This window comes from Dermacentor andersoni, chromosome 3, assembly GCF_023375885.2.
Source record: "Dermacentor andersoni chromosome 3, qqDerAnde1_hic_scaffold, whole genome shotgun sequence".
Taxonomy (NCBI): Eukaryota; Metazoa; Arthropoda; class Arachnida; order Ixodida; family Ixodidae; genus Dermacentor; species Dermacentor andersoni.
Window position 1 is genome coordinate 80,757,133 of NC_092816.1, and position 266,365 is coordinate 81,023,497.

The following is a 266,365-nucleotide window of genomic DNA, read 5'->3' on the forward strand; positions in this document are numbered from 1 at the left end:
TAGAAAATAGCAAAATGAAACACAGTAAACTATACAAATGAATGTGCTACATATCATACGCTATTCGGTAAACAGACCACTGTGCTTTACGGATGTCCGTTCGCCCACGTTATAGGGTGAGGTTTTACGTAATGGACGAAAGTAAGGGTCATCGATGGGAGCGATGATATAGTGCAGCTCTTGCGCGCCTCATCCTGGGTTGCCCGTCGGCGTCGGCGTAACCGCGTGAACGGCGCCCGTCACTGCTCGCGCTTTCGTCGTCGTCTTATTACACAGCCGGCTCCGATGCCGGTCATACTGCCCCTACCTTTGTGAAGGCGCTGGCTCTACTGGCCTACTGCCAGTCCATGCGGTGTTTTCGGCTTCAACTTATTTGCCCCAATGTATGGCAAGAAAAATAACCGTTACAGCTGCGCTCAAATTTCGCATTACATCCCTCGTAATCGGCGGAATTTTCTTTCTTTCTTTGCTTTCACAACCATATAAATTGAACCAATAATGAATCCTAAAGAAAGCATATGGGGAATTATTTGTAGTTTTTAATTGAAGTGTAGAAATGATAAGATAAAGGAAAATGAAATAGGGGGAAAAAAACGAGGCGCCGGTGAGGGCCCAAGCGGCATACTCATCAATACACGTGCCTTGCACTATCATTCGTGCTTACATCTTGTTTAACCTTGCACACGTACTTACCTTCGGCATATGTGTGTAAGATAAAACAGCCATGATGATGTTTCTTGGCAAGGCCTTCGCATAGTCACCTAGCTTGCTTAATTCATTCAGGTTTTACCCCATATCATCATCATCATCATCATCATCATCATCATCATCATCATCATCATCATCAGCCTGGTTATGCCCACTGCAAGGCACAGGCCTCTCGCATACTTCTCCAACTACCCGGGTCATATACTAATTGTGGCCATGTTGTCCCTGCAAACTTCTTAATCTCATCCGCCCACCTAACTTTCTGCCGCCCTCTGCTACGCTTTCCTTCCCTTGGAATCCATTCCGTAACTCTTCATGACCATCGCTTATCTTCCCTCCTCATTACGTGTCCTGCCCATGCCCATTTCTTTTTCTTGATTTCAACTAAGATATCATTAACTCGCGTTTGTTCCCTCACCCAATCTGCTTTTTTCTTATCCCTTAACATTATACCAATCATTCTTCTTTCCATAGCTCGTTGCGTCGTCCTTAATTTAAGTAGAACCCTTTTCGTAAGCCCCCAGGTTTCTGCCCCGTACGTGAGTACTGGTAAGACACAGCTGTTATAAACTTTTCTCTTTAGGGATAATGGCAACCTGCTGTTCATGATCTGACAATGCCTGCCAAACGCACCCCAGCCCATTCTTATTCTTCTGATTATTTCAGTCTCATCATCCGGATCCGCAGTCACTACCTGTCGTAAGTAGATGTATTGCCTTACCACTTCCAGTGCCTCACTACCTATTGTAAACTGCTGTTCCCTTCCGAGACTGTTAAACTTTACTTTAGTTTTCTGCAGATTAATTTTTAGACCCACCCTTCGGCTTTGCCTCTCCAGGTCAGTGAGCATGCATTGCAGTTGGTCCCCTGAGTTACTAAGCAAGGCAATATCATCAGCGAATCGCAAGTTACTAAGGTATTCTCCATTAACTGTTATCCCCAATTCTTCCCAATCCAGGTCTCAGAATACCTCCTGTAAACACGCTGTGAATAGCATCGGAGAGATCATATCTGCCTGCCTGACGCCTTTCTTTATTGGGATTTTGTTGCTTTCTTTATGGAGGACTATGGTGGCTGTGGAGGCGCTATAGATATCTTTCAGTATTTTTACATATGGCTCGTCTACACCCTGATTACGCAATCTCGTAATCAATGAAAACGATATATAAAGGTTGGTTATATTCCGCACATTTTCATATCACCTGATTGATATTGTGAATATGGTCTATTGTTGAGTAGCCTTTACGGAATCCTGCCTGGTCCATTGGTTGACGGAAGTCTAAGGTCTATAATTTTTCAAGTCTTTGGCGTCCCCTTCCTTATGGATTAGGATTATGTTAGCGTTTTTCGAAGATTCCGGTACTCTCGAAGTCATGAGGCATTGTGCATACAGGGTGGCCAGTTTCTATATATATCGCCATATATCGCCCATATATCGCCATCTAGATTTTTGTGTATCTGATCTCAATCTTAACATCCGTATTTAAAACCTGTATCACTTCATTGCACCATTACCTACGCTTGCAATGACTCTGGATATATTATTCTCTTCACTGCATTTTTTCCACCAATACACTTATCGTCTATTAACTGGACTACGCATCAGTTAATCCTTGCATCTTCTTTGAATCCCAGCGCTTCTGGAAGACGGTCACTCCGTCTGGGCCTGGCTGGGTGAATATCTTGATATTCCATCGCGATGTGTCAAGTCGTCTGTCAGCTTTTTTCTTTTCTTTTTTTTTTGCCCAACACACAGGCCTCAACATGTGACGCATGTTTGCTCCGGTTTGCTTTTTCTCCTGAGGCAGCAAACCGGTGCCTCAAATTTCAAGTCACTCCACAAATATGACTCCACAAGTCACAAATATTCCGCTTCGGATTTCTTTCTTTGCGCTTTTTAAATTTTCTTGGTGTTTTTTTTATCTTTACGTCCAATTTATCCTCCTTGTTTTTCTTACTTTATTTCTTACGACTCTTGGTTACATGTTAACACTTTCAATTACCCTGTTCTTGGTCGCCAACTTTCTTCACCTCTTTTTCCATTTCGCGTACACTCCTCTGAGGTAGCCATATTTGTGTACGTGAGCCGGCTGTTCCCTTTCATCCATATCCCTTAGTATTTCTTTAAAAATATCATTGCTCTTCGCTCATCTTACTTCAAAAGAAGCCGAACCAAGGCCATCTTGCACTGCGTCATTTGTGGTTTTACGATGGGCCCCCAAAGCCAATAGGCCAGCCGCTCTCTTGTCCATAAGTGTAGTAGCCTGGAGGCGGCGCGACATCGAAACTTCCCACTCTACCTCGACAGCTACCCTCCTTAACAACCAATCCAGTTGCATAAAGACCGCCCTAGTGGAAGCGCGTGCATTGTTCAGCAAGTTTCTTTAGTATTCAAAGCTGTCATCTCTCATCAAGAGGCAATAAATACGCAGTTTCACATTTGTTGGCGTCTTACCTAGCTGTGCTGCCTGAGAATGCCTACAAAAATGTTTTAGTATTTTTGTCATTTATTTTATATTTTACTATCAGAGAAATTGCGAAGTATCCTGGCAACTGTTGGACGGTAAATGAAAAGTCGCCGTTTCTGGTGAAAAGCAAAGCATCGATTGCGATAGAAAATTAGTGGACAGCTGTACGAATATGAATACCAGTTTTCTCAGCCGTATTAACATGTAAACAAAGGCAAACTAACTAAATTAACAAGCTTGTTCTCAAGCATCCACAAGCAAACATGAGCACTTCTCGCTCGATGGGGGTGAAAACTCGCTGTCAAAACGCTACAGTGAGGAAGTGCGGCAGCAGTAGCGAGCGAACACACCCCTTCGTGCTGCGTCTCGTATACCCACGAACTTGGCCGGGATAATCAGCGCGCGGAAGACTCTGTCCCCGCCGTAGATGACACTCGGGACGCAGCGGTGGGCCGGCGTGCGCGCGCGGCCTCCCGGACCGCCCGGAGTAGAACGTGCCGCCCCCCCCCCCCCTCCTCCCAACCCTTTGCCCGGAGAATTGAGCCTGAAGGAAGAAGGCGCGCTTCCTCCCTGCTTTTCTCTCTGGTGTGCAAGATCTTTAGGAGTGATCACCGGATCACCCTCACACGCTTACACTCGCACACAAAGTATACGCCGCGGGAACAATCTTATCGCCCTTGGACTTCATACGGAACCTCAAGACGAAGCCGACGGTAGAAATCCGAATGTATTGCCCATGAACCTGCTATCACACTAAAAGGGTAAAAGCATATCCACGTAATGGCATTTACCTAGAAAAGAGAATTGGTACGTTTTAGAGCGCATATCTTAGGCGTTGTTCATACGGTGAGCGTCGGCGGTCCTTATAACCGAGTGAACGAGCACAGTGAAGGATAAAAGAGCGAACTCGGACCGTAGCGCGGTCTGAAAGAAAACGATAGCGAGGCTAGAGCAAGGAGGAAAGCGAAGGAGTACGGTATGGCAAACGCGTCAAAAGAAAAGCGTAGGGACGCGCAAGAATAGCTCTGAGGCGACGATGGCTGGGACATGGCGCCAAAGTAGCGCGCGTCGTCTGTTCACCGATGACGCCACCGATACGAATATAGGAACCAAGTGCTGCACAGTCTGTCTGCAGCGTCTGCCGTGAATCGCGCTCACGCGTCACCGACGCGCTGCCGCTCGCGATCCCCGGAGTCGCGCCCATTTCGCTCCGTTTTCACAATACCGCACGAGACAGATTGTCCACATGAGCCAATATATCGCGAAATGAAAATAGGCACACAGATGCGCGAAAATTTCTCATTAGGGAGTATCATATTCGCCAATTAATATTTTTTCGTCTTGTCATGATTTACAGATTTTTGAGCTGCATTTGCTTCCATTTAAAACGCGCCCGACATGCCACAAAAACAATACAGGGAGAGAAAAATGAATTTTTTTACGATCTTCCTTCTCGCGTTTTCTACGCTGCCTTGGTCATGATAGTTTAGTGCTGAAAGGGATCCGCGCATAGCGAAAATACCTGGGTTTTCGATGTACAAACTTATTTTAGAACGTATCAGAAAATTTTGTAGGAAAAAAATAATATCCACTGGATTGTAGCACGATGCTAGAAGGGAGACCTATTTGCGAATTTCTCATAAATATAGGTTCACATCTGCACGGAGGTTACTCCTTGTTCATAGATCGAGTCGAGGAGCAACGCGTTATAGGTTTTCTGCTCTGCCAACTTAACAAACCCGGAGGATAAAGGATGATAGAGTGAGGTAGAATTATTAAGAAACAATGGGTAATTGAATGTGAAAGATAAGGTATGAAGAAATCCGTGACCCGCACGTTGTATTCTGCAAGTCTTACTGCCGACAGTACCACGAAGCTAGAAAAAAAAAACATAGAGGTTGCAATGTGCCGTGCAACTGTCTTACAATGATGCCTTATTTATTTTTTTTTACTAAAAGAAGTGTTCACCTTTATATACCTTAGATTACGTGTATGTATTTCTGTGCTTGACCTCGCGAGACTGCACGGCAGAATATACCCAAATGATTATATCAATGGGCGTGAGTTTATGCTCAATAAATGTTCTGGTAGGATAAGATAAAACAAACGCGCCTCCATTCCACCCTGCGAAAGCGAAATCGAAAGGATTAAAGTCCAATTGAATGCCGCTGAAACCTCCTTGGAGTTATCAACTCCTCGTGAGCAAACAGGCGTGTGGAGAGGCATAGCGCGACTTGATTTGGCCTTGCCGAGACACAGTTAGATCGCAGGCGAGAGCTTGCGCAGACAACACAGGCTTCTAAGAGTGATGATGACGTGCCCTCGCGGAGGTGCTTTCTTTCCTCATGCAATACCGCGGCCACATTTGTTACATTTAGCCCGCTGTGCTCTGTTAAGGCCTGAGCCAGTAAGGCAGAGCCAGCGTCACCAGCGCGTGTCACGCGCTTGTGATATGGCGTCGCATCCAAAGGAAAGTTTGGGTGCTAGAAACGCCGCTGGCTATTTCGCTCTATGGGTCATGTGGCACTTTTGGATAAAAGAAAATCGTCAGGTTCGTCCAGCAAGCAAAGAATGAATGCTTTGTCCATCGTGGTTCACGCATGCCAAAAATGCTATTGTGGAATACATTCTGCGAAATTTGCTTCACAAAGCTTTATTAGAAGTTTTGCTATTATGGTGACTGTAATCCTCGTTCAAGTTGACGACTCCATCATACTTCTGGAAAGAGAAATAGAAGTATAGATAGGAAGTGAAATGGCGAGCGTAAGCTTATAAATATATTACATCACTTTTTTTCTGTTGTAAATGATTTATGTGCTTTTGTACAGTGTATACATGAATGACAAAATTGATACGTAACTTTCAAATTCTCATAGGATTTTAGACCAATACTGAAGTAAAGAAACTTGCATGAAAATATTTCTATACAAGGTATCCTCAAAAATATCGACGTGGGATAGCTGTCTATACGTTCAAAAGTGTTCATTGGTTTCCAAATGCTGACGAGTATTCACAGTGCCTAGGTGGCGTTACCATTGACAACGCTAGGTGTGCCGTAACGCTTTTTCCACATTATGTGGTGGCAGAACCAAATACCAATTGTTTCATAAGAGCTATGTAGTACGAGGTATTTTCGGAAAAAGAAAAGAGAATGAATTTAAAGCCACATGAAAACCCGGTGTAGACATCTGCACTAACGCGGCTCAAAAGGACCGCTGTGCCTTCGCAGTGCCTACCCATGAGTGGACCCTCGATGTCTCCTAAGACAGCTGCTTCGTAAATGGAAGCGGTATCCCAACATGTTTCAGCAGCCGAGGAGAACAAATTCAGAATAAGCTCGGCTTAGTTCGACACGGACGCGCATTCCACGATTTTATAATGGACGGCCACGCGTACTATCTTTAGCTCGTACGCATTGCGAACATTATTCGCACCTCTGCCGTGGCACAAAGATGGTACGTTATTGCGTTAAGTTGCAGGATAGCAAGGTTGCTTACACAAAAAGAAAATGGGTTCTTGATTAGTGTTCCCGCTCCCCTTGAAAGTGTTGTCCGAACAAGCATCAGGAAGGTAGATACTTGGCTGTATGACAGCTTGAATAATTTCTACTCCCTCCAGTGCCGCAGCAACAAATATGATTCCCCCACGCGCAATTTCACCATGTGATAGCAGCGTTCAAAGCAACAATTTTCGTTTTCATGGTGGTTGCCGTTACGTTCATTTAAGTAGCCGCATCATTTTATATGGCTGTTAATTAAATTAGAACCAACTAAAAGGCATCCGCTACACATTTAGCACTTTGAGATGACAAATTAATTTTGCTATAATCGCGCTCGCGTGATTGCGGAAGCACGTGACGCTTCAAGGAGCAAAATATATTTTTGAATAGTAAAAAAAAAACGTAAGAAATTGATAAAATGATCAGTTTAACAACCGGTTATGTTGAAGATACGGGAAAACCAGATGCTTACGCTTTATTATTACGTTTTAAAAGCTCATGTAGAATGCGTTAATGGTGTTACTTACCTCCTAGCCTACGCAAAGCTCCTAGCATAGGTAGAATATAATTTTCATGCAATCAACTGAAATGCTTCTGTGGAAGCGAAGTGCCAAACTCGAATAAAATCATTTGAGGCGGCAATATATACACATAACAAATTTAAAGTTTAGCGTAGGAGTTTTGGGTACTCGTGTTGTGCCCCCCTGCGTTAGCTTATGTGCGGGCACTAGCCTATTCGTTTTGTTATTGTGAAGACATATTTACCCTCCTGCCGCATCCAACTTTCACCGCTGTGGCTGGGTATCTCTCTGACCTCGAAACAATGACCACGTAAAGAGTAACTCAAGCAATTGTAGTGCATTCTAAAGAATCAAGCCCGGTTCTGCAGCGTGGTAACCCAGAAGCCATTCTCGACGCAGCGCTTTCAGTATTATATGGAACAGTTCATAAAAGACACGCAATTACGCGATAGTAGGACTGTAACACGCTCGCATATCATTTTCGTTCACGTCACTCGGCGCAATGCGTATCAATGGTTCGTTCTGCAGTAAACTCAGTCGCAAGAGGTTTATAGAAGCCATGCCCCAAGCACTGCAGCAGCTTAAGAAGGGTTCTCGGCAGATAAATCTGACAAACGAACCATAAAAGGATGTCTATCTGGTCGTGAGCATGCGGTGAGCAACCTAATTCGGTAATACAGCATCGTACTGCTGTATGAACGTACTGCTTCAAGACACTGCGACAGTATTTGGTACCAAAACATCATATCAGTGGCAGGCATTAGAAATAAAATAATCAATAATTTCTCCTTCGTAAGAACTCATAGACTAGCAGCAGTTCTGAGATGCCCATCCCCAAAAGCAGTGATAGATACGATTTTTGTCCCACACAGAATTGTCCCCAGGGCTTACAAAAGACTTCGTGGCGCAGTACGTAATCCCTGAAACAGCAAAGCATGTCCCACTAAGTATTGAAAAAGATATTCTAGGGCTGCCAGTCTTAGGACTCCTACAAACTACCATATATTCAGCACTGATTAGCTACAATAACGCAATGTCAGCATCTCCTGAAATTATTGAAACTTCAATTATTGTGATCTTGTTTAAGAAGACATTGACAATTATCACACAGTTATATCATATTATGTGAAGCCAACAAACAAAGACACCAAGGACAACATAGGGGAATAACTTGCACTTACTAATCTAATTTAGGAAATGATAAATTAATGGCAATGAAAATGGATAAAAAATCTACTTACCGCAGGTGGGCAACGATCCCACAACTTCGCATTAAGCATGCGATGCTCTTTTTGTGTTTCATTGCCATTAATTTATCATTTCTTTAATTCTATTAGTAAGTACGAGCAATCTCTCCTATGTTGTTCTTGGGGTATTTGCTGGCTTCTCAGGGTATCATTAATAAAACTCGTGCCCCTCAGTTAACCCCTTTCTAGTTCGTACATAACGAGGGTCTCGAATCCGTCAAGATTGATGCTTTCAGGTAACATGTGCGGGTTTATTGACCAGTTGCCTTCATCCAGAAAGATGACGCAATCATGACGCCTGCGGCAGAAATGATGCTCCACATCCACCGCGAAGGTTCGTGAGTGGTGGCGCTGGTTAACACTCCCAAGGTTAGTTCTAGTAGTAACACATAAATACCCCCAAAACAAGCGGATAGCGAAACGGCGCCGCGGTTCCTAAATTGGCTGCAGCATCGCCAGTTTAGGCACAGACAGAGGATTTGCTGCAGCAGTCGGCCATGCAGCCAACCTCCGAGGGCTGCATTTCATAGTTTTCCGAAAGAGTGCGGCCAAAAGCCACATGGGATGAAAGGCGACGTGGTTGCGGCGAACCGGAAGATGGGCGACGTGTTTGCAGTGAACCAGACTGGGGCCCGCACGGCGATGGTAAGCGGCTGCACCACGCGTTCCTAGCAGAGTTGTCGACGCTGTTAGACTTGGCGGTGGGCGAAATATTGCGGGCATTTCAATCAAAACGGCTTAGTTTGGTCAGCGTACGAGGTGTTGAGAGCCACGAGTTGCGGCAGTATCGGGCGACATGACCAATGTGGCGACAGATGAAACATATCGGCTGGTCGTCCGCAGTTCTCCGCTCAGTCGGGTTGCGATAACGTGGAGAGAAACGTAGAAGGGCGTTCGTTGGCTCTGGGATTGGCGACAACACACCCAGAATGTAAACCAATGTTTTCAAGTTCCTGGTGAACAATAGTTTCTGTGAGGGGAACTGAAAATGTGGTAGCATCAGGGCTACGCGAATAGAAAGCTGCGGGCGCCATCGCATCCAGTTCACGTCTAACAATTCAGACCACGTCCTCTGAGGGTGATGCATGCTGCTGTGCCGTTTGATCTTCACACGTCGACGTTGCGGCAGTATTGGGAAGCGGGGCGACTGGTTGCCAGACGCGTCGGCTTTTGGCCTGCTCAAATTCTCGGCAGTCTTTAATGATTGTATGAACTCTAGAGCAGCTTTTGCATATGAGCAGATTAAACGCGTCGTCAGCAATGCCCTAAACACGTACCCAATTTCTCAACTTATGTCATGTCGTGATCGGCTTTACGACAAAGCGCCAGCATGTCCTCCATGTACTAGACATAGGACTTCGTGGGGGATTGGGCACGGTAGGCCAGTTTCTGCTTTGCGGCAATTTTACGGCCGCCTGGTTCGCCAAACAAATCTGTCAATTTCACTTTGCATTAGTCACATCTGGTTAGCTCCGCTTCGTGATTTTTGAACTACACCTTTGCCGTGCCTCTTAGGTACAACAACAGGTTAGCTAGCATAAGCTTAGGGTCGCATCTGTTGATTCCACTCACGCGTTCGTACACGTCGGTGCCATCGGTGCCGCAGAAAGTTCCAGGATCCCTGGGTTGTACAACGACAACCGAAGGTGACAGCGACGTAGCATGCGACGGTGACGTAGGAGGTGGCAACAACGTTGATCCCGAGTGCTCACCGTCGGTCATGTTGCGGACGGTGATGCGATGTCCACTGCGGAGAGCTCCGTTTCCAGCAGTGGTACCCCGCACCTCTCACCAATATGTTACGGGAATGTTGGCAGTATAGAAGATAGTATATACAATATATATATATATATATATATATATATATATATATATATATATATATATATATATATATATATATATATATATATATATATATATATATATATATATATGTGCATACACAAAATGAGTCAGATTAGATAATACGGTTGACCACCGAGAACGCGCAGCAGCCGGCGTCCCGCGATCTTCTTCTTTCTCTCTTCTTTCATCCTTCCTTAACAATATTGTGGATATGGCGCGTATAACATCATAAAATTCTTTATTCGTTCCTAACGCATTACCATCGAATGTCATCGTGTTATGAGTTATTTTTCGCAACTTGGTGTGTGCGCTGTTAAATGAACTTCTTTAATGCCAGCTTGGCGCACTGGGTATGTGCCAGTTCGTCTGTACCACCCTTCACAGAATCTGGTACAAAATTGGACCACTAAGAAAGTACCACTAAAATGTACCGTTGTTCAATGTATCTATTAAAAACTAATTCGGGTGACTAGGTATAAGCCAGTATGTATCATCCGCTTTTATGTTAACCTACTTGGCGTGAACTTGGGTAACTATATGTCATTTAATATGTACCGCTTTTCTTTGACAGCAAGGTAAATTTAAATATATCTATATACCTACCAGGACAAACTTGTTTGAATTTTATGCCTACTGAAGCTTTGCGTGTAGACTTCTCAGCAGGGCCGCTGAATAACGCACTGTGTCCAGTGGGAAGCGACAGACAGGATCCCGGCTCCATAGAGATCCTAACCATGCAGCGTCCATGTGGCGGTTGTATGGTGTGTCGTTACATTGCTTCACTACCGGTCGAATTAACCTCGACATTCATCGACAGATTGGTTATGCCGAATTTTCGAAGTGAATCTTGTACACGCTAGGCTTCGCCGGCGATGTAACGCTAAAGAACCAGCTGCTCTCAGAGCTGCGCAAATGAAGGGATTTCTATAAAAATGAAAACAAGCAATAGACCTGTTGAACGGAGAATCCTGTTGCGCCGCCGCGCTACTGACCTCATTCTCTCCACCAATAGGAGCCCTGTGTCTAGGTAACGCGAGAGGAACGAGTTTTTCTCGCGTCAGAAGACTATCGGAACTGCGATGGGTCAGCCGCGCACCGTGCTTTCGGCCGAAGAACAGGTGGCGTTCAGGAACTTGCTCGAGAAAGGGCTCGTCGTCGACGCGCTGACCTCGCCTTCAGGGAGCGCGAAGCCGAGGCGTTACGACAGCGCAGAGACGCGGATCCCGAGCTGAGGGAAAGCCAAGCCGACGGCAAACATCAACTAAGAAGTGCGGATCCCAAGTTGAGGGAACATGAAGCAGAAAGTCGTCGACAACCTCGTCTTGGAGTCTACCCTGAAAACAACAACACTGAAAGCTTCAGCAATGCACGCGCCAACTTTCCCAGGTGCGACGACCAGTATTAATTGCGAGTTTCTCGACCGGCACTTCGTTGTCAGCTGCCATGTGTTTAATCGGTTGTGCTTTGATCACGCCGTGGTTCTCGTTTGTGGAATTCGTTCTAATGAACCATGACGAAACGCATTCGACGTTTCAAAGGAGTATTACCCCAACCGTGACTAGAGCCACTTGAAAGCTTTGCTTGCGCTCTTCTTCATAGTATAGCAAGGGCTGTCAATTTTTTTCTTGATGTCCTGACCATCAACGTTGAGATAGAGGGCGAGAACGTCCTGGATATACCACTCCAACATCAAGAATGGGGCTGACAGATGGAATATTACACTTTGATATAGACATTATAAACAGGGATAAGGTGCCTCAGCAAGGCTGGCCAATGTTTCGATAGGAGTAACTATCTTCGACAAAGGCGGCCTCGTCATCGTGGGCTTGTTAGATTTAACGGCTTATTAGAGTGGCGTCACGTGCTGTTGTCATCGTTGGCGGCTGTTTGTAAAGATAGAGACTGCAAAGAAAACGACGGCTGTCGCCTGACGTTTGTAAGCGTGGTTCCTAAGACGAGGGGACAAAAGCGGGAGAGTGGGAAGGCGGATAGAAAACAAAAAATAAAGAAATAAAAATAAAGGTCCAAGAGTGAAAAACAACAAGAAGAGAAAAAGAAGGGCCTAGGAGGGTGTTGGGGAGCGAGAGGTGAAGGAACAATCGGGGGTGTCATTGGCGGCATGATTTTGCAGCTTCAGAAGAGCCGGTCAGCTGGTGAGTGCGTCGAGTATCAAAACAGACCAAGAAAGTGTTTGTTCAATTGAAAGAATGACTTGAGTAGCATAGCAACAATGCATCGGGTAATATTGAAGGAGTTAAGAAGGTGACAAGGAGTCTGGGATGCAATGCGTGGGGTTACGGGAAGGCAGCGGCTTGGTCTTTCAATGAACGATAGCCCGAGTAGCTCAACGTAGGCGTCATCACGGCGGTATGCAGAAGTGGCAACACCCTGCGTAGCTGGGGCGCCGAAAAAGGTATCCTGGCGTCTGGGACTTCCAAATGTGTTGGCGAGGGTGTTTCGAAAAAATTATGAAGATTGACAAAATGAAAGGAGGGAAGCCGAAACCGGAAAAACAAATATTAGGGTGACGCGAGTAAAAGCGGGCGGGGGAAGGTGTAGATGGGAAAAGGGGTCGCACAGCTGATATATGCGTGAAAACTTGAAAGAGTATAATAAATTGAATCTATGAAATTACAACCAGCCGCCACCGAAAACAACCGCAAGTGACGTCACTCTACTAGCCCGTTAAAACTATCAAGTCAAGGATGACGAGGCCGCCTTTGACGAAGATAGGTACTCCTATCGAAACGATGGCCAGCATTTCTGAGGCACTTTATCCTTGTTTGTAAGTGGATATACAAACTTAACTTAGGTGACGTTGGTACATGAGTCCCAACTTCTTTTTCGGCGGCACCCTGGTATCCAACAGGCTTGACAACCAGCAGGCTTGAGCATCCGAGTGTACTGCTCCAGTTCGTAGGTTCTTTCTACTGGGTCTCAAAAAAGAGCCATACTGGTGGTCCGAGGCGGAAACTTTTGTTTGTCGATCTAAAGGTCTGGGCTCCCACTTCTTATACATGCCTAATCATGTTTCGTGACTCAGGTTCTTCACTGGGTCCTTTGCCCCTCGAAGTCGATTTAGTGCGACTGTCCGAGACGCGAGGATTCTGCAAGAGTGGTTGCACAAGCATTGATCATATAATTACTCTACAACACTAAAGGGTCGCTTTCTACTGAATCATAGTAATAATAAGAGTGCGTTACAATAATGCGCCACTGTGCACTATATAAAAAAATGTAACATCTATGCAAACTTCCAAGAATCCTATATCTTTTGAAACTTTGTAGCGAAGCCTTGTGTACCAAGTAACATACATTTCTTTCCCTTCGATCATGGAAACAAACAGTGTGCTTGCCTCTTGAAGATATTTAAATGAAACCCTAATACACCTCATTTTCCAAATCTTATAGACATCGTGCCATATTGTACTATGTTCAAAATTTTCTACACACCTAATTCTTATTGTAAGAATAAACTGAGCGCATCGTCAAATTACCGTTTCTATTGCTTTATTTTGATTGTCACTATCGCGTTTTTCGCCAGGAATACCATTGCTTTAATTATAGTAATCAGCAAAAAAGTTGTCCAATAAGGTGTTCCCCTGTGGTCCGGGGAAGGTGTGCCGCGCTGTGACTGTGACACTTTCCTAAATATATATCGAACACGAGAGAATTTCAAAGAAAGGTGGAGGCTTCAAGTGGTTACAAGTATATGAGTAAGAATTTTCGTTGAAAGGAATGTTTAAATAAGGCAACTTGTTTTTCTTAGTGCAGCGGTAACTCCTCTATTACCAAGATTCGTGGTCAATTGTACCAGTATTTCATAACCTAGTGCAGGATAGAAAAGCGCACGCGCATTTGGGCAATATGCATGCATGACCTTTCTTCTAATTCTCTTTCTTAATCAGTCTCCTTTCTCTCTCCCTCAACTTTTGAGAAGGTGGGAATCGGCCCTCTCTTAATTTATTTCCCATCTTACTCCTAACCGACCACGCCTGGATACGACTGTCTTTATGTTTTTTGTATGCGTTCGCTTTCTTGCGACGGTCCAATACAGCGATCCAATCAAATGATGTGGTGAGAGTGTTCAGAAGTATAGATGAGTGTAATATGGTGAGGTAGTATGGTAGTACGAGGTGAGTAGGTGTTCAGAAGAGTATAGAATGGAGAGGTTAAGAGAGTTGAGTAGCAATTGTACAATTCCAGCTGCTGGCGACACTACATCTGTAACGAGGGCTTCGATATAGCCATCTGTGCTACGCCTAGAGATGTGCCATGGCATGGCATGACAAGAACGTTATTTTGGCCCAGAGACATAGGGCCCGTAGGCAACAGCCCCCAAGCTAAGTCGGTGGCTCCGCCCACGTAGCACCGGTAGGTGAAAGGCTTTCCCGATGCCGTGAGCTCTCCGGACGGCGAGGAGTTGATCTTGGAGGACTTCGCTGGATATGCGCCGACTCCAGTCCTCACTGTTCAGATCCGAAGCCCTTTGGTTGGGACACAGCCAGAACATATGATGAAATAGACACACAGTGTGCGCACAACTTTTACATTCCGCGGGAAAATCCTGGTCAATTTTGTTAAGCACAAAAGATGTGGGATAAGATTTAGTTTGAATCGTTCTTAATGTGACTGCCTGAGCTCGGTTCAGGTTCTGATCGGGGGAGGAAAAAGCCTCCTGCCGTCCCTATAGTGTGAGGTGATCTCGTGAAAAGTACTAAGTGGGTCTTTGTAGGAGCCGCAGTCATCCCGGAGCAGTTCCTCATCTGATGCGCGGCATGTGAGATCTCGCACAGCAGAGTGAGCTTGCTCCTTAGCATTGGAGCCATTGGGGCTGACCGAGTGGCCCTGATGAGCCGGAAACCAGAATTGGTGTGAGCCATCCAGTTCTTCGTAATTATGAGTATTAAGACTGTGTATAAGTAACTTGTGTGCTTTCACTGACACAAAGCTGGCTGAGTAGTTCCTAATAGCTGTACGGAAATGCGAGAAATTTGTGCAGCTTCCCCTCATTGTAATTCGCCTGCATAATTCGCCTGCATAGAGATGTGTCAGTTACCGAATTTTTCAATCGAAGCTTATATTGGCTCACAAGTGGCGTTGTCGTGTTCACGCAAAAAAAAAAAAGTTACTCCGCGAGCAGAGCAGCTGCGGGAAAGGGCGTCTCTTTTTTTTTTTCAGTTGACAGCTGGGCCGACGCCGGTGCGTGAGTCATAAGCAAGGATTCCAGCTGTTCCAAGGGCGTGCGCTCACGCTGCGCGCACAACAAGTCAGAGACGTTTCGCTTCTACCGGGAAGGGAAAGGGCAGGAAAGCGTTTGACGCAAGCTGCTCCGGCTTCGTTTCCATTAAGTCTCGGAAAATGGATGGGATGGCATTGCCTAGTGCGGTCCCCCGATGAACTGGCTGCCTTCGACAAATGGCGGCGAGAACTTGCACGTGAAAGGGTTCGCCGTTGGCACGCCAATCCAGCCGTTAAGTGCTAATTATAGTCCGACGTAGCGTGAGTGCACGCAGACGTTACGTCACCTTGGTGAGAACAACAGCGTCTATACTTCGACCGATGGTTCGACGCACTGGTGCAGCTATCGTAACCGGACGGGGCCAACACACTCAGACGCGCCCGGCGTCGAGCGACGGTAGTCCGCGCGCCCATAACGATGGACTATAAACCAACATTTAGAGCCACCTGAGCAACGAGGAGAAGATCACGAGCCGAGGGAGTGGGAAGCCGAAGCAATCCGGCACCGTTACCTGTGGGTTACTTAACCATGACGAAGGTCAGCTGCACAAAAGAGAAGCTCTTTTTATCCCCCTTAACCCTTCCCCCTGCGCAGGGTAGCCAACCGGAACTACCTCTGGTTAACCTCCATGCCTTTCACTGTATTATTTTCTCTCTCTCTCTCTTCGCCTACCCCCCTTTTTCTGTTGAAAAGGGTTGGTCATTTTTTTCTCTAAGCAATTCCATAATGAAACAACCTATTGTACTTAAACATCCTTACAAAGCCAATATATGCTTTCCAACAAATCATTCATGCATGAAAGCTAAGTTTTCCTTGCATTCCTCCCCTCGGCTTGCCGCTTCAGCGCAGTCTGTTTCTTGCCGTCAAAAGTGGGCGGCGGACCTTAGAGACTGTGTTCTAGTATTGAAATAGGCCGATCGCAGAGATAGGATGTAACAGAAATTGGACCGTCGCCACGTAAAGAATGTATGGATGATATAGTGAAGATATTAGAATGATCGAGGGGAAATATGATAAGCAGCGAGAGGTTGGATGTGAAAAAGATGCTTGCTCTAGTCGCAACTCAGGGTAACATCAACAAATTTCACTGAAGTAAAGCATAATTTCATGTCAGAAACGAATGATTCTACGTAAACTTTAATGCGAAGCAATCTTAGGTAACTGAGTCTTTTTTTTTTTTTGTAAAGACTATGTCGCCGTTTTTATTGCCCAAATTTAAAGATCGCGCAGTCTCACAATATACGCCGATCCTGAAGGCAGGACAGTTTAAAGTGTGGGCCGTTCTCGTGGGGATGTGCTACTTAATATTCGCCGCCCTGCAATGAACTTCTTTGACACTGCAGCATGGGTACGTGCCACTAGGGTCACTGGGTATGTACGCAAGGAGACACTTGGTATTCGCTGCTCTTGAAATCTCTCTACTGCAATCTTGGAAGACTGCAACAAGATTTGTGTCATTGGTACCACAAGGTTTTGAGCCTGCGGCCACTGGATATGTTCCACCTGATATGTGCCACTGGGCATGAACCGTCCTTTAGTGAACTTCTTTGACGCTAGATTTGCCCAATGCATCTCATAACAACACACATTATGGGGTAAATTCCCCTTCAGTTCGCAACACGTCGCACGAGAATTAGTCGGTCGCTGCAAAACAGTTACGTCGCTCACAAAAACATTTGATTCGAAATAGAGAATGGCTTGCAATACACCGATGTCAACTGGAGTTCAGTGTGCTTCAATTCAGGACAATTTCATTCTAATAAAATATACATTAATACATTTGTTGGTGTATACAAAGTTACTTTAAATATTTATCTTTGCTTCAACCATACATGGGTATTTACGATGTTTCAAATATTTAATTTCGACATCAACAAGCTACGTTGACTTGTTATGCCGACCATATTTTCTTGTGATGAGCCCTTTATTTCAGCATTCGCAGCAAATATTAGGCATGTGTGTGTAAATTCTCGTTGCATTTACCCCCATCATTTGTAATTGATAATTTTTCAAAATGCTGGACTTGTATATTTTCTTAGTTCCTCTTTCCGAAGAAACCTAGGCCTACCGGATAGACAACGCTTGTTTTGCCATATAGATTCTCTTCAGATTTTGTAAAGTCTATTTCAGCGAAGATGCAGCAGTGCCGTTAACTGTCCCCTCACTATCACAAACACACCCTAGGCTCTTTTGTAACTGCAACATTTTTCACCGTACAATAAACATGCTCCTCCTGCACCGCATTCACTGTGGGCGAAAACGAGCGAAGTGTGCATATACACTACTCCAATAGGCACTTGCTGCAATGACGTAGACAACTCTCCTTGCCGGGAGCTGGCTCCAGTGCCACTTATTGCTCTGCAACAGTAACATATATTTCCACAATAACATCACTTGTTTCCTCCAGTTATTTGTTGAGCTTTCTGATTTCTTGGTAAGAGTGACTAGTTGCTGCATTTGTCTCATAGTTATGAACTCCCTGGAAATAAGGTTACCGAGAATCGGTGACCATTTGAACCAAACCGAAGCTTTTCCGATTCCATGGCGCGCGTTGACTTAGTGGCCTCTCCTCTGACAGATCACAGAGGGTGACATGACTATACATACTTTCAATTTAATGCATGCCAACAATCACGCAAAGGCGGTGCGGCCATAATTAATGCAACACTGGTGGGGAGAAAACGCGAGGGGAGTGAAGAGAACGCGGAACTATAGGCGTACAAGGTTGCTTGGCTACAAAGAGAGAAACCGAAACCTGTAAGAGAAACCGAAGTTGCGGTGGTTTCAATATATGGTTCCAACACACTCCCAGCCTCTTATCACAATGCAACACTATGCAGTCTAAGGAACAGTACATCAGTCCTGTGCGCTATCAAGACAGTCTTGGACACCGTCCGGGGACATGTCACGTCAACCTTTCACACATTCCCATCCAATCTGGGAATCGTTTTCACTACACGTATCACAGGCCACTCGCTTCGGTTAACGTTCTTCTCCTTGAGGAGCAGTAGGTCACCACACTTTCTATTCCATCTTGGGAAGTGCCACATGCGGCGACTCTGCAGCGTTGGCGCCACTAATGACGCCAGAAAGACACTTTGAGCTATTGGACTAAACGCCACTGAAATCACAGCTATGCAAATCCTTACAGTAAAATACACAAGGTTCCAGAGTGTTTGCACCCGTCATTTGGGTCAGGAGAATTGCTGTAGTCAGTGTATATCAGTGGTTTACGTCTATGGAGACTAGGATAAGAGGCCTGGCGTTCCTGATGACTGTAACTTCAACCCGAAACATCACGAGTACTTCGTGAGTGAGGCAGCCACTAAAGTGTTCTAACGACATGGAATCTAAGATGCGCGGGCGACGTCGATCATTCTTTCCCACACTCACACCATGTGAGGGTCGTGGGGAGCGTTAAATACCCAACTGCATCTTAAGTTCCAGAGAAATGTGTGGACTCCTTTGGTGTCCGGGTCACCCGCACTGAGCTGCAGCTCTGAGCTCGCCCCAATAAAATTTGTGCCACAGTCAGAGCGTAGCTGTTTTGCCGGAGCTCTAATGGCAAATAATCTTCTCAAGGCATTTATAATACTTTAACCATCCATGGATTGCATGACTTCGACATAGACTGCTCGCACACTCGTGCACGTGAACAACACAGCCCAGCGCTTGCTATGGGCTTCACCATCTCTAGTGCAACGTGTACTCGCCTCCCATGGTCCGAATAAATCAATACCCAAGTAGGTGAAAGGGGTTTTATGCTAAGCCGCTCCTTTGGCAGGCCAGCCATTTTCTGCTCTTGTTTGTTGCCTCTCAGCTTGCAGCATCTAACGCATTTATCTATGTACAGGGATAACCAACGTTTAGCTCCAACGTTCGAGAAGCCGGCTTATCGGATCGCCTCCTCGGTTAGGTGCCGACCTTGGTGCTTGTCCTTTTCATGATGCGCCGTACGAGGAAGATGGCAACATCGTGGTGTACAGGCATGACAATGGCCATAGAGTCGTCCTGGCTCCACAGGGCCTCCTTTAGACGACCGCTGCTTTCAACCAGTCCCTTGCCATCGTCCCATGAATCGACTTTCCCCAATGGGCTAGAGAATGGGATGATGTTCTCCTGGTCTAGACCCTTCTGAGTACACCTTACGCTGTACTAAACGAATTATGATTGTCTTTACTCGAGCCAGGTGTTCTGCAAACGTTCAAGTCGGATTCAATAAACCAAGGTAGTGAACAGACTTCCTGTTGCGAAAGTTGCTTGCCGCACGTACGAGACCTGCCATCGCATGCGTGTAACTGGTCTAACCCGAGAAGCGCCCGAACCTACAACTGTCCATTACTCTCATGCTAACTATGGTGGTAAGGCTACTAGTTTGAGGCTTCATGTCGGCGTCCAGATCAGAACCAATGTGTTCAAACCTGCGCTGCAGGAATTATAAACACTCTTCATGCCATCGCAGAAATTTTGGACCAGTCAGCCAGCCCGACGCCCGAAGCTGCGTTGCGGGTACGAACCTCCTTCCCAGATCTGCAGGATTAATACTGGTAGGAAAATAGTGCCAACGATCCGCCCCACTCGATCTCCTAATGCGTTCCACTCGGTTGCTGGCGTACACAAAGAAACCTCGTTACCTCTATAGCTGAGGCCGGCCTTGCTGTCACATTATAAGTTTACGGAGTCCAACACAACATCTATTTCTCTTTCGGTGAGTTCTGCCAGCTTCACGTCCAACACTGCGCCACAGAGCTCGAGCCTAGGAATAGTGTGCTCAGGATGTGGTGCTAGCTTAGATTTGCCTATTTAAACTCCACGCGGCACGCATGATTTGGTCCGTCATCTTCAGATACGCCACAATGGCGACTGCCTTGTTTGATGCCTTTGATAAGAGGTGCGATTTCCTACTGACGGGCCGTATATAGCTAGGCGGGTACGTATGTGCCAGGCGCACGTGAATCTTCAAGGCCCTTCAAAGAATCCTTCCAGTCTTCGCACTCTTATTTCTTGTTATCATAAGTGGGTCTTTCCATCACATGTCTCTGTGATAAGCTCACGGAGAAAAGACCTGCCTTTGATGGTGACGGGAGCCGCGAATCCTGGAGGTTTACCCAAGCTGTTCACGGTCGACAAGCCGCCACGTCATATGAATGGTCTCCTTTGTTTCAAAACCCTGAATGTGGATACGTCTCCCTTCAACTCCAAGCCGAATCCTAGACTGCGGTGCTTGAGGGGGGCGCCGACGCCCATGTAAAGAGTGAACAAATCCTGGAAGGTTACACGATCTGTTCATGGTCGACAAGATGCCACGCTACGTGAATACTCTGTTTTGTTTCGAAACCCTGAGGGTGAGTACATCTCCCTTCAACTCCCCGCAGAATTCCAGACTGCGTTGCAAGGGGGGTGGGACATTGACGCCCATGTCAAGATCCTTCAAGTCCTTCGCGTGGTCGTCCCTTTGGTCAGCCTCCATCGCTGCAGTGATGTTAGGAGTGATCTTGTGCAGCCTAAGTTCGAAACTCCCAACATGCGTTGCCTGCGCTTCAATGCCCTAACAGTTTCTTATCCTTGGGAATGCAGTTCAGTCCTTCGTCAACATAAAAATATCTTTCCACAAACTGTCTAACATTCGTGCCGAATCTTTCTTCCTCTTCCCGTGATATCACCTGAAGGGCATAGTTTGCAGCAGCTAGCGTCGAACTGTTACCAAAAACGTGCGCCGTCATCCAGTACTCTATAACTTTATTGTGAATGTCAGCGTTCAGGAAGCACAGCAACCGTAGGTAGTAGCTATAATCTTCCCGCACGCTGAAGCAGTAGAACATGTTCCGAATATTCGCTGTCACTGCAACGACCTCCCTGAATGAGATGAGCACACCCAACAGACTATTCGCCAAATCTTTTCCAGCGAACAGAGCGCTATTCAAACAGGTGTTCTTGTACTGTGCAGTAGAATGAAACACAACTCTAGCTTCACTTGGCTGCTGTGGATGGCGCAGGTGAAAGCTGGAAATGTACTAGCATTCTTTGACGTCTTTAATGGGTGGAGGTTCTTCAGCGTGGCGACTTTGAAACATTTCTTCCATGAATTCTACAATATGCACTAATGCTTGTGGTTGCTTCTCGAGCATCCGTTTCAAGCAGGCGAGGCGAACCTGAGTGAGCCTCTTGTTAGGAAGCCGCTGCCTCGGAGAACGAAAAGGGGAGGGATGCCACCGCGTTGCCTGGTCTATTGTTGTAGGACTCAGTGTTCATGATTCTCAAGAGCGTCCTGTCTTCCACGGAAAGAGAAGACTGGTTGTCTTCCGACATCGTGACAGGGATCTTGTATAGCTGAGAGGAGAACTAGCTGGGAAGGCCGCGTGCACTGTGATCTAGCATAGGTGTTTTATTAGGTAGGTATTGGCTTGGGCAATGTTTTATGAGAGAAGGGCGTTCATTTTCAAGTACATTGCTTTCCAAGTTCCCGACAAGTTGACGTGCGCTGGCAGTAAACGCAGACATCGCCTACTATTACCCACGCAAGTAGAGTTTTTATGTGAAGGGTGCATCAACCTCTGTATTTCTTTGCTGGCAGACTTTAGGAACTCTCAAAATGTCTCTGCCAAGCACATGAAGAATTTCAGAATTACAGTCAATGCTGGGTATCAGTAAGGTTATAGCCTTGAGGTGAGCGCGATGTCTTGTAACGTCGAGCTTAAGAATCTCGTTCATGTTCTCCAGCAGCTTATAACACTCTGTGAGAGTTGGGAGTGGTGACTTCTCCACGCCATCGATGTCTTCAACAATTTAGCCCCAAAACATCAAATAATTCTGTCCTCACTGGTAAAAAAGAAGGATGGCATAGATTCTCACTTTTGTTTTGAAGTCGACTTGCGTGGCTCACGTCTACAAAGCAGCAGCTGCAATCGTAGCCACTTCCACACACTACTGAGCAAATTCAGGAGACCTCTGGCAGCTGCGTCTCGCAGTTCAGCTTGTCGCTTTTGTTTTTATGTTTGGATTCGTGATACACATTGTAGGGACTCTACTGGAGAAGTGCTGTTGCACGTTTGTGACTCCCACAGTCAGCGCACGTGACAATAACCTTACTGTCCTTCGCGAAATGATCGGTAGTCATGCAACATTTCAAATATCATCATCATCATCATCATTATCATCAGCCTAGTTACGCCCCCTGCAGGGCAAAGGCCTCTCCCATACTTCTCCAACTACCCCGGTCGTGTACTAATTGTGGCCATGTTGTCCCAGCAAACGTCTTAATGTCATCCGCCCACCTAACTTTCTGCCGCCCCCTACTACGCTTCCCTTCCCTTGGAATCCAGTCCGTAACCCTTAATGACCATCGCTTATCTTCCCTCCTCATTACATGTCCGGCCCATGCCCATTTCTTTTTCTTGATTTCAACTAAGATGTCATTTACCCGCGTTTGTTCCCTCACCCAATCTGCTATTTTCTTATCCCTTAACGTTACACCTATCATTCTTCTTTCCATAGCTCGATGCGTCGTCCTCAATTTCAGCAGAACCCTTTTCGTAAGCCTCCAGGTTTCTGCCGCGTAGGTGAGTACTGGTAAGACACAGCTGTTATACACTTTCCTCTTGAGGGATAGTGGCAACCTGCTGTTCATGATTTGAGAATGCCTGCCAAACGCACCCCAGCCCATTCTTATTCTTCTGGTTATTTCAGTCTCATGATCCGGATCCGTGGTCACTACCTGCCCTAAGTACATGTATTCCCTTACCACTTCCAGTGTCTCGCTACCTATCGTAAACTGCTGTTCTCTCCCGATACTGTTAAACATTACTTTAGCTTTCTGTATATTAATTTCCAGACCCACCCTTCTGCTTTGCCTCTCCAGGTCAGTGAGCATGCATTGCAATTGGTCTCCTGAGTTACTAAGCAAGGCAATATCATGAGCGAATCGCAAGTTGCTAAGGTATTCTCCATCAACTTTTATCCCCAATTCTTCCCACTTCAGGTCTCTGAATACCTCCTGTAAACATGCTGTGAATAGCATTGGAGATATCGTATCTCCCTGTCTGACGCCTTTCTTTATTGGGAGTTTGTTGCTTTCTTTGTGGAGGATTACGGTGGCTGTGGAACCGCTATAGATATCTTCCAGTATCTTTACATATGGCTCATCTACACCCTGATTCCGTAGTGCCTTCATGACTGCTGAGGTTTCGACTGGATCAAATGCTTTTTCGTAATCAATGAAGGCTATATATAAGGGTTGGTTATATTCCGCACATTTCTCTATCACCTGATTGATAGTGTGAATTTGGTCTTTCAGGCTTTCATACATTCATACAAGAGGCTTTCATACATTGGCGTTTCTTGATCAGATCTTTCGTCTCCTGCGATAGCTTACTGGTTTCCTGTTTAATGGCGTTACCAGCGACTTCTATTGCGCACTCCTTAATGATCCCCATAAGATTGTCGTTCATTGCTTCAACACTATGGTCCTCTTCCTGGGTTAAAGCCGAATACCTGTTCTGTAGCTTGATCCGGAATTCCTCTAGTTTCCCTCTTACCGCTAACTCATTGATTGGCTTCTTATGCACCAGTTTCTTCCGCTCCCTCCTCAAGTCAAGGCTAATTCGAGTTCTTACCATCCTATGGTCACTGCAGCGCACCTTGCCGAGCACGTCTACATCTTGTATGATGCCAGGGTTCGCGCAGAGCATGAAGTCGATTTCATTTCTAGTCTCACCATTCGGGCTCCTCCACGTCCACTTTCGGCCAACCCGCTTGCGGAAAAAGGTATTCATTATCCGCATATTATTCTGTTCTGCAAACTCTACTAATAACTCTCCTCTGCTATTCTTAGAGCCTATGCCATATTCCCCCACCTACTTGTCTCCGGCCTGCTTCTTGCCTACCCTGGCATTGAAATCGCCCATCAGTATACTGTATTTTGTTTTTACTTTACCCATCGCCGATTCCACGTCTTCATAGAAGCTTTCGACTTCCTGGTCATCATGACTAGATGTAGGGGCGTAGACCTGCATAACCTTCATTTTGTACCTCTTATTAAGTTTCACAACAAGACATGCCACCCTCTCGTTAATGCTATAGAATTCCTGTATGTTGCCAGCTAGGTTCTTATTAATCAGGAATCCGACTCCTAGTTCTCGTCTCTCTGCTAAGCCCCGGCAGCACAGGACGTGCCCGCTTTTTAGCACTGTATATGCTTCTTTTGGCCTCCTAACTTCACTGAGCCCTATTATATCCCATTTACTGCCCTCTAGCTCCTCCAATAGCACTACTAGACTCGCCTCACTAGATAACGTTCTAGCGTTAAACGTTGCCAGGTTCATATTCCAATGGCGGCCTGTCCGGAGCCAGGGATTCTTAGCACCCTCTGCAGCGTCGCAGGTCTGACTGCTGCCGTGGTCAGTTGCTTCGCAGCTGCTGGGGACTGAGGGCCGGGGTTTGATTGTTGTGTTTATATAGGAGGTTGTGGCCAAGTACTTTACCAGGGTGGCCAATCCTGCTCTGGTGAGAGAGTGCGTTAACGGTTCTGGTCACCGGGATCAGGCCGCACTCCAGGCCTGGTTGTGCAATTTTCTCAACGCACGGTTTTTTTTTGTATTTTGCGGTGGAGAATTGTGCGGCACCGGGATTTGAATCACGGTCCTCTTGCACGGGAGGCGGATACTCTACCGACCCCGCAGGAGTTAAACTAAAAATTAAATTTTGGGGTTTTACGTGACAAAACCATTTTCTGATTATGAGGCACGCCGTAGGGGAGGACTCCGGAAATTTCGACCACCTGCAGTTCTTTAACGTGCACCTAAATCTACGTACACGGGTGTTTTCGCATTTCGCCCTCATCGAAATGCGGCCGCCGTGGCCGGGATCCGATCCCGCGACCTCGTGCTCAGCAGTCTAACATCATAGCCAAAGAGTAACCACGGCGGGTCCCGCAGGAGTTGTACGCCTCATTTAACCTACAGTGGTGCCCTATTTGATCAGTCAAGGTGGACCAATCTGAGCTCGGTTATACCGCACGGATGGCACTCGGCTAGAGAACCTGGTAATTATGACCTGCACATGTGTGGCCATGCATAATTGAAGATATATATCTTTCTTTTTTTATTTTAGAAGGGTTCTCTCACAGTGATAAAATAAAGGAAAAGACATTAAAAAGAAAGAAAAAAAAGAAAGAAAAAGGGGGAAAGAAAGGAACATAACAGGTGATTTGAACTCGTGAGCGTTGGATGTTGCCTGGAAAGATAGCTCAGTCCAGTGGAAATTCTTTCTTTAGTGTCCTCTGCAATACATCCCAGAAGAACACACCTTCCCTACAGTTTAAAAAAACATGATCTATTGTCTCTGGCTGCTTCCAAATGGTATCCGTTAATTAAGCATAGATAATGAGGATGGGGTGCCTTTTGATTTAATTATGCTCTTGGGCCTCCATTGTATTTGGCGCGCGAGAATGGCAGGATACCATGTCAATAAAGATGCGCAGCCTGCACGTATATATTTCAGGGAAAACATGCACTGGTTTTTCGCTATCCATAAAGCGGCAGGGGAACCACCCGACTGGCTCCCAAGAGTAGAACCGTTGGTTGCATTGCGCGAATTTTGATTAGACTGCGCCAGCACAATGCTGGTTGAATATGTGCACATACAGAAAATGTATATTCTACTTTTGTATTCGTTTTGGTGAGCGTTGCCTCTTGTGAAACTATGTACCACAGCCAGGCAATAAAGAAAAAAAAAAGAAAGATAGCTCAGTCGGTTGGTTCGTCAGGCTCCAGGTTACTTTCAAGCGCCATACCTCCTGCTCCGAGCCTCATACTTACACGGAAAGGGACTAATGTTGTCCGCGATGTCTTCCAACCGAGTGGTTGGAAGGCATACTTTCTTGGAAAAATGGCCGCCCGAGGAGAAGAGCGAACTCGAGCGACTTTAGAGACTAGGAAAACTGCCTTAAGATATTCAGACTTGAGGGAAAGCTTCGTTATCAAACGATAGCACGGCAATCAGCACTCGAATACGACGAGAGAAATTATTGAGACGTGGAAAATTCCCTTGAAATAAATATGGTTTGCGAGACCAGTGCTTGTAAGTATTGAACCTCTTACAAGATGAGGGGGGAATATGCGCTCACCGAGAGGGCATCGTACGCACGAGACTACCACCAGGCACCTTACTGAGACGTGGAGGGCTCTGCGGCCGGAAACAAAGCCTCCCTTCTCCGCCGGCCAAGAGGGGTAAACGCGCTTTCCGATCGCTCAATGTTGCGCGGACATAGTATAACTCTAGCGTCTAGGAACAACTTAACCAGGTGCGGGGGCGGCACGCATAGCGTGGGAAGCTAGCCGCCAGAATAACTATCTCATGGACTGCTGCTGATGAGGGCGAAATACCTTCGTGTATTTATAATAACCCTAATAGGACTACTTTCGAAAGAAAAAAAAAGGAAACGGCCCAGAGGGCTATACTATGAGAGCTATGACTGATAATTTTCTATATATAAATTCATCTCATCTATGGGATCGCATGCGCGCGCTGTTGCTTTGTCTCTGCGTGTAGTAGTTAAGAGAGCCAGTTTAAGGGCGGACAAGAAGGAAGGAAAGGAAAGCAAAATTGCAGCGCCGTGGTTTTAAAGCGCACCCGTGGCAGAGAAACGGAAGGCGATATAAGCGTGCGTGGCCATGATACGCACACGACAAACTGCCTTAAAACATTTAGACTTGAGGGAAAGCTACGTTAACAAACGATAGCACAGCAATCAGCACTCGAATATAATTATAACCCTAATAATAATTGTAAATATTCATCTCATCTATGGGATCTAATGCGCGCGCTGTTGCTTTGTCTCTGCGTGTAGTAGTTAAGAGAGCCAGTTTAAGGGCGGAGAAGAAGGAAGGAAAGGAAAGACTCTGAAGCAAAATTTCAGCGCCGTGGTTTTAAAGCGCAACCGTGGTAGAGAAACGGAAGGCGATATAGGCGTGCGTGGCCATGATACGCACACATAAGTTAAGCTAATTCAAAATAGGTTTGCGCTCATCGATTGGTTCTCCCCAAATGCTCGACATTTCTGCAAAGGGTGCGGCTTCTTGCGCAATTGACCGTATTTTGTCAAGTTCTACACCTTTTAGCGTACTGTGGAAGGTGGTGTGTCTGAGCAGAGCTCCACATCGGGGAGAGAAACAGAAGTCGGTGCCTTCCTGTTGTGTTCATTTATTGGCCATTTGTCGTTTTTCGGATACTTTTGGACAGTACTACCTGCAGAGCTGAGCATGAAGCTTGGATATTTTCTCCCTTTTGCCTGGTCGCGTGCAAACTCGGAAAAGAAGACAAATGGATCAAAAGCTACGCCATGGTCTTGCTATACCATGAACCCTTCAAAATCCACGCTTCTTGCAGACGTGGCGGCAGTTTTTTCACAATGGGGGACACCCATCTGGCGATATCCATGTGGTGTAGCTCGAGGAGGTGAATGTACACTCCCATTCCAGCATCAGGACACCCAGTTCTCGCAACTTGTGTGTGTCCTAGTCTGACAAACTGGGACAGTTCTAGACCCTTTTAGAAAGGCCACCCTCTATAATATAACAGTCCTCAAGCCTTTTCCAAAGAAGCTTTAGACCAACTACGGATTTGGCGACATGGACTGACGTCAGCCTTTTCGTGTAGCTTGACGATTTGACTCCCATGCGTTTTATTAAAGGATAAGTTCTTTATTGGGGTATAAGTGCAGACTTCGTGCCATTCCCTGAAACCTTGCTTTCCATGATCTCGGAATTCTATGAGCACCGAGCTAACAAGGTCTAGCCGCACTTACTATATTGCCATACTCTCCAGGAACTGGCAGAAAGGCCTGGAAGGAGAGGGACAGAATATTCAGATTCTGTGACGTCACCTGCCTCTGCCAAAAATTGAGGCGCGGAGTCCCACCCCATTGCTTGAAACTAAAGCTCAGGCGCTCGAATGGAGGCGAATTCAAACCAGAACTTTCCGCAATGCGGTTCACCTACATCGCATCAACCTCGAACTGTACCCAGATGACTTGTGTAAACTGTGTGGGACAGAACAGGCCACCCTATCCTACATTATATGGGAATGCGCACATGTAAAGGATAAAGGTGCAGTCTCCTCAGAACAGCTTGAGGCGCGGTGGAAAGACGCGCTGATCAGCTCACAAATGAAGGCCAGCTATGGGTCATCCTGAGAAGTCGAGAGGCGACTGGGAGACAGGGTCTCTCTATCGTTTCGGGCGCGGCCTCGGCCCAGCCCTGAATCCGCTGGTTTCTTCAATAAAGTTGTTTCACTCACTCACTCACTCACTCACTCACTCACTCACTCACTCACTCACTCACTCACTCACTCACTCACTCACTCACTCACTCACTCACTCACTCACTCACTCACTCACTCACTCACTCACTCACTCACTCACTCACTCACTCACTCACTCACTCACTCACTCACTCACTCACTCACTCACTCACTCACTCACTCACTCACTCACTCACTCACTCACTCACTCACTCACTCACTCACTCAATTGTTTTGTACTGGAGCTTTATTAAGCACTCTGTAACAACGAGCCTCTGGATCAGCCTCGTTTTCATGGCTCAAAGCAGCTTTTTTATCTCCGCAACATCATTATAACAGCTCTGTTCAAAACCTTCGCCCTTGGTGGTAGCCAATCGCACAAAGGTCCTAAGCCACCAGGTCGACAGACAATCAAGAAACACAAACAGTGCTGTCCCAGATGGAATTTCCGACCCGCACACCCCAAGTTCCTGCAGGTGCAAAAGTGGTGGGATGGTCTGGCCTTGGAAATAGGAAAGGAGATCTTTTACTGCCAACTGATTTACTCCACTACTTCTCAGTATAGGGCAGGGTACAAGTATAGGAAAGCAGCAAGTCCGTGGCGCCTTTCTTCCGAAAGCGTTCGTGAGTCCTTCGCGTCATCGCTGCCTCCCCAAGAGTGGGAACGGTTTCTTCCCTGACGAGGGGAGCTCATTAAGCAGAAATTAGCAGCGCCCAGCATCGTGTGTGAACTGCCGTGCGACTATCTTCCTAGCGTGGTTCGCGTATCTCTTGCGCCTGACAAACATCATGTTGTCTACTGCAGTCAGAACACTGGTTATATTACACCATGGATCAGTTGTAAAAGCCGTTCCTCTGCAGGCCATGATGACTTCTGGAGCCCAATGTCACAGGAAGATGTTCTCCAGGAAAAATTTTTCTATTTGTGGGGCGCTACCTATGGGTAGAGCTTTTGTTTTCACATATGGGGCAAGCTAGTCGGTGGCCACGACGATGCACTAGTTTTTGGATGTTGTCGTCGGAAAGCGTCACAAGTTCATGCCAACCTGTTGAAACGGTCGGCAAGGAGGTTAGATCGGCTGTAGCAATCCCGCTGACCTTGTCAGTGGTGTCGTTGATCGCTGGCCGTCTCGACAGATCTTGAAGTAGTGGGTGACGTTGGCATTCACGTATGGCCACTAATGCTTCTCCTGAATCCTCGAGAGTGCACGGGAAAACCAAATATGCCCAGTCATTGGGTTACCATACAGGGCGTGGAGAACTTCTGGCCGCATTGCTGAAGGCAAAATCAGAAGTTGCATGACGCGTACTGACGAATGTTTTTTCTTCACGGAGGTGTCATTTCAAAATGAAAACGAAGGTATTCCTAGCTTAAATACCCTTGGAAAAAATTGTACTTCCCTTACATTAACTCTAGAAGGTTTCGTAGCTCCGGGTCTAGTCATTGCTCCTCGGGGTAGCCGGCACTCATTGTCTCTATGAACGAGTCGTAGTCCTGGTCGTCTTGTGGTGGCGTGTCAATAGAAGCGCGGAGTTCTATATCACAATGATGTGAAATTCTTGTTGTCGGAAAGGCTCCACCGTGCTAGGCGTCCTGAAGGTTCAGTTAAAGGGGCTAAGCAACGCAATGCATCATGGTCGCTCATGACTTTACACAGCCTCGTGGGCGAGCGATGACGGCGCTGCGAACAGCACTCCCGTTACGTCAGACAGGGGACTCGCCTTTGTCCTCGGGTGTGCTCCGGCTGGAATAGCTTCAGTTTCATGCGTTGCTCCCGCTCTGACTGCGCTCTTGCGTAGCACTGCGTTCCTCAATTACTATCCATATTTGTTTCCCACTGTTAGTTTTACGATTACCATTATTAGGAGGGCAACAAACCTTATAGATGAAGTGAATCCAACCGTCTTTCTCTTTTATAAACTTTCGTGGCCGGTGTCCGTTTTCAACCGTTCTCATGTATGTTCCATATAAAAAGTTAAATTATGGGGTTTTACGTGCCAAAACCACTTTCTGATTATGAGACATGCCGTAGTGGAGGACTCCGGAAATTTCGACCACCGGGGGTTCTTTAACGTTCACCTAAATCTAAGTACACGGGTGTTTTCGCATTCCGCCACCATCGAAATGCGGCCTCCGTGGCCGGGATACGATCCCGCGACTTCGTGCTCAGCAGCCCAACACCATAGTAACTGAGCAACCGCGGCGGGTGCATATCTTCCATATAAAGAACGAATGTGGTGGACCAATGAATATGGCGTTGGGCTGCTAAGGTCGAGGTCGCCGATTTGGCCCCTACCGCGACGGCTCCATTATGATGAGGGCAAAATGCAAACAAGCTCCTGCATACTTAGAATTAGGAGCGCGTTAACTAGACCCAGGTGTTCGAGATTGATCCACATTCTCCTACCACGGCGTGCCTCGTAATCGGATGGTGCTTTTAGCATGTAAAATCACAGAATATTTATATCTTTGTTATTTCTTTTTCCTATAAGTACACCTTTCGCGGGATGGTGCGCTCACTTGGATTCGCAGGTGCTTCAGCGAAACGCAGTTCCCGTTTCTGGAAACATACAAACCCTCCACGCTCCGAACGTGCAATGCGAATCAGCTCCTTGAAGGTGACTGTGCCCATGGTTCAGACGTCATTCTAGTGCCCATATATTTCACGATCAAATTATATTCTAGAGTGCATATTTTATTTAGCTAAACAGAAGCATTTACGCCAAGCAAAGCATGTGGTCAATGATACGTGCTGCGCAAACGCAGTGATTGCTGGGCAGCAGCAACTGCCACCGCAGCATTTATATACGGATCTCCTACAGAAGTTTGAATTTCAGTTTTGTTCAAACAAGCAGAGTGACAGGTAACCTGAACTGTTCAGCACAATATCGTCAAACGTAAACATCAATGTTCTTGCTTTGAATTGTACCACTGGTGGGGCCAGCAGTGTCGCGCTCTCGAGGTTGCAGGTAGGATCACATGATGTATGAGCCTATTCCTAGCAGTAGGATAATGCAGCACGCAAACAGCTGTTGCCCTACCATATCAATGTTGTGTTTTGCCAAAGGAAAACCATGCAATTCTTTTGATCTCCGAAAGCCTGCTTATATATTCTGCTGTTGGAAAAGAGACTTGTTATTCTAGTCGCCTTCTTGCAAACACGTGCTAGAATGGAAGACCTTCCAACCATGAAAATGATATACAGTCCTCTCAAGTGTATAAAAGCAAACAACGTAACAATGAAAATTATTCAGAAGAAATGCATCGCCATTCCGCTATTCTTATCACTGGAAATACGATGATGTATACATATCCAAGGTTGCCAAAAAGGTTTCCTATAAAAGGCAAAATGTTATCGGGCATTAGGCGTTTAGCCGCCAGGAATACATTTCCGGTCTTAATATGCAAACGTCCAAGACTTTCCCACTGTTTCTGTTTACTGCTCTCGTGATTATGTGAGTATATACGTATATAATCACTAGATTTTCCTTACAAGTTATTCAAGAGACATCATCAAAAACTTGGAGAAATATTGATGCAAAATGGTACGACATAACGTCTCAAAACTAAGGCCCTACATTCGGCATAAGCCTTAATTACGCACTGGAATATCGGATATCATATTAGACTTAAAAAATATAACTCATTTTTGGCCACTGCAGGCTTTACTGCAGGCGTTGCGTAACCTCAGATTCAGAAAATGATTTGAACTATGCTATTTCACTTGTGTTATGGCTTTCACTTCTTTTACGATGCTGAGGCAAAGGCGATATCATTTGAACAAGACTCTCACCGCGTTCAGAATGCAGCAAATTGCCTTGAGAATTATACTGTGTTTTACCCCAGTACAACTACTACACCCGTAAATCCTATTTTCATTGCTCTGTGTACTGCGCCGGCATCTTTCTTCGCGCATGGGACCAAACTGAGGCAAGGAACTTGCTAAATTTACAGTATAATTTTCTTCAATGTCCCTAAAACTCGCTAAAGCGTCGAGTGGCTTGTATATAATGCAAGCGTTCTTGGAAAAGTATAGCATATACTAATTTGGCGCAACCCATCCAAAAAAAGAATGTTTCGGTTTCGTTTACTGCCTGTGCAGCTCAATAAATAGCGAACTATATAGCAAAGTGAGTGTCCCGCCTCGCTCCAGTATCATTATTTCCTTCAGCAGCAAAACACGCGCATATACAGAAGGCGTCGTCTAGGGTGGCCAACAACTACTGTTTGACCGGGAAATTTGCATCGCAAGAGGAATCGCTCGACTGCGAGGAGGAAAAGCGAAAGTAATGCTGACAAACTTTAGCCCAGAATTAAAGCACCTAAACAAAGGCACCGAGATTGCTTGCGTCTAAGAAGCTACATTAGCCAGAGAAATGCGCGTCCTGGCATATTGAACTGAACCTGCACTGGTGCTCCATGTTATTGAATCAGCCTTCGATATTAATACGAGTCTTCCCATGCATAAGCAACCACGGTTAAAAGGCCCCCGCAAGGAGCAGGACTGCTTCTCGTCGTCAACAACGATTCCACCAACACCAGCTTCTTAGCATGCCATAATAACAAACGAATGCGCTCGACCACTCCACAGAGCCCTTACCGAGCTTCGATGTGAAAACGTGAAGTGAAAAGGCAAGAATTCGACAAAATGCTGCGCACCGACATAATTGACCTTCGAAAAGCCCGTGATCATCTGCTGTAATCTTGGTGAAGGAAAAAGATGGAGCTCTGCATTCCTACGTCAATTACCGTCGCCTGAGCGAAATCTCGAAGGACTTATACACACTGTCACGCGTAGCCGACGCGTTGGACCGGCTCCACAATCCCAAGTAATTTTTATCGGTGGACCTCAACACGGGCTAAAGTCGACAAGATGGCTAAAGAGAAGACCGCCATTATCACGCCAGATGGCTTCTACGAATTTAAAGTCATGTCATTTTGTCTTTTACGGCACTTGAAATATTCCAGCATGTAATGGAGATTTTATTGACTGGCTTGCAATCGCAGACCTGTTTACCTTGATGACGCCGTCGTCGTTGCCTCAAACTTTGACAATGACCTGGAGCGAGTTGCAACAGTACTAAAGGTCATCCACTCATTCTGACTCACCGTGAAGCCGGACAAGCTTTGCTCACGAAGAACGTTCGTTCCTAGGCCACATTGTCAGCAACACAGGAGTCCTTCCTGATTCGCAGAAAACAGCAGTCATTGGAAACATTCGGCAGCCAGTCGACAAGAAGGCAGCGTGTAGGTTTCTTTAATGAATGAAGGAATTGTGACGTTTTGCGTGGCAAAACCCCGATTTGATTATAACGCAAGCTTTAATGGAGGACTCCGGATTGGTTGTGACCACAAGGGTATCCTTAACGTGCCTACAATGCACGCGACACGGGCGTTCTTGCATTTCACTCCCATAGAAATGGGGCCGCCGCGGCAGGGATTTGATCGCGCGGTCATGTGCTTAACAGGACAACGCCACAGCCGCTAAGCCACCACGCTGAGTGCAGATTTCTTGGTCAGTGTACCTACTGTAGGCATATTTTAAAGAAATTTTGTCGCACCGCCGCGCCTCTGACTTTTCTAACTAAATCATATGTCGAGTTTAAGTGCGAAACACCGAAAGTCGAGGCATTTGAGGAAACAAATGATGCTTGCATTGAGCACCAGTACTAGCTCACTTCGACGAAGACGACGATACGGTAATCCACACAGACGCAAGCAGCGTAGGCCTTCGCGCTGAGCTAGTCTAGTGGAAAGAAGGACCTTAAAGGGCCATATCTTACGTTAGCGGTTCGCTCTCGAAGGCGCAATCCAATTATGCGACGGAAAAAAACGCCTTGCCAGAATTTCGCTACCGCAAAATTTCGCCCTTAGGCCACTCAGACTAGTAAGTGATAATCACGCAGGGTGTCGGCTGGCCAATATAAAGGACTCTTTAGCGCCTTTAGCAGGGTGGAGCCTCCGATGGCAAGAATACAAAGTCATCCTAATTTATTAGTGTGGACGAAAACACTGTGATGTCGACTGCTTCTCACGCTCTCTTGTTGACCCGCCGCCGCAAGACGATCAGCACGACGACTCTTTCCTAGGGACAATGAGTGCCGACGACTTCATTGGACAGCAATGAGCAGACCAGAAGCTAAAAAGTATTGTCGTGTGCTTGCAAGGGGAGACATATTATCCCAAGAGTGTTTAAGTGCGAATTGTCTTTGTTTTCATTGCGGAACGACGTTCTCGTAAAGAAAAACTTCTCAGCACTCCGCGGCAATTGCCTGCTTGCAGTGCCTTCTGGTTTTGGCTTCAGCAATGAGGCCAGTTCTGTATACCCTTCTTGATGACCGAAGTGTTTATTGTTGTCTTTTTACTTTGGCATTTACATTACCAAGGAGTCATTTTATGTACCAGAGAGGGTGCAAATTAGTGATTGAAGTATGTCATAATGATTGTGATCGAGTTATTGTCTAAATTTCATCGTCATTTGTTGTAAATAAGGTAGGGGCCTGGTGATGAGGGTGGCTAGACATGCCGAGCCTCTGCCTCCGTAATAGAGGCGCTTAAGAACTTGTTGAGTTTGTCAATATACCTTGGTATATCATATTTCTGTGTGGTATGTGTTTATGGCAGAGTCCGTTGAGTTCTTTTTAGCGCATGTAGCAGATTGTTTGTACTGTGGTTGGACTTTGTGCGCGACGTGGTAGGGTCTAACTTGTCGCAAGAGTGGCCATGGGCACATGTTGTCTAGGTAGCCATGGATGCTTTCACATACCTTGCCCCACTGCTGTTAGCCCAGCTCCGTGGCGTACAGTTCGATATGGAGTTCTAGTTTCGCAATTCTAAGTATTAGCCTTCCGTTGTGCCACAGTCTCTTCCATTGCTTAAGAGGAGATTGCTTGGCCCCCCACATATATAGGAGTGTGGCATCAAGCGTTGTGAGAGGCGTGTTGGAGGACAGAGTGATAGTGTGTGTTTGGATGTGTGATTGAAGGTACCGAATCAAATCTGAGATGCTCTGAATGTCTCTCTGAGCCTAAATCAGGTGGGGTGCTCTAAGTTGATCCCGACTGGTAATGCTCAGAGGCTTGAGTTTGAATGTTTCTTGTTTGAAACGGGTTGTGGTGGTCGGTACCGAACTTAAAATCTGAGGTGTTGAATTCTGCGTGTAATGGTAAGATTGAGGAACTGTTCATGGCTACGCAGCCACGTAACCTGGTTGGTGTATTCATGTGGTTAAATAGTATGAGTTTGCAGCCTTGTATATGTGTTAATGGGGCTCCACCCTTAGCAGTAGAAATAGAGTGGTCCCATAACTGGTTCGGTGGGTAGAAATCAACTATTATTTGGAGACGAGAGAAGCCAGCGTTATTCTAGGCTCCCGTTCTTCTCAACTTGGCCTTTGGCGAATCACTCCAAGTCCCAAGTAATGTTTAACAGTTGTTCGTGAGTGCTATTTCCAACGTTTCCCATCATTTATGCCAGCTCCAACGAAGCTTTTGAAGGATACAGCCCATTTACTGGCTGGTTCCCAGCGCCCTGCGCGCTAAGCCTAGCTTCAATTCCTGCACGGAGGAGCTGAGCGAGACGCAGCCGGCGTCGGCGGCGCACAATTAGTGGTAGCTGCGCACCAACATCGCCCGACGTCATCAGCAGCGCTCGCCGCCTACCACATCTGCAGCATCACCGCCATAGCCATCCAAGAAAGCACTGAAGCCTCCGACTTTGCCTGCCCACGACTACGAAATTGTTCTCGTGATCTAGGGTGGTCTCGAATGTACCAAAGTCCACTCCTGAGCCCTTCGCCTGATCATCCTGAAGGCGGCCGGCCCACACACCAGCGAGCACACCGCCCTAAACCAATTTGCGCCAACAACATCAGCACTACAATTCAGGCGAGCACCTCAAATATGCACTGTACTGACCTCAAGAACACAATTCGCACCCTCTATTTCAACAAAAGCATCTACAAGAGGCGACTGCCTACGTTACTGACCCTACGGATACATGTAGTGGCGTCAACCTTCTACCTCTCCCCACTTCCGAGCAAACTATATTCCCCAACTACAGCAGCTACCATCCACACGACCTTTCATTGCAATCGCGCCCCCTAGTATATCAACTACGACGGTTGCGCCCTCCACTGTAACTCCTTCCGCACACTTGGTGTCACAAACTCGGCCATCGCCAGGACATGCGGCTCTTCTTCACGGGCACACGCTGCCCAAATCGCTGAACTCTTGACCTCTCCACGAATCACAAACGGTGGGTCGGGCACGGACTGCAACTCGGTGTGCATCGCCTGTAACGATGAGCACGCTACAGGCTCGCAGCTGTGCAAGTAGTTGCACAAGCCGCAAAAGACCCACTCTAAGATCAGCAGCGCACCGCCACCCTTATTTCCTGCCCCAGGCCCTGTCCAAGCCCGCACTAACAGCAAGTAGACGCGAGGACCACACTCCATCTCCCACAACGAAGCCCACCTCACCCTACCACCAGCAGCACCGCACCCTCCCTCAAAAGCCCACACATCCCCACATCAGGTTACTGGGCAAGAGTAGCATCTACCTGCTCCTTTCCATCTTAGCCCCCCTTCCCTCAAACCTAGAAACATCCCTCTTTCAAGAAAATGCCACTCTCGGGGAAGTGATTCGCCAGCTTAAACTGGCGTTTCAATACATTCCGCTACCCTCCCACCCTCCTGCCCCACCAACCTCACAACCTCTCACACCATCACTCGCACCATGTACCCCAACCTCCACCAAGCCACCCTCTTCCATTGATGCTGCTCTTGAATATCTCTCACCTACGCTACTCTCTCCATCCACCAAACTGAAAACCCCCGATACACCACGCACGGAAGATTGCCTATGATACCCTCCTTAGATTTAACGGTAGGATTGCCATTCTCGAAACTAAAGGCTACAAACTAAAACAAAACGTCATCACGTTCCAACCAAACTGCAGCGCACAAATTTTTCCCACTAAAGAAAAAGTCGAGTGCTTTTTTGAGTCCGTCACGGCCCACCTAGCCGCTCTGTCCCACCCAAGCCATCACTCCTCCGAACTAACTCCCCACCCACCCTGCCGAGCGATGGTCAATAATCCTGACCGCTCTGAACGCGCGGTCGTGCAATAGAATTGCAGGGGGTTCGGTCGTTAGAAAGTCAATCTTCAGCAATGCATTGCCATCATCGCCTTTCATGAAACCCACGTAAGCGTGCCATTCTCTAGATACGGTATCATGCAAGCCAAACGTAATACTAAACCCAATAACGCCGGACTCATACTTCAAGACCTAACCACCACCAACTCTGAATTCAAGGTCATCGACATAGAGCAAGACTTTATCAAAATTCTTCCTCGCAAAATTCGCACTCCGGCATTACATATTCTAAACGTTAACAGCCGCCCTAAAGAGAAACATCACGAATTCTACACTGTATTCGCTCATGCCCTCTATGCGACTGGTCAACACCCCTTCCTAATCCTAGGAGATATTAATGCCCCTATGGAAATATGGCGCCACTCCAGCAGTACACCTAAGAGAAGAGCCCTCTGGGCACTTATACGAAACCATCGCCTCACACAGTATGGCGACACTGACATACCCACACGACTTTGTACCAGCATTGCCAGAGACAGAAAGTTAGGTGGGCAGATGAGATAAGGAAGTTTGGAGGGTCAACATGGCCACAATTAGTACATGACTGGGGCAGTTGGAGGGGTATGGGAGAGGCCTTTGCCCTGCAGTGGGCGTAACCAGGCTGCTGCTGCTGCTGCTGCTGCTGCTGCTGATGATGATGATGATGCCAGAGACACCTTCCCCAACCTAACACTCCCACACAGTCAAACAGGTGAACTGGCCTAACTGATAAACCTACCTCGGCAGCGATCATTACATTATCGAAACCACCTTAGGCTTCCGCCATAAAGTCCTCATACTCAGGCCCCTCAGCCTGAATAGATGGGACCAGTTCCGCGCTGTAAGGCAACGATTGGCCCCTGCCGACATTGCCGACACCGCAGAATATATAAAACTTCAAGCCAATACGCAGGAAAATATCAGCGCCGTCCCTCCCGACGCACCGCTCCTCACAGTCGATACACGCCTCCTAAACATGTGGGAAGACGGGGCATTTTCCTTGAAATGCTGGAAAAGTGGCAACCAAATACGAAGCATGAGGCTTATCCATGTTCAGCTTCACCTCCAAATTGCGACATATGCCACCGGGCTTACTAGCTTTTAGCAGAGCCAAGTATGTAACATCGTTGACGATCCAATCGGCATTAGGCGAACATGGCAACTGTTGTGACACGCTATAGATATCACCCCCTCACGTGGACATTACAACAACCACACAAGCAAACACTTAGTCTCACAAAGGCAAAGGAAGGAACTGTTTCTAAGCTTCGACAAAAATACCCTCCTCCTGCACGTGGTTTCCTCACTCCCCACTACATCGGCAAACCTAATCCGGATCTTACTACACCAATCACACAAGCCGAAGTGCACCATTCACTGACTAATGTCAGCACCTGACACGGACCAGATTAATAACAAAATTTTTGATAACCTGGGCGACAATCTTGTCAAAGCCCCCATCACCTACTTCAGCCACTGCTTCGAGACACTGGCATCCTTCCGTTCTCGTGGAATGATGCGATTTACATTTATTCCCAAACCCCAAAATCACGTCAGCACATCCAACCACAGACCAAGCTCTCTCTCCTCATGCATTAAAAGCTTTTGTATATGCAAACCTCAACCATACCAAAATATATATTGAAGAGAATATATTGACTTCCCACCTTTCTGTCCTATTAGGATGTCTTGCTTCACCTGAAGCACGACATCCTGAAACTGAACTCTGCTCACGACAAACAGACCTTTTGGGTCTTTGAGCTTCGTAGCGCTTTCAAAACGTGGATAATGGAATCATATTTCGGGAGATAAACCTCCTGGAAGTTGCCGAAAAGATCCACAATTACATTGCCGCACATTCCTCTGGAACCACACCACCACCATATTTATTGGTACCGAGAAATCCACTACCTCTATACTCTAGGGAGCTTTCGCACCCCCCAAGGGTACGCACTTTCTCCACTACTTCTCAATCTCGCCAAGCTCCACCTTTCACGCGCCTTTTAAACCATTCTTGGGCTGCATTTCTCTGTTTACGCACACATTAACGTCTGGGTCACATGTGGCTGAGGCAGTGAGAGTCAAGACGTCCTGCAGGCCGCTGCCGATAAAGTAGAAAAAATTGCGCAGTACCTAAATTTCGCCTGTTCCTCCAAGAATTTGAAAATATTTCTCCTACCCTTCCAAACTGGCAAACCGTAGACACACTCCAGACGGCCACATTTTCTTCGGCAACAAACATGTCACCCCGCTAGACAGCCTCAGGGTTCTCGGTCTGCATGTTCAGGCAATCGACTTAACATGCACACCCTCCAGACGCTCTAATCCACCGCCGACTCACAGACTCTATGGCCACATGCCCAACCCACATGGTGGGCTTTGGGAAAATAAGCCTCTCAAACTAATGCAAGCCTCCCATACTTACACCTTCTCAAAAAGCAGGTTTACTAGGTGACCACTCTCCTCTCTAAAATAAAAAAAATATCACCCTAGGCCTGCCACTACACAAATCCATAGAACGGCTCATGCAAACGCGTACCTTCAACACTTTCTATGAGCTCATGAAAGCCACCTCGCCTCTCAGTACCTCTGCATTTCTGGAGCAGAAACTGCATGACGCATTCCTAACTCCTTAGGCCCTTCTTTGTCATCTCTCGAGCACCTAAAACACACCATTCCCCACCACACATACGCGGATCTGTGCATACCAGCCCTCTCTAAAGACATGCACTCTATACATCAAATCCCACGCCGGAGGAAAAGAACCAAAACCCTACACCTAAAATTTTCAAATGCGAACGACGTGCTCCATGTTGGTGCCACCAAATGTAGCACTGGCTTGAAATATACCCTCTTAGTAATCAATTCTCAAGGCCTGCTCGCTACGCCAGCCTTTGTCCACGATTCCTCTCCGGAGGAGGCGCAGGAAGCCCTTGCTTTTGCTATACAAAATTCCTGCGTGATTAGGAGCGACTCGAAAGTGGCCATCCTTAATTTCAAAGCACGCAGGGTTTCGCGGTCGTACTTTTCTCTAATCATCTCTCACCAACCCACACAAGACATAGGCCTCGCTTGGACCCCTGCATAAGTGGATTTTCCCGGTAACGAGGTGGCTACGCCGACGCCCGAGAATTAACGGTCTCGGAGCAGGTATTCGGTAAGTAGGAAATCGTTGCCGTCGAGATGACGTTCTCAACGTGAGATCGCCTTCTGACATTCCACAACGGCGCCAACTATACATTCGATCGACTGACCTTTCCTATTTGGCGCGTAATTATCCACATAAGCGTGAGATCCTGCGGCGGTAGTTACAAGCTGGCACAATGCCATACCGTCACTTTCTTCACGTCACTCAGTCCTCTTCCTACCCATCCCCGACATGCCGTTTCTGCTCATCAGCCAAGGCCAGCCTGAAACACATTATGTGGTCATGCCCTCAACACCCATTAAAGGGTCCCAAAGGCTAATACTAAGTCAATGTGGACTGTAAATACCATTCCAAAAACTTGCAACGCTACTTTCGTGCCAAGAAGAAGCTTAGTTTGCGAGAAGATTGCATCTGAAGGGCGAGAAAACGTTTTTCAAAATTCTAAACTCCTGCAACCCAGCCGGGGGACCGGTGACGGTGCAAACATAATCACGATCCTTTGCTGCCGTCAGTGACTAAACCAGCGCCCACAGACGAGGGTACTTAGCGAAGGCACGTAAACATATAGCGGCGGATTTGCCGCTGCAGATGCTTTTCGGCCAAGTGGTGTAGACCATTCGGGCATCCCGCGACAGCTCATGGAAGTTGAATTTTCTGCAACTTGCAGTATGTGCGAGCTTCCCGATAGTGCAAACTAGCGCAGCACTATGCGATAACTACTGAAACGCGAAAGCGTTGGCGGTGCGTAGTCGAGAGAAGCCGAAACCGTTCGACCGTCCGCGTCGTTCTCAATGGTACTTCAATAATTTCTTTCGTCTAAAAATGAAATCTAAATCGACAAGTATAATATTATTCTGTATTTTATAATGCAATATAAGGATGTTTTGTGCAACGAGTGGTCGAGTACTAGCGGCAGAATTTGACTGAGAAGTGCTTTCGTCTTAGAGTAGTACGTGAATTTCCCGGGGCAATCTGTAATTACGTGCTGCATTTACCTCAATCTCTCAATTATTAGGGCTCTGTTCGTGATAATATTGCTACATGCATATTACGTGTTTCTTGTGGACGATGCACACGGGCGCCCCGACGAAGACGACTTACCCCCTCTGGCTCTCGAGCTGTCGGCTGAACTGGCCAGCGCTGTAGTTATCCTGCGTAAATACACTTCGTAAATAGACTCCAGCTCTTAATCCTTCGTTTGCGCAACATTTTGGCTGAGGGTGCGGTTCCCCGGCTTCGCAACGGAGCTCCGCAGCGGCCGCACCATCCTGCTTTCCGCCATGGATTCCGGGGATGACACCCCGTCTGCTTCTACTCCTGCGACACCGACACCAACGTACGTTCCGATTACCAATTCCCGCTATCCTGGCATATTCCCCAGCCAAGATAATGTCGACGTTGAGGACTGGCTTAACCTGTATGAGCGTGTTAGACGAAACAACCGCTGGGACCCTACAAATATGCTAGCGAATGTCCTATTCTACTTGAGCGGAACTCATCGTGTCTGGTTCCCAACATAGGAGGACGAGATCTCTAGCTGGGATCCTTTCAAGGAGAAGCTCAGCCACCCCTTTGGAAATCCCACCGGTCGGCAGCTGGCTGCTACAGAAAAGCTTGCTACCCGAGTTAAGTCTTCTAGTGAATCATATGTCTCGTACATTCAAGACGTGCTCACGCTTTGCCGGAAAGTTGACGAGAAAATGGCCGAGGTTGACAAAGTCGGCCACGTACTCAAAGGGATCGCGGATGGCGCGTTCAACTTGTTCTTTAGCAATGTGTCCACCATCGACGTCATTGTCCAGGAATGCCGCCGCTTTGAGCTCGCCAAAGCCGCCGCGTTATTCCACAGTTCTCCGGACTCCCTAACACGGCTGCGACGTCGTCTTCCATCGACTATACCGCTTCAGCACCCTCAAATAAGCACATCGCATGAATTGTTCTCCGCGAGCTCGAGGCCACAAGTCCTCTGCCGTTCCACCCACGCCCACTTGAGCCCACCATCCACGCCCGCTTGACCAGCCTCAGCAATCTCTCTCATTCAGGCAGTTGTGCAGCAAGAATTTGCAAACCTAGGTTTTCCTGCCGCCTGATCTGTCTCCCGACTTGACGCCCGACCGGTGCCGACAGCTGCGCCTCACCGCGACCTGTATTCCCCTCCCAGATACTGCAACACTTCTCAGTGGAGAACTCCAGACCACAAGCCCATTATTTCCGTTGCCTCCGTATTGGCCACGTCGCTTGCCACTGTCGCACTTCCTTGACGACCTCATATTCGAGTTCCTTTTCCCCATCTCCTCGTCAATATGCCGACCCGCGCTGTTACTCGCCCTGCCATGTGCCTCTTACCTCTGGCGTATCCGTCGATGACAGTCGTTCTGCTGACTCGCCGTCACCTCAGCGCCATCGTACCCCGTTACCCTAGCCCCACCGCTATTGGTCGTTGACCAAATATGGACCCTCGGGGACGACAAACTAGACCATGCAGCTCCTGGGGGTAGTGCTACATTATCTTCATCGTGTCACAGTCCTCCATTGACGCTCCCAACGAACCAGAACTTACTTGATGTTCACGTCTACGGCGTACCTTTGACGGCGTTAATAGATACTGGAGTCCAGGTGTCACCCATAATGGTTGTAACCTTTGTCGTCGACTGTGGAAGGTTCTAACGCGTGCTACTGCAAGAGCCGTACGCCTGTTCCGATGGGAGCACTGTTGACTTCACTGTGTACTTCCTGTATAAGTATCGCCCACCTCTTTGTTCATGTACTTTTTACAGTGCTGACCGATTTTCCCCTTGACCTAATCCTATGACTCCACTTTCTTACGGTGCATTCAGCATTGATAGACCGATCTGCAGGTAACCTTTGCCTCGAACTACCTCTACTCGCGCATATTCATTCCGAACTGCCGAACAACTTTAGTACGACCGCTTTCGTCCGCTTCCCTCCTAAAGCCTCTACTTCCGTTGATTTGCTATCACATTTTCCTGAGCCTGATGGTTATTACTTCGCCACACCTGTTCATGATGTTCTTCTGATGCGCAATATCACTGTGCCCCAATCCGTCGTCACCATCGCCGATAACCAGACATGCCTCCCTGTCGTTAATTTTGGCCTCACAAGGGAAGTTCTACCCCAAGGCATATCGGTTGCAACGCTGCGTGCTGTAGGAGATGACCACGTCACGACGTTTGCAGTCGACGTCTGCTCAGATTCTTCACCATCTCCACGGGATTATATTTGCCCTGACACAACATTCCATCCAATTATTGCGACGGACCTATTGCCTAAACAAGCAGCAGCTCTTTATCACCTTTTGAGTTCCAACTACGAACATCTTCAAACTGAATAATCCCTAATTGGGCCATACATCAATTGTTAAGCATCACATAAACAATGGTGATGACATTTCTATTCATTGCTGGCCATACCGAGTTTCTGCTCCAGAGGGTAAGCTTATTCAAGATGAAATGAACAAGATGCTTGCCAAAGGCATTGTTGAGCCTTAGTCGAGCCCTTGGGCGTCGCCTGCGGTGCTTGTCAAGTAGAAAGATTGCACATGGTGCATGTGCGTAGCTTATCGTCATCTAAACCGCATTACAAAGAAAGACATCTACTCCTTGCCTCACATAGACGACGCCCTCGATTTTCTCCATGGTGCCAACTAATAAAACAAAGGTTCTTCCGTCTGGTTATTGACAAATTTCTGTGCGTCAAAAGGACCAAGAGAAGGTCGCGTTCGTCACTCCTGATAGTCTATATCAATTCAAAGTTATGTCCTTTTGTCTATGCAACGCCCCAGCAACGTTCGAGCGTATGGTGGACTCTTTGCTTCAGGGGTTCAAATGGTCAACATGCCTCTGCTACTTAGACGACGTTCTCGTATGTTCGCCTACATATATAACACACCTTGAGCTTTTGAGCTTGATCAGCTGTTCTTCATGTCTTCCGTGAGGCTGGGCTCCAACTAAATTCATAGAAGCGTCGCTTCGGTCGTCGGCAGATTACCGTACTGGGCCACCTCGTCGATGCTTCCGGTATTCAATGAGACCAGGGGAAATTTCGTGCTGTGACGTCTGTTCTTGTACCTGAGCCTGTAAAAGATGTGCGAAGTTTTGTAGGACTCTGCTCCTACTTCCGACGCTTCGTTAAAGAATTCGTAACAATTGCCCGACCGCTTACCACTCTTCTGAAGAAGGACGTGCCGTTTACGTGGGGCCTCGCTAAAACTGCCGCGTTTGCCTACCTCACCAACCTTCTCACCACACCACCTATACTGGCCCACTTTGAGCCGTCCTCTCCTACAGAGGTCCGTACCGATGCCAGTGGTCATGGTATCGGAGCCGTCTTAGCGCAGCGCCAACAGGGTCAAGATCGTGTTATCGCTTACGCTAACCACCTCCTCACAGCAGTGGAGCGCAACTATTCTATTACAGATAGTGAATGCCTGGCTCTCGGCTGGGCGGTTTCCAAATTCCGTCCGTACTTCTATGGCACGCACTTCTCTGTAATCACGGACAACCACGCGCTCTGCTCACTTTGCTTACTCAAGTATCCTACCGGCAGGCTTGGTCGCTGGGCTCTGCGGCTGCAAGAATATTCCTATGCATTCGTATACAAGTCGGGCCCATTGCTTCAAGACGCAAACTGTTTATCAAGCTCTGCAGTGGACGAACCATCCGCCAACCCTGACCCCTATGCCGACGCTTCCGTTTTCTCCATTTCTTAGTTGCCACAAGTTGCCGACAATCAAAGCCGTGATGCCACCTTGCGCGCCATCATTGTTGGCTTGCAATCTTTGCCTTCTGATTCGTACCTTCCCATCTTTGGTCTTCGGCATGGTGTATTATACCGCCACAATGTACGCCCCGATGGTCCTGCTCTATTCCTCATCATTCCTAAGCACCTAGGCCTAGCTGTTCTCCATGAACTTCACGTTTTACCAACGGCAGGTCACCTTGGTGTCTCCCTCACGTACGACCGGATTCGCCGATGCTTCTTTTGGCCAGGCCTTGCCCGCTCTGTCCGGAAATACGTGGTGGCGTGTAAGAAATGCCAGCGCCGAAACACGCTATAGACGCTCACTGTCGGGTGCGTTCAACCGCTCGACATTCCTTCGGAGCCGTTCTTTTGCGTTGGCTTCGACTTACTTGTCCCTTACCCCTATCCACGTCTGGCAAGAAGTTGGTCGCTGTGGCGACAGATTACGCCGCACGCTACACCATCACAAGAGCAGTTCCGAAAAGGTGCGCCCCAGATGTCGCCGATTTTCTTTTACGCGACGTGTTTCCGCAGCATAGTGCTGCACGCCAACTGCTCGCCTCACCGACCTGATGCAGTCCTGCTCATCAAGCACAAGCTGACTACGTCTTACGCTCCCCAGACTAATGGCCTCACGCAGCGTCTGAATAGCACCCTAACAGACAAGCTTGCAAAGTATGTCTCGTCCGAACATACTGATTGGGACCTTGCCCTACCCTAAGTCACTTTTGCAAATAATTATTCGCGTCACGACACTGCCGGTTATTGCCCGTTCTTTCCCTTGTTCGGGCGAGAACCTACATATCGACTGGACGCATCCCTTTCATCCGCGGCAGCAGAGACCAATCAGTATGCACTTGATGCCATCACCAGGGCAGCCCAAGCATGGGAAATTGCCCGCGCTCGCCTCCTGAGCTCTCACGACAAGCAACGGCGCTTAGACGATCGCCAAAGCAGAGACGTCCACTTTTCGCCTGGATCTCTGATACTCCTGTGGTCCGCGTCTCGTCACGTTGGCCTGTCCGAAAAACTCCTTTCTCGGTACACAGGCCCATATAGGGTGCTGTGTGCCGTGACTCCAGTTACGTACGAAATAACTCCAGTCAGTAAAGGTGCCTCATCTGCCCCGAATTACACGGACGTTGTGCATGTCGCATGCCTCAAACCATATTACTCTCCTGTTATCATCGATATTTAGCCGCACCGGGACTGTGCTTCTGCCGCCGGGGATAATGCTACATGCATATTGCGTGTTTCTTGTGAACGATGTGCGCGGGCACCCCGACGAAGATGACCAACGCTCTCTGGCACTCGAGCTGTCAGCTGAACTGGCCAGTGCTGCAGTTATGCTTTGTAAATATATTTTGTAAATAGTCTCGAATTCTTATTCCTTCGCTCGCGTAACGATATTGACGCCTTAGTGATTGTGGAGCACTAATAAATCACTTTAACTTGACATAACATTCGCCTTTAGTGTGCCTTTAAGCCTCCCCTTCATACTTTAATAACAAACGAGGAGCAGGATGACCAGCCGCTCCTGCGCAGCTCTGGACTCGACATTCAGTAGGCCGATCTACATTTGGGTGGGTTGATACTGGTTGAAGATCTTGAAGGGGCAGCGCAAGACGACGAAGACAGAAACAGAAGGCAGCAACACACATGACAGCGCTGAACTCACAACTAACTTTATTCGAAGGCATACACCAACTTACGTACCACAACTTATAGCCATGTGCTCTCCCAGCGGTAATGTTTATATCAGCCAAACAGGTCGATGCTTGAACATTAAATGGTTTGAGCAGAGGCGCTTGCTAACGGGTAATGCCTAATCGCATGCCGCGTGGCATTGTTTTGAGCATGGGTGCACTCCAATTTATGAAGACACCACAATATTTTCCGCGCATAAAAATCAGACTACGATGCAGATTATTGAGGCCTACTATACCAGGAAAAAGGATCGCCTTGTGTAAGCATGCCATCGTTAAATTTGTATGACAGTGAATTTGAATTCTTAAACCGCGTCAGAGCGTAGCATTAGATTACATGACTCTGCGCTTTTGTCTGGGCACTGATAATGACGCCATTGATGGGAGAGCACGTGGCTATGGGTTGTAGTGCATAAGTTTGTGTACGCCTTCGAATAAAGTTAGTTGTGAGTTCAGCGCTGTCCAGTGTGTTCCTGCCTTCTGTCTTTGTCCTCTTGCGCTGCCCCTTCAAAACGTTCATTCAGTAGGCAATTCTGGTTGGGCTCAAATGATTGTGGTTGACTACCTCGAGTAGACCCCTCCCCTCTCTCTCCCGGTGCCCCAACCTGTGTAAGAAGGGTAAATAAAAATGTTAATGCTACTGCTACCAAGACCAGATGCCGATTGGCAGCATCAGTAGCCTGTGAAAAGAGGGAGTCAAATCAGAGGTGTCCATCTTGTAGACCAAATATGAAGAGCAGGGGCGTTAGTTTCGCGAAGAACAATTTTTCGGAACTCATGCTCCACACCGATTCTGTCCAATTGTGACTTAATGGCTCTGAGGCATTTTTACGTGAGAATTGCCGCGTCTGGCTGGGAGTCATTTTTGGCTTGACAAGCATTGTATCCTCGCGAATGGATTGGTCCTTGAGTTCCTGAATACAATGACTTCTAAAAGATTAAAACAAGATGCAAGGCACTATTTTGATGCGTGTTTTTTGGAACGCCGTACAGTTCCATTGCCACGTTTTGAAGCCAGAGTCCGTCGGCTTATCGGCCGTTGTTAAAGGTAGCTGGTGGGGATGCGAGTGGAGCAAGGTCAGCTATGTTAGGATGAGTCGTGGTGATTGCATACACCCAACTTGTAGTTTGCTCGATACATGCTTGCATGAACTCCACAAATTAGTCGAGCTTTTCATTCACGGCTGTGTAATTTCTTGAATTTCTGAACTTCGGCGAGTACGTTTTGGACTAGGAACCACTTTTTTTTCATTCTTTAAAACATTTTCATCGGAGTTTTGAGAACGGCCGCTCACATACAAATGTAATAAAAAACATCAACCGCGCTTGTCTTTTATGTTAGCTCTTCTCAGTCTGAAATATTAAAAGCGCGAAACAATATCAGGAGCTATACCCATGCAAGAGAACGTTTCTACCAGAAAGCTTGCTTTCGTGCGCAGCGTTTGCCGCCGGAGTTTCCCAGTAAACGTTACGGTTACATAAGCTGCAGTTGCCGGCAAGCCTGGAAAACAGTCAGTGGTCTTTGAGTGCTATCGATTTCCACTCTTACAGGCGAAGCTCAAGCGTCCTCTAAACTATCCGTGTGCAAGGCGGCGCGTTGACAGACTTGGCACATTTTATTGCTACATCAGTGATGTGAACACCCCATGGGATCTTTCGCCGTAGTTGTTAATTACACATAAAAGAATAATTTATTTATTGCATTTTGCTTTCTGAAAAAAAAATGACTCGCATTATCCGTACACTTTCAATTTGCTTCAAAACTTGGACGCCAGGTGGCGAAATATATCTAAGCGTGTCCGTGTTTCCGTCGCACTGAGTGGTGAATAATTGTTAGAACGCTAGCCGTGAAGCTTCTGTAAAACGGTAATCGCACTGAAGCAAGGACGGCCCGCATACGCGCCAAGGCTAGTCCGTTGTCTAGACGCAGGAACTACGTGCTGCCGCGTCTGCTGCGCACGCCGCACTTCACCGCTGGTGCACCCAAACGCAGCGATGCAGAAACAGAGGCCGAAGCTAAGCAGCATGGCATTCAAAACTCTGCACTTCCAAGGCGTGAAGCCGACGCAGATTTCGTGCCAGTCGTGAGCGTGCGGCGGAACAGGAACGCGAGGCCTATGCAAGGCGACGTGGCCGACAAGACACTGAAGTTCTAGCCAATGTTTCCCGTAGTGATCGAGTTCTTTCTGTCGATTGTGTACAAGCGCACAGCATGACGGGCGTGTTTACTTAGCCAGCTTGACTTCGGTTTCAGCTGGAGGGCGAATCACGTAACAAATTGTCTTCCATTTTCTGTGAATAAAAAAATTAACGTACAACTGTTCTATTTTTGCAGACCTTTTATTGGGTGTGGCAAGCAGCACGGTCCTCAAAGCCATCCGAAAGTGTAAGTTTTGCATGAAAGTGCAGCGCTTCGCAAAAGAAGTGGTGTCCCGATGAAACGTTGCACAAAAAACGCTCAGTGCCCTTCCACTCGGTGAAGACGGACGACCAGCGAAGCTGTGTATGTGGGCCCCTTGATGGCGAACTGCACCTGTATCGTGGGTCGGCCCGGCATAGCACTATTTTTGGGATCGGCCCACGGAGGGGAGTGCTTAACGCCTGTTTCATCTTCGCCGCGGGTCGGCCCGGCATTGCACTAGCTTCGGGATCGGCCCACTTAGGGGGAGTGCTTCACGCCAGCTTCACCTCCGCTGCGGGTCGGGCCGGTATTGCACTATCTGCGGGATCGGCCCAATTATGGGGGGTTTTTTGCTTACAACGCGAAAATTTCCTTCGGGGCTTAACGTGCGGAGCTTCGCTGTAAGAATTGTGGGAAAAAATACGGCGACGATACAAAGACCTACACTGTATACTGAAGCTTTCTTGCATTGCTGAGCAATCAAAAGGGGATACTGAGATTGAATAGTGGCTGGAGTTTTTTGGAGCCGTTGTGAGAGCTGGGTGATTGCTGGGGTTGCAAAATGCAGTGAGAATACATCGCAGCGGCTCTCTTTCGTTTATTACAAAAACGCATCGCTGGATGTCCTCTGTGGCCACCCGTGGCACAAGAAAGTGCCGGAACACGTGCACCGAGTGTCGCGTTTAAATTGTTCAGCGTTTATGGAGTGTCAACTTTAAGTTCTCCAGAAATCTTAAATACCAGTGTTCGCAGATAGCAAAATTGTAGTCATTAAACTAGATTATCCAGAAATGTGAACATAACTTGCACGTAACATCGAAACAATTTTCAGATATTAAATATATAAATTCCTTAATAAATATTTTACAGCACATATTGCAATTTATGAATACTAACCGGTGAGTTTGCAAGGCGTATCCATTGGGAATGAGTTTCAAGAATGACACCAATTTGGAGATATTTGCCGTCAATATCGCTGCAAACATGTGCTCCTGTTCCACTTATCGTTTTAGCAAAACGGTCTTTTCTGTATTGACGCACAGTGTAACTGGGCGCCCTTGTCCCACAGTAAGGGTAATAATATCTTCAAACAGGTGTAACCCTGCAGATTTGTTTCAAGTGGATACGTCTTGCGAACTCACCAGCTACAAGTAGTAAATTGTAATATGTGCCGTACAGTATTTATTTCGCAAAATAATTTGTGAATTTTTGTTAATTACTTGAGTATGTTTCTATTTATCGTGCTAGTAATGTCCGCTTCTTCAAGCAATCTAGTTCAAGGGCAACAATTATGGGATTTCCCACAAGCGATTTTTAATTATTCCGGAAAAAATAAAAACCTCATAACCCCGTATGTACAGACGTTCACCAAGGCAAATAGTGTCACAAAATGCAGTTTGATTCTCAGCAAAAGTAATCCAGGGGTGCTATACGGTAAAGCCCATTCCAAACTTTTCCATTCCATTTCTTTAATAAGCCCTCCACGATTGGTCAAAAACTTTTCGGGCCAGCTCCACTGCCCCATTTTGTCAAGCGACGCCATGAAAGCCGCAAGAACGCCCCATGTGATATGTTCGCACTGATTATGCGCGGTTAGGCGGAACAAAAAAAAAATATTTATTTATGATTCGACGCCTTCTTCGCCATTAGGAAACAAAGGCGTCGATTGACCAATTGCTATTGGTGAAACGTTTTCGGGCTTCGCCCACTTCGCCTTGGTGTCACGCAATGTCACAAAACTGCGACAACTGATCGCATCTAGGTGACGTGTACGCGCTAAGGACGCTATAATATGCCAAACAAAGCAGAATTATTTTTTGAATGGGCGGAGGCTGTCCCGTTCTGAAAGGTATAGAAGATGGCTGTCCGCCGATCGCTGTGGTGCTGGCTACTCGGAGCAATCGGGGAGCATGAAATAATTTGAGTGTAAAAGAAATTGTGTGGCAGTATTGTGTCATTGAGACATTTCGGCACGTATACGACGTCACTTCCCCAAATCTTCTTGGCTGAGGATGCATTTTCGCGGCATTATTAAGCTTTCGTTGTACGCCACCATGATTTTTGACCAGCCATTGCAAGCAAAGTAACTTCAAGCGGGCCAATCGCAGATGCTGGCCTCACGCTCCTCATCCTGTTATTTACTTTCAATGTGCTGGCTCGGCCCCATTTAAGTTCTCTCCACTTTAGTGTACTCGACTGCTTTTGTCAGCCTATTAGATGTGAAAGAGTGCTCAATGGGTGCGATGTTATTCACACTGGAAGCAAAAAAAAGTGACATCCAATAAACGAGAGACACGTTTGATGGGGCTTTTCAAACAACGCTGCGGGTTAACACCCCGATGCTTGCTAAGGCGGTTTCGTAAATTTGATGTTAGTGGATTGCAATAGAAACATATTGGAATAGTTTTACGTTATAGCCTCCCAGAAAACCGAATTGAATTTGATGCGAAGATATCGACAGGGTCCTGATGCACTCAGCTCCGCGCTGTTTTCATAAAAAATCTCTCGGCTAAGTCGCTTGCCGTCGTATTGCGAGTCTTCACCAAGATCTTTGCCTAATTGGGACGAGGCTTCCACATTCATGGCTTACAATAACACGGTAAATAAGAGCCAGCCTTGCTTAATATAGACATTTCATGCTCTCTTGCAAATCCTATATCTTTAATATCCCATGCGAAATTATCGACGTTTCGTGTGACTTTCTGACAGTAAGGAACAACTTCATGTATTTTCTTTGGTGGAACATTTTCTTTCTTAATCCACTTGCCGTTCACTTCTGTAGCAGCGTTTTGGACACAAGTCAGAACAGATTCAAGAAACGTGCGGATATAAATTTGGCCAAATGTAATTTAAAACTGCTAGGAGCTGTATGCGTGCACTATATTTTAAGCCCTGTTTCCAAACACATGAAGGTAATAACGACCTGTAAACTGCAATCTTTACCTTCAGAATTGATTTACTGTGCGTTTTTTTTTTTCCTCCGTAAATGTCGCTTTGAAATTTATTGGCTTTAAATTCGACATCTTGTTAAAGAAATGATCGTGAATATATGATTATATATAATATATATATATATATATATATATATATATATATATATATATATATATATATATATATTATGGACATTGCATATATACATATATATGCAATATCCGTAAGTCACCCATAAAACATAACGAAGATGCAGCGTGGTCGTCAAGTGCGCCGCTTAGAGCGCCTCGAAGAACAGCAAAAGTTAAGACAGAATTAATCACACGACGACTGTCGACGGTAACGCGAATAGCAGTCCATCAATGGATTGACAAACCGCTTTCCCGAAGTTACGTTTATTTAAGACATGCAGTGACATTTCTGAGACTTTCATTGTAGCAGCTATGTGTCCACAATATAGCGGCCGTCGCTTGTCAATGCCGTTCGTGAGCATGCCGGAAAGAAATTGCTTGTATGACGCCATCGCAGTGAGAATATACTGATTAATAACGAAGGGTACCGAATAAATGACAAAGGCGGTATAACTACGCCGGCATGACGACAACTTGACGTAAATTTTTAATTGATGATGACAGCGTAATCACGACAACGTGACGACGAAGACACGATGACCATGAGATGAGGAGGACTATACAACGACAATGGCGTGAGGTTGATGTATCACAACAACCGGATAAAGAAGGCTGGAATGATGGCGCTAGTATGACTACGAATGCATGACGCTACTGAAGTAATGACGATGGTGAAACGACAACCTGGTGACGACTGCACGACTACAATCGCATGACAACGAACGCGCGACGACGACTGCGTAATAAAGGCGAACGAGAACGGTTCTATGACAAGAGGTGCATAATCGCGGTTGAATGATGATTTCGTGATTGCAATAAAATGACGTCTAAACAATGACGTCGGTGGATCGACGAAAGTGGTATGATGACGATGGCGTTACGACAATAGGGTGACGGTATTGAAAACATTACGATGGTTTCATATCAACGTGGCGACAATGATATGACGGCAATGGTATGGCGATAACTGACGAGGATGGTAGGAGGAGATTCGAATGCCGAAGTTACATTCATGACGGTGGAATTTGATGGTGGTACGACAACAAACACACCACGAGTTTATGTAGAGGACGGAATAAGTACAGTGTAGTAGTATCGGAACGCAATGTGCAAAATGGAAGGAAGACGTGTATATGATTACAGGGGGGTGATGATGAATATTATGAAACCTGTATCATGATGACGGCATGAGGAATATCGAATTAGGAAGCTCAAATGACGGCGATGCACGACCACGACGGCATGAACATGTTGGCGTGATAGCTAATCAATGACAGGGACTGTCTGACAAATGCTGTGTAATCAATATTGTATGACGACAGCCTGGCCACAATAGAATGACGATGAAAACGGGCGTCGATGGAACGACGAAGCCGATATGACGATGTTGGTAGGACTCATTGGGCTCATGCTACTGAAGTGAAAGCAATGATGAAACGACAGCGTCACGAAGACGGCATAGTGACTAGTGTGTGACAAGCATGGCTTGATCATGGCATAATGACTTGGGTCAAATCACGAAGATAGAATGACGACGATCGAGCGACCACAACGGAATATGACGGCTGTCCGACAACGAATGTGTGACTACTGCATGGCGAAGATGGCGTGACAACGACGGCATGCCGAGAGTCGGATGACATATCTGGAATGCGGCGTTGCAGCGACAACGCAGCATCGCTACCATGAGACCATACCTCGTAGACTTAGCTATTAGACAACTTCAGATGCTGGGTTGCAGCAGAAGACGTGACGACAAAGCTTGGCGAGCGTGCCACACCGCATCAGCAAGACATTTGTAAAATCCAGCGAAAGCAACAATTTCTCTGGTGTTTTTTTTTCTAGTTTCTCCTGTCATACAAATTTTACAAACACAAATTTTCTTAGCGAAATACCACCCCTGTTCTGTATCGGCTACGTTTCTATCACTATTCGTGGGCCGATCCTGGAGTTGGCGCAAACTAATAAGCTTGGCCGATATGTACTACTAGTTATGTTCGCGAGGGACCAGATTGGTCGCGTGATGTCACGTGATGTCAAGAAAGGGGGGGAGACCGAGGAGTCGGATTTTTAATAATCCTATCATAACAACCCAACAGACAGTGACACCAAGGAAAACGTAGGGCAAATGGCTGGCACTTACTAATTCAAATAAGGAATCGATGAATTAATGGAAATGAAAGATGGTGAAAAACAACTTGCCGCAGGTGGAGAATTTTCCCGCGTCTTCGCATTACTCGTGCGATCCTCTACCAATTAAGGTACTGCGGCACCGTTTTCCCATCCACTTTCTTGGGTATTTATTTTTGATTACTAGAACTAACCCTGGGAGTGTTGGCCAGCGCTACCACTCACAAACCTTGGCGGAGGATGTGTAACATTCTTTCTGCCGCAGGTATACCGAGTACGTGATTTTTTGGGTGAGGGCAACTGTTCAATAAACCCACATATGCTACCTCAAGGCATCATCGTTGCCCGAATCGGCACCTTCGTTATGTAAAAAACAAGAAGAAAGGGAGTTAACCGAGGGGCCTATTGGCCATAGGGCTCATTCAGCAGTTGCCTTCAACTAGTCAGTTGCCTTCAACTTTTTATGTGTGGCTCAAAACAGGGTTTGCGCCATGGTTTGGATGATCAGGGACTCAAGATAAAGACGCGGAGAATGATTTCGTACCTTGACAATCGCGCGAGATTTTTCCCAGGTAATCGTATGCGACCTGGTTGCGTAGTGTTCGGCCAGGGAATTCGACACAACGTGTCGTTTCTGGATGTCATTCCTGTGCTTTTTAAGTCTTGTTTTGAAGTTGCCGGTTTCTCCGACAGTCGACACACCATACCTGTGAACTTGTCGTTTTCTGCAGAGTGCGTGCAAGGGCATCGCTTATGCCGGGGACATACGGCACTGAAGCCCGTTTTTTGGGGATTGTAGGGTGGTTGGGTAGTGCGCGAGTAAGCTGACGCCCTACTGAGTCAACGAAGTACTCAGGGTATCAACAAGTCATCAATTCCCGCCGCACAAGTGCATTGTCCACCATGTGGCCTTCTGCTGTTGTGCACACGTTTTTCGCCCGATGAAGAAAAAAGCCGACAACAGACTTTTTTTGCGAAGCAGGTGCACCTATGTGTAGTTGAGGTAGCAAACAGTGTGAGTTCACTTCCTAAGCACCTCGAATAACAGGTTTGGCCCTTAGCGTTGCTCAAGGGTGTTCAAGAATGGCAGTTGGCCTTCATATTCTACTTCCAGGTTGAATTTAATTGCTGCTTGCATACTGTTCAGGTGAGGCGTGAAGAGGTCAAGGTTTTATTGTTGCAAAACACTGAAACATTCATGGACAGATCTGAAAAAATACCTCAGGTATGGTTGTAAACAACGACAACGCTTGAGCTTCGATAGCCTCTATTGTTCGGTTAGCTACTGTGACCGAAATCGACGCCCCCATTGCCGCGCCTTGGACATGCTGATTAATTTTTTTCTGGAACGTGAAATACGTATGTTATAGACAAACTAGTAGCGTACTTAGATGATGCACCTCGATGGGGATCTGTCAGGCAGCGTGGGGTCTTTGTCGAAGCAGCGACGCAAACTCCATGGCCATGTCTACTGGTACGCTCGTAAACAGCGATAACACGTCAAAAGAAACTAAGACTTCGTCGAAGTCGACGCTTCTACCTTTAACCTTTTCACTGAAGTCGTACGTGCTGCATTTATGCGTATCACTTTTGCCAACCAGTGGCGGCTTGTCGAGCGAGGAATGTGCGAAGTCTACTATGGCGCGCAGGAGAACATCCGGCTTGTTTACTTTCGGCAGGTGATATATACAAAGAGCAGATCCATTGTGGCAAAGCAGTCTGTAGTACAGTTGCTTGTGTTGTGGCGGCACCATGCGGAAGACGTCGTCCAGCAGTTTCTGCAGATCCCTCCAAAGCTTGGGTGTCGGGTCTCTCGTGACGTCGGCGTAAGTGTGAACATAACGCAATAGCAAGTGCATATTTTCGATGTACATGCTCCTGTTTAGAAGGACGGTTGCGTTCCCCTTGTCGGCGGGAAGTACTAAAATATCCTAGTTTTCGTGCAACCTCTTGACGGCACCACGTTCCTGCTTGGACAAGGTGTCGACTTTGGGTTGGGCGCGCAACTTGGACAACACGTTTACAACACGTGTGGGAGCCTCGTCACGGCCTAGCCTCCCAACACACTCTCCTTGAGTCGCTATCTTCGTTAGATTTGCAGATAGCAAGGTAATTGAGAAATAACTAGCTAAACCTCTAGGTTTCCTAATCATGTTGGATACCAGCAGTTCCTATCGGAAATTCGTCAAACAATACATATGTGTTTAAAATGGTGGAGAGACGAACACGACCTTTAGTGGCATGCTTAACACTTGGTGGAATCCTTCCGGTGCATAAGGAATGAAAATCGCTGCCACTTTTGTTGTCACAGTGCTACCGATAAGCAACCATAATGGCAAAAAAGAACTGATTTGCAGTGAAGTTTGCAGAAGTTTGCAGAACTCCCGATACAGCTTTTTGTTGCTCAATGCATGCTACATACGGATAAATACATGCCTACGGATAAAGAACCAGCAGCGTACCGACAGCCGACACTACAACCTCCGACAACGCTTCGTCGAGTACCCGCCCGGCGCCCGTGTTTGGGTTTGGAGCCCGATACGCCGACGAGGACTGAGTGAGAAACTATTGCGACGCTATTTCGGACCCTACAAGGTCATCTGACGTATTGGCGCACTGGACTATGAGGTCGTGCAAGACGACATTTCGCATTCACAGAGGCGCTGCGCCCGATCTGAAGTGGCCCACGTGGTGCGTCTTATACCATTTCACGGATGCTGACGAACTTCCTTATTTTGTTGTTCTCTTGGATACGAGTGTTTTTCTTTATTACTTTCGTTTGCAGCATCGGGTCGATGCTTTTTAAGAGGGGGGTATTGACACGTGTACTTGTTTGTCTTTATCGGCCGACACGTTTCACCACCTCACAAATGTTATCGCACAGCGCAGCACGCGTCTGCATGTATCGGAAGTTTCTGGATTGTTTTCAATGCTTCCATCCGCTGTCTGTGACCGAACCTTGTGTAATCTGATCGCATGTGTGCGCAACGCGAATAACGTAGAACTTTGTGGAAGGCACGCGGGTCCCAGCGATTACTCTGGAACATTCGACGACTGATGCGTAATAGCCGATGCGCTTGACCCGCTGATCAGATTGCGACGATCGCCGACGGTGTTTGCTGCTGTCGCCGTTCTTTGAGTGTAGCCTGTTTTTGAGGGCCCAAGTGCACCCAATAAAACGCTAGTTTCGTCTTTCCCCGTTTGGCTGCTTTCTTCACCGTCACTACCACGTGACAATATTATAAGCATTTACCCTGCGTCGTAACCACCCGAATGGTAGAGGTCCCTACCTTCCTCCTAAAAAACATCTGGCGCGGAAATGGCCACTGGGCTCTTTTCTCAACGTACTGGTTTCTTGCGGCAGGCATATTGCCTATTTGTGCGCCACAGTATTGGGGACATCGCATTTGTGTTATTTTCTATTGTAAAGCTATCGAATTCATGATACCAGTGTTTCTCCTTGCTGCTAATGCTAACTTTCAGTGCTTGTAATTCCCTCTGGCGAATAGATATGCTAGAGCTTGCAATACATAATGATATGCGTTCACTAAAAGCTTACGCTATGTCACCGTTGCTTTTAAGTTTCGTAGGCATAAAGCTTTATACCTCTTTTGTTTCCAGATCCAATCACATATGTTTTGGGTTTGTAAGTTCGTCTTTTAACCACTTTACTAGTGTTTATGTTGTTTCGGAGTCAAGTTTTTTAATAATAAAAAAAAACACAAATAAAGTTACATTTGCATGCTATGCCATCAAAATTAGATTTTGCTCACTACAGTCTAGAGCCCACATTTAGAAAAAAATTGTATTATATTGTCTTCCCATGAACACAATATTTATATATATATATATATATCAAAACGTTTATTTAAAAGGAAAAAAAAAATGCAGAAAGCGAGTGGGTAGAGCCCCTAGTCCAGGGTCCCACTGGCTTGATTATATGATTTATAACATTAGTACCGAAGTATACACACAGTTGCATTTCGAATGAAAAGTAGTAGGCGTTCGATTGAACAGGGAAGTAGCACTCATGGGGAAATTCACTCAGCTAAGAATACTAGAAAATGTTTTCTTGAGACCACGAAAATATAATTTACACATGAAGCTTACTGCTGGTGATGGCGCGTCTCCTTGTACACATCTTCTACGCACATTCTTAGATGTGTTGTAGCATTATAGCCAATGCTGGATATTCTGACTGCATGATTAACAAACTCTTAAAGATAATTTAAAATTGAAGAAAATTACCACGTTTTTATGTACTTTTCTGACTATTTTCACATTGGCTAGGTTTCGCCTTGGCTGTTATTGGCGCAATCTTAGCCATTAATATTATTATTGCAAAAGCACGCAAGTGCACATAGGGAAACTACATCGGGAAACTCGATATCACTCATGAAACCACAGAGATGCGTTCAATAGTGTACAGAGGGACATCTGACGGGGAAGCTGTGCTCACAAACTTGCTCTATGACATAACCTGGAGAAGCGTATGCAAACGGCCCTCCAAAGAGTAACACCGAAACAAAAGCATTGGTATGTGAAGTATCGTTTGAAGTGTGTAACGAGGGGGCACTGGGCTATACGGTTGCCAACACTCAGAGGATAGAACACCGTCGCTAAGGATCTCCTATTTCTGGCCACTGGCGTGAAATGCTAACTATTGCCAGATCACGGCCTCTCTGGCGTGCTGACAGGATAACAATTGCTGTTAAGAAATAGATTTCTTGCCGCACTGTAAACTAGTGTTCGTCATGGGGTCTACGTCTTGCCCAGCAATAATGGGACGCTAAATGGAAAAACCGAGTCAGTTTAGACAGATGATATATTCTTTAGATTACGCCGACACGGTTGCTTTTATACTTGGTTAGTTGATCGCACTTCACCGGTTGACAAATGTTAAAAGTTATCGCTCAGCGGAAGAGGCGCCTTTCTATATCGGAAAATTCTGGAATTTTTTCGATGGTTCTATCTGTTTTGTCTATGTTGCCGCCGAGCTTTGTGCAATCAAATTCAGTGCGCGGAACAAATACTGGTGTTTACGTTTTATACCTTATGCAAAGCAGCAGTGATTACACTTGAAGGTGCATATGGAACGATACCTCATATTTGTTGTCGGCTGTCTTCGTCCTTGCGAGGCGTTATCGCTGTGCTTTCAGCGTCACTCGCTTTCATATGCACAGGTTGGCCCAATAAAAGTCGGTTTTCGGATAAGCAAATTATTAGCTACGTTGTTCTTCACCATCATCACAGCGTGACATCGGGTGGAAGTGCTTTGCATTCATGTACTGAACGTCCCAGCAAAACCGTAAAGCGAGCCGTAACCAGAAGGACTGCACCAACGTCGTCCTGGACCAAAAAGCTAGCCTCAGGCTACGAAACATGCTTCAGGATTATGGTTTTCTTCACGAGAAGACCAGGATCTGTACGGATACGACAGCAGCAGCAATGACAGCCCCAATGTCATTTGCACCGATCCTTCTGCCGTACACTAGGCTGCCATCGACATTTGGTGGATCAATATTTGAGGATACGGAAAGTTGGCTGAAGTCTATGAAAGGATCTAGGAACATAAAAATTTGAACAGCAACGACAAACTGCTCCATGTCTCTTTCGCATTGGAAAACGCCGCCAGGACGTGATTTTAGAATCGAGAACCCGCCCTAACAATATAGAGCAGAACCCTGGTCCGATACAAAAAAGTCACTGTTTCGCCCGAAAGGTGAGGCATTCATTAATATAGCAAGTTAGTAGGCAGTCATAAGAAGTAACTATAATATTTTATTGACCATGTGAACTTGTAAACACTCGCTTAGTAGCGAAATTAATAAGCATGGTGTCAGCTCGCACAGGTGAACATGCACACTTCACACTCGATGGCCGCGCACACTCGCTGACAAAACGCTGGCGTGAGGAAGCGTGGCAGTAGTAGCGACAGTAATTATCTTCATGCTGTATATTGCTTCAACGCAGCCTGCGCGGCGAGAACACAACGCACGGAAAGCTGTGAGCTGTATAGCTTTGATTCTGCTGGATTGGAGAACAAGCAGAGAGATACGCTCATGACGTACAATAAGATTACAAAATACTATATGGGAAATAGGGAGTTCGCACCCCCTCACGGTAGGCTAAACAGAACACAAGCAGTTACACTTAGGCAAACAGAGTCCTGTTAGTCACCTGCACAAATGAAGGAATGGTATGACATTGCTGACATGAATATTGTATGCAAAGCATGCAAAAAAGAAAGATGCTCGCTTGAACATATGCTCTGGGAGTGCGGGTAGCCAGGCTCTGGAATTTCCCGGAATCGGTTTTCCGGAATGATTAAATCCCACGATCATATCTCTCAACTCCTGGCTGTCGAGTACGCCCGTGATAGGGCTAGGATGCTTCACCTCCTGGTCCCAACATGGGAGTAGCCAGGCAGGTGGCAACACCTTGTACAGGACCTGAACAAAGTTCTTCCTCCTCCTCCTCCTCCTCCTCCTCTGACATTTTCTTTCTCTTTAAGCCGTCAAAGTGATACGTAAAGAATGCGTTGAGCATCTGCATTTCTACATTTTGGGCAGTGAACTCGACTATTGTAATTTGCGGTCTTGTTATTCACTCTGATGTATCGTTTGCCACAATGTGCTATGAGGTGAGGGCGAAGCGTGAAGCACAGTATTCTAATAATGTGGCTAGCTGCTTGAATATTTAGTATGCGAAAAACTCTGCCTCAAAGCAAGTGATTTGCGTAAAGATCTTGTCTCACCCCGATTCGCGCCGGTGTTGAAGAAAAAGTATATTTCTCATAACAGGCCTTGAGCCCGCGTTAAGGAGCGCCAAAGTCTGGTACTAAATACCTTTTTAGACATATGACACGTGACATGGAAATAATGAGTTCACTTCACCGGTCTCCAACAAAGCAAGAAACCAGATTCATTTAATTTGCCTTCCTTTTTTCTTTTGCTATTTGCAAAAGCAAAAAAAAAAATGTTGCAAGAGTGTCAAGGAAGTAGCTGCAAAAGTTGCTTTGGAGGCAATGAGTCAAAAAGTGTAGAACAGTCATTCTATCAGTAAACTTCGTGTTTTGCAATTTTTACAGTGCGGCAAATTGTATGGGCCGTGTCCCGGTGGTTGCACTTGCCGCGGGGCATCTCACAAAAGAGAAGGAACTTGTCAGCCATCTCTGAAAGGTTAAGCATCCTCTGGCGTTCTCATTCAATAAAGCTATGAGGATTCCTAGAATGAAAATGTCTACTGTTTTATTTTTTGTACTTGCACACGTGTGCGTTTTCTTGCGACTGCAAGCACAGAGAATGGCACTACCCATGATGTCGGTGTGATGTCTGTATACATTGAGATTTGCATATCGTTTATGTTTTTCTGCTGACCAATTTTCACAGGCTAACTCCTGCTCCAAAGTTATTCTTCGATGCAAGACGTCGCTACTCTTACTGGGTCTTTCTCAAAGGATGTCACGAATTCTAAACGAAAGTTTTTTTTGTCCAATGAGTCTGTGTGCGCTACGTGAATGTTTCTGTAATGAACTTACGCGAGCCATCTTCATCTCACTGGCATTTGTGCATGGTATTTGCGCTTAAATGTACGATCAGTAATAATAATAATAATAATAATAATAATGTATTTTCGTAATGTATTTGTATAAAATAGATATTTTAATTTTTCAAGCCAGAACATGCAGGGGCATGGCAAAACAGGTGTGACTCGGCTCCATAGGTTTGGCTGCACTGCCACAAGAAGTTTTCGCCAGCTATGCGTAGGACTATAAATTGGCCTCCATAATTGTTCACACGCGCCCCATCCTCATGCTCGGCGTCTATATCACGTTTCCTTGCCACCGTCATAATGCAGCGTGCTAATGTAGATCACTCAACTAAACATGTATGCACTGAACAATTACGTCTTTAGAGCGTTCGGCATAGTCAACGCATCACCATTGCTGATGCTGCGGCACCATCTGCGTACTAGAAATGAGACCACTCTTGTGACTCCGCGCCACCTCTGTTGCCTTCGCAGCATCAAAATAAATGGTCCACCTCTATCAGAATGAGAAAACATACACAATGCTTTGCCCTCAGCGTGAGATGAGACTAATCGATGACGGAATTTCCCAATAATTTCTTGCTGTCAGGGCGGAGAGCCAGCAACAAGCGTCAATTGTGATGGAAGTACGTAATCAAGGATGTATACATGGTGCGATGTTCCTACGCCATCACAGTTAAGGTGGTTATTGCCCTATGTGTCGTATATTCTTCGTAATTGTTCGCGGGCGTGCTCAGTTGCGATTGGTTTGTTCTTGCTGTGCACAAGAATTGGAAGAAAAAGTTCTGTATTTTGTAATCGCTTGTAGGAATGGCGTAGTTCGCTATTTGCTCGCTTACTTTCTGAACCGTGACGAAATGTTTAGCTTCGAACACAGGCGTGCTGTCGGTCTTCAAGTCTTCAAGTGTGATCCCATTAACTCAGTTGTGACACGTGGGTGACAGAGCGGGCGTAACGTTCCGTGCGAATCGGGGTGGATGTGGGCTCAACGTTATTTGCAATGCCATTTTAAAACCAAAAACATTCTGTTCCTGAGAGTCTAACTACAGCTTTCTGTTTTTAGAAGTTTCACGTATCCGTAGTAAATAATGTCCGTCGCAGATGACGATAGCTAGAGATTCGTGCGCATCAGCACCCGCTGAATATATTAAGCATGTTGCACACTCTGGTATCTACGTGACGTATTCCAGAAAAAGTGCTTATGACATATACCTGCGCATATGGTGTCACATTCTGTTTCCGACTTATCCCGTCACACGTTTTTGCGATCACGTCGTTTGTGCGCAGGTTCTTGTGCGTGTAAATCCGCCAGTGCAGCAGTGAGAGTGACGGTGTCATTTTCTCCCGGTACACTCTGCAGAAAGAAATTTAAAGAGGAACGTTGGGGCTGCGACTGCGCAGAATTGTCGGGATTGAGGGGCCTCTCCTAAACTTCTTTGTCGTCGATGAAGCTTGCAGGCTCAAGGACGGAACAGGCTCACTGCAGATCACTGAATATATTTGTTTCTATCCCTGATGTTATTAGCCTACATCACAGTTATTCTGTTTGACAAGGAAACTTACCCGTGTGGTATGCTAAGAAGGGGACATCAAATAGTCCGGAAAAAAAAGTAAAACGCACCACACATTCTTTAATTTTACATCTTGTTGAAGACGAAAAAGCAGAGCAACATTATGAAACGTTACACACAGGTTGATCATTCTGAAGTCTTATGGAATTTTTAAAAATCACCTATGGCTGATAGCAAAGTTCTTCTTCTTGAGCTGGAATATTCGAAGAGGCAGACATGATTAGCACGACAAATCGAAGCTTATAGTCAAGTAATAATTACCTTACGGCACTGCACATATTGCAGTTTATGAAATGAAGCCGATGAGCTTAAAAGACATGTCCACTTGAAATGAGTTTTCAGGATGACACGTTTTGGTTAATATTTCTCAAAGGTTGGAACGAAATACATTGGCGTACCAGTTACTTGTGTGCTCCAATCTGTAAAATAGCGCTTTGGTAGTAACGTAAATTCAACAAAAGTGCATCTTAGGCCAAGTTTGATGACGCATACCTCCAAACTGACGTCATTGTGGAAATTCATTTCAAGTGTTTAGCCTTGCAAACAGATCAGCTGAACTTGTAGATTGCAATATGTGTCGTAGAGTAATAAATTCAAAAGTAGTTGATTTTTGGTGAATAGCTGAATATTTCTTTTGATTGCTTGTGGAAGTTATGTCCGCATTTCTGAATAATGCAGCTCAAGGACTAGACTTAAGTTATCTGCAAGTGGCTATTTTTAAAAATTTCGGAGAACTTAAAGATTGATCACCCGGTATGTTAATTAGGCAGTTCCTATGCTCATTTGTGCCGAGAAAAAGGTTTCCAAAAAGTGAGAAAACCCTTTATTGGAAGGCTGAGCTTTAGAAAAAGAAAGATACAGCTGCGCATTGCACTGGGAATATTTTGCGTGACAAGGCATTTTTACGATGGTGCATGCCATACTGCATTTCAGCAGCTGCAGTGTACTGCGGTTATGCATTTCTCTGAAAGACTCATGAAGCATTTTCATTATTGCACTGATAAATGTTTTTTGAACTATTACATGAACACGCAAGCAAGACCCACAAGCCGCTAAATTTTAGCTTCCGTTTGATAAGGGTCCGCCGAATAATCGAAAACGCCTTCGGTACACTGGCAGAACGATATGAAATCCTGGGAGGACCATATAAAGCCGATAACAACATCAACAGATATGTGGGAACCTGTACAGTGCTGCACATTTTTTTTTGATAAAAGAGGCTTCAGCATGCTCTGTGGCGTTGAGCCCACCAGGCTATGCCTAAAGCGAGGAGTGGGAAAGACGACTTTTCCCTGGTACCTGGAGTTAACAAGAACTAGCCGGCGGTGCCCTGTTGCCATCAGAGCCTACTGAGTGCCCGGCTGCTCGGTAGGTGGGTTACCTGTGGTTCAAAATAATTTTCTTGTTAAGGATTTGAATGATAGCTGCATAAACTTGGCATAATAAGTTTATAAGTATGCCGAGAACGTTCAGGGCACGTTGGCGTACCACTTCATCACAGCGGGCCAAGTTCTTTGGCAAGATAAAGTGGTCACAAGTATCTATACACTGGACATGGTCTGTGGTTAAGTTTATTCATAATAAACACTTTGTTTACATAGACGTTTCTCGTATTAAAAATATCACAAACGGACAGCGAAACACGTAACAGTAGTCGCAGTTGCATGCGAAATGATTTCTTGAAGTTGATATATCTGATATCTTGCCTGAACACATAAAAATATTATATTTTACCTCTAGAATGTTCAAAGGCACACAGGGGAATGATTAGCAACAAGCTGCTACAGTTCGGGCAGAAGCGTAAAATACGACTGCAAAGGTTAGTGTAGATAAATAAAAACGGTCACTCTTTTGTTCCTGTCCAGCTCTAAGCCACTGTTTAAAGAAAGGGATGGTTTCATTATACTAAAGTAAATTATGACAAAAATGATAAAATTTACCTTTACCTGGACACCAACTTCTCTTTACCTAATCAAATAGATGTAAACATCTTGCGTTATCACTGCAGGACTGTTGAACGGATTTAAACGCAATTAGTAACCTTAGAGATATCAAAATGTTCGGGCTTTCCATACAATCAGAGGTTTCATTTACTGTAAGAAAATGAGTTCAGATGTTTGAAAACACGAAAAATATAATAACAAATTTCACAAGCGCGAAGCACTGAAGAAAGAAATAAAGAAGAAAGGAAGGCTGTCACTATTACGTAAACTGCATTTGTTGTATCATCTTAAGTGGGAAATTTCGCATAGTAACATACAGATTGCGCAAAATTCTTCCACGCATTTGCTGTTGTTTTAAATACAGCGCGTATTTGTGGTTTAACACACAAAATTGTGTGATGTATCAGTTTCGTCGGCTGTAAGGGCCACAACAGATGCACTTTACAGAATTGTGAAATTGTATTGCTGAGTGCCAAAGTAGTAAACGGGATTTCTACGGTTTTATTAATTTTGCTCTTTGTGTAAAACATTTACCTGATGAAGCAACACTTTGCTGCCAGCAGTTCGTTGGTTTAACATTTTCTTTTATGTGAAATAAAAGCTTTGTCGGGATAATGCTGACCTCGCATGTATTACAATATCCAGCAGCACTCTAGGTAAGCCTTCATATTAATTGCTTGCGTACCAATTTTCCACCTCTGCCTCATTAACGTTGACTCCATCAAGTGCCTGAAGTCTTGAGCGACACGAGGTGGCAGTTCCCTCAGACTGGCGTAAATTGGCAGTGCAATATATGCAATATCGTCCTTTTAATTGTAGCCTTCTGTCTCTGAGTTGCGCAGAGTGTTCCAGACTTGATTGGGCAACAACTTGGTGGCTTGTGTTCTTCCCCGCTGGGCTGTAGAGTACAGTGCCTAGAATATATGTAGCGGAAGTACATCATCTTCGCCCATTAATACCCATGCTTCAGTCCCGCTCTTACTTGCTGTACCTTCGCACTTGCTAGCATGCGTAGCTTTGTTGCCTTCATGGTAACTAGAAAGTTTCTTACGTTAAAGTTCAGCAAATATTAGGTGTGTCTCACTTCGAACTTTCAGTTGTGTTGTCATGTCTTGATGTCCACGGACTGCAAGCAGTAAAGCGTAGCGTGTTACGTTGTACAAACAAGAAACTTCGCTTAAAAGAACTTTTAAGAGCTTCTTACTGGTAGAAAATGAAACCCTTCCTCACATCGCGTTTCGCCGATGGCGCCTAAGCTGTTCACACTTGCGTTTCTTCTCTTGCATCTCTTCGAAAGCAACGAATATTATAGTACAGCAGACAGCAAAGCTTAGAGTGTTATGTTGTACAAAAAGAAAGATACATTACAGACATTTTTAAGGGCTTCTTATGGCTAGGAAGTCGTCTCTTCACTAAGCATCATAATTCTCGATTTCCATTTGTCATTATGGGCGACATAAATATTGACCTGAAATCCTCAGACCCGTACTCTAGAGAATTTACGACCTTGTTGTCAACGTATGCCTGTCAAAATTATATAGATATACCCACTAGAATCACAACACACAGTGCTACGTTATTGGATGTCTGTATAACAAACTTCAGTGCAGATTATATAAAACCGGGTGTTTTTTCTTCCGACATTAGCGACCATCTGCCACTCTTTCTTCTAACTACTCGATATAAATATGAGGCTGATGAGCAGGTATCATTTCTACGAAACTTCAGTGATAGCTCACGCGAGGCATTCGTTAACCTAGTTCAAGAGCAGGACTGGAGCGTTATATTAGAGCAGAGCGATGTCGACATTGCATATGATATGTTTTTTCACATGGCCTATAGCTGTTTTGATAAAGCATTTCCATTCAAGAGAATCGTGGTGCGTAAAAATAAAAAATACAGAAAACCTTGGATAAACAAAAATCTATATCAACGTATAAAGGATAAGAATAAATTATACCACGAATTCCTTGGCTGCCGGGATCCTGAAGCGTTTCGTAGATACAAAAAAATCCGAAATTCTCTGAACAATGATTTAAGAAAAGCTAAAAATAATTACTACACAGCAAAATTTGAGAACATTTATGACAACCCTAAGAAGGTGTGGGAAATGGTAAATGCATTAACAAATAGAAAAATACAGTTTGGTGATATAAAGGAAATGACTATAAATGGTAGAACTACTTGTGGTCAGGATCTGGCTAACTCAATGAATGCCCACTTCATAAATGCAGGATGTTATGAGGAGCCTAATGCCACTGATTGTGAGACTAATATGTTAAAACATGTTAGAACAAACAATATTCATGCAACCAACATCTCCTAGAGAAGTGGAAGCGTCCATAAGGCTGCTGAAAAGTAACGTCGCCCCTGGAATTGACGAAATTGGCTCCAAAGAATTAAAACAAATATCTCGCTTTGTTTCGGGGACAATTGCTCACATTATTAATCTCATGCTAACAACCGGTGTTTTCCCACATAAACTTAAGATAGCACGAGTAAGAGCTATATTTAAAGGAGGTGATAGAAATAATTTATCAAATTACCGACCGATATCGGTGCTCCCCATTTTGTCCAAAATCTTTGAAAGTGTGATTAACCAACGGCTAATTTCTTTTTTTGACAAACACAAAATCTTGTCTAGTAGCCAATATGGATTTCAAAAAAATAGATCAACCGAAGAAGCGTTGTGCTATATTAACGATAGCATACTTACTAACATTGACAGTAAAAAGTTAACACTTGGTCTATTTCTCGACACAAAGAAAGCATTTGATTCAATAAAATACGATATCCTACTGCACAAATTGTCTAGATATGGTGTGCGGGGAGTTGTATTAGAGCTCGTTAAAAACTACTTAAGTGACCGCTATCAGATCGTGCAAATAAAAGACGCCACATCATCACAGCTAAAGTTAACGCAAGGCGTTCCACAGGGGTCAATATTAGGACCGTTTTTATTTCTTGTTTACATTAATGACATTGTAACTATACCCAACTCTCCTGAACTTATTATGTATGCCGATGATACTAATATCTTTTTTAATTCCACAGATTTAACAGATTTAGAAAGACGGGCCAACACTTACCTTGCATCCCTCGCGGCTTGGCTCCGGGAAAATAGGCTGCAGCTTAACACAACAAAAACAAAGTACATAATATTTCGTGCACTTAACAAACCACTAAGTAGAGAAATAGTTTTAACTTTTGAAGGGCAACAGATAACCAGGGTTAAAGAGCAAAAATTTCTTGGTGTTTGGTTCCAAGAGCACTTTTCATGGAATGTACACATTAATAATTTAGCTACCTAACTCTCCCGATCTGTTGGATGCTTGTATAAAATTGCACACTTAATACCTATTTGGCTGAAACAAAATCTATATACTTCACTGTTCTACTCCAGATTATCGTACGGCATATTGGTATGGGGTACCACAACAAAAGCTAACTACAACAGGATCATTATTCTACAAAAGAAAATATTGCGCATTTACGAAAAATATCAGGGACCATGTCATGAACTAAGCACATTACCATTATTTTTTAAATACCGAATGCTTAAAGCTAACGACGTTTACGATTTTAAACTACTGCACTATATATATAAAAATGCACTCTATATACACGAAAACATTAATGAAGCTCCTTACGATATGAGACTAAAAAGAAAACGGACCCTAAACACAAGGACCAAGTATGGTAAACAAACAACCAGGTACCAAGTACTAACAATCCTAAATAAGCTAGAAGATAGCATTGATTTCAGTATGGCAAGAAACGCCTTCAAAAACCATGTGAAGGAATTTTTACTAACTCAGTGTTTGAGAGAGTGATTATTGCTACATAGTATATTATAACCCGCTTTTTTCCTGTTTTCCTGTTTTACGTGGATACGTACATGTTCATGGTTTATATGCTGCACTTTCGTGTACTATGGTAATTTACCTGTATACCCTTTACGTTATTGACTGTGAACTATATATTATTATCTGTATTAGTAAACAAACTGTAACCCAAAAATTTATTTTATTTCTGTTCTCAGTTTGTGTAAACTCGTGCATAATGTGTTAAAATATGTAACGCTGTGTGTGTCCGCTCACTGCCAATCAACTACCACTAAATAATGTATAATAACAACTTATATTGGGGGTACAGGGGCCCCTGTCAGGCGCTGTGCACCTTTTGCCCCTGCACCTTTCTTGAAAGTGTATTCAAGATGAAATAAACACTCATTCAAACTCGAGGCCTATATTTGTCGAAAATGCCTCTCAACATAACATTGCGCTGCTGGAGCCTGTGCTGGCTGAACTTGTATTTCTTATCTGGCATCTCTGCGAAAGAAACTATTATTACAGCCATGCTTATGCAACATTTTATGCGAAGCATATTACTAGAGCTCAACCCAGCTCCTCAGGCACGGCGGTGTCGCCTTCAATCCCACGTTACACCGTGACGTCACGACTTAGGAGAAACGGGGCTCCAACTCGCGCCGTCGCTCGCGGCGTCGCGGCGGTATATAAGCAGCTGCGCTTTTTCTAGGTGGCTTTGGCTCAACTCTTGCAAGATGGGCTGGGTGGGAATCGAACCAGGGTCTCCGGAGTGTGAGACGGAGACGCTACCACTGAGCCACGAGTACGATGCTTCGAAGCGGTACAAAAGTGCCTCTAGTGAATGCAGTGTTGCCTTAGAAACGAGCTTTTTCTAAGGCTCAGGCGTGCGTCGCTTGCTCAGGCGCACATTTTGTTGCCGCGCCGAACGCTGCGTTGCTCGACGCTCACCGCGTCCAATGCGGGGCGCGTAGTCGCTGCGCCGTAGCCCATTGCCTTACACCCCTTGGCGGGTCGATGGGAACGCTGTCGCGTTCCACTCTTGAAGGCGAAGCAGAGTAACGCATGAGTTGTTTCTTCTACTAGCCGAACCAAATATAGCCAAGCAACAGCAGTTCACCAGGCTAAACAGTGGTTCAACAACTAAAATAAAGGCTAGTATGCTTCGCACCCTCGGCTTAACCTTAGCTAAGCCACAGCCATTTTTTTGCATCGTTAAGCACAACCTCTCATTTGCCTGGTGCATTTCTCAATACTTTTTTCAATTCAGACAACTTATATACATGAAAATTACAGCGATCCTTGCAAACACGACTGTGTTAACTGTAAGGTAAATTTCAACTTTTCTGTACGGATAACTACGGGTATCGACGTTTGGTTTCGTAGCATCTGAGGAAATCCCTGGTTGTTCTCTATCAATTACTAGTTCTGCTGCTGGGCTACAATCACAATGGGAAAACAGATTTTCATGTATAGCATTTGACAGGGATATTGCTTCGTGCAGATGTAGTCACTAGTGGTCACGTCAGCTATCGCCACTCATTGATGCCCGCTAACCTCTCATTCGCTCATCCATTTTGCTTCAAGTGCTGTTACAAATTAAGCAATGCCTACTCCCACTCACCACTTATGTGCCAGCATGCAAGTCATGATGTGAATTAGCACGGTCCACTTACAGAGAGTTTGAGGTTTTTGTTTGATCAACCATTGTATGGCAGAAACTATAATGTTTTCTTCTATCCTAAATATGGGCTGAAATTTATGCGTTACGTTCATTGAGTGTCATCCATGCTGCGCAGCACCCTGCAAAACGTACCTCTAGTTAGAAGTTTATTGTTGCAAGCCTACTTATTGTCAAATGATCCAGCCTATTAAATTTATGGGTCCTGTACAGCTTCATAATGCCATGACATTCAGGTGTTTAACGATTACAGTATTTTTGGACAATAATTAGCGCCCTTTCTTTCCAGTTTCGTCTGTTCGTGTTATACAATGATAATACCTTTATATAGAAAAAACAATGCTATATATAAGCATGCTATATCGCCCAACACAGGCGCTTTTTTCTCTGAGCGCAGTGCGCCGCATAAGCACTGCCATTCTGGACTGGTTTATATCGCCTTGTAAGGCGTTCTAATCGACGATGGTATTCGAAGATGGCGACCCGCAAATTCCACCGGCTGGAGTAGCTCAACTTTATTACTAGCTGCGACAAAGTGTTGGCTTTGCGCGCTACGAGGAGTGTTGGTTGAACTTTATTTTCCGCTAGCATTTGCGAATTCTAAAATTTTTTTAGACAAACTTCGTTAACTTAAGTATTGCATTATAAGATCAGTGTACACGCATGCATAATCGCGTTTGATCATGTAGACCGAATTAAAACAGATGAGTCTTTCATTGGCGCAACCTGTAGATTGAGGTTTTCTTTGAAAAACACTAAAAGTGGAACTTCCGACAATACAGAAGTGCAACCTCTCGCTAGGAATACATGGAAATATTGTTTTATGGATGTGGTGAAAGAAGATCAAACTTTTAAGCTACAGAAATATTATGATTGTCCGTTGTCTGCCAGTGCAAACACCAGTTTTGCGTGCGCTGCCAGCTTTACTACAGGCTGCGCATGTACGCCTCCTGAGAAGCTGGCTTTCATGTACCTGTGTGTTTCCAGGCATAAAAATAAACTATTTCATTGCGACAGCTAAATCAAGTACACCAGTGGGTCTGCTGCGACGTCAGTCAACTCCAGCATTGCTTGGAAGTTGGGCCATTTGATAATGGTCACATCAACCACCCGCCTGCACCAATGCGCTACTTCTCGTGCACCTCTGGCTGCTAGCGCTTACAGATGTCACTTAGATTACTAAGTTTTTATCAGCAATGGTTCCTGCAAAATAAAGAATTGTACATGGAAAGAAACGAAATATCACGAGAAATAAATTAGGCTATCAAGAAGCCCCTTCTCTCCTTCTCCGTGACTCTAGTTTGTTAGCTGCGATATCCCTTTGTGTTTTCCAGAAAAGTTATGTGAATTCGGGAAAACGTATAAAATATATGTGAAGGAGCACAGCTGTGCATATTTTCTAAGAATGTATGATACAGCAGTGCAAATCGCAGTTCTTTCCGTTTTGCCTTCACTAATGAACACACATTGTTCTGTAATCCGCGAGGCTTCATGGTTCCGGCTATGTTCCAGACAAATCATGCACGGTGATGAATTTTTCTTTGTAATTATCCCGCAGCTATGTTCCATTAATAGGGGAGGGAAATAGGGGGAGGACGCTGCGTCGCAGATGATGCATTTGTTGCAGAAGTAACACTAAATATTCGTAAATATGTTCTAAATAGATATATGAACGTGAAGCTGCCAGGCAGGGCGTGTGTACTCCCAACATAAACAGTAACGGATCGTAGTCAAGCGTTAAGTCGCGATTTTGCAGCGATGCTTTTTCGAATCCGATTCCTTGCCTGGAAAACGGCGTCGCTCTAACCACACATGGACTCATCGAAAGCGGGAACGTATTAGCACTGAGAAGCGCATTACTACAACATCGCGGCCTACGTGCAGCGCGTTTCTCTTCCTTCATTCACAACGCACCAACTAAACAACTCTTCCATCTTTGACGTATACTAACAAACATCAAAGTATAGGGATATTTGTTGAGATAGTTATGGGAGATGCCGAGCATGTTCCCAATCTTGCAATCTCTTTCCATGCGAGGTCCTTGTTGTTATAGTCTTTGAACAAAGGGTGCAACTTGCTGTAGAGGTAAGAATATTGTTTAACGGCACCCATGCGTATCTCCTTCAAATAGTCAACAGCTGACATGACGAGAGCGCTTTCTATTTGGCGCGACGCAGAGGGACGCAAGATAAAAAGGCATGAATAACATAACTTACGGCGAGCCACTGATGGTTTAATAGTTTTGCGACCATGGTCGTGCGACTGAAAAATGGATCAGTGAGCTACTGGCCCAAAGTAGTCACTTTTCGAGAACAGTGACCATTCGGGACCAGTTGCGATTGGTAACATTGCGAATAACTTCGTCTGCGACCGCTCTCAGTCGCCTGTGTGAATTAGCCTTAAATATATTAAAAGAATGCTCTTCTTTCTTGTGCACCAAAATTAGGGGGTTTTACGTGCCCAAACCGGGATCTGATTCCGAGGCACGCCGTGGTATTGGAATCCAGAATTTCAACCCCCTGGGGTTCTTTCGCATCTCGCCCCAATTTAAATGCGGCCACCATGGCCGGCCTTCGATCCAGCGACTTTGTGCATAGCAACACATCTTTTGCATGAAGCAGTCGTGTAATAAGTATGTCTATTGATGTTTATTATTGCGAATAGAATTACTTGCCTCGTTCAGCCGTTTTGAGCCCATCTATCTAGCCTCTTACGCCGACCCAGTCGCCGAAGTTGACTCCTTGGGCCGCTTGGTAAGTGCTCCTGTTCGTGACGCCGTCGTGGTCATACATTGCCGCCACTCCAGATTCCTAATATTTTACTCTCGTCATGCCGTCATCGTCACACCTTCTAAGCCAACCTAGTGGCCCAAGTTGTCAAATATCTTGGACCACTAGGTATATTTTTGTGGTTGTGATGCAGTCGTGGATCGCCATTATTGCAGCTTTGTCATTCGACATTCGTTTTGCTGTCGTCGCCACGCTATCGTCGTCATAGAGTGCTAGCGCATTCGTTTTCGGACCGCCATAGCTGTGCGGTCGTGGTCGTTCAATCGACATCATTGCAGCTTCGGGATCAGACTGTCCTCGTGCCGTCGCTGTCGCGCCTTGTACCCCGTTATTGGGAGCCGGTGGCGGAAATGCTCGGTGTCGTCCTCAGCCTCTGTCCTACAACAAATATTTAAAGCACACAAAATTGTGACCCTAGCTGCAAAATCTAAGCATTGGCTATTATGTAAGGAGACAATCGCTAAAAATTAATTTTGACAACTTATAACTTTTCAGGTTGCAAAGGAAACTCTAAACCCTTCGCGGTGGATTGAAATTCAACAGTCACGTGAATCTGCGCACACATTGGCAGCCTTGTGTTTTAGTACGCAGGAAATTGTTGCTGCAGTCTTTGGGAATCCGTGTGTCTTCCCGCGCCTCATGGCCCAGCTCGCGCGTTGAACCGCCACCTAAACGTCAACCTGGCGGGCACGGCTAGCGCGCCGGAGCTAATTTCCTACGCGATCCGCGCTTGTCACTACCGAGTCACTGCAAGAGCATGCGTCACTGAGATGCGCCCTGATTGGCCTTCTGAGTCGCGGCCACCGCGTGCCCTCTCCACCCGAGCTCACTTCCACACAGTACTTCATGGACGCGGCAGATGATCACAGGCCTGCGACAAGTTAGTTACGTGGCACCTTTACTCCCACAACTTCTCGTTCTAGCGCATGGTGGACTGCTACCGGGTTATTCCTAACGCTGCAGGCGCGCGTACTCGATAAGAGTACGGTGAGCCTTTGGCCGTAAACTCCGTGACTGTACTAGGTTAAAAAACCCTGTTTGTAGGAGATCTAACTAGGCAACCTTTTCTGACCCATGTCGGAGAGGGCACGAACCCTGCCGTAGCGCTTTTGTGCGTTGCAGAGTAGAGGGGCACCATGCCCTTTCCTGTCCGTCGCTCGTGCAGTGAGCCTTAGCGCATTGTTTAAGGCTATGGGAAAAGAACAATGCATTCTGCAGTAACAAAAAAAAAAAAAAACGACTACGCACTTGTTCTCAAATATTTACATACCTACGTTTCCGCGAAGTTTTGTACAATGCTTACTTACACAAGAGCTTCCCTCAGATTCTCCTCGGGTAGAAATGCACTAAAACCGATTTTATGGTAGGTTCGAAAATTATCTGCATGCTTGTAGCTTAAAACACGAATGTAGCTAACTTGATTTAGAATGGTTTTCTCCAAGACTCTAATTCTCCCCTTCCTTGCGACGGCCTTCGTGTTAAAGTAAGTATTTGTTCAAATATTATGATGTGGTTAAACGCCTGTGCGACCACACGACTTCCTTCCGTAGCATAATTACTAAAGCCGAACAGATATTTTCTTCTCTCATTATGAGGCTGATTTCGTTCGTGCACTTGAAGATGTCTAACTTCTTCATCTACACAAATTCAGAGTTTCTTTCTTCAAGGCCACTTCAAGTTCATACTGCTTCCTATAGTTATTTAGCTAAACGCTGGATCCGCTTGACATATAGGCGTGAGCTGATATGGCTTCACAAATGAGTAAATATGATGTTCAGTCCCACAGTAGCCTTCTAAACATCTAGCATTCTTGAATATTCTTGTATACCTCTTAACCAAATAGCCGTTTGAACGAATGAGGCGATATTCATGAATTATCAGAAATTTCTCTGATGTTTATTGTTTATGCTGGACAGCTATGATGGTATCAATGTTCGGTAACACGGCAATGCTGCGTCTTGGTTTGCAATTGCCATTACTTCACACTTCTTGGCCCGAAAACGTGATGTGCAAACCGCCGATAGAGTATAAGCTGTCCACTTAGAAGTAGATTACAAAGGGAGTTAATTAGTAAATTTAGAAACTCGCGATGCACACAAGAAAAAGGGTCGAGCACGCGAACACTAATAGGAGTGGCCCTAGGATAGAAACAAAATTGTAGCGAAGACGCAGTGACGTACTGTGAAAAGTGTGCTAATCCTTTGTGAATGATTATTAATGATTTCCAATGTGATATAGAAAATCTTCTGTGGCTGCTTAATGTTGGTACTAGGCTATGGAATTCCAGCAAATAAGCAGGGTGTTTTTTTGGACCGAGATGTTTTACGGCTTAGTAGTGGCGTGCCAGTCCTGCATTGACATGCTGGACTGGCGCGCCGTCTTGTGGGTTACGCGTGCCAGCTGCCCTTCGTGAATCATGTTTTCGTTGTATACCGTGGCGACATGGAAATTTACCTAAAGGAACAGCAGAAAGCTTCAGAGCGTTCAACTTTGATACGTCGAGCTAGTGTACCTAACGTTGTTTGCTCTCGAGATGCCAAGCCACATTCCTGAATATCAATGTAGCGCGAATTTTATCTTTATTTGATCATTATCCCCATCTTGCATATCATTCTCGCTGCTATTGGTTGCGGTATTTTCGCCAACCATGGTTTCTACAGCAGCTTTTTCTTCCAGGAACAAATCGTAATTTCGAGGAGTGGCAAATGCGTCTATACATTCCATGGAGCTGCTTGCCAGTGTGGCAAGCAAAGCAGAAGATGCTCCGGCAAAGGATACAAGAGGCGCTCCCTAAGTGGCTGCCATTTCAAAGTACGCTACTTCTGGACTGGATTCCTCCCCGAGAGCCGTGAATAGAGAAGGAGAGAGGGCTCCGGAGGATATGGCCTCACGTTGCGCATGCATTGCGCCCTCTGCAAATTGCATGCACGGTCGGATCGGCACCTAAGGCGAGGGAGGGTACCCCAAACGAATGCTGCAGAACGCCAACGTGCCTCTTTCAATCGCTATAATGCTGGTTGAGCTCAAAGGTGCATTGAATTCTTCCGCAGCATGAGCAGAGCGTCGCTTGCACTTTGCCTTCACATTGGATAAACACAAATACGTGTTTAAGCACTCGTTATGCATTTACGGAAAGCTTCGCTGTACATAGATACCAGCAAGGCACGATGGATCTGCTACATTTCTTAAAAGTCAACTGTGCCTGAGGGAAAAGTTTAGACGCATTTCGATCATCCGCGTAAGCCTGCATCATGGTTTATCATTCTTCCTAAGAAGTGCGCTTTATGTCGGCTGAGGCAATTGCCAAAAATAAAAAAGGAAACAAACTAGCTGCGAGCAGCTCACGCCATAGTTTTGCATCTTGTGTCCGCGTTAGTGGATAGGCCTTCTTGGCTTGTAAATTTTTGTATATCACCAATATCTTTGTGTAAGATGCTGAAACAGTGGTAAATAATCTGTTCAAAACAGTTAGCTGTCTATTTGCTAAAATTTTTTTCGTGAGTGAAGATGTTATTAGTATTGTTTTTGTTGCCTACATCTCTTTAATATGCCAAAGCTTGACCTAGATGAGAAATCCACCTAGCCGAGTGGCATTCAAAAGCATTCTGAAGAACCCATTTAGAAAGGCATCGAAGGCTCCAAAGACGCAAAACTTATTATAGTGGCGAATACATAAATAATACACATCTATCATATATAGTACTCTTTAGTTCTCCTTAACTAATGGGTACATCATCATCATCATCATCAGCCTGGTTACGCCCACTGCAGGGCAAAGGCTTCTCCCATACTTCTCCAACAACCCCGGTCATGAGAGCTTTCAACTCTGATCGGTACAGTCATCTACAAAATTTTACGGACGGAGGAGTCTTAGAAAAAGCTTAATATCTCAGCAGCCTCGCAACGGAGCCTGGTGTTCGCATTTCTGGCCGTTGGTAGTATATGCGAACAACATGGTTTTACTGGCTTCAGTTATACTGGCTACCTTTGTAGGCTGCTCCAAATTCAACGTTTTACGAGATCCCGTGGTCTGTAAACTTTTGTGGTTCACTGTACATGCAGTGTGCAAATAGGGCCTACCACGATCCAGTTTAGCCCTTTGATTCACTCTAGGTGTAAGACGACGCATGGCGCAGCTAAATGCATGGGAGACACCAGCGGGAATCCGTCACTGCTATTCACGAATTATCGCTGTCATGCACCTAATTTATAGTAAACTGAACGAAACTGAAGCATTAGTAAGAAATTCGAAATATTTTGTTTAGAATGACCGACTCTACAAGGAAGTTTTTTGTTGGTCCCACTCGTTTATAGCATATTTGTTGGACAAATGTTATCTGGCCTGTTTGCTTAGTGTGTTCTTTTCCATTCTTTTTGCAGTTTTCATTTAGCCAATGGGAAGTATTGTGGGGGTGAGGTGAGTGATATTGAACTTTTTCGCATACACAAATTACAAGTTGCACAGGCGGGGTCAACAACTGGAAAGTGCGGCTTGGTGCACTTACGAACAGGGAACTTAAGCAAATTGAGTTAAGATGCCTCATGCGCCGTGACTGGGAGATTGATACTACAATTGTTTTGAAAATCCATGATGTACCAGTCTACATAAACCTCTTCCTATGCTGCGGGATTTAGCGCTCCTAATATAATATCATATAATTTCCAGAAAACTATCACTTTACAAGAAAGCGAAACGAATATGAAACATAAAGCGTTGATAACCTATATAAAATTCTAAAGTATGATACCCAAAAGCAACACACCGTCGTTAAAACAAAGGCCATGGTTGGGAGGGGGGCGCGGGGAGGAATGGTAGATTGCTGATTAGTTTTCATCACTTGCAATTATTTACCTTGCGCACAAAACTTTTATCAAGCGTTCTTGTACACAGCCATAACTTTGACTGCAGGTGCAGGGAACCGAACCAACAGCTTCATATTCGGCAGGAAAACGTCACAACCAAAGAGGGATGGCGACGTATTATCTCAGAACGCGCATAAACGTTTGTCTATAAAGCGAATTAATGACGCAAACTTTGTTGACGGACGCTGTTAGGTTGCAACTGTTCTCGGAAACTATACGGCGTATATTGTCACAGTCGGTAATGTGGAAAGAAGACGACGCTGATGGTGGTCTTGGAGACGACGAAGAAGTGTTTTAGCAAGATCGATGCTCTACGCTTGTTGGCTCAGCCATTAAAAACTACCTGTAAATAGACGAACGCTTCTTCCTTCCCGTAACATCATTGGTGGACGTGCGGGGTAATCGAGCAAGACGGAGCTCCGCAGCGGACGTAACCTGGCCGCCATGTCTTCCGAAAGAGACAGTTCAACCGCGGCCCCGTCGTCGCCCCCGACGGTCATCCTGGCCCAGCCTCGCGACCCTGGCATGTTTTCCGGGATTGACAACGTTGACGTCGATGACTAGTTACAGAATTATGAACGGGTCAGCGCATACAACAGGTGAGATAACACGCTTATGCTGGCTAATGTAATATTTTACCTCAAGAAAACAGCACGGGTCTGGTTCGAAACACATGAAGAAGAGATTACGAGTTGGGACCAGTGCAAACAGAAGCTTAGGGATTTGTTCGGCAAACCCGTCGGCCGCCAACGTGCTGCAAGGAAGGACCTTGGGACCCGTGTACAGACGTCCACTGAATCGTACGTGGCCTATATCCAGGACGTCCTTGCTCTTTGCCGCAAAGTAGATAACAATATGGCAGAGGCAGACAAGGTCAGTCACGTCTTAAAGGGCATCGCGGACGACGCGTTTAACCTGCTTGTTTATAAGAACATCACAACGGTCAATGAGATCATTAACGAATGTCGCCGCTTTGAAGACGCGAAGAGTCGCCGCATAGTTCAACAGTTTACGCGTCTACCTAATACCGCAGCTTCGTCGACGTGCGAAGACATTTGTCCACCGCGTGAGCCCACCTCCTCCGAGAACGTCGTCCGTATCGTTGGGCGAGAAATCGAAGCAGCGTCTCCTGCCACGCCTGTGACGCAGTGCTTTGACGATTCCCGGCCGCTTGTGTCACTCATTCAGTCGGTCATTCGCCAAGAACTTGCGAATGTAGGTCTTCCATCCATCTGCTCCGCCAGCCGTCCTGACTTTGTTTCGTCTGCTGCCTCTGCCCCTGTTCACCGGAGCCAATACGGTCCGTATCCGAGCTATCGCAACCCGGCCGAATGGCGCACCCATGACGATAGACCCATCTGTTTTTACTGTGGACGTGTGGGCCACATCTCTCGCCACTGTCGAAGTTCCTGGCCAGCCCACTCACGACCAAGCTTTCCCGCCTACCGCCGCTCCCCACTGAATCCTCGCCCGCCATCACTCTCCACCGAGGTTGAAGACGCACCTGACAACGCTCGAGCCACCGCGACCAGCCGATCGCCATCACCACATAGTCGCCGCTCCCGTTCGCCCCACCTGCGTCGCTCTCCATCCCCAGCTTACCGTCGCCGCTCTCCGACGGGAAACTAACTGGGGCAGCTCCTGGAGGTGACGCTGCTCTAGAACACCGGCCTGAAATTCCTCTGCTGACCCTGCCTACTAATCGGAACCTTCTGGACGTGGACGTGGATGGTTTGCCCGTTACAGCACTCATCGCCACTGGAGCCCAAATTTCCATCATGAGTGCGGAGCTTCGAACGCGCTTGAAAAAGGTACTTACCCCTGCTCCGACTCGACTGCTCCAGGTCGCCGATGGTGGAACTCCGGCTGTGCTTGGAATGTGTACTGCTCGTGTCAGTGTCGCCGGTCGCCACACGTCCGTTTTGTTTAGTGTGCTTGAACGTTGCCCTCACGATGTGATCCTCGGACTCGACTTTTTGTCCGCCCATTCTGCTCTGATTGACTGTTCCGCCGTTGTCGTACAACTTGACTTACCCCTACCTGTTCCCATTGACCTTCCTGCTCAAGCTCCAGCTCTGCTTTGTTCCGCGGATTTTATACGCCTGCCATCTCTTGCAGCAACCTTCATCCCTGTCTTAGCCAGCCCACCTGTACCTGATGGAGACTATGTCCTCACTCCCGCGACGTCAGTCCTGCTTTCTCACAATGTCTCCTTCCCACACACCATCGTTTCTGTTGCGGACAATCAGACATGTCTTCCGATCCTAAATTTCGGACAGTGCCCGCAAGTAGTTCCTCGAGGCATGTCTCTTGCCACGTTGTCACCAACGCACGAGTGCCACATTTCTGCTCTATCTGTTGCGCGGTCTTCAACCACTGCTCATTCTGCGCCTTCTGCATCAGCCCCGACCGATGACTTTACAAAGATGATTGCACCGGACCTCTCCACCCAACAAGCCGCACAGCTCCGTGGCCTCCTCGAGTCCTACTCCGACATTGTCGATCTGAACGATCGCCCTTTGCGTCAAACTACGGTCGTGACGCATCGGATAAATACCGGCGATGCAGCACCTGTTCGCAGACGCCCATACCGGGTGTCGCCCTCTGAACGACAAGTTATCCAGAGCGAGGTTGACAAGATGCTTGCCAAAGGGATTATTGAACACTCTTCCAGTCCGTGGGCGTCCCCTGTTGTTCTCGTCAAAAAGAAGGATAACAGCTGGCGATTCTGCGTTGACTATCGTCATCTAAACACGATCACCAAGAAAGATGTGTATCCACTTCCCCGCATTGACGATGCTCTGGATTGTCTCCACGTGCCACTTATTTTTCATCTATAGACCTTCGCTCTGGATATTGGCAAATTGCCGTGGATGACATGGACCGTGAAAAGACCGCATTCGTCACACCAGACGGCCTATATCCGTTCCGAGTAATGCCATTTGGCTTGTGCAATGCCCCGGCGACCTTTGAACGGATGATGGACATGCTCTTGCGTGGTTTGAAATGGTCCATCTGTTTGTGCTACTTGGATGACGTCATCGTCTTCTCTTCAACTTTTGCGACACATCTTGAAAGACTTTCATCTGTTCTTTCTGTTTGTCGCACCGCTGGCTTACAGCTCAACTCGTCCAAGTGCCACTTCGGTCACCGCCAAATAACTATGCTCGGACACCTTGTCGATTCGTCAGGCATTCGCCCCGCTAAAGTTCATGCTGTGCAGAATTTCCCTGTACCAACTTGTGCCAAAGATGTTCGCAGCTTTATGGGCCTTTGCTCTTACTTCCGCAGGTTTGTGGCAAATTTCGCCCATGTTGCCCGTCCCCTGACTGACCTCCTGAGGAAAGACGTTCCTTTCTATTGGGGCTCTGCACAAGCGTCTGCTTTCTCGCAGCTCATCACGCTGCTTACTACACCTCCTGTTCTCGCCCATTTTGACCCCTCCGCTCCGACAGAAATCCGCACTGACGCCAGTGGCTACGGAATCGGTGCAGTTTTAGCTCAACGCCAATGTGGGCACGACCGCGTTATCGCCTACGCCAGTCGCCTCCTCTCTCCCGCCGAGCGCAATTACTCGATTACTGAGCGCGAGTGCCTCGCCCTCATTTGGGCGGTGGGCAAGTTCCGACCCTACATATATGGACGACCATTTCCAGTTACAACCGACCACCACGCCCTTTGTTGGCTTTCCTCCCTCAAGGATCCCACCGGCCGCCTCGGTCGCTGGGCCCTACGGCTGCAAGAATACACCTACACTGTGGTCTACAAGTCGGGTCGTCTACATCAGGACGCCGACTGCCTGTCTCGTCATCCCGTCGATGTACCGGACGGTTTAGTGGATGTCGCACCGATCTGCGTTCTTTCCCTCTCAGCCTTGCAAGACATTGGCGCTGAACAACGACGCGACGAGTCGTTACGCCCCATTATCGAACGCCTGCTCTCTGCTCCGTCTGACCCATCCCTTCACATGTTCGTACTACAAAATGGCATCCTGTATCGCCGCAACATGCACCCCGATGGGCCCGAGCTTCTAACCGTCATCCCGTCTCATCTGCAAACGATTGTACTGCAGACTGCACGACGTTCCCACCGCTGGACACCTTGGCGTCACGCGGACCTATGACCGAATTCGGCGACGGTTTTGCTGGCCGCGTCTCAACCGCTCCGTCCGGCGCTATGTTGCCGCGTGTGAGTCGTGTCAACGCCGAAAAAGACCAGCTGTGCCTCCTGCCGGACTGCTGCAGCCTTTGGATATACCGGCTGACCCTTTTTTTCGCGTTGGCCTTGATCTCCTTGGACCATTCCCTATATCCAAGGACGGAAATAGGTGGATTGCCGTCGCTACGGACTATACAACTCGCTATGCCATTACTAGAGCCCTACCGACCAGCTGCGCTACAGACGTCGCTGATTTCTTGCTTCACGACGTTATCTTGCACCACGGTGCACCTCGTCAACTTCTCACCGATCGTGGCAGATACTTTCTTGCCAAAGTCATAGACGACCTACTTCGCTCATGTGCTACTAAACATAAACTTACTACCGCTTACCATCCTCAAACTAACGGTCTTACCGAACGCCTGAACCGCACATTAACGGACATGCTCGCAATGTATGTTTCCTCCGATCATCGCGACTGGGACATTACTCTACCATTTGTCACGTTCGCCTACAATTCCTCGCGCCACGACACAGCTGGCTATTCACCCTTCTATCTCCTCTTCGGCCGTGAGCCGACTTTGCCTTTCGAGACACTCCTCTCGACTACGCTCGACTCGCCGACAGAGTACACTCGGGATGTAATAGCCACAGCGAACCAAGCACGCCAGATTGCCCGCATTCGTCTGTCTGCTTCCCAGACACGCCAGAAGTACCGTTACGACAAGCGCCATCACGACGTGAACTACGAACCAGGCGCTCTTGTGCTAGTATGGTATCCAGCTCGGCATGTTGGTCTTTCCGAGAAATTCCTCTCGCGATACTATGGCCTTTACCGCATCCTTCGCCAGGTGACCCCTGTCACATATGAAGTGTCTCCGCTGAATGCCACGGTGCCTTCACCCCTCTCTGACATCATCCACGTCAGCCGTCTCAAACCTTACCTTTCTTCGACCGATGAGCCGCACCAATCAGGTGCTTTTTCCGACGGGGGTGATGTCACAGTCGGTAATGTGGAAAGAAGACGACGCTGATGGTGGTCTTGGAGACGACGAAGAAGTGTTTTAGCAAGATCGATGCTCTACGCTTGTTGGCTCAGCCATTAAAAACTACCTGTAAATAGACGAACGCTTCTTCCTTCCCGTAACAATATAAATTATTTGTCTGTGTAACAGAAGTTCTCATATATACTTTGCTTCTTGAAAAATAAACTGCTTTGTACAACTTGTAATGACGTCGGGCACATGCCGAAACATCGGCACAGTCCGCTTAAGAAAATAAGATATATGATGGGCCTCTATTGCCCTTTTTAATAACACCAAGTATTTTACCTTCTTTTGCTAACAAATGAGCACCGTTGTATTGATACCATCCAATGAATTTCATTTCTTCTCAGTAGTCTTTGAACCTACGCATTATTTATTCTCGCACAAAATATGATGAGACTGTAAGTACTTGTCCCATTGGGTTAGTTGATGGCGTGTTTCGCTAATGAATGTGATCACTCATATTTCAAAAAATGCCTTTTTACTTGCAGTGCTTTATTCAGAGAAATGGAACTGAGACAGGATGTACGTCGGCATGCAAGTGCGTGACTAAGAATTTCAAGAGCACCAGTCAAATTGGAAGCGGTATGTGTAAAAATAAGCGAGGGTAAGTAACGCTGGTTTCTGTGGTGGTACGAATCTTAACTGATATATTTGTGATATTTAACGTCATCACTGGACTAGAATAAGAATGCTGCCTAACTCTGCAGTACTCAAAGTAGAATCTCTGTAAACGACAACAGTTTAGGCGGGATGGACCCGTAAGCAGAACTACCTTATCGTTGGTAGCTTTATGATTAAGGCAGTGCAAAAGTGAAGAAAACGTTATTTACACTTAACAAAATTTTTCCAACTTCGGGTACACGAAACTAAAGATACTACCAGAAACGAAATTCAACGTTTAATTTCATCTGCATTGCCAAACCCATCACTGTTTGCCCCTTTCTTGCCGGTCCTTTATAAGTCAGCTAACCAATTCTGCACCTTCTGTTCAAGGAGACTTTTGTCAGGACAGATCATGCTCGTGCCTCCATATTGTCGCTTTATACCATGGTCGTGGGCGGCTGTGCATTTAGTGTAAGCGATTTCGGTGAGCGGTGAGCTTATTTAGCATTTACCATGGCGGCCGCAAACCGCCTGCACAATGCGCCTACCCTAGACATGCAGATCAATGTTGCCAACATTTTCTAGAGGAGTTTCTTCACTAAAATGGCTATTTTTAATATAAAATTTCGCAGATATTTCTAGTTATGGGTTCCAATTACGTAAAATTATTCCAATCTGTTTTAATTCCAATCTCCTGACGTCAATCTTACGTAACCACCGACGCAAGAATCGGGTGGTGACCTCGGGCGTTGTCTGTACTATCCGATCAAAAGCTCTCCTTGTCTATAAGAGGTCCCTTCTGTATCCTTTCAAAAGAAATACCATTGCCTATTAACTACATTGAACGGCTTTCTTATCTCATTGGCTGACAGGAGCCGAGGAGTGCACTCAAGTGAAGAGGGTTTCGCTGAGGCGAGCCAGCGCAGTGAAAATACATAACCGCATGAGGAGAGTAGGGCGGCGTCTGCGATTTATTTATTTATTTCCTACTTCTCCTTACTTAGCTTGTGATGGCTGGTCGAAAATCACGGTGGCTTGCAACCGAAGGCTACGAATGCCACTAAAAGGTATTGTGAGCAAAGATGAGTTGGCATAGCAGCAGATACTTGCCGAAAGTTTTAGCTATCGTTTTACTGCCACATAAGAAGTTTTACTGCCTACGAAAATGAACCTGTGCTCTCTGGCAAGTGCGCATAGCCAGTGCCTGAGCGATTGGTGGGCAGCCATTTTCTATTCCTTTCGGAACGGGGCTGTCCTCGACTATTCAGAAGAAAAGTCAATTTTCTTCAGCCTGTTAATGCATTCTTAACCCGGGCACGTCGCATTGACGTGATGAGTTTGCGCGATTTTGTGACGTCGCGTTACAGAGAGGTGAAGCGGGCGAAGCAAGGAAACGTTTGACCAATACCAGAGGGCTAATGGCAATAAAGCATCGAATCAGAAATAGGTATTTTTCTTCCGCTCAGCCTATTCATGCATAATCAGTTTGTACACGTCATATCAGATTAGTTTTCACAGTTTAGTAGTGACGCGTGACTGATTGGCGATGTGTTGGCGGCCCAAAGATTTTTTTACCAGTCATGGAGGGCTGATTGCATAGGTATGATAGAAAAGTTTGGAATAGTTTTGCGTCGTAGTGCTCATGGTTTCTTCTCCTAGTTCTAATCAGTGGCTTCGTGCAAGTAGAAATTTTTCGGTCAGATATGTTATACCTATTATCGGCTTCTGCTAAGGAAGTATTTCACTCCATAAAAACAGTATTTGTATACTCTTAGCTGAACGTCTCGGCAAATGCAAGTCTTGATAAATGGAACACAACTCACTGGTCTCTTGAGGTTCTCTTTGACGAGAATACACTGTATAGGCAGATATATTCAATCAGCTGTACAATTTTATTGGTCTTTATTAGAATGCTTTATTGACATTTGAGAAACAATCTAAAAGTAAACACATCTTTTTATTAGTTGCGTTACCATACTACTCTGTACTCTGTTTATATGTCTGTTGAAAGCTCACCGAGGCCACCAAGATGCGACATCGCTTGACAAGGCATCACTTGGTCTGCTTCAAGCCGAAAGGGCTGAGGTTTCGGCTTTCTGTGGCCCTTTCGCAGGGACAGAATGGTGTAGATTTTCGCTAGACTTTACTTAACCGCACCAGAAAAGTCCTCAAGTTATCTCGGCGATCTTCTTCAGGTTTATTGTTGATACCGAGAAATGAAGTCGAAAAAGTCAGCATGTGGGCTTGTAGCTATGGCGTCTTCAAATTTGTTGTAGCACAGGCAAAAGTACCGGACACACACGACCGGACATGACCGGACATGTGTGTCCGGTCATTCTGCCTTTCCTACAAAGAAGTAGACCAGGACTGAAGGCCTGTGGTCCATTCAAATCAATCAGTTAATTTGTTCATTTCGTGATTTGAGTGGTTGATGAAATTAAGTTTATCGAGTGTGAGGTTCCGAGTGCACATTTGGTCACAAAGGAAAAGGTTTCGTTATATATGCAAGTGTTCTTTTAAGAAGAGCTTCTCGGTATTTCCACATTTCTGAATTGTCTCTGACGATGTGTAGCATGATACGCCACAGTATTTAGAATTTCTTGTTAAGTTCAGTCCTAAACTGCTTATTTTCCTTGTTTCTTGACGATGATGCCGTTCTAAAAGAATGATTATAAAGCAGTGGCACTAGAAGTCGTACCTCCGAATTTCTCGCGTACGAATTCTGTAATTTACTCAAAAATATTGTAGAGTAGCTACAGTGCTTACCGTTCAGAAGTAGTGCAACGTGAGTACTTTTCGAAATACGTTTTTTTTTTTCTTTACAGGAAATATTTGTATTGTTTTAGTCCATGTTCAGCGCAAAAGGTCTTGCGTCTGTATGTATTTATTAGCATGTGCTTATTGCTGTTAATTATGAGCGAAGCTGCACTGTCAATCAATCAGCCTAGTAGACAATATTACGTTATTTCTAGGAGAACACGTTGCAGAGCGGAAAAGGAGAATGCATCGACAAGTAGCACAGGGTGCCTAAAATGGTATGATTAGAAATATGCAAGCATTGAATGGAATCGACTGACCCAAGGAACTGGTAACTGAAGAATAAAAGAGATAATTGTCCTCCACTAGAGTATATCAGTGCTACAAAGTAAACCCCTATGGATTTCTCAGTAAGAGAGATTGGCTGCTGATGAAACTTCCGTCCTGGTCCATTCATCCGGACCGGCACCACCGCCTTCCCGCGTTGGTCGCTCTACCATGGGAAATAGCGAGGAGCCTTGCTGATAACAGCGCGAGTATGAATTAATGGACAACTCGGAGCAAAGGAACACTCCGTATTTGCGGAAACCCACATGGTGGCGAAATGCCGCAGAAGGAGAAAATTCTCCTCCAGCCAAATGTAGCTCGATGGTACATTTCTACTGCACTGGAGAGCCATTGGGGCCGATACGAATCCCCGAGCAGGATGAATTTTTCCTCAGCTACGAAGCTTGCTGTGGAATCTGCAAGGGTGTTTTTTTAGCATGGAGGTACATTCGGGTGGGTGACAATTTTCTCTTTCATAATAGTTTCTACCTTTGGTGGGTTTCTGCAGACTGATCTGGCGTAACTGAATATTGGTGAGACAGCCCTTCGACCTGCAGTGTTGGTATCTCAACGAATGGAGAACATTAGGGTCTATATTTGCTTCCTATTCGCTGCCCCTTCAAAAGCTTGTAATATTTTAGGGTTATTTAGCGTGTGCAGACAGAGAAGTAGTGTCAGTACATGCCAAGTGGATAGCGAGCGGAATTAAAGCGTAAGATATTCTGAAAATGTTTTCTTAATTGGCTGCAAGAATGGTGATATTGATAAACTGTAGAAAGAGTCAGTAACCTGATACGATGGATCGGTGAATCTGAGCTTTACGGTCACATGATAGTTGATATACCTACCTGTCCGAAATTTGAGCGGTAGTGGAACGCCAACTCCAGCAAACGACAGATGACAGTGCCTGCTCTGACATTATGCAAGCGTCGCGATAAGTGTCCTTGTATGCCTCGCAATGCCCTTAAGGGAAAAGGAAACTAAAAAAAACATTATGAACCAAATTTTATAGCTAAGCTCGTGTTTTGAAGAGTCGACGCTTATATGCCATAGTATAAAGGGTGCGATGTATAGAGACACGAAAAAAATGTCACTTTAAGTTTACTCCACAGAAATAATATTTTACATAATTTTTCGTAAATTTGGTGAATCACATTATTTGGGGTGGTGTTGTGATGAGCTGCGATATTAGGGGTGAGAAAATTCTGGGCAGGTGCAATGACAGCCCCTCAAAATAAACACTGAATGTGTTTTATGTTTAGAAATATGGCGTGTATGCGTCATTCCTAGGCCAATTTTTCTGTTTCAGGAGTTGAATTGAAGAAACCTAGTCTATATTTCGACATCATTTCTTGTCGCGTCCTTTTCTACGCTTTTTGTATATGGAAGATGCGCAGGGACCGACTTCTAGTAGAATAGCCTACTGTTGTGGTTTAGTGTGGCTCTGCACTGCTGCACACGAGGCAGCTGGTCCAATCACCTGCCCCGGCCACTGCATTTTGATAGGGACAAGGGCAATACAAGAAGTTCATACACTGCGCATTCAGTGCACAGTGATGTATCCGAGTTGGTCAAAATTATTCTTGGATTCCCTACTATGGCGTGGCTCATAATTAGATCTTTCGCCATGTAAAGCCCAAGAACATTTTTACTGCCAAACATGAAGTTTCATTTATGGTCGAATTTTGTTTGTATCGGGATTTCTTCGTGCCCGTATATTTTGCACCTGTTACGCCATAGTATCAAATTTTACTTTTCTCCGTGCCAGACGCGGGCTTCCTTATTCCATCTACTTTCTATGCCGTACTCTGAAATTCAGCATTATGCATAAAGGTTGGTCGAAATACGTTAAAATAGTCGTCTCGTAGCATTTACCTCCACCATCTTATAGTACTCAGCACTGCCATTTCAAGCAAAAGCAATCGCTCGTTTCCCTTCCTCAATGGCAACACAACGCAGAGAATATTGTTGTATGCTGCTACCAAGTGTTAAATATATCACGGGATACTGAAATGATGGTGAACTTGTAATAATAGATAACCAGGTAAAAGCAGCACCAGCGTACAGTATCCTTTATTTGCTTTCCCCATCAATGGTGTATGTATAAAAAAATTATACTCGTCATCACACTGTTTTTTGGTATTTTTATGAACTAGGGAAGCTACATTTCATATGGCTCGGCTAAATGCACCTACATCATGCACGCTAAAACATGTTGCTGGCACGCACAAAATTCACTGCTATATGTGCATTTCTGTATACGCGTTATGTGCTTGTATTATTCTTGCCTTTGTAAAAAGTAAACGTTCAATCATGATAATCACTCGCTATGCTAACTTTCTCTACTTTGCTGTCATGACTGGGTTGGCAATAGTGCGTTAATAATGTTACGGAAGGATGAAAGAAAAGAGAGGACGAAGAAGATCGGAGACTCTGGCTGCTGCGTGTGGTTGCTAGTCAGCCATCTTAACTACTATCGCTCAGCTTGTTTATATATATATATATATATATATATATATATATATATATATATATATATATATATATATATATATATGGGAAATATAGTCTTTCTATACTCGCAACATCTCCGTAACATATTGCCGAAAGGTGCGGCGTACCACGGCTGGAAAGTAAGCTCCGCAGTGGACGTCGCATCACCGTCCGCACCATGAATCACGGTGAGCACGCGGGATGAAGGTCGTTGCTGCCTCCAACGTCACCATCGCCAGCTACATCGCTGTCACCTTAGGTTGTAGTAGTGCAACCCAAGGACGCCTGAGGGAAATCAACAGGTGAAACCCAACGCTTATGCTAGCTAACCTGTCCTTCTACCTTAGAGGCACGGAAAAGGTGCGGTACGAAAAGCACAAAGAGGAGCTAATCAACTGGGACCAATGCAAATAGAAGTTGGCAGAGTTGTTTGGCAAACCAGCGGGCATATAAAATTGCCGCAAAGCAGGAACTAGCCTCCCGTGCCCAATACCCCACGGAGTCCTATGTCTCGTACATCCAGGACGTGCTGGCACTTTGTCGAAAAGCAGATCACGACATGACAGAAGCTGAGAAGGTCGGGCATGTGCTTAAAGGTATTGCTGACGACGCGCTTAATCTGCTCATGCGCAAGAGCTGTTCTACAGTTGATGCTATCATTAAAGAGTGCCGACAATTCGAGCAGGGAGAAAGCCGACGCATCTTGCACCCATTCGCCAGATTTCCCAATACTGCCGCTAACGTCGACGTGTGAAGACCAATCCGCACAGCAGCAAGCATCGCCATCAGAGGACGTGCCGCGAATTGTTCAACGTGAACTGGATGCGATGACGCCCGCAGCTTTCTTTTCGTGTAGCCCTGAAGCAACCACATTTGCCGTTCCTCTAGTACAAGCCATCGTTCCTCAGGAACTTGACAACATTGGTTTCCATTCTGTATGTGATGTCACGAATGCCAGAGCTAACGAACGACCGTCTACTATTTTCGCTCCACCCCGACGCTTCTGTCTATCGCAACCTGACTGAATGGAGAACTGCGGATGACCAGCCGATATGTTTCGCCTGTCGCCGCATTGGTCATGTCGCCCGATACTGTCACAACTCGTGCCCCTCACGACCTCGCATGCCGACCAACCTGAGCCGTTTTGATGCAAAGGCCCGCAATGTTTTGCCCACCGCCGAGTCTAACAGTGCCGATAATTCTTCTAGGAAAACATAGTACAGTCGCTCACCATCGCCGCGCGGACACCAGTCTTGTTCACGAAAAACACGTCGTCCTTCTTCCCGTTTGCCGCAGCCACGTCGCCTTTCGTCCCATGTGGCGTTCGGCCACACCCTTTCGGAAAACTAAGAAATGCAGCCTTCGAAGGTGGTGCTGCATTGCCTACTACCGCAGCAAATCCTCTCTCAATGCCCAGAAGGAGAAGTGAACTAGACGTTAAAATCGACGGCGTACCTGTCCAAGCATTCGTCGGCACTGGAGCCCACGTATCTGTGATGAGTGCTAGCATACGTAAACGTTTAAAGATGTTCCTCACCCCAGCAGCTGCCCGAGTGCTTCGTGTGGTCGACGGCGCCGTGCTGGTTGTTCTTGGAATGTGTCGGCCGCCCCAGTTCTGTTCTGTTTGCTGTGATTGACAACTGCCCTCACGACGTTATCCTTGGATTGGACTTTTTTATCCACTCATTCTGCTCTCATTGGCTGGGCAACCGGCGTTCTTCAGTTGGAACTGCCTCAATTCGTCGATGCTCCAGGCACCGCCCCACCACACTTGTGGTCGCTTCACGATGTGCGTCTGTCACCCGAGGCAGTTCTTACGTCACTTTGACCGCCCAGCCACAGGTTCTTGACGGTGAATATGTGATTCGCCCCATCATCGCCGTGCTTTTGAACCGGAACGTTGCTGTTCCGCATAGATTGGTCACGGTTACTAATAACGACGTCGTACTACCGCTTTTGAATTTCAGCCTGTGCCCTCAAGTGATTCCGGCTGGCATGTTCTTGGCCAGCGTTTCTAGTGGTCGCTAATTTGACATTGAGAGTGTGAGTGCCGAGAGTGGGTTATTAGCGCGAATTGCAGCTTACAGCTCAGGTTTCTTAACGGATGACTTAGCGAAAATGATTGCACCTGACCTCACCTCTGCACAGGCCACGGACATACCTCACCTGCTTGAATTGTACAGTGACATGTGATTTCGGCGACAGGCCTTTAGGCCAAACATCTGTTGTGCACCACCATATAAACACTGGAGACACGAATCATATTCGTCGGGGTTGCTATCTGGTATCGCATGCTGAACGTCGAGTCCTGTAATCATAAGTGGACAAAATGCTCCGCAAAGGGGCCACCGAGCCATCAGCCAGCCCTTGGGCTTCTGCTGTCGTCCTTGTGAAAAATAAAGATGGCACCTGGCCTTGTTGCGTCGATTATCGCCACTTAAAGAAGACCACGCGAAAAGACGTCTACCCACTACCACGCATTGATGACGCCTTGGACTGCTTGCACGGAGCTAAAGGCTTCTCGTCCATTGATCTTCCATCGGGCGACTGGAAGGTTTCAGTTGATGAAATGGCCCGCGAGAAGACGCCCTTCATCACGCTGGATGGCTTATATCAGTTCATAGTCATGCCCTAAGGCATATGCAATGCTCTTGCGACATTTGAACGTATGATGGACTCTCGTCTACGAGGCTAGAAATGGACCACCTGTCTTTGTTATCTTGGCGACGTTATTGCTTTTTCTCCCACGTTCGGCAGCCACTTTACCCGACTCGCTGCAATTCTTGGGGTCTTCCGAAAAGCCGTCCTCCAACTGAACTCCACGAAGTGTCGATTCGGGCGCCGTCAGATTACCGTGTTGGGACACCTCGTTGACGCATCCGGTGTACAGCAACATACAGAAAAAGTTCGCGCCGTACGCAGTTTCACTGTGACATGTTCTTCTTTTGACGTGCGGTGCTTCGTCAGCCTGTGCTCTTACGTTCGCCGTTTCGTGAAAACCTTCGCCGACGTTGCTCGGCCTTTGACAGATCTTCTAAAGAACACGAAATTCTCATGGGGCCCGGAGTAGGCACAGGCGTTCGCCGCTCTCATCGGGTTTCTGATCCCCCCTCCACCCCACCCCTATACTTGGTCACTCTGATCCATCTGCCCCGACCGAAGTCCACACTGACACAAGCGGCCATGGCATCGGCGCTGTTCTCGCCCAACAAAAGAATGGTACCAAGGGCGAGATAGCTTACGCCAACCACCTGCTGTCACCTGCCGGGAGAAATTACTCCATCACCGAGCGGGAGTGCTTGGCTTTAGTTTGGGCTGTGGCCAGGTTCCGACCATATTTGTACAGCCGCACACTTTCGGTCGTCACAGACCATCACGCACTCTGCTGGCTGTCTTCCTTTCGGGACCCGACTGGACTGGTTGTTCGCTGGCCTTTGCGGCTCGAGGAATTTTCATTTAGTGTCCATTAAAAACTGGACGCCTCCACAAGGACGCTGACTGCCTCTCGCGTCACCCCGTTGATCATCCCGATCGTGTTGCGCATGATCCGGTGACCTGCGTGATGGCTTTGACTGACGTGACCGACATGCGCGCTGAACAACAACGCGACGCATCCTTACAGTCCATCATGGCCGGAGTGCAATCAGGCCGCACCGTCGGCACGTGCCGCCTGTTGATACTGTATGACGGCATCCTCTACCCACCGCGAAATCAAGCCTGACGGATCTGAGTTGCTCCTTGTCCTTTCCCGTCATCGGCGATCCGTCGTTCTCGAACAACTTCACGATGCACCGATGGTGAGACACGCTGCAGTTTTGCGTACTGCAGGGTGTACTGACCGCGTACGATGCCGGTTCTTCTGGCCGGGTCTCTACCTCTCAGTGCGTCGTTATGTCGCATTTTGCGAATTGTGTCAGCGCCGGAAGAAACCTCTCCTGGCACCTGTTGGACGACTCCATCCAATTGAAGTTCCCTCTGAAACGTTGTTTCGTATAGGCCTTGACCTGCTTGTCCTTTTTTCGACGACGACTAGAGGAAACAAGTGGATCGCCATAGCTACTGATTACGCGACACGCTACGCGATAACAAAGGCGTTGCCGACTAGTTGCGCAACAGACGTCGCCGTTTTTCTCCTTCACGACGTCATTGTCCACCACGGTGCACCTCGATACTCACTTACAGACCGCGGCTGCTCGTTCTTATCTCGAGTTGTCGACGACCTCCTCCACTCTTGTACCACTGAGCACAAGCTGTCCACCGCCTACCACCCACAAACGAACGGTCTTAAGGAACTTCTCAACCAAACAATCACAGAGATGCTGTCGACGTACGTCTCCACCAATCACCGTGATTGGGAAGCCACGCTACCTTACGTGACGTTCGCGTATTTCTCGCCCCGACGTGACACCGCAGGATATTCGACTTTGTATCTCATGTATGGTCGCGACCCCACATTGCCGTTTGACACCATCCTCCCATCTGTGCCGGGTGCTGCGACTGAGTACGCTCGTAAGTTATCGATCGCGCTCACATGGCACGTCAAGTCACCCGATCTCGTTTATTACCCTCGCAGCATATACAAAAACAGCGTTACGATCGCTTCCATCGCGATGTAAAGTTCACGTCAGGTGCTTGGGTGCTCCTCTAGTCAACATGTCGTCGGGTTGGCCTCTCGCAGAAGCTTCTCTCTCGCCACAGAAGGCCTTATGAAGTCCTACGTCAAGTTAACGGCGTAAATTACGAGATTTCGCCGCTACACTTCGATGCATCCTCCAGTCAGACGTCTGATGACGTCGTGCACGTTTCGCGGCTGAAGCCATACATCGCTCGCAATTCTTCGCGTTCCATGGGCCGGGACGGCGCTTCGCCACCCGGGGGTCGTGTTACGGAAGGATGAAAGAAGAGAGAGGACGAAGAAGATCGCAGACGCTGGCTGCTGCGTGTTGTTTATAGGCAGCCACCTTAACTACCGGGATTCAGCCTGTAGATATCTTGTAAATATAGTCTTTTTCTACTGGCAACATCCCCGAACAATATAATAAAATTTTCATTACTCACAGGACACGCATTTGACAGTTTGGTAACTCCGTGGCCTCGTTCTGTGCTAATAATAAATGACTAAATCAAAAATGATACGGTAGATACATTTGCAATATCAGATCTCAGTTATTGTTAAGAAATCCTTCGTGCGTAATTATCGAAGCGCCGGAATATGCTTTTTCTTGCTATGTTTATCCTCAAAATCTGTGGTCAGAAACTCGCGCGACTTTGAATAGAAATGATTCCACACTCTTTCAGTTCATGTTCCGCCAACTCAGTAATCCACCTTCCTCCGCCTCCCCACAACACCCAGTATCCTTAAAGCGAGGCTTCAAACAATACTTTTTTTTCTTACTCAGTCTGAGTTTTTTATTTCGTGTTCTACTTTTCTTGCAGTTATCAATTCGGCCGTGGAGCCCAATGTGGTGGTGAGGTGAGACATTCTGGAATTTTCGTATATCCAAGTTAAGAGGCACTACACTGTGACCAACGGCTGTTACCATGGAGTAAGACATTTAGGAGGTGAAACTTCTGTCAGCGCGAGCGAGCGCGGGCGACCAGATAAGGTCACAATTGTTGTATGCGCCGACGGGGCCGTATACAGTGGCGGCGCCATGCAGCACGTCGTAGAAGCCGCAGCGAAAAAAAAAAAATACAGCGAGCGGGCAGGCCGCTCCGGCGCGCTTTCAACGGCGGTAATTTCTACCCAGGCCGCCAGGCGCCGCCAGCACGATAACGGCTCCGCGGGCTTGTGACCTTTTCTGGTCGCCGCAAACAGCGGAGTTTCCACTCCTACATATTTCTTGCTCCGCGGCTGTTACATACGATTTATTGCACATTAACTAGCACGGACAGTTGCTTGTTGAATTCTGGTACGTTAGCCGCTATTCTTATAGAAATGCAATTGCTACAACGTAGATAACCTACAATGAAATCTATATACATATGTATACAGTGCTCGTTAGCTAGAATGATAAAACCCTTAAGTCACTATCACAGGGCGTGCTTAAATGAATGTATATTGAGCTATTTCAGCAAGTTACTTTGTTAAAACATCAAGAGAACCACTCTAAATGTGGTAAAATGCTTAATAACGCAGTAAAAAGGAAACCAAGAAAGAGAGATGGATGGCTACATGACCTTGAAGTTTCCGCACTAGGTCACTGCGACGTTATGAATTATGACAGCGTCTGCTTGAGTATATATAGCTTTACCGGTAGCGCTAATACTGCATTGCATTCTAAAGCAGCTAGAGACTGAGCTCAGGATGTTTCGAGAAGCTTTATTGAGCCACGATGCCCCATATACGAAAAAGATATCGGAAGTTCATGGTGCCAAATTGGTGTACCGCGGCGGGGGTGTATCCTCCAGTTTCCTGTTCGGACATTCCAGCTCTTACTATAACATTAACAAACATATACTTTCAAAACGAAGCTTTATCACATCAAACTGATTTAGTGTACCGCTTTATTGTTCATTTAGGTTTTAAGATTTTTATATTTTTGTAGAAACATAGCACAAGTATCGCACAGAAGAAATTGAACCTGTACAATGAATATTTAAGTTATGTCGAGCTAGTAATCATATTTACAATAACAATTGAATACATATAATGATCTCTATATCTTAAATTGTGAGAACTGATATATGTGTTACAAGTATAACCACTGGTTAATCAGGAGTGTATAGCTTTCAAACGCAAGGTACAACTGTTTATAACACAAGTTTTGAAGGATAAACCATTATGCTTTTTTCAAACCATGTAGCGCACCACGAAATACGCATTTTTTTCGCATTATTTCTTGTACTGAAGATACTTATGCTATAATATTTTTGGTTAGCAGAGGTCTACGTTAAAAAAAGCACGCATCTACTCATACAACCTGGTAAGGCACCTCATAAAATACAATTATTTTGTAACATTATCCGTACCGACGGGAAATATGTGACATTATTTTTTGTTAGCGCTGGATTACTTTCAAAATTAGTTCCACGCTTTCGTGAAATGGCGTTGCGGGTGTCTTAAAATAGGAATATATTTCCTTATGCTCCATATTTAATTATTACATTATTGATGGCTAGCAGAGATTTATGTTAAAAATATGTTGCGTCTCCATGTGGAGGCACCGTGATTGAAATGGTTATCAGGCGCGCGAAACACCAAAAGAAATATGGAAATATTAAAGGGGTTTCTCTGGTATCCCTGTGCTCCAATCTACTGCAGCCTGAATGTTTTACATGAAACAAAACAGAAGAGCCGTTCCGCCTAAATGAAAAATTACAGTTTAATATTTCACATAGCCTAGCAACACACGCTCTAAACGAGAGGCCATGCTACTGGATCCAGAATAATTTCTATTACCTAGAGTTCATTAACGTGAATCTATACCTTTGTACACTTCGCAATCATCCTTAAATTGGAATGTGATCAATGGAAAACGAACTTCCGATCTCTAGTTGGTGAGGGGGACGCCAGAGAAACTTAGAGAACGTAGCCTATCTTAGTGTGAATACACATAAACGTTGGTTTGTAGGGAGATTTGTTGCTACGAAACTTTATACCGTGGTCTTTACCACACAATGATCGTTGCAAGGTGTTCCAAAAAATATGCATATCCAACGCACAAGCTTGAATCTATGCGAAGCGAAGTTTTAGTGAAGCACTTAATAAACTGCTCTACAACTAACAGCAATGCGTACTAGCTGTGCTTAATTTCAGCCTTCTAACGTGTAATATTATGCAATGTTTACGTTCATCCGCTCCACAGTTCATATTCTTTATGATTATGCACTCCACCGCTCAGAAGGAAGGCCGAAATGAAAACAAGAAATTAAGCAAATGCATAATGCGAGACGAATACCAAGCGATGTCACCAGGCGAAGGCAATGGATCGTATTTGCCGAGGGAACAATGATGATGACAGTTGTGGGCACATGAAAGTATGACATGTATCAAACAATGTTTAAGCATTTCGTACCATTTTATCACTGTGGCAAAAGCCCTACTGGAAGATTCCTCAAGATGGGGCACACAACCAGTGACACATAGAAAATAGCTAAATCAAAGACAGTAAAGTATAAGAGAATTATAATGTGATGTAATATAATGTAATATATAATATAAATTCCACTATTTGATTAAAAGGTCACCATGGTTTACAGATGCTTGTTCGCCCACGTTGTATGTTCAGGTTTTACGCAATCAAAGAGAAGAAGGGTCATCGAAAAGGGGGGAGAGGGAATTTAGACCGCAGCTCTTAGGCACCCGTTCTTGGGTTGAGTGTAGGCATAACTGCGCGAATGCGCTCGTGTCTCTGCTCACACGTTCGTCGTCGTCTTCTACCACAGCTGGCTTCAATGCCGCTCATAATGCCAGCGTTCTCATACTGCCCCTCGCGCTCGTGGCCTGCACGTGCCCTTCGCCGTCGTCTTCTTCCACATCAGGTTCTGATGCTGTTCATCATGCTAACGTCGCCTACTGCCGCTCCCTCTGCGAAGGTGCCGATGGCACTCACCCACTGCGAGTGGTTGCGATAATTTATGTCTTAAGTTCTTTGCTTCAATATATTGCTCGCGTCTTCGTTGTCGCCGTCTTCTACAGCAGGCTCCAATGCCGCTCATAATTCCAGCGTTCTCATACTGCCCCTCGCGCTCGTGGCCTGTACGTGCCCTTCGCCGTCGTCTTCTTCCACATCAGGTTCTGATGCTGTTCATCATGCTAACGTCGCCTACTGCCGCTCCCTCTGCGAAGGTGCCGATGGCACTCACCCACTGCCAGTGGGTGCGATAATTTATGTCTTAAGTTCTTTGCTTCAATATATTTCTCGCGCCTTCGTTGTCGCCGTCTTCTACAGCAGGCTCCAATGCCGCTCATAATGCCAGCGTTCTCATACTGCCCCTCGCGCTCGTGGCCTGCACGTGCCCTTCGCCGTCGTCTTCTTCCACATCAGGTTCTGATGCTGTTCATCATGCTAACGTCGCCTACTACCGCTCCCTCTGCGAAGGTGCCGATGGCACTCACCCACTGCCAGTGGGTGCGATAATTTATGTCTTAAGTTCTTTGCTTCAATATATTGCTCGCGTCTTCGTGGTCGCCGTCTTCTACAGCAGGCTCCAATGCCGCTCATAATTCCAGCGTTCTCATACTGCCCCTCGCGCTCGTGGCCTGCACGTGCCCTTCGCCGTCGTCTTCTTCCACATCAGATTCTGATGCTGTTCATCATGCTAACGTCGCCTACTGCCGCTCCCTCTGCGAAGGTGCCGATGGCACTCACCCACTGCCAGTGGGTGCGATAATTTATGTTTTAAGTTCTTTGCTTCAATATATTGCTCGCGCTTTCGTTGCCACCGTCTTCTACAGCAGGCTCCAATGCCGCTCATAATGCCAGCGTTCCCACACTGCCTCTCCCTCTACGAATGTGCTGGCGACACTGGTCCACTGCCAGCCGGTGCGGTGAATTCAGTGTCAAATTCTTTGCGTCAATATATCGCAAAATGACAACACGAATGCAGCTGCCCTCAAGTTTCGCATTAGGGAGTATCGTAATCATCGGACATTCCTTTCAACACAACCATATGAATCCAACCAATATTTAGGTCAAAGGGAAACATGTAGGAAATTATTTGTAGTTTTTAAAGAAAGTGCAGCGATGATAAGCTAAAGGGAGATCGAAGAGTACAAAGAAACTATGCGCCGGAGAGGCCCGAACCAACAAACTATTCAATACGTGCGGCTTGCACTATCAGTTCTTGTTTTTTCTCGCGCAAATACTTTTACCTTCAGTAGATATGTGTGCAAGCTGAAACAGCGATGATGACAATGTTTCTTCGCATAGCCTTCGAAACAAAGTGGAGATAGATGTTACCTAGCTTGCTTGATTTATTCAGGTTTCACTATATCTATCGCAATTAAGCTTTTCGTATATCTGATTTCAACCACAACTTTCGTGTTTAAAACCTCTATCACTACACTGCACCATTAACTAGGCTTCTAATGGCTGTGTCTCTATCAATGTCTTCCCTGCTTTTTTTCTACCAATACTATAATCGTCTCATTATCTCGACTACTGACAATTTATTCATAAGATCTTTTTTGAATCCCAAGGCTTCTGGAAGAAGGACACTCCCTATAGACCTTGCTGGGTGAACATCTTGGTATTCCGTCGCGATGTATCGTGTCGTTTGAGGGCTTCTTTTTTTTCCTGTAAACATGCAAGCCTCTTCTTGTGGCGCATGTTTGCTTCGGTATGTTTTCGTCATCAAGCAACCAGTTCTATACCTTATCATAGAGATATTTCCTCCACTTTTTTTTCTTTGCGCATTTTTTTCTTTGCATGTTTTTTTTTTTTGTTTCTGCCTTTCCACCCAATTTATCGTCTCTGTTTTCTCACTTTCTTCCTCACGACTCTTCGTCACATATTTGTACTTTCACTTACCCTGTTGTTGGTCACCAACTTTCTTGACCTGTTTTTCTGTTCGATATCCACACTTTTGAAGTAGATATATTTGTGCACTTTAACCGGCTATTTCATTTCATCCATTTTCCTTTGTCTTTCTTCAAAACTTACCTTGCCCTTCACTTCTCTGACTTCAAATGACGTCCCAACCCATGTCATCTTGCATTGCCTCATTCGTGGTCCCCAAAGCCACTCGGCCTTCTACTCTCCCTTCTACTCTTCTACTATCCCTTCTACTCTCCAACCTTGGATAAATGTCCTAATTATACCACCGAATACCTATTTATTCATTTTAATCACTTGGCACTGCTGATTTCTGTGCGAGGTCGTAGACAGGAGTGGGGAGTGAGATAGATTAAACATGGGACAATACATTTATCAATAGAAGAAAATAAAGATGAGCGTGAGAACAAGCCGAAACAATGCATGCACGAAATATAAATACAAACTTGATGTACAGTAATCTAAAAAAACTCAGACATAATTGAGCAGACTGCAGCGTTTTAGCATAAACGTGATAAAAGTACAAAGTTGCCGAGTTTAGTTAAATCAAAGATGAAGACAAGAAAGACATCAACACACTGATCTTATCATAAGAAGCCAACAAACACTGAGCATCTGTTCCCAGATAACCGAACTAAGCACCATTGAATGCACTGAAAACATGAGTCAGGTACGAACACTCGTGATAGCGCTCGAATAATGGCTAAAAGATTAAGTAGAATATCGGAAAAGAAATAACGTTCAAATGATGGCTGGAAGCTTCACTATCGCATTCAAGAATAACGAAATACTAGGGGATGACACTGCCTCAGCAGGCAGGGCGTGCGAACTGGGTGCTGTTCGGGGAAAGAATAATTTTTGGAAAGTAGATGTTTTCCATAAAAATCCTCGGACTTTCTTGCAATGGTGCGATCGGATTATTCGCAATTCATAGGTTCCATATACATGTTTATTTATTCCTAGTTTATTGTGAAAAATCTGGTAGAATAATCTGAGCCTTTCATGGGTACGCCTAACTTCTAATGGTACGATATTCAAGCTTTGTGTTATAGGTGATGTGTACCAGGCGCAAGCATGTTGAACAAATCTATATGATTTTCGTTGTACTTTGTCCAGCTTGGTAATATCAATGTGTGCGTATCTCATACAGGAGACCCGTATTTCAGTATAAGCCGCACATAGGTTTTGCATGCCAAAAGCTTAATTTCCTTGGGAGACCTTCCGATTCTCCTGCGTAAACACCACGCATCATCATTGCCTTTTACAGCGAAACTGTATATGGCCAGCCGATTCGTCAGTCTGTCCATCTGTCGGTCACATGGGTGCCGAAAACTCCTCCGGCGCAACCATAGGCGCATGCGCGAAAAAAGAAAAAAGTGAAAGAGAGGCGCGCGATTACACCGTTCCATCATTACACAAGGCCCGTTTACACCGATCCATGACTTCATGCTACCTGGCCCGACATTTCCATTGACAAAACTTGCGTGGTAAAAGCGGTGGCGACAAAATCAGTGTCGCCTACTCGGGAGCATCCCTATTATATACTGTGGCAATCAGGCCAGGTAAGATGACGTCGTGGATCGGAGTGAGCATACCTTGTGCTATATAGGCGGTGTCGGATAATCTGCGCCAGTAGTGACGTCGAGGTTCTGCGTCGCAGCCGTGCGCGCGCACAGATGTTTATCTCCGACTCTGAAATTGGTTGTCCACGCGACATGCGTACTCCTTAGGAGCAAGCAGCTTTCGATTAGCAACGCCGTGAGCAGAACTGTGAACGAGCTGGCCTATGCCGTGCCGATGCTGCAGGCTGGGCATAAAAACAGGCTTCAGCTCCCAAGCGCAAGCAGCAACTGCATACCGAGGAACCGGCACTCTACCAAGCCGTCCTTTTTTGAACTGTCGAGATTAACGCAGTGATGAACACCGGGGGCGCACGTTTTAGCTTCGCTGATTAACCTCCTGTATGGAGTGCATGGGCAGTGATTTTTTGTATACTCTATGTGCTCGTTAACGAATATGGTGGACGAATGTTAGGGCTGGTCCCATCACAATTTTTCAAATTGTTCGCACCTCCGCGTATTTATTGTATCCCCAAAGTTCTTACATTTAGCTATAGCTGCATTCCGCTTGCCATTAGTATTTAAATTGTCTTGGTGGACGCTTGAGTAGGCTTTTTTCGCGTATGTATAGACCCAGGGAACATTGGGAGTCTTAGCCAGAGTCAATCATCGTCATAGTGGCGGATGTGGAGCATTCGCTTTACCTATGGCATCATGGGGTTCGTGAACATCTGATAGCAGGCCACTGACGGATATTCCCTCGTATGCAATTTGAAGGCATCAGTCCTGCTTGAATCGAGACTCTCTTTGCACAATGAACAAGAAGAAAGGCAATTGAGGGGTCCAGTTGGTGCATTCAATCGGTGCAGATATAACATTTGTCTATACATAACCACAAATGTGTCCGCCACAGTTCTGATGAACCAAAGTGGCAGCATGCACGCAAATTCTAGAGGGCAGGAAAAGAAAGTTTCGCTTTACTACACTGGCGTTAGTTTCTTTCATTTCGCTAAGATACTCTGTGTTCATCAATATGTAGTGAGATTGATTGTGAGTATGTGAATAAATGGCCGCAATGCATAATAATGAAACTGGAACGTGATCTGCCTGTTTAGCTCCTTGCAATGCAAAAAGAAATAATATTTAGTCTCTAGAACGTACTAATGTCTGTCTCTGCCGCAAGTCATGTAGTTTAACTCCCTAATGCACATGGGACACATGGTGTCCCCGAATTTCAAACACATCTCAGTACAGATGTCTTGCCCCCTGCAAACCTACTCGGGGCAAGTTACGGAAGTAGTGGGCTTCCGCTACTGAAATATTTTATTTTCGCTGAAAACTCAATGACAAAACAGCAAGAAAACGTTGGTGTAGTCGTCCAACAATGGGGTGATTTGCCGGCGCCAAATAAAGTGCAAGTTCAGGTCTCTAATCATTTAAGGAAGACAATGTGTGTAAAGTGGACTGCTCGCAGGCGCCTAGCAATTCACGATACTTGAATTTGAGCGACTACAAAATACTTTCTCGCTAAGAAAGAAGCATTGGCACATATGTGTCCTAACAAGCCGTGACACAATGCTGGATGCCAATTAGCAGCGTTCACTTGGGGGTGGCACTTTTATGTTCCCATAGCCGCTGGAACTGAATAAATTTGTATATTTTGTGCATTTATATGTGGCCAAGCTTATTTTTAATAAAAGCAAGTATATTTTTAATTATGGCAAGAAAACAACGCAAGTTCCTCGTATCGGAAGAAAAATATTCTAATATTTTTTTTATTATCACCAAGCTTGGTATCGAAGATTTTGACAACGTTGGTGCAGAAATTGACGCAGAACACACAGAGAAGCCAGAATATCCAAAGGCACCGAAAAGAGAGAGAGAAATGTGTCCGCCCAAAAAAATTTGCAATCGCCGCTCCCAAAAACCATGTGTGTAGGCAAAGGGTCATCGAACAGAAGAAGACGTAAAACACAGCAAATCAGAGCCCATTCCCGCGTTCAACGTAGAGAAATAAAGTATATTGCAAAGTGCAAACAACAAGCGGATCTTACAACACTAAAAATATTTTCTGTTCTTATGAAGTTGGAGAGCTTCGTAAAAAGGCTTGTAAACGAAAGAACTCGGTATGCTGAGCAAAACGAGAACATCTTCACAACATCCACAGAAGTAATTAAGGCCTTTGTACGAAAACTCTGTGAGCTCAAAGGTAAATTACGAAGTGGATGAAACTCAAAAATAAATATGACATTCGAGTGTTCGAATTCCTGGACATTTGAGCAAACATTGTCTACATCGTGTACGTCAGACTGCAATCTGACGAGCCCACTATGGCCTCTCTGACATCGCTGCAGTTCTGCCAAGAAGCTACAGAAGTTTTTATCCAAATTTTTAGGCAGGAGCGGAGCACTAGTGTTGAGCCGATATGTAGGTGGAGTAGATTGTGTGCAAGAAAGCTCCCCCGCACCAAAAAGACGCAATAGGAAGTTGAGGAAACGCATAGCGTTACTCAACAAACAAATAGAAGAACACTGCAGAACTCTTAGTAAACAACAATGGGATGGGATCTGCAACAAGATGGATAGATGGATTGGCACTGGTCACACATGGCGCCTGCTCCGACAGCTGCTAGACCCGACCAAGACCAAGGCGACACATAGGGAAACCATGCGCAAGCTAATACACACACACGTCAAGGACGATGAAGTCCTTGCCGAACTCTGCGACAAATACGCCCCGCATAGCCCGGCTATTCAACACGGGGAATACACGGAAAAACCGAATTTCTCTCTGGGCAGAGACTTCGGCGAGGCAGAAATCCAGGCCGCTTTGCAAAAGCTCAACAACAAGTCGGCCCCGGGATCGGGCGGCGTAACTAATAAGACTCTTCGTAACTTGGACAACGAGACCATCTCCGAACTGACCAAGTACATTAACGATAGCTGGACCCGAGGATGCATCCCCGACCAGTGGAAAAGAGCAAAAATGGTGCTCATCCCCAAACCAGGCAAACCCCCAGATCTGGCCGACCTTCGACCAATATCCTTACGTCATGCGTCGGCAAGTTGATGGAGCACGCCTTCCTCACCCGGATCAACGCACACTTGGACGACGTCGAAGCGTATCCGGACACCATGCTCGGGTTTCGAGCTCAGCTCTCCACGCAGGATGCAATGTTTCAAATCAAGCACCAGATACTCGACAACAAGATAAGAGGTACCAGGGCCATTCTACGATTAGACCTCGAGAAAGCCTTGGACAATGCAGCTCACGAGCCATACTACGCAGCATTGCCGCACTCAATCTAGGAAACCGAGCGTACAGCTATGTTCAGGATCTCGTCACAAACAGGGAAGTCTCCTTAACGCTGGGCAAACTCGCATACGGAGACAGGAACATATGCAGCGTCGGCACCCCGCAAGGCTTGGTCATCTCGCCGATGCTCTTTAATCTCATCATGATCGGCCTCCCCGAGCGCCTCAACGCCACCGAGAGAGTGCATCACACAATATACGCGGACGACATTACGATCTGGGCGTCCGAGGGAAGCGACGGAGAAATCGAACAGTGGTTACAGACCGCGGTCGAGGTGGTGGAAGGGTACCTCGTCGGAACCGGTCTCGTCTGCTCGGCAGAAAAATCGGAACTCCTCCTCTACCACCCGACTAATAGGGGAAGACCCCCCAAGGCTTACATCCAGCCTGCTGCATACGAAGAAATTTTATGCGCACCAAAGACGGACAAGAAATGCCCAGGGTGAAGCAGATTAAGGCGCTCGGATTCATCATAGAATCGAACGGCTACAACGGAGACACGGTCGGGCATTTGGAGACTAAGATCACGAACACGATGAGGCTCATCACAAGAATCACCAACAGACATCAGGGTATGAGGGAGGCCAACGTCGTCAGACACATACACTCCTTCGTTATTAGCCACATTACCTATGCGTCCCCTACACAACTGGTACGCGGCCGAATATGCCAAACTGAACACCCGCATTAGAATAACACACAAGATGGCACTGGGCCTTCTAGACAGCACCTACAGGGAACTTCTGCTACAGCTGGGCGTCCACAACATGCTCGAATAGTTATTTCAGGCACACCAAATCTCGCAACTCGAGAGACTAGCGAAGACACGAATGGGCAGGAGCATCCTGGACAAACTCGGGATAAGTTATCACAAGCAGCACGGCGCCAAGACATCCCTTCCAAGCCCGATCAGGGAAAAGCTGCAGGTGCTAAATATACCCAAGAACCTGAGTCCCGAATTCAATCATGGTCGAAGAAAGAGTAAAGCCAAGGGTTTACTCCAAGCCTTCGGTAGGGACAAGGAATCGCTGTTCATAGACGCTGCAGATACGAGGATCCACGTGCTTTCGCAGTGGCAGTCCTCAATACCGACAAACAATTGGTCAATTCTTGTAGTACACGTTGCGAAAACCCCGAGGTAGCGGAAAAGGTGGCGATAGCCCTCGCCATCGCTAACCCCAGTTGCAGATATGCACTCAGTGGCTCGCAGGCTGCGGTCAGAAACTATGCACAAGGCAGAATTTCGCCGAAGGCTGAGGCTATACTGAAAGCCAATGCGAACTATGTCACCTCCGAGGAGACGGAGGAACGACACATTATATGGTTCCCAACCTCAACGAGGAGGTCCACCCCGTAGCGCGAGGTCTCACATTCCACGCCCGCGTAGATTGATCCTCTTTTGGGGTTGGAAATCCAATGGAGGCATGGACAGAGAGTGACAGAATGACCAGGTAATGTGATATTAATAAATTTTATCAAAACTCCAGGCGTGTTTATCCGCCCCCTAACCCCAAACTCGACAGGGCCCAAGCGGTAGACTGGACGCAGTTACAAACAAAGACCTTCCCCAACCCAGTTCAACTCGGGAGGATATATCCGGACATCTACTCCGACAATAACTGCAAACTATGTGGCAGGGCTCACGCATCTCTTAGACACATTCTCTGGGAATGTGAGGTTATATGCAGGGAAAATGCAGTTTCCCCAGATGAAGCCGCGGCGCGATGGACGGCCGCGTTGTACAGCTCAAACCTCGAAAATCAACTATGGCCATCCAGGAAGCCCGTGAGGCAGCGAGGAGACAGGATCTCCGGAACTCCTCGGCGGCGGCCTAGGCCCATGCCACGAATTCGCCGGATTGTCATTAAAGTTGTTACCACCACCACCAAATTAGAAATGCTCCCGCTTGAAAGAGGTGCACGAATTGTTCCCACTCGAGCCTTGAAACCGTGTTTTTAACTGCTGCAACATTTTCAATGTTCATTTGTGCTTCTCTACTGCAAGAAGTTGCTTCGGGGAGTTTTACGGTGGAAGCAGCTAAGAAGCCTACGTAAATGTTCGGCTCTCTTCAGGCACGTAGGGACACATATGTCCCAGAGAATGACATATCAGCTGTCAAAAACATATTTTTGAAAAGTGTTTGATTATTGTTTTGAAGGCACAAATAATGAAAAAAATAAGATACATCGATAATTTCTCGGCTCATTGGCCTATGTACCTGAGGGGGTTAATCTACAGACAAATAAAGATTTGAAACTACGCAACGTTTATTCTTGAGTGAGCTAAAAAACTGTGAAAATAGACTCAGTAAGATTAGTCAATAGTATTTTTGTAGGGGTTCGTTAAATCTGAATATGATAGCTAAGAATTCAAATAATATGTGTCTTTTACTTTCAGTGTTACATTGACAGCAACGGAAAAGATACCGGATGCACTCGCAAATGCAAGTGCGTAAAGAATAACTTCAGGAGCAGCAGCGTAGGTGGCAGCGGTACATGCAAGCGCGTGTATGGCTGAAGTGTTTCCACTGAGATATAAATAATGCAATAAGAGTAAAAAAATAATAAAACATAACAAAAAAATTTATACCACTGACAGAATACGGGGAAAGCATTTCGCAGTCAACATATTACACGCATAAGGTGCACCTACGGAACTCAAGTATAAGTACGGATTGCCTGCGATTCAAGGTGACGACATTACACAAGGTAATATAAAAATCCATTCTAGCGATGATACCCTGTCGTATCTATTAAGGCCCTTACGCGGAAGCCATGGGAGGCAGAACTGTCTCTATTTGTTATTTCCTGCAACTCCACACATATATCCGATTATATCGGGCATTCCAGCTCTAGTTTAGTGAGTGTCAAGCGGAACTTGGAGGATGGGGCAAATATATATTCATGACATAGGACGGTTTGTTACTAGCTCTGGTGCTCGCGCAAAGAGTCTCTTGGTATAAGGAAAATTCAGGATTCTCATTGCTCTGTATGCGTACGAACTGGAAGTCGCTTTTGTTACGCATTCCTGATGGAAACGGATATGCAAGGTCTTCTTTTCTGCATCTCTGCACCATGGCACTGTTCTTATAAATTGATTATCGTGCGCTGTTGCTAATTGTAGCTCACATTAAATCTTTCTGTAAGCAATATTTGTGGTCCTTGCTACAGCTTTTATCGTGGCTACCTATGGCCAAAGTAATTATTTGTGAAATGTATTATGTTCTGGTGTAATTTATTCTATTTTGTGTAAGTAAACCTAGTTCATTATTAAGTAAAGGAAAACAGGAGGGCCATAAATGGGTGGTAGGATGAGGTAAAAAATTTGCAACCATATAATCATTCGACAGCCAAGGTAAAGATAAGAAGTAAACACTAGAAGCAGTCTTCCTCCGTCAGTGTTTTAATCTCAATAGACTGAAAACAAACGTACAAGTTATCCAAACGACGAACTCTTTTCCCTGAATTCGCCTGAAGAAGAAGAATAAGAGTGAGAGTGGAGTCTTGGAAGGAGACACAGCCTCCTTAATACGATGCATTGCATGCCTCGAACTGCTGCCGCGGTTAGAATGAGGACGATTATTTATTCGGCTCGACCGAAAACATCTTAGGAACCTGCCATTTGCAGATGACTCTCTCTTGTTCAGCACCTCTGCAGATGAGTTCCAACAAGTTAGCCGAGAAAGTGTTAAACGTTTTTCAAGATTAATACGAAAAAAAGTACTGCTATGCAATAGCCTAGCGAACGAACTATAGTTGGCGATTAGCAGTCTACGTCTAGATTTTTCCAAACTGCTTTTATTGAGGCTAAAAAGCCACAGAGGACGTAGATAAGGAAAAAAAAGTCTACATAACGAAATTGGTTGGAGCCAAGAAGGCAGACATTACGAAATCATGATTGACAGCTAACAGCAATTGTTTGAAAGAATAGTTCTCAATTACAGCTTCCTGGTTTTACTAACATATTTGGCATAAACCTGGAGGTTACGAAATGAGTCTAAGTTACAGGTCTTGCCTTGCGGAATGGAAAAATCGAGAGGCTTAATAGTAAAAGACAGGAACACAGTGGCGTGGATTGAACTGCTAACGATATGGTAATGGAGAATCAAATGAACCAACGGAGTTAGACAGGCTTTGTAATGCATAATACAGATAACCGGAGTCCCGTTAGAAATACTGAATGGGAGCCAATGGAAGACGAGCGTAGCTACAGACAGTAGAAAAATATGAGATGTGGTCAACTTACGAGAAGTTCAGACCCACAATTGGGGCTCAGGGGGTGCAGGACAGCGGTGTTTTAGTAGGCATGAATGGGCTCATGGCCTTACGTCGAGAGGTAAGTAGTCTCAGCGCGTTCGCTCTATTTCAACTACAAAATATTTTGAGGTAAGCAATAACATCAAGTTACAAATTAGCAAAGAACATTGAGTACATTCAGGCAGCCATATTACAGAAAGCTTCAGTGAATTCAAACATGTCCACAACAATGTCATTTATCACCCCTCCACCTCCATGTACGACCTTCATGTGCTAAGCTGTTGTGTAGAGTGCTGTAAGCGGCCTTAGTTGAAAGCAGAAGCCTGCCAGACCTTCTTCTTTTTTCGCGTAACACGGAATGTGAAGTGAAGGACATGCCACCAAATACAAAACCGAAATGTTCTGCAAAGGCATCAGCGGTGTTTGACATACCGCCATTTACATCAACAAAACATACATCTTTGGCGCTAATTTTGAAGGGTGAGAAATCGCATATAGCTCCAGAAATTGTTTGAATTACGTGTCATGCGGCCTTCAACACGTTCAATGTGGTTGCATTGATATTTTTATACAATGGGGGTGTTTCCCTAGCAGCACTTGTAGTTTTGCTGCGGTAAGCCGAAATAAGTCAGTCGATGCTATGGCGAAGAGAGCAAGCAAGCACTTCTCGTCGTCGTCTTCTTTTACCAGCACCATGCCCCCCGGTGCCTACACTACAATCAATCACTCCACACCGAAAGAGCAGCGATCGTGGCGACCTAGGAACAGAAGAACACAGGGGCATCATAACAATGCTTGAGATGGGAGACGTCGACGCTTTCCTAGGCTGGATAATGATGTTAGCCGGGGATGTTTGTTTCCATACTCAATAGGGACCGTGGTGCTCGGAGAGCGGCTTGGAGGGGTAGAAGGTACCGACAACTAGACCAGCGAGTCGGGAGCAAAGCATGTAGCCGTAGTGGGTGTATCCTGGCGATGCTTTTGGCGCAAATCTGGTCCTGGGATCTCAACGAACGAGCGAGCTCGCGACTTTCTTTTGCGTATGGAGCTGCTCGGGAAACAGTCATTGACTCTGAAGCAACCGACGCTAGTGTAGAGTCAAGTCCATATTGCATGAAGGGACGCGTCCATATAGGAGAAAAACAGGTGAGAACCCTGAGGTCCTTTGCGTGGCAGCATTGTACGCATAGGTGAAGAAAGGCAAAATTCGATCCCAATTCGAGTTGTCAGATGAAACATACCTGGTCAACATGTCACATAGGGTGCGTTCAAACTGCCCTGTCACCTTATTAGTTTGAGGATGATATTCCGTGATAGTGCAGCAAATGATGCGACATTGCTTTAGCAATGCTGAAATGATGTCGGAGAGGAAACCGTGACCGTGGTCGCTTAGCAATTCACGAGGGGCTCCATGCCATAAACTCAGGTTTTCAAGAATAAAAGTGCTAAAGGGCTGAAGTTGAAAACAATAAAAGGGCTGAAGTTTCAGCGTATCCCATGAGGTCGTCGATAGCAACAATAAGCCAGTGGGTGCCGTTTGGACTGTTGGGAAGTGGGCCATACAGGTCAATGCCGACGTAGTCTAACGATCGCGCGGGCCACGGTGAAGGTTGCGAGGGGCCAGCGGCATGTTTAGGTAGTGTCTTGCCTCGTTGACACATGGGGCATCGCTGGACATACTGGCGAACGAAACGGTAAATTCCAAGCCAGCAGCATTTAAACTGTAGGCGAGAGTACTTTTTTTAACACAACAACATGACCGCATTGTCGGTCGCCGTGGAATGTGAGGCAGATGTCGAAGCGGAGTTGTTTTGGAATAACAAGCAGCTACTTGAGGGCGCTGGACATGTAGTTGCGGTTGTACAGGAGATTATCCCGAAGCATGAAAGGCGCAGCTTGGCGACGGAGCGTCCGAGAGATCGGACCTGCCGACTGGCTAGAGAGGATGTCTACAAATGAAGAGTTCCATGGGTCTGTGCGCTGCCCTGATGGCATGTCGAATATGTTGAGGGCGAAGGCACCGCAGGTGGAAATAGACGAGTGCACAGGGCCAGTAGGCAGGGGTGACCGTGATAGAGCATCTACGACTGAATGCTTTCGCCCTGAGCGATAAACAATGCAGAAATTGCACTCTTGTAGGCGCAATGTACAACGAGCGGGCCGAGAAGTTGGATATTTAGGTTAACCAACATATGGTCAGTCAGTCAACATGATGGTCAGTCAGGATGACAAATAGACGCCCATAGACATAAGGATGAGATCTTCCGACAGCTCAAATGATAGCCAAAGGTTCCTTCTGAGTAACAGAATAGCTCCATCGGCTTTGGTACGGGTGGTGCTGGCATACGCTAATACATCCTTGCGTTCTGCAAGCAGTGCCTAGCCCTACATCACTAGCGCCTGTGTGGATCTCACTTGGAGCAGAGGAATCGAAGTGTCGCAGTGCTAGAGGCGAAGTGAGAATGCGGCGCAGTTCTTGGAATGCGTCTTCGCACGGTGAGAAGCTGCGTCAAGGGGGCGATGATAGAGCCTAAATTATGGACGAAACTTTGGAAAGATGAGCATAGGCCGATGAAGCTGCGAAGCTTTTTCATTGTATAGTTAACTTGAGAAACTTGAATATGGCACTTCACTTCCTAGGGTCCGAGAGAATGCCTTCTTTTGGAACCACATGTCCGAGAATAGTAAGCTTGAGAGGGGCGAAGTGGCATTTCTTCAAATTTAGTTACAGTGTTGCAGTGAAGAGGCACGCAAAAATTTGCTCGGTGGCCGAGGTGCGACGCAAATTCAGTGAGAAAAAACCAAATATCATCTAAACAACTGAGGCACGTGTTCTACTTCAGCCCTCGAAGAATGGATTCCATCATTCGTTTGAAATTATTATTAGGCACATTGCAGAGGCCGAAGTGCATGACGATGAATTCATATTTATTTATTTATTTATTTATTGGTACCTCAAATACCCCATTTGGGGTTTTACATGAGGGGTGGGCATATTTACATAATATTTTCAATAAATGCCTTGAACGATGAATGACTGGAGTGGTGCACCGCTTCAGAAGGTAGATGATTCCAGTCTTTCGCTGTTTGAATGAAGAAAGAGTTAAGATGAGCGGAGGTGCGAGCTGGAGGGGGATAAACAGCCTTTGAATGGCCATGACGGGATGAAGTGCGATGCGCAGGCGTGATGTCGGTCTGATGAAGTAGTGAGTGATAAAATTTGTAAAAGAGGCACAGTCTTGCTGTTTTGCGGCGCTGCTCGAGGGTTGGAAGTTTCAGAGATGATTTAAGTTTAGTAACGCTAGTGTGGTAAGAGTAGTCAGAATGAATGAACCTTGCTGCACGATTCTGTATGGATTCTAGTGCTGTTGCCAGGTTAGATTGGTGTGGGTCCCACACTGAGCATGCGTATTCTAGTTTGGGTCGAACGATTGTTAAGTATGCGAGTAGTTTTACTGAGTGCGGGACAAGACGTAGATTACGGCGCAGGTAGCTTAGTACACGATTGGCATCATTGCTAATGTTGCAAATGTGTGAGGACCAACTGAGGTTATTGGACAAGTTAACGCCTAGGTATTTATATGAAGTCACAGCACATATTTCCGAACCGGCGATAGTGTAATTAGCTGACATAAATGATTGGCGACGATGGAAAGTAAGTAGTGATGTTTTTTTGACGTTGAGGGACATTAGCCAATTGTTACACCAAGTTTCAATGACGGTAAGGTCGGACTGGAGGGCGCGAGAATCAGCGTCGTTAGTAATAGGACGATAGATTACACAGTCATCGGCAAATAAAAGAATTTTGGAAGAACAGCCTATAGGTAAGTCGTTAATGTATATTAAGAAGAGTAGCGGTCCCAGGACTGTGCCTTGTGGCACGCCAGAGATAACGGGTGATAAGGTAGACGAGCATTGGTTAGCGTAAACGAACTGTTGACGGTTAGTGGGAAAGTTGCGTATCCATTGGAGAACACGAGGGTTAAGATTAAGCCGATCAGGTGTCATAAAGGCTGTCTTCTGGGGATCGGCCTCTACCAATGGTACTTGACAGTACCTGGAGCGCAAATCCAGTGAGAAATCAATTCCGCTCCCTGTAGAGTGTGGAAGCTACTATCGATGCGCGGCAGGGGTAGACATCTTTGCGCATTATTCGATTGAGGCGGTGATAGTCCACGCAGAATGTTATGGAGCCATCCTTTTTTTAACAAGGACAACCCGAAATGACCAGTGACTGTTAGAGGCATTGTTGATGCCAGGCCCCAGCGTGTCGCCATTCTGCTTATCTATGATTCGGTGTATAGCGGCCGACACACGATGCCGACGCTGGCGTAATGGTGTTTGTTGACCGGCGTCGATATGGTGAGCGACTGCTGACACTCGGCCGAAGGACGGCTGATCAATGTCGAATGGGGCACGAAAACGGTGGAGGAGATTGATAATTACTGTGTGCCGGGCAGGTGTGAATTCTGCGTCAACGGCATGAGAGAAGACGTCCACAGAGACATCGGTCAGAGCGGGGCAGCGACAGCACACATCGGAATCGGTGCCGTCTAACCACATATGGCAGCCGGAAAAAGGCATTCGAAAACTCTAGAGGACATGAGGCACTCGCCATGGAGTAGGGATGACCGGCAGGTAGACAGATTGCACAGGTAAAGGGCTGCAGAGCCATCGCAGAAAGCAACCACAGCAAACCGAAGCAAAAAGTTCCGATGGTTCACACAAGTGGCCGACGACGTAAACAGAACAGATTAGTTCGAAGCTGAGTTCATGACACAGACCAGAGAGGTGAATAAAGGTGCGATGTCGATATCAGCGACGGCACCAACTTTAGTAGAATGGCTGTTGTGCGGGTCAAAGCACGGCACTGGTAACGTAAGTTCGGCACGAGCGCAGTCGACAAGAGTTTGCTTGACTGATAGGAAATTCTATCCAAGAATGACATCGTGCGAAAAATGGGACATGATGACAAATTTGACAACATACATAGCACTTCGGAAGACGACCCGGGCTGTGCACTATGATGAAGGCTGAATGCGATGCGAGGTTGCCGTAAGCAGAGATAAAAAGGTAAGTGGAGTGGTTACTTTGTTCGAATGGCGACAAAGGTTATCACGAATATTAGAAGCGGTAGTGCCGGTGTCAATGAGTGCATGCACCATGACGCCACGTACGAACAGTATAATATTGTTCGCAGGGGAAAAATGAGGCCTTGAAACGTTTGACGTAAACGCAGTTCTTGCATAAGGAAATGGGAGGGGTAATTTCCTCTCGGGTTGGGATGTGCCAGCGAACCAAAGGGAAATGGATCGGGCACGTGAGGACTGCATTCGGTGTCAATCGAAGGGTTTGCGAGTGGACGACGAGTCCGCAGGAAGATTACATGAGCCATGACGCGATAGTCGAACAGGCATGCTGCCTAATCGGAAATCGGTAATTGGAAACTGCGACGGCGGCAGAATCGTGCTACGTGGCCCGGGAAATCGCTTGCATAGCATGTTGGCTGGTTATCAGGTATTCTTGACCCGTTGACAGGGGCTCCAGTGGCCGAATAAAAGACCCAAATTGAGCGCAAAGGTGGCAGCGCATGGCTGGACGACCGCGTTAGCGTAAATTAGTGGCCCAGCAACTGGCTGTGGAGGAGGGCCAGGTGCCAGCGCCTCGGCAACCTGTGTCTGACTTACGTGGCGAAGCGCAGGAGCCAAGGTTGTAGACGGCTCAGGTGTGCTAATTGCCAGAGAGAGCTGGCGTGCCACTTCCTGATGGATGAACTGCTTTCTCTGCAGCCTTAAAGCAGAAATGTTGGCGGCGTCACGGCTGAAATCCAGGGCAGCGATGTGCGTGGTGTCCTGCTGAGCAGCATAATGTGTGCAGGCATGCTGCTTGCATAGCTCGTCGTACTGGTCACGGAGCTGTATGATCTCGGCGATCGTCCGGGCACTCTTGCGACGAGCATCTGCAAGACATCGTCATTGATGCCTTTCATGACGTGATTTATCTTGTCAGCTTCGTCCATGGATGGACTGACGCGCTTACAGAGCGGCAGCACGACTTCGACGTATAACTTGTGAAGTTCTCCTCGTTGCCTTGAGCTCGATTACGCAAACGCTACTCATCACGAAGCCTGTGAACGACGAGATGGTCGAAGATGTCTGTCAGAGTTGTCGTGAAATTCAACAACGCGGTAGTATCGGATTCATGATTGCGAAACCATATGTTTGCTACGTCCGCCTAGTGAAACATCGCATTAGTGAGCTGGGCCCCGTGGTCCCACTTATTATAGGCGCTTACACGGTCATATTCGGCAGGCCAGACTTGAAGATCGAGGTCGTCTGCTCCGCTAAATATATCAGGATCGCGCTACCGCATGACGCCAGAGCGAACGGCAGCCGTGGGCACCGGAGCAGCAGCAGCCTGTGACCCTCCCAGAGCATCGCTTTCATTAGCTGGACTGCGGAGTTCCATGACGTGGAAGGGAAACCCAACGCCTCCGCCAAATATAATGGGGGCGTTTGCCTACCAGCACTTGTAACTTTGCAGCTGCAGGCTGAAACAGGTCAGTCGATAATATGGCAAAACGGGCAAGCACGCGCTTCTCATCCTCTTCTTTCACCAGCATCGTGGCCAGTGCCTGCTGTACCATTATAATAAAATTTGCAGAGACAATGACAGCGTGTAAATTCACGTTTCCACTTATCTATGCCTAAATGCCCTGCTTTTCTGTGTGTACGGTCTTTCAGTTCTATTGACGTTTTTAGTTCTTTAGCAAACCAAAGAGGGAGCCTAAAAGTTTTTAGCGTTTTTGTGGGCATGAATGTGCACATGCCACTTTCAATTACTTTCGTGAACAAATTAACTTGTTTATCAGCATGAGCTCTTAAATCTACGAACAGCTACTCCGCGTTTACAAGATGATGGTACAAGACAAGGAAAAGCTGAAGCTACGATTCGCATTGTTACCGAGCGGAATGCTGCGTTTATGTGCTGCCAGAGTTAAAGGAAAAATTGCACTTGAAGTTACTTTCGTCTGACCTCTAAGAATTGCTCATTGTAATGACGGCCTTTTCTTGCAGTAGTTACAAGACCTCATAGTCGGAGACAGTTCAGTTTCACAGCCTGAGTCCCCTCGCACCACCAAGAGACTGGCGTTGCTAGGATGAGCCATACGAGAAGCGGATTCAGTGAAACAAATTAGTAACTGTATATGCGTTTTGTGCGCATTAGGTCGCACAAATACATATCACTGAAAGAGCGATGTAACGGCTTCTGAAAGCTTTAATACCACATGGATACAATAAAGAAATATTTTCCTGACGAAAGCTCATTCGATCATCATCATCAGCAGCCTGGTTATGCCCACTGCAGAGCAAAGGTCTCTCCCATACTGCTCCAACTACCCCGCTCATTTAGAAGAACTCATTTAGAAGCCCATTTAGAAGAACTAAAATATATAAAAATGACAATGTATTGAACAATTTCTGAGCATAACTTATGGCTAGAATTATTAGCATAAAGGGGTGCGACTCCATAATGCTACTAGTTTAATTACTTGTCAAAGCATGCCTTATGCTACTAGTTTCATTTATTTTCCAGCGGCGGAATAAATCATTATAGGGTAACAAATTATCAGGCGAACAAATAAATAATCACATGAAGAAAGAAATCAATAAATAATAAGGCACTACTATATCTTAAAAGCTAGAAGGGAAACTAGAGCAAGTAACACAGCATGAATTACCTATTTGTGCAGCTGATAAAACTTATGACGAAAAAAATTGTTAAGAAAAATGCATTTCATAGACTATATAGTTTTACTAATAGTACAACCGCGCGTATTTGTGTACCCAAAAAGCCTCACCCTGCTTCCGCTGTTCTGTACCACATTTTCGTTCCTTTGTATACGCTCTTGCGTCGTTTCTTAAGCTACCTGGTTTCCTTGAAGCTTGCCTCACTGCCTCCGCGCCTCGCATTAACGCTTGATAACTTTTTCCAATAGAGTACGTCAGGTATGCCTTACTTTAGGAGGAGCACTCTCTAAAATTGACGCCTTGGTACAGAACTGGTCAGTGATATGCGATAGCTCTCCACTTCTTTCTTTTATCAAGACTTATAGTCACGCAACATTCATGAAAGCACACCCCTTCATTAAAACGAGAGCGAACCATTTTTTTTAATCAGTCAATTACGCCGCACCAGTCAATTACGCTGAATCAGTCAGTAAGGCGCACGTTTTCTTCTAGTTTGTAGCCACTGCACTTGGCTGTCCATGCGCCTGGGGAGTACTATACAGGGTGTCCCACATAAATTTGCCAATTATTTAAAACTGAAAGACGCGTCGGAAGCGAGTTGGGCGGAGCGCATACTATACAAAATAGCCTATAGTAACTCATATGTTTTATTGTTTTCCCTATAACTCACTCAATAAATAAGTTTAATTACCCAACTTCTGAATTATTGACTGACGACCCCAAGTATGATACGCAGATTTGTAGAGCACCTTCTGAAACCACCGATCTAGTTGTTTTCTTTATAGTACGTATCACGTAGTCCTTTTCTCCGGGTTTAAAAGAAAGCTTGCGAAATATGAAGAAATCCACGTGACGGAGTGTTTGCGCAGTGGTATTGTGCTGCTCTCAAGCGTGCGTTACCTACCCTCACCTGTAGAGGCAACAAATCGGAAGTTCTTTTTCTCCACAAATTGATACACTCAAAAATCTGCTGCTCGCCCTTGCTTTTTAACGTGCACTTTCACATCCCGCAGAAAAGCAGAAGAAAACAGCGCGCCTTTCAGCCTTCCGATTTTTGTGACTCTCTATCTAACGTGAAGGCGACATAGAACGCCCACTAAGAGTGCTTGGATATCTTCGTACCTAATCTTGATATTTTCCTGAAAGGAATTGAAGACTAATTGCAATAAATAAAAAAAGAACGCTGCTCTCTGTTGTGTGTTCTATCATTCTGTAATCCTTTTCTGTATCCCCCCCATTTGCTTCGTATTCACTTCGTGCACACATTTTTTTGCTCTCTTAAAATTTCTATTCGCGAAATTATCTTGTATGTGAGTGTGCGCGCGTGTGAATGTGTGTGTGGGCTTGCTCTGTTCTTCCTGTGCATTGCTTTGCCGAGTGCGCCAGCACCAAGACCCTCGAAGCTTTTCCTGGACGCCTTAATAAACACATGTGGTTTATTATTATTATTATTATTATTATTATTATTATTATTCATGCACGCTTCGATATCTGATTACTTCGTACTTATCCTAAAACAGAATACTTGTTGAGCGGAAGACTACTATATGAGTTTTTAAATTCACGACGTACCTTCCCAACTTTCTTGAACAACATCATAGCAAAATACCCTGATCGTGCCGTGTACTTAATCTCCGGACCATCGTATGCCTTACATGCTGTGGATAAACCAGATAAAGCACTTGTGGCAACTCTCTATGAGCACACGGCCCCTACGTATGCCTCAGCACTTGAGACATGTGATGGGAATCTCACCCCCAAGGAACCATTATTCTAGCGCCGGGTAAATAGCCTGCATGTACGCTTTTTTGTCATATACAGGCTTAGGGGGGTCAGGTCGAGGTTGTTACACCATCGATTGTGTAGGGGGGCTGCGTAAAGTGACAATGTGTAGTCATACTTTCTTCTTGCGCTATATGCGCATGTTGTGGTGGGAAACAAATGGGAACGCCCCATTCATTGGCCCCGTTCCCCTGCCCCCGTCTTTTTGTAGATGTCGCCAGGAGAAAATATGAGCAGCTACGAACTAGCCAATTTCATTGCCCTTCCCTTCTTTTATGCGTAATAATTGTTCTCTGCCAAGCAAACTAGTGGCTTTATGAAATTACCGCCCTACACGTAACTTGACTGAAGCCCTGCTATTACAAGCTGTCACGGTGAAAACAAAAGAGGTGATTTTACTATCGGCTAGAATTACCTGTGGCCGAGGTAACTAAGTGCCCTAATATTCTAGATTTAGCTCAGGGGCTCCTTTGTAAATACATTGGAAAGGAGAAATAAATTTTCTGAGCAACTACAGAACGGAATTTTATTAGGCATGTTGCGTTTAAAAGAAGAACTTAAGCACTAGTCACTCTAGCTAGTGAAACTTGCATTGAGGTTGTCTTTTTTTATATTGCGAACAATCGCAATATTTTTGAGAACGATACTGTCGCGTTTACAACTATATAACTCACCATTAAAAATACATCAAATTTTTTGTGAACTGCACCTCAGATTACACAATAGGCGAACTAAATTGATGTATTATGCACCCCTGTGAAATATCAAGATAATATGCCTGTGGGAATTTCGCCGCACCCTAAGCATTATAACAAATTCATGTAAGCCGTATATTATTGTATCCAATTTGTCCGCTATATATGCTCTAACAAATACCCTACTTAAGAAGCAGCTCGCAGTTTGATTGCTTTCTTTAAGACTTCTTGATTACCTAATTACTCAAAACGCACGTATTACAGGCACAAAGCTGCAGAGGTGAGGCAAGGGGGAATGCGAGAGTTAGTGCTATTAGAAGCTGTCATAATTATATTTAACTGCATTTTCTTTGTTTTCAAGTGTAATGGTGGGAGTCAGACATGTCTTGCTTCAATATACAAACGAACACATTCAGATAGAGGCCATATATTTATACATTTTTATAAGGCATTCAATCGGGTGTTACGTCTCTACACGGCCAAAGGCGTTAATTAGATGTTTGCCATGACGTAACCCCCATCCATTCATCAGCGTCTACAAAGAATTCAATGGGACGATGGCACTGACTGCCAACGAGTCCATAAAAGGCACCCCCACGACTACCTGAGAGCCTGAACTAATGATAAAAAGGGCCAAAGTCAAATGTTGCCGAAGAACGCCTCCGAGCTTGGATTACCAGAGCACTATCCTTCCACATATTTCATACCATCATAGCGGGGATACTGCGGAGCGTTGTAATAGCATGTGCGTCGTATCGCAACCGATTCAATGATTGTAATTGACTGCGATACAGTCCTCAGATTGACTAATCAATTTGCCTAGGGTAGACGACGGTATTAAAAGCGGAGACTTCTTATGCAGAGGGACTGACGTGTCCTGATGTGAACTCGGACCAATGAATTGGCGGGCTGATTGGTGCGAATCCATAATTACTTTGTTTAGCGCAAAACAACAGACACAAGCCGGAGGACAGGACAAGGCGCTACTCTCGTTTCACATCATTTTATTGCGTCACTCCTTTATAGAGCGGAAAACCTTGAAGAACATACGCAGTGAGCACCATGAGCAGGAACCACCAACATCCGATCACCAGAGCGCACTCATGCTACAGAATCCAAAAAATCATATTGAGCACTGTACAAGGTTAAAGAAAGCACACCAATTCACTGCGAACCCAATGACTGTATGAAAAAAGCTTCAGATAATTTTGGGCCGGTGGTATCACGGCTCTTTTTCAAAATCCTGGTATCATGAAACACAGCTTTGCACTTGCAAATCTTACAATGTTGAGTCAAATGGGAACCTATGCCTGTCGGTATCGATCGCTCATGTTCTCTAAGGCGCTCGTTAACACAGCGGTTTGACGGCCCTATATACTCTTTGCCACAAGACAACGGAATTTTGTCTTGCACACCAACGCTGCAATCTGCAACTTTCACGAGGTTCTTCTCACAATCTGTCTTTTTTTACTTGCTTTAGAAATACAGTTGCACAACATTGACAGTTTCTGAGAAGCAGAAAACACTACCGCAAAGCTATGTTTCGTGATACTGCGATTTTGAAAGAGAGCCGTGATACCACTGCCCGAGAGTTTTCGGAAGATTTCTTGATATTGTCATTGGGGTCACAGTGCATTAGTCTGCCTTCTTTAACCTTGTTCAGCGCTCAATATGTTTTTTTTTTATTCTGTCGCGTGAGTGCGCTCTGGTGGTCGGATGATAGTGGTTCCTTCACATGGTGCTTACTGCGCATGTTCTTCTAAAGTCTGCTCTCTGTAAAGGAGTGACGAAATAAAATGCTCTCAGTTGAGAGTAGCGCCTTGTTTTGTCCTCTTTATTGTCTCTGTTGTTTTGCGCTAAACAAAGTAATTGTGAACTCGGACGTTTGACGTGCTCCTGCATGAAGTGGCCTTTCTTAACTGGAGCCATGTAACTAACATAAAAAAAAAACATTTTCCTTCATTCCTGCTACTGGACGTACTCGATGATGGGCTTGACGGATTCCTTGATCTAACGCTACCTAGAACCGCAACACGGGCATCTGACAGTTAACATGACTTTTCTGTCTATGTTTCTTCCACATCTCTTTCTTTTCTCCAACCAGGTGGCTGGCTGAAGCATAAATCTACTTGTCGAGTTCAATTCACAACCGCCAATGCCACTATCTCTCAATTCCCTAGCGTAACATCGGACGTTCCGCGACGGGGAGGTTTATATAATTGGCAGATATATTCTATATCAATAATATTCTGTGTAACCTTAATTGTAAACTGTGGCTTTTCGCTGATGACTGCGTTCTTTGTAACCATATTCAGTGCTCGAACGATATCTCCGCATTACAGTGGAATTTAAACAATGTAGCTGCATGGTGTATAAAGTATTTTACCCCTTTACAGGTTTCGGAATATGATTTAATGACATTCAAACACAAGCGCACTGCAGTATACAAGACATACCACATTAGTTATTCCTATATCTGCTTGGCCAAAACCTACAAATGCTTTGGGGTAAACCAGCGCCATCACTATCATGGGTACCACACATTCAGTCATCTGTTCTGCGGCGGCGCGTCCGCTTGAATACCTATGTCGCAATCTTAAATCTGCATAACCTTGCACCGAGAAATTGGCGTATTTAATATGTTTGACCCAACCTCGAATACGCATCATCCACCTGGCATCTGCCCATATAATATATCTCCTCTGATTTAGAAGCCCCACAAAACCGTGCAGCATGTTTTATATTCCATCAGTATTTTAGTTATGTAAGTATAACTGCTTTAAAAGAAACTCTCTTCCTTCCAGCACTTAATTCAAGTCGCACAATTGCTCGTATTTGCCGGCTTCATTTTTTTTATCAGTCACACCCTAGGCACGCAGTACAAACCTGCCATTGAGATCCTCCACTCAAGTAAAGAAAGGCACATTCTGGGTATTTACGTGCCCAAACCACTATATGGTTAGGAGGCCTGCCGTAGTGGAGGGCTTCGGCTTAATTTCCACCACCCCTCGTAATTTACCGTGCACCTAATGCGAGGTGCACGACCGCTCTTGCCCGATCAAAATTTTGTCGCCGCGCCGGGATTCAATACCACGCCTCCACGCTTAGCAGATCAATGCCACAGCAATGCCACAGCAATGCCAGAACAACAGGCCGGCAGAATACCAGGACACTGCTGTAGCTGGCCCGTAACGCCTGGCCTGTACCGCCGCGGGTGCTAGAACGTCGGGCTCGGCCGGCAGACAGGTAGCTCAGGAACCCCGGCGCCAAGCAGCAAGCACTGCACCAGGCCTATATAACAACAGGCCACTGGTGCACAGGAGAGCTCAGCCACAACCGGGATCTCCGAGCAGGTCCGCACGGTAGCAGGACATCCGGTCGTCGGTGATCGAGCCTTGAGCCGCCGTTCTGCCAGCTGGTGCTTGAGACTTCCGCTCACTCTCACGCTCTGCGCGCTCTGCACTCCGCTTTCTTGTTGGTGGCACGTGGTCTTCTTCCGCAATCGCCATCACCAATTCTCCTCTTGCTGTTTCCACAACACAAACATCATTCCAAGCTGGTCTTGTCACCGCCACCACGCCACTATCCACATCATCACAATTATTTACTTTCCTTATCATATTCTAGCCGCAACCCTTGAAAATTATTATGCAGTGAAATGCTGGAGTGAAATCGCATCTGCGGCACTTATCACAATATAGCCACCGGCTTGAAGCGCCTGCTGCATGATCTTGACCGATCATTCGGGCAATGGCCAGTCTTGCCAATGACGCATTTGAAACAAGACAGCGAAACCAGACAAACCAATGAGCATTCGCACTAAACAAAAGAAGTGACGTATTTCGTTTCACCGGTTCCTTTATATGTTCCTAAATCATTCACCAAAAGGCACATTTGTAGCAAATTTGTAGCATTTGTAGCAAAAGGCACATTTGTATATTCAAATTGCAATCCGACGCTGTTATGTCTGTACGTTGCGTGTAACTGACACGTTGTGATTTTCCTGACATATGTCACTTTTAGAAATTCAAATAGTAAAGCAACTTCCTTGCGCTACCTGGATGGCCTGCTTGGTTGGGTACACGTGGCTCGAAATTCTCTTTGGCCGAAATGACGTCCGACACTAGATGGCGCCGCCGGATTTCCTGGGAAACAGGTAGCGAGCTACTTACGTGGCGTCTCTAAAGTATGTTTGGGCAGTTTATGAAATACGAGGCAGCGCGCACAGCAGAAGCCAGATTGCCTTAGCACTTTGTCCTATCTCATCTAGTTCTTCGCCTTCTGGGCACGCAGTTGCCTATCAGGCTACGAAATTGCAAGAAGCCTAACTGTGTTCTTTTACTTTTTGACGGATAACTGCTCAAGCAACACTCATCTTCATTATCATGTAGAAATTGTGACATAATACCTTACAAAATAAGCAGAAGTTCCTTTTATAAATGTAAGCAATATATCGGAATCCGGTGCGCTAAACATCGTCAAGAGTTATTATATTACGGAGAGTAGTTATGGGTACTTTGGAACCTAAGGACAGCCTGTAACAATTGTTTTTTTTTTAATAAGGAAATCTTGAGCCCGTATTTATTCGTATCCAAGGAGCGATACAGTAGGCTGTGTACTCGATTATAAGCTTCCGAATCAGCGTCTTGATCTTCAGTGAAGCCATCACTATGATGTCTTAGGTTTTGAGCAGCCATATTTAATGGGCATAAGCTGCTGAACTTAAAACAAATGCAAAAAATACCAAGAAAACAATGCAGAAGGTGTAAAAAAAACGAAAGCAAGGCATGCGGTTTTGGAATGCGAAGCCACATGAGTTTTCTATTTCTGAACCACTCTGTTATTAACTGTACTTCGCTAGGCGTTGCGGATGGCGGTAATGTGCCTATCGTCGGCATGTGTACGGCACGTGTCAGCATCGCCGGCCGCCACACTCCGGCCCTCTTCACCGTAATTGCTCATGCCCCCAAGACCTCGTTCTCGGCCTCGATTTTCTCTCCGCACATTCTGCTCTTATTGACTGCTCTTCCAGTACCCTTCGCCTTGAGTTGCCGATGCTCGCAGAACCTTCTGACGCACCCCACTGCCGCTTACGTACCACCGGCTATTTCGCCTGCCGCCAAAGCCAATAGCCTACATTGAACTGTTGTCTTTCCCACCAGTTCCTGATGGCAAGTACCTCGTCACTCCTCTGCCCGACATTCCAATAGGGTATGACGTTACAGTGCCTCACAGTATACTTAATATTACTGCGAACCGCCCTTTCATGCCTATCTTTAAATTTGGACTGGCAAAGCAAATTCTATCGCAAGGTATTTGCCTTGCCACCGTTGATTATCTCGGTGACCAATACGTGGCAGCGTTATCGACCGATGGTTCTTACGAGCTTAGCATGCCCCTCGCGCCTGCCTCGGGTGCCGATCCCAAGATAAAGAAAATGGTTGCGACGGAACTGTCCTCTGCGCAGGCTGAAGAGCTTTGCCAAGTATTGTCGCCCTACCGAGATATTTTCGACTTCGACGATCGCCCTTCACCCTGTATTCACCGAAGGCCGTATCGAGTTTCTGCGCCGGAACGCCGAGTAATTCAAAACGAAGTGAACAAAATGCTAGATAAAAAAATTATTGAGCCTTCTTCGCGTCCCTGGGCGTCACCTGTGGTGTTGGTTAAGAAGAAGGTCGGCACGTGGTGCTTCTGTGTAGACTACCGTCACCTGAACATCATTACAAAAAAGGACGTCCAGCCGCTCCCACGTATAGACGACGCCCTTGACTGCCTCCACGGTTCCAGCTATTTGTCGTGTATTGATCTTCGTTCGGGATACTGGCAGATTGCTGGTGATGACATGGACAGAGAAAAAACCGTTCATCACACCTGATGGCCTACACCAATTTAAAGTAATGCTGTCTGGACTATGCAACGCCCCTGCCACCTTTGTGCGTATGATGGACTCCTTCCTCAAAGGTTTCAAATGGTCCACATGCCTCTGCTACCTCGACGACGTCATCGTCTTGTCGCCAACGTTCGACTCTCACCTTGGACGTCTCACAACTATACTTGATGTATTTCGAAAGGCGACGCTCCAACTTAACTCGTCCAAATGTCGTTTTGGCCAAGGACAAATTACTCTTCTGGGCCATCCCTCTGACGCTTCCGGAGTACAGCCTGATCCCGACAAAACTCGCGCTGTCAGAGAGTTTCCCGTTCCGAAGACAGCCGCAGACGTTAGAAGTTTTGCAGGGCTATGCTCGTACTTTCATCGTTTTGTTCCAGATTTTGCGACAATTGCTAGACCCCTAACTAATCTTTTGAAGAAAGGCGTACAATTCTCGCGGGGCACTGGAGAAGCCGCCGCATTCTCTCGTCTCGTCACTCTTCTAACTTCACCACCCGCTCTCGCCCACTTCGACCCTGATGCCCCTACAGAATTGCGTACAGATGCCAGCGGTCATGGCATAGGTGTCGTCTTAGCCCAGCGTCAGCGTGGGCAGGATCGCTTTGTTGCTTATGCGAGCCGCCTCCTAGCACCATCGGAGCGCAACTATTCCATTAGGGAACAAGAATGCCTTGCTGTTGTCTAGGCGGTTGCGAAGTTCCGTCCTTACCTTTACGGTCGCCCTTCTTCCGTAGTCACTGACCATCATGCTCTCTGCTGGCTCTAATCGCTAAAGGATCCTACAGGCCGGCTTGGTCGATGGCCTTTGAGGCTACAAGAATTTTCATATTCCGTGGTGTACAAGTCTGGCCGCCTGCACCAAGTCGCTTACAGCTTGTCGCGTTACCCTGTTCACGACTCTGACTCCTCCTATATTTCCAATGCTTCTTGCGTATTCTCTGTATCACAGCTGCTTCATTTCGCCGACGAGCAACGCCGTGACGCCAATATCAGAGCACTCATCGATCATTTTGAACACTGCCCGGCCGATGCTACTCTACGCCTCTTCGTCATCCGCGACGGTACTCTGCATCGTCGTAACCTTCATCCACACGGCTCTGAGTTCCTACTTGTAATACCTAAACATCTCCGCTCCACCGTTTTAGAAGAGCTCCACGACGCACCAACGGCAGGACATCTCGGCGTACCTTGAACCTATGACCGTGTACGTCGCCGTTTTTTTCTGGCCGGGCCTTGCCCGTTCCGTACGACGTTACGTCGCCGCTTGTGAACTTTGCCAACGACGCAAGAAGCCTTCCCAGCTCCCCGCTGGTTACCTGCAGCCGCTCGACATCCCTGCGGAGCCCTTTCATCGTGTCGGTTTATACCTTCTCGGCCCATTTCCCGAATCTACATCGGAAAACAAGCGGGTTGCAGTCGAGACGGACTACGTGACCCGCTACGCCGTAACCCGTGCTCTTCCGACCAGTTGCGCAACTGATGTAGCGGACTTCCTCCTACATGATATTGCCACGAATCTATGCAGTGCTTGCTCACTCTTCAAATCTGCCGCCACGCGACGCAACGCAAGACGCGCTGCCGCCATGCGATGCTAGGCGCGCCCAGTTGAGACGCGCCACGCAACGCAAGACGCGCTGCCGCCATGCGACGCAAGACGCGCCCAGTTGAGACGCGCCAAGACGCGCTTTAAATTGAGCGCGGACGACAGCGGCGGGCATTCTGTTCGACGACCGCCGAGCACGCTGGTCGCCTTGCCGCCGCCGGGTAACTCACGGCATTGTGGGCGCAAGTCAACCCAATAAACAGTCTTCTTTCGACGAACTTTTGTCCGTCCTCATTGTCCCTGCGACTGCCGTCACCACTACGTGACAATATCATACTGATGCATGGTGCTCAGCGTCAATTGCTAACAGACCGTGGCCGTACGTTTTTGGCCAAAGTCATCGACGACATCATGCGTGCCTGTTCAATACGGCATAAATTTCCCGCCTCCTACCACCCCCAAAACGAACGGTCTCACTGAGCGCTTTAACCGCACCCTTACAGACATGCTATCCAAATATGTTTCCGACGACCACCGTGACTGGGACCTGGCTCTACATTATATTACATTTGCATACAACTCTTCCCGTCTCGAAACTGCTGGCTTTTCCCCGTTCTACCTCTTGTATGGCCGCGAACCAACGCTACCACTAGACACTGTGCTTCCGTCCGCCACAGCTTCAAATAGAGATGATGCCCGTGATGCGATCGCCCATGCTGACCATGCTCGCCAACTTGCGCGCGCTCGTCTACAAGTGTCTCAAGACAAGCAGAACCAACGCTACGACCTCCGTCACCGTGATGTCCATCTTGTGCCCGGCAGCCTCGTGTTGCTTTGGTCACTATCGCGTGAAGTTGGCATTTGTGAAAAAGTCCTTTCTTGTTACACAGGCCCATATCGCGTGCTCCGCAAATAGACCGATGTCACCTATGAAATCGTTCCAGCCACGCCCACTACGTCCTCCGCTGTGACAAGCAGTGACATTGCCCACGTCGTCCGAATCAAGCCCTACAACTCTCCACGCGCCTTGCATATTTAACAGCACCGTGACGGTGCTTTTGCCGCCGGGGGGGGGGGGGGGGTTAGTATTACGAGATCATCGAGTGATGCTCAAGACACGAGCCGCCGCTAGAACGATAATGAAGTTGGTCGGTGCGCTTGGCGCGAGCGAGTGACGGCCTGGCTGCCTGGCTCCAGTGTATATAGCCTGTAAATATCCTCTACTGTCTGTGTCTTTCTACACGCAACAATATATATCCTCTTGTCACACATGCGCACACCCAGCAGAAGAGAACAGGCACATGCACATCAAATTCGGTTGTGAAAGAAGTCAAATTGGGCATCTAGTAATGAGGCAAAAGGCTCACTTATACACATATCTCTATTTTTCTTGATAAAGAAGGCCTCAAGAGTGAGCCTGGAAGATGCGTTGCCGCTCCTGCCCAGAATAGTAGTCCCATAAAATCGACCGTCACAACCACACGCGTTAGCTTGAGCCAGCAAATGTGTGCCCGTAGCCTCCTCTTTATTTAGTTTTTGCGCATGTTTTCTTAAACGGTCTTTCACCCAACGCTCGGTTTGTCCAATGTAGAGCTGCCCACAAGGTTTCCAGGGAATTGTCTATACTTCCCCTCTGGAGCACTCAACAAAGGGCTTCTCATGCCTCGTTTGGCCGACCCGCCTGCTCTCACAGCAACCTCGAGGGCACAGCTTCGAAAGCTGTTGGGCGCAGAAAAAACCAAACGAATACCATGAAGGCTAGCTTCGTTTTTAAGGTTGTGTTACACCTTGTACACGTAGGTTAAAACCTCTGATCTGACCTTCGGTCGTTTGACCTCCGCTCTCGCTCTTTGTGCTCCAAGCTTTAGTTTTTGCAGAAGAGACTCTGCCATAGCGCTGACGACCGTCAAAGGGAAACCAGCTGCCAAAAGGCGTCCAACTTCGTACATAAAACTAGACCGCATTTGGTGTACACACGGCTTTCGCAAAGCCGATTGCAAGAAAAGAGTACCTGCTGCTCGCTTCACCACCTTAGAATGTGCGGAATCGTACGGCAGCAATTGCTTCATGGCTCGCGGTTGATAGGCCCAGCAAACGTGGCCAGCTTCAAATGATAGATTAAAATCTAGGAACTGCAGGCCTGTGGCGTCAGTAAGTTCATGGGTAAAAGCAAGCCCTTGGCCTTAGTTGTTAAAATCTAAAATAAAAGCAGGGGATGTAAACTCACCCTTATTGTTTAAATGCACTAAAAATGATCGACATACCTAAAACTTTCAAAACCTGTCCCCCATTAAAAACATGCTCCAGATACCTGTCAAGAAAACACAAAAGAATCTTGCACAAAATAGGAGCAACACAAGAAGACCCTATACACACTCCCCGGCGCCCAACAAGCTTTCGAAGCTGTGCCCTCGAGTGAGAGCAGGCGGGGCTGCCGCACGAGGCATGAGAAGCCCTTTGTTGGGTGCTCCAAAGGGGTTTTATATGCAATTCCCTTGCACCCTTGTGGGCAGCTCTAAATTGGACAAACCGAGCGTTGCGTGAATAACCGTTTAAGCGAATATGCGCAAGAACTAAAGAAAAAGGAGGATAAGGGCGCGCATTTGGTGGCTCATGTTAGCGCATGTGGTCGTGACGCTCGGTTTCCTGCGACTACTATTCTGGGCAGGAGCGGCGACTTCTCTTACAGGCTCGCTCGTTAGGCCTTCTTTATCAAGAAGAATAGAGATAGGTCTATAAGTGAGACTTGTATCTCATTACTAGATGCCGAATTTGACTTCTTGCGCAGCCGCCTTTGATGTGCATGTGCCTGTTCTCTTCCGCTTGGTATGCGCATGCGTGACAAGAGGATATTTATGTACTATCCTTCCTTCCATTAAGCAGTTGTGAGTAGCACTTGTCCTTGTCCACCTTGCGTGTTTCCGTGTTTTTATCGCGCTAAGTTACTACTTCAGTTATGGATGACCCACTAGCCCAACAATCCACTCTTTCAAACATTACAGGTGCGAAAAATAACAGAAACCGGAAATTTATGTACATTTCTGGTGTGACTGTGCACTGCTTCCGGGACCAGCCCATGCAAGAGGCCGTGTTTCTACAAAAAGGTCGCCTTCGTGCTAGCGTTCGCCGTCAGCGTTTCCCGGTAAACATTACGGTTACATGCTCTGCAGTTTTCCGGAAGTGGGTGATGCAGTAAGAGATCTTTGAATGCTATCAGATGGCTATCAGTTCAGACGAAACAGTCGATAAAGACATATTTTCGATTAGCACTTTACCGGAATTAATAATTAAGTGCCGTCCTATAAATTGATATAGCTGCAGTATAACTAATTGGGCGCACCTTCAGTGTAAATGGCTCTGATTTAATGCTTCCTTCAGGGCATCGCCTAACTCTTTGTGTGTTTAGAATCTAAGGAACCACTCAAATAGAAATGAACTGGATTTCATACACATGAACGCTGCCATGATTTGCTACAGAGTAATGGGGCGATAGCAACTATCAGCTGTAAGGCGAAAGTAGAAGAAAAGTAGCTATGACCGGCAATGTACCGATCCATTCAAGCCGCCAGATGTGCCTATATGCACTATCGCAGATGCATTGTGAAACATATAAAGAAATAAGGAATATAATGTAATATGTGACAACAATTTATCAACGAGAACAAAGGTGCTTCACCGAAGCACCCGATTTTGCGCCTGCGCCTGCACGCCCATGCACATGCGCGGATAAAAAAAAAGAGAGCGGCCCGCGATTAGCGAACACGAGCTATATGGCACAAGGCTAGTTTACTCCGATCCATTCCGCCTCACAACCGGGTCCCAAATTTGCATTGACAAGGCTGCAGGATGAAGCGGTGACGTCAAAATCCCTGTTGCCTACTAGAAAGCATCCCCATTAGATTCTATGGCAGTCGGGCAAGGCAACATGACGTCATGAACAGCAGTGAACAGGCCTTGTGATATACAGGTGGTGTTGTGTTAGATGCGCCAGTAGTGACGTCTTCGCTATACGTGAGAGCCCAGCGGGCGCACAGCAATTTCTTTCTGGCTCCCAAATAGGTAGGCCATACGGCATACGTACTCCTTAAGAGCAGGCAGCTTTGGATCAGCTAGGCCACGAGCAGAACCGGGAACGAGCTCTTCAACGATGCGTCGATGCTGCAGCCCGGGCACAAGAAGAGACTCGTGCAGCAAACGCGAGCAGCAACGCCAGCAGCAAAAGTAGGAAATATAATATGAAATTTCCAAAGAAACTCTCAAAAAGCTGTAGGTGGCGACGCCTCGCGGTAACACCTTGGTACTTCGCATGTAATTCATGAGATTGCCGCGTGTCAGTCGCCTGCTATTAAGTGCAGCATAACTATGGCTTAAAATTATAGTTCGCATATTATTAGACAATTGCGCTTTATTCTGTTAATTGGAACTGAAAAGCGCACCCATGGCTATGGCAACAGGTTAAATTGTATAAGAAGTGAAGATGCGTTGCTTCGTTTTCGATATATTCGGTTTTGATTTGAATGGGTAAATATCAAAGCTGTTGGTCAAGAAACCACAAAAGCACGTAGAATTATCGCAGAAACACTATAACGCTTCGGAAACCATATATCGCAGGAACATCGACTTGATAAACAGAATAACACTTTCTCGACGCTACGGTTGCACTTGTCGCTGGCCCCCACTAATGCGGGCGTATAATCGCTATCGCGCTCACTTATCACTGTTTCCGGCATGCTTCCCGTGAATAATGACATCCTTACTGGAGATTGAAAAATTATCATGCAATATGGTGCCAAGTGCTTTCCGCGTACCTACTTCACGATTCCAATAAAGAAAGGCGTCAGGCAGGGAGATACGATCTCGCCGATGCTATTCACAGCGTGTTATCAGAAAAATAAGAATGGGCTGGGGTGCGTTTGGCAGGCATTCTCAGATCATGAAGAGCAGGTTGCCATTATCACTCAAGAGAAAAGTTTATAGCAGCTGCGTCTCACCAGTAATCACGTACGGGGCAGAAACCTGGAGGCTTACGAAAAGGGTTCTACTTAAATTGAGGACGACGCAACGAGCTATGGAAAGAAAAATGATAGGTGTAACGTTAAGGGATAAAAAAGGAGCAGATTGGGTGAGGGAACAAACGCGAGTTAATGATATCTTAGTTGAAATCAAGAAAAAGAAATGGGCATGGGCAGGACACGTAATGAGGAGGGAAGATAACCGATCGTCATTGAGAGTTACGGAATGGATTCCAAGGGAAGGAAAGCGTAGCAGAGGGCGGCAGAAAGTTAGGTGGGCGGATGAGATTAGGAAGTTTGCAGGGACAACATGGCCACAATTAGTACATGACCGGGGTAGTTGGAGAAGTATGGGAGAGGCCTTTGCCCTACATTGGGAGTAACCAGGCTGATGACGATGATGATGACTTCACGATTAGACACTCAACGTTAAGCTTTCCATTGCACTAAAGAATCAGTACCATAAAAATTGGTTGTCACTCTCGTAAGAGCTAAGATATAAAAGAAAAATGGCATGAGCGCTTATGCATGCCTTCATCTTGACCGGCTTCTTCTGTGCGCCTAATTTCGTGTGATCCTTGAACATGGTGCCACATAGAGCAATTGTATTCCATAACTATTTCACCTGAAACTGTAGCGGTTATACTCTTCTTGATTATAATGTGAACATTATTACAGGATGCATTGTCAAACAAACCGAAGTTGCTTTATTATGCATGTTTTTTTCTGTCCATGCTTCGCAATAAACCACTGCGTGATTTAAAAAAGTATGAATTCCATTATCGACATTTTAAATGGTAATTAGGCAGCCTGCCATTATTTCCCTTTTTCGAACAAGGAAATCTTGCAAATCCCTATTTCTTCATACACAAAGCGCATTTTAAGCTCCACATAATTACGCTTCTCTCTGAGCATCTAGAACTTTGTTGGACACATACCCAGAGAGATTTAGTTTGAGGTTTTTAGCATCAAAAGTAATAGCACGCAAACCACTGGGCGTACAAACGAATGTAAATTGGCACACATAGAAGTGAACAAACAAGTAAACGGTGCATAAACGGGGAGCGGGGCTTTGAATACGGAAAGTTACTTGGGCTCGCGGGTATTTAAACTTCGTAAAATCAAACTTAAATCGTTCGGCATTTGTACAGCGTTTCTGACGCCTACAATAGCTCCTCGGAGAACAAAATGTCATACGCCGAACACATATACTTCAATATTTTAAATCCCCCGAAGCACACGGCGCCAGACAACTGTTGCGCTGTTAGACGCACGCGATGCTCGTTTAATGCTTCTGTTGTTTTCCTTTTTGCTTTGTCGAACACGTGCTCTTGTCTCAGGAAGCAAAAACACGACGAAAGCAGCTTCGCATATCCAAGGTATACTTGAAATTGGCGCGCGTTCTCCGAATTCCTTGAGCGAAAGCTCCCTTTTCTGTTCAGGAGCTGTGCACTGCTATGACACGTCAACCTGCCCCTCTGAATAAGCTGGCGAAGAATAATAGCGACAATATAAAAGAGTTACATTCTAAATGTACACATTTGTTTCGATGTGGATGGTGAGTCATGCCCGGTAGTAGCATGGCGAAGACAAAGGGTGGCGACACATACAATTTTTAAGAAAGATAATTTATCAAATGGTCCCTTCGCTGTCATAAACATCGGGTAGAATTGTAGGGGTCTAGAGAAGGTCAACATTTCGATATTGTTTTCAGAAAACAGAGCGTAAATGCTTTGCGAGAAATACTGAGCTGCTAGTTTGAGGCTTCTGAGGCTCTAGTCATTTGGAGTTGAATTATATATTCTCCTATATCGTATAGGTAATAGGCATGAGAATATGAACCAGATGCATGCCTGGGTTCCGACAGGATAAAAACGACCACAGCAATATTATTTTCAGCAATTAAATAGTCGTGGTGATGGCAGGGTTACAAGAAGGGACAAGGATAAAATAGGAAGATATCACGCGATACATCCGCGTGTAGTGTTATTGAGTTGCCCCACAAGAGACGTATATTTAATGCCGCAACAAGAACACTTCTTTAGTTTTCCTTAAAATCAGGTACGCCGGTTTGTGACGCGTATAATTTGATGTCAATACCTCGTTCCGTAAGCGTAGACGCTCAGCATGAGGTGCACCCCTCCTTACCTGAAAGAAAGAACGTCTTTAAGCCATTCACCGCCCTTCTGTCATAGTTCACTGTCACAGATATGTGTGGTAGTGATCTAAGCTGGCGCAAAACAATCTATATATTGAATATATCGACGTACACTAATCTTGGTGTAGCTGTTATGCTTTGTTGGAGGTAAAAAAACACTTAATTGTGAGTTTTGCTGTTTCAAACTTTGTGTTTGGTGGAAAAAGTCTCCATTACATGACTGCAATGTATTCCCAACGCCATTGATAATTGTGCTCTGATAAATAATTGGAAAACCGAATAAACGCCTCCAAATGATTTATTCTAAAAAGCACGGCGTCATCGATATAACTACAGCTTCTTTTATATATTCTTGCTTCTCAACGTTATGAAATTATTAAACGCCTAAGACACGGCTTTTGAGTGTAATCTTTAAGTGCCCGTTCCTGCGATCAGCGTCGACCTGTCTGGTCCTACCTCGTCGTGCCTGAGCGAACGAGCACAGGCAGCGACGAACGAGAGAAGGTGGAACGCTGCGACAGATGAAAGAGAGCGAGAGCAAAGAAGACGAGACGAGAAAAGCGGTGGAGGACGTTGTAGCAGAAACACGAAGAGAGAAGTGGAGGGAGCCACCTTGAAGCAGCATCAGATGGCGCTCACGTCCGCGCATGCGCAGCAGCGGCGCCACCGGCCATGCTGGGGAAGCTGCGGAATCTTTGTATATACTACCGAAAATATTCACGTGTGCCTCCTGTACTCCTTGACTACCTAATGCCTCTATTGCTGCTGGCATATCTTCTGCATGAAGTGCATTTTTCATAATTTATAAAAGCCACATACAGGGGTTGATTGTACTGTGTAGTTTTGTCGTCTAGCTGACTGATGAAACGAATGTGATTTATTGTAGAAAAGCCCTTCCTGAAGCCAGCTTTCCCTCTTGGAAGTCTCACGTCAAATCTTTCCCTTGTTCTATCCTATATATATTGTTTAACATTTTATGAAACACTAAAAGTGAGCTGATGTCCCTCTAATTTTACCTTTCCTGTTAAGTTCCTGTTTTCAGTTTCTGTTCTTTTTAGTTCTGTTCTTTTTGATTAGTATAATGTTGGCTTTTTTTCCAGTTCTCTGATACACTTCTATTAGTGAGGCATTGCATATAAAAGGCCGCAAGCTTTTTAAGCATGATATCTCCTCGATCTTTGAATAAATCGATGGCTATTCCAATACCTCCTGCTGCTTTTACCAATGTCATCTTTTGCATGGCACTTCTAACTTCACCCTTAGTTGTAGAACGAGCCTGTCTATCAGCTTCATTACTACTTCGAATGAATGTACCATTGCTTCTCTGGGTCTGTACAGATCAACATAGAATTCTTCCGCTGGTTTTACTATATATTCCAAATTACTGCTGGTATTACCCTACTGAGTTCGAGCACATGACCAAGTGAAAGGTGGCGCGCGAAACACTCGGTATTATCTCATTCAGTGCACTTAAGGAAACTCAATTGGCTCTGCAACATTTTATGACTAATAAGCCAAGGTAAGCGTAATCTCCCACAAATTCTACAGGATGACAGTCAATCAAAGTATGTCGTTCTTTAGCAAGATTACTGAACATGAATCTTTCCTCTTCATATATTACTCGTCCCTACGCTTACACTTTGTTGCTTCGGTGCAAGGGAATACCTCATGAATAATATACGAAAGACAGCTAAACTTATGAGCAATTATTGCAGATAATATAATAAAACAAGGAGAAATAAGGCTGCGACCTTACTTAAATATTCGATGTCCGGGAATCTCGACCTCAAAGGCAATCCTGTTCATTGTCAACATCGTAATTTTCTCCATAACATGCTAAAAGAGATACACACAAATCACGCTCCCAACTACAACGTGGGATAATCACAATCTCAGTATGTGTATTCCAAAGCACAGGCAGTGCTTACAATAAAAACCTATGATATACGGAGCGCAGTATTCATTGCGTTCTCTATCGCGGGTAGATCATCTTCAGAAATATGGTGAACTCGGTTAGACACTAAGGATTTATTGTTAGAGAATTCTTGTATTGTCTGTGTTCCTTTACCGCTTTCTAACGAAGACCTTTGGAATGACGTGGAATTATCAGTAATATCATCGCAGCCGATGAGTACAAAAACAAAGCGCTGTCAGGTCAATCCCGAAGTACATTTAGGCTGCTACTAATAACGTAACCACAATGACACAATGTCTTCATTTATATTTAATAATCCGCATATAGTTTATGCGTTTAGCAATCTCGCTTTCAACGTTTCTCTTAGCAGGGTGTGATAAAAAACTCCTCCAGACACACGCGCTCAGATTCACAGCGCCGGCCGGCCAGCCTGAGAAGAACACATTCATTTTCCGATATCGTTGACAGGACGTCTAAAGGTAAGAGCAGCTGCCACCGTTTCCCTCGATAATATTTTATTAATAAGTCACTTTCGGGTGTTCTCATTTGCACCCAGCATGCGAAATTTATTTTCCTAAAAAAATGCATACGTCAACCTATCCCATCGGAAGTCGCATTTATGGATGAACTTCCGTTCGGCAATGGGCAGTCCGCCAACTCGCGCGATATAAAGCTTCAAGTTTGACGCTCTTTAAGGGCTTGGCTCGTCCACCTGTCGATCTCGGTGGCACTAGTTAAACGAAAATAGAAAGTGTCGACATCCCCCACCCCTTTCGTGCTCCTTGAACTAACAAAATATCTCATTTTCTGTACAATAATTTTCTCGTGCACTGACTGCACCTACGCGGGCTTACACGTCAACCTGGTGCAACAGTTACAAGTGCACTCACACATTCACGTTCCACTCGTCACCCCTTTTAAACAATTTATTTCGTGCAACTTGGAACAGTGAGAACGAACCGTGTGATTGGGATCCATCACTTAACGAGGCAGATTACATCCGATGTCGCTTTATTATTGTTGCGGCACCTGGTTGTACAAGTTATTCAACATTTCGAAGGAATACATTTTTGTTTAGTTAAGCTCGGAAATCTGCAGAAGTTTGTAATGTGGAGCTGCCACCAATCACAGAATTGTGTCAAAGAAACTAGAACATATATACTTAGAGGATAGGGCCTCTCGATAAATTGAATATGTCATTGCAAAGCAATTTATTTAACGAGAGTGGCGTACAGTAACGACATAGCAGGCTATTTACTTAACTACAACTTCAGCTTAATGGAGAATAGCTTTAGTAATTATGAACCCATTTTCTTGTCATTATATTCCGGCAGAATGCTTGATCACATCATTCGCCAGCATTTCATTAACTTTTTGGAGCCGAAGCAATAGCTGTATAACGTACATGGTTTCCGGGGCTGTTATAGTATTGTAACCTAGCTCATGGTATTTACTCGTGAGCTTTCCGGTTAATTAGGCATCTGGCTTAAAGTCGATGCTATCTTCATAAATTTTTCGAATGCATTTGATAACATCCTTCACCGCAAACTCCAGTTTGGAGTGAAGTCCTATTCAAAAGGACCCTCAAATACCAGACGGGATTTTGCCTTCTTTACGAATTGCTCACAGTACGTCAGCTTTAATTCTGTGAACTGCTCCACCACTACTTTATCGTCTTGTGCCCTACAAAGCTTAGTACTCGGCCCATTAACATATCTCACCCATAAAAGTTACCTCGCAAATACCGTAGCTTCTCAACTCCGTCTTTATGCCGACGACCATGAGCGTTGGCCCCTCATAAGAACGATCTGCGCGTCTTAAGAAACTTGGTAGATGAATATCAATTTCACCAAAACATTATTGCCCTTTTGTAACAGCGATTCTGCTATGGCCTTACATTTAAGAAATCCTGGTTACTTATGGTGTTTAGGTGTAAACACATTGATGTTCTTTTTTTTTTGCATGTACCCTATCATGGTCAAATCCCGGCCGCGGCGGCCGCCTTTCACTGGGGGCGAAATGGAAAAATGCCCGTATCCGGTGAATTTGGGGCACGTTATAGATATCCTGGTGGTTCAAATTAATTTCGGATCCCCCACTTCGGAGTACCTATGAATGAAATTGTGGTTTGGCACGTGAAACCCCGGAATTAAGCATAAGCTAGTACATGTGGGAACCGGTGAAGCGTATTAGAAACTTACATACATAAATTACGTACATTCTGCTCATCCTAAAGATACGAAGCTGCTCTTATAGGCAGCGCTTATTCAACCTAAACATACATAGGTCTCTTCTTTTCGGTGTCTGTTCAACCAGTGTGATGTTAGGAGAGTCGAGTCTGTGCCGAAAAAGATTGCGTGCTTTCTGCACCACATATGCGACCGATACTTCTCACCTTCTGCTGACTCCACCTTCCTTGAATTTGACGTCACTCTCGGTGTGCTTCGATATGGACTCCGTAAATAGTCTGGATAATATCGTTAATAAGGTCTCCAGTCCTTCGAATTTCGCGCATTCAAAAATTCTGTCATACGTTACCCCGAACCTAATCGGCACCTGTTTACCAATAGAATATTACAATAAGTGGTGTTTTCATCCCAAAACAGTTGGCATTTGGAATTTGCAACCTGGTAGTCATTGTTCCTTTCCCTTTAGTATTTCAATTCTGCAGCGATTCAACTACGTAAGGTGCTGCTACCTAGTGTTTTTCGAACATTCGTGTTTAATGTCCGTTCTCTTTCAATCCTGCCTTGCACCCACTCCTGCTATGGCCCTTTTACGCCTGAGGTAAGTAAACATGTCGCAGCTTCGCCAGCAGGCACGACGTTATGAAACAATCGGCAGTATAGGTTACGACAGCAACAATACAAAGAGCCACCTGGCACGAGCGGGGAACAACAGCAGCATGAGTTAATGAATGATTTTTTGGGGCTAAGGCTATAGCAACAACAGAAGAAGAAACAAGGTCATACTGCCCGACAACGACGCTAGTGCAAGCATAAAGGCTTCGTCTTATGCTGGTCTAATTATCATCGCGGCTTTGCAACCGCGTTTCTTCGTTGCTCTATACTACATTCGCTGTGTTCGTCGCCATTATATCATACATAGCAGCATACAACAACCAAAAGCACGTGCCTAGTAACACATGCTTGCGTTTGTTTTCGATAAATCGCAGAGATATTCCAAGATGAATTTTTTTTACCTAAACTACGTCTTCAGTCTTTGAAGCCGCTTCGTCATTTTGTAAACTCATTGTTTTAACTAACTTATTTTTTCGTAAATAATTAATTAAACAACACTAAAATTTTCCGGCGACCGGATACGAACACACGACGCCGGATATTGAATTCAAGCGACCCAGAACACCTTTATAAATTCCTTGTGGGCAAGCGAGCGCGATGAGACGCTTGGTGCGTTTCGATTTGGCCTTATTGAAGCGCAGATAGAACGAAGGCGAGAGCTTGCGCGGACAAGGAAGGAGCGGATAACGCGAGTTACCGTAGTATCGGGTCTGCAACCACAGGGAGAAGCTTCTGAAGAGGAAGCTTTAGAACAAAGGCGAGCATATCTATCGGAAAAGTATGCGAGAAACCGACATTACAACAGCGTTCCTTTCATTTACGAACACGAGAATAATATTTCGGATTGATTTTTTGTGGATATCTTCTCAGTTAGGTGCGCTTGGTACTTTTGCACTTGCTTATCATTTAAAATACGGCAGTGTCGGTTTCGAGGGCACAGTACAGGCTTAATAAGTAATGATTAATGAGAATGTTGCAAACTATATGACGATTCGCCAGTAGGGAGTTTCCGCCATAATTTTTCAAATCTGGCACTCTCCGGTGCCAGACTCGAAATGGTTAGTACGCGTTGCCCAGTTTCGTGAAGTATTATTTACAGTAAACATTTTCAGATGCGTTGAGACAATTCCCCTCGAGGAGCAAATGAATTTATTGGGAAGGTGACGCTCTGTGTTGTTAACAATGAGAGAAACATTGCTATTTCTTTCCCGCTACTTCCCAACCTTGGCTTTCACGTTTTACTGCATGGCGCATTGAAGATATTTCACTTCGGTGCTGGTATATTCCTAAGCCAAATAGCGTGGTGTGACCCATTAAGCAGCTGGTAACTTGACCACTGTCTCCGGGCAGCCAACCACCTAACAGTGCCGCCACTGGCTACAGTATATCTGCCCGGAAGGAACGCGAAACACACCACGGGCCCTAATTGGCCCCTTGACGATTTGAGTTTACTGATCGACTTGCGCCGGTTATCTGAGATGCATTTTCTTCAATGGACAATGTTGTGTTAACTACGCGTAGTGGTGGGAGAGGATCGCTTTCACGCATGTTTATTTTTATGGTGAAGCGAGTAGTGCCTTTTATAACTCTAAACGATATTAAGGGTAATAAAATCATGTGTGCACAAAAAAAAGCTTTGGTCTATCGCCATCAGAGGCTAGCATTACATTTGACTTTATAAGTCATGAATGCTCCTAAGCACTTGTGATATGTTGTTTGATTTTCGAAATTGTTCCATATATTGAGCCCACAAAACCTGTATTGGTTCAATGGGAACCTTGCTTCGCAAATGAACAGCTACCTATTTTTTTACAGCAATGTTGCATTATATACAACTCTAGCCAAAGGCTAAGAGCTCTAGCAAATGTGCCGTAGATTCCTCAAATGCATGTTCTATGCTTTCATATTTGGTATGTTATATTATAGGTTTCAAGAAATAAAAAAAAGGAATAAATATAATTTCTTCGTGTGGGCCTATCGTTATTACGGTAATTTAACTGCGCGCCGAAGCACAGATATAAAAAAGAATAATTTGCAGAGATTCTGCACTTTAGTAGAGGCCATGAAGGTGACAGACATGTCAGCAATGTCATGTAATAACCGGGATATACGCTTTAGCGTGGACACCATTATTGTAGGCTCTATGCTTTAAACAATGCCATTAAAAATGAGCTGCTGTAGCCACATTTATTTGGCACAGATACAGTACATTTTTTCCGCACTCGTAGTGGTTCCGATGAATGCGGGTGTACTCAGTGCAGTCAGTCGCAGTTTTTTGCAATTTATAAGAGCTCCACTGGAGGTGCGAACTAGCAGAATAAGATACTAGAACATGAAAATCAATGACGAAGGTAAGCATAAATTTAGGAACTATACAAAACTCGTTCCAGTCGTCACCGCGCTGCTAAACAAGCCGCCAGGGAACGGTTCCTGCAAAAGCAATTTGTGTGAAACTGCATAATGCAATGACGCATAGTTTCAGCAGAGAACTTATAAGCAGCTGTGGTCACTCACTCTCAAGGGCTGTAATCGTTCGCTGTGGGTACATACTGGACGTCCCGCTGAGTCAACGAGGGTCAGCCCCATATTTCCCTTGGGTATCATGTAGTTTTCTCTCTCAGGCTGCACTGCGGCCACTGGAAATCACTATTCTTTCTTTTGTCTCCTCTCTGTAAAGACATTAGCAATGGCAAAAGTCTATTTCTAAAGTGCTGCAAATTTCCTCCATAAGCTTCTTTTTTTTGCCACTGATATTTTGTCCATTGATATAAGGTTTCACACTTCGTAAGACATCTTTAAATTTTCTTTTTCTTTCGGTTCGCATTGCTTAAATTTAAATTTCAGAAAGAAACAACTTGAGGAGAGGAAGATACGGAAAGACAGGGAGACTGGCGAAATTTGACGGCGTCAAGAAACTAATGAATTCAAGCGGCTCGTGCCTTAAAGGTTCCCTCACAGGCATTCTCATTGCGAACACACAAGCGCGGCCGGTAGGTAATGCGGCTGCAATCATGCTTGCAAAGGGTCACAATGCTGCACTGCAGGGAAACAACTGACATTTATATCAGAAGCCTGTACGCCCTTCTCGGAGGAACCCAGCTTCCCGCCTGTGAGTTAAGCTCGCACGCACAAAGCACTCGACGTCAGACACACTGCCTGGAACGTCACTGAATATGGAATGTGTCTTCTTCGAATGATCCAATGCACAAGCGACAATACGGCAAGTATAGGAGATCCCCACGCATCCAAAAGAAAAATTGAGGGAAGGAAATGTCACACTTTCGGACACAAGGCGAAACTACGATGCTCTTTGGCGCAACCAGCGTGAAGTCAAGTTAGTAGCTTTTTCCCTCGTTTAAAGTGTTGTGAACGATCACTTGGGTATTAAATTACCAGTCGTGGTTTTACGCACGCCGAAGCAAACATTAACAAGTCTCACTCGGGCACCGCGAAGAGACATTGTCACTGTGCTGGCGCGATGAACAGCGAATTAGATGGGAGCGAATGCTTCACCGCCTAGCGCTTCAGCATTTATCCGCAAATAGAGATTACGCGATCGCAAACACTAGGTGCGCGGTATGACAGCGAACGCGCAGCGACCAGCCATCTAGACTTGCGCAGATTTTGCGCCCACCGACGAATATGTCCAAGTAAGGGCGCGGGTGGTTTCCGCGTCCTATCAGTGCCCGCAAATTATGGGAGAAGTCAGGTAATACAAAGTCGCTTGCAAAGGCTAGTCGAAGCAAAAATCGAGTTTGCGCGTTCACAGTGAAACTCGTCTTCTGTTAGCATCGCAGTGCGACCACTAAATTCCTCCTATGTCATCCAACAGTCAATCGATCTAAAAAAATGGTGGTAAGACGCTCTCAAGAGCGCGTCATACAACTTCCAGTTTACATCGAACGATCAGTAACATCTATCAGTAATGGATACTGCGTTGTTGTGGTTCGACAAACACGAGGAAACTGTTCACAACATCGGGAATATTTGTTTCAGAAATCAAAGAGCGATTCGGCGACTCCACGACGAAAGCGAAAAGGGAATAACAGCTAGAATAAATGAAATGAATAAGTAACGCAATATTCGAAGTGCAATGTGCAACAAAAGTGACGTCATTTCGAACGACATCACCTCAATGGGTACAAAGCCAAAAGTACCACGCGTGTTGCCTGCGAGGAAGACCATGTTTATAACATTTTCTTTATTAACAATTGAGCTTAGAATGAAATATTGATGTCCTCATGTCCGTTACTTCAGATATGTAATACGATAGGTTATGTCAATTAATGACCTATCCGACATTCGCCTTGAATAAAGCTGACTTCTTCATGGTTTTTGCGTCTTTTATATTACAACAAGTATGAACTAGCTAATCCTTTAACATTATTGAATGCATTTAATACACTATTATATAAATCGTGAAAGTTAAGGAAATTCAGTAATTCGAGATAATTAAACTATAAGTGGCCTTTCCTGTCATGTCTTCTGAGCGTGAGCGACAATGTGCAAGTTTGAAGTGACTGGAAAGTCACCGCGCATTGCAGATTTCACACCCTCGTCATATATGCATGTCATCTGGTATACGTCTGAGAAGTACTGTAATACCAAGGCGATAATATAGTTAGTGATGCCCGAATCAAATCTCTCGCTGGGCGTTGGAAGCAGGGCAATACAAAATCCTGATGACTCTGTAGTTCAGACGAAACTATCGATAAAGAGATATTTTGCGATTAGCACTATACCGGAATTAATAAGTGCCGTCCTATAAATTGATATAGCTAAAGTATATTTAAATGGGCGCACCTTCAGTGTAAATGGCTCTGATTTAATGCTTTCTTCAGGGCATCGCCTAACTCTTTGTGTGTTTAGAATCTAAGGAGCCACTCAAATAAAAATGAACTGGATTCCATACACATAAACGCTGCCATGATGTGCTACAGAGTAATGGGGCGATAACAACTATCAGCTGTAAGGCGAAAGTAGAAGAAGAGTAGCTATAATCGGCAATGTACCGCTCCATTCAAGCCGGCAGATGTGGCTATATGCACTATCGCTAATGCATTGTGAAACCCAGTTGAAAAACACAACAGGAAATTTCAGTCTGTCGTATTTTGGCTCGTTGTTTCTGTAGTTCTGTTGTCTGTAGTACTGTAGTGCTGTTGTCTGTAGTTCTCTTGTCTGTAGTGTGACGTCCTGTGGTAGAGAATTCTGTAGTTCTTCATCAATATTTAATTAAAAATTGACAGAGACCTCCTTAAGGCTATGTGAATTTGTTAGTACAAAAAAGAAAAACATAAGAGTAAAGAAATTTAAAAGAAAGAACGTCCCCGCCGAGGATTCGAACTTGCGATCTCACGATTCCGAACCCGGCATCTTACCACTGCACCACTCCGAACTTTTTTTTTTTTTTTATTACATGGAAAGCAAAACTGAAAGTGTATTACAATGTTGACACAACTACACACTTAAAACTCGGGCAAACACACACTTGCTTCCAACAAGTGCATCCAGTCTGGCGGAGGGTCCTGCACAGCGTACACACTCCTTACATAGGCAGCACTTTCACGAAAGAAGGATTTTGTAGATCGCGGGCTTTCGGCATGGCGGTCACACAGTCTACTTCTCCACAGGCTATATAAGCCAAGTACTATGAACATGTCATAGGGAGGACCACCCGTAACCTTAAACGGCAGAAACCTAATTGAATATGGAGTTATGTCAATGTCCTTTTTAAGCGTCCGTTGGAGAATGTCCCAAAAGCATACAGCGTCCCTAAAGTCTATGAAGCAGTGATCTATCGTTTCGGCACGTGGACAGAGCCGACAGTTTGTTGACCACGGCACAAAGCAACCCCGCGAATTTAACCCAGTTTTTACAGGAAGTGTTTCTGAATGTAATTTAAAGAAAAATGTTTTTACTCCAGGAGGTACACACATTTTTCGGACGCGCTTAGGTACATCCTGATAAGGTCGGCCTAAATAAGGTGCACGATACAAAGGATCTGGGAATATAGAGTCCACCAGTGCCGCAAAAATTTCTTTTTGACTGGCAGTGAACACGTACTCTAGGCTGAATCTAACTTTCAAGAAAAGACATGTGTCAACAACCTCCTTGAGGAAGCCCCAAGGAGCTTGTGGGACATCTTTGAAATTTGATGACACTACTATATTAGGAACATAATGAACTAAACGGAGTTGCAACATTTCACGCAAAAACGGATGGTCACTGTCTCGAAAGAAAAACAGACGAGAAACAATTTGCCTGACAAAGAGGTGTACTAATCCTAGACCACCACGTTCAAGGGGGAGGAACAGATTGTCGCGCCGCATCGATTCACAGCTCGAACTCCAAATAAATGTTGCGAATACGCGATGCAGTGCCTGAAGGCGAACTCGTTAGCAGTGCAGTACTTGCAGCCCATACATAAGACGGGAAGCTAAGAACACGTTGCACACTTCAGCACGCATGAACATTGACAAATTCCGCCCTCGCCATGAATTCACTTTACGTTGAATTTGGCAACTTCTCCCGACCAATGAGCATTGCTATTTCTATACTGTGCGAGAGGCACACCTAAATAACGCAGATCCTCTTTCCATTGAATGCCTGCGTAATGTGATGGCATTGTGGCCCATAATCCAAACCAGAAACCTGAACTTTTTTTAATGTTAACGCTTGCACCAGACGCCGCGCAAAATTCTTCTGTAATTGCAAGAGCAGTCTTTACACTCTTTTTATTGGTACAAAAAAAAGGCCACGTCGTCTGCGTACGCAAGAACCCGAACCTCATTAGTCAGTAATTTAAACCCTCGGAAATTTTGTTGTTTAAGAATGCTCATACAAAGTGGCTCTAAATACAAGCAGAACAGAAGCGGTGACAAAGGGCATCCTTGTCGTACTGATGATAAAAGCCTAATCGGATCGGAGAGAGAGCCATGCACTATCAGTCTCGTTGATCCATTAGCATAACATATCCTGACACCAGGTCCGATATTTATGTGCTCTAGTACAGTAAACAGGAATGAGGGATTCACCCTGTCGAACGCCTTAGCCAGATCTAGCTGCACCATTGCCACCTGTCCAATCCCCTCAGCTACACACTCTAGCACCGATCTCGCAACATGATCTTTCGTCTGAATGGACCGGCCCCTGATGCCACATGTTTGATGATCACCGACCACAGACCTTATTACAACTTGCAAACGGTTAGCTAATACTTTAGCAAAACTTTTATAATCCACATTGCACAAGGAGATATGCCGATATCCGTAAACTTTTTGCAATTTAGTCTTACCATCCCTTTTGGCTATGAGGACGGTGTGTCCTTCGTACATTGTGGTGGTTAGGTACTCTGCTTCCAAGGCCTCTCGGTACACTTGAAGTAATAATGGCGATAAGAGAGAAAGAAAACACTGATAAAATTCGGCAGTAAGGCCATCCGGGCCGGGCGTCTTGCCCTTCGCTGAAGAATCGATGCATGCAGTTACGTCATTAATATCAGTGTTTTCATTTGTATAATCGTAATCATCCTGATTTAACTGGGGCAGCAACGGTACAATTTTTTTGGCAGCATCTGTATCCAATGGTTTATGGTCTCGAAATAGTTTTTGATAATGTTCTAAAAACGCTTTAGTTATTAGAGTAGGCTCATTAACAATGATTCCACCATACTCTATCTCTAGTATTTGTGTAGACAGCGCGTGTCGGCGCTCATCACCAAGGGCTCTACTGCAAGGCTGTTCTTCCAGGAAACGCTGCTCTCGCGCACGCACTAGTGCACCTCTATTTTTCTGCGCTCAGAGTTTGTAACTGTGCCTTGACCTTATAAATATCATCAATATATTGACCCGGATGTAGGCATTCAAGCTCATGCAATTCACTCAAAAGTCTATAAAACATGTCTTTCGAGTGTACATTTTGGCCGTGTCAATAGTACGATGCGCTGATGTTTACATTTGCATCTTAAGAGCCAAGTTCCGCTATCACTCCACCGCGTCAACTGCCGCATCTTTAGAAGAGAAAAAGTGTTGTTGCCATCGACAGGTACATCGTGGAGTGCTAGAACATGAAGTTTGATGTACGATATCCATATTAAATAAGAAATTCAGAAATAGACAACGGTGACAGTTGGGGTTGTTACTGCTAATTTCGACAGTTGTCGCTCGTTCTTTACACTTTCGAACATGCATATAATTCGTGTGTTCAATGCAAAATAGCTACATGAACATTCGTGGATGAGTGTTCTTTATGACAGCATACTGGCTTCTCACGGCAGCGCTGTACAAGAATAATGAGACCAGAGCGAGACAGCTTTTCACCCAACTTTAAGGAACAACCCAATACTTCCTTTTCGCTTCGCAAAAGCTTATGCAATATTTCTGGGAAATTAACTAATGTGTCAGTGTAACGTCACATGTAAGTCTACAGGCCTGTGTGCCACATCTTACCAAATAAAGTAAAACGGATACGCAGCCATTCCCGCAGATGGTATAATTTTGATGAGGCCGGTATGGCGTTTCTAGTGCCTCGTCGTAAGGCACAATTATAACAATAGGCCACGTCGACTTTAATACCGGTGTCGGTGCTATCAGCATTGCCGGCTTCAGAGAAGCACGATTGAATACAGTGCAAGAGAAAAGTACAGTGTACACCACCTATGCGAAACTGACATACAATTTTAAAGCGTCGCGACGGAAAGCGCTTCTGTCGAGGCGTCAGAACTTATGTCGCTGCGACAGAAAGTAGAACATTTTTGTGTAGTCCCGACAGAGAGTTCCTGTTGCGACGTCTGAATCGCTGTTGCGATAAAAAGTTGTTGTTGCGACTTCATGCACTCTTGTGGTCGCGACGGAACATTTCTGTTGCGACTACAGAACTCTTGGCCGTCGCGACCGAGTGTTTCTGTTACGATGTCGGAATTGCTGTCGTAACGTCAAAGTCGCTGTCACGATAGAAAGCTGTTGTGACTACAGAATTCTTGTCGCAACCGAACGTTTCTGTTTCGACTTCAGAACTCTTGGTCGTCGCGAGAGAATCTTTCTATTGCGACGACAGAATTTCTGTCGTAACGTCAGAATCGCTGTCACGATAGAAAGCTGTTGTAACGACTTCAGAACTCTTGTTGATGCGACAGAACGTTCCTTTTGCGACTTCAGAACTCTTGGTCTTCGCGACAGAATGTTTCTGTTGCAACATCCTTATTTCTGTCTTAACGTCAGAAATGTCTGTCGCAACTACAGAAACATCAGGAACTTCTGTAGTACAACAGAAATTTCCGTAGTCGCGACAGAAATTTCTGTAGTTGCGACAAGAATTCCTGCTGTCTTTTTCAACTGGGAACCTATAAAGAAAGTAGGAATATAATTTAATATGTGACAACAAATAATCAACGAGAACAAAGGTCCTTCACCTAAGCACTCGATTTTACAGCGAAGCTGTATACGGCCACCCGATTCGTCCGTCCGTCTGTCCGTCGGTCAGTCGGTCGCCTGTACGCCAAAGACAGCGCCTGTACGCCCATGCGAATGCGCGGATAAAAAAAGAGAGAGCGGTCCGCGATTAGCGAACACGAGCTATATAGCACAAGGCCTGTTTACTCCGAGCCATGCCGCCACACGACCGGGCCCGAAATTTGCATTGACAAGGCTGCAGGATGAAGCGGTGACGTCAAAATCACTGTTGCCTACTAGAAAGCATCCCCATTAGATTCTATGGCAGTCGGGCAAGGCAACATGACGTCATGAACAGCAGTGAACAGGCCTTGTGATATACAGGTGGTGTTGTGTTAGGTGTGCCAGTAGTGACGGCGTCACTATACGTGAGAGCCCAGCGGGCGCACAGCAATTTCTTTCTGGCTCCCAAATTGGTAGGCCATACGGCATACGTACTCCTTAAGAGCAGGCAGCTTTGGATCAGCTAGCCCACGAGCAGAACCGGGAACGAGTTCTTCAACGCTGTGTCGATGCTGCAGCCCGGGCACAAGAAGAGACTCGTGCTGCGAACGCGAGCAGCAACTGCGTACCCGTGATTCGGCAGCCAAGCAAGCCATTGTTTAATGAACCGTCCGGATTAGCCCAGTGATAAACTCCGGGGCCGCACGTTTCAGCTTCGCTCGGCAACCATCTCTACGGAATGTTGAGGCAGTGATTCTTTATTATTCACATGCACATGAAATGGGATGCTAAATCGGCGCCGCGGTAGCTTAATTGGCTAGAGCATCGCCTGCATAACGCGAAGACTTGGAATCGTTCCCCACCCGCGGCTAGTTGCTCTTTCATCCATTTTCATTGCCGCTGATTTATCATTTCTTCAACAATCAATAAGTACCTTTCTCTTCCTCTACGTTGTTCTTGGTGTTCTTGTTGGGTTCACATGAAATAACAAATCATGTGTCATAGATAAAATACTTCATCTCCACTAACATTTTTGCTGATTCGGTAAAAGCGAACAGCATACCGTTGATTCCCGGTCTGTGTGGAAAAAATAAGCTGGCATGATAACTATGAAACCCACGCGAATTTCACCTTTCTTCGGAACCACTACAACAGTGGTAAACCATTGCTATATCCGGAAAGAAATAACAACGGTGCTATTAGTGTGTGTATCGCGCACACGAATATCGCACAAAATGCAGTCATTAGGGTGAAGTTTTCTACGTGCAGCTATACCATTCCAACAGCTCCTATGGCGCTGTCGTCTTCTACTGTCGTAATTTACAAGGTCCGCCACCTTTTCTCCTGTAGTGCGCTCCACGTCAAGCATTGACCTATATTCTCGTTGTTCTGCTTAGCACGCCATACCCTCTCTACCATCTGTTCTCTACGGTAGCCCTTATCGCTCGGCGGGTTTGACTTCATATAATATTATCGCGTTAAAAAAGCGTCGAATAAAGCCGTATGCAAAAACACGCATCGCTCTCTGACATTTTAGGGTATATGCCAAGTGCCGCACAATTATCGCAAGATAGATTACTATGCATGTTATTCCTACGAACGCATTCAAATGCAACATCACAGTTCTGTCTTTTATGAACGTTTCCTCCAGCAGCATGAAAATTTCCACCAGAGTCTTGCAGCTTCAACTAAGTCTGCGCACCCTGAGAGGGCACGTTGTCCGAAGTAAAACCAGCACACTTGAATGGCTTAACAGGTTCCAATATTAACGCCTAATCACGCACAAGGGCAAACGACCTAGAAGACAGATGTATCATTTTCTTTTACTTGGCACGCCCACACCCAAATCACACAATGCAAGAGTATGTGACCTTCAGTTTTCGCCGAAAGTGACTTTCGCTGCAAGGCATTTTCTAGCTAACATAACATGATTAACAAAACATACATTTTGTCAAGCCATAACTAACAAACTAGCCTATTTTTGTCTAGTATAAGTGAAGGGGTTTTCCCGGACTTACCTCCAACTTTACGGATGAGAAATAGCCTGTATATATATTTTCCTGACCATACGCTTACCAGCACTCTCTAGAAGCGCTTATGTAGTCAAAAGCTGTAGACCGTTTGCACCTACGCCAATGATCACACAAACGGCCACTGGCTTCTAGCTCCTGTTGTCCGCTTTCACATTGAATAGTCACTGAAATAACGGCCAGCCTGGTAGATGCAGCTTTCGCAACAAGATAGCCGAATCAGATGCACCTATGAATGCTCCCACTCGACAAATTGCGTAACATGTTTTCGTTTGACCAATGTCCCAACTATTGTTGAATTGTTTATCAATGTACATTTGTAACAGTCTACTACGGCGTAGAAAACTGGAATGCCACACATCTCCGCTGGCTTACCAATACGACAGACAACTGGCGCAAATAGGATAATGCGTCCGATCGCATTTGCGTCCGATCATCCTTATACCGCTTACTCTAGTATTCCTGCTTCAGTTCTGCGGTAAGGCTCTGTGCCAAAACCAACTCTGGGATTAGTGTCAAGAGTGGACCACAGCTGCTTGACCACTTTTTACACGCTAGTGTGAGCGAAATGCACGCAGCATTACTGATGGCTGCTTAAAAACAGATAGGATAGTGTTCTGCACAACCAGCGAAGGCGGAACACTCGGTGGAAATTTTTTGTTGTTCTATTCTCAGGATAAGGAAAATGCTTCTACGCTAGAGCAATGGCACAGAAAATATGAAGCCTACTTAAATGCATACATTTACAGTAATTTTTGTCAGTTGATGAAGCGCCCGTGAGCGCCGAATAATAATCACAATTTGAGCGCAGCTCTATACGCCTGGTCATTTCGCATGGTAATATTTTGTATCCTTATTAAATAGGTACACGGTTTTTATTAGGAAGAGAGTGCTATTTGCCGCGCAGCTGGTGCTGACAATCTGTCTCGTGCAGCACATTTCAAACGAAGCAACGCCTGGCGTGACAGCTTCGCTATTCGGGTGAGGCAGTGCGTGGGTGTCGCGTGGGTGCCGTTCGCAGCTGCGGCCGTACAGCTCATGCAGCATTTTGTTTCCATACATATGACGCGCGCTATTCTGGGGCCATATAGTCGCCACGTTCGCCGCACACCCCGTCTCGCGCGGCACTACTCTTCGCATACTTTCGTTACACCAACGGCGACAGCGGCCCTTTGTCACGGGAAAACGTGTCACCAGTGTAGGGGGTGAGAACGTCCAAGGGCGCTTCACGTTGAGTCTCACTCGTAGCCGCTCGCCATCGCTCCTTACAGGAGCAGAAATCCCCGTCACATAGGCTCGTACCGTCACCTGCATGGCCTCAGCAGTTAACGCTATCGGCAAGCGTAGCAGTTCCCACCTCACGCAACCCTGCCCCCCCCCCCACCCCCCCTACGCCTTCGGAAGCGCAAATGAGAGCGGCCACGCGGGTGAAGAGTCCGTACCAGTCGGGAACTCATCGCATGGGCATGCCGTCTCCCCCCCGCACCGCCTCCGCTCTCGCCTCATGCTTTCACTGTAGCTTCCTTCTCCAATTTGCTCCTCGCGCGAACTCATTTCATCTACTGCCTGTCTCAGCGTTCACTCGGTCACGAGGTATAACGGCGCCGATGCCCAAAGCAGGAACGGCCGCTTAAACATATAAAGTGCAACTGGCCAGAATGTGTCGTGAGAAGTTGATGGAAATGAAATGATCTTGTATAGTAGTGATAGCACCCAATGCGCTGTTTGCAATTTAAGTAGGAATTATAATCTGAAATTTCCAAAGAAACTCTCGAAAAGCAGTAAGTGGCGACGCCTCGCGGTAACACCTTGGTACTTCGCATGTAATTCATGAGATTGCCGCGCGACAGTCGACTGCTGTTAAGTGCAGCATAACTATGGCTTAAAATCACAGTTCGCATATTATTAGACAATTGCGCTTTATTCTGTTAATCGGAACTAAAAAGCGCACCCATGGCTATGGCAACATGTTAATTTGTGTAAGAAGTGAAGATGCGTTGCTTCGTTTTCGATCAATTCGGTTTTGATTTGACTGGGTAAATATCAAAGCTGATGGTCAAGAAACCACGAAAGCACGTAGAATTATCGCAGAAACACTATAACGCTTCGGAAACCATATATCGCAGGAACATAGACTTGATAAACAGAATAACACTTTCTCGCCGCTACGGTTGCACTTGTCGCTGGCCCCCACTAATGCGGGCGTATAATCGCTATCGCGCTCACTTATCACTGTTCCCGGAATGCTTCCCGTGAATGATGACATCCTTACAGGAGATCAAAAAATTATCATGCAATATGGTGCCAAGTGTTTTCCGCGTTACTGCTTCCCGATTAGACACTCAACGTTAAGCTTTCCATTGCACTAAAACATGAGTACCATAAGAATTGGTTGTCACTTTCGTAAGAGCTAAGGTATAAAAGAAAGATGGCATGAGCGCTTATGCATGCCTTCATTTTGACCGGCTTCTTCTGTGCGTCTAATTTCGTGTGATCCTTGAACAGGGTTCCACATAGCGCAATTGTATTCCATAACTATTTCACCGGAAACTGTTGCGGTTATACTCTTCTCGATTATAATGTGAACATTATTACAGGATGCATTCTCAAATAAACCGAAGTTGCTTTATTATGCATGTTTTTTCTGTCCATGCTTTCCAATAAACCACTGCGTGTTCTAGAAAGTATGAATTCCATTATCGACATTTTAAATGGTAATTAGGCAGCCTGCCATTATTTCCATTGTTTGAACAAGGAAATCCTGCAAATCCCTATTTCTTCATACACAAACGCATTTTAAACTTCACCTAATTACGCTTCTCTTTGAGCATCTAGAGCTTTGTTGGACACATACCCAGAGAGATTTAGTTTGAGGCTTTTAGCATGAAAAGTAACAGCATGCAAACCGCTGGGCGTACAAACGAATGTAAATTGGCACACATAGAAGTGAACAAACAAGTAAAAGGTGCAGAAACAGGGCGCGGGGCTTTGAATACGGAAAGTTGCTTGGGTGCGCGGGTTTTTAAACTTCGTAAAATCAAACTTAAATCGTTCGGCATTTGTACAGTGTTTCTGATGCCTACAACAGCTCCTCGGAGAAAAAAATGCCATACGCCGAACACATGTACTTCAAAATTTTAAATCCCCCGAAGCACACGGCGCCAAGCAACTGTTGCGCTGTTAGACGCACGCGATGCTCGTATTCTGCTTCTGTTGTTTTCCTTTTTGCTTTGTCGAACACGTGCTCTTCTCTCAGGAAGCAAAAACACCTCGAAAGCAGCTTCGCATATCAAGGTATTCTTGGAATTGGCGGGCGTTGTCGGAATTTCTTGAGCGAAAGCTCCCTTTTCTGTTCAGGAGCTGTGTACTGCATATATGTCACGACAACCTACCCCTCTGAGTAAGCTTGCGAAGAATAATAGCGACAACATAAAAGTGTTACATGCTAAAGTACACAGTTGCTTCAATGTGGATGGTGAGTCATGCCCGGAAGTAGCATGGCGAAGACAAAGGGTGGCAACACATACAATATTTAAGATGGATATTTTATGAAATGTCCCTTCGCTGTCATAAACATCTGGTAGAAATTTAGAGGTCTAGAAAAGGTCAACATTTTGATCGACAGACATGCTGAGCCACCTCGCTCGACAAGGTCTATCTTCCGAGGAAAGACTGCTCAGGTCCGTAGTGTGGTGGCTACGTATGATCCCGTACATGAATGGATTTCGCGCCTGGGCGCTTGTGTTTGTTTGCCAGAATTTTAAACTGTCATTGGACTGCATACTATGTGTGATTTGTTTCTCATGTATGTTCATATGTAACTGGATTGATTTGACACTACCGATAATTCCATGCAATAAAGAAAAAAAAAAGCTGGCGTGGCGCAGCGATAAAATGCCGGGCTTGGGATCTGTACGTCGGGCGATTGAATCCTGGTCGGCGCGGTTTATTTTTACGTTGTTTTTATTGCACTAAAATGCTCTTTGTTGCTTTCTGTATTCAAAAAATATATTTACATTGTCAGGCACCGCATATTTAACGCGCCAGAGCTGTTTTTCGCACGAGTAACCAGCGCTTCCTAGTACGGCGCGCCTGCCCAGCGCCCCAGCATCCAGCGCGCGGCACTTGGCCCATAATTTGGCGCACTGGGTCCCAGTGGCACTGGGTTTTGCAATAGGGTTGCCAGACTGCGTAGTGTATTCCCGGTTCTTGGAATGTTGGGTGCGCGTTTCATAGGGTTACAGAGTGCATGCAAACGTTTTTTTGGGTGAGATAGGTTGCATGATCTTCGATGGTGCTTAGAAGTTGTGGGATAAGCTTCCGCAAGCTAAGGTTAAGCTTGTTCCGAGCATATCTTTACTGAAGTTTGCGCAAGGCTTTCCGTAAGTGAAGTAACCTGGCGTCGGCACGAAATCGGAACTTCCCTCTCTAGCTGGACAGCTACCCTGCTTGACGACCAATCCCGTTGCACAAACACTGTCCTGAAGGAGAGGCCTGCATTGTTCAGCATTTTTCTTTAGTATTTAAAGCTGTCATCTCTCATCAAGAGGCAATACATACGCAGTTACATTTTTTTTCGAGATCCCACCTAGCTGCGCTGCCACAGAATGCCTACCAAAAGGTTCTAGTTCTTTAGTAATCTATTTTATATCTCCCTATCAGAGAAATTAAGAAATATCGTGGAAGTTGTTGGACGCTAAATCAAAAGTCGCAGTTTCTGCCGTACAGCAAAGCATCGATTGCGGTAGAAAATTAGTGGACAGCGATACCAAGTAGGAATAGCAGTTTTCTCCGCCGTATTAACTTGTAAACATAGACATAGTAACTAAATTAACACGCTTGTTGTCAAGCGTCTACAAGCAAGCATGAACTCCTCTCAATGGATGACGGCTAAAGCTCGATGTAAAACCGCTGAAGTTGGGAAGTGCGGCAGCAGCAGCGAGCGAAAGACCCTTCCTGCTGCGTCTCGTATAAACACAAATTTAGCCTTGAAAATTAGCGCGTGGAGGACTGTGTTCCCGGCATAGATGGCATTCAGCAAACAGCGACGGGCGGGCGGGCACGCGCGGCCTTCCGGACCGCCCAGAGTATTGCGCTGCGCTCTCCCTACCCTCCCCCCGCAGCCTTGAGAGTGAAGGAAAATGGCGCGGTTGCCCCCCTTTTCCCCTATGGTGTGCAAGATGTTTAGCCGTGATCACCCGCTCACCCTGACACGTTTACACTCGCACATACAGTATACGGCGCCAGAACAATTTTATAGCCCTTCGACTTCATACGGAACCTCAAGACGACGCTTACGGTAAAATGCGTCTGTATATTGTCCATGAAAGTGCTAGCGCACTAAAATGATTGAAGAATATACACGTATTGGCGTTTAGCTAGAGAAGGGAATGCGTAGGTTTTAGAGAGCAGATCTTAGGTGCCCGTTTATGCAGCGGGCGTCGGCGTCTCTCATAACGAAGTGAACGAGCACAGCGAAAGATGAAAGAGTGAACGCGGAACGCAGCAGTGTTTGAAGGACGGCGACAGCGAAGATAGAGTGAGGAGGGACGCACAAGAGTAGGGTATGGCCAACGCATCAAAGTAAAAGCGTAGGAACACGCGAGAAGGACTCTGAGGCGACGATGGCTGCAACGTGGCACCATAGTAGCGCCTGTCGTCTGTTCACCAATGATGTCATCGATACAATATATGGAAATAAAATGCTGCATAGGTAGAGGTCTGTCTATGGCGGCTGCTGTGAATCGCCCCCACTCGTCACCGACGCGCTGCGTCTCGCAATCACCGAAGTCGCGCCCAACTTCGCTCCGTTTCCAGCGTACCACACGAGACACATTGTGCACGCGAGCCAATATATTGCGAAAGGAAAATACGCATAGAGCGGCGCTAGAATTTCGCTTTTGAGAGTATGATAATCGCCAGTGGTACTGTTTTTCGTCTTGTCATGGTGTACAAATAATTGCGCTCTATTTTCTTCTATTTGAAATGTGCGCTACATGCTGCAAAATCAATAGAGGGAATGAAAAACATATTTTTTCAAGGTATTCTTTTCCGCGTTTTCTACGCTGGCTAAGCAATATAATTTCAGTGTGCCAATGAAGGCGAACATAGCAAAATACCAGCGTTCTCAATTTATGAACTTATTTTGAAAACGTCTCAAAACTTTTATACCAAGAAAAAATAAAATCCACTGGATTGTAGCATGATGCTGGAAAGGAAACCTATGTGTGCATTTCTCATAAGATAGGTTCACAACTGTACGGAGCTCCCTGCCAGTTTATAGATCGAATCGAGGAGGAGCAGTTTACATGTTTTCTGCTCTGCCAACTTGACAAAGGCTACAAATCATATATTGGGGTAGGATTATTGGGAAACAAAGGGAAATTGAATGTGAAAAGTATAGTATGGAGAAATTCGTGACTCGCAGGATGTCTTCTGAAAGTTATACACCCGAGTGTGCAATGAAGCCAGAAAAAAAGAACAGCGGTTTCAATGCATCCTACAACTATCGTAAAAGCATTTGTTTCTTCTCGCAAAAAATTCTTCAACTTTATGCATTTCTTTGCCTGAGGTGGCCAGAGTGGTCGGCAGAATATAATCAAATAATTAATTCAAAGCATCTGAGTTTATGCTCGATGAATCTTAAGGTAGTAAAATGTAAAACAATTACACCTCCATTCCGCCCTGTGAAAATCAATGTTCACCGAAGCTTGTGTAGACGTTAGGCAAGTACCACCAGCTCATCTGACGTTGGACAACGTTGCAAGAGCGCCACCAACACAAGCAACATACGGCACGCGCGCAAGTACGCACAGCTGCAAAAGTGCAGGGCACATCCTTATTTTGCTAGGCGCCCCGTTTAGCACAAGTGCGTTCGTTACTGAAGCAGTCAAATTTCTCAAAATAAAAAGCCTCAGAAAGATTCGTAAAATTTGACTTGCACACCAGCCGCACACCTGGTAGCATCGAATTATAACTCTAACACACGAGAAAACATGATTCCGTTGCGCGTAAACTTCAACACAAAGCCTTCCACCCGCCATTTGTTCTTGGGCCCTCCGCCTTGCGCAAATGCGTTAATAAACTAATTGAACTCCTCAAATCCGTATAAATTAGAAAATTCGTAACGTACAACTTAGACAGGACATACATACTTGATCGCATCGGATTTTTCGAATATACGAGGAAACATAATTGTGTTACGCGTAAACTGAAACAGAAGCTCGTCATTAAGGTGCCGTGCTTTGGGTGAGCACGCCACGAAAAATGACGACCAACTATAGGATAACATCTTCGCTGTAGAAATCCTGAGGACCAGCACGTTTTATGAGTAGAGCAGCCGAACGCTCTTTCGAGTTATCAACTCCGAGTGGGGAAGCGGGTGCGTCCAGGCACTTAGCGCGACTTGGTCTGGCCTTACCAAAATGCATTTAGAAGGTAGGCGAGAGCTTGAGCAGATAACACAGGCTTCAAGGAACGAAGGTGACGTGGCGTCGCGGCGATGCTCTCTCCCCTCACGCAATGGCGCGCGGCAACAGATGTTCCCTTTCGCCCGCTGTGCTCTATTAAGGCCCGCGCCAGCAAGCTGGAGCCAGCGTCACCACCGTGCTTCGCGCGCTCTCAACATGGTGTCGCAGCCAAAGGTAAGTTTGGAGGCCATAAACGCCGCCGGCTATTTGACTTTATTGGTCATCTGAAGCATTCGCATGCAAAAAAAAAAAGGCGTTAGTTGCGCCAAGCAAGCATAGATGCTTTCTCCACCGTAGTTCATGCGTGCCAAAAAATATAACTGTGGTATACTTTGAGCAAAATTCGCTTCACAGAGCTGCTCTTTTTAAAGCGGAGCTGTTTATGCGTACCCTTTGCCTTCGTTGTCGCACGACGCTAAAAAAGGGGGCCCCGTGACCTAGCGGCAGTAGGAAAGAAGCGCTCAATAGGGGAAAGGGGTGGAGTGATTCCTTTCCACCTTTGAGAATGCTATCTTAATCGCGAATCTTATACATTTGCCACACGGTGCATTTTCCGCGACGGAGCCAGGTCACCATCGGATTTATCGAACGATTGATTCCACCTTGCGGCGTAAAAATAAACGTTATCTTGGCAGCTTGTAGCTAAAGAACAGTGGCCAGTGATTGAAACGTTATACTAGGAGCGCGTGGCTGTCGGTGGCACCTCTTGCTGGCACAAGAATTGCCGGCAGCCACATCAATCGTCAAACTAATCCAACCAATCGTCAAAACGATTTCAGCGCCCGCTTCTCCAGTGGTGGGCCTTGTGTCCAATATACGCAACTTTGGATCAGTGGTTCCGCACATTCAATTCCAGCTTCAACTATAGGAAGACTATTAGTAGTGCGTACACCTGACGAAAAAGCTGCCTATCGCGAGCGTGAGCGAGAGCTGGTTCGTGAACGGGCTCGTCGTCGTAGGGTTCACTTCGAGCTGCACCATGTAAATCACCGCCTAGACAGAAAGCTCACGCACAAGAAAAAAAAAAGAAAACGAGAGAAAGAAAAACACTGGGAGGACCGCGAAGCGAGGAAAGCACTCCAAAAAGTGCTCTCCAGGCGAAGCACGCAAAAGCGAAAATGGAATTAAACAATGGTAAAACAAGATATTTACGATATAGACTGCTTGCGAATTCTGACTTGCGTATAGTGTAATACAGTGTAACCAACACAGGTTCACCGTTCGACTAACTTCACGGAATGCAAGCCCGGTTATTTTTTTTTTTTATTGCAAGTTTGCGTATTGTGCTGAATGTAACCCTTGTTAAAACTCCTACTTCCAGAAACAGAAATAGAAATCTGGATGGGAAGTGCAACGGCGAGTATAAGTTCATACATATATTTCATGTTACAGCGAAGCTGTCTGGCTCTATCGTCCAAGGCAATTTATGTGTAATAAGAAAAAGACCCCCCATACGTCGGCCGATCCCGGAGGTAGTGCCATACAGGCCCGACCCGCGGCGGAGGTGAAGCAGGCGTTAAGCACTCATCATACGTGTGCCAATCACGAAGATGTTGCAATGCCGCTCGACACGGGGCGGAGGTGAAGCAGGCGTTAAGAGGAAGCTTTAGCTCTGGCTCAACTCCGACGCGGCCTATTCAAATGCATGTAAAACGCAAAAACATTTTGCTGAAACAACCCCTCGACATATTTCAATGAAAATTGTTGCATTTGAGAGAGAAAGTGAAATTCTAGTGACTGTTGGAAGCGGAATTTACATTTAGTGCTTGAATTTGTTAAAAAGATTTTCAAATATTTGACCGTCTAAAAAGTAGAAGCACGAAGATTACAAATTCATTGCTCTGCATAAACAACACATATTGCGGTTCTGTAAACAGCATCCATTAGATCATTCAAAGCGGACAAATTCTATATGCCATTTTACATCTTACGTGAATTTGTTACGTTCGTTACAAGGGTTCTAGAAAAGCTGTATTTTCATATTACTACATTATTTATATTAATGTGTAACATATCAATTTTGTTCGCTTTAGATGTACTATTAGATGGAATTCCTTGAACTATACTATCCTTTTTCGTTGTTGAGTTACAGATTTGTAAACTTGATTGTCCCGTTTTTTGAAAATTTTAGATTATTGCCGATTTTTATTTGAGAATTGATGACCTAACTCAAAAATTTGAAAAAGAAGAATAGTCACTAGATTATAAGTTTTCCTTTTAAATGCAACAAACCTCGTCAAATTTGGTGCAATGTTTGGCTAGAAAAACGAATTCCCATTTTACATGTATTTAGATGGGAGCACTCAACATAAAGCTTCGCCTTAACCATCCTCCAACGTGGGCGTATCCCGAAGATTGTGCCATGCCAGGCCGACACGCGATGGGGTGAAGCAGCAGTTAAGCACTCTCAATTCGTGTGCCAATCCCGAAGAAGTGCAATGCCGGAACGACACGCCGCAGAGGTGAAGAGGCGTTAAGCAGTTCCTATACGTGCGCCAATCCCTAAGATAGTGCAGTGCCGGGCTGACGCGCTGTGGAGGTGCAGCAGGCGTTAAGCACCCCCCATACGTGTGCCAATCTCAAAGATTGTGCAATGCCGGGCCGACATGCGGTGGAGGTGAAGCAGCAGTTAAGCACTCTCGATACATTGTGCAGATCCCGAAGATAGTGCAATGCCAGGTCGACACGCGGCGGAGGTGAAGCAGCAGTTAAGCACTCTCAATTCGTGTGCCAATCCCGAAGAAGTGCAATGCCGGAACGACACGCCGCAGAGGTGAAGAGGCGTTAAGCAGTTCCTATACGTGCGCCAATCCCTAAGATAGTGCAGTGCCGGGCTGACGCGCTGTGGAGGTGCAGCAGGCGTTAAGCACCCCCCATACGTGTGCCAATCTCAAAGATTGTGCAATGCCGGGCCGACATGCGGTGGAGGTGAAGCAGCAGTTAAGCACTCTCGATACATTGTGCAGATCCCGAAGATAGTGCAATGCCAGGTCGACACGCGGCGGAGGTGAAGCAGCAGTTAAGCACTCTCAATTCGTGTGCCAATCCCGAAGAAGTGCAATGCCGGAACGACACGCCGCAGAGGTGAAGAGGCGTTAAGCAGTTCCTATACGTGCGCCAATCCCTAAGATAGTGCAGTGCCGGGCTGACGCGCTGTGGAGGTGCAGCAGGCGCTAAGCACCCCCCATACGTGTGCCAATTTCAAAGATTGTGCAATGCCGGGCCGACACGCGGTGGAGGTGAAGCAGCAGTTAAGCACTCTCGATACATTGTGCAGATCCCGAAGATAGTGCAATGCCGTGCCGACACGCGGCGGAAGCGAAGCAGCAGTTAAGCACTCCCCATACGTGGGCCGATCCCGAAGTTAGTACAGTGCCGGCCGACACGGGGTGGAGGTGAAGCAGGCAATACGCACTCCCCATACGTGTGCCAATCCCAAAGATAGTGGAATGCCGGACCTACACGTCGTGGAAGTGAAGCAGGCGTTAAGCATATGTGTGTCAGTCCCGAAGCTAGTGCAATGCCGGGCCGGCACGTGGTGGAGGTGAAGCAGCGGTTAAGGACTCCCCATACGTGTGCCAATCCCGAAAATAGAGCGATGCCTGGTCGACCCGCTGTGGAGGTGGAGCAGGAGTTAAGCACTCCCCAAAGGTGTGCCAATCCCGAAGATAGTGCAATGCCGGGCCGACACGCAGCGGAGGTGAAAAAGCATTTAAGCAGTCTCCATACGTGTGCCGATCCCGATGATGGCGCAATGCCGGCCGACACGGGGTGGAGGTGAAGCAAGAGTTAAGCACTCCCCATACGTGTGCCAATCCCGAAAATAGTGCGATGCCAGGTCGACCCGCGCGTAGGCGAAACAGGCGCTAAGCACTTTCTTACGTGGGCCGATGCCGAAGATAGTGCAATGCCGGACCGACCTTCGGCGGAGGTGGAGTTCGCCATTAAGAGGCCCACATACAGAGCTTCGCTGGTCATCGTTCTTCACAGATTGGAAGAGCACTGAGGTTTTCTTTTCAGTTGTAAAATTTTTATGTTCTTTTAGACATTGTGCATATATGAAACACAAAGATATTTACCTTTTATATTGTTATATATCTTTTATATAAATGCAGAAGCAAAGAAACATTCATGAAAATACCGGTAGACACGATACAAGTAAAAATGTCCACGTGGGATAGCTGTCTATAAGTGAAAAAGGATTCATTCGTTTCCAAGTTCTTGCCGTGCCCAAACACTTCATCTTGCACCGATTTTCCTTATTCACAGAGCTGACGAGTATTCACTATGTGTAATGATACCACGGAACACGGTATGTGTCCCATAATGCTTTTTCGACATTCTAATATGGCAGAGCCAAAGAGCAATTGTTTCTTAAGAGCTATGTAGCACGATGTCTTTTTGGAACAAAATAGATAATGAATTTAAAACCACATGGATACCCGGTGTGGTGCACTAAGGCGACACGAAACGGCCGCATTGCTTTCGCATTGCCTATACATAATTTTACCCTCGACGTTTCCAATGGACAGCTGCTTCGCAAATGTAAACGTTGTCGCAACATGTTGCAGAAGCCAAGGAGGGTAAATTCATAATAAACTTGGCTTACTTCGGCGGTGACGCGCATTCGACAATCTTATGTATAATGAAAGCGCATGCGCAACATGTTTATTCTTGTGTGCATTGTCAATATTATTTGCAAATCTGCCGTTGTACAAAGATAATGCGTCATTGCGTTAAAGTGATCGGTAGCGAGGTCGCTCACACACATAGAAAAATAGGTTCCTGATTATTGTTCCTGCTCCTCTTGAAAAATTCTCTAAAATGAATTCATCAAGGGACATGTTTTGGCTGTATAAAAGCTTGAAGAATTTTCGCTGCCTCCAGTGCCGAAGCAACGAGTCTGATTCCCTGACGCTTATTTTCCCAATACTATGGCATCGTTCAAAGCAATGATTTTCGTTTTTCTGGTGGTTGCTGTTATGGTCATGTAAGTAGCCGGATCGTTTTACATGGGATTACCCAAATTAGAACTAAATCGATGGCGTTACCTGCCAAGTTATCGCTTCGAGATGGCAAATTTCGCTACGGACCCGTGTGCTTGATCAACGAGGTAATGCATCTGATGTTTCACAGATCCAATTTTATGTTCGAATATTAAATGGAACTTAAGTAATGTTTATATTGATCAACATAATGAAAGCTAACTTTGAAGATATTGGCAAACCAGGTTTCTACTCTTTATTAGTACGTTTGTAAAAGTCGACTAGAATACGGTCGCATGTGTGAGTTACCTTTCAATCTCAAAAGTTCAATTTTCATGCAGCGAACTGAATCGCTTCTGTAGCAGCGAAATGCCAACATCGAATCAACTTTTTTCAGACGGTGGCATTGACCCACTTGTAGGTTAGCATAGGAGCTGTGGGGATTGTTACCTGCGTTACCTTTGTTCTGGCGCGCGCATATTGTTTTTGTCTTTGGGAGGGCATTTTTCCCTACCCCACCAACTTTTGCCTCTGTGGCTGGGTATCTGTTTGACCCCGAAACAATGACCGCGTAATAATTAAACCAAGAAAATTAGGTACATTCCAATGAAGGAAACCCGGCTCTGCAGCGTGGTAATGCATAAGCTAAACTCACCACAACACTTTCCTTTCTTCAGTGCATGAAACACTTCACGAATCATGTAGAATAGCGTAGTAGTAGGATAGTAGGAGGCTCACACAGCATGATCGTTCACGGCACTCGGCGCAGCGCCATATATGTAGGTGATTCATTCAGATTTGGCATACGTCGCAAGGAGTTTATAAAAATCTATGCACCAAGCACTGCGGAAGTTAGGAGGGTCCTCGGTAAATACATCTATCAAAAGAATCAGGGAGGGTTATCCGTCTGGTCGTTAGCATGCAGCAAGTAACCTAATACGGGAATACCGCATCGTAAGCGAGGAAATATCCTAGGCGCCAAGTTAACTTCTTTTTTAACACGAAAACTTCTTATACAGGGGTCCACCATCAACTTCCTGTAAAGGATGAGACGTCAGTGCATATGCGTAAAATGTGCTGTCTCTTGACAGGGATGGCGCCGCCATATAGGAGTGGGGAAGTGAAGTACTGCATCATCACACTAACGAGCGCGGACAATGAGCGCTTCGGCAGTCTCAGCGCTGTTCCAACTAAATAAAACTAAAGGTAGCGACTTAACTTTATGTTGCCGCCGTAGCTGCGGGGCGGGGCCAGAAGCAGGCAGGAGAGAAGGTCGGTGTCTCCCGATTGGTTGAAGGCAGTCGCGTCGTACAACTCGCGCGCTTTTCTCTACATTTTATTCTTTTCCGAGTCTCGGTGCACTCTGCACCGTAATAGCTGTCCGTCAAGCTGCCGCGCGCCGAGACATTCGCAAGGGATTTCACATGTTTAGGCTAAGATTGGTGGCTACCCGCCTCATGGAATATTTGCTTTTGTATTGCTTTATGTTATGGATTGATTTGGGGGTACTGAATCACTAACGTGTATGAACGAAGCTCTTTTCTTTGATGACGGGGGATGGAACTAAAGCATTGGTAAGCTTCTGCACAGGCGCTATTCTCGGTGTTTTGTTCAGATTGTAAAGATATTTGTTAGCCACAAGAATTCGGGCCGACCGTCTGAGAAGGGCATGGATGCTCATACCGAGCTGCGTTCCCCGTGCAAAGCGCTGGATAGAATGGTCCATTATAGCGTTCCTCTTCCCTAGAATTACCCCCGGAAACGACAAGGGAGCCATCCGGCAGCCTAACAGCCCCTCACTATGAGTGGATCGTAGTACGGCTTGAGGCGCTCAATATTGGCCGTCTTGTCCACGATGGCACAATTTCGAAGACGGTTCAATGGGTTCGACCACGTAGTTGACGGGGGATGCGCTTTCGACGGTACGGGAGGGTCCTTCATACTTGGGCAGCGGTTTTGAAGAGGGACGAGATGTAGCGGCAGGAAAGGATTGCCCCGCAAGTTCTCCAGGAAGGATGGTGGCCACAGAAGTGGTGTCGCCGCGATTGATCTTCTGTCGCTCTTGGTCATTGGAGGTAAAGGTCCTCGCGAGATTGCGGCACTATCCAGCAGCTATCGTTGAGTCAGAAATGGGCGCACGTTCATGTATCTGGCAGGTAAGGTGGAATTGTATCGAAGGTGTGCGGCGGGTGACGACGGTACCGTAAGGAAAAGGGAGAAAAGCCGGTGGTGCCCTGAGTAGCGGTGTTGTACGTGTAGGTTGCGAAAGGGAAGAATGATGTCCCAATTTCTGCGGTTGGAGGGGACGTACATGAAAAACATGTCATTGAAGATACGGTTGAATCATTGTGTAAGGCTATTGGGCTGAGGATGATGGTACGCCGTAGTTGTACGATGAACAACGTGGCACTCTTTAATAACGACTACAACTACTTTGTACAGGAAGTCACCTTCGCGATCACTGAGCAGTTCCTGAGGTGGCCTGTGATCCCGGATGATTCGATGAAATAGGAAGGAGGCAACATCGCGCGCTGTGCTTGCAGGAAGAGCGGCAGTTGCGGCGTATAGCATGAGGTGATAGACTGCCACAATGGCCTGGCGCTTTCCAGCCGATGTCAAGGAATGGGGCCTATATAAACAGATCCCGACGCACACATAGGGCCGGGTAGGGCAAATCAAAGGTTACATAATGGCTGGTGAGAGGCGGGATGAAGATTTCCAACTCATACAATCGGGGCATGATCGAATGGATTTCTGAACGTAGCCGTACATTCCTCGTCAGTCGTACCGCTGCCGAAGGCACTCGTAGGCCATGAAAACTCAGAAGTGGGCACAATGTGGATCAGTGTGGAACGCTACGCGTATTTCGGAACGCAGACTGCGAGGTACTGCTTACAATTACTCGCGCCTGTCAGGGAAATAATTGCGTTCCTGAAGCAGGTTGTCGTGAATGGCGAAAGGGTGAGCTTGACGACGCAGAGGGCAAGTGGTTGGTTTTGCTGATATCAAGTCTAAAAGGGAAGCAATGCAATGGTCCGTACGCTGCTCAGAAGCCATGGTGGTAAGGTTGAGCGAAGAAACGGCAAACTGGTATAGGGAGCAGTAGGCATTTCGTCAGTTAAGGGAAAGCCCGAAAGGGCGTCGGCGTCGGAGTGCGCGCGTCCGCTGCGCTTCAGTGCGCGGATATCGTAGTCCTGCAGGTTAAGTGCCCATCAGGCAATTCCGACTGAGGGATCTTTGAAGGCCCACAGCCAACATAGTGCATTGTGGTCCGTGACTATACAAAATCGACGCCCTTACATATAGCGCCTGAACTTAGTAAGAGCCCACACGATGCCAGATGTTCTTTTTTATCCCAGTGTAATTTGTCTCCGCTTTCCTAAGCGTACGACTTGCATAAGCCACGACGTGTTCAGGAAACCCTTGTTAGCAAGAACAACGGGCAAGAACAGCGCCGAGGCCATCACCGCTGGCATGCGTGTGCACCTCGGTGAGGCTGTCGGCTCATAACTGAGCAAAATTGACAGAGACCTTACCGAACGACGGAGCTTTTCGAAGGCCTTGTCGTACTCGGAAGACCACGAAGTGAAGGGGCCGTTGCCTCTAAGTAGCTTCCTAGGGATATGCTGGCGCCGAAATCGCGAATGAAACGTATGAAGAGCATACACCTATGAAGCTGCGCAATTCAATGACGGACATTGATTTAAGGCATTCGGCGACAGCCCAATTTTTGGCTGGGACGGGGCGAATTGCATCCTTGAATGCGACGTAACCTATAATTGTCAGCTGCTGAGCTGCAAATCGGCAATTCCTTATGTTTAGTTTTAGGCGAGCATTTGTTAAAAACGCCAAAACACACCGGATCAATTAAAGGTGCTTTGAGAAGTTCAATTTCAATTGCAATTTCAGTCTTTATATTTCTCTTGAACAGAGAAGGAGACAGGACTAAAAGCTCGTAAGCTTGACAGAGGTCCTGCCCCCTTTATCAACTTGGCAGTACAGCATACAGGCAGAGATTATCAATTTTCCAAATAAACACTGAAACAAAATAACAAAACACTTTGTAAAACGCAGCGCTATGCATTGCAGCACAAATATAGGCATCAGAAAAACAAATTACTGGTCATGGAGAAACGGAAAAAATAATAACAGTATAGGTTTAAACTGAGTGCAATATTACGTAATCTTGCTAAGAAAAAATCGCTTAATAACATCACTCGGATGCTGAAAGCGGTCAAACAATTCTTTGTTCAATTTATTTAATAATACTGGAACAGTATAAGAAAGAGACTGCTCGGTATAATATGCCCTAGGCGTCGGCACTAACCAAATTTTTTTATGTCTAGTCTGCAGGATATGCGTGTTTTTCTCAAGTTTTGCCAGATAACTAATATAAGGTTCATCACCTTGTGAAGACCGTTTATAGATCATTAAAAGTCTATAATAGTATAAACTATAGATTGGTAGGATTTCATATTTCAAAAACAAGTCACGCGTGGGGGAACAATAAGGAACACCAGCAATGCATCTTACAGCTCTTTTTTGAAGAAGGTGAAGCTTGGATAAATTTGTGACACCCGTAGTGCCCCAAACGGTACAACAATATTGCAAAAGAGAAAGACCTAATATAGCAATAGCCTAACTTTGACAAAAAGAATACCGCGCAGGCGCAACATGACACCGACAGCTGAAGACACTTTTGATCTGAAGTTAGAAGCAAAGACTACAACGTCGTCAAGTTAGCACAAACACGTGTGCAACGTTTCACGCATTAAAAAGTGGGCGCATTAGAAAGTACAAAAGGCATTACGTCAACTTCGTCTATGCCGTCGGGTGTAAAAAAAAGGTGTCTTCAGCTGATCGGCATCTGCAATGGGTACTTGCCAATACCCTGAGCGCCAGCCTAGAGATGAAAAGGACTCTGCGCCTTGTAGATTTTCAGTCCCGACGTCTATGTGTGGGAAAGGGTAGACGTCCTGGCGAGTGATCTTGTTGAGGTGTCGGTAGTCCGCACCCAACCATCTTTGTTAGTAACAAGGACGACAAGGAATGCCCATGGACTGTTGGAAGGTCATATCACTTCAGGGCGAAGCATCTCCTCGACTTGCTCGTTCATTACACGACGTTCTGCAGGAGACACGATATGGGCGTTACCGCAATGGCGATTGCGAGCAAAGTCGATGCGATGTGTAACAGATGCTGTCCAGTACAAGGAACATTGCCCTACATAGAAAGAAGAACGAAATTCTTCTAACAGGCATAAAGGCTGAGACTGCTGGACCGATGTAAAGTCACTGGCAATAGAAGATTCGAACACATCACTGAGCCATAGGTCATGCGTGGAAACAGCACTGAGTGCACTGGAACTATCACAGTAATTGTCATCGAGAAAGTCGATAACTTGCATGCCTTCTGCTGCTTCCACATTGTCAAAACATTCCCCTCGTGCCAGCAACACTGAGTATTGGAACGGGTTGCAAACGAAAATGGTGCTGTAGCACTGCCTGGTGTCCACTGTTGCAGAAAGGAGTAGCCGACCTTTCAGAGTGACAAAGCGGTCAAATGGAGACAGCAGTGCAACAGTGTCCGAGCTTCCGCTACAGTACATGGGAGTGACCATTGACGCGCTATATCATGCGGGTTTCCTCGAAGGCACAAAAATGTCGGTGAGCGCCAAATTCTAACAGCGGCGAGAGTTCTGCTTCTGCTTGTGCGCCATGGATAACGGCATCGTGGCGTGAGAGAAAATCCCAGTTGAGGGTAACATCATGAGAGCATGAGGAAAGCATTATGAACTGTAAGGGGTATGGAACGTCGGAAATGACAACACTAGCAGTGCAAGCCGCTATGGTGTGAATATTCTGAGCACCGGCTGTGCAGAGGCTGAAAAGGGCGTCGTCACTATCCAAAGTACACGGCAACGCAGAATGTCCGTAACGCACGAGCAGATGCGCAAACACCGTCGACCAACACTTAGATTACGTTCGAGGGACTGTGTAGAGGACTTTCTCGTTTCTACAGTGTCGCAGCCCTTGCCTCTCGGACTTTGACGATTAGTTTTCTTAGTCCCAGCGACGGGCGAGGCAGCATCGGCGACAGAAAACGACGGCGAGAAGAAGAAGAAGGGCGGGTAATTGGCGCCGGGCGCAAATTCGGCGACATAGCCGACTACTGGTCGTTATATGGATGGTTGTGCTGGCTGGTCATGGATGGTGCGGCGCTAGGCGGCTGCATAGGATTACATAATTGTGTGACCTGACCGGCGTAGCCACTCGGCCAAGCATATGGGCAGGTTGTCAGGAGTACGCCACCAGTTCGCTAGTGCAGTTCCCATACATGTCACAATACAAGTCCGTATATGCGTCCGTATATGACTGTATTGCGCGCGTTAGGGCCTAGCCATGACCTCCGCATAACGTGGTTGCGTTCTCGCGATGACTTGAGAGTAGCAGAGTGGTGCTGCATATTATACTGATCCAAACCACAAAGGGAATTATTGATGCAAGCGAAGGTTTCTCTACTGTTTGCTTTGATTGATGATAATTGGCGATGTTGTATAAGGCGAATGTTTAAGTTTATCAGCGTTTAGTGCAGTACTGGTGGTGAGTTGATGGTAAACATTACCTACGTGCAGCACTTCAGCTTGTTTACGTAGTACACAGAACATAAAGCGAGACGTCTTTGCTTCATAAGTTTTACGCCATTCTTAATAGCCTGTGAGAAGATTGCAGTGTCCTTGCTCCACACGGCTGAACGCATCGTTGTGGAAGTGTTAAACGTCAAAAACGAATGGTACTTTACATGCCAGCACCTAAACATGATTATAAGGCAGGTGGTTGGGGGGGGGGGGGGGGCGGGGGGACTTTGTTTTAAGTTTAATCGCCTGGCATTCCCTACAACACACCTTAATATGACTAAACTAGCGTTTTTGCACCTCAACCCCATAGAAATGCGGCTGCCATGGTCGCGATGGAATCTGTGACCGCGAGCAATGCCACTGCCACAATAGCACCACGGCGGGTACAGAATTGCTCATTCGATGGGCGGCCGCTGTCATTGTCTTTTGTCCACTTAGCAAATTTCCACGGGGTTTGTTTGCCACACATATTAGGAACGTACCATAGCGCACATTGAATTTATATTTATCCAATCTGTCCTAATAGCAGCGTTCTTTTTTTTTTTGCTTTCTTACGCCGTCTTTTCTATCTCGAAGACTGGCAAGGCTGTTATTTGTGAGAGCGTCGGTTCTACCCATTCTCTGCCTCCTCTTGCTATTCCTCTCTGCCATCCTGTCTATTCCGCTCCGATCTACTACATGCCAGTAGAAAAGGCTGCAGCACCTGCAGTGCTTTTGAGGAAGCCACGGATAATTAAGGTAGTCGAGAAGGTATTGCGGCGACGCCCAGCAGGAGCTTCGAGAGGGAGTTGTTACCCTATCGAAAGGCCCAAACGAGTTTCTAGCACAGCCTTCCTCACTGCTGCAATCCCTCTTTGAACCACACCTTGACGCGGCGTGCAAGACAGCGACAGCATTTGAAAAGTTGAAAGAAGAGGCAAATACATTAAAAAAGCTATCGATAAACACCGTTATTCAACAAAACGAAACAGCTATGTAACACGAGCTCCACTTGGTAACTGGCCTTATTTACGCTTGTCTGTGGGACGCACCTGGCACGCATGGGGACTGGATTTTCCCAAACTCCAATACAATCGTGTACATGTCCGCTATCATAGAGGCCCGCGCTTTGCTGCAAAATTGCAATCGTGAGCTTTAGCCATCCTTGTTGCAAACGGTTGCCATCTGCTACTGCTCCCGAGCGTTCTTTCGAAAGCGTCCGGTAGGTGGCAATCAGTGGCGCCTCTCTATTGACAGTGCGCCACGTGTATAGAGCCTTTCCTTAAGAAAGGGCCTGGCCCACTTTCTGGCCTGGCTATGTAGTTTTTCTTGTTTTCTAGGTTTTTCAATGTATAATGTAACCGCGGCGCCAGCAGTCCGGCCTTAGGTTTTTTTCTGGATTTATTGAACAAATGACTTTATAATTGATTGAGCGATTGAACATTATCATTAGATTTCGATCTTTTTTATTATTATACTTTTGCCCTTTTTGTTTGGTTTCTTTATGCACCTGCATTCCGACTTCACTGTTCCTGGGCACGTTAATTAAATATGAATTGATTGATCGATCATTATTATTATGTGTGTACTTAATTCACCACATGGGTCATATTCATAGGCACGGGCCTAAAAGGAACTACGCCTTAGACCAGCCTATTTGTGTTCTGCATTTTTTGTCTTCAATAAGCATCATTATTATTCTTAATATATTATTATTATTATTATTACTAATATTAGTAGTAGTAGTTGTAGTAGTAGTAGTAGTAGTAGTAGTAGTAGTAGTAGTAGTAGTAGTAGTAGTAGTAGTAGTAGTCGTAGTAGTAGTAGTAGTAGTAGGAGTAGTAGTATGGTTGTTGTTGTTGTCTTGTTTGTCAAACATCTATGTCGTGTAAAATGTGAACGCTCGACAGAAGTCATAGATGCGGCTCTGTGACATCATCCGCTGCCCTCTGAACAATATTGCTTAATAAATTTTAGCATTTACTATGCTATCACTTAGAAAAAGAAGTCGCGTAATGCTCGTTGGTATTGATTTTTCTCATTGGTTTCAGGAACACAAGAATGGTATCGACCAGGAGAACGTCTGGACTGTGTTCAGGAGTAAGTCACCACATGTCTGAAATTCCCAAGCCGCTAAAGCATTCACGCCAAGCAGTTATAAGTGCTACCCGCCGTGGTTGCTTAGTGGCTAAAGTGTTCGACTTCTAAGCACACGGTCATGGGTTCAAATCCCGGCCACGGCGGCCATATTTTGACGGGGACGAAGCGTCAAAACACCCGTGGACTTGCGTAGATTGCAGTGCGCGTTAAAGGACTCCCAAGGCGGTCCAAATTTCTGGAGTCCCCAACTAAGGAGTGACCCATGTTCAGGTCGTTGATATCGCACATACAGCCCCACAATTTATTTTTGTCAGCTTTATGTGCAAGAAGTGCCATCGCACGCGCAAGACAAATGCACCTAGTGAAAGCAACCCTTATGTAAGCCACACTTTGTAAACAATATTGACGCGTTCACATGTTGTTGTTCGTCGACCGCTTTCCACCGTCTAAACGCTGTTACGGTGTTATCGTTCAATGCATGACGCGCCTTCATGTGTCTAAACTTTTCGAGTGTGGTGGCCGTTTACAGCAATATAATCTTCCGGGTAATAGATCGCATGCGCAACGCGAATGTATGCTGTTGTACACAGCCCTCCACTGCTGTGTAGAGCGCACGAACAGTCGGCATTGCTTTGCGGGGCGGCACCTGGCGGCAGCTGCTGGATCCGAGACAGCTTAGCACGAGCATGCGCGGCCTAATGGACATGCATACTTGCGCGTGTTGCATCAAACCTGAGGTGATGTTCGTAAGCGCCTTTGCCATCTCGAACAGTCTGTGAGCGCGCTTCATTTGTTGCGAAAGGACCGGCGCGTGTTATGCGTCTGTACTATTAGTTCTATGGCATTTGCCGTGCCGCAAACGCCCTCAATGGGAGTGCAGACTAGGCTAAACAGCGGTGCTTTTGAGTGTCACCACTCCTCAAAACCAGTTCTGCATGCTCCTGGGCACACAACTTAGACCCAGTAGCTGTCATCAGGTGTCGCTCTGCAGAGCAATGCCGGACAGACCAAACTTACATTTGGAAATACGGTTGTTTGCTTGAAGTGAGACGTACAATAAGGACTTGATCGCAACCAAAAGGTCAGTGGCAGCGCCTCTCATTGGGCGCTCACGGGAAGCCTGCAAGTGAAACTTTGCAGGGTGATATGGGCAGGACAAATTTTGAATTAAGGGAAGTTCACAGTAAAATTGATTATGAAGAACGACTGAGGAATATAAAAGAAAGCAAATGGTCTGAGAGAGTGTCCAGGTATTTGTACAGAAAAGACACGGATTCAGACAGTGGAGCAAAATAACTAGGAAGCTCACCAGGAATACGCGATTACTATGGTGAGCAACATAGCAACAAGCAACGTCCAATGGAAAGTGAGAGAGGCTGAGAAAAATCCATGGGTAGCGGCAATGGAAAACAACCTGTCATGAGCAGCTACTTTAGAGAAAAAAAAACGAAACCAGGAAAGATACAATCTAAGATAAATGAAAGCAAAGCTCATTACTTTTCGAAGCGAAATCAGGACGCCTTACAAGACGCATTTATAAAGAGCGATATAAGAAGGAGCAAGAAGCATGTGCTTGCTGCTTTAAAGCTAGCGAAACGATGGAGCGCGTTTTATTAGAATGTGAAGTTATCTAGCCAGCGGTCGACTTAGGCACCTCTAGCGTCCTTAAAGCAATTGAATTCAGCGAGAGCAGGGCGATGGTAAAGATGTCCGCAGTAGAAATTATTAGGGGGCGTTTGGAAGACTGGCGGAAGAAAATTAGGGAAATGACAAACAACAGAGGGGTACCAAAAACAATGTTCCCAATAGGGGTTCAGAAAGTTTGTATATGGAATTCTTCATGATTTCATTCACTTTTCTTTTTTTTTTAACTTAGTTAGGACATTAGGCAATATCACAACAAGAGCTTGGTTGCGGAGCCGACCACCCCGTTCCAAAGGGTACGCTCATAGCGTAAATCAATCCGGGAGGCGTGGTGATGTTTTATGGTGGACGAACGTGTCTTTCCAGCGATCCTTGGTAGCGATGAAACTTGCTTTCCTTGTGGATGCTTTGAGCTTCCTTACATTTTTTTTAGAACTGCAGGTATTCTCTGTCTTTAAAATAATTATGGGGCCTAACGCTCCAAAACCACTTTCTCGTTATGAGGCACGCCGTGGTTGAGGCCTACGGAAATTTCGACCACCTGGGGATCTTTAACGTGCAGCTCAATCTAAGTGCACGAGTGTTTTCGCATTTCGCCCCCATCGAAATGCGACCGCCAAACCGTGGTTCCATTCTGCGACCTCGTGCTCAGTAACTCAACATAATAGCCATTGAGCAAGCAGAGCGGGTGTTCGCTAGCCTTTAAATAACGCGTATAAGTGGCAAGGCTATCCACTGTTTATCTTTTTTAATAATGTTTGTTGCTCACGTGCGTGTTTTGGGTATCTTTGGTTTTACAGGATAGAGCGTCCTTTCATGCCACGTGTACAATCGCCCCACGCGTACAATTGCCTGGGATGTGAATGCTTTTTATCCTTTAAATAGAAGGCTGGAAGTGGGAAGGTGTTCGTGTGTGAATTTAGTGCAGTGGCTTGAACGTGTGGATAGTTGTATCGGTAATGTTGCGTTTGTAGGACAGTCCCACCATGGCCACGTGCGAGCTTGTGCCACACCTTAACCCATTAGCGCCCAGCGTACCAATAAAAGTACAGTATACCATTTTAATTTGCATATAATCAAAGACTAAACCCACGATGCTCCTTGGCACGCCAGTTATTTAAGGGTCCTCAGAAGACGAACGCATGGCAGTTTTTCTCAGCTGCATGATGTGTTTGATCTATTCATCGGCAAACTTGGAAAAGTGCCTAACCTAGCAGGTGCTGCTCTACATGCCGCTTCCTTAGTTTATGTCAAAAATAACACATGCTTCTCGAAGCTGAAGTTCTTGTGTAAATATTAGAAAAGAACGGTGTAAGCGATGCGTGCAAGTTATTGTATATACAATACAGATTTCTACCGTCACAAGAAAATGAATCCAGGGGCCCTATAACGGAAAACTATTCCAATATGTTTCTATTCCAATCTCCTGACGTCAAATTTGCGTAACCCCCGACGCAAGCACCGGGCGGTCCCCCGCAGGGTTGTCGGAATAGACCAATCAAATGCTCTCCTCGTTCATAGGAGGTCACATTTGTTTGCTTGAAAAACGAATAACATTGCCTACACTGAGCGGCTTGTCGTATCTAATTGGCTGACAAGAAGCGAGGAGAACGCTCAAGTGGAGAGAGATTCGCTGGGGCAAAGCCAGTGCACTGAAAATCGATAACCGGATGAAGAGGGTGGTGCCGGCGTCTGCGATTGGTCGGGTTTCCCTTACTTAGCTTGTGGTGGCTGGTCGAAAATCGCGGTGGCATGCAACGGAAGCTTAAGAATGACGCTAAAACTGACCCTCAGCAAAGAAGAGTTGGCAGAATGAGGTGGTAAGCGTGCCGAAAGTTTTTACGGCCACGCAAGAACTTTTACTATACGCAAATACACCCATGCTCTCCGGCAGGTGCGAGTAGCCAGCGTCTCAGCGATCGGCGGCTGCCATCGTTTATTCCTTTCGGAACGGGGCAGCCTGCGGCTATTCCGAAGAAAATTCAGTTTTGTTCGGCATATTAATACATCTTTAATGCGCACACGCCACTCTGACGCGGTGAGTTTGTGCGGTTTTTTGACGTCGCGTGAGAAGCAGGTGAAGTGGGTGCAGCCCGAAAACTTTTTACCTATAGCCGAGGGCTAATGGCGAAAAGGGGTCGAATCAGAAATAACTGTTTTTATTTTTTCGGTCAAATCATGCATAATCAGTGTGTAAACATCATATCAGATGGGGAGGTATCGCGGTTTTCGTGACGTCGCGTCAGAGACATTTGAAGTGGGGGTGGTCGACAAAAGTTTTTGACCAATCGTGGAGGGCTGATAGCAGAATTGGAATAGAATAGTTTGGAATAGTTTTACGTTATAGCGCCCCAGGTGTACTTTGTAAAGTACACTGGGCCTATGTGTACGCTAGAAGGGTGTGCTTGATCTCGAAGCACACACGATGTTTTTTTTTTTTTTTACCTGTATTCCGTCAAATTTCTTTTTTTTTGCTGGCTACAGGAACTTCCGCGGCTGTTGTAGGAAAGAAACGTATTTAGAGAAACATCAACATTGTTAGTATTCCTCCTGTTTCGTTTCTGGCTGCCGACAAAGATGACCATTCTCCTCAGTCAATAAAATAGCGCGCAGTGGTAGAGTAATTTTAGATAAATAGAAACCAGTTAGATATCGTATGACGAATATGTAAAAAGAGCGATGATTGATGCATCTTTTATTGCAAATTGGAAAATGGGTGGGGGGATCAGAAAAGAAAACAGACAACGTATAATCCTATGACACTGGAGATGAGTTATGCAATAAAAGTAGGGCAACCCAGACTGGCGAACCAGACGTAGACCCCACCTCTTGAATATACAGAAAATTTTAGCGATTATTACACCTAATAATCATACAACAGTATTGTAATGCAAGAACCAACTGTCATTGGATATGTCACCAGCCTGTTGAATGCTTCAATTGTCAATACCGAACTTTATCGCCAATTATCGCGTCTCATCTCCGTCAAGAATATATTTGCCTCACGAACGCCTCTGAAAGCAACTGCAGAGCTATTCCTTGTTATTGGATGAAGTCATGTTACAGACTCGATAACTAAACGCACCTCCATAACAAACTATATTTCCCACTAAAATGCTAATTTTGTTACCAGAAGGTAATGTGGATTTGCGCAAAATGTATTTTTACGCTTCGCTGCAAGCCTTTTCTTGTTTTTGAAAGCTCCAAGATACAGCATATACATTTCGTGATCTACATCAGGTTTCCTCCCGCGAAGGCACAGCCTACTTTACAAGGTAAACTGCCGTAGCGTTACAAAGAATAAAGCGCCACTCGCTAAATTTATAGTATATGTATTCACGGTGTGAAAAGATTATCTGACACGAAAGATGAACAAAATATGACTGGTAGATTTTTCTTGGGCCTTGATGGATTAAGTCTGTTTCACAAGTATTGGTTTTAAAATATTCCTAGTAAATTATTTGTGACGTTTTATGCATTCAGGTTCCAGACGTATAGGACTTTGCTTATAGGTACATGTTTGGCAAGGTTCTCTGCTTGCATTAGAAAAATCAGTGTAAGATAGGCAAAGAACGACAGTAAATCTGGCATCGTGAGGGGGGCCCCGCAAGGTAGACGAGGGGAAGGATGAGAATCGAAAGGAAATGGAATCGATCGACAGACACTGTAATGTCGATCTTACATTAAAGAAAATGGAGGACATACAGTATTAGTTGGTGAAAAGGATCGAAAAGCTCCAAAATGAACTCAGCATGAAATGAAATGGACGGAATGCAGTAGAAGAAATAATTAAAGCAGCCGGAAAACTGATCAGGGTGGACATCATGAACATCAATAGTAGGGACGATGGAACGCCGTCTCCCAGCTTGACAAAACAGGCAGTGTAATCAAGGCACGCCGAAATCGTGGAACGTGGGGTGGGGTCAACGGAAAAAAACGTCACCTACCTTGAAGCGGCCACGAAAGAAAAGAAACAATAGCGTCAATACCCTGTATCAAAGCGAGTTGCGCAGGCATTCATAAAGAATCCTAGGCAGTAGGCGAGAGTGAACGGGTGATTATCGCCCGTCACTCAGACCTGCCTAGGTTTGACTCACCTAGACAGGTTGCCCGGCTTACATGGGTCACTGTTGATGCGGGACTGGACATGTTCGAAGGAAGTCTTTGACGTTGACTTGTACTATTGGGTACGTGCAATACAGCATGTTCTGGTCTCCAATGAAGTTATTTGATGCCAACTTGCCCTACTGCGGTTGTGCGAGTAACTGTGTTCGGCTATTCAATTACCTTCTTTGATGCCAGCTTGGCAGACTGGGTATGTGCTACAGGGTATTTGCCACTCTACTATGACAAAAAAAAATGGGCTCCAATTCACGCTGCGAAGGTGGTTAACCAGGGAAGCTGTAATATCACCACAGCCACGTTTGTTTGGCTGCGTTTACCGTTCCATGAGGTTTTGCCTTTGCTTGCTGCGCTTGGCTTGGCGCTTAGCATCTTAGGCACGATCCGCTGTGTCCAGCTGAGTCTGAGAACGCCGCCACTATTAATAGTGACGTTGCTGTTTTCTACATCCTTCATAGTATTCGCGCTGTTCTTTAGTTCTAACTGTGCGTGGCTTGCTATGGGCAGAAACTGCTGCGTCCTTCTTAGCCTGAGGACAGTGCAGCTATCATATCCAGCTTTTCTGGACAGGTACCAACTAGCGCTCAAAGCGGCCCCGGCCCAAAGCTAGCGCGTTTTCAATGGAACGAGCGGGTTTTTCGCGAATAAGAAAAGCTGCTGGTCGATTATTGAAAAAGGCAGGGGCAGACGTGTTCTGGATGACAATCCACACGCGCCGAATGCAGTGATCAGGCTATGGCACGTAAGTATTTTCTTTCCACAGCGGTTAAATATTTAGCAACGGAAGCTATGGAAACGACGAAAATTTGTACTCGATTCTCGAGGCAAGAGTATGCGGTTGGCCCTACCTAAATATGGAGGCAATTTCGGGGTCAGCCAATCTGAATTTGGGAGTTATATGGGGGTGGGCCAACCTAAATTGTGGGGTGCATTGACTCTAAATTTAGGGGCGATTTATTGAAATTCGTGGGTGGACCAACTTGAAAATTAGGGGTGGACCAATTGAAATTTGGGATTGGGCCAACATGAAGTTTAAGCCTGGGTGAAATGAAAATCGGGCGTGGCCGACTTTAAACTTGGGGGTGGGCTAATTTTAATTTAAGGGCGTGCCAACTTGAAACACCAGTGGTTTTTCTGCATCCTTTTCGTCATCGCAAAGTACGTATATTATTAATTGTTAGTCAATACCATTCAAGGTGAGCTACCACTCGAGCCTTCCCAGCCCACTGGGCTAATAATGTCACCGGAGTGCCCTCATTGTGACGACTGCGACGTTCAACGTGTAGATCCACAAGAACTTATCGCAGATCCAGCTGACCATTTTCACACCAATGTCATCGCTAGCACTACTCGCTCGTGCTAAACGCAACATAAGCTTACAACAATCATAATTTAACTTTCAATCGCACGCTAGTCGACACGCTCTCAGTGCACAATTTCGTCAATCATCTGGACAGGAACCTTGCTGGATGTTTTACTGTTATGTTGCGTCATTTATCACGAAGGCCTTCTAGCGCAAAGAGAATACATTTTTGAGATTGACGAGGCAAGGTAGTATATAACTCATACGAAGCAAATGCATAAACTTTTATAGCGATTTATAAAAAACATACGATTTCACATGATATTGTTTCGACCAGGCATGACAACGATTTCTTCCCGCCTGTTACAGTGCTTTGAACGAAAACCTAATGATTTTGCTCGAATGTGTTGCCCCAGTACTACATGGACTAAATGTACAAAAGTTCGGTGCGTGGTCACAGCTTCAAAGCCAGTCTATATTGTGTACTGTTGTTGATATTGTAGTAATGTGGAGTTTTCCTCTTCATAAGAGCACAGAAAGAAAAAAAATATTAGAGTTGCTAGCTAAGGGCCAAGTACATTGGAAGATCTGAAAGCAGCGACTTTTTTTTCATTTGCGGGTTGGTCTTCTCGGCTGGCAGATCGCTGTCCGATCACTTCAACGAATTTTATTTGTGTGAAACTGCAGCAAAAACATCGATACTACCGTTTCATTGCCAGGACCTTCATGCCCTCCACATACACAAGAAGGACACCAGAATATTGGCCCAGGCACTTTTATAAACTTATATTGTTTTGCTAATTTCAGTGTAGCGAGGTGCCTGCGAATCGAGCATTTTCGTAGTATCAGTCCAGTGTTAGCAGTGAGAAGCAGTTCGGTCGACCATACTCATGAGGGCATACTAGCCATTGTAACGCTTTACTATAGGACAAGTGAAGTGCTAAAAACTTAGTGTGCTTCGCCCTTTCCGCAGCTCCTTCATCCATTATGTTATGGTGACGATCAGCGTTGTGTCCGTCAGGCCTCCTGCTCATTTTTAGCTTCACCATGACGAGGGCGGACAGAGAAAGGAAGCTTTCTTCACAATCAGCCCCAGCGGGATTCCACCACTCGTAACTGCTGCAATTTCCATTCAGTGGATGCTAACCGCATCCTTAGTTTCACAATCGCTAGAACAGTTTCTGGCACTGTGCATCAGAGCAGATCATGCCAAGAAAAATTTCGCTGATCTTTATACGATGAATACGATGGAGCTACGATAGAGTGCACAGGTAGTAGCACACCGCAAGATGTAGGAAAGAACTTATTTCGGCTTTTGCGGAAGAACACGCCTAGAATACTCCGCACCGCGGCCATATAAATGTTATGTATATAGTATGTGAGTGCCCAGTAGCACCTACAGAAGACAGACAGACAGACAGACAATGAACTTTTAATGAGGTCCTGAGGGACTAGCCGGTGGAGACCCGTTGGGGCCCCCGGCTCGCCGCTGGCTGCTCCCATGTCGGAATCGGGAGGCCAAGCCTCTCCGCTCTTTCACGGGCCCTCTGGACGGCCATGGACTGGAGCTTGAGTTGCGTACTAGATATGGCCTCGTCCCAGTCCCGTTCGCTGGTGAGGGACGTATCCCGTAACGCAGGACACTGCCAGAGCATATGAGGTAGAGTGCTAACCTCCCCATAATCCGGGCACTGTGGGTCAATTTCTGGATAAATTCTGCTTAAGAAACCTCGCGAGGGATATGACCTCGTCTGAAGCATCCTAAGCGTGATCGATTGTGATCTGCATAGATTTGGATGTGGAGGCGGGAACCGCCTGCGTTCCTCTTTATAATGGGAGACGATCTCGTGAAAGGTTAATAAGGGGTCGCTGTGGCCGAGCTCCTCCGGATCCAATGTAGCCCCATCGCCGTCGCGGCGCGTTAATTCTCGCGCACGGCGGTGAGCAATTTCATTGGGGTTCGGGCGGTCCGGCAGCACGTTGTCGCCCATGTGAGCTGGGAACCATATAATATAATGCACGGGGTCACAATTAGTTCTGGACTTGTTTTTCAGAATCGCCTCCACCTGTCTCGCAACCATTCCCGAAGCGAAAGCCCTGACGGCCGCGCGTGAGTCAGTGTAGATATACGTCCTTTTTGAATCCTGCATCGCCAGCGCCACCGCCACCTGTTCTGCCACGTCGGCCGTCACAGCGCCTACCGAGGCCGCAGATAGGAGCTCGCCCTTTTCACTGACCGCCGTGACCGTGAATTTACCGGAGCGCCCATATTGAGCTGCGTCCACGAAGGCTTCCATGCCGACCGTTTTCTTCAATATCGCCCTAGCACGAGCTGCTCGCCTGCCCGTATTATGTTGCGGGTGAACGTTTCTAGGGAAGGGGCTGACGACGTAGGTCCCTCTGGAGTTCTCGTCCAGCTTAACCACCTCGCTGTGACTGTAACGTGGCTGCAAGCCCGCAGCCTCCAAGAGGCGCCTACCGGCGCTGGAGCCCGAAAGCCTCGTGATCTGCGCCGCTCGTTGCGCCTCTATGAGTTCGAGGGTCGTGTTATGAACGCCGAGCTGCATTAGCCTGTCCGTGCTCGCCGTGATCGGAATACCCAGTACCTTCTTGACGCTTTTCCGCATCAACGTGTCAAGCTTGTCCCTTTCAGTCTTTGTCCACTGCAGGGCCGAGACCACATAGTTGATGTGGCTCATAAGAAAAGCGTGATGCACCCTAAGTAGGTTGTCCTCGCCTAGGCCCCCCTTCTTATTGGAGACTCTCATGATTAATCTGAGAATATTCTCGGTTTTGGCGGTCAGATGCGCAATGGTTTTGGCATTACAGCCCCTGGCATCGAGCAACAATCCTAGAACTCTAATCGAATTTACCCTGGGGATCTTCTGGCCGTCCCGCGTGTATACATCTATGGGGATTTGCTCGAGCGGCACGAGCCCCCGAACCCCCTGCCTTGCCGGTCTGTATAACCTGAGCTCTGACTTCGTCGGGGAGAGTTGGAGACCCGTGCCCTCCAGGAAGGACTGGGTCACGTCCAAGGCCTCCTGGAGCGCCTGTTCCACGGCCGCCTCCGAGCCTCCCGGACACCAGATCGTAATGTCATCGGCGTACAGCGCGTGTCCCACGTTTGGCACGGCGGCCAGCCGCTTCGAGAGTCCGTGCATTGCAATGTTAAATAGGAGGGGGGAGATCACCGCCCCTTGTGGCGTGCCTCTGCTTCCTAGCGGGAATGGTTCTGATTTGGTCTGCCCCACCTTGACGACCGCCGTCCTGCCCCTCAGGAAGGACTCCACAAACGCGAAAAATCTACCTCCCAAGTTCAATGCCGAAATCTCATTTAGGATGAAGTCGTGCGACACGGTGTCGAAGGCTTTGGACAAGTCTAGTGTAAGAATGCCCCTGACGTCTCTAGTCCTGTTATCAATAACCTGTCTTTTTAGCAGTAGCATGACGTCCTGCGTGGAAAGAGATGGTCTAAACCCTACTATATTGTACGAGAACAACCCCTCCCGTTCTATGTGTTTTGAGATCCTGTTATGTATAACGTGCTCGGCAACCTTACCTAAACATGACGTCAGCGAAATGGGCCGGAGGTTGTCCAGGCTTGGGGGCTTTCCAGGCTCAGGAATCAGTACCACCGTCGCCTGCTTCCACGAGTCCGGAACACTACCTTCCTCCCATACCTTGTTGATTTCCTTTGTAATGGTGCTAATGGACCGGTCGTCCAGGTTCCTCAAAACACGATTGGTTATGCCATCCGGCCCAGGGGCCGACCTACCATTGAGATTGTAGAGCACATCCCTGATATCTGCCTCAGAAAACGGATCATCGAGCTTTGGGGCGTCCTCCCCCACATATTGAGGGTATTCCCGTAGTTCATCCTTTCCTACCGGAAGATACTTCCTTGCCAGGTCTCGGAGAAGGGACGTATCGGAATGACCTTCCTGTTTTTGCTTATGCACAAGTCTACCTACGGAGAGTCTTTGATTACCTTTGGTCTGTTTATCATCGAGCAGGTGCTTAAGAAGGTTCCATTTTCCCCCCGTGCGCATTCGCCCGTCTGCTGCCGAGCAGGCTTCGTTCCATTGTTGCCTGTTGAGCTCGAGACAGTGTGCCTGTATGCTGCGATTAAGCTCCGCGATCTTCTTTCTCAGCCTGCGGTTTAGCCTTTGCGTTTTCCACCTCTCCAGCACAGACCTCTTGGCCTCCAGGAGATGCGCCAGGCGCGCGTCCATCCTGGGGGTCCTAAGGTCCGTGGATATTTCCTTGGTGGCCCTTTCAACGTCTATCTTTACCTGCGCGAGTAGATCCTCCAGTGCACCGTACTCCTACTCATCTTCGTCCCGTATCTTTCGGAAGAGATCCCAATCAACGTACTTAAATATCCTAAGCGGGGCCGCTCTGATTCTGATTGATAACGCCACAATGTGATGGTCGCTCCCTAAATTTTCTTGCAAGTTGGTCCAGGCTGCGTCAGTGTTTCTAACAAAAGCCAGATCTGGCATCGTGTCCCTCGAGACCGAGGTGCCTATCCTCGTGGGAAAGCGGGGGTCCGCCACTAGGGTCAACGCGCAGTCTTCTGCCGTGCTCACTAAGTTAACTCCCTTCGCCGTTTGTCTATTATAACCCCAGGCCATGTGCGGGGCATTGAAGTCCCCTGCCACTATCAGAGGGCTGTCACCCGCTATGGCGACTGCCCTGCCTAGGAGGCCGCGAAAACTCTGCCTCTGATCTGTCGGAGGGCTGTACACATTGAGGACGAATATGCTCTGTTTGATCCTGCCACTAGGGATTATCTCAACCAGCTGCGCCTCCATTCTAGTGCTAGCATCAGCTCTGCCTATTGGGATATCGTGCTCCTGGAAGGAAATTGCCTTCTTAACCATAGTGATTACCCCTCTCCTACCGTCTCCTCTCGTCGAGACAACGCGGTAACCCGAGAAGGTCGCCTCCTCACAAAGGGTCTCCTGTAGGAGCAGGACATGCGGTTTGTCCGCTTGTGCTTTCACAAACTGTTGTAGCGAGGCCTTGCGCCTCTTGAAGCTGGCGCAGTTCCATTGCCACACAAATAATTTGCCTGTGTTGTCCGCCATTGTGTCTCTATTTAGTTAGCATCCCCTTGAGCGCGGTGCACGTGCCCGACGCCTCGGAATCCTGATGTGCTTTCTTAACTTTACCGGCCACCTTCAGTCTGCTTACGTCAACAAGCTTAGCCTCCATTATCCCCATTCTGCGGTTTAGGGTAGCAATGGCCTCAGACTGTTTCTTGATGGTCTCGGATTGCTGCTCGATAGCTCCGGACTGTGTCTTAATCGCCTCCGCTAATCGATCCAGGAGTTCTGCAAGCGATCCTTTCGCGATGGTCGCGGCGGGCATGGAAGCCGATACGGACGCCTCCTCCATCAGCTCCACCGCAGCCTCGGTCGACTCGGGAGGGGGCGCCTTACGTTTTGCCTGACCCAGCACTGGTTTTTGCGCTGGTGCGGGCGACGTGCTGCCATGACCGTGCTGTGCTTTACGAATCGATTCGAGGTCTGCCCTCAACTTACGCATTTCCGCCTTGAGCTGCGCGTTTTCCTGCTTTAAAGCCGCAAGACGCGGATCCTCCATCTGCTCTGGCAGTGTACCATGCGTTACCTTCTTTCCAGTCGTCGTCTCCGTGACCTTGTCCACCCAGGTAGGCCCCTCCTGGATGCGAACACTGGAGCGCGAGCGTCCCCTAGAACGGGAGCGCGCTCTGCTGACGGGGCGCCCGCTGGATCGGGACCGCGCTCTGCTGTCGGCGTGCTCCCTGGATCGGGAGCGCCCTCTCGTTGCCGAAAGGCCCCGGGAAGGGACCACGCCTGCCACGCTGGCATCACTTGATCCTGCAGCCACTTGCGCCTCCCGGGCGCGCCGCCGGCGCTGCCGCCTCCGACGCACTATGTACGGCACCTGGAAGCGCTGGCTGCACCTGCGGTCGGCCGTCGGGTGCGCGCCTCCACAGATGGCGCACTTTGGGTCGCACAGATGATCTTCTGGTGGGGAAACCATGCCACAACCGCGGCATTTCCTTTTGTCCTCGCCGTTAGGGCAGACGTCTGCTCTATGGCCGAGCTCTCCACACGTGTAGCAAACGTCAACTTGCCTGCGATACAGGGCGCAAGGCAACATGACCGTCCCGCAGACAACGTGATTCGGCACCCTTTGTCCTTCAAAGAGCACAACGATCGTGGGGGTCTTCTTGATTCTTCGTACTTCTAATGCCTCGGGGTTTCGGTGGTTGACAATGAGCGCCTTTAGATTGGCGTCGCTGATCTCGGGGTCCCCCCCCCGCACCACTCCCTTGCAGGTGTCATCCGATGCCGCCACGTATGCTGCCACGTCGAAGGGCCCCTCCTTCGTGTGGATCCTCTGGATCTTGGCGTAGGCACGTGCATTCGCTTCATGCGGCGTGGAAATAACTAGGATGTTCTGGATGCCATTGGGGCACACCGTGTCATCCCGCACTTGCGTCGGCGCCAGGGCCGCTGCCATGGCCAGCGCCCGGGCGAGGTGTATCAAATCCGACTTCTTTAAGTCCAGCCCCCCTCGAGGTCGGACGATGATCTTGAATTGCTCCCTCGGTAATCTGGGGAGCCTCGAGGCGTCCACGATACGCTTCAACGCGCTCCGTGGTGCGGCAGTGCGGCTGCCGCGTTTCTCGCCTTTTTTCTTCGCTTCGGGCCCCGGCATCCGCGGCTCGCCCGGCCCGGTCTTCTTCTTCTTTTTGCCCAGCGCTGTTACCCAGCCTGAGCACTCCGCATCCTCTGGACTAATATCCATGCCTTCAACAATCACCACGCTTGGATTGGAGGCCATAGCACCGCGTCTCGCCGCCACTCGCCGAGCGTCTCAAGCGAGCGTCTCGCCGAGCGGCCACCGCTCTGCCGTTAGGCTGAGCGCGTTAGGTTTAGCGGCGCGCCAGCGTGGTCCACCAGAAACACCTCGGCGAAAAGTCACAAAAGCACCCACCGGTGAAAGTTCGGTGTCCTCCGGTTCCTTGCGACGAACCGCGTCGAATACTGCAATTGTGTAACGTCGCAGCCAAAAGAACCTGCCAAAAACATTTAACAAAGCGGGAGCCGATATTCAGCCGTCCGCACTGGTCGGCTCTTCTTCTTCTTCCTCCTACAGAAGACGTAATTTTTTTAATATTGCGATGAGTTCTTTTTCCTGGCGGCCAGTACACAGGCATGTGAAGAAAACTAGATGAGTCAATAGACAAGATCTTTTATTTATGAGGCAAAGTTTACACAACACGAGGAAAAACTGACGGTGAGATATGAGAAATGGGGGAGTTGGGGCAGGGGGTAGAAGAAATGTGCGAGATAAACTTGAAATGGAAAAAAGTCCACTCGAACTCGGGCAGTACGCGTTGTGACGATAAGTGGCTGGAGTGGCTAATAGCTTCGTCGGTCTTTCAGAGAAAAAGCGCGTCAAGGAGAGCGGTCGGTAGCAGCTGTAAAGCTATTACAGATGAATCGACACACTGTATCGTTTGATCATGCGAAAACTGTCACTAGAATTTCGCACGTTAGCTCCTCTCATGGCTTCTTTTAGCGTTTTCTCCAAATCGACAAAACACCCGCAGGGCAGGAAAAGCACCACTTAAAAATGGATTTCGTTCAAAGTATTTAAAAACGTCGGCGTTGGTGTTTTTTTTTGTTAACTTTAGGCGAACTAAACGCACGAACCGAACGCGGAGGCTACAGTTTTCGAATAATTAGCCGGTTAAATATCATGCCACCTCCTTGATTATGACGTTGTTAGGGACGTCATTACTTTCCCTTTCTACTTACGGGTTTCCAGGAATTTCGCTTAAGTCGTGCTCAAGTGGCGGGTCTCTAGAGTTTTCGATTATGTGATTTGGCGTAAGGTAATAAGTGATTTGTTATTCTAATTATTCCACACACTTCAGTAACTCAACTTGTAACTAAACTTATGCAATGATACATCTACAGCGAAACGCAAGAATTTTGTACTGTACTAATTCTTTACGATTCAATTCCTCTTTATTTTCAATTTGCTCCCCGGTCATCTCAGCAGGTGAACCAGAAGTACTGCGCAAGAAACCAAAGTGTTACTCCTCACTCGTAGTACTAATGGACTGTTTCAGCTGAGCGTCCACACTCGCGATACGATTTCTGGAGCTGGGAAGGAGGGCTTTGATTTCGCATCTGTTATACATGCTTATACCAGAGGCAAGGGCTACGCGTACTCTGCTTGCCTGCGAAAATAGAAAACATGCGGATACGCTATTATTCTGCTGAGCAAGTGTGTGGGAAGTGTTCTACACTAGTGATAGTGGAGGCCACTGAACGTGCAAAGCTAATACTTTCAAATGACGTCGTTCGTCCGAATTCAACGTTCTAATGACTAAGTCACTACGCGTACTGGTTACATGTCACTAGCTCAATAAATGTAAATTGCTAGTGTTATCAGCTTGACGTCAAGAGAAACATAACACTGCATATTTCAAATTTATTTACCAAGCTTGAATAAAGAATTATTAGACGTAATCCAAAAAACCTCTACTGACATAATTTTTTCGATAAAATTCTAGCTAATCCCACTAGTGAGCATAGTAATATTGCTACATGTGTGTGGTATTTAATTGTTCGAACAAGGCGCGTGGGCGCCATCACTAGAGAAAGGAGGACGAAGAACGAACTGGGCTCGCGCTGTGAATCTAACCAGCCAGCTCTGCAACCGCTGTTGTAAATATAACGTGTAAATAGTTGCTCATCTTACTGACTCGTCCTTCGCGTAACATTGTAGTGGAGGTGAAACATTCCCCGTCCTAGCCACGGAGATTCGTAACGGCCACACCGCCGTCTTCTCAGCCATGGCTTCCGGTGGAACCACCCCATCGCCACCTACACCTGCGGCGCCAACCACAACGTACGTTACGGTACCTAACCTCCGTGATCATGGGACATTCGCCGCCAAAAATTACGTTGACGTCGACGACTGGCTGAGCATCTATGAGCGTGTTAGGCAAAGCCCCCACTGGAACCCTACCGTCATGCTTGCCAATGTGATCTTTTATCTGGACGGGACACCGCGTGTCAGGTTTCGCACCCATGAGATCGGGCTCTGCAGCTGGGACATTTTCAAAGAGCGGCTTAGCGACCTGTTTGGCAACCCCTCAGGTCGCCAGCAGGCTGCGCGAAAAGAGCTCGCCACCCGTGTCCAGTCTTCGACCGAATCGTATGTCTCCTACATACAAGAAGTGCTCGCGCTTTGGCGGAAAGTCTACGAGCACATGACCGAGGTTCACAAGGTGGGCCATATCCTAAAAGGCATCGCGGAAGACGCCTTGAATTTGCTCGTCTATAACGACGTTTCTACCGTCGATGCCATCGTCAAAGAACTCCGCCCCTTCGTGTTAGTCAAAAGCCGTCGCGTCCTCCCACAGTTTTCCCGGCCCCCAAACACCCCAGCCACGTCTTCTTGCTCCAGTTTACCGCTACACGACTATTTCAAGAGAACGTCACACGCATCGTTCGCCATGAGATTGAAGGGACGAGTGCGGTCCCCCTAACTGCAAGACCCCCTGACGGTACCTTCCATCAAGAGGCCATCACTATTTCCGGTATTCAAGCAGCTGTGACGCAAGAAATTGCAAACCTTGGCATCCCTACCGCCTGCACTCCCGAACTGATTCGGCACCCATTCCCATGTCCACAACGTGTAATGACCGGTATTTCGCTCCCATACCACGCAATCCTGCTGAATGGCGAACCCCATACGACAAACCGATCTGCTCCCGCTGCCACCACGTGGGTCATGTATCCCGCCACTGCCACACAGCTGGATGTCGCCGTACTGGCGCTCATTGCCTGCTCCCTGCCCATACGCCAACATTCACCGTTATTCAACTCACCGTCTGTACCCTACTTCTGATGCCCCTGGCAGCCGCTCCTCCGTGCGATCGCCGTCGCTCCCCGTCAACCCAACTCGCCACTTTTCCTCGACACACCGACGGACGGAAAGCTAGGCCATGCAGCTGTTGCATGTAGTGCTGCATCGCGTTCTTCCTGTCCAAATCCTCCGTTGACGCTCCTCACCAACACGAACCTAATTGAAGTAGACGCAGATGGTGTTCAGTTGACAGCATTGTTTGATACTGGAGCACAAGTGTCCATAATGAGCGCTAACCTATGTCCTCGCCTCCAAAAAGTTCTTACGCTTGCCATCACTCGAGCCGTACGCGTCGCCAACTGTTGCCGTCAGGGGTATGTGCACTGCTCGCATAGGAATTGCTGGCCGCCAAGTTCCAGTCCTGTTCACCGTGATGACGAGTTGCCCTCGTGACCTAATCTTCGCGCTCGACTTTCTGACGACGAATTCTGCCCTGATCGACCTTTCTACCGGTACGTTGTGCCTCGAGCTTCCTCTTCTTTCAGACGTTCGCCCTGCGCAACCGAACACCAGCTGCACTACAGACGTTTGTTCGCTTACCTTGAAAAGCCCTAACCTTCGTCGAATTGGCCTCAACGGCAACCGTCCCTGATGGTGACTATGTGGTCGCACCTATCCGTGATGTCCTCCTGACCCGGGACATCTCTGTGACACACCACGCCGTAACCCTTGTTGCTAATCGAATGTGTCTCCCCGTTATCAATTCTGGCTTGACGAAGCAAGTGCTACCTGAAGGCATAGTGATGGCTACGCTCCGGCCAGTAACAGACGACCACGTCACTGCTTTTGCAGCCGTCGCGTCTCCAGCTCCTCATGAATACCCGCATGATGCCTTGAAGCTCAATGGCCCATTACGTCTCATGGCCGCTCCGGACCTCACACCTGACCAAGCAGCCGCCCTATATCGCCTCTTGCTTTGCTACCTCGATATGTTTGACACTGACAATCGACCACTTGGTCAGACGTTCCTTGTTAAGCATCGGATAACCACTGGAGATAATGTTACCATTCACAGCCGACCGTATCGTGTGTCCACGGCATAGCGGAATGTTAGTCAGCAGGAAGTAAACAAGATTCTCGCCACAGGCATTGTTGAGCCCTCGTCGAGTCCTCGGGCGTCGCCGGTCGTGCTTGTCAAAAAGAAGGATGGAACGTTGAATTTCTACGTTGATTACCACCACCTAAACCACATAACAAAAAATGACATTTACGCTTTATCAAGAACCGACGACGCTCTTGATTATCTTCAAGGTGCCAAATACTTTTTGTCCATCGACCTTCCATCTCATTATTGGCAGATTGCCCGCGATGAGAAAGGCCAAGAAAAGACCACTTTCATAATTCCAGATGACCTCTACCAATTCAAGGTCATGCCGTTCGGTTTATACAATGCCCCGCCACGTTCGAACGGATGATCAACTCTGCTTCAATGTTTCAAATGGTCAACTTATCTTTATTACCACGACGACGTCCTTGTGCTGTCTCCTACATTTGAGACGCATCTTGAGCACGCCACAGCTGTCCTTGATGTCTTCCACAAGGCTGGGCTGCAATTAAACTATTCGAATTGCCACTTCCCGCGCCGACAGATTACAGTGCAAGGCCATCTCGTCAATGCTTCCGGAATACAACACAACCCGGAGAAAGTCCGAGCAGTAACGGCTTTTCCTGTACCTCAGTCCGTGAAAAACGTCCGGAGTGTTGAGGGGCTCGGTTCTTATTTCCGACGCTTAATAAAAGATTTCGCAGCAACCGCTCGACCACTCACTGAACTTCTGAAGACAGACGTGTCTTTTACGCGGGGTTCCCATCAGGCTGCCACATTTTCACGCCTTATCACGATTCCCACCAATCCACCCGTCTTGGCTCAGTTAGACCCGCCAGCACCTACAGAGGTCCGTACCGATTCCTATGGTTATGAGATCCGCGCCGTCTTATAGCAACGCCAACACGGACACGACCGCTTTAAAGCCTACGCTAGTCGGCTCCTGACAACTGCAGAGCGCAACTATTCCATTACCGAGTGCGAATGTCTTGCTGTCGTGTGGGCTGTTTCAAAGTTCCGCCCATATTTATATCGCAAGTCCTTCTCAATACTCACAGACCATCATGCGCTCTGTGGCTTTCGTCGCTCAAGGATAATACTGGCCGGCTCGGTCGTTGGGCCCCCTGGCTACAAGAATATCCCTACACAGTGACTTACAAGTCGGGACGCCAACACCAGGACGCAGATTGCCTCTCTCGCTGCCCAGTCGAAGACACGACCTCTACGTCTGATACTGACACCGACGCCTGTGTTCTCCCTGATTTTCTACTGCTCCACGTCGCCGACGAGTGGCGCCATGACCGGTCCTTGCGTATCATTGACCGCCTGGAATCGTCACTTGCCGACTGTTCCCTTCGCCTATTTAGACTTCAAGATGGCATACTCTACCGCCACAACGTTCCCCCCGACGGCCTTGCATTACTCTTTGTGATCCCTTAACACCTTCGCTCTGCTGTTCTCCACGAAGTTAACGACCTCTCCACTACCGGTCACCTGGATGTGTCACGTACCTATGACCAGATCCGCCGACGCTTCTTTTGGCCAGACCCGCCATGGTTGCTCAGTGGCTATGGTGTTAGGCTGCTGAGCACGAGGTCGCGGGATCGAATCCCGGCCACGGCGGCCGCATTTCGATGGGGGCGAAATGCGAAAACACCCGTCTACTTAGATTTAGGTGCACGTTAAAGAACCCCAGGTGGTCGAAATTTCCGGAGCCCTCCACTACGGCGTGCCTCATAATCAGAAAGTGGTTTTGGCACGTAAAACCCCATAATTTAATTTTTTTTTTCTTTTGGCCAGGGCTTGCTGGCTCCGTTCGAAGATACTCAGCTGCGTGTGAGAAATGCCAGCGAAGCAAGACACCATCGACGGTCCTTGCTGGGTAACTTAAACCACTCGACATTCGCGCGGAACCCTTCTTTCGGATTGGTCTGGACTTATTTGGCTCTTCTCCTCTTTCTTCCTCTGGCAACAGGTGGATCGCTGTGGTCACCGATTACGCCACGCGTTACGCCATCAACCGAGCGCTTCCTACAAGCTGCGCCTCAGATGTCGCCGATTTTCTTGTACGCGACGTGATCTCATTACGTCGAGCTCCGCGACAACTTCTCACAGACCGTGGCCAGACATTCCTATCAAAAGTTATCGCGGACATCCTGCAGTCCTGTGCCACGAGGCACAAGCTATCCACGTCATACCATCCGCAAAGAAATTGCCCCACGGAGTGTCTCAATCGCACTCTCACAGACATGCTTCTGAAATATCTCTTCAGACCACACTGTCTGAGACCTCGCTCTACCGTTTGTCACATTTGCTTATAATTCTTCGCGCCACGACTCAGCCGGTTATTCCCCATTTTTCCTTCTGTTCGCGACCGAGAACCAGAACTGCGCATCGAGACAACCCTCCCTGTTCACGCGACACCAACCAGCGAATATGCACTTGACGCCATCGCTAGCTGTGCCCACGCAAGTGAAATTGCCCGTGGTCACCTTCTGAAACCCCAAGAGGATCAAAGGCATTTGTACGACCGGTTACACCGAAACGTGCACTTCCCGCCAAGTTCTTTGGTGCTTCTGTGGTATCTGTAGCGTCAGTTCGGCCAGCCAGAAAAACTGCTGTCTCGTTACACAGGCCCATACCGAGTGCTTCGTGCCGTGACTCCCGTCAGCTACGAGATCGCCGCTGACGCCCCATTTGCTTCGCAGTCCAGTGATATCACGCACGTTACACGACTGAAGCAGTATCACCCTCCCAGTGATGAAAATTAGACGCTCCGGGACGTCACTTCTGCCGCCGTGGGATAATGCTACACGTGTGTGGTATTTGATGGTTTGAACGAGGCGCGTGGGCGCCATCACTCGAGAAATGAGGAGCAAGAACGAACTGGGCAAGCGCTGTGGATCTAACCAGTCAGCGCTGCAACCGCTGTTGTAAATATAACCTGTAAATAGTTGCTCGTCTTACTGACTCGTCATTCGCGTAACAATATATTCAAACACAAAGGACTAATTGCAAAGAGTAGGTACGAAGAACATATTTGTGAGATCGGTCCATGTTTTCTTGCAAATACTTTTTTTCTGCTTCAGATCATTCTTGCTCTTACACATTCTTTTATCCTTCTAGGAATGCTGGGTGAATGAGACTCAATGGGGTCCGTGCCCTATCGATGCACTTACATGCCGGTGTAAGCCCAATCGCCGCGAAAAGGGACCTCACAAGAAAGGTACCTGCGTAGACGCGTAGGATTAACCCATATGAACATCACTGAGGTTCCCAATGCTGGAGCCCAAAACGAAACAATAAAGGTGGTTTATCTGTTTCTTATGCACTTATGTGCTTGTGTCTAGAATGCTGCACATTTATTTCACTTAATATATGGCCACTTTCTTATGTTTAGTCAAGCTGCAGTTGTTTGTTTCCATTTATCCCCGCACAAACATACGCTAAGCTGGCGCGACGTACATTTTCGCTCTCTTTTGAATATGGTGCTGCTGAAAGTAATGACTTCAATACCATCTCTCTTTTCAAGGGACCCTGAAACACCTAATTAAACGTAGGATGACCTCACTGTGAGATGGTGTCTCCTGAAGAATCTTCTGACAGAAATAATTTTCGCATTAATCATGTAGACATGGAGTTATAGGTAGTTATCGAACCGAACCGCGGCTTTCTCTCACCTTTCGTCTCTACTAGCGCTTCCGGAAACTACACAGTTAAACGCACAGTGTGATGAAGTCCCGCCCAAAAGTTAGGCATTTTTGTTTCGTTAGGAGGCTGTTTCTGCCTCAGGTGTGTGCGTTGCCGCCTCGACGCGAGACGGGTGCAAAGGCGCCTGGAGCTATAGCTGCGTCACTTACAGACACGTATCAGCGCATTCTCCAATCGTCTCGCCGACTAAAGGGCTCGTCGCGGCACCCAACGGTAGCCATGGCGTCCAATGGAGGCAACGCTCGGCCGACGCAGCTACGCGCAAATGGCGTGTGTACAGCCCGACCACACGTACGCTTGCGGACGCACGCAAGCTCGCGTCCGCGGGCCTACGCAATCGCCGACGGTGCGGCATGGCTCATGTGCGTCGAAACGCGGCGTGACCTCGGAGAACAGCTCTGCTCTGTTATCGCGCGTTTGGGCTGCATCGCGCCTCACTACGCAGCTACTGCATATGGCTACGGCGCGCCACTTTCCACTCACGTTCAATGAAGCAGATTTATATCTTGCAGGAAAGTGCTTCTTCTTTCCTTATTGGGCTAAGAGTTATTGAAATATAACAATTGCGTTTATAGCTATCGAAACATTTTAAAACAGTGTCAATAACAACGTACGAAGTGGCGTCGGCAAAGACGTCTGTGTGTGAGCCCAGGCATAGAGTTTCATACGATAATTACTGGAGGGAACTCTGGCGCTGCAGTCACTGTACCACAATTGGAATAATGGGAAGTACATGGATTTGTCTCATATTCATGCTTGTGGATTCAGGCGTTCTTGTGGCTTTGTATATTACGCTATATAAATCGTATTGTAAATTTCAGCGCAATCTATACTCTTCGGAGTGCAGAAGACGCCGCGCAGACGCACAATTGCTATTAATTGCACCGATCGAGGTTGTCCAGGTGGCCAAATCGAAAGGCTCCATGCGTCTCAAAGCACTGGCATGCCCGCGATAAATCCATAAAGGCGTTTCATTCGCTTGCCGATGCATCCGTCCGTGGCCTACTGTACTAGAGTTCCTATGTTCAAATCCTGCCGTCTGACAATTTTGTTATGTATGTCATCATTTATTACGCAGTACATTGTTTAATATAACGAGTTTACAAAGTCACAAAGAGGTTTGAAGCCAAAAGGACGAAGTTTAGGCAAATCCATGTGCTTACCATTATTCCCATGCAGGTACAACCGCTCTCATTGCAGCTACCGTAGACACTAGCGGCAGAGTTCCCTCTAGTAATTATTGTATGGAACTCTATTAGCCCAGCGAGGTGGCGGCGTGGTAGCACGGGTTATCGGGCGTTTTGTGGATGCAAACAGTCATTCCTCGCGAGGGGCGGCAGGTGCTAGGCGCGCGGACGCGTGCTTGCGCGCCTCCGCAAGCGTGCGTGCGGTGTCGGCTTAAAGGCTACAGCGCTTTGGAGCCTCCGCTGCGTTGAGACTACCGAAACGTTTACTGCCGGCGCTCGTTAGTGCCAAGATACAGTACTTCGCTTCACCGCTCCTAGTGGCGGTGCCATTCCTGTCAATATACGCCATACATTACGCCTTCGCGCCGACATCAGATCTGTCACAGGAAGCTGATGGTGGGGCCCGGCATAAAATACCTTCGTGTTAAAAATTCGGCAGACACACACAGCACTGCCTACGTGTGGGAATATTGAAGCATAATAGTCCCTTTGGTAAAATGTTTTTTCCGTGCGTTCCTTGTCTGCGCAAGCTCACACCTGCGTTCTAACTAAGCATGCGTAAGGCTGTTACGTCAACGCAGCCCTGACTCCTACTAGTGACGGGTCAACAAAGAAGCAACTCTTCTAAAGGTGACAATGACCACTGCTTTCTGTAGACGCGGTAACAACCGTGAAAGGTCGCTGTAAACTGAACGGCACTAGGGTGCCTTGACGCTACAATGGCGAGAGATGGCACTGACATCAAGGCACCCTTACTGTTACGGAAACCTCACTTATTGATGATTAGTAGGCTCTTTTCTACGTGGTTTCCTTTTATGGGGGAGGGCACTGTGAAACATTGGAGGCGAAGTCCAGTGGAACGGTGCGAAGTCATGGGAGGGATTTCGCGAGCGGTTCAACGATTAGGCAGGTGATACACGGTAACATTCCGCGTCCGATGCGACATACGGTGCCTCAGGCTCCAGCATGCGGCATACGGGGATTCGGGGCACACGATGCGTGTATCAGAACAAGCGAGCCGCGTTGTAAGCTCCGCCAAGACACAGCGCTCCAGCTTGTAAGAATTGAAGACATTTCCCCGTCGACGAATTCCATATAAACTAGATTGCACAATGGTGCTTCGCTTTACGTGAACACTCTCAATGAAAATACGCCTCTGCGAGTGACCAAACACTTCAGCATGGCGCCTTGTCCACTCACAGCTGTCCCGGTTTGGCTGGCAACAAGCCTTAGGAACGCTAGGCGTAGATAGATAGAATAAACTTTATTTTACAACGGATAATGTGGTCTACTCACCCCCCGACGCGCAGGTCAGGGGGCGAGTGCCGCCGCCTCAGATGCAGGCTGGGAGGTCTTGGGTCCCAGCAGCCTCTTCAGCCAGTTGGACGAGCCGGAGCTTGAGCTCAAAGTCCGAGCTGCGCAGCAGGGTCTCCCAGGTGTTTCTACTACCTATTTTGTGGGTTCGCCCGGGAGAGTACGGACATTCCCATGTTGTGTGGTCGAGGGTCCCTCTCGCACCACAAATATTACACCCTATCACTCCTGGCCTCGGGAAACATGTGGTTCGCCATAACCGGGTGCAGATACGTATAAGTTTGTAGTCGTCTCCACGCGACTGCTTGTCTGTTGTTTAATTTCAGCTCGGGTGGGGATACCAGTCTACGAGCCAATCTATAATGCTGCCTGATCTCTCCATATTTTAGCATGCGCTCTCCGCTCCCTCGGTCGTCGAGGGGCCCCGTAGCGGCTCGGCGGTAGAGATCTCGAGCCAGCTTGTGGGCCGGCCGCCTCGTTGCCGGGGACGGCTTCGCGCGCCGGAGTCCAAATTATTTGAATTTTTCTATTGAACTTTCTCTGGCCTAGGATTCTGGCCGCAGAACTCGCGGAAGCGGTGCGAACCTCTCAAATTGAGAGACTTAGCACCACGAGGACAGGAAGAGCCATATTGGCCAAAGTTGAATAAATCCGGACAGAGGCCCCACCCAAAAGGTGGAAGTAGATAGGAAAGCCAGAAAAAATCTGATTATCCCCACCCCTGCCAAAAAACATGCACCCGGAACATAGCAAAGACAGGAGGCATAAACGAGCCGAAGGATTAAAAATTAGATTCGGTAAAATTCCGGAACATGAGGTGGCCTATCAAGACGCGGCGGGAGGCAGTGGCAGTTTACGGTGGCAACGGCCGTCAGCGGCCGGGGTATTCCCGTGACCGCTGTCACTCTGCGTGGGCGCAGCATATAAGTTGCTGAGGAAATTGCGGTCGCATTAGCTTGCACTAGAATGGACGCGAAATTTGTGATCAGTGACAGCAAAACTGCCATAAAAAATTTTAGCAAGGGAAGGATCTCGCCAGTAGGCGTAGGTCGGCGGACGTAGCCGCCAACCGCGCTTGGGTTCCAGCCCAAGCTCATCGAAGAGCGCTCATTTATGCCAACACGAGTAGCAGAGTACACTTTGGTTACATCGTTATTAGCTAATTAAATACAATTGGTTTAGGCGACACCGTCGTTCCAATGGACCAACGTGCAAGCCAAGGGAGCAGCCTCGCTCAGGCGATCGCTTTGTTCTGTCTGCCTAAGAAATGCCTTCGCATCGTGGCTCCCGGTCTCGCCAGTAGCTTAGTGCTAGAGTACTAGGCGCTACTTTGCAGAACACGAACACGTTCGATTTAATTTGACCTAACTGATAACCATATCGTGTCGGAAAGAAATTGTAGCCTGCAAGAAAAAATATCACCACCCAAGTCCTCCGTACAGACAGTTAATCAGCGAAGATGAAGCGTGCGGCCACAATGTTTATCACCGGGTTAATCCCGACGGTTCCGTAAACGATGGCTTGGTAGGCTGCCTGATCATCGGTACGCAGTTGCTGCTGGCGCTCGGCTGCACGATCGTGTTATTGTGCCCGAGCTGTAGCATCGGCACAACGTAGACGAGCTCATTCCCGGTTCTGCTCGCGGCATTATTGATCGAAGTGTGCCGGCTCCTAAGCAGCACGTATGATGCGTGGCTTTCCCATATCGGAGCAGGGGAGCAACTGCTGCTCTCCGGCTCGGCAGCGATGCAACAACGTCACTACTGGCACTGCCAACCGCGCGCCTCTCTTTCTCTATTTTTTTTTTTTTCGCGAATGCGCATAGGGTTGCACCAGAAAAATTTTTCTTCATACAGGCGATGGATGGACGGACGAATTGACTAGCTTTATAGAGCTAAGCTTTACAAGGGGTGCAAGAAACCAGCCCGCCGGCACCGCCTCTTTCAAGGGAACGTTACAGAATGTCAAATGTCAGCCACACACTGGCTGCGCCCAAACGATGGTGCGGTTGTCGGACGCATTGGACGATGAAAACCTGGGGGGCTATTTTGGCTAATTGGCTGCGAGGAGCCGAGCTGTAGCCCCATTTATCCTGCTAGCGTGTCGTCACACCAGCGAGCGCGCTCTCTCGGTAGCGCCGCAGCAGCGCCGCGCAAGGCTTCACCTCCACCATCGATGCCGCTAGCTGGGGCCCCGTCTCTCGGTCTGGCGTGACGTCACTCGGTCACGTGACGCGCCGCTGTGTAAGGAAGCGCCACGACCACCGATGGGTCGAAAGTGCAAGCAATATTGCTTTCGCAATAAAAGTTATGAAAATTCCTTGCTTATGCGCCTTGCCTTGCCTATTCCTTGCCTATTACCTCATTGGTAATGTGTATTTTTTTGCATATTTATGTACATATATACATGCTTTTTTTTTTTGCATACAGGGCTGGAATGTCTTCTTCTTTTCTTGTTTTTCGTTATAAAGTTTTCTTTCCATTTACTGATCTTTCATGGTCGATATTGTTATTTCTCGTGACATAAAAGGCTTAATGTCTTCTTTTCTTGTTTTTAATTATCACGTTTCGTTTCCATTCACTGATCTTTCATGGTTTATATTTTTGTTGTCATGACATGCGGGGCTTAATGTCTTTTTTTGTTGTTTTTCATTAGTACGCTTTGTTGTCATTCAGTGTTCCTTTATGGTTTATATATTTTGTTGTCATGACATACAGGGCTTAACGTCTTCTTTTCTTGTTTTTCTTAACCACGTTTTGTTGTTATTCGGTGTTCTTTCATGGTTGTGATACATTGTACGTTTACCCCTCATGTGCAATATTTATGCAGTTTCTCTTACTCAATATCAAAGCAAGATGCTATGGCTTTCTTTTCCAGTATGGAACTCCACGACAGCATGTTCCTTTCATATGTAATGGTGTACCTACACATTTCGCAACGATCAATATTCTTCTGTTGGTGCGTGATTTAAGCACCTGCACCTTTTTTTTTCTGGTGCAGTTTAAGCCAGTTGCTATTTCTGCATACTTGTGCAGCGTACACCAGTTTCCTTAAACGATGCCTGCCGTTACCTGTGATATCTTATGATGCAGTTGCCTGTGAATCTTTCAGATGCAAGAGAAATGTGATGCAATATTTGTTGCAATTAGTCCATGATATGTTGCATATGTCTCTACTGCTGCAGTACTCACTATTCTCACACTTATTCTATGTAGAGACTGTCGCACGTGATGTGTACATAAACAAGAGTTACCATAAAAAAAATGTCTGTATGTTGAAGGGTGAAATAATACAGAAAGGTGCAGTGTTCCTCTGGTGCGTTTATTTGCATGGCGCTACTATATTTGCTAATGTGCTTGTAACTTAACACTTCGAACGTTGACAATAGTGGCAGTCAATCACGTTTTTTTTTTAGTCGCGACTTATGTGCTTGTAATTTGGTTAAAAGTTTGGGTTGGAGCGGACACGGCGTTCTGCGCTACTGAAGCGTGACTGCGCCAAGAAAGGTGTTTTGCCTCACCGAGGAAGTATTCCCTGGGATTCACGATGCGGCCCGCTTGAAACCACCGGCGCAGCCATGTTGGCCAGAGGAAAGCGTCGTGGTCCGACCCCGGTCGTAGAGGGTCCACGGCCAAGATTTTCATGTCAGCATCGCAGATCTGGTTCAATGTAAACAAAGAAAGTGCCCGTTGACATGATCAACATAACTGTCAAAAAGGATCGGCACCAGAAAACGTGAAGTTTACTTAAGAACATGCAGTTGAGGGCGTAGTATCCCTTGCGGCACATGAACGCAGCCTTGCGCTCACCCTTCGGTTCGACAATAGCTACGAACCTGCCGACCGCGCCGAAGAAAACTTTCCTTCACGGCTGCCTTTTCCTCAGCCGCCTGCGGAAAATGCACCCACTTGTTGCGCGCCCCGGCGTTCACAACAGCCTCTGCCACCCGTCGCACGCACTCGCTCACTGTCGACTGCGACACACGAATCGTCTCCTCGCTCCCAACGGACGCTTGGAAGCTTCCGGTGGCAAAGAAGTGCAGCGCACACACCTTCCGCTCCACCGACAGTCCCGTCGCTCGCTCCGCTTCTATTTCCCCCGCCAGTTCCTCGCACAACAACCGCACCATTCCCTTCGAGAGGCGAAAATGCCGTCGAAAATGGTCATCTGACATGTCAAACTCGTCGTCTGGCGCTCGGTGTTCACGTCGGCGACGGCGAAGAGCCACGGTCATAGCGATGAGAGGGTCAGCCATTTTTTTTTATTCCTTCGGAAACGACCCTGCCTCTGGCCGTGACAAAATCCGTGCCTTATGCTCCGTATAATGAGTGCATCAACGTCACTATGACGATTACAGTTTTCGCAGGTGCCTCACATCGTGTTATTGACAGACAAAATGGGCGCGGCCTGGTCATTTTCGACCAATGGATGCGCGGTGATGGCGGCAAAAGGCATAAAGAAAGTAATAGGATTCCTACAAAATATCACCCCTGCGCAGTGTGTCGCACGCTGGGCGTCGAATCCTGCGCTTCGGTGCGGAAGAACACCTCGATTCTGGCTAGCGTTCCGGCGCCTAGGACACCTAACCGGACCGTTCCTCTCCCTCTATATGTGAATGCATAATGTAACCGCACTGGAAACACACTGGACAGGCGCGGAACTTCAACTCAGATTTACTGCAGGAAAGCCGCACATTTATACTTGTATCCTAATCACACTTGGTAATCACCGGACAACCATCACTCGACATTGGCACGCGAGCGTGGGTGGCACAGATATCTGTCTAAATAATTCAACTCTTTTTCACTCAGCAACACTGAAGAGCTGCCTACGCAGCTGCCAGATTGCATTTTACACAGTATGCCTCATAGATTTCTCTGCTCAGTTGTGACGCAAACAACTTCAAAACTTTTGTGTCGCGGAGCCTAGGCATGCGATTACGAGAGTGGCAAAAACAGTCAGCCAGTTTTCCACCCTCCACCAATGCTTCTACCCCTGCGCGATGCTCCTGCGGCATGATGTTTAAGCACCGTCCCCTCTGCCCTATGTATAGCTGTTGCCACATGAGAGGGGTATCTGGTACACTACCCCTGTTCTGAATGGGACGAACCTGTCAACGTGATTGATACTGTATTAATTCCTTTCCTTCCTTCCCTTCACCATGTTTCATATGCACGCTAGTTTCTTGGGCCGCTTAAAAACCACCGGCACTTCACATTCTTCAGACAACTTTCTGAGCAGGTGAGAGATTTGGTGGCAGTAGGGGATGGCAACAGGTCTCTGGCGTTGCGGCTCCTCGCTTCGGCGGAGCTGTGATGGGCCCCGACATTCCTTGGCAAGGTCTCCTAGCACCGATGTTACCATCTCACAGTGAAATCCTGCGCTGCGCAGTATTTGCACTCTGAAAAAGCACGCTGTGTTGCATTTCATGCTGGCAGGACTTATCAAGAGCCGCACGCAGGCAGTTTTTGCTATAAGCAGCGTGAAGCCAAATGACAATTTGCGTGGAAGTGATGTCACAAAAAACGTATGTGCACAGAACGCTTAAAGGGCAACGTACTTATTTATTACCTAAACGCTTGACAATTAACAATAATTATAAACATATATAAATGTCCCATATACATATCTACAAATGTGCAGATGAGTGGGCGGAGTATTAGCGCGACTCTTAGCAATACACGTTTGCTATCACTTTGAGTTTTAGTTGGTCACGCTCTGCAACGATCGATTCGGGTATGTTTTTCAATTCCTCAATAGACGCAGAAAAAAAAAATGGTTTCTGAAATTCTGCAGTTGTACCAAAAAACTCGTTAGATGCTCATAGAGTTGAATGGGCGACGTGAAAAGCGGGTGGAAGGTAACAGTAAGGAGCCATGCAAGTTAGAAAAGCAGTAAGACAGTTCATGAAATAAGCAGAGTCGAGATAGCTTGCGTCCAATGTCTAGAGATAGCAGTTCGAGCGACTTTCTAATACTATTGAAAGCGGTAGTTGGATCGACTTGGTAGTTCTAGTTAGACGTCATGAAGCGAGCAACACGCTTTTGCAAAGCTTCCAGTAGCACAATTAGGTAGCTTTGAGCAGGGCTCCAAATGGACCACGCTTATTCAAACTTATTGCAAACGAAGGTTGCATATCCTGTTTGGCAGACTGGAAATGGGCGCAGAAACAACCTTCTTCTAATGTAACCATGTTTCTTTGGTGCATTAATCAAAAGTTGAGTAATGTGCTCGGACAACTTTAACTTGCTACTGATTAAGATACCAAGGTTCTTGTATTTGTCTACAGGCATTAGGTTCGTTGAATTTAGCGAGTTTTCGTATTCCGAGATAAACTGCTTGCGAGATTCTCGCTTAACTTTACATATAGAAGCATTTGTCTGCATCGTCCAGAGCGAGCGTCAGTTTTCTGTCAAAAAGGATCGTTTCGCAGTAGTTCGTGGTCTTTAGTGGTTGTATATGACATGTTACAGGACATAGTAGTCTGGGAATAGACGAATAGATAATGAAATTCGCAATGTCAAGCCATTTCCACAAATTAAAAAGAGAGGAAAGCACTTACTCCTGACGGACTCTAGAATTTCAGAACTCATAGCGAAGTGATGACTCGCGATTACTATGAACTGTAAACGATCTGATAAAAAACATTTATTTCATGAGAGGGCTATTGTGTCAAGATTGAGAAAACAGAGTTTATTATAGGCGTTTGTGTGCACCGCGGTCAAAGGCTTTTGAGAGCTCTAGGTATAGGACGTCGATTTGAAACAAGGAGTCCATGTTTAATTGGAAACCAGTGATGAATTCGCAAAGCTTAGTCTCAAAGACAGACCAGGTTGGAAGTCTAGTTGAGTCTTAAAGAAGATACAGTTACTTTCAAGGTGATTGGCAATGTGCGAATAAATAACGGCCCAAAATTTTGCACCCAATGCATGTAAGCCACAGAGGGCGGTAATTTCATGGGTCACAACGGTTAACGGGCCTGAATACTGGTGCTACTTTGGCTCTTTTCCAGTCATCTGATATCCTGCCTTCTGAAAGCGACTGAGCAAATTTAATGGCTTCTTATAACACCAGTGGACGTTAGTATTTTTGCAGTATTTTGGATGGGTGGCATTAGTGAGACTACAGGCAGCGCAATTGACTCTAGTGACTATTAGCTACAAGATTCACCCTTTTTATTAGAGCTTTAGCTAACACTATCACTTGAAAGAAAAATTCTAAAAGCTAGAGAACAAGGTATATTCTTTTAAACTCTTCAAACATTGCCTTCTTTAGCGTATCATATTGAAAGCTCGTTGCTAAAAATTAAATCGTGGGGTTCTTTTACGTGCCAAAATCACTTTCTGATTATGAGACACGCCGTAGTGGAGGACTCCGGAAATTTTGACCAGCTGGTGATCTTTAACGTGCACCTAAATTTAAGTGCACAGGTGTTTGCGCATTTCGCCCCCATCGAAATGCGGCCGCCATGGCCGGGATTCGATCCCGCGACCTCGTGCTCAGCTGTCCAACACCATAGCCACTGAGCAACCACGGCGGGTGACTCGTTGCTAAAAACGTTTGCCCTAGGTTGTTAAAAAAATGGAACACCCTTTTTAACCGGTAGTAGTCTTTCGCTAGGGTGCGCGTGGCCATTTCTTGTTCCTTACTGTTGGTCTTTGCGTTTCACGTTCCGAAAAACCCATAGGGCCATATAAGCATCAATGGGCTAATTTCGGTGAATAAACAAGCTTTTTTACGATTAGCGCCACCCATTTGAGGGCCCACAAACATTTGATGCGTTACTTTGTCAGTAAGCCGACAGGCGCTGACCTATCCGCCCATTACTTAGAGTTTCACACCTAATTAGTAGAGAGGCTAAGGTATACGATGCCTGCGAGGGGGGGTGGTACAGCCATCATTGGATCGAAAGGTGGTTATTACATGTTTTTGGCTGAACTTCCTCTTTCACGGTTGAAACTGATTTGTGACTTGGTAATCTTGTCAATTTAAGCGAAGTACTGTAATACACAAGAATAAATGAGCACCAATAAAATTGGCGAACAGCAGGATTCGAACACAGAACATCTAGCACAGAGACCGAACATTAAAACCATGGCGGCAGGCAAAGCAGCCACTTTATACCGCTGCCTGACTTTATACACTTCCACGTACTGATCAGAGATTAGATACAAATAATTATGGAAACGAACGACATATTTACATTACATGCGCTCTCCACCCAGGCGTGACATTGTCATTTCAAATTTCTTCAGCACAGCTCGTGGTTCAACCATGTTTAGGCAGTCAGGAACACGTTCTAGCCGTTTGCTTAAACATTCTATACATTCGCGAAAGTAAATACACGCTGGATCTGCATCCAGGGGCGCTATAACGTAAAACTATTCCAAAGTTTTCTATTCCAATTCCGCTATCAGCCCTCCACGATTGGTGAAAAACTTTTTTTCGACCACGCCCACTTCACCTCTCTGTCACGCGACGTCCCGAAAACCGCGATACCTCCCCATCTGATATGATGTGTATACACTGATTATGCATGACTTGAGAGAAAAAAGAAAAACAGTTATTTCTGATTCGACCCCTTTTCGCCATCAGCCCTCGGCTATTGGTAAAAAGTTTTCGTGCTGCACCCACTTCAGCTGCCTGTAACGTGACGTCACAAAACCGCCCAAACTCACCGCGTCAAAGTGACGTGTACGCGATAAAGATGCATTAATATGCCGAACAAAACTGAATTTTCTTCGGAATAGCCGCAGACTGCCCCGTTCCGAATGGAATAAAAGATAGCTGCCGCCGATCGCTGAGACGCTGGCTACTCGCACCTGCCGCAGAGCATGGGTGTATTTGCGTATTATAAAGCTTCTTGCGTGGCCGTGTAACGTTTCCGAGCCCTTTTGGCACGTTTACCACCTCATTCTGCCAACTCTTCTTTGCTGAGGGTCAGTTTTTGCGTCATTCTTAAGCTTCCGTTGCATGCCGCCGTGATTTTCGGCCAGCCACCACAAGCTAAGTAAGGGAAAGCCGACCAATCGCAGACGCCGGCACCACCCTCTTCATCCGGTTATCGATTTTCAGTGCACTGGCTCTGCCCCAGTGAATCCCTCTCCCCTTGAGCGTTTTCCTCGCCTCTTGTCAGCCGATTAGATACGACAAGCCGCTCAGTGTAGGCAATGTTATTCGTTTTTCAAGCAAACAAAAGTGACCTCCTATGAACGAGGAAACCGTTTGATTGGCCTGTTCAGACAACCCTGCGGGTGACCGCCCGGTGCTTGCGTCGATGGTTACGCAAATTTGACGTCAGAAGATTGGAATAGAAACATATTGGAATAGTTTTACGTTATAGGGCCCCAGGTCGCAATCATATTCCGCCATTCTTGAGCGCCTCAAATTGTGGATGACCAGAAGCATATGGCAATAATAGGAAGACCCATCATCATTGTTTATTTTCAAACACTTAAAGCCATGCGGATCAAATGGCAGTTCCATTTTCAATGCTCTTTGAAGGACGTACCAGAAATGAACCTCCAAACTGTAAATAAGAACTCCGCGAATATCTGACGTTATTTTTTCAGTTAAGGTAAAGAAAGAAGCTGCAGCTTGACCCGTAAGGCCGATGCATCAATTGCGATAGAAATTCTTTGGCAGCTATACGAATTATAGTAACTTGATCGGCGTTATATTCTCGTAAAAATTCGTTTACTAACTACATAAGCCATGGTTTCGCGCGTATATAGGCAAACATTAACGCGTCTTGTTAGTTGAATGCGGACACTCGCTATACAAACGCCGGCTTGTAAGGAAGCGTGGCAGCAGCAAGGAGTGAACTCCCCTTAGTGCTGTCCTTGCTTCGACGCGAACTAAGCGGCGAGAAAACAGCGGCCCACCTGGACTCTGCCCGATCGCATATCGCTTTGAAGACAGAGCACCCGCAGCCGCGCTACGCCGCGCGATACGCAAATGCCACCAGCGTAGAGCACCTTAAACCGGCCCCCCACCCTTGCTGCCATTCGCAAGACAGAAGACGCCGCGCTTCCTCTCCACCTTCCTGGCTTGAGCACACAAGGTCGAGTTACCCATCTTCGGCTCCCTTTCGCATGCTATCACGCGCACCCACAGCATAGGGCACGTGGCAACGTTGTTGTCGCACTTAAAATTTATACGGATCATCATGGTGATGCCAACTGCGACGACAGCAATGCGGCTGCATTGTCTATGATTTTTATCGCAATGAAACCTGCGCTGTTTGAATTAAAGTTTAGCTGATAACGTGCATGTGTGGAAATAAAAAAAGAGTTTTCTTGCTGACTGAACTGAGAATTTAATTAAGCGCTTCAAGGAGTCCAGGCCGAGCCCTCTACTGTACACGGTCATGTATACAGTAATGGTAAAAGAGTGTGACATAAATTAATACACAGTTTCTTTTCGCATCGCACGAAAAAATACGGCACGTAATGAATTGGCAGTTAATCAAACGGCCATAAGAACATCTAGATGGAGGCGGAGGGTTCATGAACTACATGACACGAATGTCACGACATTCAGGTCATGAACTCTCATTTATGTTCACCATAGACTCCTGTCGTGCAATGCCAATTTTGGTACACACAAAGTTAACAAAACGACAATAGAGACAGCACCAAGACATAGGCGGCTGTTTCATGGCCTACATGGCACGCATCTCATGATATTCATATCATGACTGGCATAGTATGACAATCTTGTCATGCTATGCCAGTTTTAGTACCTACCAAGTTAACAAAATGACTATGAGAGCACCAAAATGTAGGCGGGTGTTTTATGACCTTCATGACTCACATGTCATAATAATCATGTCACGGACGATCATTTAACTTCGTCATACACTCTTTACGTACTATGACAATTTTGTACATACCATGTTAATGAAACGACCATGACAGCACGAACACGTAGGCGGCTAAATCGATAGGCAGATACTGTCAAGGTGGCAAATGTTCACCAAAAATCGCTTCCCATTCATTATTTATTCGAGAAATGAACATCCTCAAAGAAAACAATGACCAGAATTTCTTTAATGAAACTTGAAATGAAGCCTAGCAAGCTCGCGGTTCCAACGTCGAATGGGGAAGCGTTTGTTCGAGCTTTATTTTGCATACTGTGCGCGAGAACGCACAGTGTGCGCTTCAAATGTAAAAAAGAACTGTTCACAATTTGGTGTTGAAAAAGCGGCGCCGATCCTAATCCATTGTCCTTCACGCGCCTGAAAACATTAGTGTGGCTTCTTCTTTCCCTGCTTGAGTCGCACACGAAAACGGCCAACATATGGTGTAGCTTTTGTACAGTACGTTCACGTTCAGTACGTACGTTCAGACGGGAACAAAGTTGTACCCGCATATGGTACCGCATATTGGTTGCAAAAAAAGTCCGTACATGTTGTTTCCATAGCGTATATTGAGGATTTTGGTAGATGCCCTACCTTACGTCTTTGCACCTATTCTGTCACTTTTTTGTTTGCTGCTGCCTGTATTCGTTGAATAGGCACTGAGTTTTTAATCTGGTGGGAGGGGGGTTTCATTCGTCCCCCCCCCCTTTTTTTTCTCACTCGTTCTCCCGTTTCGCATCCTCCTTGCAAGAGTTATACACATGCGGAGAGGCAATACACGCAAATATCAGTCTTATTTGTTTCGAAAGCCGAGCGAATATGCTAACATTGGCTGCATGGTTTCTAAGACGCTAAATAAATAAATTAAAAGAAACTGAAAAAGACGTAAGCTCTTGGTAGATATTCATAACGTCCTTAGTCAAAGTCAGAGAAAACACTCGGGAACACGACCATTTCGTCAACATGCTTGCAATTCAAGTATTACAAACTCTAGGTAATCACTAGATATCACTAGATAATCACTAGATATCACTATATAATAGAAGCATTTCCACAATAAACTACAAATACAAAAAGTACAAAGATTTTCAGCTCATCGTGTTTAAAAAACACTAGGCAGTACAAACATTCCCACCACAAGTCAACAATACAACATGTAAAAGACAGATCATAAGCTCGTCGCTTTTCAAAAATGCAAGCGGACAATGTTACTCGGTGCAAAACAGAAAGACAAGAACAATTCGCAAAGGGCATACGTTGTAATACTGAAAAGGCAAACTGCAGATTTTATTCGAGGGGGTAAAATATGTTCAGCGGATGTCACAGCTCGAATAAAGCTGTTGCATTATACTGTGATGAAGTTCACTGTTCTCTTATACAAAGCCCACCGCAGAGACGAGATCGTGTTTAAACTCGCCCATGATGTCAGTGAGATTCATTTTGAGGGCAAGCTCTGAGTAACCATCGAGAAATGCTATCTTATTCAACAACGTTTGTCCTATTGTTGATCACAGGTACAGACTGGCACAGTACCAGAGCGCATGAAAACGATCCCTCAGCTGTGTATGACGTGCCTGCTATAGTCAAAGCAATTTTGACGAGCTTAGCCACCTCGTGCAAAAGATATCGCCGCTGCTCACAGTTATCGCCGGAAATCATCTCTGCAACGTCCTGTAACGTTTTCAACAGCGTATTGCGCGGCCCTCCTACATCTATGAGCATACAAAGGTGAACACTGAGCCGTTCAGGCTCAATATTTTGCCTGTAGAACTTCCACAGGTACGTGCTGTCACCATTCCAAGTCATAAATTGCTCAATTTGTGCCAGTTGTTGCCACAGTTCTAGTGGATATCTGTCGTACGGCTAGTAATCTACTGTATCCAATACCTCCCAGAAACGCTGGTGGCACATCCCATCGGTCGAAGAAAATGCGTGAGGTACAGCTCCATCGTCGAACCGTCGTAGATTCTTCCTTTGCCTTGGCACAGGAGCTTCTTTCTCTTTAAAATTATGTTCCAATTCACGCCCGTCTTCATGTGTCTCGCTGTAAGATCGGCAAAGTAATTCTTTCCTATTTCCGCTAAGAGTCTCCCTGATGGCCTTGACTATTTTTTTTCTCCTTGATAAAGTCTCTATGCTGGTTTATGCGACGCAGTACTTAACGTTTCTAATCGCGAAAATACGAGTGTCAGGAGCTTGAGTATGAAATATATGTCGAATTTCGACAGCGCTTTCGAAAGTCCACGGGCTTTTGCTCCATTGTCGTTGTGATCTTCTGATGCAAGGCCACGAAGATACGAGATCAAGAGGCAATAGTTCTAAACAATCAACTTCAGTAAAGTGACCCTTAACGTGCACCTCGTGGGACAAAATTTCTGCAAGTTTAGGCTCTCATATTCTTTATGAAATGACTAGAACATATCTAGACGCTTTGGCGAGCACGTAAGGAAGCTCATCGCTTCTAATATCATGCCCTAAAAAACGCGGCCCATTTCCACTTCTGCCTCTGGTCCTTTAAAAACAGTTTAAATATATGCTCAAAACAGAGTACCTACAGTGCTCGCCGCTCCTCCTGTTGTATAAAACTTGCAGCCCACCATGCTTTCCACTCATATACGCAGCGCCATCATACCATTGCCCACGGCAGTTATGAATGCTAAGATTGAAACGACAGAGGACATCCTTTAGAAGGGCAAAAAGACTGAGCGCTCTGGTGACCGCAATAGTATAATATCCACAGAACAGTTAATGTGTTTCGAAGTTCTTTTGGGCAATAAGAAAGCAAATGGACACTAGCTCCTTGTGTAATATGATGATTTATTACAAGGCACTAGGCACAGTCTTGTTGCACTGGCAGTAGACAAACGCTGATCGCCCGCACAGCCGACACAAGAGCGCCTTGTTCATCGTCCTCTTCACCACAATGACCCCCGGGAGAGAACAGGAGCAATCCTGGCGACTTAGGGCCTAGGTAGGATGAGGGGGTCATAGTACGGCTTAAGTCGGTTTACATGAACCATGTCACGCCTGCGATGCCTAAGGTCGGGTGAAGGCGTCACAGGTTCTACAACGTGAACCTGTGAAAGCGGAGGTACGGTCTGTGACGCGGTAGGGGCCATCATAGCGTGCAAGGAGTTTGGTTGAAAGGCCAGGGCTGTGAGGCGGGAACCACAACCAAACAAGGGAACCAGTAGGGAAAACTTGTGTAAGCGCGCCACTGTCACGCCGCAGCTTTTGACGACCTTGAGCAGAGGTCGTACGGGTTCGCGCGAGCTGCCTCCAGTCCTCGGCGTATTTGGCGGCTTCGGGCACAGGCGTGAATTCGGAAGCGTCAGGTCTGTATGGGAGCAGTGCGTCCATAGTACACGAGGGCTCTCGTCTATACAGCAGAAAAAAAGGCGAAAAGGCAGTGGTAGCTTGTGTGGCCGTATTATAGGCATACGTGACGAACGGCAAAACAGTGTTTCAGTTAATGTGGTCCGAGGCGACGTGCATAGTCAACATGTTACTGAGTGTGCGGTTGAACCTCTCTGTCAAACCGTTCATTTGCGGGTGGTAGTCTGTAGACTTGCGGTGTACGATGCTGCATGCAGCGAGAAGGGCTTCGATTACTTCGGACAATAAGACACATCCCCTGTCGCTGAGCAGTTCGCGTGATGTGCCATGTTAAAGAACGAAGTTCCGCAAGATGAATAACGCAACTTCGCGCGCAGAGGCTGCCCGGAGTGCGGCAGTCTTGGCGTATATAGCGCGTCAAGTGGTCGACACCTACAATTATCCATCGGTTACCCGAGGAGCTGCAGGGAAGTGGCCCGTATAGGTCTATGCCGACGCGATCGAAGGCCCAAGCCGGGCAGGGCAGGGCTGTAGCTCACCAGGAGGGCGCTGTGGAATTTTACGCCGTTGGCACGCCGTGCAAGCGCGTACGTACTGGCGCACGAAGTGATACATGCCGTGCCGGTAGAAACGCTGCCCTAGCCGAGTATACGTTTTCAGAATACCGGCGTGACCATTATGGGGAGCAGCATGAAAATAAGCGCATATGTCACAACGCATGTGTCGTGGTATCCCCAGGAGCCGTTTGCGATCATCAGGCAAATAATTTCTGCAGTAAAGGACGTTGTCGCGTACAGTAAAGTGAGCGGCTTGGCGACGAAGTGTTTGAGAACACGGTGTGGCGGATGGGCCGTGGAGGAAATTTATAATAATTGAAAGCAGGGGATCCTTACGCTGCTCGTCCGGCATATCAGCGACGTTGAAGGCTGACATGGATGCGAAGAGTGGAGACACTGAAGCCACATGAGAAGGTAGCGGTGATCGGGAAAGTGCATCGGCGTCAGAGTGCTTTGCGCCCGATCGGTAGACAACGCGGATGTCATATTCTTGTAAGCGAAGTGCCCATCGGCCTAGGCAACCTGACGGATCCTTCAGCGAGGACAGCCAGCAAAGTGAATGGTGGTAGGTGACAATGTCAAAAGGGGCGCCTATATAGGTATGGACGAAATTTGACGAGTGCCCAAATAATGGCCAAGCACTCCTTTTCTGTTACTGAGTAGTTGGCTTCTGCTTTCTTTGAAGTGCGGCTCGCATACGCGACGACGTACTCGTCATAGCCGTCTTTCCGTTGTGCGAGGACTGCACCAAGCCCGATGCCGCTGGCGTCCGTATGTACCTGTGTAGGCGCTGTGGGATCGTAGTGTCGAAGAATCAGTGACGAAGTAAGTAGGCGACGTAGTTGCTTGAAGGCTTCGTCACAGGAAGTTGACCATGCGGAGATGCCGTTGGTAGCGGTAGGCAAATTGGTCAGTGGTGCGATGATAGTCGCAAAATTGCGCACGAAACGGTAAAAGTAAGAGCAGAGCCCTCTAAAGCTGCGGAGCGCCTTAAGAGTAGTGGGCATCGGAAACTCTTCGACCGCCCGAAGCTTGGCTGCGTGAGAAAGCACACCGTCATTCGATACAACGTGACCCAATATTAACTTGCGAGCAGTAAAACGGCACTTTTTGATGTTAAGTTGGAGGCCAGCAGCGGCGAGGCCGGTCAGTATATCACGCAAGCGAACGAGGTGCGTAGGGAAATTGGGCGAAAACACCATGATATCATCAAGGTAGCACATACATGTTTTCCACTTGTAATTGCGAAGGATGGTGTCCATCAAGCCTTCGAAAGTAGCGGGCGCGTTGCAGAGCCCAAATGGCATTACGGTAAATTCGTACAAGCCATTGGGCGTGATTGAAGCAGTCTTCTCACAGTCATCATCTGCCATCGGCACTTGCCAATAGCCGGAGCGAAGATCCAAAGATGAGAAGTACTCTGCGCCTTGCAAGGAATCGAAGGCGTGATCTATGCGAGGCAGCGGATAGACAACTTTACGAGTGATCTTATTGAGTCGACGGTCATCTACCGAGAAACGTATTGACCCTTCCTTCTTGCGCACTAATACTACAGGAGACGCCCAAGGACTGTGCAAAGGGCGAATGACGCCACGGTGCAGCATGTCGTCGACCTGCTCGTTAATAATCTGTCGCTCGGCTGCCGACACGCGGTATGGTCGCTGGCGTAAAGGAGGATGGGAACCAGTGTGTACGCTGTGATTGATGTTTGCGGTACGCCCCGAGATGGTTGTTCACAATCAAACGACGAGCGAAAATTCTGAGGAAGCGCGAGGACTTGCTGGCGATACGGAGGCGGCAGATCGGCGTCTACGACAAATTCAAGAACGTCTGACAACGACGACTACAGTGATGATGATGACGTGCACAGCAAGGGAGAAGTGAGGGCGTCGAGTTCATAACAGGCCTTGTCGTCGTAAGCATCGAGAATGTAAAGCACGTCAAGGCGCTGAACACGACTTATTGATTCGCCGCGCAGTAATGTCACAGGGTAGTGAGAGGGGTTGCACACAAGCATTGAGGATAATCCAGATACAGTGGTGAGGACGGCAAATGGGACAGGTGGGGCCTTGCGACGGAGAAAAATAGGCGACGGTGTAAAAAGCACTGTAGCGTTTGGCGCGGTAGAGCAAGAGACGGGCACAAGCACACACATTTCCGGTGGTATGTCCGTATCGGACACAATAGTGAGCTTGGTGGCTTTTTCTTCAGAGTGGTCGGGCAGCGGGGCATCGGCAAGCGGCAAAAGCGCCACTTCGGCCCGGGCACAGTCGATGATAGCACGATGGTGAGACAAGAAGTCCCAGCCGAGAATGATGTCATGTGAACATGAAGACAACACGAGATATTCAGCAACATAGACAATGCCGTCGCGGTGCTTAGAATCGTACCAGACCACGGCGTTGTGACCTTGTGGAGGCTGCGACAAAACATTTTGTCTATAACAGAAACTGCAGCCCCAGTATCAATAAGCGCAATTGCGGCGGTTCCTTCGACCAAACTATCCAATAAATGGCGTAGTGACTCTGCAGTCCTTATAGAAGTCGCGAAGCTTGCTGTTTGTGCCTGCGGAACTGCAGCAACTAGTTTCCCTCGCTAGGTGACTGGCGGCGACGTAAGGGGGAAAGTGAGTGACGACGTGCTGTTGGCGAACAATGGGTGACGATAGGGCGTCGAGGAAGCGGCGAGATCTCTGGGTCGGGAAGCATCGCATGCCCGGTAGTATCGTGGGAATAGGCATATCTAGCTGTTGCGACAGCAGCGTTAGCAGGTGGCGTGCGACGATGGCAGAAGCGCGCAACGTGGCCGGCGACACCGCAAGCGAAGCATATGGGTCGGTTGTCGCGTGTGCGCCAAGGGGTCTGAACTGAGCGTCGAGACGGAATGGGAGGCAACGCGGGTGGAGGTGCAGCTTGAGGTCGCATTGGCGACGGAAACGCGAATGTAGGCACCGCAGGTCGCGCGGCGACTTTGGCTTAGGTCAGAGGTGCAGACACGGGAGGGCAGGGTTGAACTAAGGGTAAAGATCCAGCCAGATATGGTTCAGGCTGGGGAGGTCCATCGTTGAGAGGCAGCATAGACGGTTGAGAGGCAGCATAGAGAATAGTCTTGAGGAATTTGAAATCACACAAGTAACGCCGGACGAAGTAAACAAAGTTTTAGGAGATATGCAAAGGGGGGAGGCAGCTGGGAAAGATCAGATAACAACATATTCGTTAAGGCGTGGTGGGCAGATTGTTCTAGAAAACTGGCCACCCTGTATACGCAATGCCTCATAACCTCGAGCGTACCGGAATCTTGGAAGAACGCTAACATAATCCTAATTCATAAGAAAGGGGACGGCAAAGACTTGAAAAATTATAGACCGATTAGCTTACTGGCCATCGCCTACAATGCATTTACTAAGGTAATCGCAAATAGAATCAGGAACACCTTGGACTTCTGTCAACCAACTCACCAGGCAGGATTCCGTAAAGGCTACTCAACAATAAACCGTATTCCCACTATTAATCAGGTGATGGAGTAATGTGCAGAATATAACCAACCCTTATATATAGCTTTCATTGATTACGAGAAAGCGTTTGATTCAGTTGAAACCTCAGCAGTCATGAAGGCATTATGGAATTAGGGTGTAGACGCGCCGTATGTAAAAATACTGAAAGCTGTCTATAACGGCTCCACAGCCACCGTAGTCCTCCATAAAGACAGCAATCAAAATCCCAATAAAGAATGGCGTCAGGCAGGGAGATGTGATCTCTTCAATGCTATTCACAGCGTGTTTACAGGAGGTGTTCAGAGACCTGGAGTGGAAAGAATTGGGGATAATAGTTAATGGACAATAACTTGGTAACTTGCGATTCGCCTTGCTTAGTAACTCAGGGAACCAATTACAATGCATGCTCACTGACCTGGACAAGCAAAGCAGAAGGGTGGGTTTAAAAATTATTCTGCAGAAAACTAAAGTAATGTTTAACAGTCTCGGAAGAGAACAGCAGTTTACGATAGGTAGCGAGGCACTGGAAGCGGTAAGGGAATACATCTACTTAGGGCAGGTGATGACCGTGGATCGGGATCATGAGGCTTAAATAATCAGAATAAGAATGGGCAGGGGTGCGTTTGGCAGGCATTCTCAGATCATGAACAGCAGGTTGCCATTATCCTTCAAGAGAAAAGTGTATAACAGCTGTGTCTTACCAGTACTAACGTGCGGCGCAGAAACCTGGAGGCATACGAAAAGGGTTTCACTTAAATTGAGGACGACGCAACGAGATTTGGAAAGAAGAAGGATGGGTGTAACGTTAAGGGATAAGAAAAGAGAAGATTGGGTGAGGCAACAAACGCGGATAAACGGCATCTTAGTTGAAATCAAGAAAAAGAAATGGGCATGGGCCGGGCATGTAATGAGGAGGGAAGATAACCGATGGTCACTAAGGGTTACGGACTGGATTCCAAGGGAAGGGAAGCGTAGCAGGGGTGGCAGAAAGTTAGGTGGGCGGATGAGATTAAGAAGTTTGCAGGGACGACATGGCCGCAATTAGTACATGACTGGGGTAGTTGTAGAAATATGGGAGACGCCTTTGCCCTGCAGTGGGCGTAACTAGGCTGATGATGATGATGATGATGATAATGATGATGAAAAAGTGATAGAGGGTGCTTTTCGCCATCTGGGCAGCTTGTTGTTACGCCAGTGCTACTCGCTTTACTTATAAATATTTGCAAATATGCGTTTTTCGAGTAACATTTTTGGTAGAGATGCTGCGTACACTGCTTGTTTAGCACCACCACCGAAGCACGGAACTCCTAAGTTGTTCCCTCTGCGAAGGCCACTGAAGCACACACCGCGCCGGAACCTACCGCGCAGCGGCCGTCCCCGGCTTCGGTGATCTTGTTGCTTGCAAATGACACAGGCACCTTCCGTGGCACAGATGACGTGGAGCTAGAGGATTGACTATCGTATTTTCACGTACTAATGACGGTGAGATAAAAGCAAAACTGTGAATTACGAAACAAGCGTTATATTGGGCGAACATGTGCCCTCAAAAACAGGCTTCACACAAAGATCAACGATAGAGGCGAGCACAGTCTACGATCGTCTAAAATATTATCATGGTGTCATGCACGTCGGCTTTTATACATGTGTCATCAAAGGTTTCAAAGTTAACGCATGGAGCCCGCGTGTCTTCAAGAAATACCACACAATCCGCGCTGTGCATACATGAAACCACGTAACACAAGGTTTGATAACAACAGAGAGCGGATAGAACCATCAATACCATTCGAAAAACTTCAGATAGATGTAAGAGCGGCGTGCGCTGAGCGCCAGCGTTCGTTCGGTGGTGCAACGCGGTCACCCGATAAATATTGACAAGCACACATGTAAATACCATACAGACATGAAAGCGAAAAGAAAGCGAATCCTTCAAAGAACTAATTGCCAATTTTAAACAGGCCGTCAAAAGCGCGACCCAAGAAATTAGCACAGAACTTGAAGTCCCCGAAATGGACTCGCGGTTAGCGCACCTCCAGGAGGCTAAACACGCTCTTAGAGAGAGGCGGAAAATACAAAAATTAAATCGCCGACTACGAGCAAAACTAACGTCACTAAACAAGGAAATAGAGTGCTATTCCAAGTGACTGGCCCTGCAACAGTGGGACTAAACGTGCAACGAAACGGACGATCGCATGAGAAGAGGTAGTAAGTTGAATCTGCTTAAAAGCCTCCTAAACGACAAACGATCCCGGAATGCGCTAAACCTCGCCGTCGATAGGCTGATACATAATCAGGTCACCTCGGGCCTCACAAACGATGCAACTGTCAACTACCTGGCGCGAACTTACCTACCCGTCAAGGAAGGATATTCGCAAGGCATAAGCACGAGAGCGGTTTACACGGGGCTAGACAGGCCAGAATTAGACGAACCATTTACGATTTCAGAAATCAGAGCCGTACTCTTCAACCTAAATGGAAGATCGGCCCCGGGGCCAGACGGGGTCACCAACAAGCTACTCCGGAATCTGGATGACAAGGCCATCGATATCCTAACGGAGGAGATAAATGAGGTGTAGAGCTCGGGGCAGTTCCGTCGGAATGGCGCACCGCCAAGGTGGTGGTCATCCCCAAACGGGGAAACCTCCGCACATATATAACCTGCATTCCATCTCTCTAACATCGTGCATTTGCAAAGTGGCAGAACATTCAGTGCACAATCGAATCGTCGAACATGTAGAAAACCACGAACTATTCAGGCATAATCTAATAGGTTTTAGAAAGGGACTCTCACCACAGGACGCAATGCTCCTCCTGAAAAGATCCATATTCGACAACGAGACGCGGGACGTACGAGGTATCGTTGCACTCGACCTCGCTAAGGCCTTTGATAAGGTGGTTCACGAACCCATCTTGAACGAAATTTCCCATCTCAACCTAGGGCGGAAATTCTTTAATTTCACTCACTCGATCCTCTCGAACAGGAAAGCGTTCCTTCGACTGGGCACGATCTCGGGCGGTCCTTACGAAATGGGCCACTACGGAACCCCTCAGGGCTCGGTCCTATCCCCGCTACTATTTAATATCGCCATGCATCAACTCTCCGAAAGGCTGGCCGCACTCCCAAAAATAGGCCACGCTATCTATGCAGACGATATCACAATCTGGTCCCCGGGGGGATCTCTGGCCGATCTAGAGAAATCTCTCCAGGCGGCCATAGATGTAACGGAAGAATTTCTTACATGCACGGGTCTCAAGCTGTCACCGACCAAATCCGAACTTCTCCTCTACAGACAGTCGAGGCAGAGCGTTACGAAACTCCAGCCTCTGGAAATGCTGCCAGTCGAGATTACAACACGAGAAGGGCACCCCATTCCGAGGGTTAACTTCATCAAAATTTTAGGATTTTTAATCAATGCCAAAGGCTGTAATGCAGAAGCTCTAAACAAGCTGGGTGCGCAGGCGAAAAATATACTATGACTCATAACTAGAATCGCAAGCAAAAGAGGGGGACTCAAGGAGGACAACCTACTCAGGGTCTTCCAAGCTGTAAGTCACATTACTTACACGGCACAACACCTCCAATGGAGCAAATTTGAAAAGAAAAAAAAAACTAGACACGCTCATTATGTCCGGCGTCAAAAGAATACTCGGTATTCCAAAATCCGCTAGCACTATAAAACTACTTGAACTCGGAATTCACAATACCACAGACGAATTAATTGAAGCACAGTTTATTGCACAGATCTCCAGGCTTTCATCAACGAAGCCAGGATTCAAAATTCTTGATGAAGCTGGTCAACTCCCTATACAGGCGCCACTCGACAGACACCCCCTGTCTAAATTAGCACGTGAAGGTATAAAGGTAGAGCCCGTACCGAGGAACATCCACCCAATATATAACTAAGGTCGCAGAAGAGCGCGGGCTAGAAGCATCTTTCGACGAATCGATCCTTACGGGGCAGATGCATTCTTCGTCGACGCCGCTAAATATGGCTGCGAAGACGGGTTTGCAATCACAGTCGTTGACGCGCGCGCACGACTTGTCAGCGCCGCATCAATCTACGCTAAACACGCGAACGAGCCGGAAGAAACCGCGATAGTCTTGGCTCTTCAAGCTGCAAAAGGCCGGTCGACCATTTTCTCCGACTCGCGCACGGCGGTCAGGGCTTTCTCGTCCGCTCTAGTTTGTAAACACGCAGCCGACATCGTCAACAGATCCTTTCGTATTACTACGCGAGAAGACACTGGAGGTCATACCATAGCGTGGTTCCCGCCGCACGTGAACGATGTAACTAACCAGGCGGGTTGCAACCCTAATGAGTGGGCCAACTGCCTGGTGCGTGAATTTACGAACCGCGCCCGAGCTAACGGTTCTGCTCTCCCGCAGGATTGGCCCTTCAGAGATAATCTTACGACCTTTCACGAAATTACGTCACATTACAGACACAGCAGGAGGAAATTCCCTCCCCCCAGCCCGAAACTGAACAGGGCTCAGGCTGTTACTTTCAGGATTTTACAGACGAGATCCTACCTCACCCCGAGAGCGCTTAGTTGGATAGACCCGAACTTCCCGCAATCGTGCTCCAAATGCGATCACGAGTGCTGCTCCTTCGACCACATGCTCTGGCTGTGCCCGTACAACGCGGGCTCCGACTTTCATAACAAGTCCAATTGGGACGCCTTGCTGAAGAGCTCGGATTTCACAAACCAACAACAGGCCTTCCAGAGGGCCCGCGACGTCGTGGAGAGTCACCACCTTCCTGTCCCGTCGTGGGCGGAGCCACCAACTTGATCGGGGAGCCTTCGGTTCCCCCAATCTAGTTCCTCAGGACACTCTAATAAAGTCACTGTCACTGTCACGCATAATAAAGGAAAATGAACACACAATAACAGGGAAGTCCCTATGTTCGTCTGCGGGTGTAGAAAATCTTAGACGCGTGACGTGAATGACTGCAGGTCGTGAGCGGCGCCAGTGTAATAGCGAAATGCCGTCTGGCACAACATCATAGTCGAGTGCGCTAATGCGTCGGATACTTTTGTTGGGTCCGAGAAAGCTGTATAAGAGCTTCTCGCTAAGTCCTCGTTGCCGTATTTGGGTCCAAACCCAAACACGGCGGCCGAGCTAGTAGACGACGTAGCCTCGTCGAAGGTTGTAGTATCGGTTGTTGGTCCTCTGCTTGTTATTGATGCGCAGGCGGGCGAGCTATCGGGCTTCGGCGCACTGGAGATAGGCGGCGACGTCTAGATTCCCTTTGTCGGTGACGTGCGGCAGCACGGCTTCGAGAGTCGTCGTTGGGTTCTTGCCCTAAACCAGCTTGAACGGCGCTATCTGCGTTGTTTCTTGCACGAACGTCTTGTGAGAAAATGTTACACACGGCAGTACATTATCGCATGTCTTGTAGTCGACGTCGACTAACATCGGTTACATGTCTTCGAGCGTCTTGTTTAGACACTGCGTTAGGCCATTCATCCGCGGGTGGTAGGTAGTGGTCCTCCAGTGGCTTGCCTGACCATACTGCGGTATGGCTTGAGTGAGCTCAGCTGTGAAAACATTCCACTTTCAGTAATGACGCATTGCGGTGCACAATGTTGTAGCAGAATATCCTGAACGAAAAATTTGGATATTTCCGCTGCACTACCTACGGGCAGGGCTTTCATTACGGTAGCCGGTGGCCAAGATGATCTACTTGTTTCCGGTTATTGACGTTGGAAGGGATCCCAACGATTCCATCCTGATCTGCTTCAAGCGTCGGAAAGGAGGATCTATGGCTCTATTAAGCCCGCAGGCCTTGTCGGTGGTGTCTTGCGTCGCTGGCAGTCACGGCATGTATCGAGTAGCGGGTGACGTCGGCGATCAGGCGTGGCCATAGTACTTCTGCTGTATTCTTCCGAGTGTAAGAGAAAACACAAGGTGCCCGGCTGTCTGCTTGTCGGAGTAATCGGAGGTTGTTGGAGTAATCAGGGAAGTGAGAAGGTGTGGTGGTTTTTGAACGAGACGGGATCTACTTCAATTGCAGGCTTGGACGAGAAGTGGGCTGGCGACTTGCGGGACGCGGCAAGCGAGGGAAGGCGAGTCTTCATGGTCACCTTTCCGTGTACATATGTAAATTGTCTCTCCTCTCTGTGTCTCTTGATCTGGGGGCTAGGCATCATATAACGCTGAATAGTGCTGCTGCGAGGCGCAGTGAGCTCGGACGCTGCATGTAGTGTGTCCAACAGGAATCACTTAACCATAAGCTTGTATTTCCTCAACGAGGCTCGTAGAAACCATATGTCACGGTGCGGAATTATTCGGTTCGGCGAAGCACCGATCAACGGGCTCGAAAACGTCATGGAAATAGGAACCGGCGAGCAAGACGAGTATTGCCGGCCACTCGATCAAGTGGCCGAAAGAAGTCAAATGCACGTTAGTGGAATGCATAAGCGCTGATATTAAAGGTTTCGAGAATGGTGCTGAAATTGTCCTATTAGGTGACATGAATGCCCACATACAGGATTTAGATGGTTATACCGACAACAACGCGAAGTCAATGCGAGACCTTTGTGAGCAACATAACCTCGTTATCGTGAATACAGGGCCTAAGTGTGACGGGCAGATCACGTGGGAAGTGGGAAACTAGCAATAAACGATTGATTACAGTCTGATGACACATGGAATCAATGATAAGTTGAGAGAAATGGTCATTGATGAGGAGTGGTGTAGCGGCGTAGTGAGTGACCATAAACGCATCATTTTGAAAATGAGATATGTGGTTGAGAAAGAGAGCAAGGATTGCAATATGGCCAGTATAAATTTGAATGCTGAACAAATAACAAATATCGTCACTAGAGTAGCGGAAGAAATAGGCAAATGGCCAAATAGCGAGTGGGGATATTGTGAGCTTCTAAGCGTAATAACGCCAGAAATACGAAAGAGAAACAACATGCTCGTTGGAAAGAAAAAGGAAACCGTAAAGCTGGTGGAACAGGGAGATACGAGAAGCGATCACCGAACGACAGAAAGCAAACCAAGAGCAAAGGCAGGCAAAGAAGACGCAGTCGCCGCAGGATAAAGTAGCCAGTAAATGTAAATTTACCGGGAAAAAATGTCTATGGTTCAAATACTGGTGCAAGCAAAATAAACGGTAAAAGTGAACGTTTGTTGACACAAATACGAGAGAAAAAGAAGGCCGCACCTAGAATATTTTGGAACCACATAAAATTATTAGGCAGGAAGTGAACATTAATACAGCAACATATCCGAGACGAAGATGAAAACAGACTGGAAGGAGAATCGGCAAAAAATTACATCCGAAAAGTAACAGCCGAATCATTCCAAGATATTGTCAAGGTAGGTTGTATTTGAAGAAAAGAAGAGCACGAAAAGGCCCAGGTGGAAAAAGAGCTGGTGCTGACAAATTTCAACTGGAAGAAAGCCGAAGAGAAAATTCCTAAGCACAGAGCCACAGGGCTAGACGAGGTTCGCGTTAGGCTGATTAATGAACTAGGACCAATAAGTAAGGAAACTCTGGTGAAAGCAGTGGAAAACCTTTAAACGATAGACGAATACCAGACAGCGGGCGAAAAAGTAGAATGAATTTAATTTACAAAGGTAAGAGGGAGAATGATATAAATAACTCGTATAGACCGTTGACTATTACATCGGTAATATACACTTTGGGAGAACTTCACAATGGCTTCAGAATAGGTAGGCGTTTAGATGATAACTTATTTGTTCTTACTCAGTACTGAAATATCAAAAGTAGAAAGCGGACCGTTATATTTGGCCTTTTTAGACATTACAGGAGCCTATTACAACGTAGACCGCAACATTTTCTGGGATATTCTGCAAGGGGAAGGCTTAGCTGACGATTGTCTACAGCTTTTGAGAGAGATTTACCTAGAAAATACCGTTTGCGTTGAACGGGAAGGAATGAGAGAGCGAGGAGAAAGTTCATATCAACAAGGGACTGAGGCAAGGGTGCCCTTTATCCCCACTGCTGTTTATAATGTACATGGTGAGGTTGGAGAGGGTGCTAGGAGGAAGTAATATCGGTTTTAATCTCTCATACAAACAGGCGGGTACAGTAGCAGAGCAGCAGCGTCCAGGTTTATTTTATGCGGACGATATTGTGTTGCTAGCTAACAAGCAAAATGATTTGCAACGTCTGGCTAATATCTTTGGACAACAATCTAGGTTTAAAATTTTGTGTCAGAAAATCAGGTGTTATGGTATTCAGTGAAAACAGTGAACAGACAGTGGCGATACAGGGCCAGGAAATACCTTGGGTAACAGAATATAAATACCTTGGTATATGGATAAACGAAAGCAATAGATGTATGGAAACACAGGAAAAACAATAACAGTGAAGCAGGAGAGAAATGCAGCCATTATGAATCACAGAGCGCTATGGGGATACAGTAGGTACGAGGTGCCCCGAGATATGTGGAAAGCTGTAATGGTTCCAGGACTTACTTTTGGAAATGCGGATCCATGGGTGGCGGCAATGGAAAAGAAACATGCCATGAGTAACTACTTAAGAGAAAAAAAAACGAAATCAGGAAAGAAACTATTTGTGATAAATCAAAGGGAAGCTCATTACTTTTCGAAGCGAGATCGGGATGCCTTAGAAAACGCACCTATAAAGCGAGATATAACAAGGAAGAAGGATCACGTGCTTGCTACGGTAAAGCTAGGGAAACAATGGAGCATGTTTTATTAGAATGTGAAGACGTCTACCCAGAGGTTTATTTAGGCACCACTGGCCTCCTTAAAGCCCTTAGGTTCAGCGAGAGCAGTGGAAAAGCAAACATGTCCGTAATAGGGATTAGTAAGAGGCGATTGGAGGATTAGTAGAAGAAAAGTAGGGAAACGAAAAAAACTGAGACGCACAAAAGCACAGTTCGCAATAGGGGATCAGAAAATTCGGTTATGGCACTTCGTGTTTTTTTATCTTTCTTTTTCTTTTTTAACCTAGGTAGGACATTAGGCAGGTTAATAGCAAGAGCTTGGTGGCGCAACCCAACGCTCCCTACCAAAGGGGACGCTCATAACATCCATCCATCCATCCACCCATCCATCCCAAATTCCTGGCCCTGCATGGGCGAGATTGAGGTGCCGCGGTCGGCTCCCTTCGCACCCTTTCACTCGCACCCACAGCATGCGGCGGGTGGCGACACTGTTTTCGCCCTTGGACTTTAGAACGAAGATCACGGCAACGGCGACGAAGGCACAAAAATTCGCCTGCAAAGTCCATATAATTAAATGAAAAGCACTGCTCTGTGTATTCCGTAAAGCACTATGAAATTTACGTGTGCATATCTGCCATAAGCTTAGAGGCTTTTTATAAGCACTGACGTGGCTGCACGCCATTCCGTAAGCCAACGGCCACAAGTGCATGTTACGGAACTTCGCGAGAAATGAAATTGTGCGTTTTTTTCTCATTTATCCACCTCTAGCACAATGCATATTGTGTGGCCTATGCGGCTAAATATTAGAATGGAAGCATAATAACATAAAAACACAAAAAGACATAACCAGATATCGTTGTGTGAGTGTCAGTGACCTGACATAGGTGCTGATTTTTGCAGACAGTTTTCCGCGAGGACATCTACCGCTCATCAGCCGCGCAGGGTGTGCGACCCCTTGATGGAGAGCTCGCGGAAAGCGAGCGAAGGCGACAGTATACCTCATGGTCACCTATCCGTGCACTTAGGAATATCGTCTTACTGTCTTTGTGTTTTCATCTGGGAGCTAGGCATCATATACCACTCTATGGTGCTGCTGCCAGGCGCAGTAAGCTCGGACGCTGCTTGTAGTGTATAGAACAGGAATCACTTAGCTATAACTTAGTATTCCCTCGAGTAAGCTCGTACGAACCATATAGAGGGCTTCTGTGGGCATTGGACATCGTCATACACGCACTTTCCTACAAGGCCCTTTGGTGTTTTCGGTGGCATATTGGCTATTTGAAAACTATTTGAAGAAAAAATGCATAGGGAATATTCTTTGTAATTTCAATGTAGGCGTCTATATGATAAGCTACAGGCAAGTGGTAGTCAGCGAAAATACAGCTAGCCACTAGTTGGAGCCGTAGCCGCGCCCTTCGCCTTACGCTTGCTTTGTGCTACTAATTGTGCTACGGCGCCAGCTTTTCAAGAGTGCATATACTGGAGTATATATGTGTCTGTGCAAGATATTACACGGGGAGTGTTGGCCAGCGCAGAAAAGAGCGTCACTCGCGACTATTGTTTTTTGGAGCAGCCAAGAATATTATATAATGCAAGGTACAGGCGTTGTTCAAGCCCATTTGAGCAACCCAAGCAGAGCATATAGAAAGTAAAGTGAACTTTCAAAATGCGCCGGTTTTCTATAATTCAGTTATGATGATGATATGTAGTGTTTAATGGCGCAAGGGTATCATTCAGTTATAAGAATAATAAACTGTGTGGTCCAAGGCCACGTACGACTCACAAATACAGATGTATTTTTTTCTTAGTGATGTAATATGCATCCATTGCTCACGTTCTCAAACATCACGGCTTTCTTGATTTGTAGATTAGAAAAATATCCACATCCCTTCTACCTTGTCAAACTTCACGTAAAGCGAATCTGTAGCCCACGTCATACAACCACAGCCGACGTCAGAGAAGTACCGCCACCTCAACTGACGTTAGACGACGTTAGGAAAGCACCAGTGCCAAAAGTGTGCGGAATTACTGCAATCGTCCTCACTCTTTTACCGCCAAGCACCAGTGCATTGATGAAATATTTAAATTTTTCAAAGTACATTGCGTCCGAGAATTCGCAAAGTACGTCTTACACAAAAGCTTCAAACATCATAACTTCGCATTGTGACTGTAATCTACTAGAAAACATAATTATGTTATGGGGAAACTCAAAGACAAAGCCTTTTTCTAGGTGTCGTTTGAGGTCAGTGAATGGCTGCCGCCGTTAGGCGGTGGCACTGCACTGTTTTTGGAGAGTGCCTCCCATAATGTCGATTACGGTCGGATCACACGCTGTGCGACAGATGCAATGGTAGAGCGTCCGCGCATCAAAGAAAGATACATTGTGTGCAAATTAGGTCACGCGCGCGCGCATGCGTGCGCAAGTGCAGCATGCATTCTCCTCCTTCAAGGCCGTTATCCGAGCGCCAAGTGCCTTATTTAAATAAATACATTCCTCAAAGTAAATTTGTTCACACAATTCGTAAACTGCGACACCCGCACAAGCTGCAGCGATGATACCTGCGGTTTGCAATTCGAATATAGGACAAACCGCAATTCTGTTACGCGGAAACGCAAAGACAATGCCATTTTCCAAATGCAATGTGAGGGCTGTGTGAGTGACCGTGGCTGCTAGGGGTACTATTTACTTTTTATTTGGAGGGGGGGGGGGTGGCGGAGGCAGCACGAGCTAGTGACAAATCCCGACCAAGGAGAGACTGGCTGTAAATTAATTGTATAATATCTCTAGGAACCACAGTAGGTAGGCAAAAGTGTAGCACCCTTATTCTGGACAAAAGGGTCATGCCCAGTCGCTCCGTCTGTATAATCAAACATAATGTAAGCGGAATTTGGTACACTACGTCAACCTCACAGCTACCTACCGTTGTTGCAGCTTCTTCTCACATATGAGCACCTGCCGTTGTATTACGAATGGAAGGCGCAAAGCAGCCCGCTTCGGTGGTACCACGTAAATCGTAGGTACCTTATATCTGTTAGTCATATTTTTGAGGTCGTGAGTAACTTTGTGCGCTTAGTAAGAACCTGCGGCCTTTCGTTTGTCCACTAGTAGTTTAGCTCGCTCGATTTCCTTTAATTTTTCGCAGGACGATTTCAGCCACTACAGCTAGGACAGAGTATTGATATTCGGCTGAACATAGCCGTGCCACCCGATAATTAAAACGTATTTGCTTCACCTGGGAAGAACACTTCTTTAACGCCACCTTAAGACATATATATGGGCTTTTGCACTCTTGAAAAGTTTAATGTATAGGGTCGATAAAAACAGCCCAAACACATTGCGTGCGGGATTTTTAACGCGATAGCGTTGAAGTCCCCGTGTCGCAGAAAATCTGTCGTTGGTGTCTCGCGCCAGCGTCCCCGTCAGCAAGAATTCCTTCATATATATATATATATATATATATATATATATATATATGGTAGGTAGCGGCAGCTGGTGACTGCGGATCCGGATCATGAAGGGAAATAATCAGAAGCATAAGATTGGGCTGGGCATGTAATGAGCAGGGAAGATTACCGGTGGTCATTAAGGGTTACGGACTGCAGTCCGAGAAAATGGAAGCGTAGCAGGGAGCGGGAGAAAGTTAGGTGAACGGATGAGATTAAAAAGTTTGTAGGGAAGACATGGCCACAATTAGCACATGGCCGGGGTAGTTGGAGAAGTATGGGAAAGGCCTTTGCCCTGCAGTGGGTGTAGCAAGGCTGACGATGATGATTATATATATGGTACGCCCTGCTATATCGCATCCGAAATTTGCGAGTTACATTGTCACACCATTCAATCGTTAAATTTAATCATACCTTGTCGTATATTCTTGACAAACTTATTACACGGAATTTTCAGAATGACCGCCCACAAAAAAATGTCATCAAACAAAACACCGATGGCGCAGACATTTTATGCTAAAAGTTCTCAAACTATATTAAAAGTGCGAAATTATAACCGAACCCGAAAAAAATATGTAATTTCCTTGGCACGGCCGTGCCCTACCACTGCGATCTTCCCACACAATAGGCCGCGTTTATGTTCGGCTGTGCACAACCTCCAAGATCTGCCCACGCAAGAGGCTGCGTTCTCTACTGGAAAGATCGACTACGTGCACAGCGTTCACCGCCAGCGCGTCCCGGTAAATATTAAGGCTACATGAGCTGCAGTGACCGGGAAGCGTCAGAAGTTGTCAGGAATTTTTAATGCTAACGCGCTCCACTTTAAAAATCAAAGCTCAGGCGTCCTACAGATATTTAATTACATTGCAAGAACGTCAGCCGCACAGCATGTCAGCGGCTTTGTAGCAGCGAAGGGCGCTCTTGCAGCTAACAGCGCAGTAAATACACTTCAACTTGAAATCGCTTTGCACCCACGCACATGCTATCGCTGATCCCCTGCAATGACGCTACAAGGCCCCTGACATGCCGTGGGGTGGGCGCTTGCGCGATCGGATAAAGAAATATCAAGAATGCACAGTACGGCTGCAGGTGCACCTCTTAAAGAACGCCCTCATCAGTTCTAAAACCTCCAAGTGGTCACTTCCCAGGAAGCGAACGCATAGAAGTTCATGCACATATTTTAATATTTTTATAAAATGCACCTGTCTAATATGAATTAATTTTGTTGCCAGCTGCGTTATTTTGCCTAAAGTGATTTCTTCATATATTTCTGCGCATTGCATACCAGCAACCGACTAGGCCGTTGGAATTAATGAACGTTTTTGATACAATATCGAATATATCGTGCACATAGGGCAATACCGGAAATGTTGATCACGTAAGCATAAGGGGTCATGGCTGTCATGCTGTCTGTGATAGAGGGACAATAATGTACAAGTATAAGGCGAATACATCATAAGGGCACCTTGGAAACTTCACCCGAGCTATGTATACATATCAGCGAGACTATTTCATGATACTTAATGCAATACCAAAGATATGTAGTCAGTAATTCTCGAGACATGTTTCGCGACGACCGTGAAAAGTGGAAAGGAAATGGAAGAAAGTCCTGAAGCTAATGTGGCTTCACTGAAGCAACAGGCTCAATATTTAGTTTTATACCTAACCAATTACCCTACTGAATAAATGCCGTCCAAAAAATTGAGGTAGGAGTAGCATAACAAATGGGCACACTTTCAGCGCCTGTGGCTCGGTCCTAATGCTTTGTTCAGGGCATTAGTTATCCCTTTACGTATTCTGGAACTGAATCGGCTTAGACACCGAAATTTTCTACTGGGTTGCATGCACATAAGTGTTGTCATGACAGGCTACAGGCCACTGGGTCGATAGAAGCTATCAGCGCTAAGGCGAACGTAGAAGAAAAATAGGTCTGGGCGACCATGTATCGTTCCATTAACACACGCAGATGCGGCTACATGGACTATAAGTGATGCGTTATCACGCCGGAAGAGAAACGAAAAAAAATTGGCGGATGCTTAAGCTTCACCTTTAAGAGTGGAAGGCGATTGCATTCAAATATCTCCGACTGCTTCACACGCTTCCTGGCAACTTTAGCTTATGTAACCGTAATGTTTACCGGGAAACGCTGGCGACAAATGCTATGCATTGAGGCGAGCTCTCTTCTAGAAATGCAGCCTCTTGCGTGGGCCGCAGGTGGCTCCACCTGGATTGGGTTGCAAGGAATCAGGCGTGCCGCTCTATAAATGGTAGAAACCCCCGAAAAGTGGTATATGTTTGCGTTTCCGCGCAACAGAATTGCGTTTTCTGGTACGTTCAAATTACATTCCGACGCATTAATGGCTGTAGGTTATGTTGAAGTCATGCATTACGGTTCTTCTGACAAATTTAGCTTTGAGAAACTCAATTACTTCAGTACCATCTCTGCGCCACGGATGCCTTGCGTAGTTGGATAAGTGTGCTTTGCTATAATGTTTCGCGCACAGGACAGTCGATGCTGGATGCGGGATGCCGACGCCAGAATTTCTGCGACATGGGGCCATTCGCGCTATTGCGTGAAAATAATTTATTATTGCGCTATATTTCACCAAGTGTCACAGTCAAGAACCTCAATTTCTACTAACATATTGCACTTTCGCAATAAGCGGGCAGTATACCATTCACCGTCATTCGATGTGGCTTGAATAAGCTCCTAACATAAGTGCACATAGAACTAAAGTTTCACCTGGTCTTCTACCCCCCGCCCTCCCGGAACTATGAGAACCGTGGTAAATCATTACTCTACTGATGCGCAAGCATTCTTTGGCGAGCTCCCCAGCCCTGTCATGCGAAAATTGTAATGCCTCCTACCTGCAAGAAAACGCCTAATTTGCAAAGTTCAGCCATTTACTCATTATGATAGGGTAACTGTAGATGATTGGAAGCTATTAAGCGATGAGGAACAATTTAAAGCAAAAAAAAAAAAATAACGAGAGAATGCATGGGGAAGCTTATAGTGGGAGTGGGCCAACAGATACTTAGGGGCGGGTGAACTTAAAGTTTGCGGTTGGGTGAACATTAAGTTTGGAGATGGACCAAATTAAATTGACAGGGGTGGGCTATCTTTTAAGTTGGGGGGGGGGGGAAACTTGAAACTTGGCTGTGGGCCAACTTGTGGTTTTGATGTGGCCCAATGACCAATTGAACGCTGCTGAGCCTCCTTCGAGTTATAAACAGCTCGCTAGGAAGAGAGCACGTTGATACACTTGGCGCGTTTTCAGTGGGCCTTACCGAGGCGTAGCCAGAACGCAGTGAGAGTTTCCGTGGACAAAGAACGCACGCATAACACAGTATTGCGAGAGCGAAGGTGACATGCCGTCGCTGCAATTCAATCTCCCCTCACACAACGCTTCACGCGTAGCTGCGGCAGCTGGTGTTCAATTTTGACCACTTTGCTCCGTCAAAGACATTGTCCTGCATTATCAATCTGGCCATAGCGTTTACCCTCGCCCGAGTAAAGGACTATCTATGACGGTGGAGTGACTTCTGCTCCGTCTCTATACGAACACTCTGCTGTGCCCGGCTGCACTCAAACGTTTTCATCCTTCCTTCGCGGGCAGTTGTTCGCACTGTGTGGAGAAGTCTTGGGACATTTACCACATGGCGAGGGCCTGCCCATCTAACCCCACTCGGGAGGACTGGGAGGCGACCCTGCTCGGCTGCTGTGACCTGCAGGCCCAAGGGGCCTTGGTCGAGCGCGCCCTGGCAGCGGCCGGCGCCACTGGGCTCACGTACTAGGGATTCCACCTAGTATTTCAAGGGCCGGGCCCTTAAGGACCGGCTCATGCATACTTCTATGTGCTTCTCTTCTGAGAGCAATAAAAGTTTCACCACCACCACCACACCGTCGAGGTGCCTCGTGCCCGGCGTTCTGGCTCAAATAGCACGACTGCATAGAAGGGGCCAGACGCGGCGAGAAAACTTGACAATTGTCTATTAAAACCTAAGCATTCTTTGCCACCGGAAAGGCCATGGGTCGCAGACGCGCATAAGCTAGGAAAAGCAAGTAAGAAATACTAAGCAAAAACAAAGTCACAGCCGAGCCAAACAATGGCTACGCATGAGGAGACAATTCTCAGAATTTCTGTAGCTTTTAATAAAACAAAAACAACAATCATATTCCCATCCGCACGGCCGAATGGGCCCTCCCGGCGGCTGGATTGCCTAAGCATGCCTCGTCCTTTTCAACCATTACTGTGTCGATGTCCCTTAAGGCTGTAATAATCGGCGACATCTGCCATCTGCTGTCTAGCTCTGCGCTACACTGGAAGCCCTATTATCTTTCTCTTAACTTTCACACGACGTATCCTCTCCAAAAGCTGCTACCTATGGTAACCCTTAATGCTTGGCAGCCTTGAATAAGCCATATAATGTTACCACATCACAACAGCGTTGAATGGAACTGGTTGAGAAAACCCGCCATGGTCAGTGGCGTTTTGGTGAATTAGTATAAGTGCCACACGAATTTCGCTCAAGGAACTACTTGTATTTTTTGCTTACAAGTGCATAAATATACAAGTCCGCATAATTTTCTGCTAGCATAACTTTCCTTCTCACAGAAGAAAAATTATTGCCAGTTTCTCCTTGCCTCTAGTCAGATGCCGCTCTATAAGCGGTCATTTTGTCCGAAGGGGAAAAAAAAGCACATGCAATGGATTGACAGCTCCCATGGTGCAAGAAAAGACATGCAGAAGATATATAAAAGAAGAAATATGAAGTTGTTTACTGATCACACCGATAAAGACATCATACAATGCAAAACGCTTTGATCTTCCGCTTTCACAGATAACGCTTTTCGCACAGAGACGTTTTCAAGCTGACGTATCAAATATACAAAAAGGGAAGATTTCCCGAATTTACTGTATACGTAAGACAATTATTCTTTTAGTGGCTGAGTTTCACGTAAGGCAATCTTACCTACCCACAGCTTTCTGGTTGAGAAATTACGTAAAATATTTACCTTCCCGGTCATATTCTAGTAGCACTCTTTGTAAATTGTTATGCAGGGAAATGCAGGAGTGAAATCGCACCTACGGCAATTATCACAACATATCCACCGGTTACAAGCGCCTGCTGCGCAATGCTATCTTAACCGATCATTTGGGCAATGGTCAGTCTAGTGAATGAAGCATTTGAAACAAGACAGCGAAACCAGACAACCTAATGAACATTCGCACTCGACAAAACAAGTGACGTGTTTCGTGTCACCGATAGCTTTAGTTATTCTTGAATCATTCACCAAAAGGTCCATTTGTAGCACTTTACCAAGGCTTGAAAAGCATGACCACCATACCTGTGTAGTAGCATCATTAAAATATTTGTACTTATTATGACGTCTTGGAGTGGTCAGCTCCAGCCTCCGAATGAAAGCAGGGCAGATCACGAACTCATCGAGCTAAGAATCATTGGACAACCACACAAGCCGAATGTGTGACTGATTATCGGAGGAGAAAACGGTAGAGGCAAGACCCTACAGCAAACGCCCAATTTCGATATATAGAAAAGCTCCAGGCTTTCGCAACGCTGCCGGGCGAAACGGCGGACGTGCCAGTGGGAAAATTGTTCGTTGAGACGCAGAATGCAGTTGCTTTGGTTACGGTGGACAGTCGCCAACAGCGGCACTGCTGTGTTGTGATGACGGGGCGGAAGACGCAATTAATCTCAAAGGCTGCTCCAATGACAATGCTCGAATTGCCTGAGAACGCTCGATGTGGGAGGAGAGCGATCAAAAAACAAGTGGAAATAAAGGCCATGAATATCTTAACTGATTCACCACTTGTTGCATACTACAGTGAGTAAAACGCACACATCACCTTTTGTAGGTGGCTCTAAAGCAGGTAGAATACCTGTCTACACACTGAATGAATATGCTGAACTTTAGCTGACACTACTTTTTTCTCCTTTTATCTTTGATAAGTTTGTATGCTGGGGATAACAGACACACGTGGAGGCTAACGAAAAGAGCCAGAAAAAAATTTGGAGGACGCTTAAGGTTCGCCTTTACGAGTGGAACGCTATAGCATTCAACAAGTTCCTGACTGCTTTTCCCGCTTCCCGCCCACTGCAGCTTATGTTTATGTTGCAGCTTATGTTTACTATGAAACACTGGCTTCGAAACTTCTGCACGAAGGCGAGCTTTCACGTAGAAACGCGGCCTCTTGTGTGGGCCGCGATGGATGGATGGATGGATGGATGTTATGAGCGTGCCCTTTGGAACGGGGTGATGGGTTTCGCCACAAATCTCTTGCTATTATACTGGCTAATGTCCTACCTAGGTTAAACAACAAAAGAAGAAAAAGAAACACTGCGAACTCCCACAACCAAATTTTCCGATCCCCTATTGCGAGCTGTGCTTTTGCACGTCTCTTTTTTTTTTTTTTTGTCGTTTCCCTACTTCTCTTCTACCAATCTTCCCATCGCCTCTTACTAATGTCTATTGCGGACATGTTTACTTTTCCCCTGCTCTCTCTGAACCCATGGGCTTCAGGGACGCCAGTGATGCCTAAATCGACCGCTTGGCAGATGTCTTCACACTCTAATAAAACATGCTCCATCGTTTCCCTAGCTTTACCGCAGCAAGCACATGCTTCTTCTTCCTTCTTATATATCGCTTTTAGGTGCGTATTCTAATTGTAACTACTCAAGTAACACTCGTCTTGATTATCATGTAGAAATTGTGACATATTACTTTAGAAAATAAGAAGTCACTTTTTTTAAATGTACGTACTATACCATAATCCAGTGCGCTAAACATTGACAACAATTATTATAATACGAAGCGTAGTAATGCGTACATTGAAACCTAAAGATACAACCTGTAACAACTGGGCTTTTTTGAAGAGGCAAATCTTCTTGAGTGCGTATTTATTCGTTACCAAAGAGGGATAAATTAGGCTGTGTACTCGATTATAAGCTTCCCAATTAGCCTCTTGATCTTCAGTGAAGGCATCAGTGTGATGTCTTAGGTTTTGAGCAACCATATTTAATGGACATAAGCTGCTGAACTCAAAACAAATACAAAAATATAAAGAACACAATGCAGTAGCTGTAAACAAACGAAATCAAGGCATGCGGCTGTCGGAATGCGAAGTCTCTGGAGTCTTCTATTTCTAACCGCCTCTGCTACCAAGTTTATTTCGCGAGGTATTTGTGCAGTGCTTGCGGTGGCGGCACTATGCTCGTGGAGAAAAGACGTAATGCACGGAACACCTGTACTGCAATATTTAAAGACCTCCCAAACACTTGGCACCAGGCAACAGCTGCGAAGTCAGGCACGTGCGATCACCTGCTTTTCTTGCTTTGCGCTCCACGTGCCATTCTGTCACAACCCGAAAACATGCCGCAACCAGCTGCGCATATGCGAACGCGGTGCGTTGGGAATTCTGATAATTTCTAAATGGGTACTTTCTTCGCTATTGAGGCAGCTGCGTCAAGTTGTGGCACTGCAACCTGCTCGCTTGTAGCAACGGCAGGAAAGTTTCATAACATTACTTTGCTGGCGCATTAAAAGGCGTCCACAAGGATGATTTGAGTCGTGCTCGACAGTAGCATGGCGAAGGCAACGGGCGACACAGAAAAATATTGGGTAGAATCTTTTCGTAAACGACTCCTTCGCTTTCATAAAGGTCGGGTGGGGAGGTCGTCGCGTAGAGGAGTCCACTATTTAATAGGTTTCTCAAAAAATGGAGCGAAAACGCTCAAGGAGACGGCGAAAGGCAATGACTGGTAGCCCAAAGTACCTTATTTTATTGTAATGGTAATTTCGCCTCATCATCTTAGCAGCACTTACTTCGACGGACAACGTAATGTTAACTTGTGATAAAGGAGCGGAGTGAATTCGAAGCATTCCTATTTTTATAAGGAAATGGTATGTTTCATCCATAAATCTGCAACATGTTTGAAAATAGACCTCTGCGCAAAATAAAGTTAGAGTACATAAGCACGAGGTCGTGAGATCGAATACCGGCTATGGCGGCCCACCCTCCTACCACGACACGACTTATGAACGATATAAAGGATTTCAGCAAGCAGCAGAGACACGTCATCCACATGACAACGAGCTGTCTCGCCGACTGCAGCCGCCTACTATTCGTTTCGAGGCAGACGCTGTGAACCGCGACGCTCCCGTGTGCTACAACTGCGGTTCCACAGGCCATATAGCTCGGTATTGTCGCCAAGGCTGTCAATCACGTAGGACACCACCCATGTTCTCGCCACCCGTACTTCATACGACTTGCGGATGACCGGTCTGCTCCCATTGGACCACTTCTCACACGAGACCAGACGCAGCGATTCGCCAGCATCTGAGCGGAGTTTGACGCCACTAAATAACCGCCCCCGTCGCTCTCCGTCCCCTCGGCGCCGTTCTTCCTCACCGCCGCCGGGAAACTAGTATCCGCGGCCAATGGAGGTGTCGTCGCCGGACGGTCTTTGCAAGAAATACCTCAGCCTGTTGTGATGTTCAAAAACAAAGTGAATGTCTCGATTGATGGAATACCAACCATGGCGTTAGTTGATAATGGAGGTGACTGTGTCTGTGATGAGCCTCGATTTCAAAAACCGGCCAGGCCACAAAGTTATGTTTTCTTGGAACGACGGTATTACCTTTCGTGGAGTAGGCGACGAGTGGCTTCATCCCCTATGAGCCTCGCTTTGAAAAACCGGCTAGGCCACAAAGTTATGTTTTCTTGGAACGACGGGAATTCCTTTCGTGGAGTAGGCGACGAGTGGCTTCATCCCCTTGGTGTTTGTGCTGTGAGTGTTTTGTTGGCTGGGAAAGTGTTTGTGTCGGAATTCCTTGTTCTTTCTCGTTGTTCGCACGACGTTATTCTTGGTATCGATTTTCTTGAACAGTGCGGCGCTTCCATGGACGGTGGTTGCGGGGAAATATCATTGAACACGTTATTTATATCAGCACATTCCGAACAAAGCTCGGGTGGTGAAGACATGGACACAGACACAGTGTTCTTGATGAAGTGAATGCACCATCGTGGTGCCTGACGCCCGTTCGTGTTTCTGCAACTACTGTTGATGCTGATTGTGTTCACCTTGTAGTTAGGCCTCTCCGCATAAACTGTGCTAAAGAAGATATACTTGTACCCTGCTCTGTCGTGTGCATGACGAATGGAGTCCCCACATTGTGGGCGCTGAACTATTCCGCCACGCCGGTTGTCCTTCCTCGCGGTATGAAAATCGCTCTCTTCGATGAAGCCGCATGTACCTCAATCGCGGCACTAACTACGGACGTCTCTACAGCTTGCTCTCCTTGCGATAATCACCATTCTGAAAAGCTAATGCTTGGCATGATCAGCAAGGCTCTCGGTACATCGGAACGGCAAGCACTGGTACTATAATCCTTGCCAGACATGAGGCTGCATTCGACTTCACGGATGGAGATGCAGCCCTTCATTTACCGTCGTCCCGCGCTCGTCACAGAATAGATACCGGCTCAGCACACCCCATCTTCCAGAAGCCCTACCGAGTGTCATCGTCCGAGCGCAAAGTTATTGCAGAGCAAGTCAAGGAGATGATGAAGAAGAGTGTCGTTCAAAAGTCATCTAGTCCATGGGCAGCCCCAGTAATTCTGGTCTGAAAAAAAGATGGCTTCTGGAGATTCTGCGTGGATACAGACATTTAAACGCAGTGACGAAGAAGGATGTCTATCCACTACCGCGAATTGATCACGTCATTGATTGCTTACGCGCTGCTTCTTACTTCTCAACACTTTATTTACGATCGGGGTATTGGCAAATACCTATGGACCCTGCCGACAAGGAAAAGACCGCTTTCGTGACTCCTTCGAGCCACCGCAGTCAGCACGAGAACTCCGCTCATTCATTGGCCGATGTTCTTATTTTCGTCGTTTTGTTCCCCGGTTTGCCGACATCCTTTACCCGTTGACAAGTATTTTGCGACAAAATGCATCCTTCAATTGGACACCAGAGTGTGACGCATCATTCTCTCAAATGAAGTTTACACTAACGTCAGCACCCCTCTTGAGTCACTTCGATCCATCTTGCCCGACTGAAGTTCACACTGATGCTAGTGGAATCAGAATAGGAGCGGTGCTTGTACAACGTCACAGTAGCGCAGAACATGTTGTCGCATATGCCAGCCGTTGCCTGAGCACATCTGAACGCAACTATACGGTTACGGAACAGGAATGCCTGGCAGCCGTTTTCCGTTTTCGCTATACAAAAGTTTCGATGTTATCTTTACGGTAGACCATTCAAGACTATCACCGACCAGCATTCTCTATGCTGGCTGGTCGGTTTGCGTGATTCCTCTGGTCGCCTCGCACGTTGAGTGCTGAGCCTCCAGGAATACGACCTTGTGGTATTGTACAAGAGTGGCCGTCGTCACGCTGACGCAGACTGCCTCTTGCTACTACCGACTGCGATGCTGAGAATTTTGACGAGTGTCTCGCTGCTGTTACTTCTACGTTCCCTGACGCGGTAGACTTTCAACGAGAACAACGGGATGATGTTACCCTCGATCCGCTTTTTGTCGCCACCCGTACTTCTAAAGGCAGCGGTCTCTTTACTGTCCTTGATAAATTGCTTTACAAAACTAATTACTCCAGGCATGGAGCGCGTTTTCTGCTTGCTGTCCCCGAGAGTCTCCGCTCCGACGTTCTACGCGCCATGCATGATGATGTGACATCCGGCCATTTCGGCTTCGTACGAACGCTGCACCGCACGCAGGAGCGCTTTTACTGGCCCAAGATGTACGAAACAACCAAGCGCTATGTCGCTAGTTGTGAAACGTGCCAACGTCACAAGCGACCGACCACCGCAGCCCCGGGTCCGCTTCGGCTATTGAAACCGCCCAGTACGCCGTTAGAGCAAGTAGGCATTCACCTTTTGGGTCCATTCCCGTTATCTAACAACAAGAACCGTTGCATAATTGTCTGCGTAGACCATCTTACACGGCATGCAGAAACTGCAGCCATACCGTCTTCCACCGCTGCTTGCGTGGCGGTCTTCCTGCTGCGTTCCGTGGTACTTTGTCATGGCCCACCACGTGTCATCATTAGGGACCGTGGTCGCCAGTTCACGGCTGATGCCATTGAAGAGTTACTTCGTTTGTGCAGTTCACAGTTCCGTCATTCCACGCCGTATCATCGACAGACCAATGGCCTCGTTGAAAGGACAAGCAGAACACTTACCAACACGCTTGCCATGTACGTCTTCTCCAGTCATAAGAACTGGGACCACGTGCTGCCCTTCATCACTTACGCATACAACACGGCGAAGCACGAAACCACGAACTATAGCCCATTTTATCTCCTGTATGCAAGGCTACCGCCAAGCTCTCTGGATACTTTCTTACCCTTCGTTTTGCACAGTGATGATTCTGTATCGAAGACTTTGTGTTTTGCCGAAGAAGCGCTTCGAATAGCTCGTCTTCGTACTCTGGCCTCGCAAAGTCGTTCGAAAAAGCGATACGACGATCATCACGTACAAGTATCGCTGGAAAAAGGTGACTTAGTCCTTCTTTGGACATCGGAATGCAAGCGAGGATTGTGCCAAAAGTTCTTGTCACAATATTCAGGCCAAGTTGTAGCTGTGGACCGCCTGAGCGAACTCACTTACGTCATAGCTCGCCTACTGTGCAATGGTCGGCGATCAAGCAGAACTCAGCTGACTCATATTGCTCGCCTGAAACCTTTCTACCCTGCTTGTCCATCCAGACTCGCCCCACGGGCTTCGTCTTCGTCAGTTGGCTCAATTGTGCCCCCGGATCAAAAGCCATGGGGCGTGGAGCTGCTAGAAGCAGCACGCCAAACCTTTGAGGCGCTGTGTTGCACGGGCGGTCTATGAGATGCTCGTAGATTTCGGCAGTTCCTACATCTGACAAATGCGACGTTATATTTATGATAGACTAAGGGAGCACAGTAATAGTATTGGTAAGTGGGACAAAACGCATCTTCCTGCGCACTTTAAAGACTGTCGTTGCACGCCATGCTATGAGCAAGTACTAATTCTTGGCAAAAGTAGGGACCACACTACCAGGTAGTTGTTGGAAGCATTCTGTATTGAAAAGAAAGGGTCTGATAGTGTCATCAGCACATCTATCGTATTGTATTCTGCAGAATTGTGCTTTCTTCAAAATATGTTATCATGACCATGTAATTCTACGTCGCACCTTGGCTCTCTGCGCACGCGTGGAATTTCTTTTTTACAGCGAAGCCGTTAAGTGCTACCTTCCCCAAAACCGTGTCTGCGTATAGCACAATATCCCGAAGATATTGCTATGCTGCACTAAACCGCGGTGGAGGTGTCGTAGGCATAGGCACTTTCCACAAGTAGGCTGATATCCCGAAGATGGTAAAAAACTGAGCCGACGTGCGGCGGAAGGGAAGCATGCGTTAAATACTCCCCATAAGTGAACCGACTGCAAATATAGTGCAATGCCGGGCCAACCCGCGGTGGCAGTGCAGTTGGTCATTAGGGGCCCACATACACAGCTTTGCTGGTCATCCTTCTTCACGAAGTGGAAGTGTACTGAGTTTTTTCTGTATATTTCTGAGGCTGTCACAAAAGGGTTTGTAGTTCGGCGCTTCACTGTCTTTATTTTTGTTGGTCCCCTTTGAGGAAATGCATTTCGCGCCAGAATCAAGTATGACTGGGAAATGCACAGTACATTTGTGCACTCAGTAGGCTACGCGTTCTAAATACTCTGTAATCATTCTCCTGTACAACTTTCTTGACTCAAACGATATTTTTTTCATTCATCACAGCACTGTTTCCACATATCTGATTTTCTTGTGAAATCCAGTTAGCCATTTTTCTTCATAATCTTCATTCAAACCTCGATACTAACACACGGACTGAAGAAGTTTTACTAGATTGCGCAAAAGCCTTTGAGAAAGTAGCTCGTCATTGCCTGGTTCTAAAACTTTCACGGTGGAATATTCACCCGAATGTTCTAAGATGGATAAAAGGATTTCTTACTAATCGTTCACAGTTTGTGTAAGTTAATAATAGTGCTTCTAACCCGCTTCCTGTAACATCAGGCGTTGCACAGGGCTCTGTGCTAAGACCCCTCCTGTTCTTAATATATATTAATGATCTACCATCCGCGTATTTGCTGATCATTGTGCTGTCTACTGCACCATAAATAACATCAGTGACCAAGTATTGCTTCAGAATGACCTGAACAATATTTAAAACTGGTTTGATGACTGGCTAATGCTACTGAGTCCTCCTAAATGCGAAGCGTTGTGAGTAACCCACCGTGGAAATTCTCTCGTATAATCTTACGTATTAGAAAACAAGCCTATTGAACCCCTTAAATGTTTCTAATACTTAGGCATCAGTATTTCTCATGAGCTTGACTGCTTTTCGCATGTGAATAACGTTATAACATCTGCTAACGAAAAGCTCGGTTTTTTTAAACGCCACTTACGAAAAGCTCCTCCCCACGTAAAACTACTACCAAACAAATCGTTCATCAGACCTAAACTTCAATAGACATCTGCTATCTCGTGCCCGCATGAAATTCACCTTATTGACGCCCTTGAAGCCATACAGAATCGCGCTGCTAGGTTCATTCACTCAGCATATTGTTACGGCATAAGCGCATCTTCCTTAAAAGCAGACTCCAGTTTAACAATTCTTTCGTATCGCCGACGCATCACCAGCTTATCATTATTTTACGAATTTCTTTACACTCCACTCGCCATCGCACCATACATTTCACCGCCTGCACGAACACCACGTCATACTGGTCATTCATTAAGTGTCGCTCCCCCCAAAAAGCCCACTTTCATTTTCTCGCCCTCGTTTTTCTCTCGTGTAGTTGTAGACTGGAACGGCCTTCTTTACGATATCGTTGTCATCACAAGTTCATCTGCATTCACGGAAGGAGTGTCATCGATTCTCTCACCTTAACTAATATTGTTTGAACTATTGTTGTAATCCCACCCCTTATGTAATACCCCCATGTGGGGTCTTCAAAAAAATAAAGAACGAAAGAAAGAAAAATACATAAAGCTGTGCAATAAAAAATATACTGGAAAGACACGCAATGAATCATAATGAGAAAAATGGCTCCATCAACATTACTAATCATACATAGTAATACGTTATACTTATACTAGCATGAAAGCGAAAATAGAAACCATAAAGCTAAAAGCCTCAGATACTTACATTCTTAGCTCGGTTCATGCGCACGCTTCCCGTGTCGAACAAAAGTTTCTAGCAAAATTTCAGCGTTTCGTATAACCCAACTTTGATGTTAGCCTCGTCATCCAATTAAAAGGTGCTATTCTTAAAGACAGTCGGAATATTCTGTCAGAAACGCAGTTTTTCTCGTGGCTGCACCCAATAACTTTGTACGAAGGGCCTCCGCAGAAGGACCATTGAACGATGTACATGGAAACCGAGTCTTCTCGTTGACATTCTACTTGAACGATGCGTGAATTGCAATACTATGCAGTCAGCTATGGCTTCTTCGTCTGCTATAGTTCGTTCTGGGATAACACGAACTATGTTCAAGACAGCTGTGTGATGCCTTCACTGCAGCAAACTAGAACTAATTTCAGTTGCCTACCCTGCTAATTTCAAGTTGACGCACTCACAAATTTCATGATGGCCCACCCCTACTACAGGATTCCCCGTGTAGTTTCTCTGGAGCCCTAAGTATCCCTATGGGTATGCATAAGTTTAGCCATATAGGTATTCTCTCTCATCAGTTTTTCTAAGCGAAATGATCAAATTGCCCATTGAGCGAAAAGCCGGCCTTTTGTAGCAGTGAAAAAGCGCATAATTTCCCATTGGCTGCGACGTCCCGTCACATGCAGCCATCGATGGAGTAGAGAGGGCGCACGGGAACACCTGATGCCGTGCTAGGGTGCCTGGTGTTGCGTGAGGGGAGAGGGCATCACCGCAGCACCACCCTTGCCCTCGGTGTCACACCGGAGAGCAAGGGTGTGACACGCTTGCTCTCCGAGAGATAGGATAGAATAGGATATCCTTCTACGATGGCGCATACCCACTGCAGGGGGTTGGCCGAAATTTGGATGGTATTAGGAAGATTCTCTTAATACGAAATTAGTGAAAGTGTCAAGTGGAAATGGATAAAAGTAGTGATTGATGAATTTGAGAGAATGACCTTGGCAGAATTATGAATTCCTCCACGGCTGAGCAAACATCCCGGTGGTAGTTTCTAAGAGAGGAGGCTCCTAATGAAATATTATTTAAAATTGAAGAATTCAAACCTGTTGCCTTATCGTTGATTCTAAAATACTTTTGCTTAAAGAAAAAGAATGACCGCAGATTATAAATAAATAATATATGGTCTCATCTTCTGCACTGATTGGGCGCAGAGGGGACAGTGTCAGACCAGACCCGTGACGATAAAATTTTGATACTTGTATTCGACAGTTTAATTGGGTAAACATTACTTCAATTTTTATAGCGGGAAAGGAATTGTTGTGCTAAGAGGATAGCAGGTGTCGAGATTCGGAAGACTTTGTCATCGCTGGGTTAAAAAAGTCTTAAGCAATTGCGTATCCACTGAATTCAGCAGTAGTTAGGTAAGCTGATTTAGGCAGTAATGATAGTACAGGGCCATTGAGGGCCGCTCTCGCGAAACTGTACGACATTTCGTTAATGAATACTCCCGTATGACGAGGCACCCAAGGTAATATAAAATAATTTATTTGGGAAGGCACTAGAAAATGAAGTGTACGTAAAATGTTGGTGCCACTACTTGTGAGCCATCTAGATAAAGATAAAAATCCGTTATTGAGACTACCGTCAGTATTGATGAATATAACTAACGTAACGCTAGCACAACAGCTACAAAATAGGCTAGAAGTACGGATAAGTAGTCCGGTATCCTGATTCAGAATGACCACTCTAGAGCAAGAGCAAAAATACAAATACCAGATTTTTCTTCACAGTGTGAGGCGTCTGTTGCAATCACTGTATCTTTAGGTAAAGTCTATAAATGGTCTTGTACTAGACCATTTATTATGTTATGAGAACGAAGTTTTGCATTTCTTGGGTAGACGTCATCATAGAGGGTTTGTATGCTCTCTCGCACATCAATAACCGGTGGCACCTCCCAAGCAAGGATTTTTAAGGGAATAATCTATGTTTGTACAAACACCACCTGTGGTGCATGAAACCGCCGCCAGTGTGCTCCGAAGAATAATGCAGGCTAAGAAATGGTTATATTTTATAACCTTCCAATAAAGGCGTCGTACTAAGAATGTTTGCACCGTCAGCACACAAAATCTACACAATATTGAGGGCAACCAGATTTTATCTAATGGTTTATTATCAAGCAATTCCGGTAACCAACTGCAGAATCCCAACACTTCCCGCTCAAGCACAACAAGGGGACGTGAGTTATAAGCTGGCCCATCAGAAAACAGTACAGATCTAAATCATAGAATTAATTGATCACTCATAAATATTATAGGGCATGCTATTTCAAAAATTACCGGAAGATGATCACTGTCGAATACTTTACAGTCGACCAAGGAGATACCAAGAGACTCGGGCCACAATATGAAGACCTATTGCAAAGTACTACCCCGTACAAACGTACTAGATCCCGAGTTCACACAGATATAACCATGGCCGCACATACATTTCATGTATCATTAGTAGTGGGTCTCTTCGCATTCCCGACCTATTGTTGCATACCATAGGTATCATGCAAACTGAGCTCACTCATTTTTAAACTATATGGTCAATATGGCCACGCCAATTTAAGGAACCGTCATAGAATAAACCGAAGTACTTCACCGACTCCACCTGGGGTATATTCTCGAGATTGTATGAAAGCGATATGGTAACGAGATTATTAAGAGGAAAACACAATATCGAACGCTTTCTAACGTTATTTAAGGGCGAATCTTGCTTAACGAGATTGCTATGGCGTCGAGCTCATTCTGTTGTCTATAATATAGGGAGTGAATGTCACTGTGTGATGCTGAGAAAGCAATGTCGTCGGTGGATACATATGTATGTAAAGCTACACGCCGAGGACCAGAACTCATCAGAATGGTAAATAATAATGGCGAAATGACAGCGCCTTGAGGAACACCTCGTGATTGATTAAGTGTGCGCTAAGAAAAGCCTCATATGGGCAGCAGTAGAATTTCCTATCATTTCAATATTCACATATCCGCTATCCACGATAATTCGGGAACTCTAGATCTCATATAATATGCAACAAAACTACGTATTCTACATTATCGTAGGCTTTGGAGACTTTAGTGTCACAAGAGCACCTTTCTGTCTTTGACGCCATGCTAATTTTATTCTTTTTAAGCCCATGTGAGCATGCCATATTGAACATATTGTTCTGAATCCTATTCGGTAGAGAGTAAGCAACTCTTAGTTCTTTATAAATTTAAGCATACGGGCATATTAACAGCTCTGACAGTCACCTGATCCTCCAAAATGATCGTAACGAAATTATTAATTGGTTTGACACCTGGCTAACGACTCTAAATTCACCAAAATGTAAAGTGATGTCCTTCACATGCAAACGCACTAACTTGGACTATTCTTACTCTATGAAAATGTCCCATTATCTCGGACCTCATCGTTTAAATATCTAGGCGTAAATCTTTCAACAAACCTCTCCTGGACTTCTCACATTACCACGATCTGTGCCAGTGCTTCTCGATCACTGCGTTACCTGCAACGTAACCATAGGAACTCACCTCGTCTTATCTGCAAGCTGGCATTTGAAACGTTTGTTCGCCCTCGACTTGAGTAGCCGCTCCAGTCTGGTCTCCCCACCAATATTACTTAATTAACATGCTGGAATCAATCCATAATAGAGCCGCATGTTTCATTTCCCGGAATTATGACTACCGTTCTAGCATAACTACAATAAAGATTCACCTTTGACTTGAGCTGCTAAGTAATCGTCGCGACATAGCCCGTTTCTCATTATTTCATAAATACGCCCACCACACTAACAAACGCTCCCTACACCTATAGAAGCGTCATCACCCATGTCCCACAGTTTACACAATCATTATAGCTTCACGCGCATCTATGGAAAAAGAGAAGCATTTAACTCGTTTGCAATTCCCTGTGCCATTCGGCTCGGGAACAGCCTCCCCAGCGACAACGTTGCGGACACTGACCGTGAAAAATCCAGGCCCTCATGCTACTTGCTTAACCCTTGTTAACCATTGATATCACACTCATTGTTCTGTGTTATTTTTCCTACCTTTTTCTTGCACTGTAATACGTTCGTTACAAATTTATAGAGTTCTTTTTATTTTGATCATATACAGCATTATGTAGCTAATATGTTTCCCTAACTTTTAGGATGTGCACTTGGCTGGTGATTTTTTAAAATAATATTGTCACTAGACTGTATGTACTTACTTGATTCTGGCCCCCATTACTCAATCCCCTTGTACGGGCCTTGTAAGGTTTTTTAAAACTAAAATAAATAATAAATATATAATTCTTTCAATCAGTTTCACCCAATTGTAGGGTGGAGCGATTGGTCTAATGTCACGTATATGTTTCTCCATGGTTTTTAAGAATTCGGATTACTTTATCAATTTTTTACCCAGACGGGATCCATGAACATCAATTTGAGTGATTTATAATAACCAGAAGGCAATCAGGAGCTTCCTTAAATAAAGCTTTGATTACGGTAGAGGTAACCTTATCTTCACCGGGAGCTCAATCGGTCGATCCAGGATTACATAGCAATTTCATCAAAATAACCTGATATACTTCGTAAGCGAGAACAATTGGGCAAAACTGAGCGAAGTCTAATTTCTCATGCCTTCACGATTTCCTTGTGATTGGTTCAGTTCCTTACTACTTAGGACTAGCGTCAATGTTAATTGGATGCGGGAGAACTTCCCTACAGCGGGGAAAATTGAACAACGCATGTTTGTTTTTATTGTTACATAGGAAATTAAAATGCATGCAGTCGTGCTTGTTTCTGGCTTTTGAAACTGTAAGCTCAAAGAAGGCTCGAAAAAAATTATAATTGCTCCTATCTTTGGGACTATCAACATGTAATAATGTTTTCCAAGCGGCTTTTTTCCTTCTGTAATCACGACCGCATTCTTCATTCCTCCAAGGGCTGCATGCACTTCTGTTTTTCCATAAAATCTCAAATTCAGTCTTTTTCGAGAACTTTTCAAAGCTGAACAGAAAATCGTGGTGCACGTACCAGACAGGGATGAATAAAGATTTCGTAAACATTTTTAAAAAGCTTGTAATAATGAAAGTTCGCAATTGATCACTCATAAATATTATAGGGCATGCTACTTCAAAAATTACTGGAAGATGATCACTGTCGCATACTTTACAGTCGACTAAGGAGATACAAAGAGACTCGGGCCACAGTATGAAGATCTACTGCAAAGTACTACCCCATACAAACGTACTAGATCCCGAGTTTATACAAATATACCCATGGTCCAATGATCAGTTCCATAATTGGGTGTCGCCCATATCTGTTCTTAATCCCTATGATGCATGGTGAGAACTCAAGTCAGCTGACAGTAGAATGGCCCGCCTACAAGAACTAAGAACCGTATCCAGTGTGCGTGTGCCCTGTACACCAATAGAAAAATATGGATTTATAATGGAAAGGGGGCCACATACAGGAATATTCAGCTCTACTGCTAGGATTTCGCACTCAGGAGTAGAAAGCTGAAATGAAGTTTTGGCCGTATAGGAAATTTGAGACGAAATAGATGTAACTAACCCGCCAACTCTACTATGGTGGTCTAGGCGAAATAATCTGTTACATATTATTTGAAAATACTTTGCAGAATGTAACCACGTTTCTTGTAAAAATAATAAATCATGTTTAAGTTGAGTAGTTAGAGAAGATAAATCTACTGAAGCAGAATATAAAGAGTGACAGTTCCATTGAAGCACTTTCAGCAACCCTATGGCTGTCCGGAAGCCACTAGGAGGTTTGCTTCCTATCATCTTGCCTTGTCTGATGCACGCAAGTGGCGAGAAAAGGTTTCGCCACGTGAGGCAAACTGGTGCATAAAAAAGAGAAAAAAAAATGTAAAGCCGAACAGATGGATATTTTACCGCAACGCTGTCAAAACGGCTGACTTGCGCTCAATTCTCTACACGATCCTGCAGAATAATTTTTGACAATTTCATCGTTGTTAAGAAGCAACCCTTTAGCGTTTTATCTATATTCTATTCTAATCATTTATCTATAAGATACTGAACGCAACCAGCCACTGTACGTTTAGTTAGAAAAGCGAGCTCTCAGATGTGCTGGCACTGCATAACCATTGAAGTCGGCTCTTCACATTTGTGGAGAATCCCATCAGTACAGCGTTTACTACCTGAGATAAACAAAGCGGCATCAAAGCAGACCTAGATACGTGCGGACACAGCCGGAAATACTTTAAATGTACGCATAACTACGACATCTAAACGAGAATATAACTCGCGCTGCCAATATTCGCGTTTTTATTCGTGGTATACAGATGCCTAGTGGCATGAGTAAAGCGCTCTCGCAAAAAAGCTTCGAGTAAGAACTGCCTTCAGCGACAAACCAAAGGGCACGATAAGTCACTCGCGCCTATCGCAAACATAATCTGACGGTGACTTCAAGGGTGGTCAGCGGAACCCTGCTGTTCGGGAAAAAAAAGTGGCGCCTCTCTAGTACCTTGCGTTATTTACGGTTTCTGTCAGTTTGTGAATCATGCTCTCAACTTCAGCACATTCATAATAACTAAATGCTTCAACATGGACGCATTTGCTCCAATCACTCCAGTGAATCGGTTGCAGTGCGTATTTAAATATCGGTGGTGTATATGCGATACGTACATGTTTCCATTGTATTGTGTCGAGGATCACCGAATGAAATTAGTTATTATTGGCATGGATCGACGCTATCGAAGCAGATCAAGGAGTTGTTGCAGTAGTGATGAAACCGCCGAAGTGCACCACGGGCTGCAACGACACAGGCTCACTGCACCGCAACACACACACGAGCTGATTAGCATGTTTACGCACGACGTATCCTAACGCGAAACATGCAAACACCTAAGAAATACGTAAGGCTTTATTTCATCGAAACGCCACCGGATCCGTCTCTAGCAGTAAAAAAAGTTGAAGGTAGATCTTCGGACGTAGCTTTAGTCACGGCCTTTTGCATTTCGCCCCAATTTTAGCAGGGAGTGTGTGGCAGGAAACAATTTCGCTCATTGCGCTTAAGGATAGCTAAAATCCTGAACAAAATATGCTTAATCACAGCAGCAGGGACGGAAGTTTTTTTTTTTTTGTAGAATATATTAGTTGCCTATACTTAAAAAATCATAAACGCTTAATCCGTAGGGGAAGCCGACGACCAATAAACTTATATTGGCGAATCATACTACAGTGCGGCAACCTTCAGTATAACATGATTGTGACTTAGTGTTTGCTGTGCTGTATGCCCCCTGCCATTTCACAGAGCAGACAGGCACTGAAAAGGAAATTATCATAATGATGGCCGCAAAATGAACCATGGCAGTGACATGAACTGTCAGCTGCATCAAAAAAACAGAATAAAAGTAGCCATGGGTGATTTTATCATGTTTCATCGGAGCATGCGCATGTACTCTCTTGGGCTATCAATATTGCGTTATCAGGTCAAAAAAGAGAATAAGGAAATTATTTCTTATAAACTAAAAAGTAGGGTTCAACTTTCTTGATAAGCTAATAAGCTAATGTACGGCAACCTCTTTGGAATTCGGTTTTAACGAACAAGCATTAGGGAAAGCAAGTCTAGCAGGAGGATAATCCGGTCAATGGGCCACGACGCATAGACCCTGTACAAGTCGTCCCGCGTGGGCCTTCCCTCATTGAAATCTTCACATTAAAAACAAAACTTCTTTAAGGCGAAAGCCTTAGATAGCTCATGGTTTGAAAAACCCGACGGCCGTCCGGAGCTTTGGCACCAAAATTCAAGCTTATGTCCAGTACATTATCAATTTCTTTATCAATAACAGAACTCGATTATCTCTGTTCGTGTTGAATGGACACCTTTCTAAATAACCTGTGTGGCCACAAAAGTGTCTTCGTGTGGTTTTCCGCGGTATTATTCATATTTGTCGAGCAATGCACTAGTGACTTATGATATTTTGAGGATTATGAATACGCCTGCGAGAAGTGGAAACAAATATGTTGTTGAGAGCGATGTGTCCTTTGTACAATTTGCCTTTCTGTGTCCTTATCATCCTTCTTGCGCTACAAAAAAGTGAATGCACCATATATACAAGCTGCCCTCGTAGATTAAAGTGCTAAAATAAAATCAGAATTTAGTGAACCTACGTATGGTTTTTAATAGTCTTTACATACTTGCCACGACCATTCTAACGTACCATTAACCAAAAAAAAGTGGCGATGTCTAGGTGACCAGAAAAAAGAACAAGAGAAAAACAAGTAAAGAGGAACAAGCAATAGGAAGTAAGAATGCATTCTAATGAGAATGCTAATGAAGTCAACTGTTTTCCTGTCCCTCCCTGTCTTTCCCATTGCTGCTGATTCGGTCAGTACCTTATTGAATTCGGCAGAATTTTGGCGAACAAGTTTTCGCCATTGTAAGCACTACTATTTCGTGCATTAAAAATGGTTGTGACATAAAAGCGGTATACATAAACTTACCTATAATGCACATAGACTTCTTATGGTCTCAGCGCATGATATTGTCACATTGTAGCCAAGAGGAAAAACAGCACAGTACCAAAACTGCGAGTTACCTATCTAGCTGTATAAGAACCGAACTTCACCGCAGAAAAGACGTAACTCTAAAATTTAATGATAGCGGTGGGCATAATTTACGGTGTGTTGATGGGCCTAAAGTGAGTCTTCTGTTTACGCAAGCACTAGAATCGAGAATAACTGCGTGAGCTTCGCTGCGTTTATAGTGTAGGATAGCCAATCAGATGGCCCATTAAATTTGATTAATAAGACTTTCGCTACCTAATACACGACAACCTTCTGGACTTCAATATAGAAATATTTGCTAGGATGTGTATGGTGCAGACAGCGCAAAATTACGCAATGCACAATTGCGCATTTTTGTGAGCTTTTAAGCTTTGGTCAACCCGTCAGTGACCAGATGCTTTTACTGAGCATTCCCAGTGTCAGTCGTTGCTACAGTGCGCTACAGCAGAGGAGACGTTATCTTTTGAGATCATCCACTTCTATGACGTTACAAGTGCTAGGCTCACGAGGCAGCTGCACAGTTAGACACATGTGGTGCTCCTTGCCTGTTTTTTCTTCCTTTGTAGCCACGTGCTACTTTCTTGAAACCGGACAGGACAATGTAAACAGCTGCGCCTAGATGAAGGATACACGGTATCTCGCCGCTTTGTCGAAGTTTCTCCAGAGGAAGCTTGCTGCTCTGATCAGCAGCTGCGCTCCACTCTGACTGCGGCACCTGCCCACTGGAACGTCTTCCGAGAAGTCTGACACGATTGTTACACCAACTGCGCAAAAGACATTTTCAATGAGAAAAACAGCCCTTGAGTTTGAGAGTGGCATGCCGAAGATATTAGTAAAGATTATGACGAAAGTATGAATTATTTGCGTGAAAATTTCTTTAAACAGCCTATTCGCTTCCATATATCTGTGAAAGGGATATAGTGGTGAAGGGAAGAGACATATCCAATTTATGTAAATTAGGTAAAAAGTTAAATACGGAGGGTAAATGTTGTAATGGTTTATTACATTGCTGACGTGAGGGCTTACACTAAACATTTCACCGCGCAAGCTGTTATGGGCACATTGTACCGGCCGTATCGGTTGGTGGTGCTGTCTACCACCGCCGCCTTCTCCACCGTTGTCCGGTGCAGTTATCGCCGGCACTGAGAAAAACATATCCAGTTCCCGCGGGAATTGAACCTGGGCCCACAGCGTGGGAGTCGGCTACTATAAGAGTTAGCCACACAGGCACTTCTTAGCATGCAGCGGAAAAATAAGCTATATACGCGTCCTAGCGCACGAGGAGACAAGGGATGTGACAGGCGTGTCGCGTAGCGTCGGTAGGTGCACAGCTTGCATTGCAGTTGCACAATATTACGCAAGGCAGAATACCATGTAGCAGATGCACAGATAGCGGTACAAAACAGTTTAATAAGGCTGGAGGAATAAAAAGAAATTTAAGGAGTCAGGGAGATATGTAATGTGTACCTGATTAAATCAAGCTGGCTGGGTGACTATGTTACCACTGCGATTCACCGCGTTCCTGTCACTTGTCTTGCGATGTGAGATGCGCGCCGCGTACCGTCTATACGTGGGTGGTTTGCATTGCAGTGGCAAATTATTATACCAGGTGGAACGCCTAGTTGCAGTAGTAGTAAAAAAAACATCTATTAAAGAATAGATCCTGTTCCAGTGGGTGGGACCTTCAGTCCAGGGTTGCACTGGTGATCGCGGAACGTCGGGTTTGGTGGAGAAAGGCCAATTGGTCCTACCGCACCATACTGCCGAGCCACATCTCCCATTGCCTACTGTTGGAGGTTTGTCACAAAACAGATGGTCGGATTTCTTGTGGCCGACTCTGGCACGACTATGTGATTTGGCCAAGAGATGGCCGCCCCGCGCACCACGGGCAAGTGCCAGAGGACCGGGTGGGGTTTGTGTGGTGTAGTAGGAGTAGATTCATTTACGTTTCGGTAGTCTGTGCCAGTCCCGCATTTGGATTGAGTCCAAAGATGCCTCCGGCAAACTATACCGTTTCTTTAATCGTGTCTGCGCCTCCAAGCTATATTTTGTTGTGATCGGGGATTCTACAAGAGTGCATTCCAGGAAAAGTAATTCTCGTCAAACCCTAAATATGTCTTTGTTCTCCACGAAGTTTAGCTCCTCGGACACCGCGTGACTCGCGAAGGAAGGAGACTACTGGAAAAGAAATCTAAGCATTGCGCGAATTCGTTGCCCAACTTCACTGCGAGAGCTCTGCAAATTCCTTGGGCTGCTCAACTTCCCCGCTGATTTATTCCCAACATCGGCCAAATTATTATACCACTGAGCGAGCTTTTCAAAACCACTTAAGCTCCGTCTGCTCCTCTATCTTGGACAACCGACGCAGAAGAGTCCTTTTAAGCTTCCAAAAACGCATTGGGACATGCCACCCTACTGGTGAGCCCTATGCATGTTGCGCCAGTACGTTCTACAGCCAATGCATCCATTGCAGCTGTCAGCGGCGCTTTAGAACAGTTCCGTCGCAAGTGCTGAGGCCCAATTAGGCCTTTCTTCCAGAAATTGAAGCTTGCAGAAATGCGCTACTGCGCGGTCCATGGCGAGCTGCTTGCGGCATACCGGGACGTTCAACATTTCCGGTGCCTGAGAGAAGGGCAAGCTTTCACGTCCGTACGGATCGGAAGCTTTGCAGTTCGCTCGTCGTGCTAATCACGAAACTTACACCGCACCAATGATACTCCACCTCAATTTCATCTCCGAGGTCACCTTGGACAAACGATATATTGAAGGCCCAATCAATGCAGCCGCAGGTGTCTTCTCCTGTATCTGCGCAATATTCGCGACTTCACATGACATCGAAGAATTTGCCATGGCGTAGCGTTGAGACGTCGTGCTATCGGACCTCTAGTCCTCTGCTACATTATTAGCGCTGTCGAACGTGCCTCTTAAACTTTCTACAAGCATTATCACTGGCGACCTATTAAGCTCGAACACGCCCAATCGTATCATGTAGACTCTGGCACCAAGTATTTGACAAGCCACGCGGCTGAGGTCATCCGCGAGTTACGCCAGCCAGCGTATATTTACTTACCGCTTTGCACGGCGGAGTGTGAAATCTCAGGTGCGCCTCTGAGCTCGCGAATGGCTTCACTGTCAACGCTGCAAGACGACACGACACTCGAAGTCGCCAATTGACTCATTTCATCTGCCTCACGCCCTTTTCAATCACATACACATCCACATCGTTGGCGCTCCTCCTTCATGGCTAGGTGCTTGCTACGTACTCAATTCTTTAGACCGTTATAGGCGTTGGCCTCAAGGTCTTCATCTCACTATCATAGCGGTATTTACAGTGGTTTCTGCGTTTGTCAGTCGTCGGATCTCGCGCTTGGCATGCACCAGCGTTGTCAAGACAGGTCGCGACCGACAGTTCGAATGTGATCTCTGCCGCAAACTCACGTGCCTGTGGCAAGCTCCATATCGATAGTACCGCGCATCACCCATCGGCAAATGAACTGGTTGAGCGCCTTTACCGTCAACACAAAGTCGCCATTTGACACGTCAGGCTGGCTCTTCTTGGGGATAAGACCTTCCTCTCGTCCTTCTAGGCGTGCGCTCATCTTTCAAGAAAGACCTCGGCTGCACAGCTGCGGAGCTGGTCTATAGCAGAACGTTGCGGTGGCTTGGTGAATTTTTCGCACCAGCCCCGCCTGACGCTGACAGATGTGTTCAGCAGCTCTGCGACCTGTTTACACGCTTGCTTGTCCTAGCAAGGATGCATCATCAAGTATTGTTTTTATCAGCAAGGGCATGCCTACTGCGAGCCACGTTTCTGTACAGCGGAAAGGCACCCGACCATCTCTTGCGCGTCCCCATGGTTGCCCGGTCAAGGTACTCAAGTTGGCAGAAAAACTGTTACCATCAACATCAACGGACATGTAGAATTCGTGGCAATAAACAGGGGGAAATCAACCTACCTGGCGACCTCACCATCTTTATCCGCTTTCTACAACTTTACAACCACCCAAATAACAGATCTAACCGATCGCCCGGCATCAAAGGCTGTTTCTTGGGAACCGGCGCACCGCTGCTGTTTCCCTAAAAGGGCGGAGCCCTCTAGCAGCCATCGACACCCCATTCGATCGCTTTTCATATATGGCGCCCTCTGGCGCGTGTATCTCGTGCCTTGTGCAGTGAGCTGCGAGCTCAAAAGAAGAAGAATAAAGAAATTTCGGCTCCTGCCATCGAGATATTGACATTAATTAAATAGCCGATTCCTTAGCACAACTTCTTTAACAGGTCCAGTGATATCTGTGCTGGCGGCAACCGCGCACGTCACTGCAGTCAGATATAGGCAGTTTCTTCGACCGAAAGCAAGAAAAATCCGTGTCATTAGCAAACTCTAAATATTTGATGCACCTAAATTATTCTTGAAACCGACAACGGTATCCTAACCGTAAATTCGAAAGTATTATTCACAAGGCTGCTGTTGCCGTTTTCCAACACTTAATTTATACTTGCACAGATGTGGTCTGGTGCTATCCCCTTCATGCTACCTCTGCGATGAGCCGGAATCCATCTAGATTTTTTGTTATCGTGTTGGCGGTTTTCTACTCATCGAAAACAATGTATAGCAGTTCCGCTTCCAAATCTAGGACTGCCTTTAAGCAGCTCTGATATACTCTCCCTTGGAGCAGCGTTATTAGGATACAGGCAGGTGAACGTTTACCCAGCCATTTATATTTTCCTATAAGACACAAAATGACTGCCTTATTAATATTTCCTAGTTTCTATTATTGATTGAAAAAGGCAAATTCACAGTTAAAATCTTATTATTATCATTATTCAAAATTTAACTCACTCATGTTTAAGTACATCCTTCACTTTACCTATTTCAGTAATAAGTTATTGCTACTACTCCTATCAAGGCGAGGCTGACTATCGTATTAAACACTACTTTACCTTATTCATTAACGATTTATTTCTCATCTCGTATGTTTCTTTTATTTTATTTTATTTGTGTTATTTATTCACTTATAAACTAATTTATTTTATTTTTCAAATATAATATCATCCGATTCGCGGCCACCTGCTTCCCTGCCATTTGATCGTTAATGAAGTGGGAAATACGACGTGTACTTACCATTGTCGGAAAGTGGCAACGGGAACGGAAATGTGCTCATATGTCGGCATTAGTTCATAAGGTGCTGGCTGGAGAGCACACCGTGCTTCGCGATCCAGGTGTGAGTTCCGTAATTCTGTTTTTCGCAATTAGCATAGAGGACAAGGTGGGATTTTGACCAGCTGAAATCCGCTGCTGTTGCGCATAATGTCCCGATAAACAATGTAGCCCGCTTAGTTAATATTCGCCAGCTACTGTTCTGCCGCCATGTATGGCCCCTGCGCAGGAAAAATAATAAATTCCACACCAGCATTACTGAAATGCATTACTGAAAGCGTTACTGAAATGCATATCGCAGACCGCGAACACCTCAGTGTACTAAATCGATACTAACAAGTGTAGTTCGCTGTGTGCAATATTGCTATAGAACATTGAGCTTGTATATTGGAATCGTTAGAACAAACAGGTCTCTTTGATACAATCCTCTATCCTGTCAGCTTTGTGCCCGCGTATGATAACCTCTAACTTCATCTGCCTCTCTCTGTGTTGGATAATCGAAGTTTCCTCTCTTTTTGCGCCTGCTCTTCGGTTTTCTTACAAAAGTATGAAAGAAAAAATCATTAGCCATTCTACTCTGTGAAGGTGGATTACTATTTAAGCTGTTTAGCACGTGACACCCAGGTGACACAGAATTTCGGACAAAGGGCAACGTATTCATTGTTTTGATCGGTGGTCATCGTGACCATAGGTACGCACGCATATTCTCGTATCACCTCTGTTATTCTTATATTAATTGCATTACATTCGCGTATATTGAGAACTCCCGAGGAGTAACGCACCTACGAAGAGCGACGGCAAGAACAGAGACTAGAAAGCAATCGTCACCGACGGCCAGTAAACATCAACGATGAAGACCGCGCACAAAGCCCCAAGCGATGCGGGATGTCTATCTTCGTAGGCGCGTTGCTCTTCGGGAGTCCGGACTTTACGCGGCCTCCCGATTAGGACGAGAGAAGTGTCGCGAAATTCAATATGAAGAACGCCAACTTGCCTTTATCTATTTTTGTAGATATTCGCTTGGCCGACGGGTCCAACGCCCAGAGGCGGAGTAAACTAAACCTGCTAGGCGGCACCGACATCACGGTAACGCGAGACAGAAAATCAGATACGCAAGCGCTTGGAACGCTGACATAGAGAGGACGGTAGGAACTTCGACATTACCGATGCGGGTTGGCCTTTTTGGGCTATGATCCTATCGTAGTATCTGAACCTATTTTTGTGAGTGGGACCTCTTAGCGTCCCAGGTGTAACGAAGGTAGTTCAAAGGTGAGGTATAGGTCCCGAAGGTTTCTCTACGCAGTCCACAGGGGTATGTGCAATTACGCTTGGACCCTTTCGGCACAACACCGCGATCGGCCAACTCTTTTGTTGACTCAGAACAAAAATGCACAGAACCATAATCATAAGCAGCTTCACTGAAAACAGTCGCAAAGCGGCTCAATCTCTACTTGAAGTCCATCAAAGACATTGTCTTCCTGATTGAGTTCGGGTTGCCATTGGGCGGCGTCACTGCATATGGTACTCTCGCTTCATCTCTGGCGTGAGACGAGCAAGAAAAAAATTTCGTATGGCCTAAGTGCTTAGACGGTGGCATCTTTAAGATCAGCCAACATTTTTAAACTGCACTAACTTCAAGATAGGCCGACGTTTTAATTTCATATTATTTCACTTTATGTAAGAATTTATATATATATATATATATATATATATATATATATATATATATATATATATATATATATATATACTTCTTCACATTATAATCCACTATACACAACAATAAATTTCACTCGTAGGGATTACGAAGCAAAACTCGTCTTCAAGAAGCCTGAATAGACTTCGCAGCGTAACAGAACACACCACAATGTGTACAGTCCAATCTGAATCATTCAGCTTAATACATATATATATCTAGCATAGCAAACACAGTCAAATGTAGCATTTTTTTATGTTACCATGAAAAGTTGTTTTCGTGTATAAATCTGCTGAGCAAATGTTTCTTTTTTTTTTTTTGCTTTGCATCACTCACCGGCTAAGCAGCCCTACCGTGAGTTTCCCTGCTCCACGGAGTTGAGAAATTCTTCTTAACGCACAACAAATAAAGCCGTGAAACACAGTCGTATAACATAAAGGTTCTCCATTCTAATTTGATTCGAATCTTTTGAACTGAAATATACATTAACGTTGAAGTGAGTTCTGCCTTGTCGTAGCACCGGCAAAAGAACACGGATATAAAAATGCACATTACACAAACACAGGGCTAACTTTGAGCAGAAAATCTAATTATAGTTTTCCAGTATACTTATATGCTTCAAAACATCTTAAGGCACCTCCACATCGCTCCCTAATAAGGAAAACCAGGAAATCCACACGACGATACTTTTAAGACCACGCCGTTGTTAAAAGAGTTTTCCAGGAGTTAGCGGAATGCGGTAGACAACTTGCGTGGTGCATTCAATAAATCTGTTATTTATACTTTTTGGGGCATCCATTACCAGTGATTCGTTCTTGCCATCAGGCACGCATTCGCGGTTACTCACAACGTTGTTATAAGACCCCAATAAACGCGCTGCTCGTTTATATGAGGCCGCTTTCGCTTGGATTCCAAGTTAGTATAATTGCCCAGCATGATAGGTTTCCTTAACTTAATAGCTGCCTAACAGGAATTCTGCCATGGAGAGGGGTTCAGTGGAGGCCAGCCACTGCGATTTTCACCCGGTGTCGCTCGATGAAAATCGCAGTGGCGTACAGAGGGGACACGAAAATACCGCAAAGAAACGAATCATCATCGAAGACGAATTTGAAGAGCGATGTTATATACGCGCCGAAAGAACTCAACAACGCTTTTTTTTGTATACGCAAGGTTATAAACAGGGACAAGGAGCGTCAGAAAGGCTTGTCAACGTTTGGGCAGGGGGACCTATCTTCGTCAAAGGCGGAATCGTCTACCGGTCAACTGGTCAGTGCGCGAGCGCGCACTGGCCAACTGACCGGCTTTTCTAAGGCTACAAAAGCATGCCGGGAAGGACACTCCTGAGAGCTCCCTAACCTCTCGCTCCCCCAACACCCTCCTGAGGCCTTCTTTTTCTGTTCTAGTTTTTTTTTATCATCGTGCGCTTTTTTTTTTCTCCCCATCTTCCCACTCTCCTGCTTCTGTCCCCTCGTCTTAGAAACCACGCTTAGAGGTGCCAGGCGACAGCGCTAATCTTCTTTGCAGTATCTCCCTATACAGCCAGCCGCCCCTGATAGCGACTGCCCGTGACGTCATTCTACTAACCAGTTAAAACTGACCTGCCGAGGATGATGAGGCCGCCTTCGACGAAGATAGCTCCTCCTATGGAAGCGTTGGTCAGCCTTTCTCATGCACCTTATCCCTGTTTATATCATATATACCACTGTGTGCTACTCCATCTGTCAGCCTTCGTGATATGGTGTTAGTATATGCAAAGAAAACCAGTCTCACTGGTAGATCCGAGTGACTGGCGCGAGAACATTGGGCGGGCAGCCATTCCCTATTCCTTTAGGAACGGGGCACGTGAAGGATATTTTGCCCAGAGTTTATTTTTGTTCTGCGTAATATGCGATGGTTCCTTGGTGTGCGCTGCTTTGCCGTCTTCTTGCGGTTTTCTGATAACACGTCGCAGACAGGCGATGTGGTCGAGGCTGCAATATTTTTGCCCAATCACGAAGGGTACGTGCGCCAAAGGTGCAAAAGTATATATATATATATATCCACATACATACATAGTTCGCTATATTGATGCATAATTAGTGCATATGCTTCATTAAGAGAAAGGGAGTTCCCACGGTTGCGTGACATTACCTAGCAGACAAACAAAGTGCGCATGGACCGAAAAAAGTTTGTTAAATTGCGGAGGTGTCGTGGCGGAATTAGGAGAGAAACATATTGGAAACCTTTTACGTTATAGTGCCCCTAGCGAGCAACAACGTTTGTGTTATTAAAGTGTGTGCTACTTTAACTATGCCACTTAATGCGTCACTTAAAATCTGCTGTAGCTGTAAAACTTCCAAAACAAAAGCGGCCAAATAACCTGTAAAAAAGGCTGTATGCGTTCTTGTATGTGTCTTTTTCAAATAGTGCAAGATGTTATTATAGATTGGAGTGGTAAAATGTATTACATTATGAATGACTGAGTGTGCATAATTTTCGCGCTTGACGTGAATTTGTTTAGAGCTTGAGTTCTTTAAAGCAGCTTATTTGTCAGAATCAGAGTGACCAAAGTGGCGTTTTTTAATTCACTATTGCTCTCTGAACCACCACCTCAGAACGCTGTCAAGCAATGCCGTGCATTCAGTGTTCAGGCGAAAGCGCAAATAACAATAAAGAACGCTCTTAGACGACAAACAACAATGACATTACGCAAGTACTAGCCGCGTAATGTTTTCGTATTTTCTCAAATGAACACTCGCGTAATTTCGGCAATGAACTGCTTGTTTTGGTAGCCGTTAACTTGGACTGAAGATGTTGCTTGATAGCACATTTTCGTGATTTCTACGCGCGTTCCACGATGGAATGTGGCAGTGTGAACACCAGCATAGAAGCTACGAAAACCCGATCCACAGTGATGCGACAAGTAGACTTAGCACTTCTTCAGACCTTCTTGCAAATCTTTCGAAATATTGCACTCCTTTTTCTCTTGTAGAAAAGGTATTTTATTAAATATTTCTTTACAGAACATTAGCGAACTTTTTCAGCGATGTAGGTGCACATTAGTACTTTGTTTCAACATGAAAAATTGTGCGCATGTTGAAATGATAAAATCATTCATTTTTCACTTTTACTTTTTTTTAAATAAAAGTTTTTCACTTTGGTCGTACCATTTCATGTCCTTTGCACCTTTTCCTTTTCAATATATTCTTCTGGCTTCCCTAACGCAAACGTTTTCATTTTCAACTAGTGTCTCACGTCAGTTTGCTAGTAGAAGTTACCTTTAGTTATGAAGTTTAATTAAATCTGTTTCTGAAATTTTTCGGACCTGGCAAAACACATGTTGGTACCTTTTTATTTTTATGATTATCGCCAGATTTTATTACTAGCTTCTCTTCCAAAATCTCGATTTTCTCAATTAAGCCGTTGATTCCTCGAAAACACGCTGTAATTTGTTAGAGCTGGTGTTTATACATGTATTTCTTTAACAGTTCTTTTAGATTAATATAACTACGAGTATTTTCGTCGCACAAGAAACCGCCTGGCACAGCGTATTTACACTGATGGCCTTAATGGAAGTTAAAAAGAGTATTGGTGCACTATAAAAGACTGAAAGGTTTAGTTCCTGTAGTGCATAAAGGAAAGAATCGGGAAAATGCGTGCACGGGACGCATAAAAGAAAAACGCATTTTGAAAACCAAAAACAAAAAAAGACAGCTTTATTGGAAGGCGGAACGATGCGAGCAACTGCAAGGTTTGTTGTTTCGGCACGAGTTCCTCACACGGTGTTCTAACAATACGACATGATGTCACGCAACATGCGAGAAAATTGCTACTGTACAACAGGAATAACGCCCTGGCAAAAACAAGGTGCATAACAACGCTGGCACCGTAGGAAATGCCGGTAGCAACATTAGAGATGCCGCTCCTAGACAGAGTATACGAAGAGACCGACAAACAACGGTCGCCTTTTTTTTCATCACGCAGTTAAAGAATGAATATATTTATCGTGATCTTTCTTATCAGTTACTCTCAGACCAGTGCAATCGCCGAGATGTGGTGAATGCATAAAACTTGCAGAAATACAGCAACTATCTGTTCACCTTTGTAAATGTTGAGGGCTCATTTCTGCTTACAAGCTCGTTCTGCGTTAGAAAAAGCACAGTCGCGGATTGCTGAAACCCCAAATGATGACGGTCTGTTTCTGCTTAGGAAGATCAAAATGCGCAACGCAGACAAGAGCGAGAGTCAATGATTGCGTACCAAGTCGGCCGTGCCGGCCCTATCTTGAAAGCCATCTATGCTTTGTTAACATATAGGTGCATTTAACTGTACAATCAATTACATGTTTACATGAAAATTCAGGTGCTCACAACCGGGTGGATGGACCACGGTGGCCCTATTACTAATTAGTTTCTGTGCATTTTATTTAAAAGCGAGTGAGGGACTTTTCTCAGGAATTCATCTATGAGAGATGGATGCCTAAAGAGGAATTCAAATGAAGCCGGAAGAATGCTCTCAACTGAAAACTTATGAGTTCACTGGGCAACATTCATATCCCACCGCCATTGTTGCTTAGTGGCTGTGGTGTTGGGCGGCTAAGCGCGAGGTCCCGGGATTGAATCTAGCGAAATGCAGAAACAGCCGTGTACTTAGACTTAGGTGCATATTAAAGAACCCCAGGAGGTACAGATTTCCGGAGTGCCCGACTACAGCGTGCCGCATAATCAGATTGCGGTATTGCCGCGTAAAACCCAATAATTTAATTATATTTTTAACCTTTATTTTGTGACATTGTTCCTAATCTATATTCCATGCTACTGTAGTGCTCTGCGTAACGTCACTATCTATTGAGTGCAACATTTTTGTGCTAGAAGCATGGAGTCAACAAAATGGGCACGTGATATTCTTCAAAGCTTAGTTGCGGCAAGAACTATCTCAAGCGGTGACATAAACAGGCAGATGATTGCAGATGATTTAGAGCAGCCTGTGCAGTGTCGGTCAAAATGCGACCAAACAACGGTCTCAGGGACAGCCGATGCTCAAGGCTCGGCACTACACAGCTATACTTCATTCACCTTCCTCAACTGCCACCTGTATCAATATGTAGAATCCACCATCAGAAATTGTTTCTGATATGAATAACTTTCAAACTTCTATTTGTGACGTGGACACAACTGCACTGAGTTGAGAAAAAATTTTCTTTTTTTAAGAAAAATTTTTTTTCTTAAATACCTGCGTTCTAAATTCAATTAAATTGTTGGGTTTTACATGACAAAACCAAATTCTGATTATGAAACACACCGTAGTGGGGCACTCTGGAAACTTCGACCACCTGGGGTTCTTTAAAGTGCACCTAAATCCATGTACACGGGTGCGTTCGCAATTCACCCCCATCGAAATGCAGCCGCCTTGGCCGGGACTCAATCCCGCGACCTCGTGCTTAGCAGCCCAACACCATAGCCACTAAGCAACCACGGCGGGTGGTACCTGCGTTCGCATACCGATTAAAATGTATGTCAATACAATTAATTTTCCAAGAACGGCATAAACTCTAAGCAACAGTTAGTTGCAGTGACACCGGATGATTAGAAAAAAATCAAAGCGCTCTTTCTATATCCTCTAGCATGATAATAATGTACGCACGCATGGAGAACGGTGAACACCATATACCTTTTCTCATTATCAATCCAGCCTTCACCTCATCATCAGTCTCTTTAGGCCCACTACAAGACGAAGGTGCTCTCGCTTCAATCTCCAATTACACCTGCTCTGCGCCAACCAATTCCAATTAGCACCTGCGAATTTTCTAATTTCATCACGACACATAGCTTACTGGCGCCCTCGACTGTGCTTCCCACTTCTTGGCACCCATTATGTAACCTTACTGGTCTACCAGTTATTCACCGGTTATCGAACTTACGCATTAGCTGACCTGTCCAGCTGCAATTTTTTCTCCTAATGTCAATTAGAATATCGGCTAACACCGTTTGCTGTCTGGTCCATACCACTCTCTTCCTGTACCTTAGTTACGCTTAGCTTTCTGCTTTTCATCGCTGTTTGCGCAGTCCTTAACTGCTTATCAAGCTTCTTTGTCGGTCTCCAAATCTCTGCCCCATATGCCAGCACTGGTAAAATGCACTGGTCGTACAACTTCCTTTTCAATGATAATGTAAGCTCCCAGTCCGGACAGTGACAATGGTATGCGCTCCAACCCAAATTGATTCTGTTGTAAATTTCCTTCTCATGATCAAGGTCCTCTGTGAGTAATTGACCTAGTTTAACGTGCTTCTTCACACACTCTAGAGGCTGACTGGTGATCCTGAACCCTTGTTCCCTTGCCGGCCTATTGACCATTATCTTTGTCTTCTGCATATTAATCTTCAACCACAGTCTTTCACTCTCTCTGTTAAGGTCCTCAATCATTTATTTTAACTCGTCCCCAGTGTTGCTGAACAGGACCATGTCATCTTCAAACAGAAAGTTGGTGAGATGTTTATCATCGATCCTTACTCCTAAGCCTTCCCAGTTTAACCGCCTCAGTAATTCTTCCAAGCATGCAGAGATTGCGTCTCCTTGTCTGAGCCCTTTCCGAGCCCTTGATTAAGCAATGCTTCCAGGGCTGATGGTATTTCTACTGAATCAAATGCCTTTCTTAATGTATAAAAGCCCTACGGAGAGGCTGATTCTACCCTGCGGATTTCTTGATTATCTACCAACTCAGTAAAGAAACAAAATTTCCAACAATTACTATACTTCCTAAGATGAAATTTATGCGTAGCTGAATACGGGTATTCATTTCGCGAGATATTGAAGGAAATTTGAAACCGAAATCAAGGCACCGACTGGCAGTGAACCAGTGCCATGAGCCCCTTCACAGAGGGTGTATAGGAACACTGGCATTATGATCGGCATCGGAGCCAACTGTGGAAGAAGACGAAGGCGTGAGCGATATAATAAGGTAAACAATTTTAAACCGAAATGACCACACCAACTGGCAGTGGGCTAGTATACCGTCAGCTCCTTCGCAGGGTGAGGGGTAGTATGGGAACGCTTGCATTGGAGCCATCTGTGGAAGAAGAAGACGATGAACGCACTTGCAGTGGCACGAGCGGGATTGTGTGGTTATGTCGAGGGAAGGAGACGCTCAGCCCAGGAACGGGCTCCTAAGAGTTGCGCTTTAATGCATGTTAGCCCAACCTAATGCTTTCGGACCAGTTCGACGAAATGTAATTTTAGAGCAGGTAACCGCGGCGTAATCTTCTTTTTTTGATCAGTGGTCTGGGTTTGTAATTTTCACTGTGCGTGTGCTCTGTTCGATATAAGGTGTCGTGTCTCATTAAAGCTCGAAGTAGTCCTCATTTCATAAGGCACGGGATATGGGCCAGATGGAGACACATGTACTGTAAGTATTTATTCATTTCATTAATCAAAGGGACACGCAGGGCATGGTATAGGGCGTGGGACATACCAAACAATCATTTTGTAATAACGTATAAAATGCATAACACACTTAAGTTCTACAAGCACGTAAGCCTGCAAGCAAACAAAACAAAAAGCCAGGTGAACGAAAAACCGAAATTTGTAACGAAACTGAGAAGGAGACAATTAGCTCCATCAAAACGAATGCTTGGTCATATATTTATTATCTCAAGAATTACAGCATCAAGCTTTGTATCTTGACGCTGTCTTTTTTCAGTACATTTTCATGCAATAAAATATTACATTTTCATTGCATCTCAAATAAAAAGAATACTATAGCAGTTCCGTATCCATTGCAGGTAAGTTGTAAACAACAACTGATTAATGAAGACATTGCGACTCTAGAGCCTACCTGGAGAATATAATATGGGAATGTACGGCTATAATACAGAATAACGGTGATGCATCCTCAAAGAGCGACCACCTCCGCGCGCGCTTGGCGTCTGCGTTGCTCAGCTCGGACCTGCAGCACCAACTCTGGGACGCCCAGTAAGCCGAAGAAGCCTCCAAGGGCCAACAACTCTTGACCGAAACCTAGTTGGGGTCCAGGCCCACCCCACCAAATCGCCGGGCAGTCAATAAAGGTATTTTAATGAATGAAGAGGGATTACGCATTGCCTGACAAATATTCATCATCATCAGCCTGGTTACACCAACTGCAGGGCAAAGGCATCTCCCATACTTCTCCAACTACCCCGGTCATGTACTAATTGTGGCCATGTTGTTCTTCTTAATCTCATCCGCTTACCTAACTTTCTGCCGCCCCTGCTACGCTTCCCTTCCCTTGGAATCCATTCCGTAACCATTAATGACCACCGGTTATCTTCCCTCCTCATTACATGTCCTGCCCGTGCCCATTTCACTTCTTGATTTCAACTAAGATGTGATTAACTCGCGTTTCTTCGCTCACCCAATCTGCTATTTTCTTATCCCTTAACGTTACAACCGTCATTCTTCTTTCCATAGCTCGTTGCGTCATCCTCAATTTAGGCAGAACCCTTTTCGTAAGCCTCCAGGTTTCTACCCCATACGTGAGTACTGGTAAGACACCGCTGTTATATACTTTTCTCTTGAGGGATAGTGGCAACCTGCTGTTCAGGATTTGAGAATGCCTGACAAACGCACCCCAGCCAATTCTTATTCTTCTGATTATTTCAATCTCATGATCCGGATCCGCAGTCACTACCTGTCCTAAGTAGATGTTTTCCCTTACCACTTCCAGTGCCTCGCTACCTATCGTAAACTGCTGTTCTCTTCCGATAATTTTAAACATTACTTTAGTTTTCTGCAGATTCATTTTTAGACCCACTCTTCTGCTTTGCCTCTCCAGGTCAGTCAGCATGCATTGCAATTGCTCCCCTGAGTTACTAAGCAAGGCAATATCATCAGCGAATCGCAAGTTACTCTCCACTAACTTTTATCCCCAATTCTTCCCAATCCAGGTCTCTGAATACCTCCTGTAAACACGCTGTGAATAGCATTGGAGAGATCGTATCTCCCTGCCTGACACCTTTCTTTATTGAAATTTTGTTGCTTTCTTTATGGAGGACTACGGTGGCTGTGGAGCCGCTATAGATATCTTTCAGTATTTTTACATATGGCTCGTCTACACCCTGATTCGTAAATTTCTCCATGAGTGCTGAGGTTTCGACAGAGTCAAACGCTTACTCGTAATCAATGAAAGCTATATATAAGGGTTGGTTATATTCCGCACATTTCTCTATCACCTGATTGATAGTGTGAATATGGTCGATTGTTAAGTACCCTTTATGGAATCCTGCCTGCTCCTTTGATTCAGTCTAAGGTGTTCCTGATTCTATTTGCGATTACCTTAGTAAATACTTTGTAGGCAACGCACAGTAAGCTGATCGGTCTATAATTTTTCAAGTCTTTGGCGTCCCCTTTCTTATGGATTAGGATTATGTTAGCGTCCTTCCAAGATTCCTGTACGCAAGAGGTAATGAGGAATTGTGAATACCGGGTGACCAGTATTTCTAGAACAATGTGCCCACCATCCTTCAACAAATCTGCTGTTACCTGATCCTCCCCAGCTGCCTTCCCCCTTAGCATAGCTCCCAAGGCGTTCGTTACTTCTTCCGGCGTTACTTGTG

At 46.2% G+C, this 266,365-nt stretch overlaps 1 protein-coding gene, 1 long non-coding RNA gene and 1 pseudogene across 7 annotated transcripts; 1 reads left to right on the forward strand and 2 right to left on the reverse strand.

Annotated features, from left to right (window-relative positions):
• Positions 1 to 15,523: 15,523 nt before the first annotated feature.
• Positions 15,524 to 117,678, forward strand: LOC129380435 (uncharacterized). 6 transcript variants are annotated; one of them, XR_008608461.2, is made up of 7 exons: positions 15,525 to 16,070; positions 49,917 to 49,967; positions 58,799 to 58,823; positions 78,920 to 78,956; positions 85,098 to 85,213; positions 96,226 to 96,262; positions 108,559 to 109,303. XR_008608461.2 is itself a non-coding variant. In XM_055061358.2 (6 exons), exons 1-6 carry the CDS (start codon positions 75,967 to 75,969, stop codon positions 117,494 to 117,496), a joined length of 330 nt encoding a protein of 109 aa, XP_054917333.1. In that variant the 5' UTR covers positions 75,473 to 75,966; the 3' UTR covers positions 117,497 to 117,678. The 6 variants fall into 6 exon arrangements, 3 of the variants coding, with proteins under 3 accessions (XP_054917326.1, XP_054917333.1, XP_054917322.1); XR_011893407.1 differs by lacking the exon at positions 58,799 to 58,823; XM_055061358.2 differs by lacking the exons at positions 15,525 to 16,070; positions 49,917 to 49,967; positions 58,799 to 58,823 and adding exons at positions 75,473 to 76,022; positions 117,494 to 117,678 and having other exon boundaries at positions 108,559 to 108,639.
• Positions 117,679 to 142,192: 24,514 nt separating this feature from the next.
• LOC129380440 (uncharacterized) lies at positions 142,193 to 200,486 on the reverse strand. The gene is made up of 3 exons (XR_008608465.1): positions 200,354 to 200,486; positions 142,485 to 142,639; positions 142,193 to 142,400 (listed from the first exon to the last, which is right to left on the reverse strand). It is a non-coding gene; the product is annotated as an uncharacterized lncRNA (long non-coding RNA).
• Positions 144,940 to 146,395, reverse strand: LOC126544240 (uncharacterized; annotated as a pseudogene).
• Positions 200,487 to 266,365: the final 65,879 nt, after the last annotated feature.

Coding starts and splice junctions, on each gene's coding strand:
- LOC129380435 (XM_055061347.2), top strand. CDS start 75,967: ATGGTTTTCTCCAAGACTCTAATTCTCCCCTTCCTTGCGACGGCCTTC. Junction 78,957..85,097: donor GGAAGTATTGTGGGGGTGAG/GTGAGTGATATT, acceptor TTTTACTTGCAG/TGCTTTATTCAGAGAAATGG. Junction 85,214..96,225: donor ATGTGTAAAAATAAGCGAGG/GTAAGTAACGCT, acceptor CTTTTCTTGCAG/TTATCAATTCGGCCGTGGAG.